We start from the raw sequence: 258,936 nt of genomic DNA on the forward strand, positions 1-258,936 counted from the left end.
TCGGCCAGGCCCTGCTGCTGGACCGGCTAGAGCCAGGACCGCTTCCTTGCCAGGTCATGTCTCCTGATGTTGACATGTCCGGGGCCGGCCGCCTGAACAGGGATTAGCTTTTTTCCCGCATCTGTGAAACTGGGGCCCAAAGGAGGTGAGGTGAACCGTGGAACCCCTTCATCATAATGGGCCTTAAAAATAATTTTCCTTCTGGGGTGCCCGGGTGGCTCAGTCAGTTAGGCGGCCGACTCTTGATTCCGGCTCAGGTCATGATCTCAGGGTCCTGGGATCGAGCCCCGCGTCAGGCTCCCCTCTTAGGAGGGAGCCTGCTTCTCCCTCTGCCTCTGCCCCTCCCCCTGCTCACATGTGCTCACACTCTCTCTCAAGTAAATAAATCTTTAAACATAATAAATACTGTTCCTTCTAAGTAAAGACTCAACTGGGTGCATCACAAAATTGAGAGAGACAAGGGGAGAAGTCTCCCTAGTGCCCAGGGAATGTAACCCCCAAGTGACAGGTTGGGACAGTGTGGTCATGCCTTGAAGGGAGAGCGAGCCAGCATCCGCGGAGACCTGGAGCTTGGGTGGTCTGTGAGTCCCACGCTGTCCTGCGTGCTGTCACGTTAGACTCAGGTGGGCGAGCGCGTTGGGCAGTCATTCCCCACTTTGCAGACAGGAAGCGGAGACAGTGACATGGCCATCACCCAGCAGCCTCATGGGCTCCCCGTCCGGCTCTTCCGGACTTTGGTCCGGGGTCATTCTGGGAGCCATGCCACCGCTCTCCCTTTGTGACCTTTGCGTACCAAGATAAAAGTTCTCTGGGATCCTGATGAGAGCACACTGCAGTTATATGATTTTAGTATGTGTCCACAGCAGGTGGTGATTTATAAATGAGCGAACTAGAATTCCATGACGGTCATTACAGACAGTAGGCTGCATTTTTGAATGTCTCCAGCTTTGCAAGGACCTTTCTGAGAGTGTGTTGGTTAAAATGCTGCCCGTGCTCTGAGAGGCCAGATCTACGAAACACAGCCGTTGCAAGTTCTTCGTTGATGGCTTGCTTTAGTGGTGGTTGAGTGGTTTGTCCAAAGACAAACTGAGATGGCAGAGTGGTAAGCCGAGTTCCGGCTGGGAGGTTGTCTGACCGCTGCCCACCGCCTGCCCAGCCCGGAGCCAGCCCTGGGGAAGGAGCAGGCCAGCCCCCTGGTCAGAGCAGGTTGAGTAGGACCTGACTTGACCCCCAGGAGGACTGTCCAGGGGGGCAGTGGTCTCCAGCCTGCAGGCTCCCCGTGGATTTCTCCAGACTCGGGCAGCCCACGAGCTCCGCCTTGGGGACGGTGGTGCCCGACGGGTGTGTCCTGTATTTGGCATGAAGCATCGAGGCAGGGGTAGAACAGAGGATAGTTCGGGTGCTCCCTGCAAACACTGCCATCCGCCCATTCTAAAGGACTGCTTCTCTCTAGAAGGCAGGGGCAATGTTGGATGAGAACCAGCCACCGGGCATGCCGGGGACCATACTGGGGCACCTCCCACGTTGCCAGGGGCACCCTTAGAAGGAAGGCAGCCATGAGGAGGCTTGAGCATAAGTGTTCAAAAGAGGCTGCCCTTTACGACGGAGACAGCCGTGCCCTTTGCTCATCACCGGACGTGTGTTGTTTGTACCGTCGGCCCTTCTGCAAGTTACGACTCTTTTATTTCCTTGAAATGCCACTGGATTTTTGAAGTGCTGACAATTTAAACTAGAAGCTTGCAAATCAATGTCCGTATATATTTTTTAATGATATGCATGGTTTAAAAGGAGTCTAATTCTGAGTACATGGTTTCTCCAAAAAAACATATGTTCGGGGGGGTGGTGGGGGTGGCAACATGGAGAGGGAATCCTGTACGGAAATGTCTGTTCTTTACATGTCTTTTCCATACACCTGTCTCAAGGATATGGGCTTTTCCTCTTCAAACACCAGTCAGGCAAGAAGGAGACTTTGGTAATAATTTGGCAACTGGAAGGAATGTTCTAGCGAACTTAGGAGTGTGCGTGTGCACACGCGTGTGTGTGTGTGTGTGTGTTTTGGAAAAAGTGGGAGAAACTATAAGGAACGGTTTTAAATAAAAAATATATATACCTAAGAGCAGTCTTTAATAATCCTGGTGGTGATGCTGTATGTTCTGGAATCTGTTTTTGAGGAGATGAGTTTGTGGGTCTTTTGTTTCGAGTGGAATTGCACAGTGCCCTACTCTTTTTGATGATGCAGAGCCTTGTGAAAAGTGGTCCCCCAGGCCACACAGACCCCTGGTGCACCTAGCAGGAGGCCAGACTGTGGGACATTTTGGCAGATGATTGACAGGTCTGATGATATGCAGCTTTGGGGAATGTGTTACTGTTTTTACCCTGTTGTACTGCTTTGAATATAAAGTCCTGACTTCAAATAAATTGTTGTAGCAATGTCTTATGATATAATAACCCATTAAGCATTTCTTATATCAAATGTAAGAATTTAATGATTAGTACAAGGTGGTCAAGTGGACTCTCCCAGGAGTACTAGGGTGTGGTTTTTTTTTCCTTTTTAAATGTGTTTTTGGTTCCTAAATAATATATACATTTTTCAAAAAAAACTACAGATGAGTGAAAAGAAAAAAATCACCTGCTATTAGACCATCTGATTATAACCACTGTTGACATTTTAGTATATATTTTTTCAGACTTTTTCCTATGTATCTGTATTCATTTCATTACTTTTTCATGAAAAACAATTATGTTACACATAACTGTTTTATAACTTTTTTCCCTTGTGACGTTATATCATGATTATATATCACTCAAGATGTGAATTCTATCATTTTTAACATCTATATAGGTTGTCCTGTGGATACTTGGGTGGTTCCCGATTTTTTATGGTCACGGTCAAGGATATGATGAAATCCTTTGTTCTAACATCTTTTTAAAATTTTCAGAAGATTTAGTGAAGATCATTTCTAAAATTGGACTTGCTAGGTCAGAAGTGTGCTGGGTAATGCACATGCTACTCCATGGATGTCTCCTTCTGTCCTTCCTGGGCACACGGGAGACTCCGCTCCAGCCCCCTCATCTGAAGTTATGCAGGGTCCTTTGACATTCGGGCCAATGAAACCAGAGCAGAAGAGACCTGAGAAACTCCCAGGCCGAGACTGTGAGATGCCCATGACCCTGTTCTCCAGGCTTTGCACCCTTGCTTCCGCACGGGGTGATGTCCCGGCCCTGGGGCCTCTGTCAGCTGGGGTCCTTGAGGGACTGCAGAAGAACCCCCTTCTCCCCTCACGACACCCACCCCCCCACCTGCATGGACATGGAGTGTGGGGTAAACGGTAAGCCTCAGACGTCACGTCACTGGGATTTCAGGGTTAATTTGTCACTGCAGCGTAACATGTCCTATTCTGACTAACAGAAAAGGGTACACATGTTTTTAGGACTTTTAATATACATTGCCTCAAATTGCCTTCCAGAAAGATGATTCCAAATTAGACTCCCACCAGCAATGTGTGAGAATGTCCTACTCCGCCTTTAATACTGGTGGTACTGTGGGGGCTGGGGGGCTAGTTTTGGTATGCATTGTTTGATTCAAGTGTGACCCTCACTAACAAAAATATTGATTGGACAATATTCTTTTGTAATTTACCTATTCATCTCCTCTGGCCACTTTTCTCATAAGATGTGTAGCTGTCTCAGTGATTTCTAAGAAGTTCTTCCTTTCCCCATAAAAACCTTAAAAAAAAATTTTTGTATCACTTTTTAAAATATTTAGACATTTAAACATCTTTTTTTCCTTTTATCCAAACCTGTCTTTTCCTTCATGCCGGCTTCCTTTGCTGGCTTATGAAGATCTTTAGGATTCTAATTCCAATGTTGTATAAATAGTCACCAGGATTTTATTCTTACGCTTTCATTGTTTTTCAGCAGTTAAATCTATGGTGGGTGGGGGATGGGTGAAAGAGTTGAAGGGGATTAAGAGCACACGTATCATGATGAGCACTGGGTGAGATATAGGATTGTTTGATCACTATTGTACACCTGAAACTAATATCACACTGTACTAATTATACTGGAATTTAAAAAATAAACAGGCCAATAAATAAATAATAAAAATAAAATGAAAAAAATGTTAAATCTACGATCCATCTGGAATTTTTTTCTAAATTGGGAAATCTATCCTTTCTCTACAGATATGAAACTCCATTTTTACTGTATACCCAAGCCTTCTGTATCATTAAGTGTGCTTCTCAGCTCTCTGTGCGGCACGTTCTGCCACACTGTTCCACACTGTTAGCCTTCATGTGTTTAGCCTAAATGTCTCCATTAATTAAACGTTTTCAAAAAAATTTTAGTACTTTTTGTATATTACGATTTCTAAAAGAAATTTGGGATCATTTTGTAATGTTTAGAAGAATTGGAAATTGGATCGTGTAAAAATGTATAGCTTACTCTTATAATTCTTCAGAGAGAAGTAACATCTTTATAATACTTCAACTTTGATTTCAGTAAATTTATAAAATATTAGGTTCCCCAGTATATTTTTTCTAGTATGGGTAATTTTTGTAGCTGTGCTTCCTATTGTAAATGAGCTCTCTTGTTCGTTGTATTTTCCAACTGCTTATTGTTCATATAAAGCACTACTTTTTTTCTAAATGAAAATTAGACTCACTGATTTTTATTTAAAGTATTATATAAGAGTTGAATAAATGTACACATTAGGGGAAAACATAGAGACTGAAAGTGCCCCATAATGAAAATCCCTCTGCCCTAAGATAGTCAACAGTTGGTGCATATTCCTCACATTTTTTTTTTCTAAAAATGTTTCTCTCTTTTATCCTTTTGACCATATGCTACAACTCTTCCAGTACTTGCATTTTTTATTTGGTAATAGATCTTGGGCGTCTTCCCCGGTCAGTACACGTCAATCTACCTCATTCTTATCTCTGCATAGAGAGCAGTGTGTGCGTATACTGGTTTATTTAACATGGCAATTGGTGGTTCATTTTGTAACTAGCCAATTACTGAGTTTTCTTTTCTTCTAATGGTTTAGTTGTTATTAATTCTTTTGCCTCTCTCAGGTAGACAGTGGTTCTGGGTGGTAATAATAATTTTACCTCCATATTTTTTTTACCTCCATATTTTTAATGATCTTATTTTACTTCCTTATCACATTGGCCACTTTTGGAAGAATGTTAAGTAACACATATATAATTGTGCCAGTCTTGTACATTCTTTATATATGTATTTTTTACTTAGCAAGAATACTTCTAGTGTTTCTCTAAAAGTATAAATTTTACTCTTAGTGTAAGATATTCTTAATATTTGAATTTATATATTAAAATGATGTCTTTCTAGTTTGCTGAAAGCTTTATCAGTAATGGATGTTAGAATTTTATTAAATTCCTTTTTTTCACATCTGTCAAGATGATCAAATGGTTTTTATCATGACCTAAGATGAATCATTTTCATAGACTTGCTAATGTCTAACCCGTCTCTGCATTTCTAGAAAAACCTGGTTGAGTCACAGTATAGTATTCTTCTAATATAGATCTCCACTCCATGTTAACAGTGGTTATTTATGGTGGGTTAGTTTATGGTAGATTTTTGTTTTGTGTTTTTATCTGTATTTTCTGATTTTTCTACAAGTCTCATGTATTACTTATATAATAAAATAAGAGCTTTAAAATAAGAAAAATATTCTGAATTTGGCTTGTTCATATCTTAGAATTTTTCATATGTTAAGATGGATCATTGTGTAATTTTTTGTCCTGCTTTGTCAGGTACTGGGTGTTGGGTTTATGTTAACGTCTTTAAAAAAAAAAAAAAAAAGACAAAACAAGAACTTGGGGAGCTCTTGCTCTCTTTTTTTCTATGCCCTGGAAACCGTTTAAATAATATTTAGAATTTTTTGCTCCTTCAAGTTTCTATAATCTGTGTAAAACTGTCCAAGTCTAGTGCCTTTTTAGGAAATAATTCTTTGACACCTTTTTAAAATGTTTTCTAGGCTCATTGGTCTCTTCAAGCTTTCTTCCTATTCTCTGAGTTTAGAGCCATTTAAGTTTATTAATAAGGATTCTGTTAAGATTTTCAGATTTGCCAGCGTGGAGTTTTCTCCTTTCTCATTCATAACGTTGTGTGCCTGTGCTTTCCCTTTATTCTGATTAGTTTTCCCCAAATTAGCCTATTTTATCCGTCTTTTCAAAGAACTTAAATCCTAATTTACTCTTTCACCGTTTTGATTTGTTTGTTAGTTTTTGTTACTTCCTTAATTTTTTTTCACCTTCTCGAGGTGAACGCCATTTTAACTTTCACTTATTTAATGATGGATGCAATTACTAACAATTGTAAGGCTGTGACTTCTCTTCTGAATACTTCTTTATCCATATCCCTCAAATTTTTAAGTAGGTTGATCTAAGTTATAAATAATTTGTAATTTCAGATTTAACTTCATTTTCACTGGGGAGTTATTTGAAATTATTTTTTTTAATTTCCAGATATTTTGATATTTGCTGTTGTTTTTAACATTTGTTACACGTTTTGAGTTTAACTGCTTTGCTGTCAAAGAGGGTATGGCTTGTACAGTTTCTGCATTTTGGAGTTTATTGCTAGCTTCTTAGGACCTAACAACTTGTCAATTTTAATAAATATTCCCAGGAAACTGGAAAAAAAGATATATTCTCTGAAGGGAACAAAATTCAGTCTCTCTGTATTAATTTGACCTTATTAATTATAATATTATGGACCATTAATTTTTATTTATTTGATCCATTAAAGACTAAGGAAAATGTGTGAGTCTCCCACTACTGTTGAATTTCTGTTTCTCTTGTGTTTCTAATGGTTTTTGCTTTTTGTGTTTTCGTATGATGTTATTTGGCAAGTTATCTTTTTATTATTTAAGGCAAAAATACGTCCCTTTGAAGACTTGTATACCTTTGTGAATTTTACCTGATTTTGTTGTAACAGTTGTTTATGTAGAAATACATAGTTCAGTAAAATGTTTGTGTCTGTTTTTAAGTCAACAAAAATCTTTCAGGATTTCAAAAATCCTTTGTGTCTTAAGAAGGTATTTTGGGGGCGCCTGGGTGGCTCAGTTGGTTAAGCGACTGCCTTCGGCTCAGGTCATGATCTTGGAGTCCCGGGATCGAGTCCCATATCGGGCTCCTTGCTCAGCAGGGGGTCTGCTTCTCCCTCTGACCCTCCTCCCTCTCATGCTCTCTGTCTCTCATTCTCTCTCTCGCAAATAAAATCTTAAAAAAAAAAAGAAGGTATTTTGGAAGCTCTTGATCTCCCCAAGGGTAGGTTGATGCTCTCTGAGGTTGCTTCCTGAGCCGAAGTAAGGATGGCAGTGTGGGTTGAGGTCCATGTGCTTTTGGTGAAACAGAATGAGAGTTTTTTAGTATGCCAACATTTACAGTTCCTGCTTTGGGGCAACCCCATGCTTGGGTATGCTTAGGAAACACCTGCCTTTCAGGTGGTGACATTTTGCCTTGATGGGGCCAATACCAGAGTTATTCTCAACCCAAGAGGCATGTTTCTTCTGCAGGTCTAATGTTCTGAGAGGAAGGCAGCAGAGTGTATGCTTGTGTTCCTGGCTGTTGTGGGGAAAGTTAATCTCAAAGACTCATTCTACGAGAAAAGATTTTTCCAGAGCTGTTTGGATACTCACATGACAAAGTTTGCGTCAGGCAGAAAACCAACTCTTCCCAAACACATATAGGAGGTGTGAATCTCAACCCACAGCTTAGGAGTGGAAGAAATAAGACCTTCTCTCTTTACCCCTCATTCAAGTTAATTTCTGTTTTGAGTCCCCATTCTACCGGGCCCATGCAATTTGGTCTTGGTCAATTCTGGGACCCCCTTCTCTCCAGTGTGAGTCTTCAGAGGTTCTGGGGGGGGCTTACATATCTTTCAAGGTTTTGGGAGGAGAGGTCTAGTGCCTGCTGAGGTGGGGAGATGATCCTGGATTATCTGGGAGGCGGGGGGCCCAGTCTAATCACGTGAGTTCTTCAACACAGAGCACTTTCCTGGCTGGGGTCGGAAGGAGACTTCTGTGGGAAGTCTCCGAGGTGTTCTGCCTGCTGAGGTGTTCTCTGTTCCTGCCCCTGCCCTGCTCTGTCTCCCACTCGGCTCCCTCTGTGTCCTGCTCGCGTGCTTGGGAGTACGAGAATTTCTCAGGTGTTCCTGTGCTCTGGAGGTCTCTCTGCGGCCGTCCTGTTTGACAGCAAAGGTTTCAGATGGAGGGCGACTGAATTTGAAGGGACTGCTGGATAGGCCAGCTGCGTTGGCGCAGGAGCTCACTGCTGAGTGGAAGTGGTTCTCTGGCCACCAATGCCAGCTTGTTTGCTGCAGGCCCTCAGCCACCTTGTGGGTTAGCCTGTGACCCTGCCTGCTGCGAGAGCCACCTCCCCGAGGGGCCTCCTCACCACATCGGGTCCTGCCTTTTACCTCTCCAGGGCATTTGGCCAAGTTGACCTGGCTCTTGAAATAATCCTCCCAAGACTCCGAAGTTTTCCTTCCCAGTCCTGTCTTACTTCTCACTATCCCTCCTCCTTCCACTCCTCCTCCTGCTTTGGAGTGTTGGAGTCTCCAAGGATCCGGCCTGGGCCACCCTCCCTTGACACTCTGTCCCCCAACTGTTTCAGGATCTCCATGGTTGATTCCATCCGCAGCCGCCCATGCCCCCAGCTTGGGTCCCAATGCCCCGCCCCCCCAGTTCAGCTCCCATCCTCCAGTGTCGCCGCCCTCTCCTCTGCTCTGGCCCATCTTTGCTGCCTGTGCAGCGACTCGTGATGTTGGGGTCCTCTCTCGGGCTGTCCGGTCTCTTCACCCCTGCCACACTCGGCAGACAGACCACCCCTGGCTGCTCCCGGCCTCCATTGTCCCGGAGCTCCTCCACCCTCTGGTTCCTCTTATGTGAAGCTGCCCAGAGGCCTCTTCCCAAGGCCGAGACCTCAGGTTCTAGCCGCCCGCCCACTCTCTCAAGGCCTCCCCTGCCCGGCCTTGCTGTTCTCCTCCTGTTCGTCCTCCCCTGGCTGGAACCCTTCCGCTCTGCCGCCTGGGAACGCAAAGGTGAGAGTCCCAGAGCTTCCACAGGTGTGTACCTCCAGGGGCGAGGTGAGACAGTATGTTCCGGTGCTAACGGAACGCGGCTGATGGGGGGTCTATGGGGCCCAGAACGGGGGCCAGAGCACAGCCAGCTTCTTCACAACTGGGGGACCCCAGGCCACTCTGAAGATCCTCAGACCCGTGAGACGTCAGGCTTCAGGGCCCCTGCCCTGGGAAGGAGCCCGCAGTGACCCTAACTATGCCTGCCTCACGCTTCCCTCACCACAGCCCCGAGGCGGGGGTCTGCCTGTGTGTGCAGGCGGTCTTCGAAGGGGGGGTCTACCTGGCGTTTCCAGGCCATCCCAGAAAAACTTCCCCGATTAGCACCTCTGCAGACCGGGCCTGGCCGTGTGCATACCAGCAAGCTCCTTGTGCTGGACGGGACGGTGTCTCCCCAAAGCTGCCCACGTCCCAATCCCTGGAACCTGGGAATTCGTGACCTTATGTGGCAGCAGGAACCTTGCAGCTGTGACTCAGGTTGCAGAACTCCAGGTGGGGAGATGATCCTGGATTATCTGGGAGGCGGGGGGCCCAGTCTAATCACATGAGTTCTTCAACACAGAGCACTTTCCTGGCTGGGGTCAGAAGGAGACACGATGCTGGAAGGAGAGCCCGAGAGATGAGTGACCACTGGCTTCGGAGAGAAACGGAGACCCCTGCCAGTGAACGCAGGTGGCCTCTAGAAACGGGAAGGGGCAGGGAAACAGGCTCTCCTCTCGAGCCTCCGGAAAGGAACACGGCCCCACTGACACCCTGAGGTCAGCCCCGTGGGGCCCGCGCAGACTTGGGACCTACAGAACGGTAAGACGACGATCTGTGGGACGTCTCTGGTTTGTGGCGGCTTGTTATGGCCGCAGCAGAAAACCAGTACGCTCCTCCCGTGAGTTTACGTACCTGAGACTCGCGAAGCTCTGCTGGGTAAGTTCTTTGGCCTACACGGTTTCATGTGGGTGGTCGTGAATGGAAAACCTCTTGATCCTAGCACCTGCTACCACGTGCTTGATTCCCCTGCTCAAATCCTGGAGAGGGAGCGAATGAACGCGTGAGCAGGTAAGTCCGATTGGCTCAGCTCCTCTTTTTTCCCCTGCAGGACACCCCCAAGGATGCTGCCCGTGTGGACCACTATCCTGGACCAGCTTTGGCCAGAGGGCCCGTCCCAGGTAGAAAACATGGCCTCGGTGGGCTGCGCTTGTGGCCAGGGCTGCGGGTGGGGAGGCAGCGTGGGTGGTGTCAGGGACAAGGCGCCGTGGCCCGAGGGGAGGCACAGGAAGACACATGGGGCTGGCACTGAAGGATGGGTGTGCATTTGCCGGGATGAGGAGGCAGGGGGCATCCCAGGCACTTGGGCTTCAGCTGGGGCAACTTGGTGCCGAGTACAAACTGCAGGAGGGGCAGGGCTGCCCAGGGGACAGCAGCGAGGTCCCTGAGGACTCAAGGACTCGGTCTCCAGTCCCCTGCGGGCCGCTGAGGGGCTGGGGAGCTGGGAAGGCGGGTGGAGAGTGACGGGGGTGCAGGGAGAGCAGGTTGGGACATTGGAAGTTAGGCAATGGGAGGGAACGCTCGTCCCTCTCCTTGGCTCTGAATTCCCTGAGGCCAGAGTCTGGGCTGAATTCAACACTTGGCTGGAAGAAGGGGGCGAAGGGGGAAATGAGGGGGAGGAGGCTCCAGAGAAAGGGAAGTTTTGATGCACAGAGCACAGTCTGGTGAGGAGGTTTAACTGGGAGAACTCTCTTTGGAAAAGAATCCTATTTCCGAAGGCTTCTTGTCTTTGGCAGCCCTTACAAAGCAGATTCTGAGAATTATCCATGCTTGAGTAAGTCTCAAGGTAGTGAAATTACAATGATTAAAATAAAAACAATACCAAACTGCAAAGTAAGCATAGGGAAGGCCAGCAAAGCTTTGGCTTTGCCATTTTTTAAAATACCAGTTTCTTTCCAGAGAAACGTGCTAAGCTTGGCCTGTGTGTGCTGGGGCAGGAGGCCTGAGGATTTGCCTCGGGTTTGGGACTGAGGGCCAGCAGGTGGCTGGCGGCTGGTGTCCCTGTGTGGCCGGAGGGGGAGCAGCAGAGCCTGGGCTGTGAGTGCAGAGCGCACACATTCACGCACTGGAGCTGGATTCGGGTTGGCCCCTCTTGAGGTCGGGGAAGGCAGGACACGGGACAGACCTGTGGGCGACCTGGCAGTGGCCACACATGGAGGTCGAGGCTGCAGCTGCCGAAGAAGGTGCCCAATCCCTTCCAGCGGAGGCCCCTCGGGCCTGACTCTATGAGGATGTATTAGTTAAGAAGAATCTGGAAGTGGGAGGGGTTTTGGTAAATAACTTTTCTTTGGAAACAAAGGAAGGTCGATGCATCTCGTTCTGTGGAAACCCAGGATGGCCAGGGCAAGGGTGAGGCTTCTGAGGTTAGTGGGGGTACTCTGGACAGTCTGAGAAATGAGCACGCTGCCTTGTGTTGACCCCTTCCCCTTCCTGAATTCAACACAAAGCAAGGAGGAAAGGTCCCAACATGAGACTTCAGATCCTGAGGGGAACATTATTCCCCCACCCTTAGTAACTGCTTAAACAAATATCTGAAATCTCGTTAAAAACTTTAAACCACCCCTGCCCCCGCCAGGCAGGGACAGCTGTGTTCGGATATTACGTTTCCTGTCCTCATGAGTGACACTGATCCTTTGTAAATAGTTCTTTATTATGAGTTTATATAGCGCTTGATACATAAAATATATTTTATTTAAAATAGTTCAACTATTTCCAGGCTGTAAGCAGCTTGTTCTGCTTCTTGCTAAAATCGTGTTCACATTCCAGCCCTCCGATGGGAGGAGACCACTACTCCACACAAACAGGAAGACCCAGTCAGTAGCTGAACGGCGTCCTTACCAGAGTTCTAGCAACTTCTTTTCGGAATAAGGGAATGATTCTAGATAATCCTCGGTGAAAAATAAATGCTATTCTCTTAGGCCAGTAATAACGTGGGTTCCTAGATCCCAACTCCAGTTTGGCATGTGGAAGTCACCTCCCCTCGACCTCCTGCCCTGATTGCAAGAGCCACGGCATTCCAGAAAAGCTGCAAACCTCACGCCAGGCCCTGTTCGGCTCTCGGGCTGTCACGTGGCTGGTGGCCCGTTCACAGACTTCTCGAGCACAGGTCTGGGCCTGCGGCACCTCATTCAAGCGCAGGGAGCCCGCGGCGGTGGAGAGGGCTCAGCGGTCCCACTCGTCGCCGGGACCCTGCTCCTCGCTGTCCTCCTCCTCCTCCTCCGAGTCGGCGGACACTCTCTTGATTCTTTGGAGTGCCGCCTTGATACTTCTCTCCAGGTCGCTGGTCGGCTTGTTGCTGGGGCTCAGGCCGAGGCCGGAGTGAACTTTCTTCAGCTTGACCCCCCGCCGTATGGCGGCCAGAAGCTGCTCATTGAAGGAGGCGTGGGGAGGGGTCAGAGCGGGCGCGTCCACCCTCTGCAGAGGGCTTGTGCCCCTCCTCTGGGAGGCCAACACTTCATCCATGGATCCTGAAACGGAGCAGACAGAGCAGGTCCGATCAGGAAACCGTACCATCTCCGCCCAAGATGCCAGGACGTTCAGTCACACCCCAGTCAATAACGCGATTTCAGCACATCGTCGTTCCATTACACAGATGCTTCGATTACCGGCCAGGAAGGCCAACCCCAGGCTCCGTGTGAGCGCAGGGTCATCCCTCCTGCCGCCCCCCGGCCGCCCCCCGGCCGCCCCGTCCTCGAAGCCGCAGCAGCTCGGAGGCACGGTCACGCACACGTGTCCTCACAACGGCTGCTTTTCAAGACACCGAGGTTATCTGTGTGCTCCTGAAGCCTGGGGGATCCCTGGGCTACGGATAATCTGACCCAGTGTGCGGGACGGCGGCAGGCAGGCTCTGGAAACTGTATCTCCTCCAGTCTGCTTCCTACTCTTCAGAAAATCTTTTCCTACCGGGCACCTGCCGTGTTTCTCTGACTTCACTCTTGGGTGTGTCGGTGGTGACTCGTTCTGTGACAGTGACAGGAGGAGGTTTGCACAGAGGCTGAAAGGAAGCTCATCCCTGACAGTGAGCCTGGAGGAGGCGGCGCTGGGACCTCTCCGCACGCACCGCCTTCGTTCCCCGCCCCGGGAGTTACCTGAGCCAACGGGCAGCTTCTACCTGGGAGTGTGCGAAATGCTGTCAAAACACAAATGAGATCAGAGTCTCAAGGCCTTGGTGAGAAGAAGCCATTTTTACTCAGGCACCTTGAGACCCCCGAGGGGGTAAAATCCGTGACCGCCTGCTGGAGATGGGGGCGGGGCTGTGGCCCCTAATGTAGAGATCTGGTGGGGGGGGTGTCCTGCAGAAGGAGGAGGAGTTCCTGGTTTGGGATGGAGAAGCCAGGCGAGGACTGACAAAATACTATTTCATTTTAGATTTAAATCCATGATAGTTCCCTTCCAGGAGTAAGAAGACCAAGTGTCACACCCTGGGGCATCTTCAGGGGTTAAGTCACATCTTCTGATTCTTTGCAGTGAAATGAGGCGCTATGCGTGCGCTGAGTAGGGCCTCCCGACACCGCATGTGCATTAGCCCTGAGCTGGGGTGAGCGCCCCCGCCCGAGGTCTGCCCACACCCAACCTGCAGGCTGAGGCGTGCATGCTCTTGCTCCTCATTCACACTATGTTGTTGCAAACCCCATGCAGGTGGGCCGGTTGCTCTCCATCTAAGAGTGTGGCCATTTTCGTTTGTACCTGCTTCTGGGTACGGTGACTGTGAATTCAGAATCACTGGAACCACAGTTTGGACCGGTTCTGTTTAGATGGTCCACACTGCCTACTGCAGCAGCCTTGCCCATCCTCAGTGGAGGCGCTCGGACACAGTCTTTGTAACGGAGGCCCACAGAATTCTGGGATTTATCTAACCTTCTCCCCCCTGCCCAAAGCAGCAGGCTCTGAGTCTGGGCAGAGGGATTTAAGCCAGTCCCCAAGAGTCAATGTATCAGCCATAATTAGAACTACAGGTCAGAGTGACAGCCCTTGTTCAACAAAGAATATTCATGTGTATTCAGTGTATCGTACTTGCAAAGGCAAAACGGGGTCTGCTGGTTTTTTTGACCACTTCATTTTAGAAAGATCTTCCAAAATACAGATTCTCAGTCTACCAGTCTGTAAGAACAGCCTTCTGTATTCTAATGTTCCTCGACAATAATTCCCAACCAATGTTCAGCTTAAGATGCAACAACTAAATTCTGTAAATGACTCAGAGATGCAACAGTAGGCTTAAGCAATACCGAGAAAAATCCCAGTGGCAGAAATCAAACGCATACTCGTGTCTTAAGAACCTGAAACGGGGGCGCCTGGGTGGCTCAGTTGGTTAAGCGACTGCCTTCGGCTCAGGTCATGATCCTGGAGTCCCGGGATCGAGTCCCACATCGGGCTCCCTGCTCGGCGGGGAGTCTGCTTCTCCCTCTGACCCTCCTCCCTCTCATGCTGTCTCTCATTCTCTCTCAAATAAATAAATAAAATCTTAAAAAAAAAAAAAGAACCTGAAACGGGGGATTCTTTAACAGCGACCCCAAGTCATGGGACCATTAAATGTACAGAGATTGTTTCCTCAAGATGAGTTAGTGTTAGCGTTTAGCAAACTCAGATTCAGCCTGTGCCAACTCTGCAATAAGAGAGCGATAACTTAAGGCAGCCAATGCTGGAGAATTTTAAGACTATAGAGAATTCTGCAAAAGATTTTGATTTAAGGGTGACTGCTCCTACAGCGAGAATGCTCCAGCCAGCCACTCGAGAACTGAGCGGGCACAGAACCCCAGCAGTTACCTGGGACTTCGAAACCGGCTGAGGAATAATGCACTCTTCCAGCGGACGGCTCAGACGATTCGCACACCAGGGGACGTGGCTCATCGGCTGTTACTAGAGTCCTCAAGTGTAAGTTCTGGCGATTCGTGGACGGAGAAAAAGAAAAGGGCCGAGCAGGGAAGGGCAGTGGGGGAGGGGGAGGCGGTGGGGGAGGGGGCGGGGGAGGGGGAGGCGGCGGTGACAGCTCCTCACTAGATCTGCAGTGTGTTTGATCACCAACAGCAACAGCGCTCTGGACAGTATTTCCAGAGCCGTGTGGATCCTCGGGGGTTTGCGCATTACTGACTTCAGAGAGGGGCACGCTTCGGGCCTCCCCAGAGGACGGATGGCTTCCGGCGGCCGGCGGAGAGGTCTGCGGGGAAGGCCCACGTGGCAGGCATGGAGCTGCAGGTTCTGAGCAAGGGGTCTTTAGTACAGACCCACCTGGACATCTCTGAAAAGGAAACACTGCTGTGAGAAACTTGCCACAGTGCAAACCGTCAGAATGCTCAGAATGCGGAAACGTGCTGTAAGTAAACGCCAACCCGCCTCTGCATGGATGGTTCTCATTTGCAATGTGGCTCCTTCTCACTCTGGACAGCCACCCTTGCTCCTAAATCTATTCCTAGGGAATAAGTATTCCTTTGATATATAATGCTTCCTCTGCAATAAAATAAATATATGAAAATATGTGCATATATAAAAACATTCAGTTTTAGTATAAAAATAACACTCGAAGTAACAATTGGAAGTTAGCTGAGAAAATGATGGTGAATCTATTTAAAATATTAGGAAGCAACGAAAAATCAAACAGTACACAAAGTGGGTGAAACATTCTTAAAAAATACAGATGATACAGTGTTACATTTATAACCATGTAAAACAACAGCTGTATGAAAAATTCCCCCCGAGTGGACCTCAAAGTGACAGGTGTAACATGTCTCTGCTCTTATTTTTAGGTTTAGAGTAGATTTTATAATTTAAAAATGTAAATTTATTTTTTTTTAATTTTATTTATTTGAGAGATCTAGAGAGCACAGCAGGGGGAGCGACAGAGGGAGAAGCAGGTTCCCCGCTGAGCAGAGAGCCCAACGCAGGGATCCCAGCACCCCAGGATCGTGACCTGAGCTGAAGGCAGACGCTTAACCGACTGAGCCACCCAGGTGCCCCTAAAAATATAAATTTACAACATTCTGGTCTCTTGGGTATTAACTTTGATAAAGAAAAACATAACCTTACCAAAAAAACGAATCTTGAGTGGTGGGAGGGTGGTCCCTAATGAAGGCATTAACTAGCCAATTGGAAACACATAAAATGTAAATACTACGTAGCCATTAGAATGACCTAGATTTATATATATTAACATGAATACATTTCAAAAATGTAATTTAAGGTGGAAAAAAACTGGCAGGGGCTGTATGTAATGTGATAATACTAATGTAAACTTAGTAGTAATATACCGCAAGTGTAATTCATGATAAAACAGAGTCGGGCATACCTTATCTTATTGCACTTTGCTTTAGTTCACTTTGCAAATACTGCATTTTTTTATAAATTGAAGGTATGTGGCATCCCTGTGTCAGACAAGTCTATCGGGGCCATTTTTCCAACAGCATTTGCTCACTTCATGTCTCTGTATCACATTTTGGCAATTCTTGCAACATTTCACATGTTTTCATCATTACGTTTGTTATGGTGATATGTGATCAGTGATCTTTGATGTTACTATTACATTTGTTTTGGGAGGGGCGCCTGGGTGGCTCAGTTGGTTAAGTGTCTGCCTTTGGCTCAGGTCATGATCTCAGGGTCCTGGGATCGAGCCCTGCACTGGGCTCCCTGCTCAGTGGGGAGTCTGCTTCTCCCTCTCCACAACTTGTGCTCTCGTGCTCTCTCCAGATAAATACAATCTTTAACAACGAACAACTGTTTTGGGACACCCAAACTGTGCCCGTGTAAGACAGTCAACTTCATCATGGTCTTGTTCTAGGAAACGGCCACAGCCCACCTTCAGCAGCCACCACCCTGAGCCGCCAGTGACCTGGAGGCAAGACCCTCCACCGGCAGAAAGACCACCACTAGCTGAAGGCTCAGACGATTGCATTTTGAGCAGTGAGGTACTTTTAAATGAAGGTATGTACATGGTGCTTTGCACACTTAACAGATGACAGTATAGTATAAACATCACTTTCATATGCGCTAGGATACCAAAAACTTCACTTGCCTCGCCTTCCTGGGGGGTCTGACCCCTGCACAGTCTCCCTCCCGCATTTCTCTGAGTCTTCCCACGGCAAACAGGAAAGCGCTGGCAGCAAGACCCAGACCTCACCAATGCAGTCAGTCGCTATCATGTAGTGACTATGTGACATAGACAGAACCGGGGTCCCGGAAACTCCAGGCCAGACTCCAGGGGTCGTCCAACCATCCTGATGGCAGGGATGCCCAACCCCGCAGGACCCCTTCCTCGGCATCCCTGCAGCTGCAAGTCGCTGTGACTCTGGCCTGTTGAGTTCTGCCTTGCGTTGCTGGGAAGTCTGTCTCCCCGGGGCTCACCCAAGACCAATTCAGCCCTTGACCTCCTAGCAGCCCCTCAGATATTTAAAAACAGCCTGTCTGGGCTCAGCAAGTATCACGTATCGCATGATTCACTTCCGGTGTTCTGCTTCTACTTCCTTCCTTCCAAATGTGCTCGAGTTGGCTTTGTCCCCAGTGAGGGGGCGCTTCTTGGCAAACATGGGACCCCCTCATTCCGGAAGCGGCTTCCGTTTGTGCATCTTACAAAGCACGGGCTTTCCCGCAGCTCCACCACAGTGACTGGTGGAAGGCTGAAGGGAACTAAATGCTCAAGCTTCTTTCCCCTGCGTTGAGACCCCACGCACTCTACACCCCTGTCCACCACCCTCTGGAGAAGGATGCACCTCCAAGGACCAAAAAACCTGCACGTTAGACCAACGTGAGGTCAGTGGGTTTGATATTTTCACTCCCTGTTCCAGTCTGTTGAGAGCGTAGGTCCGGTCACCCTCCATCAGTCTACGCCTCCCATCTCCACATGTGAAAAGTGGTCATTGATCAGCCAGTTTGAGGCTAAAGAGCCGGCCTTGCACCCCCAGATCCGTCCTCCATCCTGACTGCACCCCATTCACCAGCACCCTCCAGTAAGAGCTGACCGACCGGTCGTCCTGCACACATTTGCTTGGTTTTCATCTGGTTTTTACACGGCATCCCTCCTCCTCGGTCTTCCCACTTCCAGAGGTGCGGTCTGGGCATTCGTGACTTTCAGAAGCTCCCCAGCTGATTCTGATGTGCTGCTCGGGCAGGAGAAGGCATACAAGCCTAAGCCAAGTGTAGCCGCTCGGGGCCGCAGGGTTAAGAAGTACATGAGAATGAATGTACATGTAGCACTGGGCCGGTATACAGTAGGTGCTCATTAATGATCAGAGTAGTAAGCACATCAGAAACGAGTTGAAGTCAGTGTGTCCTGACTTATCACTCCAGTGGCCCCTTTTCTTGTTGGCATCCCAGCACACCCTCAGTACCTTATTCGAGAATTTTGTCTGGGTGCGGGTGAGCTCTCCTTTTGGGGGCAGCTACAGACTTGGGTCTTCGTGAAGGTGTGTGTTGTAGATGTGTGATGAGGACGGATTTATGTTTTATCCGTTTATATTAAACAATGTTTAACACCATTTTTAAATAAGTAGCTATTTACTTTCCTTTTCAACCTATTCAGCTTTCCACAGAGCACTTTACTGTGTCACTGTGCTCTCTTGACTGCATTTTAGAGAATTCTTTATTCCAAGTGAGGAAAAAGCGAGTTAAAGTTGAGGCCAGTTTACCTGTTCTCAATTTTTCTGGCTGGGCAACACCACGGTGGGCAGAGTCCGCACCACTGGGGCAGGAGGGGAGAGCAAGAACCCTGGTGCACAGCGCGTCAAAAACTGCTTCATATTCTAATATTTTCGGGGCACCTGGGGGGCTCAGCCGTTCAGCGTCTGCCTTCGGCTCACGTCGTGATCTCAGGGTCCCGGGATCGAGCCCCGCATCGGGCTCCCTGCTCCGCGGGGGGCCGCTCCACCCTCTCCCTCTGCCCCTCCCTCCAGTTGTGTGTGTGTGCTCGCTCACTCTCTCTCAAATAAATAAAAATCTTTTAAAAAATATTCTAATATTTTTGTTTTTTATTTCTACACTAAAAATAATGGCGTTTGGGGGACATTTTGTGTTCCAAATAATCTGTTCGTAATACTTGACACTCTTCTCCCAGCATGGGTGATCTTCATTTATTTCTCCAGAAAATGCAGGTGAGGTGACTATTTCTAGAACTTACCTCTTTAAATGCTCTCAACCGCTGGAGTGTTTTTTTGCGTTCCTGGTTTATCCATTCTCTTTTCTTTTGCTCCTCTTCTTTCATCTTGTCTCTTTTCTGTATTTAAAGAAACATATGTTTGTACATTTCTCAAAGTAGAAGTCTTGAGAAAGAAAGGGTCCGTGACCTGACGCTGGCGCCTGCCCCCGCCCGACTCCCGTGCCCCCTCCGCAGGCTGCAGGGCTACACTGCAAGCTCCCCAGGAACAAGCCTGCCCCCATGCAGGGCAGGGGAGTTCCACTGTCCAGATTTAAGCCAGTGTGTCACGTGAGGCAAACAAGACATGTTCTCTTCAACCACTTACCACCTGGATACTGTGATGCTGATGAAAATGTTTCCTACTGTCTTCAGCCAACTGCAGTCGGAGCCGATGATTCTCTTTGCACTGATCCTGGGGGAACAAGACAAGTCACCTGCACGTTGTGTTACCGTGGGCTCTAGCAGAGCAGTTCAGCAGAAGGAGGCACTGTGTGCTGTCATGTGAGGTATTCATTCTCAGGAGTTTCTGGCGTGGCTCCGGGGTCCCGCCTCCCCTCAGTCACGGGGCCCTTGCTGACAGGCTATTTACGGGGATCGACGGCACCCGGTGGTAAGGACCACAGCTGATTCAGTGCCGTGAAAGATGGAAAAGCAAAGCCCCCAAGTGGAAATGAGGGGACACACAGGCATCCCCTGTGCTGAAATGGCATGTGTCCTAAGAATCTGTTTCCATGTGATTGTTTTAAACACATCTCCCCATAATATTACAACAGTAATTACATTTCCGAACATACCTACACAACCATATCCAACCCACAAATACCTAGAAAATTATATTAAAAACTGTGGTTTAGGGCGCCTGGGTGGCTCAGTCGTTTAGCGTCTGCCTTCGGCTCAGGTCATGATCCCAGTGTCCTGGGATCGAGCCCCACGTAGGGCTCCCTGCTCAGCGGGAGGCCTGCTTCTCCCTCTCCCGCTCCCCCTGCTTGTGTTCCCTCTCTCGCTGTGTCTCTCTCTGTCAAAAAAGAAATAAAAATCTTAAAAAAAAAAAAACCAAACAAACTATATTTTAACTGTGTTGAATCATTCTTGGTATATTACCTTTTATGTAATCATGGAGTTTTTAAAAATTAAGAAAAAATCACTCCCAAATATAAGGATTGATATGAGCTGAATACTCTTTTTTTAGATTTAAAAAAAAATTTTTTTAAGTCCTCTCTACACCCAACATGGGCCTCAAACTCACAACTCCAAGATCAAGAGTTGCATGCTCCACTGACTGAGCCAGCCAGGCGCCTCGTTATTTCTAATATTCTATAATCAATAATTTACAATAGAATAAATCTTAGAATGTACTATAGCTGATTATTAGACGTTTCTACCTACCATGATCTTTAAAATACCTGTGTATACAGCAGGCATTCGACAAAACAGTTGTTGAATGGATTAATCAAAATCTAAAGATTATGGTAAATGCTTAGACCCAAAAGAAACAGAATCCTTTAAAAAAAAACGTAAATATATTTGTAGCCACTGATAGCTATATAAACACACAAGAAGTTAATCGCCGTATTGGTAGAAAGCCTGCCTTTCAATATTTGTATTGAAAAATGCAAGTATTTTCAATACTTTATTTTCCATAGGAGTTGTCCTGGATGGGGAAGGAAAGAGGGCGGGCAGGCCGCCTACCTGCCTGTTCCTGAGACGGGCTCTCCGGGCGCAGAGCCCGCCCCGCTGGGACTCCAGACGCTGGTACTGCCGGCTCAGCTCTCTCACCTGCACGGCCCTGTCCCCCGGCAGCCCCGGCACGCCATCCAGGGCTCCCAGCTCCTCTGGACTTTCACACGGGTCGTAATAGACAACTTCCTCCTCTTTATCTAGAAACATATTGATGACGTTCTTAAAACATGGTTGGGTATAAAAAAATAACACATAAAAATACTTTAAATGTAAGAAAGAGGACTTGTAACCCTACCACCCAGGGAGAGCCACAATTAACGTATACACAGCCACACATTATCAGTAACACAGACTAAGAAGACACTTTCCATGTGATGGAAATAGAATTTTAATGGCAACACAGTATTATCTAATTTGAGCATTCTGTATTGTTAGAATATTCCAGGGTTCCATTATTATCAATTTCACGGTGATGAACATCTGAACATAAAATTGTGTACATTTTTTTTTTTAAAGATTTTGTTTATTTATTTGACAGCGAGAGACACAGTGAGAGACAGAACACAAGCAGGGGGAGTGGGAGAGGGAGAAGCAGGCTTCCTGCTGAGCAGGGAACCCGATGTGGGGCTCGATCCCAGGACCCTGGGATCATGACCTGAGCCGAAGGCAGACGCTTAACGACTGAGCCACCCAGGTGCCCCGACGTTTTTATTTTTTAAAGATTTTATTTATTTATTTGACAGAGACACAGCGAGAGAGGGAACACAAGCAGGGGGAGTGGGAGAGGGAGAAGCAGACTCCCTGCCGAGCAGGGAGCCTTACCTGGGACTCGATCCCAGGACCCTGGGATCATGACCTGAGCCGAAGGCAGTCGCTTAACGACTGAGCCACCCAGGTGCCCCCTGCATACATTTTTACTACTTCTTTAGAAGATGAATGTCAAGGCTCTTGATAATCAGCATTCAGTGGCCCTCCAGAAAGGCAACCTACATTCTACCAACAGTGTGGCGTTAAGATGCCTTAAAGATATTAAATCTTGATTACATACATATTTTTAAAAGTACATGCTGCTTGTAACAAATCCCAGCCCTACAGAACTGAATAAAACAGAAAGTGGAATTTTCTTCTTCCTTTCCCAAACCTTTGGAATCCCATTCCTGGAGGAGAACATTATGAACGATTTGGCATGCATCTTTCTGGATTAACTTTTTAAATAGGATTTTCCCCTAAATATGTAAAATACTTATAACCTGAAATTACTGTAAAGTTTTTTGAATACCTAGGATTAAATTAAATGTTTAGATTCAGTATGAAGAAAATCATTATGCTTGGAGGAACCTGAGGGGGAAAAAAAGCCTTGAGTAAAAGGATACATGATCTTGGATGGGAAGATTCAAAATTGCAAAGATGATTTCCCAAATTAATCTCTAATTTTAAGCATAATCCCAATAAAAATTCCAAGGAGTTCTGGTTTTGGGGGTTTTTGTTTTGTTTTGTTTTTTCACCAAAAAACCAGATTTTTTTTTGGTTTGGAACTTGCCAAAATGATTCTAAAGTTCGTCTGGAAGAATAAAGGAGTGAGAAGAGTCAGAAAACCTCAGGAAAAGCAGAGTACTGAGGGGGAGGTACTTGTCCAGACACTAAAATGTACATCCAAGTACAATGATAAGAACGTATGGGACCAGCACCGGAAGCCACTCATGAACTAGCGAAAAGAATAATGCATAATCAGATAAAAATAAATGTAATAATTCTGGATATGAGATAGGAAGCCAGTCAAAGCACTTGGGGAAAATGTTTTCAAAATCAGTGACTGGGACTACCTAGCAATTTCGGGGGTAGGTTAGATTCCTACCTCACATCAAAATTAATTTAACCTGGATTAAAGAGCTAAGTGTTTTGTGTTTTTTTTTAAATCACAAACATACTGAAAGAAAACATCAGTAAAATGTTGATAAGTTTGGGGATGAGGAGCACTTCACCAGGTGTAACAACAAACACAGAAAGCAGATGGGACTTCCTAAAAATGAAGTATTTCTGCAAGGCAAGAAAAAGCAAATGACGGGGAGAAATTCTTTGCAACCCAGGACAGATAATAGAGTAATAGCCTCAGTATGGAAAGGGAACATTCCAAAGAAAAATGGGCAAATACCATGGATAGACAGTTAATAAAAGAAATACAGACGGCCAGTAAACATGCAAAATCATGCCTGCCATGCTTGTGATTAAATACATGAAAAGTAGAGGATGTCATTGTTTTCAATCAAGTAGGCAAGAACTTAATGGCGTAAGTGTGGGGAAACAGTCATCATCTGCCGCGACTGTCTTTTTGCACAACCTCAGTCTAGAAGGCCGTTATGTAGTTTGGAATTTGGGAATCAGAAGATAACAGAGGTGAGGAAAAAATGTGCATCGGATGATTATTGTAGCGTTAGCAGGTATGTGTGAACATGCGAAGTCTGCACTGTCCATGACCCAATGATTCCACCTTTGGAAATTTATTCCAAGTAAATAATCTTGGGCACCTGGCTGGTTCAGTCGGTTAAGTGTCTGCCTTCAGCTCAGGTCATGATGCCAGGGTCCTGGGATCAGGCTTCCTGCTCGGCGGGGAGTCTGCTTCTCCCTCTCCCTCTGCCTGCTACTCCCCCTGCTTGTGCTCTTTCTCACGCTCTCGCTCAAATAAATAAATTAAAAAAAACAAAAATCTCTCCTACACGCAAGGATGTGTAAAGGAAGGTTCTTCACCACACTGTCGTTTGCAATAGTGAAAGACTGAAAATCATGGTATATCTGTATAATCGAATACTGTGAAGCCATTAAAATGTCTGATATTTTTCTTACTTAAATGGAAAGGTGGTTATTATGTATTAAATGAGGTTACTAGACAGGATATACAGTTTTGGTTTAAAAATTGATATTTACTTATGTGTATCAGTATACAAACGAGGCTCCCCAGCACACTGTTCTCACTCCATATCTGTAGGTGATGGAACTGGGAATAACCGTTTTCCTTTCTTTGTTTTGTTGTGTGTTTAACTATGAATATATCACTGGAATAACAAAAATGCTAAAAGGAAACTTTAGGAAATTTCAGTAGATGTTTTAACCAACTTATAAGAATAATGTGGCCTCTATTTCCTTGAAGGTGTGATTTAGACATTTTAACATATACGTTTAAATATAAATCTTACCTTTTATAAGCCTTTTAATTGAGTCCAACTGCGTTATAAGCAGTATTTCTTCATATTTTAATATCTCGAATTTAACCTCATACAGTTCTAATTGGACTTCATAATATTGTATTTCTAATTCATCTACAACATCTATATTTTTTTCTTGTTCTGGAAGATCTTCCATCTTGTTTTCATGAAAAAAGTAAGAGTAAGTTAAAATAATTAGTACTCTGAAAGCTAATGTTAGATACATTTGGACAATTTTCTATTCTCTGCTTAGGACCAAATAGAAAGCGGACAGAGAAGAAACATTTTTCCATTTTAAGTAACAAAACAAAAATGCCTTATTCAATGCTTGTTACAACTACTTTAACTTACCCTTGAAACCTATGAAAACATTTAGGTTTAGAGAAAAATCAATGGCAGTGAGGCATTTGCAGTGTTTCCTGCTTCAAACTCTTAACATTACAGGAAGAAATTTAAGTGGCTGTGATCCTAGGATGAAGGACCTCTCGAGTTGTGCTGAAACACTGCTTGATTGATTGAAGTGTATTACCCACTTCAGTACTGAGCTCAGTGTTATTACCAGGAACATCTTACAACAGAATGTTTCCAAAGCATCTTGACCAAAAGGAAGCTTTATGGCCAACCTTCCACAGTCTAAATTCTCAGCTAGTAAAAGATGTTGGAATGAGTAAAGCAAGAAAGGTCTCTTAACTGTGCTTGGAAAGAAAGGTGCTACCTACAAATGTAGGGTTTTCCCTCCCTTTCTCTCTCTCTCGTGTGTGTGTGCACATGCATGTGCATGAGGTGGGGGTAGGAAGCAGAGGGAGAAGGAATCTTAAGCAGGCTCCATGACCAGCATGGAGCCCGACATGGGGCTTGATCCCAAGACTCTGAGATCACAACCTGAGCCGAAATCAAGAATCAGACACTCAACCCACTGAGCTACCCACGTGCCCTAAAAGTATGTGTGTGGTTTTTTTTTCATCCAAGTTTCATTTATCTTTGTCTTACCTTTCTCTGAATTTCAGCTCTTTTGTGATTTAAACACAACTCTCTGGCTCTCATGAGCTGCAGAGTCTCTCGGGCTACCATCTGCTTGAGTTTTTCTAACCTGGGAGTTGCTGTGGCCCAGGCAGCCTGGCCAAATCTCTTCTTGTCCTGTTCCATTTGTTTCTGCATTCCTGTTGGATTGTAATTAATAAAATAAAACATGATTACAACTCATTGAAAAGGGAAAAAATTTATCCCGAGCTAATTATTTGTTTACTGCCTTCCACATTACTTGCAAAACATCCTTTCTAAAAGAAAAACTGTTTTATTTTAATGATTTTTTATTGTCGCAAAAATAATACATGGACATCAGTATAAAAATTTTAGATACTTTGGGGAACCTGGCTGGCTCAGTCAGTGGAGCGTGGGAATCTTGCTCTTGGGGTTGTGAGTTCGAGCCCCACATTGGGTGTAGAGAATACTTAAAAATAAAATCTTTACAAAAAATTTTAGATACTTCATTTAAAAAAATAATAATAAATCATGAATCTCATCTACTTGAGGCGATGTTTCTTACATTTTGGTGCATATACACTGAGACTGTTTCTACGTCAAGCTAGACAGACAGTTTGAACCAAAAACAAAAAATAAACAAAAAACCACATAAGGGGCGCCTGGGTGGCCCAGTTGGTTGAGTGTCTGCCTTCAGCTCGGGTCACAATCCCGGGGTCCTGGGTATTGAGTTCCACATTGTACTCCCTGCTCAGCGGGGGGTCTGCTTCTCCCTCTGCCCCTCTCCCTGCTTGTGCTCTCACTCAAATAGATGAATAAAATCTTAAAAAAAAAAACAAAAAACCCACAAAATCATCACTCTTCTTTGTAGCTTATTTATTTCACTTACTGTATTGTGGAACTCTCACCATTTATAAAAACAGATACAGAGAATCACACTTCATAGCCACATGATGTTTCACTTTATGAATGGAACTTAACAAACTGACAGACATTAGGTTTCCTGTTTGGGGTCATCATCTACCATGACTGACTTACTCCAACAGACAGAAGTTCTTCGCCGGTCCCACTCACCCCTGCCTGTCTGCGGCATTCTCTCACACCTCGTGCCCCTTCCCCTTCTGTCTCCAGCCCCCAGGCCTTCCTTAAGTTCCTCACACTCACCAAGCTCCCTCCAGCCATAGAACTTGGTGAGTGCCGTTTCTTCTGCCTGGAACACTCTTCCCTCACTTTTTTTTTTTTCTAAAGATTTTATTTATTTATTTGACAGAGACACAGCGAAAGAGGGAACACAAGCAGAGGGAGTGGGAGAGGGAGAAGCAGGCTTCCCGCAGAGCAGGGAGCCCGATGCGGGGCTCGACCCCAGGACGCTGGGATCATGACCTGAGCCGAAGGCAGATGCTTAATGACTGAGCCACTCAGGCACCCCTCTCTTCCCTCACTTTGATGCTCTCTCAACTCCCACTGACCCTTCAGAGATCGGTCAGGCCCACTCCCCAGAGGCTTTCACTGACCTAGGGGGCTCTCAGAGCCCCCTACTTCTCTTCTCCATGTGGCCGGCTGCTACTGCCATCTTTCATGTGTTTGAAGGAATACATAAGATCTCTCTCCCCTCACCAGACTGTACAGTGTCTGTTAATGCTTATCCTCACACTGAATCCCTAGCTCCTGGGAAACACAGTGCCTCGTGGTCAAGAGGCACTCAAATGTTTGTTGTATAAAATGAAAATGACGCACATCTTAGTATAGAATTTTGTTACCTGCTAACGCTTTTACTGTTTCTTTAAAATAATTCACTGTAATGTCCTGAATAGAGACTATAGCTTCTTCAGCCTGTCTGGTCCATTCTTTGGCTTCCTTCTGCAAGGCAACTATCCTCTTAGGACCCAAATCATCCTCATCCAAGGATTTCTACAAAAGAAGGGAAAATTGTATTAGTAAGAGAGAATAGTAATGCAGAGCCACAGGAAATTGAAAGGAAATTGGTTATATGGATTATTTCAACTACTTTTATTCTTTTTTTTTTTTAAAGATTTTATTTTTATTTATTTATTTGAGAGAGAGAGAGAGAGAAATAGCATGAGAGGGGCTAGGGTCAGAGGGAGAAGCAGGCTCCCCGCTGAGCCGGGAGCCTGATGCGGGACTTGATCCCAGGACTCCGGGATCATGACCTGAGCCGAAGGCAGTCGCCCAACCAACTGAGCCACCCAGGTGCCCTCAACTACTTTTATTCTTAAGATTTTATTTATTTGAGAGAGAGAGAGGAGAGAGCACGAGAGGGGAAAGGGTCAGAGAGAGAAGCAGACTCCCTGCTGAGCAGGGAGCCTGATGCGGGACTCAATCCCAGGACCCTGGGATCATGACCTGAGCTGAAGGCAGACGACCAACCGACTGAGCCACCCAGGTGCCCCTCAACTACTTTTATTACTACTACTTAGTTAATTAAATTTCGTTTATTCAGCAATTCCTTACTGAGTATGAATGAGGCTCTAAGCTAGGCACCACCTGGAAGACAAAGGAATACTCTGGGGCATGACGAAAAATAAAAACCTACTTTCACTTTGCATTACTAGAATAACATTTTCGAGACAGGAATGCTTTCAAGTTATGTTTCTCTATTAATATGTAAGTGTTTAGGGGTGCCCGGCTGGCTCAGTTGGTGGAGTGTGAGACTCTTGATCTTGGGGTTGTGAGTTCAAGCCCCACGTTGGGTGTAGAGATTACGTTAAAAATAAAAAAATTTAGAAAAAACCCGCAATTGTTTAAAGGACAACTGTGTCATTAAACATTGAGCACAGGGCCTGGTACACAGCGTTCAAGTGTTAGCTGTTGCTACAGTTTCTTTTAGGGATGTGGCAGGAAGCTTTTTCAATACAGTAATTCTCCGAAGGGCAAAAATAATACAATAACCTAAAAGACAGTAAAATCTATACATTGATAATTACAACATATGCTAGTAGTCATTTAGCATCCAATTCTTCTACAAAGCTATTAATATAAGAAATACCTACAGGTTAGCCATCAGGATAATGTAAATCAAAACTACAAGACGCCACTTCACATCCACTAGGATGGCTAAAACCAAAAAGACAGACAATAACAAGTGTTGACAACAATGTGGACAAACCGGAACCCTCATTTACTGCTGGTAGGAACGTAAAATGGCACGTTTGCACTGGAAAACAGTCTCACGGTTCTTTGGAAGGGCTAAATATAGTTACCACATGACCCAGCAATTCCACTGCTAGGTATATACATCCAAGAGAAATGAAAACATATGTCCACACAGAAACTTGTACACAGATGTTCACAGCAGCATTATTCCTAATAGTCAAAAAGTGAAAACAACCTAAATGTCCATGAAACAACCCAAATGTCCATCAGCTGCTAAGTGGTTAAGTAAAATGTGCGATATCCATATAGTGAATACTGTAAGACCATAGAAAGAAAGGAAGTTGTGGTACACCCTGCAGCATGGATGGACCTGGAAAATGTTATGCGACATGAAAAGAGCCAGACACAAAGGACCACATCTTGTATGATCCCATACAAGATGAAATGCCCAGAAGCAGAAAGTAAACTGGTGGTCACCTAGGGTCGGAGGGGGAATGGGGTTTCTTTTGGGGGTGATGAAAACGTTCTGGAGCTAGAGAGTGGTGATAGTTGCTCAAATGAATATACTAAAAACCACTGAATTGTACGCCTTAAACAGGCGAATGGTATGGTCTGTGAATTATATCTCAGTGAAGCTGTTAAAGAAAAAAAAATACATAGGAAGAAAAGACTATCCAAATAATAAACTTTCAGAATAACAAGCAGAACAACTTTCTCTGGAAATTTAAGTGGCAAACAGGATACAATTTCTACAGTAGGATAGCTTGGCAGGGACCATGAGTACCTGTGTGGAAGGCTGGCCCAGTGCAGGGGGGCAGAAATCAAGAGATCTCTCTAATGTCTTCTGATTCCAGCTGGTTGAGACCCAGGGAAGCTATTTAACGTCTCTGGGCTCTAGGTTCCTTTGTAACACTGACAGGAGAATGCCTATTCTAACTAGGGTCACTGGGTTGTTCCATAGCTCAAGGAAATAAGAGCGATGGCAACATTTACTAAAGCTTAAATTACTGAATTATGATCCAGGGCCTTGCTATTTATATTTTCATCCTGTTTCTTAGAAATTCTGCATATGTCCTTAGAGGCTGAAAATAGGCTAAAGTAAATAAGCATCACATCAAAAACAAGTCATCAGCAAAGAACGTGTTTAACCCTTGGAAAGCTGCAGAAATCTTAATGTATTGAGATGCCCAATGTAAAATGCCTTCATTTTAAAATTAGTTTTTAAAAAATAAATTCAGTATATATATATCCTACCATCCAAACAGAAGGGTGAACCCAAGGTGCAAACACAGACCAAATCTTAAATGGGACTAAAGAAATAATATGTGACAAATAGTAAATTTGATAAAATAAAAAATATAAAGAAAACATACCCAAATACCAAGCTTACATAAAGTTGCAACTTCTCTCATATCCCTAAATGGCTTCAGCAAATACTGGAAGAACATAGTTGCCCCAGTAACTAATTCCTGGTATGCTTCATCTTCCTCTCGATAAACATTCATTAGTGCTACCATGGTGTGGGCTTTATCGTGCCCCTGAAGAACCTAGAAGACAGAATGTAAGTAGAGCTCAAGTAAGGACAGATTTATAAGATCACACCAAACAAATAAAACTAAAGAAACTTTAATGCCCTAAACTTTAATATTTAAAATACTGATTAAATTTAAAAATGCTATTGTCCTCCAACCAAAAGGCTCAATAAAACAAGAATGGTTAAATTAGGGCGCCTGGGTGGCTCAGTCGTTAAGCGTCTGCCTTCGGCTCAGGTCATGATCCCAGGGTCCTGGGATCGAATCCCACATCGGGCTCCCTCCTCGGGGGGAAGCCTGCTTCTCCCTCCCCCCCTCCTGCTACTTGTGTTCCTGCTCTCGCTATCTCTGTCTCTGTCAAATAAATAAATAAAATCTTTAAAAAAAAAAAAAAAGAATGGTTAAATTAAATCATGGTATATCCATGGCAGAATGTTATTGCTGTAATCATTCAACGGTGTGACACCCCTAACAAACTCCTTTTATAAAGCCATTTTAATTTAAAAAGCTCATTCTAGATGCAGCTTAAGGAGATGTAATTTAAGATTTTGAAACGTGGCTGAATTCTTCTCCCGCACCCCGCCCCCCTTCCTCAAAAGAATGCACAGAAAAATCATCCAGATTAAGAAGGGCCTACAATGAGAATGCGCAAGCTAGAAGACATGTGCAGGGTGTTAGAGCACTAAATCTTGGCCACGCGTAGTAAATTGTGGATGCACACGCCGTATTTTTTCTCCCAAACCCTTCCGTGAACTTGCGTCCCCCCTCCCCTCAAATTCTCTAAGTCTATCACTCCAACCGTGAATTGTTCGGCGTCCCCCCATGACCTCTTTTAAGCTTAAAACTGCCTTCCTGCTGCTATTCCAAATCGGTAAGCAAAGCTCACTCCCGGCGGCCTTCCATCTGGCCGAGTCTGCGTCGCCTTTCCAAACCTTTCCCCTAGGGGCCCCTTCACCTTCTAAAGCAGTGGTCCCCACTGCTCCCGTCCCCGCATTCGCAGAACCGGGAAGTGTTTACATCTAGTCTGAGTTGCTTCCCACATGCGCCACAGCTGCTTCCGGTTCTGCTTCCGCTGCTCTCTGGCCGAGCCCGGCAGGACAGCCGCCTGGGCCGCCGTCTTCAGAGAAGGGGGTCGGGCAGGCTCCAGACGGAGAATGCACGCCCTCCCCTGCGTCCCCAGCTCCCGCACAGGGCACAGGCCCCTGTCCCTCCCCGTCCGCGCCCACCGACCCCTGGCCCGCCGGCAGCCCGGCGCTCGAGCCCCGCCCCCCGCCCGCCACACCGCGCCCGCAGCCCCGCGGCGGCCCGGGCCGAGCCGGGCGGGCGCGGCCGGCGCGTACCTGGCGCAGCCGCGCGCCCGCCGCCGTCCACCGCGCGCGCAGGGCCCGCTCCCGGAAGTCGCGCGGGCTCTCGCAGTCGGGCGCGCCGCCGCCGGCCGGGAAGAGCGCGTCGCGCACCGCCGCGCCGCCGCAGCCGCTCGCCGCGTCGCCCAGGTAGCGCTCCAGGCGCCCGCACAGCTCCTGCAGCGCCGCGTCCCCGAGGCCCGCGCGCGCCGGCCGCACCAGCGCCCACAGCCCGAGCCCCAGGCCCCAGGCCCCGCCGGCGCGCGCCTCCAGCTCCGGCGGCAGCGGCGGGAGGCAGCTCTCCAGCGGCGGCCAGAGCGCCGCCAGCTGCCGGTGCGCGCCGCGGAGCCCGGCGGCAGACAGCAGGCCTGCCCAGCTGGGAGCGGGCGCGGCCGGCTCGGGCTCGGGCCGGCTCCCCCCGCGCCGCCGCCGCTGCGCCGTGCGGTCGTGACAGGTCACCGCGAACTTGCCCTCCGCATCGTTCCAGGCCACGAGGAAGCGCAGCTGGTGCCGCTCGGGCTCGGCGAAGAGGTCCTCGCGGACCGGCACCCAGCCCTCCAAGCTGTCGGGCTGCTCGTCCTCCATGGCCTGCGGCTCAGCGGCCCGCGGACCTGGCTCGCGCGCTCCTGGCCTCCCCGCACGCGCAGGGGCCGGGCGCGGACCGCGACATTCTGGCTGGAAGGCGCTCGCGTCAGCGCCTGTCGGGCTCGCCCCGCCCCCGGCGCCTCTGATTGGCTGCCGGCCGTGGGCGGGTTCTCGGCAGCCAATGAGAAGGTCAGAAGTCTGTCCCCGCCCGGGCCCTGGGAAGCAGTCCTTGTCGCAGCCCTGCCCCTGAGCCGGGGAACTTCCACTCTTGCCTCACCTTTCCCACCTTTGTAGCTACTGACGTAGGAAGAGTGTTCTCGTTACATGAACGAGTTATCGTCTTATCCTCCTGCACTGAACTGCGAAACTCCTGAGAACGGGGACCGGCTGATTCGGTCCTTGCTCACTGGGGCGCCCGCGAATACCGGAGGGTTCCTGCGCCCGAGGACGGTGCAAACTTGCTGAGACCAAACGTTAAATCAAACGTAGGAGTTAATTGGCTGAGGGCCTCTAAGCGCCAGCCACTGGGTAGAAGAAGCCATGCATCTGTTGTTACCGATGCAACAAGCTTTCATGGAGTGTCTACTGTGTGCAGGTCTGGGGGCGTACACAAAAGATGTCTCCCTGTCCTCAAAGCATCCCAGGTCCCAGACCGCATGTTTACATACAGTGTGTTCCCACTCTTCTTGTTACAGCCAGGGAGACGGAGACCCCACAAAGAACCTTGTCCTAACATACACACTCGGACTAAGAAGACCACATGGCTCCCCAAGACCTGTTGAAGGAGATGGGGCAATCTAATTTGCACGTGGGGATGGGATGTGACTTGGAGGGACTAAGGCAGCCCTGGTCTGTGTCCGGGAAAGGCACCGTGCGCACCCGGAAACACAGTGCAGGCCAGCTTCCGTCCTGTGAGTGCACTGGGGGGTGGGGGTGGGGTTCCAGGGAAGGGAGGTGGGGGGAGGTGCCCCGAAAGCCCGGAGGAGGAGCCCTTCTCCGCGACTGGGCTCCTGAGGGTTAGATTCAGGAACCGGTGAAAGCTTTTGAAGGTTTGGAGCTGGGGACGCCGGAAATGAGATTTGCGGTTGCTGTCATGCCCAAAGGAAAACAACAAGAAAGCAGGGCCAGCCTGCTGCAGTGGTTAGGGCATCAGTCTCCACTGAAGATGAATTCCCAGGGTATCTAGAAACCTCTGTGGAATGTAGCTTTAAGATCTAAAGTTGCTTGTCTCAGCTCCCCCCACCCCGTCTAATGCCAGTGTGGGGCTATGGGGCCTTGGACTCAGAACTGCTGCTCTTGGCAGTCCTCTTGGAGAGGGAACCTGTCAGTTGAAGGGATTTATTTTTCCTCGAACCATTTTTAAATATGTTATCTTAGCTAATGTGATTTGCTGATAATTCGTCGAGTCTGTTTTAATATCTTTTTTGTATATTTTTTACAGCATGTCTTTTTACTGTATTTGTTTTATATTATTTTATTCTTTTTAGTAGTCTTTCTAACTTATTTGCTTTATCAAAATGACATCAGCAGGGGCGCCTGGGGGGCTCAGTTGGTGAAGGGTCTGCCTTCGGCTCAGGTCATGATCTCAAGGTCCTGGGATCCAGTCCTGCATTGGGTTCCTTGCTCAGCTGGAGCCTCTTCTCCCTCAGCCCCTCCCCTGCTTGTGCTCATGCACTCTCTCTCTCTGACAAATAAATAAATAAAATCTTTTTTTAAAAAATGACACTAGCAGGATTTCTAATTATAAAAGTAATTTCTATTTTTGTGTGAGGGAAGGATGTTTGTACATTCTTAGAAGAAAATAAGGGCAAGGACCCACCAAACCTAATAATTGTTGTTACCAGCATACATGCCTGCTTTATATTCACTTTATGGTTCTTTGGTAATATTGGCCTTTTTCTAAGCCAAATACCATATATTATTTTTCGATAAAAATATTTTTAAAAATTAATAAAGGTGCATATATAATTGTTATTAAAATAGGTACCATCAAAGATGTAAAGAAAGGGCGCCTGGGTGGCTCAGATGGTTGGGCGTCTGCCTTCGGCTCAGGTCATGATCCCAGGGTCCTGGGATCGAGTCCCACATCGGGCTCCCGGCTCAGCGGGGAGCCTGCTTCTCCCTCTGACCCTCTCCCCTCTCATGCTGTTTCTCTCTCGCTCGCTCTCTAAAAAATAAATAAAATCTTTAAAAAAAAAAAAAAGATGTAAAGAAAAAAGTAAAATAACTCAAAAGAGTTAAACCCTGCTCTCATTTTATGTGTACCATTATATACAATATCATATGTTATTATATATTTGTATTATATATTATACTATATATTATATATTTATATTATATATTATGTTATATACAGTATGTTTATATATCTATATTATGTATTTATCTTCTAATATATATATGATTATGCTGTAATGATATTTTACACTCTTTTTTTTAAGATTTTATTTATTTATTTGACAGAGAGACACATAGCGAGAGAGGGAACACAAGCCGGGGGAGTGGGAGAGGGAGAAGCAGGCTTCCCACGGAGCAGGGACCTCGATGTGGGGCTCAATCCCAGGACCCTGGGATCATGACTTGAGCCGAAGGCAGACGCTTAACGACTGAGCCACCCAGATGCCCCTTACACTCTTTTTCTACTTACAGATATATTGTTGGTCTTTTCCACATAAAAGATAGACATCTACATGATTATTGTAATATTTCCCAATATTGAGTTGACTGTATTGTGATTTAACAAATTCTATATTGATAGACATAGATTAATCTCTATTTTCTGCAAACATACATAATGCTGTGGTGAACATTCTTGTACATACCTCTTTGCATAAATTTTTTCTTACAATTTTTTTGCTTTTGATATTTTATTGTGCTTCTAATATTTTTATTTTATAGATACCTGGCAGCAATGATATTTTTCAAATGACATTTTGATTGAGATTTAAAAAGCAATAGATGTAAATTCTGAGATCAAATCACCATAAGCAAACTTTTCAATGGAACGGTCCAGAACCCAATTCATGCTCTCAGGAGGGAAACTGGTGGAGCAGTTTCTCTGGAGAACACTTGGTGGGCTACGGGGACAGTTGGAAGTCCTGTCCTCTATCCCCAAGCCCAGTGAGGGATCTTCAAAGGGACCCTTCAGAGAGCTTGCTGTATCTCCTGCAGATGGGCCAATGGTGGCCTGAGGTGAGCGGATTGGCCGCTTTGATGGCAGAGCCAGGGGAAGTGGCTGCATTGGGTCTAACTGCCTCCCAGAGTTCGCAGGGACCAAGAATGGGTCTGCCTCCTGAGCCAGCAGAATGGCAGAGTCACCAAGGAATCGTCAGATCCTGCCTAAGAGAGCCAACGGCATGGGTAGGGAGACCTCATTTGAGTGATCGTGAAGGTGGTCCACCAGGGCCTATAAGGGGAATGCGAGGGACCCCCTGGAAGAGTGGGGTTCTCAGCCTTGTTGTGGGAACTCAAGGGAAAGGTCTCCATAATGGGAAACTCCAGAGATGTACAAAAACTCCCCAGGAGAGAAGGAGGGAGATGAAGAGGGAAGGAGGGTGCACGAGAGAGAGCTCTAAGCACCTGCCAGCCCAGAGAGCCTGAAGCTAGCGCCCACTGTGGCATCACCTCCATTAGGAGCTGTCTTATCACCTTGGCACTCCTGCCCTGGCATTCCACCAGCAGCTCAAGGAGGTGTGGGGAGAAGAGACCGACCTCATTCCTCCTTTCCCAGGGCAGACTTCCAGCTAAAGAGGCCCAGGCTGGGTAGGGGAGAAGATTTTGATACTGGCTGAGCTAAGTTTGACTTTTGCGTTAATATTCTGGACGGTACCTTCAGTTACTGAATGGAGACTACGCCTTCAAATGACCCTAGGACTGAATGTCACCTAAGAGGAAGCAGAGAGTCATGGGTCTGCTGGTTTGGGTTGTTTTTTTATCCAGAGAGGGGAATGATTCCCACAGTGAGTACATGTGAAAGGAATGGTGGAAGAAAAAAAAATGAAGTTGCATTTGATTACCTTCAGAGCTGTGCTTGTTCAAAACAATTTGAGAAAAGACCATGGGCGCAGGTGGAAGCTGCCCAGCTCGGGGACTCTCAGACACCCTCCCTCCTGCATGGGCTGCATGGCCTCCAGCCCTCTGCACATAACTGGCCCTCCGAGCAGCACCGTGGAGCTACAGGCCTCAAGTCCTAGTAAATGAAGAAACTCCGGGGACAGCATGTGACCCCTCCTGGTGACACTTGAGCGGTAAGAAGTGCAAGACAGCCTAGGCAGGTCTATATTTGGGCTTTCACACATGGCAAGCCTGTTGCTATTTGCAGCGGGAGCCGGCTCATGTTACCATCACCTTCCGCGCCCCAGGGGCAGAGCCCCTGCTGTAAGGCAGGCAGGGGTAGCCTTTGGGGCTCTCACAGGTAGGTGGGAGGGAAATCCTCTGTTTCCTAGCCCTTCTCCAGAGGCCTCGGAGGTAAAAGAAGAACCTGCGGACCCTTAAATCAGCAGGCAAGTTTTTGGGTAATCCTATTCTTCTAATGCAAAGAGTATTACTAGAAACTCAGTTACTTAATGCCACAATGTTAATGCAATATTGTTCCTTTAGGGAAAGAGATATCATCTTAAATTGCAGACGTGTAAATGGCAATCAACAGTGGGGATGCTTTCTGTGCCGTCCCGTAGCGTGGACTCGCCTTGACTGAATGCGGTGTTGGTACAGAGTGCGAAAGCCTCTCGCGGATCGAAAGAGACTGGCTGGCGATTTCTTGCAATGTGCCCTTAGACTATTTTTAGTGCAGGGGCCCAATTGCTAGAACTGTTTGGAACCCTATGTAGTGTTATCCTCTGGCTGCAGTGGCGGGCTGATAAATACATTTTATTTTAATCTGCACGTGTGTCCCGACAAATCATAATTTCATGTTTTGATTGAAATATGGAAAAACAGGATTACAAGCATTTTTCACCTGTTACTCAAACCCCTCCTCCCACAGAAAGCTTTCAGTTTTGGACTTTGTAAAGGTGATTTGAGCTACTTTGCGTCACTATACAACCAACACTGTAAAGCAAGTTTCTTTAGCTGCGGCTCAGGAATTGCGAAAGGCTACACGGGTGAGCTTCTGAAATTACAGGCAAAACTATGTTTGTGCGCTTATGGGCTAGAGAATTCACAGCTTTCAGTAGATTCCCAGAGGCACTCATGCCCCATAGAAGGCTAAAAATCATTTTTGTGGGAGACTTTTCTAACTAATGCACTGGGACATACTTCCCATATAACACTTAAGCAAAAGTCTTTTTTTTTTTCTATAGCCCTATGGCCTAGAGTAGAAGTTATCTAGCTACTGTATTCTTTTTTTTTTTTTTTTTTAAGATTTTACTTATTTATTTGACAGAGAGACAGAGAGAGAAAGCACAAGTAGGCAGAGCGGCAGGCAGAGGGAGAGGGAGAAGCAGGCTCCCGACTGAGCAGGGAGCCCGACATGGGGCTCGATCCCAGGACCCTGGGATCACGACCTGAGCAGAAGGCAGCTGCTTAACCGACTGAGCCACCCAGGTGCCCCTAGCTACTGTATTCTTTATAGGCTGTGACCTACTTATTTCTCTAAGGTTCAGTTTCATCACTTATAAAATGACAGGTTACTGTTAATGTTCTTTTCTCCCCCAGTTTTGAACATGTTGGTAAGACACTGAAGGAGTCTGGGCACTGAGGAGGAAAGTGCATGGGAGCTGTGTGGGTGGGTTGCAAACCTCCCACCTCGGTGCCGAGAGCCCAGCCCAGTTTGTTTGTCTGTCCAAAGGCGAAACGCAGGCAGGGAAGAATTTGTGCTCGTTAGATTTGTTCTTAATGTTTTCCAGTCTTCTTGATTGTGTAACAGTTCAATTTGGTGTTTCCCTCTCCAGCTTGCAGTTGAAAGAATTGGCCAGCATGATTTATTGGTAATACAGCATTCTGGTTTTCTCCCTTATGGTAGCACACAGAAGTGTGTTGTTTTTAGCAGGCTGCTTCGGGGTCTGTAGGTGATACGGTTTCGTGGAAAACTGGGTCTGGATCCAACTCTTCACCTGCTGGGCTGTATGTCCAGCGTGCAGCACTGGGCTGGACACAGAGGAGCCCCAGATCGCCCCTCGTTAAGTGAAATTGGGCGTGGCAAGTCCTGTCTCCTCACAGAAACTCCGCTTTGCCATCCTAAAATCAGGAAGTTGAATGAGATGCTGTCCAAGGGCCCTTCCATCCACAGAGTTCCACACCTCTGCCTGGGCCCCTGGAAGCCCTTGCCGTGAGGACCAGCGACCTCACAGCCGATGTCCGTGCCTGGATGTGAGGCTGTTCTGCTCTGGTGCCTCCTCCCATCTTCAGTTGTTTTCAGGGGACAGAATGATCCCGCAGTGGCCGCAGGTGGCTCCACCCCATGATGGCCGCTGTGAGTCTTCACTTTCTGGCCCTGGTCCTCACCCTTCATGAGTGCCCCGGTCGGAGAGGCCAAGGTCCAGATAATGATGCTAGCAGCCACCCCCACGTTCGTGACAGCAACTGACATGGACCGAGACTGACTTTGAGCCGCGTGCTATGCTAAGCATTTTACACAACATTGTATTACTTCATCCAAAAAAATTTTACATACATTATGTTATTTCATCTAAATGCTAACTTCATGAGGCAGGAACTAGCAACAAGCCCATCTCGTGGGCTCATGAGAGTAAGGCCCAGAGAGGTGATTTTCCCAAGGCTACACCACTAAGAAGTAACCGAAACAGAATGCAAACATAGAGGGGCGCCTGGGTGGCTCAGTCGTTAAGCGTCTGCCTTCGGCTCAGGTCATGATCCCAGGGTCCTGGGATTGAGCCCCACATCAGGCTCCCTGCTCAGTGGAAAGCCTGCTTCTCCCTCTCCCACTCCCCCTGCTTGTGTTCCTTCTCGCTGTCTCTCTGTCAAATAAATAAATAAAATATTTAAAAAAAAAAAAAGAATGTAAACATAGAGCTTTCTGAATCCAGAGGGCAGTGGCCTCGGAAGGGGTGAAGGGTGGGGTGGGGGTGTTATCTGGAGATTGAACTGATAGAACTAGAATCAGCCTTAATTGGGCATCAGTCACCTGGGTGATGTCAAGGGTGAGCTCCCGGTCTCTGGTTTGGGTGCTGAAGGGAGTGGGTGCCATGCTGTTATTAATGAATGTTAAGAATGCAGTGGCCCTCTTGAGGGTGAGACTTGGCATGGGAGAGAGCACTGGGCTTGGTCAGAAAGAACAGTGGTGTCCACTGGGGCTGAGGCTGTTTGGGGAGGTGGCACTAGGGCATGAGGGGTACCCGATGCCCAGGGGAGTCAATTGAGACTTGCCAATAATGGAGCCCTCGGAATGCAGGACGTTTGGACTTATCACTTCTGCCAGAGCAGAGCAGCATGAATCTGTGCTGTACTCTGGACAGGGATGCTCACAAGGGGCTTGTGGGGCCCACGGCCAGCAGACTGTAGAAACAAGATGGTTTTAAGAAATCTCTGCCTGCAAGGTGACACTCAGGTGTGGCCCCGAGCGCTGTAGCAGTGTTAGCTTATTTAATCCTCGCAACAGATGCCCTCCCCTTACAGATGAAGACGCGGGCTCGGAGCCGCTAAGACACGTGGTCAAGGTCACATAGTGAGAACGGCATTGACCCCCGAAGCCACGCTCTTCTTTGCACCACGCTGCCTCCAGCCAAGCCGTCCCGCCTTCAAGCGCGTCCCCTGCCGGGGGCTGGGCTGCGCCTTCACTTGCTCAGTTTCTGCTTTAGCGAGGCTGCGTATCAGGCGCCCCCAGGCCTCGGTGTCCTGCCAGAGCAACAGACATTTCCCATGTTTCTGCGGCTTTTCGGGGATGTAACTGACGCCGGACACCGGGCAGGCGTAAGGTCTACCCCGTGACGACGTGATACACGGCTGCACCGTGAGATGGTGGGCACAACGGGGTTGTTCGCCGCAGGGTCCCTCACCTCACAGAATTGCCTTTTTCTGGCGTGTGGTGAGGACATTTAGGGTACAGTGCGGTCTTGTTCACCGCAGTCACCACGCTGTCAACTTACTCATCTTACAACTGGAAGTTTGTACCCTTTGCCCGGCGTCTCCCCGTGTCTGTCCCCAACTCACCGGCCCTGCAACCACCGTTCCAGCCTCTGTTTCTATGAGTTCAGCTTGTTTGGCTTCCACGTCCCCGAGTGAGATCACACAGTCTCGGTCTTTCTCTGCTGACTCATCTCGCTTAGCACAGTGCCCTCAGAGTCCACCCAGGTTGTTGGAAATGGCAGGATTTCCTTCTTATTAGGGCTGAATAATATTAATATTCCATTGTTTATCTTCTTTATCCATTCATTTGTTGATGGGCACTTCAGTCGTTTCTATGTCTTGGCTACTGTGAATAATGCTGCAATGAACATAGGAGTAGAGATCTCTCTTTGAGATCCTGATTTCATTTCCTTTGGATGTATACCCAGAAGGGGGATTGCTAGAGCATATGGTAGTTCTGTTCTCAGTTTTTTGAAGAACTTCCATACTATCTCCCATAAGATATGGCTGTACCAATCTATATTCCTACCAACAGTGAACAAGAGTTCCCTTTTCCCACATCCTTGCCAACACTTGTTATCTCTTGTCTTTCTGGGACCACCATGCTAACAGGTGCAAGGTGCTATCTCATTGTGGGTTTGGGGTTTTTTGTTGCTGTTGTTGTTTGTTTTGTTTTTACGTAGGCTCCACACCCACCGTGGAGCCCAACACAGGGCTTGAATTCATGACCCTGAGATCAAAACCTGAGCTGAGATCAAGAGTTGGTACTTAATCAGCTGAGTGACCCAGGCGTCCCCTCACTGTGGTTTTGATTTGATGATTGATGATGATGAGTGATGTTGACCATTTTTTCATATGTCTATTGGTCATCTGGATGTCTTCTTCAGAAAAATGTTTACTTAGGTCTTCTGTCCATTTTTAATCAGATTATTGGGGGGGGTTGCTATTGAGTTGTATGAGTTCCTTACATATTTTGGATATCAACTATCATGTAAATAGTTTGCAACTATTTTCTCCTATTCCATAGGTTGCCTTCTCATTTTGTTGATTGTTTCTTTTGTGGTGGAAGTTATTTTTAGTTTGATACCATCCTGCTTGTTTATTCTTGCTCTTGTTGCTCGTGCTTTTGGTGACACATCCAAAAAATTGTTTCCAAGACTGATGTTGAGGACCTTTTTCCCTTGTTTTCTTCTAGGTTTTGGTTTCACATCTTACATTTAAGCCTTTAATCTATATTTTGAGTTAATTTTGGTAAGTGGTATAAAATAGGGGTCCAATTTTATTTTTTTGCTTGTGATTATCCAGTTTTCCCAGCACTATTTACTGAAGAGACTGTCCTTTCCCACAACAGGGTAATTCTGATTAGCTACGGGGCCAGACTTGCAGGAGAGCAAAGGCAGTATTCAGAGCCCCTTAGGACAGAAGGCTCTGAATGTTTTGTTGACCAGTAAGGGATGTGGAGTCATAGGATGGATCAGGACAGGGGAGAAGGCAAAGTGGCATTTCCACAGCTGGATGGCCCCTTTGGCCTTGGGAACCATGGAAGAGAGACATGAACTAAAGTAGGAGTGATGCACGTGCTACTCAGGAGTGTCTTTGGGTCTGGCACGAGTGTGTGGTTCTTTGTCCATCTCAATGCTAGTTTTGCGGGGATGCACACCTATCATAGGGAGCTGTGTCCTACTTCACCTGAAGCTACACTTTCCCATCCCTAAAACAAGCTATGTTGGGCGGAGATGCCAGGACTGCCCCAGCCAGAGTCTAAGGTGGGCAGGGTTCTTACGAGTAACCCCAAAGAACATCCAGGCTCTGGGATCCTCATAAGTCACAGATGCTAGGGAGGCAAAGCACTGGCCCCAGAGCCTCTTGCTTTGTGATGCTTCCTCTGGGGGCAACCTTCATTCATCCCCTCCCCCTACCCAGGGGGTAGACCAGGTCCCCGCGGACGTGTTGGTGGTCCAGGACACTGGAGCTAATACCTCATGCCCCAGTCCTGTGTTGTCATGGTCCTCAACCTCAGCACACATTACTGATGCTCACCACTGTCTTCTGTGTAAGAGTTACAGAGCATTCGAGAACAGGACTGAAGCTTTCCTGAACCCTAATGTAATGTGCCCGGTCTTGGAGTCTGGGGAGTAAAGTTTCCTTATGTGGATCCAGACCCCAGAAACCAGTTGCATGCATGTATGTGGTGAGAGAGCATTGTCTTTGTCACTCATGGTTGCTGGAAGTCTGCCTCTCTGGCTGATGCTGATGGAGGAAGTGAAACAAGAGCATCCTATACGGAACTTCAGAGTAGGAAAGGGTAGAGGCAAGATTCCCAGGGGCTCACCAGGGCAGAACCTGTGTGGTCCATCCCCACTGTTCCCCCACGCTCAAAGAAGGCCACTCGGCTGCTGTGTTTTGTCTTGCTGTCAGCACAAGCTGAGGTGAGCCCATGGGGGATGTGTGAGGGACCTCCAAGGAGGGTTATTGCCCTGATTAAGTTGGAAGAGTGACATTTGGGACAGAGCCCAGATGAAGAAAGATGGCCGGGGGCTTCCCCAGGTTAAGGGCAGAGCAGGTGTCTATCCCTGGGATCCAGAATCTTCTGTGAGTCTTCTTTGTTTTTAGGTAGGCTCCACACCCAGTGTGTGGAGTTAAGTCCAGATGGGGGACTGGGTCAGTCCTCTGTGCTCCTCATCACCCCCCCTTAGCCTTTCTCCGTGCTCACAGGACAGAACTGGGGGCAGGGGGGGCATGGGGAAGACAGCAAGAGGAGCCTGGCAGCTGTCTCCCGGAGTGAGCAGGGAGGTCTGGGCCACGAGGGCAAAGGGTCCTCTCTGACCAGCCTGGAACACGGGCCAAGTTCTTTTCGCTGAGAGAATGGGTAGAAAAGCTGAGTGATCCTTGGTCTCTGCAGACAGAGCAGAGGAACAGAGATGAAACTGAAGGCCTATAGCAGGAATATGCAGGAAGGGGATCAGGAGCCAGACAGTTAGTTCAGGACATCACAGGCATTAAAGGCAGAGCATAGAGAGGCTAAAGAGTGGGTTCTCCAGAAGGGTGCCAAGTCCCTGGGACTTCAAGCATCTGCCAGTGTGGCCTGTGGGGGTGATCGCAGGCTTGTGGCTTGGGAGACAGGATGCGTGTTGTCACATCACACATCAAAGTGGAGAAAGTGAGAGGCAGTGAGCTCCATCTGGCAGTGTCGAATTTGGGGAGAATGGGAATGTTCAGGAAGGCTACGGCTTCTCTAAACTTCTGCCTCTGCTTGAAGCAGAGGTCAGAGCCAGAGACAAGAATTTGGAGCTCCTGGCAGAGAGGGGGACGTGGAGGCGCGAGAGTGGACGAGGTCACCTGGGGCAGGTGGAGAGGGAGGAGAGGAACAGGGATGGAAGCCTGGGGAAGGCCGGCATGAGGAGCAGCCCAGCAGGCAGACTCAGAAAGAGTTCGGCCGTCCCAAGAGGAGATGGCAGGCTAAGCGGGGTCAACAGGATCGAATGTCACCGAACAGCCAGCGGAGCATGGGCCACTGTCCATGGATTTCACAATGAGGCCAGCAGAAAACACTGTATTTTTAAAAAGGCAATCAAAACCAGAGAAAATGGAAAGAAAAATGAATGGCATTTTTCCTATAGCTTTGTGGTGGTAATTAAAAGGACAGTCTGTCAGCAGAGGTCACAGAGTCCCTCACTGCAGAAAGACCAGCACTGCAGGTTGGGGAGGCCACTGAACCTGACTCCTGGGTGCACCTGCAGAGCAAGGCATTAGACAAACAGCTTCCCGCTGGCTCTGATCCCACCGTGGAAATTAAGGGGGGCTGTTTGGATCCTAATAAATGTCATGATGGTGGGGGGAGTGCTAACCTGTATCTTTAAGGTTTTTTTTTTTTTTAATTTTGTTATTTTCCTCCAAAATATATTGCATATATACCATGTTGGAGTAGTTTAGTAATAGTAGTTTTCTTATTTTTATTTTTTTAAAGATTTTATTTATTTGAGAGAGAGAGAGCACAAGCAGGGGGAGGGGCAGAGGGAGAAGGACAAGCAGACTCCCCGCTGAGCAGAGAGCCTGGTGACATGGGGCTCCATCCCAGGACCCCAGGATCATGACCTGAGCCGAGGGCAGATGCTTTAACTGAATGAGCCACCCAGGCGCCCCAGTAATGGTAGTTTTTTGTTTTTTTTTTTTAAGATTTTATTTAATTGACAGAGAGAGACACAGTTAGAGAAGGAACACAAGCAGGGGCAGAGGGAGAAGCAGGCTTCCTGCCGAGCAGGGAGCCTGATGTGGGGCTCGATCCCAGGACCCTGGGATCATGACCTGAGCCGAAGGCAGACGCTTAATGTCTGAGCCACCCAGGCGCCCCAGTAGTAGTTTTTTTTTTTAAAGGCATTAGGTTTACCACAATTTATTGTTAAAGGGGGCATTAGGAACTGGATTGTGGGGATGGTTACACAACTTGAGAAATTTACTAAAAACCATTGAATCATGTGCTTAAAACAGGTGATTTTTATGGTATGTAAATTATATTTCAATAAAGTGGTTTTCAAAATAAGTTAGTGAGTAAGCTAAGCAGCTCACAGAATTCCTGGTTTTATGTAGGAGTGAGTTGTTGATGAAGTGCTTGTACAGGTTAATTAGAATGGTAGAACAGTTCAGTGGATAGAAATTTCAGCCCGTATTTGGACATCAACTGTACCTGCTTGTGCCTTAATGAAAAAAACAAAACAAAACTGGTTCTCTAAACCAAAAAGGTCATTCTAAGGGGTGCCTAGGTGGCTCATTCAGTTGGATGTCTGACTCTTGATTTCACTCAGGTCATGATCTCGGGGTTCTGGGAGCAAGCTCTGAGTCGGGCTCTGCACTCAGTGGGGAGTCTCCTTGAGATTCTCTCTCTCTCCTTCTCCCTCTGCCCCTCCCCTTGATCGTGCATGCTGTCTCTATAATAAATAAATCTTTAAAACAAAAAAGACGTCATTCTTTTTTGTGTGTGGATTAGTGGTCTTCAATTTTTTTTTTTTTTTTTTTTTTTTTGCTCCTGACCTCCCTTAGAACATTTACGTTATCTGAAAATTTTTATCAAAAGTTCAAATAACCTTGTATTAGGTGATGGTTTCTCAGACATGATACCAAAAATACAAGCTAAAAGGAAAACATAGATAAATCGGACTATATCCAAATTAAAAACTTTTGTGTTTCAAAGGACACCTTCAAGAAAGTGAAAAGATAATTTACAGAGTGGGAAAAAATATTTGCAAATCATACATCTGATAAAGGACTTGTATCCAGAATATGTAAAGAACTCTTATAATTCAACAATAAATAGGGGTGCCTGGGTGGCTCAGTCAGTTAAATACCTGCCTTTGGCTGGGATCATGATCCCAGGGTCCTGGGATCAAGCCCTGTGTCAGGCTCCCCACTCAGCATGGAGCCTGCTTCTCCCTCTCCATCTGCCCCTTCCCCCTGCCCCGTCATGCTCGCTCTTGCTCTCTCTCAAGTAAATAAAAAAAACTCAACAATAAATAGATGGATAACCCAATTTGAAAACGGGTGTATTAAGGTTCTCCAGAGAAACTGAATCCACTTGGGGGGTGGTACATGTATGTGTATAAAGAATGTGAGAGAGACATTTATTTTAAGGAATGGGCTCATGCAGTTATGGATGCTGACAAGTGCAAAATCTGCAGGGTGGGCTGGCTGTCTGGAGACCCAGGCAAGAGCCAGCATTGCAGCTCAAGTATGAAGGCCATCTGCTGGTAGAATTCCTTCTTGCTTGAGAAAGAGCTACCTTTGTTCTGTTAAACTCTACAATTGATTAGATTGGACCCAATCACAGTATGGCGGGCAATCTGATTTATTCAAAGTCCACCAACTTAAAAGTCAATCTCATCCAAATAACACCCTCATAGACACATCTGAAATAATATTTGACTAGATACTTGAACACCATGGCCCAGCCAAAGTGACACATAAAATTAACCATCACAATGGACAAAGGATTTGAATAAACATTCCTTCAAAGATAATAAACAAATGCCAATAAGTGCATGAAAAGATGCAGACATCATTATCCATATGGAAGATGCAAATCAAAACCACAATGAGGTATCACTTCACATCTACTAGGAGGCTCCAATCAAAAAGATGGATAATAACAAGTGTTGACTGGGATATGGAGAAACTGGAACCCTCCTATTCAACCAGTGAGAATGCAAAATGGTGCAGCCACTTTGGAAAAGAGTTTGGCAGTTGCTCAAAAGTTTAAACATAGTTACCACATGGCGCAGCAATTCCACTCATCAGAATATACCCAAGAGAAATGAGGACGTATGTCCGCACAGAAACTTGTACATGAACATTCACAGCAGCATTCTTCATAATAGTCAAAAAGTGGAAACAACCCAGGTATCCATCAACTGGATATGTTATCTGTAACATAAACAAAATATGTTATATTCCTACACTGGAATATTATTCAGCTGTAAAAAGGATACATTGTACAACGTGGATGAACCTTGAAAATATTATGCTCAATGGCAAAAAGCTAAACACCAAAGACCACATGTTGTATGCATCCATTTATATGAAATGTCCAGAATGGGCAAATAGAGACAAAAAGTAGATGCCAGTTATCAGGGGCTGGGGGAGCAGGTTATGGGGAGTGACTGCCAATGAGTATGTGGTTTTTTTGGGGGGCATTGAGTGTTCTGGAATTGGATAGCAATGATGAGCCCATAACTCTTCAGTTTATTGAAAATACTAAATTGTACACTTTTAAAAAAGTATTTATTTGAGAGAGAGACAGAAAAGAGAGAGCACACAAGTGGGGAGAGGGACGGAGGGAGAGAATCTCAAGCAGACTCCCTGCTCAGCACAGGCCCCATGCTGGGCTCGATTTCACGACCCTGAGATCGTGACCTGAGCCAAAACCAAGAGTCTGACACTTAACCAACTGAGCCATCCAGGTACCCCTAAATTGTACACTTCAAAAGCTGAGCCTTATGGTGTGTAAATTATATCTTAATAAAGCTGTTATTTTAAAAAGTATGAATAGTTTCAAAAGATACACTTTCTGGCATGCTATAAATGTTTACGTTTCCAAATAAAACTATTTTATAACTCCTAAGTTTATTTAATGGACTTCTAAATACTATTCCAGTTTGATGCCCTTCATTGAGTATGCTAAAAAATGCAACAAAAATTCTTATGGGGTGCCTGGGTGGCTCAGTTTGTTGAGCATCCAACTCTTGGTTCAGCTCAGGTCATAATCTCAGGGTTGTGAGATCGAACCCTGCATCCGGGCTCCATGCTAAGCATGGAGTCTGCTTAGGATTCTCTCTTCCTTTCCCTCTGCCCCTCCCACTCATATTCTCTCTCTCTCTCTGTCAAATAAATAAATAAAATCTTTTAAAAAAAAGATTTTATTTATTTATTTGACAGAGAGAGAGAGACAGTGAGAGAGGGAACACAAGCAGGGGGAGTGGGAGAGGGAGAAGCAGGCTTCCTGCAGAGCAGGGAACCCGATGTGGGGCTCGATCCCAGGACCTGGGACCATGACCTGAGCCGAAGGCAGACGCTTAACGACTGAGCCACCCGGGCACCCCAATATATAAATCTTAAAAAAACCTCTTTTATAACATTAGAAATTTTACCTTGTTCTTTTTTTCTCCTTGAGCTTGAGTTTACATTTAACTTCTCAGAAGAGTTTTGTCCTAATGTATTGTTTTTCTATACTTAGAAAGTCTTTTATTGATCATCTATGAGACTTCTCTACAAAAAAACACATATACATGCATGCAATTTAAATTTTTCTTATTTTCCTGGAACCATAAGACCCTAAATGGTAACCTCTTCTTTCTTCTGGATTAATTTATCAATACAATTTGTAGTCACATGTGAGCAAAACAACATATGTTACTAATTTTGACAAATAATTATTATTAAACAAAACAAAAGTGAAATGGAAATGCATCTCTTGATAAGCTGGATGGGGCTTTTCTTTTTAAAAAAGCTAACTCATGTTTTCATGTATGAATTATATATATTATGAATTATTATAGCAATATCCTTCAACTCTTTGAACTCTCTGAAATGTATGCCAAAAATTACACAGTGATCTCTTGTGAAAAATCATTTTTATTTATTTATTTATTATTTTTTATTTTTTTAAAGATTTTATTTATTTATTTATTTATTCATGAGAGACAGAGAGAGAGAGGCAGAGGGAGAAGCAGGCTTCCCGCGGAGTAGGGAGCCCGATGCGGGACTCGATCCCAGGACCCTGGGATCATGACCTGAGCCGAAGGCAGACGCTTAACCATCTGAGCCACCCAGGCGCCCCGTGAAAAATCATTTTTAGTCATATGTCAGCTGACACTTGATTAGATCCTCCTTCAGTTTTGCTGAAAGCTAAGAATTGGAAACCACTTAGCTTACAAAGAATGTTTCTTATCCATCCCTTAGCTGCTCTCCTGACCCTTGCAAACCATGCAAGATGATAAATAGTTATTTACTGTGCAGCAAATAATACACTGTTCCTTCTTTCCACCTGGCCATCCCCTCCTGCTCCCATTCCCTCCCAGTCCTTTTTTCACATTTGGGCTCCTTCAAGGGGTAGCATTTACACCATGGATCTTCAGACTACAGCATCTCTATATAAAGACTTTCCAAGGGATACATGACAGGGATAACTTTAAGAGTATTAAGTTCCAGATGTTTAACATAATATTTAATCTTTCCTAGAGCAGCTCTCTCTCTTGAAATGGGCCAGCTGTTGAGGCTTCATGCAGGTTCCATGTTCACACTGTCCCTTCCTCTCTGTTACAAAAGTAAAACTGTACCTCTCATTCCTGAATATTACATTGCCCTGTAAGATTTCATGGCCTTGGAATTTAAAAACCTGCAGTGGGGGGCATCTGGGTGACTCAGTTGGTCAAGCATTCAACTTTTGGTTCTGGCTCAGATCATGATCTCAGGGTCCTGGGGTCGAGCCCCCATAAGCCTGCTTGGGATTCTCTCTCTCTCTCTCCCTCTGCCCTTCCCCCAACTCTCGGGCTCTCTCTCTCTCTTTAAAAAAATAAAAACCTCCAGTGGGCTAAGTGGAAGGACAATTTGACGTGTTGGTATCAATGTTACTAGAGATAAAGAGGAGCATTTTATAATGATAAAAGGAGCCAATCCATCAAGAATACATAACAATTATAAATGTATATGCAGGGCGCCTGGGTGCCACAGGTGGTTGAGCATCTGATTCTTGGTTTCAGCTCAGGTCGTGATCTCAGGAGATCAAGCCCCGTGTCAGGCTCCATGCTCAGCAAAGAGTCTGCTTAAGGCTCTCTCTCCTTCTCCCTCTGCTCCTCTCCCCCCATCTCTCTCTCTCTAAAATAAATAAATGAATCTTTTAAAAAAATAAATAAATGTATATGCACCTAAAAAAAGGGCACCAAAATACATAAAGCAAAAAGTGATATAAGTGGAAAAAGAGACAATGCAACAGTATCAGTTGGAGACCTCAGTACTCTACTTTCAATAACAGAACTAAGAAGATCAACAAGGAAATAGGGGACTCAAATAATACTGTAAAGCAGCTGGACTTCACAGACATCTAGAGAACACTCCACCCAACAACAGCAGAATACACATGCTTCTCAAGGCATATAGAACATTCTCCAGGATAAATCAAATGCTAAAACAAACCTCCATAAATTAACAGGATAGAAATACTACAAAAATATGTTCCCTGACCACAGTGGGTTAGAAATCAGTAACAGAGAAATCTGGGGAGCCACAAATATGTGGAAATTAAAAATACATTCCTAAATAACCAATGTATTGAAGAAGAAAACAAAAGGGAAATTAGAAAATAGTTCAAGATGAATAAAAATAAAGATAAAACATACCAAAAGTTTTTGCCACATTATTGGGATGCAGCAAAAGTGGTGCTTAGAGGGAAATGTATAGCCATAAATGCCTGTATTTAAAGAGAAGATCTTAAATCGACAACCTAACCTGCCATTTAAAACACTGAAAAAAGAACAGCAAACTGAATAAAGCAAGCAAAAGGAAGGAAATACTAAAGGTTATAGTCGAAATTAATGAAGAAAGGAATAGAAAAACAATAGAGAAAATCCAAGAAAACCTTAAAGAGATCAGCAAAACTGACAAGCTTTTACTTAGACTGACCAAGAGAAAAAGAGAGAAGACTCACATCACTAGAATCAGAAATGAAAGAGGGGAACATTAGTACCAACCTTACAGAAATAAAAGAATTAAAAAGAATACCATGAACAATTGTATTCCAATAAATTAGATAAATGAAATGGACAAATTTTTGGAAAGACACAAACTACCAAAAGACTCAAGAAGAAATTGACAATGTGAATAGGCCCATAAAAAAATAGACTGAATTAATAATAGCGGGGAGAAAACTCAGGAAGAAAAGCCCAGATAGCTTCACTAGTGAGTTACCAAACATTTAAAGAAGAATTAATGCCAGTCCTTCACAAGTTCTTCCAAAAAATAGAAGAGAAGGAATATTTCCCAGCTTAATTCTGTGAGGCCGGTATCTTCCTGACACCAAAACCAGAAAAAGACATTACAAGAGAAGAAAACTACAGGCTAATATTTCTTAGGAAAAGGAATGCAGAATTCCTCAAAAAATACCAGCAAACTGAACCCAGTAATACATATAAAAAACTAAACACCATGACCAAGTGGGATTTATCCCAGGGATGCAAGGTTGGCTTAACCTCAGAGTTGGCAGCAAGTTCTTAGTTACGACACCAAAACCACAAGTAACAAAAGAAAAAAATCAACTAGACTTCATCAAAATTAAAAACTTTTGTGCTTCAAAGAACACCATCAATAAAGATGCGAGTGCCTGGCTAGCTCATTTCGTAGAGTGTGTGATTCTTGATCTCAGGATCATGAGTTCAAGCCCCATGTTGAGTGTGGAGCCTACTTAAATTAAAAAAAAAAAAAAAAAACTTTTGAAAAGGGAGCTCCCGGGTGGCTCAGTTGGTTAAGTGTCTGCCTTTGGCTCAGGTCATGATCCTGGGGTTCTGGGATTGAGCCCCACATTGGGCTCCTTGCTCAGCGGGGAGTCTGCTTCTCCCTCTCCCTCTGCCTGCTACTCCACCTGCTTGTGCTCTCTCTCTCTGTCATATAAATAAAATCTTTAAAAATAATAATAATAAAGTGGAAAGACAACCTACAAGATGGGAGAAAATATTTGCATATTATGTATCTGACAAGGGACTAGTTTCTAGAATATGTAAAGAAATCTTGGAAATAACCCAGTTAAAAATGGACAGACTATGTGAATAGACATTTCTCCAAAGAAGATATACAAATGGCCAATAAATGCAAGAAAAAATACCTGACATCAGTATTCATCAGGGAGATGCAAATCAAAACCACAATGACATGTACTATTTCATACCTGCCAGGATGGCTATAATCAAAAAGTCAGATAATAACAAGTGTTGACAGGGATGTGGTGAAATCAGAGCCTTCATACACTGCTGGTGGGAATGTCAAATGACGCAGCCACTTTGGAAAACAGTCAGGTAGTTCCTCAGAAATTTGAACATAGAGTTATCCTATGATCCAGCAACCTCACTTCTAGAGAGATGAAAACACATATCCCAAGAGAGATGAAAACATATATCCACACAAAAACTTGAACACAAACATTTTAGCAGCATTATTTATAATAGTAAAAAGGTGAAAACAACCCAAATGAAAAGGGAAGCATGCAGGGGTTCCTGGGTGGTGCTGTTGGTTGACATCTGACTCTCGGTTTCTGCTCAGGTCATGATCTCAGGGTTGTGAGATCAAGCCCCACATTGGGCTCCACGCTCAGTGGGGAGTCTGCTTAAGTTTCTCTCTCCCTCTCCCTCTGCCCCTTCCTATACTCTCTCTCTTTCTCTTTCTCTCAAATAAATAAATCTTTAAAAAGGGAAATATGCAAATAAGCTGATGAATGGATAAACAAAATACGGTATTCCCATACAATGGAATATTATCTAGCTCTAAAAAGCAATGAGTACTGACACATGCTATAACATGGGCAAATCTTGAAAACATTATGCTATGAAAGAAGCCAGTCACAAAAGACAGTATATTATATGATCCCATTTATATGATTCCATTATATGAATCCAGTATATTATATGATTCTATTTATAAATCAATAGAGACAGAAAGTAGATTAATGGTTGCTTAGGGCTGGTGGAAATGAGAGAATGTGGGTGGTGATAGCTAAAGAGTACAGGGTTTCTTTGTGACAGGATGAAAATGGTCTAAAATGGACTGTGGTAATTGCTGCTCATTTTCATGAATATACTAAAAACCCTTGAAGTATATACTTCTGATAGGAGAACTGTATGGTATATGAATTCTCTATCAGTAAAACTATTATAAAAAGTAATCTAAAATAATGGCAGTTATGTGCCAAGAGGAAAACAGGGACTTTGGAGTCCAACAGTCTGTGTAATTCAGGTCCTCCAAGAAGCAGGCCCCAAATGGGATTCGATACACAAGGACTTTAGTAGGGGAAGCCCTTGTCTGAGATAAAATGGGGAGGAAGATAGGAAAGGCTGAGAGAGCTGTCAGACCATGATGTAAGTCCAGCCCCAAGTGAGGGAGGGAAGGATGGTTTGGAGGAGTCACCCCAGTCTGCCTTGCACCCTAAGAAAGGTTTGGCAAGGCTGTCAAGGAGTCCTCCAGCCAAAATCTGCCATCAGAGGAGTTTTGTGTCAAACAGAAATGGATCTGCCTTAATATCCACTCTGTCGTTGGATGGAGATGCCCATGGGAAGTGTGTCCTCCATGCAATGTGATTATGGGTTTCAGAGCACAGCCGAACAGCCGGTCACCTAAGCTCCCCGTAGCTGGACATCTTTCAGGCACAGTCTCAGGGCCGCCACACAGACTAAGGTTCAAGTCCCAGCTCAACAACTTCCTCACTGTAGGACTTTGCTCCAGATACCCTGAGCCACAGTTTTGTCATCTGTAAAATGGGGATAATAGCAGTGCCGACCACACAGGGGTATGCCTATAAACTGCCGAGCACAGAAAAAGCACACAGTAAGTGCTCAGTAAGTAGTAGCTGCTCCTAATGTGGTATTTATTACTTCTACCATTTATTATTTCTTTCTAGATTTTATGTGCCTCCATTAAAGAATAAACATTATAGTCTCTGTATATTGAGTATTCTGTTTGTTTTACTTAATATCAAACTGTAAGTTTTTTCCAAGTTATCATTTGCTCTCCCTAATATTTTAAAGTCTGCATTATATTCTATACAGTATGCATATCCTAGTTTACTTAACTATTCTCCTAATCATTAGGGCTTTACAATTTTTTTTCCCGCTGTCATAAAAATTTTTGTGGGCACCTGGGTGGCTCAGTTGGTTGAGTATCTGACTCTTGATTTTGGCTCAGGTCATGATCTCAGGGTCATGAGATCAAGCCCTGCGTTGGGCTCTGCCCTGGGAGTGAACCTGCTTAAGATTCTTTCTTGCCCTCTCCCTCTGCCCCTCCCTCCCCCCAGAATTTCTGATAGGATATTTTTATATAGAAACATTTTTCCTCTGTATTGGTTATTTCCCTCCAGGGTCCTGATGAGGATTACTAGCTTAAGGAGTGGGAACATTTTAAGGCTCCTGATCCATGTTATCCAGTTTACCCTCCAGAAAGGTTTACATTCCAACCCGCAGCATGTGAGAGTATTCACTTCGCTGTACCCTACCCAGCCTTGGGGAACCTTCTTATATTTTCAAATATTTGCTTGCTGGAAAGGCAAAAAAATGGCATCTTACTTATTTGTTCCCTGTTACTCATAAGGATGGACCATTTCCCAAATGTTTTTGCACAAGTGATTACTTTGTGAATTGTCCTTCACACTAATTTATTGAGGTCTTAATTTTTTCTATCAATTTATACTATTTAGTAATACTTGCCTGAGACACTTCCCATTATTTGGCCTCTGTTTGTTTTAGTGAAGAGGAACCTATTGACATTTCTCTGGTAATTTCTGGTCCCCTTTAAGCTTAGAAAGCCCCTCCTTCCCGGAGAAAGTAAACCGCCCTGCAGATGGTTCAAAGTAAAACCAGAGCTGAGCTCCTCAGACGATTTTTTAAAAAATTGTGAGTGGGTGGAGCCCAATCTAATGACCGCTTACTGGCCTGCACTGCTCATCAATGGGGTTCCTCCCTCTCCCTGTGTCCTAGGCCCCAGGACGCCCACTAGGAGCCGCGGGGGAGGAGCCCCGCAGGTGCAGAGGCGCCGTGGAGGGGGAGGCTGCGGGGGCTTCCCCGGACTTCCACTTCTACCCCATGGATCTGTATGACTCCGAAGACCGGCTGCACCTCTTCCCAGAAGAACCCACGCGGACGGGAAGAGAAGTCCACGCCGAGATGGCCTGCGAGCCCGGGGGGACGGGCCCAGGTAAGGCCCAGAGAGCCCTGGCGGGGGATGTGGACGAGCTTGTCCCTCTGTCCGCCCTCGGAGGTGCTGGCGAGTGGGGCACCGAGCTCGCCGACGGAAGCGCACCCCACATGGAGGTTTTGGACCATCGGCTGCACGGGGTGCAGAGGGACTGGCGACTGGGGGCCGAGGCCGAGGCTGGGGACCGTGTCTGTGCGGCCCGGGGCGCCGCGGGCTCCAGCCGGGACCTGCGAGAAGCCTACAGGTTCGCGCACGGCCGAGCCAGCGAGGAGTACGAGTGCTACGTCATCCCCGAGGAGGAGGACGAGGACGAGGACGAGGACCAAGCCGCCCTGGTCTTCTGCGCCACTTGCAGAGCTCCAGTAAGGGCGGTGGAGGTTTCGGGCGAACACAGAGAGCATGAGGTGACCCCGCTCAGCAAGGCACTGGAGAGCGCCAAGGTAGGCAGGTGGCCTCGCTCCGCGCTGTGCATAATGCGTGTGTTTGTCAAGTAGGCAGGCTGCGAACACTGTCAGAGGCCTTCTACAGACAGGGAAAGCGCTAACTAACGTCTCCTTGCGATCCTCTGTTCGCTAGGATGAAATTCACAGAAACATGTTCAAATTGGAAAAGCAGATTATCGAGATGGAGAATTTTGCAAACCACTTGGAGGAGGTTTTCATCACCGTGGAGGTAAGAGCGGGCGTGGTGAACCCATCAGACCACATTGCTGCCGCAGGTGGTCGGCTCAGCAGCCGTGGCCGGGGTGGGAGACTCTGCCCCGACTTCCCCCCCTGCTCTCCCGGGGGACCTTGGGGATATAGCTCATGGAGCCTGTTACCTGTCTGCGTTCCCTCCTGCACCGAAGCTCTCCTCTGCCTTTCTAGCCTCAGCCCTGCTGCAAGGTGGGGCTCTTTCATGGCCCAGCCTTGACCAGGCATTGCAAGACACCCCTCCTTCCTTGTTCGTGTCCCCAGCTGTTACTGTGTCTCATAAGATCAATACACATGGTCTGTGCCTGTCACTAAACATGTCACAGTCCCCGGTGTGATATTAGGTATATAAAACACCACGATGTTGCCAGCACTCAGCCTCGCCATCCAGATAAGGTGCACCAGGACTGAGGATCAGGAGACTCTCCACCTCCCTTCTCTTCCTGCGGATGCCCTGCTTCTGTTAATAATACAGCCTCGGACTGTGTCCACAGGAGCACCTCATATGAATTAGCTCAGCCCCAGGCCCCTCTCCCATGAAGCTGGAACTTCTTCACCCCCGGTCTTAAGAGGGAGGAGGACTATTGCACTAATCCCCTCTGCAGGGCACAGGGAAGGCATGAACGTAAGGTAGTGGTAGGAGGGAGAACTGGACAGAACTCCCCCACACTTGCACTGGCTGCTCACTGTCAGATCAAAGCCAGTCACCCCCCAGTGAGGGCTCTGAGTTTTCCCTCTTACACCAGCACTGGCGCCATTGTGAGCAAGCCTTGTGCTCCTAGAAGATGCTCGGCAAATACTCCCTGAGTCATTCATAAGGGCCTCTTCTTTGGAAGTGTGACTGGTGCTGAGGCTGGCATCAGTCAGAACCCCCAAGCTCTCTTGGCCTCCCCCCCAAGTGAGAGGACCAGTAGTTGACAGGCTGTGCCCCGGGATTAAGTACAGCCGCGAGCCTCCCTCTGCCCTCCTGCACTTCCTCACCTACTAGGCCACACCATCGGCCACAACCCTCCCTCCCCTTCCCCGTCATTGTTCTCTTAGTTGATGTGAGAATCTGTGTGATCCTGGTGTTCGTGTGATGTGAGCGTCAGGGAGTGGAGGTGAGTGTCGTGAGATGTTGGGGGCTCAGGAGGAAAAGCTAGTGGGCATATCCCAGGGCAAACATCTCCGTGTTAAGGTCCAAGGATGCGGTGGCAGGCTGACTCCTCACTGACCACCTTCCAAGAATGCAGTGGCCGCAGTGGAGGTGGGGCAGCTTGGGGTCGGGGGGCAGGGGGAGGGGTGCAAGATGCTGCCAGGAGAGAGATTATCCCAGGGTTCTAACTGCAGACTCCTGGTCCTAGCTCCCACTGTGCCCACCCCAGCATCCTGGCAAGAGGTGATAAGACCCAGGGGCGGTGACTAAAACCTCTCTGGGTGGATACATTTCCACGCCCCCAATGGTTCTATGGCTGACATACCACATCCACTGTGATGGTGGTTGAGGTCAACTGTCTTACAGGAGAACTTCGGAAGGCAAGAACAAAACTTTGAGTCACATTACAACGAGATCTTGGAAACACTCGCTCAAAAGTACGAAGAAAAAATACAAGCTCTAGGGGAGAAAAAGAGAGCGAAGTTGGAAGCCTTGTATGGACAGCTGGTCAGCTGTGGGGAAAACCTCGACACCTGTAAGGAACTCATGGAAACCATAGAGGAGATGTGCCATGAGGAGAAGGTTGACTTCATCAAGGTCAGTCATGAGGTGACATGAGATCACGAACCCAAGTGACAGTATGGCTGGGCAGGTTAGGGTCTCCCTCTCTGCCTGGAGGCTGTTGACCACTGTGGTCAGCCTCCATTTGGTTCCTGGATGTTCACGATGGCGAGGAGGTCACAGCACGTCTCTGTGCAGCTTTGCCGTGAGAGGCTGAGCAGACCCGTACATGGCTGACCCCTTCCCTCCACTGCTGCTCAGGACTCCCCCAGCCTCAGTTTCTCTCTCCTAGAGACCCGTCCCCTCGCCGGGAGCGGAGCAACGGCAGTGTTCTGAGAGTTTTCTCGTCACCTCAGGTGGCCCCTTCAAGCCCCAGGGAGGAGGTTGTCTGGGCTAAAAAGGCACCTCCAACTCTCCAATTACAAGTGCACCAATTTTAAATCTTTATAAACTCAAACATAAAAAAAAAAAATTCATTTTTTAATTTCCTTGAAATCCAGTTAAATCTGACCTCAAGGCCCCATGCCGCCGGACTGTGGGAATTTCAGTCTCGGTCAGAGGTGGGGTCCCCTTTCTTCACAAGATCCCACAGGAATCTGGGCTGTTGTGGTGTCCGGGATGGGAGGGAGGGGCCCTCAGCCGCCAGAGCTTCCCAATTGCCAAATACAACCTCCACACTGACCCCGGGCCCGTGGCGGTCCCTCCAAGCCCAGCAGCACTTCCTTCCTGCTCTACTCCTGCTTGGGGCAAGGGACGTGCAACAGAAGCTGGAAAGCAAGTTGGCAGGCCCCGTGAGAGCCCCCAACATGCAGACCTCGTGAACCACTGATCCCACAGTATCGCTGTATCTCAGAGATGTAATCCCGAATGGGCAGAAGGCGGTATGTGCGAAAGCGTCCTCACTGATGTTTCTAATGATGACACCTTAGCAGTAGCCGAAACGTCCATTAACAGAGGAATGTCTACGTAAACAACGGCGTTCCCCTTCAGTGAACTGTTGTGCAGTCTCAGATTGGCGGAACAGAAGAACATCTGTAGCGTGGAGCGCTCACGCAGTGCATCCAATTCAGGGCCAGAGCGCGGGCCTCGGCGGGGTGGTCTTGTTAGAGGTCTTGTTAGAGCCTTTCTTTTTCCTCACTTCCAAGTCTTAAAATGTGTTTGTGTCATTATATCGTTCGAAAAAGAAATGTATTTGCAAAATCAGTTTGATATTTTCTCCCTTTCCTCCTCCTCTTTAGGATGCTGTGGCCATGGCTGACAGGTAATACTTTTGTTCTGAAACACGTTTTCTCCTTCTGTGCCTTTCTCCGTTCCTCTAGTTTTCCAAATAGACAGTTCCCCTTGGGTGTTTGGTCCCAGTTGCAGCTTTTGTGTCTGCCCCTGAGATCAAATAGCACTGGCTGTGGAGGGAAGATGGGGGTCACAAGGACCCGCTAGCACTGAATCTCAGGATCCCAGGGCTGGAAGGGAGCGTATGGCCAGGCCCAGCCAGCAAGCCTGTGGTCGGGTCTCCTTCGTGAGCCCCTCCTTTCACCAGGAGGAACCAGGATCCAGTGTCCCCAGCATCCCCCAGCTGTGCCAGGACCCAGACGAAGCACTGCAGAAAGTATGCACACCGTGGAGTCAGACAGGAGTTCAAATGCTGCTCCCCCCCAGGACCCTGGGCAAGTCCAGCCGGCCTAGGACCCACCTTCCTGATCTGCAGACAAGAACAGTTTTATGGGAATTGAATGAGACAACATCTGTAAAGCAACATGAATGCTGAAGCTTGATAACATAAGGGTTAAGAGAACAGGTTCTGGCAAAGGACAGACCTGGTTTCAGATTCTGCCCCTGCCACTCACAAACCCCATGACTGCCAGGAGGCAGGAACGCTCAGAGCCCCTGTCCACCCTTAGCAGGTTGAGTGCACTTGGCCCCATGGAGAAGAAGCCCCCCATTCTGTACATCTTGGGGCCTGGGGTAGCGTGTGGGGATGGGAGCTTCCAGATCAACACCTGTGCATGCCCCCCAGCTGACCCCCTTCCCTCCCCTCAAATGCGCAGATCAGTCCCACCCTTCCCCATTGGAGACCCCATTGGAGACCCCCTGGGTCAGTCGCCAAAGCAGATGGCAGAAGGTAGCCAGCAGCATATTAAAATAAAGAAGTAAAAACCCAGCAAAGAAGCCGCTCTCGTGTATTACTAGGGACCCACACAGTAGACACACCCTAAGGAGCATGCCTCTTCATTCTCATTAGCGCATCTTTTTATGCCAACAGACTTGGAAGATTCTTGAATACAGAAACAGACGTGGAGATCGCTACACAGCCTGACTTTGAAGACCAGACTCTGGACTTCTCTGACGTGGAGCAGCTCATGGGCTCCATTAACACCATCGCTGGTGCATATTTCACCTGCGTGTGCGCTTCCCACAAAGTTCCAGTTCCCTGAGCTTTGAGTTAGACGTTTTGATGGCTAAAAAAATCATAAAGATTTAGGAGCAAGTATTCGTTCATTCTAATTTCATGTCTTTATGGCTCGTAAGGGGGAGAACAGTGGCTGACCTCCCCCGGGGTAAGTGCCTACCTCACTTTCCAGGGAGCCAACATCAGTTCCCGGGCAGCCTTGAAATACTTTTTGTTTATAGCTTGCCCAGATTCACAAACACCTGTTCACCTGCCCGAGTTACTCCAAGTAAGTAGCCCGAATTTTATTTACTTGCCTAGCACAGTGGCTAGGAGATGAGCTTTGAGATCCCGTGGAGCTGGTGAGAATCCCAGGCCTGCTATCTCCTAGCTGTGTGACTCTGGACAACTTAACTACCTTCTCTGAGTCTTTCCTTGTCTGCAAAATGGACATCATAATGCCTCCTGAGGATATGGTGACAATTATATGAGGTGATATATGTATAGTATGTCACATGGTACCAGATAGCTCTTAAAAATATTGTGATTACTGATTTCTAAGAATAATATCGTAATTCAGCTTTTTTTTTTTTTTGACTGCTCACCTTCTCTTTCTCACCAACCCCCAGCTACATTGTAAAAATGTTGTATATATCATTTTAGGTTTTTCATTTACACAGATATTTTTTCTTAATTTTTTTTGAAAGATTTTATTTATTTATTTGAGAGAGAGAATGAGACAGAGAGAGAGAACATGAGAGGGGGGAGGATCAGAGGGAGAAGCAGAATCCCTGCTGAGCAGGGAGTCCGATGCGGGACTCGATCCCGAGACTCCAGGATCATGACCTGAGCCGAAGGCAGTCGCTTAACCAACTGAGCCACCCAGGCGCCCCTACACAGATATTTTGAAATAAGAAGGGAATTATTTTCTTTTGTAACCTGCTTTTTTTATCAAAACAACTATGATTAATATTTTCTTGCACTGATAAGTTCGTCTATAATGTCATTTTAATGAGTATATACCTTGATTTCTTTACTTAATCTTCAACTGGATTGGATGCTGGGATGTTTCTAGTTTTTCCCCATTAGAAACCACACTGTAATGGACATCCTTAATTATAAATCTTGGAGGCCATGCTTAGACTCATGGCTCGAGGGGTGATTTCACTGAGCTATGATGTCCATCGGATGATCCTTTCCCCTTCTAGGGATGGTGCTGCCCAAATAATCAGGCCCCAGCATTTGGAAAGAAAAGCACTATCACCCAAGTCAGTGCTTGAGACACATGGACACCTCACCCCCCTGAGTCCAGGTCCTGTGCAGACCACCCCCTCCTGCCCACATCTGTAGCCTCCTGAGCAGGTTCCCAACCCCCAGGCCATCTCTCTTCTCACTGCATCTCCTGCTCTTCTTGCTGTGGGGCTGTTCCTCGCAGGGTATAGAAGGACACCCGCTGTCCCTCCCAGACTTTGTCAGTTGGGGATACGGGTGTCTTTCTCTTCCTCCCCTCCTTCGTCATGTCAGGACCTTCCAGGCCCTGGCCAGAGGGGAAAGGCTGAGCTGTGGCTAAGTAAATTCCTTGGAGTTTGGTTGTGTTCTTACCTGGCCTGAGCACTGTCAAAACTGGAAGCTGAGGGCACCTGGGTGGCTCAGTTGGTTAAGCGACTGCCTTCGGCTCAGGTCATGATCCTGGAGTCCCTGGATCGAGTCCTGCTCGGCAGGGAGTCTGCTTCTCCCTCTGACCCTCCTCCCTCTCATGCTCTCTGTCTCTCATTCTCTCTGTATCAAATAAATAAATAAAATCTTAAAAAAAAAAACAACAAAACTGGAAGCTGAGGTTGTTGAACCAAGCCTGGTTTGGAGGTAAGTCCTGGCATGGGAGAAGAATCATGGAGGAAAAACCAGGAGTGTTTCCTAGTTACGTGTGAGTCAGGGGAGTGGGGAGGCAGAAGTATTAACCTACAGAGAATTAACGAATTGACCCAGTAGATGGATTCTAAAGAGGGAGGTTCTCAAAAGCACAACGGCACCCAACCCAGTCTTCTCTCATTAGAACGAAGACATAGCCGTTGGACGGGTCCCCAAAGAAAGCAGAGCTTCCCTGTTGAAGACTTCTCTCCCTCCATGGCTCACTTCAGGGTTGCGGCCACACCACTGTGGTCCTGGCTGTCTTGCCTCTTTGGATGGCGTGGAAGGGGTCAAAGGACCCGAACCTAGGGCAGGTCTGGCAAACCACACCCCAGCCTGAGTCCTCATCACGGAGCCGTCTGCCCCATGCTTGTGTGGGTTTGTCAGAGCAGGAATGGACATGCTGGTTGTTGCTCGCAGGCTCAAGGTTGGGAGGGTTGGCCTTCCTGACCTTGTCCAGTCTGGGCCGCTGCTTCCACTGCCAAAGCCCGTAGACGGGTCGGGGGACCAGTAGTCCTAAGACCGGGCCGCTCCCATCCCACCTCTACGTAAGGCTCCTCACTTGTCTGTTTTTCTCCCTTTTCCTTGTCTAGCTCCTTCTGCTCCGGAGATAAACCCACAGGCCCCCAACTCTGCCACGGGGTCCTCCGTCCGGGTGTGCTGGAGTCTATACTCTGATCAGACCGTGGAGAGCTATCAGCTGTCCTACCGGCCAGTGCAGGACAGCTCGCCTGGGAAGGACCACGCAGGTGAGGCTCTGCCAAGAACACACTCACGGCCTGCAATGGCTAAGGGCCCTCAGAGGCCAGGGCCCTGCCTTCCTAGCGATCAGAAGGGCAGAGGTGGGATGAATCTGTGCATCTGTCGTGATCTAGAAACTGCCCAGAGGACGGGATGCAGGCAGGTGAGCGTGGCAGAAAGGGCGAGAAAAGCAAGTTGGCTGGGGAGAGTCACAAGGCCAGGCTGAGGTGTCTGGGGTGTAGATAGAGCTGTCAGGTCAGAGTTGCCCTTGGGATGAGTCCCTGGCTGCACTGTGTGCAGGAAAGGTGGGGACACCCCTCCTTGAGGAGGCCTAGCTGGGCTGTCTGGGTTCTAATGGGCCTAGCCTGGGAGGGGAGGGGAGGCTGGCTCTTCTCAGAGCAACCCTGTGTTGGTAGAGACTGGAAGGGTAGCCCACAGACCCTCATGAGGGGTAGGGGGCCTCTGCAGCTTGGACAGGCTACTGCTGCTCAGACCCACGTTCCCAGGCTGAGCAAGCTCCTGGGAACGGACCCTAGCCTCACTTGGGGCAGCCCATCCTCTTCCCAGGGAAATGGAGCTGGCTGGTGTGGGGCTAGGCCTGGGGTAGCTGCCTCCCCCGCCCCACGTAACAGATAAGCCATTTACCTGTTGAGAAGAGCGGGTCAGACGGTAGAGGAGCCCCAGCTGAGCCCCTGGAGGAATCGGAGGACCAAGGCTAGCCAGCAGGGCCTGTCCTTTGTGCATGGAGGCAGAGTAAGGTTGGGGGAGAGGGCCTTGGGGATTTCCACTTTATGGATGCAGAGACTGAGACCCCGGGAGAAATGAGCTGTCCGTGGGGACACATTGGGTGATGGCAGAACCAGGACAAGAGTCAAGTCTGCAGGCTCCCTGCACAGAGCTCTGCTCCTTGTACCAGGCCAGGCAGGTGGAGGGTTCTAGGTGCCGAAAGTGAGGATGGTTTTTCTGACCAGGGACCAGGAAGGAAGGGGATTTTTTTTTAAATTTAAATTCAATTAATTAACCTTCATTAATTAAATTCAATTAATTAACATTATTAGTTTCAGAGGCAGAATTCAGTGTTTGATCAGTTGCATATAACACCCAGTGCTCATTCCATCATGTGCCCTCCTTAACGCCCATCACCCAGTGACCCCATCCCCCCACCCACCTCCCCTCCAGCAACCCTCAGTTTGTTTCTTAGAGTTAAGAGTCTCTTATGGTTTGTGTCCTTCTCTAATTTTGTCTTATTTTCCCTCTCTGTGACCCTCTGTTTTGTTTCTTAAATTCCACATACGAGTGAGATCATATGATAATTGTCTTTCTCTGACTGACTTATTTCACTTAGCATCATACCAGGAAGGGGAATTCTTAAGAAAAGTAAGTTTAAGTGATGCTAAGGGAGGTCAGAATAAGGTGAGCAGACGGTGAGGGTGGTCTGAGCAAAGACTTAAGAGGGCACAGTGGGGAAAGAGGAAGACTTTAGAAGGGAGGTCTGGGACCAAGAAGACAGACCTGATTAAGCCCAGCTCTTGTCGTGAATCCACTCTGTTGATACTCGCTGCAGATGCACGGAAGAAGCCAGTGTGTGGGGGCTATTCCTGGCAATCTGTGATTTTTTAAATGGGCTGCTTTGTGATAAAGGAACTGATATCAGAGGGTGGATTCATGAATTTTCACTGCCTTCCAAGAGTCTGGGGAGGTTTGGAGGTGTATCAGTTAGCTTTTGCTGTGTCACAATACCCTACCCCGCCCTACTCCACACATATATACACAACTTGTCGCTTAAAATGACAAACATTTATTATTTCTTATAATTCTGTGAGTTGGCTGGATATTCTTCTGGTCTGGACCAGCTGGGGTAGGGCTGGATGGTCTGGGATGGCCTCCCTTACAGATCTGGGGACACGGCTGTGATGGATGGGATGACTTGGATGGCACCTGGTCTCATTGTCCAGGAGGCTGGCTCGGGCTTGTTCACACGGAAACAGATGTGTTCCCAGCAGCAAGAAGACAAGCCTCTGTGCCCCGGCATTTCCCGAGCCTTTGCCTGCCAGCATCCTGCTTGCTGCTTTCCCATTGGCCACAGCAAGTCCCATGGCTGAGCCCATCAAAGGATGGCAGGAAAAACCGAGCCACATTGCAGAGGAGTGCACTTACAGGGATGGGAGGAATCTGTGGCCAGTTTTGTAAGCTACTACAGGGAGATTCAGCACAACTAATTTGGAGCTACTTGGCCTATTTTTAGGGTTGAATTCTTGTCTTTTTTTTTTTTTTTTCAGAGTTTACAATGACTATCAAAGAAACCTACTGCTCAGTGACAAATCTTGTGCCAAATACCCAGTATGAATTTTGGGTCAAAGCTCAGAACAGGGCCGGCCCCAGCCCCGCCAGTGAGCATGTGGTGTACATGACAGGTAATGGGGCCCACTTGTGTCTGGAGCAGGACCTTACCCCGGGGGATGCAGGAGTCATGGCTTTCTAGATGTGGCAGGAGCCTCGATTTCATCTGGCAGGGCAGGAATAGCTGTATATTTTTCTTTCACTGAATGCACCAAATCTGAATTCCTAGAAAGGAAGGGATACTTGCTCAGAGTTGGTCTCAGAAAACCAAAAAGCCTGCTCACGATCACAGTGCTGTAGCACTTTTCAACCCCCTTCTGCTCCAGGAACGTGGGAAAGGGATGTCCCGGGTCTTAGTCCATCTGGGTGTCCATAACAGAACAGCCCAGACTGAGGGGGTCATAAACGACAGACATTTAGCTCACGGTTGTGGAGGCTGGAGGGCCCAAGATCACGGTGCCAGTATATTCAGCGTCTGATGAGAAGCCTTCCTGGTTCAGCGCGCCGGGCTCTGTTCCAGCTGAGTCCTCACACAGCAGAAAGGGGCTAGAGAGCTCTTTGGGTTCTCTTTTATAAGAGACGTCCTCCTTCTCATCTCCCAGAGACCCCGCAGAACATCACATGGGGGAATAGGTTTCAACACATGAATTCGGCTGTGGGGAGGGTTGTTGGGGGGGGGACACAGATACTCCGTCTGTTGCACCTGGTTTGCTTTTTCTTGCACCAAATCTCTTTTGTGCAAGGACAGTGCTCGTGCTGTCTGGCCAGGCTCTGGGCACACTGGCTGGGTGTGAGCAGGATGGCTGTCCATCTCTCCCTTTGTCCTGCACCCAGCGCCTTCCCCTCCCATCATAAAAAGCAAAGAGATACGGAGCTGCGAAGAGGCTGCGCTCATCTGCTGGGAGTCTGGAAACCTGAATCCCGTGGACTCGTACACGGTGGAGCTGACCCAGGCGGAAACCCCTGAAGCATCGGGTGTGACCGAGTGAGTCCCGGGGCTGTTTGCTGGGCACAAGAGGCCTTGATGCCTGACACAGTGACACAGCTCAGGAAATGCGTGGGGTCCGGAGGGAAGGTCAGAGTTCGGGACACGTGGGAACCTTAATTTGGGGCTACTTTGTTTTCATGAGAAGTTGCTGGAATGGTATTACTGAAAGTGCATGATGAGTGAATAAATGGTTTAAACCTCGGGTTGGCTTTCTCAGCCCGACAACGATTTACCGTTCATTCATTCAGCAAGTATTGCGGGCCTAGATGGTGCCAAGTCCTGTGCCTAGGCTCTGGGAGACTAGACAGACAAATTTCCTCCCCCCACGGAGCTGACTGGCAAGTGGGGGCAAACAGAAAACAGGAAAACAAATGCATAAGGTGCTGGAGGAACTGAGAGACCCACCCCGCTGGAATTGAAAGGGGAGGGAGAGCATCATGAGGCAAAACAAAAGAGGTTAGAGTTCCGCACACAAAGAACTTTGTGTCCGTGGTGGGAGGCTGTCTGGAGGCCCACGTCCAACCCTGGCTGGCGGAGCTGAAGGTGTTCACAGGTGGATGAGGCTGGGGTCAGCTGCCCCAGGGGCCCACAGGTCCCACGAGTGTGTAGCTGTGTGCAGTGGAGGACACATGGATACACCTCTGGTCTACAACTAGGCAGTTCCAGAGTTTACAGAAGAGGGATGAACCAGCCAGGCAGCCCAGAACAGCCAGCACGTCCAGGGGATGCCCAGCTGTGGAGCACAGAGTGCATCCACCTGGCTCTGGAGAAATGGAAGAGGCAGGGCTGGTGTCAACTCTTAGGGAAGACAGGTTCCTCCCTGCTGAATGCCGGGTTGGAGCCTGGCCATCTGTCCCCCGCACCCTCTGTTCCAGGTAGAATCCATGTGTCCACAGCCATAGCAGGGCTGACCTTGGTTATTCTAGAAATGCTCAGGAGTGGGGCAGGGGTGGTCCGATGGCTCTGGCCACCTGAATGATCCAGATTTCCTTTGCAATTTGTGCTGAGGCCTTAGGAGCACCCGACACCTAGCACTAGCCCACAACGATGGGTGGTCGGTGACCTGGGTGATCTGGGGTGGCGCCTGCTCTCCCAGTACAAGTCTAATCATCTTGAAGAAAAGACAAAATTCCCTCACACACTAGCGCTTTCCTGCTAGCTCACCCCGTACCAGCTTCTCTTCCCTGTCTGGCTCCAGCCACACTGTCACACTTCAGTTCTCCTCCTTCCCGCGCTCCTTCCCACCACATGCCTGTTCTACGGAGGAGACTCCTGCCCCGTTTCGTCCAGTGACTTCCAAGTCATTCTTCAGAGCTCAGCTCAAAAGTCCCCTCTGCAGCATCAGGCACTCTGTAGTACGCCGTCACCATGTCATGGTCACCACCTCACATTTCCTCCAGTGGTGGCTTGAGGAGTGCCTCGCTACCCATCCGGACTATGCGCTCTGTGAGGCCAGGGACTACATTAGTTTTCCCCAGAGCCTCCGTCGACAGCGCCCGGAACCTAAGGTGCCTGGTTAATATTTATTGAAGGACGTGGGAATGTGCCCCTGTGGCCTGAAGCTGCAGCCTTCAGGACGACCTGGACACCCAGGCCTCGTCGGGTGAGGGTGTGGTATCCGGAAACGGGCATCACCCCGAAGGCTTCTCTTTTCCCCTGGGCTGAAATGGGTTTAGCAGTTGCAGGACTGGACAATGGCTGTTATGAGCCTGTATTCGTGTCCAGTAGAATTTAAATAAATTGGGTTTTTCCCAGGAGGCTTCTGTTTGTCCATCAACACAGACGGAGGCCTGCTAGGGGCCCAGCGCTGGGCTCAGGGAGGTGGTCCTCAGCCCCGGTCAGCCAGCGGTGGGCGCACCGCATCCCAGTGCATGCCTACCTCCACTGACACAGCATTAGACGCCAGGCGTGGGGCTAGGTGCCCGGGACCCCAGGGTGGGGATCCCAGAGGGAGGAGGGCCACACACACCAGGAGTCACAAAGGAACGAGGAAAGTGGACTGTGGGAGGACACGCTCCTGGCAGTGCCGCTGTTGGTCGGAGAATGGGGGTGCGAGGCTGGGTTTAAATTCCCAGCTTCGAAGGGGAGGCCTGGTGCCAGGGCCTGGCCGCCCGGTCCCACCGCGTGGTGACCGTGGCTCTGCTTCTTCATGCAGGTCGGTTGTGGGCATCCCATCCTGCGAGTCCCTGGTGCAGCTGCAGCCCAGGCAGACCTACACGATCTACGTACGAGCCCTCAACGTGGGGGGTCCCAGTGCAAGGAGCGAGCCCATGACAGTGCATACCACAGGTAAGTGCCCGGGCCACATGCTCCCGGGGACCTGAGGGAGCCGCCCTGTGGCCGACCAGAGCTGCATGACTTCGCTGGAAAATATGGCAAGTCAGGCCAGGAAGGGGTTCGGGGATGTCAAGGCCCTGGGGTCCATTTTATAGACAGGGGACTGGAGGCCCAAGTCATAGAGCAGTTTGGTGGCGCCTCAGGGGTCTTTCTCCATGCCCTCAGGTCGGCTAGAGGCTTGTCACCCTGGACCTGGGTGGCCCAGACACCTCATCGCTCACACAGGCCACACGCCATCCTTAGGATGGCATCGTTATTCCCAGCAGGGGCTTTTGGCCTTGGCGGGTCTCCTGTTTCTGCTGTCAGCCCCAGAATCTCCCACCCACCCACAGTCCCAGCTTGGACCTGGCTGCTCAGCCTCTTCCTAGGCCCTGTCTGGCCCGGGTGGGTGCCACACCCCCAAGCCCAGCCCCGTCCCCTTCTCACTTGCCATCCTCCTGTCACAAACCCAGATCTTGGGCAAGCAGAGACATCGCTAGCAACACTCCCTAACTCTGCTTTCCCAGCACTGCTTAGCTGCGGGCTCTGAGCTTTGTCACCGTGCCCTGGGGCCCAGTGGCTCTTCGACCCCTCACAAAGCCAGTCCCGCTCAGGCCGGCTGACGGGGCGGCGGGCAGGTAGGAAGCAGAAGCAGGGAGCTGGAGCCTGGGCTCTGACTGGGATCGTTCCCTGAGGGACGCTGTGTCATTCTGTCCTCCTTTCCAACGCCGGGAGGAGAGCTGTGTGATTAATTCCCGCCCTGTCTCTTCCACACAGATGGGGAAAAACCAGCTGAGGGGCCACGGAAAGCCCCAGAGCTGGTGCGGGCTCGTGCTGGGATTAGGACTCAGGTTTTTCTGTTCTGTTGGCCCGGGGCCTGCCTTTACTTGGCTGGTCCTCCTCGTTTTCTGTGCTGACCTGGTGTTTTGAAATGTCAAATTCAGGCTGTTTCAGTGAGAGAGAACAGAGCAAAAGCTACAGCCAGCTCTTGGTTATTCAGTCATTTCTGACTTAGTTTGTTCATAAAAATTTTTTAAGAGTGTATTTATGAAAGGGGCACCTGGGTAGCTCAGTTGGTTAAAGCATCTGACTCTTGATCTCAGCTCAGGTGTTGAGCTGAGGGTCCTGAGCTGAGATGGTGACGCCCGAACCCAGGTTTGAGATGAAGAGAAGTAACAGGATAGGAACTTGAGAAAAACAGAACTTAGCTATGAGACACAGGAGTGGAGAATGAGTCATTCTGCTCTCAAATGACGGATTTTTTTTTTTACTAAATAATTTGTTCTTCAATCTATTCCGTACCACTTTGTGATGGGCTTTGTTTTAACCATGATTTGGGGAGGGCTGTCATCTCCTTCCCTCTCCCCCACGGCCCTAATTGAAATGTTGAATTTCGCTTCCTTTTGTCAGATGGATCAATAAGAATCTCCTCAATTCCTGTTTCCCCTGGCAGGTGGGTTAGAGGTTCCTGTCTGTGTGCCGGCGTTTACAGCCTCCCGGTTCAGAGAGCAAAGCCTCTGGAATCAGAGGGGCTTGGGGGTTCAAATTTGAGTTCTGTCATTTGTCGGTTGATTTTTTTTTTAACCACCCATGCCTGTGTTCTCCTCTACAAGGGAAAATAATAACAGCTGTTTCTAAGGGTAATTGGTGAGGACTGAACGAGCGAAGACTTGCAAACCGCTCCTGGGAGCTAGGCACAGGGACCCTGGTGCGGGGTAACTGCCCCCCACCGCCGTGGTTAGGAACAGGAGGGGCAGGACCCCACGAGGCCCAGGCTGCCGAGAGGAGGGGGCAGCAGTGATGGGCTGTTCCCACCTTCGCAGGCAGCTGCTTTCCCCTGAACCAGCACACCTGCCATCCCTGGCTGACCCTTTCTGAAGACGGGTTTACGGTCATGCGACGCGAAGGGAAAACCCCCGCGAAGGAGCCGCTCCCTGGCAACGCCCAGTTTACCAGGTACTTTTTATCAGCCTCTCACTGGAACGGTCTGTGAACCTCCCTAATACTTGCTGTTGTTCAGGTGAAAGTGGGTGATGACAGATGCCGTCTTGAAGAGGGAAAGAGGTCCCGGAAATGGATGAGGGCCGAGGGGCCTGGTGGGGAAGGGAGGCTGGGGAGGTGGAGGGAAAGGGTCTGGGTGGCGTGGGCTGAAGACACATGTGGCCGTGGAGGTCGGGTCCTGGGCGGGAGGAGCCGGACCATGAAGCCAGGCCGAGGGTCACACCAGCAGGCAGCGGGAGAGCTGGACGAGGACAGGACGGAGGTCTCCCAGGGCTGGGCCCCGCGCTCCATCTCCTACACCGTGAAACCTTATTTTAAAACTCCTGATGAAAACCCACGATGGGGGGGCGCCTGGGTGGCTCAGTCATTAAGCATCTGCCTTCAGCTCAGCTCATGATCCCAGCATCCTGGGATCAAGCCCCGCATCGGGCTCCCTGCCCGGCGGGAAGCCTGCTTCTCCCTCTCCCACTCCCCCTGCTTGTGTTCCCTCTCTCACTGTCTCTCTCTCTGTCAAATAATAAATAAAATCTTAAAGGGGCACCTGGGTGGCTCAGTCGTTGGGCGTCTGCCTTCGGCTCGGGTCGTGATCCCGGGGTCCTGGGATCGAGCCCCGCATCGGGCTCCCTGCTCGGCGGGAAGCCTGCTTCTCCCTCCCCCACTCCCCCCGCTTGTGTTCCTGCTCTCGCTATCTCTCTCTCTCTGTCAAATAAATTAAAAAAAAAAAGAAAAAGAAAAAGAAAACCCACGATGGAGCCTGAGCCAGAGCTGGTGGGGAAGACGGGGATTGCGCTAGTGCCTGAGCTGAGGGAGGGGTGGTCGCCCAAAGGTGGGCGCCGTCTGTCTACATCTGTAGCTGTTTCCAGACCTTAACGCTCCATTCACGTTGAATGGAGCTTTCCAAATACTTAAAGCAGACTTGAACTCAGGAGCAAATACACGCTACTGAAATAGGAAAGTCAAAGCAATGGGAGAGAAAGAACAGATAGGTTACGTTCAAGAGCGAATCCCATTTCCAGGATTACACATGAAGGGTGGCTCTCAGCTTCCCAGCAGTCAGGAAAAGAAGAGGTGGTGGTGGGTTGGATTTAGAGGCGGGAGGATCTTCTAAGGAGGAAAAGGGGCTCTCCTATGGGGGCCGCAAGGGCCACTGACGCAAACAGTATCCAGCCTCCCTGCCGGGGTCCTCAACTCTCCCGGGGCTGGCTCCTCCTCTGATGTTGGCTCCCTGCTGGCGTATCTACTGTGTGTGCATTAAGCACCTACTATATGTAAGTGTTAGCGTGCACAGGGTACAGTGGAAAACTTTATCCTTGCCCGCCTCTGCCCGTTGAGCCCAGGGTTGGGGGGCATGGAGAAGGGTAGGAAGCCATAAAGGTCTTCCCTGTGTTTAAAAAAAAAAATTCAACGCAGTAGATTTTAAAGATCGTATTGGCTTTATTCAGTGATGTACGAACTGGGCAGGAGCTGCAAGGAGCTGTACAAGATGAAAGACGTGCGTGGGCCGAGTGAGCAGGAGCAAAGACGTTACAGAGGGCAGCAGGTGGTTGCGGCAGGCTAAATTCTTTCAGGGGACAGCAGGGTTCCCAGGCATGTCACCTCACTAGTGCTCATCAGGCAATGACTGGTTGACCGGTTTAAGACTCCAGATCTGAGAGAACTGTCACTGTAACTGGGTTGTCTCGGTTTGGTGACACGGGGCTTAGCATGATGGACTCCATTTGGGGCCTGTTGTCCTGTTTTCGACCTGGCTGGTACCTGGCTGGTACCGGTGTGATGTGTCTCTCTCGGGCAGTTCCCAGGTAGGCCCCTCCCCGTGGCGGCCCCTCCCCACCCACCAACCCCAGCACCTACAGCTCGAGGTCTGCTGAGGTCTGCTGGGCCCTCCCAGGAAGTTCTCTTGGACAGGATCCTCTCAAGAACAACACGAAGACAGCTTTCGTGCAGTGGGTTCCATTCACACCAGGTCCCCTGAAAGCACCCACCTCTGACCAGGCCGGTGCTCCTTCACTCTGTGTGAACCACAGGAAAGCTCCCTGGGCAGACAGAGCCTCAAGCCTCTCCAGCTCCAGCCCCTTGGTGTTGCCCTGAAAGTTGCAAAACAGTCTTTGGCCACCGAGTCCTGCATAGGTGGTCTAGCACCTCACCTGGAAATACGGGAAAGCTCCCCATCTAGTTTCTGTTCGTGGCTTTTGGGGGCCCAGCCAAGCTGAGTTAGTCCCATTTCAGTATTGTTACCCGTCTGTCTGTTGCCCTGTGCAACACCATGCTGGGTGCTGGGGGTAAGAGACAAAGATACTGTCCCTGCCCACCTGACTCAGACTGGCAAGTTGGGGAGACACAGATGTCAAAGACACACCTATGAAATAAGTTTTTCGAAGTATGGACAAGCATTGTAGGAGCCCCAAGGAGGAAGGCTTCCCGCAGGGGCAAGGGCTGGAAGGATAAATGGGAATCCTCCAGGCCGACGGCGGATTGAGTGCCTTCTGCCTGTACGAACAGCAGAAGCCGGAGAGGCTGTCTGTTTGGAGAACCACGAGCAGCTGAGTGTGTCAGGGGTGTAGGGTCCATAACGGGAGGAGGCAGGAGATGAGGCGGGAAAGATGGACTCATTCTAGTGCAAAACAGGTTTGGATCTTACCATTCCGGTTGTGGAGAATTCAAGTAGGGGAAGTGACAGGGTCAGATTTACATTCCAAAAGGATCACATTGGCTGAGAAGTGTGAGCTAGGGAAGTGTGTGTGTTGGGGGGGGGGCAAGGAGACCAGAGGAGAGTGGCCAGCTGGTTAAGGGGCGGGCAGGGGCAGGACGGGTCAGGGGCTATAATTCTATGGAGTGCTGATCAAGTGCCAGACACGTTCCAAGTGCTTTACGTGGATGATCTCACTGAATCACCACAGCAGCCTGTGAGGTCCAAACCATCATCAGTCCAATTGGACAAATGAGAAAATTGAGGCACAGAGAAGTAAAGGAATTTGCCCACGAGCACACTGCTAGTAAGGGTTGGGGTCAGAATTCAACTAGAAGCTGAGCTTATAACCACTACATTATTCCTGTCTTAGTTTGCTGCCTTGGGTTATTAGGTAGATAGTAACTCTGTTAACTGAAATGGAGAAAACATGAGGGGTAAACACCCCTCCCCACCACAAGCAAAACACACAGTTTGGTCGGCGGGAGAGGTAGGAAGGTGTAAGTTCTGTTTGGGACATTCTGAATGAGAGACAGCAGGTGGGTGGACATGTGGGTCTGGAGCTTGGAGTAGAGACGGCTTCGTTTTACAGAGGAGTGACTTCACGTGCAGTCTGCTTCCCAAAGCTTTGCGTGGCCTTCAGAACTTGGGGTGTGAGCACATGAGGGCGATCTGGCTGCGACATCTGTCACCCCGTGGATCGCCAGGGTTGATGTGGCTGATCTGGCTGGCTAGGCAGGGGTCCCCTTCCTCCCTCACCGCTCCATGCGCGTCCCTCCCAAAGCTGCACACTGGGTTGAAGAGGACGACCTTCCCGGATAGAGGAGGACCGTTCTTAGCTCAAGGGTATAGGAGTAGCTGCGCTCCCCTCTAGAACCTCCAAACAAGCTCTGAAGGTCCATTTGTAGGAGAACATACGTAGTCAAGCTTCCAAGACTCCAGACACATCCCACGGAGGCCCTGCATGTGGCCGTCTGCCTTTAAAGAAAGAAATAAACAAGAACTTGGGGTTTGAGTAGAGATCATGTGTTAATGACAGCTAAACAAATCTGCCTAGGGATTTGGGGAGCCACCTTGAGTTTGGCTAATGTAGGAATTTCCTGCCGGAGGTAGAATAGTCATTTTGGAGATACGGATGTGGTCCAATTTCCAACGAGAACCTTTCTCTGGAGAATGCTGCATTGTAAGACAAAACGTAACTCTGACCTTTGTAAGCGTAATTGTTCCCGGTGGCATCTTGGACGTAGATTCTGATCATCTGTGAGGAATTTGCTCTTCGCTCTTCTTGGGTCTGCACCTGTGATGCGACTCCCCGTCTGCTGCTTGTGGCTGCCCCATGGTGGGCATCACCTCGAAGACCCTCGAGCTGGTTCGTAACCTCGAGCACATGGTTCTCCCGACGATGCTGAGTTCCGTGAGGTTTCAGTCCCTTTTTTTTTTTATCGACAAGTGAACCAAACCTTTGTTACTCAAAAGGCCAATCATTTAAAAAATGCAAACAGAGCCTTTCCTACCAGCGGGGTAACAATCCTCTTGTGATTTCAGCATCGGTCAGACGGGCTTTGCGAGCTCAGGGCTGCCCCTTCGCGAGGGAGGCGGTCAGAAGCCCTCCCTCCACATTTATCGGCCACCTGCTGACCGGCCCCAACAGCTGGTCACTCAGCGGCACGGCCAGGCTGGCGTCGCCCCCAAATCACATGTGCTCCCACTTTCTAAACCCAGGTGTGTCGCCGTCATGGGGAATCTAATTCCAATCCGAGGGCGCCACTACTGGGAGGTGGAGGTGGACGAGCGTGCCGACTACACGGTGGGTGTGGCCTTTGAAGATGTCCCTAAACAGGAGGACCTGGGAGCAAACTGCCTGTCTTGGTGCATGAGGCACAGATTTGCATCATCGAGGTAAAGTAACATCCAGACAGCCAGCGTTAAAATTTGCTTTGAAAGAAGAGATCAGGAGGTTTCCCTGGCGATAATTAAGGCCTCCGGTATGTCTTAGGAAGTACTTTAGGGTATTTCAGGGCTCTTTTCTAGCCCTTTTCCCTAAAGTCCGGATGAGAAGAGAAAGAGCAGCTTTGGGATAAAAGTAGCCAAACTTCACAAAGAGCTTGTTCTGCACCAAGCACTGTTCCACACTCTCAGATGTACTATCCCATTTACTCCTCACAGTTCTATTATCCCATTTTAGAAATAAGAAAGTTATGCCTCACAGAAGTTGGATAATCCACCCAACATGGGCTTTCAGAGCTTGGAATCAAATCCAGGCCGTCTGGCTCCAAAGACAGCATAAGATCTTCGCCACTAAGTGATTGGTTTTCGTGTTCAACTTGTGTTATTAAATGGATACAGTTTGGTTTGTAAGTGGGCAGAGGCTTAATAATTATGGCTCATTCTGGCTTGCTTCTGCTGCTAAGCACTCTATCCTCTACGCATGGACTAGTTCTAAAAAGCTGGGAAAATCCCATGAGGCCCCCAGGCCAGTGGACACTGTCAGACTTGGAAAGCCATTGTGGCAACCTCCCTTCACCTCAAAAACTGTAAAACTTCACGCCATTTTCCCAGCACCTCTTGTTGTGGGGCCTCTGACCCTCACTGGCTTGCTGAAAGGATCCTATGAATGTTTGATCTAATGTTCCCTGCCTGTGAGCCTCCGTCATGGTTAAACACTCTGTCACACCCACACGTACGTGGGAAGACCAGCTTTCCCCCTGTAAGACACTTGGACTAGAATTGCCTCTACTAAACCTCAGACCCAGTTGGAGGAATACAAGAAATACTAGGCACTCAGCCAGATGGTTTATTGGGATTCTGCCTGAAGTAAGACTAAAAATCAAAGTGTCCTCTCCTAGAAAGGTAAAAACAAAGGGCAGAGAAAGAGGAGGAGAATAGAGGAAGAGTAGGGGTCTGGGGGAGGTCAGGAGACAGAAGAGCATGGGAACATGAGACAGCATGAAGAAAGCAGGCAGGAAGCCAGGAACCAGGGCTAGAGCAGTTTCATGCAGTCCCATCTTGGAAAGATGTGTGAGCGAGAGACAGAGGTAGGAGTGGAGGGTGACGGTTGGGTATCCCAGCTGACTCACGTTTCTTGCTTTAGTCTTGCCTCTACTGTGGTGGGAGGAAGGTAGAGGGAAGGGAAGTTTCTGGTGGCTGCTTAGCTAAGAAAAGGAGCTGAGGGGAAGATGAGGCGAGACGGGCCGGCTCGCTTTCACACTCGGAGACTATTCCAAGTGCTCCTCCCGGGTGCGCGGACCAGCGTGTTGGCACTGAGCTCTGCAAATGTCTGGGTAGCAGGGGGAGGAAGTCCCTGTGGCTGGTTTCGGTTCCAGCTATTTTTCAAAGCACACAAGCTACAGAGCATGGCGAGAGGGTGCTGGGCTTACACTGCAGCGAACGTGACAGGCCCCCGGGTGGCCCTGCTAAGGCTGAAGGTTTGAGAATTGTGCCTGAGTACTTGTGCACAGACTCTCCCAAAAGGCCCATTTTATTACATGAAACATCATGAGGCTGCCTGATTCAAATGTCTTTGTAATCAAAGGCTTTATACATCTGATCCTTAAATCCAAAGTTTTAAAACATCTATTTCTACACAAATTTTGATGCAATAGTTTATATTACTGTATGTAAGTTTTTTAGGTTAAGAGATTGCTCAAAAACAAACGGAGTTTAAAAATATGTCTTAGGACAAATTTTAGAAAAGAGACATATAATTTGGGAAATGGCCTGTTTTGGTAGTTAATTAAAAAAAATAACACCATCATAGGAGTATCTGAATAAAATGAATAGGAGATGTTCTGAAAATAACCCATCTACAGAGTTTCTGAAGCTTTGTTATATCAACATTTAATTTTCAGGCATAAGTATGAGTTCCTGCACAACAAGACGACTCCAGATATAAGAATAACAGTGTCCCCAAGGAAGATTGGTGTTCTATTAGACTATGAAAATTCAAAATTGTCGTTTTTCAACGTGGACATTTCTCAGCACCTTTACACGTTCAGCTGTCAGCTCCACGGATTTGTGCATCCCTGTTTTTCTTTGGAAAAGCCTGGCTGTCTGAAGATACGGAATGGCATTGCAATGCCAAAGCACGTCACTTTCTGTTAGACCATTCCGATGCCCGGCTTCCTGTCTCTCTTCCGTACCCACCCCTGTGAGCCACTCACCTCTCAGCCGGCGGGGCTGGGCGTTCGAGCACCATGCACCCGGCACAGTTCCAGCTCACTCTCTCCTCTGGCCGACTGGCGTGCTGACGCTTGTTTCACTGGACCTGGAGTCCAGTCCTGCGCACTGCCGCCCGTGTGACGTTAGCTTAGTCATTACCAGGCCCGGCTGTCACGGGAGGGCTCGGCCAACGTGAACTCAGAGGTCTTTCAAGTGGTCAGATTGTACTGGTCTATTGGTTTATAGGCAAAGTATCTGAATCTCCAAGGCCTGCAGAGCTCGGGCTGAGGGGCAGGGGAAAGGAAGGGACGCTACGTGACGTGTCGCCAGCAGCCAGAACAGACCTGAGAAGGCGAGGGGCCGTCCACAAAGAGAAGCAGGGAAGCCACGGGCCTTGCCCTCTCCTGTTTTCCCAGCAGTTATCGGCACTGTGATGAGGGGGTCTCCCGCTGAGCACTCGGTGACACCCTGTTCCCACGCCTAATTCCGTGAAGGCAGGGACAGTGTCTGTCTTGTTCATCATCCAGCCGCTAAGGGCTAACACGTAACGAACAGGTGGTACACAGCACGTATAGAATAAATTAGTATCTTCTTCATGCCACCACTGCTCCTGGGCTCTCCCTGCTCTCGGGGCCACAGATGGCGGGGCTCTTGCTCAACGCAGCAAAGGACGCGCGGCCAGGAGATGGAGACAGCGTGGAGGGGAGGCAGTATGAAGGCCCAGAAGGGCCCCTGCAGCTTGATGGCAAGGCTGGGGAAATGGAGCCTCCGCACCACTGCACGCTTTGGGTCACCCAGCAGACTCCACATCAGTGTGGTACTTTCACTGCATCGGGGGGTGGGCAGGGAATAAACCAGGAAAAAACAGACTTAGTGTCAACTGATCCTAGAACTGTCCCATAAAGAGAACCAGATTTGAAATCAGACCTATGCTTGATTGCTACTCTGTAGCTGCTTTGCCGTCAACCCTAGAAAAGTCCCACTATTTCAAGAGCTCCTGTTTCCCTTAAACAAAGAAAAAACAGTACCCATTTCATAGGACTGGGAGATTTAACGACGAACGCGAGAGTGCACAACAGTGTAGGGCACGCAGCAAATGCACCACGGTTTCTGGAAAGAAGACACCAGCCCACCAAGACCCAAGCTGAGCACTGGTGGGCGAAGTGGTCTCCCCACCAGCAACTCCGGGACTTCCTGCCTGGATGCTCTTGCCCATCCTGCGACCACAGGACCCGGCCACACCAGCTGCATTCTCAGTTCTCCAGCCCAGGTGTCTGGTTATCTCTTAAAACTCTGCACACAGCATCTTCCAGCGTGTAAGTTAAGATGCAAGATGCAGAGTAAATGACTCCATCTGTGAAGCAATTCTCAGAGACAACTTAGTATTCTGCCCTGTGGATGCCTCTCTAAGCAGACATGCTCATCTCCTCACTTAAGGTTTTGGATGAACTGAAAGCTCCGCGACTTGTTTTCCAGCACACTTAAAGTCTCCCACGATGAACACCTCCTCTGTCTCCAAACTCTGCCTGTTGATATGAACAGCAGCTCAGATTCCTGAATTAACAACTCACCTTGACAGTCTTCCAGCTCCTTACATACACACACACACACACACATGCACGCGCGTGCACACCTGCCCTGCCAATCTGGATCACTAGCCTGAAATAAGGAAGGTACAGCCAGTGTGAGCACAGAGAGGATTCACGTTGTAGACAAAATAGACACATGCGTGTATTCAACACTGTTCAGCTACTGAGACAGAAACCGCCAGGTAGGAAGTAGGGCATCACAGATAAGGCAAGTCTGAATTCCGGATTCTAACAGGTTTTATGGAATATTTCACATGCAATACGAACCTGGATAAAATGATAAAAACTCGACACCTGTAAGGTTTGAGTGAAATTTTTATTTGACCAAGAAAAAAACATCTAGAATTGGCATTGACCATTGACATTTAAAATCCACTTAAAGCAGAAGACCAACTTAAAGCATCACAATTACTCAGCATAAAGAACTTTTGTTTAAACATGTTTCTTCTACAAGAAGAAAAAATAAGTCTAGAACAGAACCAAACATTTTTTTTCTCTAAAATATTCCAGTTCCTAAAATACCATGAATAGTCTGCTGAAACTAAATTTCAACAAGGGGCAGGATTTACCTCAAGGCCATGTTCACCTGCAACCTGCTGATACATCTGTTAAAAAACAAAACAAAGAAAAAGATTTTTAAAAAGTCAGACAATTGTAGCCACAATCCCTGACTCGGTGCAGTTAAAACAAAACATGTCAGTCTGTTCTTTTCCCAGCTTCACCTGTCTCACTGTGTAACCCTTGAGCAAGTTATTAACATAAGCTTTGGCTTCCCTCAACAAAGGGGAGTGAGAATATGCAAAATAACCACAGAATCTTAGTGTAAACTAACATGGGCTTAGTACATCAGAATAGTCCGATGTGAAGGCACCCTGAAATGGGACTAGAAAGTTGGTGAGAGACTTGGGATAGAAGATGATATTGGTTTCTGGTAAAATTAAACTGCCTTTTATTTGGAACCGTGTATGTTTAATAATTGACTTCCTGCTGGTTCAGGCAATGATATGCAATCACTTATACACATTCAGTAAAATATTTCAGAAGCACGTGCTTGGTGGTATCAAGCAGAGCGATTACATGGGCACCGAGGCCTTTTCCTCACTACTTCTCATCCCCCAGTATTTGTCAGAAGCAGAAGCTCACACGGCTCACACCTTGCTAGCTGCCCGCAGCGCAAGTCACAAGTCACTCTGCCGCGGCATTCTGTAACTGAGACTGTGCTGGTCTCCGCCCAGGGAGGCTCAGCTCCCAGAAGACTTGCTGGACCCCCTGAAGGCTGCACCACAGGAGGTCCTGTCTTCCACTTTCCTAAACAACTTCTCCAATTTCTAGCCACCTTCCTATCAGTTAGTACAGTAAGAGTTTCGTGGGTCCACTACCTTCTCCCACCCTTTCTAATCTCTTCATTTACTGTTCCTATGTTCCACGGTAAGGCGACTCGAAGTGTGTACTTGCTGTTGGTAGATAAGTAGGTCTTGAATTTATGTTGCAAACAAGACCTGTTCTTTCTACCTCTTCCTTTAGGAGGCTAACAGCAGAGTCGGCCTGACTTCAAGGACTCTGATTTCTTAGTCTCCAGGAGACCAAGTCCAGCTTTTGAGGCACTGCCCCCCAGGGTGTCAAGACGCGAAAGGAAGGGTAACTGAGCACTGTTAGGTAATTGCTTACTCTAGTCTGCAGAGATGTTTCTTCACCGCGATCGATAGTTAAGGAATCTAAATGCAAAATGAGAGTTAGTGATTTGGGAAGAAGACTCCAGCCAGTCAGCAAGTCTCCTAGAAGGCGCAGGACAATGAGCTGGGCACGATGCCCCAAGGCAGTAATCATTTTCGCGCACGGCACAGGTGCTATTTCTTGTCACACAGATCATGTCCTACTACGTCCCTGCTTGTTTTCTGCTACCCCCAACCCCAGGAAAAAATTAAGCCCCATCCACTGATTGGTTGCCTTTTCTTCATTCTCCCAGACTTGGACAGTATCAGGTTTTTCTGCTCTATTTTCACCTTACTCAAATCCTGGTGGAATTAAACTATCACTGATTTGAACTATGACAATTCAACAACACAGCATGCAGCTCAAACAACATGCAGTCATGTGCACAGAGCCAATAAAAATGCTTTTGTAGTGGGAACTTGGATTCTAATTTTGCTGTCTCCCCCATGCCCATTCCTGGGCCTAGATGGCTTAAGAGATGCCCTTAAATTCGAGAAGATGGGACTGGAGACAAGAATATAATCCATTCGCTAGGAAAGCACTCAATCAACAAAACTGAGGTTTCCCAGCTATGCATTTTAACAAAGCAGGAACTTAGTTTTTAGAGATGGATTTCCAGAATCCATACACTGCTTCTTGGTAAACCTGTCATCTTTTTCTGCCACTCAGAAAGTTTCCTACCCTCTGACTTCTTTTATATCCCAAACACCCACCCAATGAAGGGGGAACGGACAGGGAGAGAGAAGGAAAACAAGAGAAGTGCGTAAGGACAGACCTCTGAAGAAAGGTAGAAGATACTTGATAAACAAGTCGCAGATCCCTAGGCGCCTGGAATGGACCTACCCTTTCTTGTCCACCTAATGCCTGTATAGCTCAAAGGTCACTTCCTGGAAGCACTTCCTAATACCTCCCTCGCCCAGGCTGAGTTCGGTGCCACACACTCACCTCTTTTTGAGTGGCACACAGCAACTGTTGACCTGCGTCTGCACCTCTTGGCTGTATGCAAACCAGAGGCAGGAACTGTATCTCCTCACCTCTGAATGATAAGAACACGGAAGCAATGGCAGTCTGCTTTCGAAGAGCTCAAGTACCTGAAAAGAGGTGAGGGACGTCAAATTGTCTTCCAAATTAAATCTCTTCATCAGAAAGCAAAGCACTTTTAAATTATGTGTGTTGGGTGAAGAGCGGTAGATAAAAAATAAGAGTGTGATTCTTAGCCTTTCTGCTGTCCCAATACACCTGAAGGATCCACCACATAATCCCATTAGTGAGAGCCCCTTCTGACCTGGAAGGATGGGAGGGGGATTACCAGAATCTGATGTGTGAGGAAGATGTTTAGAATGCCTCCTTCCCATCACTGCCAGAGCTCTCTAACACTCACATTTAATATTTATTGAAGTTTTGACTATTCTTAAGAGAGCCCTTATTTTATTTTATTTTATTTTTTTTAAAGATTTTATTTATTCATTTGAGACACAGAGATACAGAGAGAGAGAGCATGAGCAGTGGGAGAGGCAGAGGGAGAGGAAGAAGCAGACTCCCCAGTGAGTCAGGAGCCCGATGTGGGACTCGATCCCAGGACCCTGGGATCATGACCTGAGCCGAAGGCAGACGCTTAACCATCTGAGCCACCCAGGCGCCCAAGAGCCCTTATTTTAAATGCTCTGTATGTTTGGAGGCTGATGAGTGGAAGTGAAGGCCCTGACAGAGCCTGATCTGACAGCACACCACATCACGACTCTGCTGGTCTTAGAATCTAAGACTTTCATGGAGAAATGACATGCTGTAAAGTTAACAACAACCCCAGGGACATATAAAGACCACAGGTGGTACCTCCTCAAATGTCAAGTGTCTTAAAAATCATTTTATGGGAGGGGCGCCTGGGTGGCTCAGTTGGTTAAGCGACTGCCTTCGGCTCCAGTCTGATCCCAAGGTCCTGGGATCAAGCCCCGCATCGGGCTCCCTGCTCGGTGGGAAGCCTGCTTCTCCCTCTCCCACTCCCCCTGCTTGTGTTCCCTCTCTCGCTGTGTCTCTCTCTGTCAAATAAATAAATAAAATAAAATCTTTAAAAAAAAAATCATTTTATGGGAGAGACTTCCTCATCCCCCCAAAATTGTAGCCAAACTTATGTATCATAGGGTGAAAATCCTACATATATGGAGGCACCTCTTATTCTTGAAATCTCATCCTTTCCTAGAAAGTTGATGGAATTTTCAGATCCTAGGTTTCATTATTTTAAATTGGAAAACTCTGGGGACGCCTGGGTGGCTCAGTCGGTTAAGGGCTCAGGTCATGATTTCCAGGTTGTGGGATCGAGCCCCATGTCGGGCTCCCTGCTCAGTGGTGAGTCTGCTTCTCCCTCTCCCCCTGGGCTCGCTCTCTCTCCAAAAATAAATAAATAAAAATCTTTAAATTGGAAAACTATGTTCCCAGCCCTTCAAAGAATCTCAAGCCAATCTCCCCAAAATAACCACACATAACTGTCTCCCAAGGATTTCTGTAAAGTAAAAGGCATTTTATTTATTTATTTTAAAAAATATTTTATTTATTTGACAGACACAGCGAGAGAGGGAACACAAGCAGGGGGAGTGGGAGAGGGAGAAGCAGGCCTCCCACTGAGCAGGGAGCCCGATGTGGGGCTCCATCCCAGGACCCTGGGATCATGACCTGAGCCGAAGGCAGACGCTTAACGACTGAGCCACCCAGGCACCCAGTAAAAGGCATTTTAAACACGGATTACCTACTTATGTAATCATTATGAATTCAGTAGTGGGTATATTTCTGTGCAGTTACTAATCCACTGAAAAGTCTCGAGTTCTGGAAGTGAGAGAAGGGGGATGCAGACTGTAACCTGCTGTGGTGGCTGTTGGAGAAGGTGAGCAAGGGTTAAATGGCCAGGGAAGTGAGGGGAACAGAAACTGCCTACGGCCTGTCCGTGTCCAGATCCACTCAACAGGTGGTCTTCTCTCCTTAGCCTGGACTCTCTAGGAGTTAGTCTGAACCGCTGTCTGAAGCGCTATACAAATCAACAGGAGGAAAGGAAAATGAAATGGAAAATGTGTTCCTTGTGCCTGGAATTATACGTGCCCTGGAAATAAAAGACTGTGCTCGTTACTGCATTTTTAAGGTAATACTTCTGCTCATGTCACCATCACTTGCAACAGCAATCATGTCTATATCATCTCAAGTTTCTTTGGAACATTTGCACAGAGCAGTTGTTCTCAGGGTGTGGCTCTTGTGGGGGCCCCTGAGACCCTTTCAGAGGGTCAGGTCAAAACTACTTTCATAATAACACTGAGACATTACTTGCCCTTTTCACTCTTATTCCATGAACGTACAGAGCAGAGTTAAACTAGAGGCTACACCATGTGAGGACATTCATCACTGACAACAGAGTGTATGCTTGTATATTCTTGTGTTTAAAACATTTCTGTTTTAACCTCTAACACTAAAAATACTGATTTTATATATATATCCCACATAAACAAAAGCTCTTTGGAATCCTCAATAATTTTATAGGAGGGTCCTCAGGCCAAAAAGTTTGAAAGTTCTTAATACAGAGCATTCATTGCTTCCCCACAATGAAAATCGAGTTGAATGAGTTTCTCAGTAGTAAGAGTTTATCTATGTTTTTCAATACTTGCTAATGTACAAGTTGTTCTGTAGACCTCTAAGGCTTACGCACTTTCTTACAAGACATTTCCATTTACAAATATGAGAGAGATGACAGAGACAACGCACAGTACATTTAAACAGCATGAGTACCAAATGCAGTGTTACCTAAGACAGCTGAGGTCTGACTGCAGGGTACCCTACAGCATCTCACCTGGACTTGTGGTAAACTTACAAGTTCATTGTGGCTGGTGATTCAGATAGCGTTCTAGGTAAACATTTCCACGGGCTGTGACAGCAAGTGTTCACAGTGAGAACCCTGACAATAGTTAGCTCTAAGTCTTGCAGGGTGAGCACATATCCGTGAAACTCAGGCCTCTCTGTGCAAAGGTATGTAACAGGTCCTCCAAGTTCCATCTTGCTTTTGTTACTACACATACAATCCTGAATAGGAAATGACAGAAGGGACATGTCGGACTCCTCTCCATCTACACAGCATCTAAAATGTTAATAAATGGGAGTGCCTGGGTGGCTGAGTCGGTTGAGCCTCTGACTCTTGATTTCAGCTCAAGTCATGATCTCAGGTCATGAGATCAAGCCCCTTGTCCGGCTCCATGGGGAGTCTGCTTGAGATTTTTCTCTCTCCCTCTGCACCCTCTAAAATAAATAAATAAATCTTTTAAAAAATAGAATGTAAATAAATGACACAGTTCTAACTCCTGACACATATTGACTTTGCCTTTGTTGGATTCATACTACACCTAAACGTGCATCCCCACCATCCTCACTCCCTGAAAAAGATGGCTTAGCAACCCAAAAAAAACCAGTTAAGATGTGGAGGACAGGATGCTAGGCTGGAAATGAAGAACTCTCGCTCCTAGTCCTGGCTCTGTCACTAATGAGCTAGGTGACTTTCAGCCTGCCTCCTCTATGCTTCAATTTATTTTTACTTTTTTAAAAGATTTTATTTATTTATTTGACGGAGCGAGAGAGCACAAGCAGGGGGAGCAGTAGGAGAGGGAGATGCAGGCTTCCCGCCGAGCAGGGAGCCCGATGCGGGGCTCGATCCCGGGACTCCAGGATCATGACCTGAGCCGAAGGCAGTCGCTTAACCGTCTGAGCCACCCAGGCGCCCCTCTACGCTTCAATTTAAACTGAACCGAGGGGCGATGACCCAGTTCCTCCTCCGACACCAAACGCCGTTCCCGGCGGACTGAGGAAGCTTAAAAATGACCGGCCGTGCGTTTATGTTTCCAAATTAATGCGACAGGTGCTGCTGCCTCAAGCAGGAGTCGCCGATTCAAACCGTCTGGTTCCGTACAGGCCCTCGCGTCACATCCCTTAAGGGACACAGCCCACCACTCACGTGAAATTCACCTACAGCATTATTTTTCCTTAAACCGTACTCTGGGCGTGTATTTCTCCCCTCCACATACATCCCCACCACAGCCCCGTGAACCACCGAACCGGGTTTTTTTGGACGAGAAAGCTGAGCACGAGTTAGGAACGAGCCCCCGCTCGCTGGTGATGCGGACCCCGCGACAGATACGCCGACCTCTCACCTCTACGCCGGCTCCCCGGTACACTCCCTGAAACCCGACACACCAGCCAGCCTGCCTACGAGGGCGCTGTCGTCGCCCGCCCCGCCGGTGGCCCGCCAGCAGCCTCACTTGGCGCCACAGACGAAACCAGCCCTCCCGCGTCTGACCGCGGCGACTCCTCCTCCCTCCTTCCGGTGGAAGAGCCTTTCCGGTTTCCGGGCGTCGGGAGGAAGTCCCGCCCCCACGCAACAGCGTATCCCTGCGGGACGCGCCGTCGCTGCGCGGAGGCGCCCGCAGATGCGAGTCCGTGGCGGGGTAGGTGGGTGGGGGCGACTCCTGGACTGAGGTCGCCGTTGCTGGGCCCCCGGCGGGGAGTGGGGAGAGGGCTGAGCTGTTCAGCGGGGCCGGGGAGAGCGGCTTGGAGACTCCCGTCTCCTCAAGAGCTCCCTCGTGAGCGTCCTTCGGGGGGTGGAGGTCCTTCCCCCGCCAGTTCACTAAGGTTCTGCCTTCCGTTTATCTGCGTAGCCGCATGCCTTGCAGTCATAATGGTTCCCGCTTAGTGAGCGTTAGCTGCTGGTGGTTTCAGAGCAGGAGTCAGGAGCGTCTGGTTAATTCCTGACTGCTGCTGTTGCCCCCTCGTGAAAGGGATTGAGTACCTCCGTGGTTCTCAGCTGGACTAGGGACATGCGCTGTTGGGGTTAGGAAGAGCAATGACAAATTAAGGTTGCCCTCGTTTTAGTTTCCGAGGGCTGTCGTAACGACGTATCACAGATTGGGTGGCTTAAAACAGCGTCTTTATTCTCTTACAGTTCTGGAACCAAGAAGTCGGAAATGAAAATGTCAGCAGGGTCATGCTTCCTCTGAAACTCCAGGTAAAAAGGCTTCCTTGCCTTTCCTAGTTTCTGGTGGTGTCCGGCCAGCCTAGGAGTTGTTTGGCTTGTAGCTGCATCCCTCGGATCTCTTAACTCCAATAGGGTGTTTTCTCTGTCTGTCTCTCTCTCTTTAAAAGGACGAAGGACCACCCTACTCCAGTATAACCTGATCTTAAGTAATTACATTTGCAATGACAGTTTCCAGATCAAGTCGCCTGCTAGGGTTCTGGGAAGGACATGAATTGGGGCGGAGGGCGGGGGGGCGGGGGGTGTGACACTTGCCAACCTCATATAGCTGTCCAAGAGCTTAAGAAGTCGGCAAGCCAAAAGCTGAGAATTTGCTGTAGTACACAGGAATTCAAACGTAGTTCAGTTGGATCCAAGAAGTTTTCGTGGACATTTGAACTGTTCCCTTGAGAGGCGGGTAGGATTTGGATGTGCCATCATAGCTCATACCCAGCATTCTAGGCAAACAAACATCACAGACAAGAAAGCACAGGTTGAAATGTGAAGTAAGTTAGGTTAAAGCAGGAAGCATCTTGAATACAAGCTAAAGAGTTTGGATTCTATTCTGTATTGAAAATGAGCAGTAAGTCAAAGTGTTTTGGCAGAGGAGTTGTGCTCTGAAGATTAATTAGCAACTTGAGTCAAACCTACTTTGGGTTACTTAGTCCATTTTAAGAAGTCTTAAATCCTATTCTCTGAGCATATCCTGTTACTTTTCATCCTGGTGTCTCTGCTCATGCTGTCCCTTATGCCTGGAGTGCTGCCATCAAGGAGAGTTGTTCAGATCATTTTATGTTTGCATCCCAGTATTGCCAAAACCTGACAAAGGTAGCACAAGAAGGAAAAACTACCAAACTCCCATAAATACAAAGCCCTGAAATAAAATATTAGCAAATTCAGTCGTGCCCTCCATCTGGAACAAAAAAGGTTTTATCTCGGAAATGATTTAACATTAGAAAGCCTGTTTCTATAAATCACTGTATTAGTAGCTTAAATCTGTATGAGGTTTAAATCTGTATGATCGGGGACGCCTGGGTGGCTCAGTCGGTTAAGCGTCTGCCTTCGGCTCAGGTCATGATCCCAGGGTCCTGGGATCGAGTCCCACATCGGGCTCCCTGCGCCGCGGGGAGCCTGCTTCTCCCTCTGCCTCTGTCTCTCTCTCTGTCTCTCATGAATAAATAAATAAAATCTTAAAAAAAAAAAAAATCTGTATGATCGTCTCAATTGATAAAGTGTTTTTTGAAAATATTCAGTACCTCCTTTGATTGAAAACACTTAGCAAAATGGGAATAGACAAATAGCAACTTGATAAAAGGCACTTAAACTGATAGTAAATTTCATACTTAATGATAAAACAGTAGAAACATTCCACTAAACTCAGAAAGAAATGGAATATTTACCTTCCCTACTAATATTCAACATGGTGCTAGCTTTTCTAGCCAAAACAATAAAGAAAAGGACAAAAATGTTAGAAAAGAAGTGAAGATACTATTTTTAGATGATGTGATTTTATTTCTAGAAAATGGAAAAGAATGAAATTACAAATTATTAGAACTAATTAAATGGTTCAGCAAAGTGGCTAAATAAATTACATACAGACACTTAAGTTTTTCTTATGTACCAGTTATAAAATAGGGAAAAAACGGAACCCAATATGAAGATACTGCACAAAAGAGACTTTTTATGAGAAATATGAAGAATTATGAAAAGACATTAAAGACAAGTAAATGGAGATTTCATGTTCCAGTATGGGAAATTCAGTGTTTTAAATATATCAGTTTATCATAAATTAATAAACCGTTTTGATACAGTGCCTACTAAAATACTGATGGGATCTCCAAGTAATTCTCTTTGGTCAAAGTATATTCTTTTGATACACTCTTGGGTGCCATTTATTGGTATCTTATTTAGAATGTGTGTCTTACTAGTCAGACTGATACATAGGGGAGGTTTTTTGTACTGTGTTAATCAGATGTTGGTATTTAAAATTATACTGGATCCCTTAAAATAACTGTAGGGATCATTTCATATTTTACTCTGGTCTATATGGTAATGGTCTGAAATAATTTAAGCAACTTCAGAATTATTTGCTCTTTTAAGGCCGAGGAGAGAAATCAATTGTGAAACTCTTATTATGTGATGCAGTATTATATGGTGGATTTTAAATGATGTGTCCACACTCCTCTGTGATCATTTAAAAAGTCAACTCTTCTCTTTTGTGGGGGATCAACTGTAATTTATATTTTGCTTGGAAGTCTTCCATTTTCAATAGGTTTTCCAAATTAGTTGTCCATTGTATTGTGTATGAAATTCTGTTGTGCTTCTTAAAATCTGTTCTGTGCATGAGTTGTTCACTTTCTCATTCCTAACCTTACATATTTTTGTTTTCTTTTTTCTCGAATCAGACTCACAGAGGATTTGTCTCTTTTGTTGAGTGCTTCAGAGAATCAGCTTTGGCGTTTTTCTGTTCTTATTGTTTTCTGTTTTTCCCTCTTCCTACTCTCTTGTGTTCTTTTCCAATTTCTTAATATTAACCTAAGAGCCTTTATTTTTTTAAGTGCTTTTATTTTTAATCTTTCATTTTTGATGAAGACTTTTTAAGGCAGTAATTTGCCTCTGAATACAACTTGTATTTATGTTGCATAGTTTTTGGTATAAAGTGTTCTCTTTTTCATAGCTTTTTACATATGTTGTAATTTTGTCATTTTTTTTCATTTGACCCAAGAGTTATTCAGGATCGGATATCATTTTTTTTAAATACTTAAGTTTTTCAATCATTTTCTTTTCTCAGTTTTATTGAGAGATAGATGTATTGACATACATCACTCTGCAAGGTCAAGTGCACTGCATGATGGTGATCATGTTTGTATTATTTTCCAGTTTTATTGTGATCAGAGAATTAGATTCTGTATGTTTTAACTAAGCATTTCCTCTTTGGCAAGTACATAAAAATATGTATATTTTCTTCTTGGAATTAAAAAGTTCTGTGCCTCTGTTCCATCAGGTTTACTGGTTTTAGTATTCACGTTTATTGATTTTAGAGTTCCAATTCTCTGATATATTTCCTAGATCAGTCTAATTCTAGAAGAGGTGTGATTAAAATTTCCAACTTAAATGTATTTTTAAACAAGTTTTTCTTGCATTTCTAAAAGGTTTCCTTTTATATATTTAACTGCTATGTCAGTGGTTCACACAAGACTATCCCTTGTCTTCTTTGTAAGTTCCTTTTTATCCTATTTAATGCTTTTAACTTATGTCTAACCAATATCCCCTTATCTGATGTTAATGTTACCATTCCTTATTTTGTTTACCTCTCTCTGGTTTCTCATAGCTCACCTCTTTGTTTTAAATCTGTTATATTACTTGTAAGTTTCATTTCTAGTAAAAGAAAAAATTATAGATATATAACAAATGAGCCATCTGGGTTTAGTTTTTCACCTGGAAAGTTTAGCAGTAACCATGCAGAAGCCAGCTGTGGTGCTGAGGGGATCTGCAGATGCATGGAGGCCTAGAGCTTGGATAGTTTTATGTTGCAAAAAAAACCCAAAAAACCCTTAATGTTATATGATGTGAAACAGTAGTTCCCAACACTGTGGTATCACTATTGCCCATTATCATTAATTTTATTCTAAGGAATCACAAGCAGATCTGCAGGAAGTCATGGATTAGACTTTGCATTAGTAAAGATTATTTTCCTTTTATAAGTATTTCAGGTGCCCTGGAAAGGTTCTGAGGTGACTAAAACCCAGGCCCACTATCTCTTTGCTTTCCCTTTTTTTCCTGCCAGAAATCAGCCTGCCTCCTCACGTCCTGCCTCTACACTGCCCAACTAGTTCTGAGTTATCAGAAGCTAATGTGGTCAGAGGTCCTGCTAGGGCTCTTGCAGTGGAGGGGAGAAAGGTGTTCTTTTTACTCAAAGCCAGGAGGGGAGAGGGTGAACACAGGAAGGCTTGAAAACAGGAAGCAAATCACCTCCATTCATGTTAGTCTCTGGGTCCTCCCAATAGTAGCCAGTTGGAAGACGGGAGTTCTGGGGCCAAAAGCACACGGTCCCTGTTCACAGTTTCCCTCAATTTCCCACTGAAGAGGCTCCAGGTTAGGACCAGCGCTGCTTACCTCGTTTCCCCCGCTTTTCTCATTCCACTGCCCTGCCTCCTTCCCTAATCAAACGGCCAGATTTGAGTTCCTGTGATACACCTCCCTTTCTTCCTCCTCTATAGCCAGTAGACTTTTGGAGTTGTGAAAGAAGCCTTGGCATCGAGGTTGGAAGACTTGCTTTATAGGCAGCAGAGCAGAAACAGAATGGCCTCTACCCTGTTACTGTGTGAACTTTGTGGAAAGTGTTCCCATAATCCGTTAACCTGTAAATTTTAATCGGTGTTCAGACTCTGATTTCTCTCAATGCGAAGTTGCATCTCAAAACGAGAGTGACGCCTGGATGATTAAAGGTGGTAAAAACAGGTTTCCTGTGTGAGGAATACTGGGGACAGCGCCTGGATGCTCGGTGTGTGAAGATGTTTTGTAAATGAATTCAAGATACTTGTGTAAGCATAGGGGCGTTAGGGAGACGAGAGAAAGGAGACCCAGTCTGACAGCAGGTGCTTGCTGCCAGTGCGTTGGAAGAGCGCTCAGGCAAGTCACTTAAATGCTGTGTCCTGTGTTCCAGTGATGTTGAAGAACGTGGGATTCCCTGCAAGCGCCCCCTCCGCCCTCACCTAACCTCGAGAGGCAGGCTCTGTCTCCCCTCCGTTTTCAGGAGAGCACCTGCTGTCTACATTGCTTCAGCACACACCCTTACCTCCACCCTATCAGAGGGAAGAGGTCTTCTCCCATCTGGGGCTCGCTTGTTCTTGTGGGCTCCGATGCCCCACCTCTCCTTCTCATCCTCATTGGACTTTGTTTCCTCACCTAATACACATTTTGTCTTCTGAGCCCCATCCAAAGAATACTTACCTCTAGATTTCTTTCAGGCATTTGAAGTGATTAATCCCTCTCTTTAAAAAAACTTTATTGAGAGGGGAGGGGGGTGGGAGGATGGGTTAGCCTGGTGATGGGTATTGAGGAGGGCACGTTCTGCATGGAGCACTGGGTGTTGTGCACAAACAATGAATCATGGAACACTACATCTAAAACTAATGATGTATGGGGATTAACATAAGAATAAATATAATAATAAAAAAAACTTTATTGAGATATACTTAACAACCATACAACTTACCCACTTAAAGTGTACGATTCAGTGGTTTTCAGCATATTCACAGAGACACGCAACCATTACCACTGCCCATTTTAGAACATTTTCATCTCCACAAAGAGAAGCTCCCTACCCTTTAGCTGTCATCCCCCTTCCTCACAACCTAAGCAACAACTGATGGGAATACTTTGTAGACAAAAGATTCTGTTGCTGGACATCTGCATCTTCTGGACATTTCGTGTACATGGAGTGTTCTTGTGTCACTGGCTTCTTAGACAGTTTTTTCAGGGTTCACTCGTGCTAGCATCTATCAAGTACTTCATCCCTTTTTATGGCCAATTGATGCTCCATTATATGGATATGTCTATCAGTTGATGGGCATTCGAGTCCTTTCTACTTTTTGGCTATTGTGGGTAGTGCTGCTGTGAACATTTGTGCACAAGTTTTCATTCGAATGCCTGCTTCAGTCCTTTTGGGACAATACCTGGGAGTGGTGTTGATGGGGCGTGTGGTAGTTGTATGTTTAACCTTTGGAGGGACCGCCCAGCTTGTTCCGTGGTGGTGGCACACGTTAGCTGCCCCCCAGCATGCACAGGGGTCCCCTCTCTCCAGCACCAGGTCCTGAGTGATCAGTAAGGCCTTTCAGTCTGAAGGCTCTTGCCCTTCAAGTGTGAGAAATTCTCTTAATTTCCTCACTTGATTACTTATGTTCTTTCTGGAATGTCTGTTAATTTAGGGTTGAAGTTCCAGGTTAATTTTCTGTCTCTTGTTTCTCTTTCCATTTGTGTGTTCAGCTATTTAGTTGAAGATTGCATCAGTTTTTATCTTCATGCCCTTCTATTGACTTCATCTCAGTCCTGCTTTTACCTTTCAGGAGTTTTTGTTCTTTGTTACTCCTTTGTAGCATCCTGTTACTGGCTTAAGGGTGAAATTTCTTCCATGTGTCTGTTTTCCCCTGTTCCCTGAATTAATTCTTCCCTTCACAATCAGGGCGGTTTCTTGTTTATTTATTTATTTATTTTTATAATCTTTCTACTGGAAGATGATACTTCTATCTTTTCATCTTGGAAACTTCCTCAAATGTCTGAGGGTCTTGACTGTTCATATTTAAGAATGAGGTAATAAATGGATTATCACCTCTCTCTACTCGGGTGAGACTTGTCAGCTGCTAAGATGATGGGGCAGGAGTGCTGACATTTTGCCCTAAGTGGCTGAATGCAGGGTATTTTCTATGGAGCCATTAAATGTATGTACAGAATAACGTTTCAGTGTTTTCTGTGTATATGTGTGTTGGGAAGTTCTGGGTGTTCTCCGTTCCTTCTCCCACCCTGGGGGTAGATGTCGCTGTGAGGCATTCTGTGCTGGGTTGGAGAGAGGGACACCTATTTCATATGCGGTTTCTTGGCCCTGCCTCTCATCCCCGCACTCAGTGGTTCCTGGTTCTGGACCGTTCTAGCAATCTGTAGAGCACATTGGTTTCTTCCTTGGTTTTATCTCACCCTCCACAGTTTGTACTACTTCCCCTGGCTGTTTTCATTCCTCATCAGCTTCCTGTCTTTGCAAGTATTTTGAAATCTCTGATCCACTGATGGTCCTTTTTTTCCATTCTCTTGTCTTGATCTTTATGTCTCTTTTTATCTCTTAAGTATTGTTTTAATGAAATCCTAGGAGGGTGAGATAAGTCAGTGTTTTCAGTCTTGCAAATATAATAATTCTATGTCACTGCTTTCTGATTTTCCTTTTTTTTTTTTTTTTAAGTTTTTTATTTAGTAATCTCTACACACAGCGTGGGGCTCAAACTCACAACCCCGAGGTCAGGAGTCTCGCACTCTACCGACTGAGCCAGCCAGGCGCCACTGCTTTCTGATTTCCACCATTAAAAACAACTAAAAGTCCATCAAGCATTGATTAAATTATGCTTTATTCATGCAACAAATACTAGGCATTCATTAAAATTGATAAGAATCCATTTTTGGCATCAGTAACTCACCAAGATGAGTATGTTTTTAAAAAGTTACAAAGCAACGAGTTATAAAAGTATAAACTAGATTCATAACATGTCACTGAGGGGAGAGCCCAATTATAACAGCGGTTAAATCTGAGAGGTGATATCCAAAGTTCTTTGTTTCAGTTTCTTTAAACATCTCTGTATCTTCTGAACTTTTTAAAAATTAGCATGTTTTTAATAACCAGAATATATTTAAATTGATTTGTGAAATAGTATCATGACTGTCCTTGTACCTAACTTTTGTGTACATCTTGACTTTTTAAGTTAAGTACCTACATTTATTTGGTGAAGAAAACATCATATGAAGCTTTAAATAGGTATTTTCAGATTTCCTCTCCAGGAGGAATGCAGATACATGCTCACCAGCAGTATCTGAATCAGTGCTGGTTCCCTAGGCCCTCACTTGAGCCAGGGAGTGATCCATCACTACTCGGTTCCTGCGTGGCAAGTTGGATGGGTCATCACTTCCAGGTGCTTTCTGCAAGGTGTGTCTCATTGGATTGGCACTCAGAGAGTCACCCCTTTCGAACTGGTGTTTGTATACTCTCCAAAGTTGTGCTTTTCTCTTAGCTCTTTCTGTTGTCAGCATTTGGGGGGGGGGGGGTCTGGTTTATTTTCTTATGAGTAGTTATCAAAAGAATCACTTTGATATTTGAAACTCTTCTCTACCCAGTTCCAAAAGTGTAACAACTAAAATAGTAAATTCCTGAACTCGGTTCCTCAGATCTCAAAATGATTTTTCCTCTAGTTAAGACAGTATAGGGAGAGAATTAGGAGTTTGAGCTTTACAGCTAAACTGCCTGAGCTAAAAATCTTAGCTCTATGACAGCTTACTAGCTGTAAACAGAGTCTAGTTAATGAGCTAGGCCCAGTTCCCTCCCCTATATAATAAGTGCACCTACCCACGTAAGCGTGTGACATGGGGCTGGACATAACAAACTCTCGAATTGTTTATGAATTTGATCATTACTATCATAAGAAGGGACACTCCTGAGTAGGTACAATGCTGTGGACTGAAATGTGCCCTCTCCTGAACTTTTTAAAAATTAGCATGTTTTTAATAACCAGAATATATTTAAATTGATTTGTGAAATAATATCATGACTGTCCTTGTACCTAACTTTTGTGTACATCTTGACTTTTTAAGTTAAGTACCTACATTTATTTGGTGAAGAAAACATCATATGAAGCTTTAAATAGGTATTTAAATAATACCTGAAAATGTGTATGTTTAAAAATTTTTTTTTTATTTGAGTATAGTTGACAATTCTACGTGGCCTCAGGTGTACAACATAGTACTAGATTCACTTCCTCTCTAAAAAAATATATATGTTGTAAAAAAAAAAAAAAATTATATTTTAAGCCCTAACCCTGAATGTGATGGTATTTGGAGATGGGACCTTTGGGAGATAGGTTTAAATGAGGTCAAGAGAACGGGGACCTTTTGATGGGATTAGTGCCTTTATAAGAATAAACACCAGAACTCTCTCCTCTCCACCTTTGTGCTCCCCAGCAAGAAGGCAGCTGTCTGCAAGCGAGGAAGAGACCCTTCAGCAAAACTCAACTATGCTGGCACTCTGATCTTAAGACTTAAAAACTGCAGAACCGTGAGAAGCCAACAGTTCATTAGTATTTTGTTTTGGCAGCCTGAGCTGATTAAAACATACAGTTTTGGGGCACCTGGGTGGCTCAGTCAGTTAAGCGTCTGCCTTCGGTTCAGGTCGTGATCCCAGGGTCCTGGGATCGAGTCCTGCATCAGGCTCCCTGCTCAGCGGGAGCAGGCTTCTCTCTGCCTGCCACTCCCCCTGCTTGTGCACTCTCTCTCTCAGTCAAATAAATAAATCTTAAATACAAAAAACATACAGTTTTGTTATCATTGAGCATGGGGCCTGGAGTCCTAGGTGAGAAATAAAGGGGAGCAGTGAAGATAGACTATGAGATGGGTTTGGATGCTGGTAGAAGTACAGAATACATAGTGACTGACATCCATGCTTTGCTTATATCTATCTGTTTGCCATCTAGACTGTTTATCATGGGAAAACAGTAGCAGTGAACTGGTAACTGTTTTCCCAAGCAACAAGACCTTGATTCACCTGAATTTGAGGGCTAATTTTGTGGAAGATTATGGAATGAAGTTTCTGTGTGAGGCTTTGAGTCATTCTGACTATAAAATGCAGAATATAATGCAGACTGTTCTGCAGCTTTCCTTCTATATGGCATTTGGTACGTAGAGATTCTGGTTATGGATGAGGATACTGGAACCGATATCTTATTAAGGAAAAGTTGAGTTCTAAATGACTCGTTTTTTTCCTAATGGAGTTCTGAATAAGTCTTTTGTCTTCATTATAATCATTATAATACAAGTTTTTCTTCCCCAAAGTCCCACTGATTCTTAGAGTTTTCTTTTTGTGTAAAAAATGCTTTTTTTGTTGTTGTTACTAAATCGGTATTAGGGTATCGTGAAAGGAATTAAAATATTTCAACCCACAGCTTCATTAAATTAATACCAACTACTTCAAGGTTTATTTGTTTATTCTATATGTGAATAATTTTGTACACTTGTTTATTCACTTAATATTATTTCAATGACTCATTTCAATATTGCTATTCATTTAAAATACCCATATAATAGTCTATAGAACCACATTATCTCTGAAAGGGTGTTGGTAATATGCAGTATGTATGGCCAGTGGATGCCAGTCTGACCACTCAGACCATGGCCCAAGAGAGGATATGGTTTGTCCACCAAAGTGTAAGGTCCAGCCTTCAATTTAGGCTAATAAGCTCAAGGTTTATAGTCTTTAGAGGGGATTTTGAGAAATTGATTTTAATTAAACAATTTGGCAAGAGGCATGAAAATTTTAGAATATAAATGAATGTAAATAGAAGGGAGAGTAGATTTGGAATTGGCATTTGGTATGTAGGTATTTTTGATTAAAGTCTGATTTAAGTCATTTTCTTCTGGAAGGAAAATCTACCTGGAACTGTGGGTAACTAGATGATCATTTACTTATAACAGGGAAGGAGTTGGATGATTTTAAACATAGGCGGTAAAACTGCAACATATGAACACACTTGTTATGAAGACTGTTGATTAGAGACTCTTGAGGTCTCCTTCCCCCTGCTCCCTGAGATGTTTACCAGGATGCTTCACTACCTCCTGGACTGATTGTTTATCCCACAGTGGTAATGAGCTGAGAACTTACTAGCAGATAAACCGGAGTGAAGAAAACTATAGCCTGGAATGTTTACAAGTAAGGATTTAGCAGGCATGGAGTCTGTCTTCCTAAGAGTATCTCCAAGAGGCTGCAGGCTGAGAGCAGAAAATGGAGAGTGGAAATACGACTAACATCAAAGGGATTAACTGACGGACAGGACAGACGACCCCTGTTCATGCTGTGGCCCTCCTCAACCCTGCATGAAGTGACTGGGTTAGCTGCAGCCATCACTAAACTGGAAACAAAAGCTGGAGAACTGTTTCCGCTTTGGGAGGCTCCCACTTCCAGTGTGGGAAAGCCCTTCTCACTTGGGCGTTTGGAAGGTCCTCTTTCCTGCCCCCTGCCTATGTACCCTAAAATGGAGTCTCCCATTTGACACACCCTCTATGTGTGCAGAGTTCACACTGTCCCTCCCATTCCACAAAGAGGCCAGCTGGAGAATTCAAACTCCCAGCAGCAGAGGAAACTCAGCCAGCCACCCAGAGGCCAGGTCCTTTGTTTTTATGTAAATTTTTTTAAGGGTTCAACGAAGATTTACTACTTGTGAAGAAAACCAACAGAAGGTAAGAAAACCCCTTAGGAGCAAACAGCGGCCTGAGAGGGTAACTAAAAATTTTAGTGTCTATGGAAAGATTTGAAGATTCTACATCATAAATCAAGAATAGGCTACCGTGGAAAAGGAATGAGAGAATGAGAAAGTTCTTAGAAATTAAAATGATTGTCAAAATAAAAATTTAATAGTACTGGAATAAAAAATACATTTTCCCTAAAAAGATAGTTAGAAAAAAGATACAGTGTTAGTCTAGAAAAATCTAAATACCTAAAAGAATTTAAGAAGGAAAAAAATAATAGAAGAATGATAGTTCAGGTAACTCAGAGGTACATGTATTTTTATTGAAAAAATACTAAGCATAGTAAATTTAAACAGTGTCTGTCTTCTCACACACACACTGCAAACCCTTGAAAGATTTTTGAATCTAAAGATAATAGCCTAAAAGCTTCCAGAGAAGGAAAACAGAAGTTACCTAAGAAGGAATGAGAATTAGATTGGCATCTGTTTTGTCATCAGCAAAAATATATGTTAGAAGATACTGAAGCAGACCTTCAAAAGTCTGACTAGAAAGGTTTTTGAATACAGAATTCTGTACCCAAACAATTAAATAGAAAACGGAAATAGGTATTTCAGTTACGGAAGAATTTGTACTTCACATCTACATTTTTGTGAAATTATTTAGTATTCTTTGGAGAAAATAAAATATCTAGTGAAAAAGATTACAACCTAGGAATGCAATGAGACCAAAAAAAAAAAAAAAAAAAATCCTAGAATGTTAGCTATGCAGCAAGCCTGAAAAATAATGGGTCTACATTAGACAGGATGCCAAAAGATCAGGAGAATTCCTTGAAAGAAAAAGAAGATTCCTTTTAAACAGGATAATTAAGAGGCTGATCATCACCAAAAGAGTAATGGTATATGCCTCATTTTGTCAAATATATAAAAGCAGTTATTAGAAACACCAGGGAAAGTGAAGTTTTATAAGAACATGGTAGTCCAAATACAAAAACTAAAATGTAGCATGATTGTAAGCAACTACCAGAGTGTAAAAGGATTTGATTTGACCTTGACCCTTGAAGTGGTGCAAGTCTGGTGATAGGAGTACATTTCTTACTCTTTGAATATAATCTTACTCCTTGGTCCTGCAGTGAATGATATTTATAGAAATATAATCTCGTAAGTGCTATATACTCACTTTGAAATTTTAGAATCTATGTGTAAAATACAGAAACAATGACTAAACTGTGTAATGGAACCAATTAGGATAAAAGAGGTGCACAGAAGTTGGGAGATAATTTCCTCATATAAAAGTCAATAGATCTATCTACTATTATATCAAACTAAAGTATTGATAGGAGAAATAAAAGCAATGTAAAATATGTACAGAGTGAGGGGGGACTTCAGTGGATTCACTCAATTGAAGACATGAAGGTGACAGTCCAGGGAGACCAAGGCAGCTAGAGTTTACAGGACAGTGTACCATTGAGGAGAGAACTGGATAGGTCAATATAGAAATTGGGTTCACATGGACTATTCACCAGAGTCCTGATCAGCTCCTGTGTGAGGAAACCTGATGCCAGAAAAAGAACCACCTGGAAGAATTTTACAACAAAAGTAGTGCCTATTCCCACGACCAAGACTGGAAAAACTCATAATTCATTAGGCATTGGGGAGAATACTAAAAAAAGTCTTGCTTCATTAGTGGGGAATAGTTATCCCTAGCCTAAATATAGTTCTAGTCCCACCAAACAAATCTTAAAAATAAGACCAGAAAGGGCCAGATTCCAAATAATTACATCTTAGAACTACATCAACGCTCCAAAAATTTTGTAGGAATACAAAAATATCCAGCAGTTAACAGCGTAAAATTCACAATGTCTAGCATCTAATCAATGATTACCAGGCATGCAAAAAAGAAAAAAATGCAATCCAAATGGCGTGAATAATCATTGAAACCAACCCAGAACAAAGACACTAGAATTAGCAGAGAAGGACATTAAAAGTTATTAGAACTATATGCTATAGATTCAAAAAGTTAGGTAGAGAAATGGAAGAGCTAAAATCCCAATTTAACTTTTTGAGATGAAAAATACAGCATCTGAAATGAGAAACTGGGTTGGTTCATAGCAGATTAGACATTGCAGAAGATTAGTCAATTTGAAACATAGTCATAGAAACTATCCAACATGAAATAGGGAAACTTGTTTTCAAATGAACAGTATCAGTGACCTATCAGATAACTTCAAGTGGCCTAATGTAATTTGAATCCCAAAAAGAGATGAGGGGAGGATATATTTGAAGAAATAATGATCAAGATTTTCCCAAATGGATGAATACTATAAATCTACAGACTGAAGCTCAATGAACACCCAAGAACAGGAAATAAGAAAGAAATATACCAGGCACATCATACTCAAAATTTTTTAAACCAGTGAAAAAATCTAAAAGCAATCGTATGGGGGAGGGGTGCGGTAGGAGGAGATATTACAGAAGAACAAAAGTAAAGATGATGGCAGATAACTTGGTGGAAACATTGCAAGTAAGAAGTATTAGAGCAACGTCTTTAAACACTAAGAAAAAAAAAAAACCTGTCAGGTGAGAATGCTATACCGATTCTACCCCTTATTTCAAAAACAGGTGAAATAAAGACTTTTTCAGACCTATTAAAGCTGAAAATTCATCAGCAGCATCCCCTCCCTACAAGAAATATTAAAGGAAGTCATTCAGGCACAAGGAAAATAGCAACAGGTGGAAACCTTGATCTACTGGAGAAAAGAAGAGCACCAGCAATGACAACTACATGTGCATTTTTTTTTCCTCCAACAAAACAACCTGTTATTTTTTAGAAAGAGCCAGGCTGTTCTTATGACACTACAAAACTGGTAGAGTTAAGATATGATTTTTCCTCGTTTCTCCTTGGAATAAGATATGGATCATTGCATCCTGTGGTATCATCACCTCCTTAACTGAACAAAAACATCTAGAAAATCATTTCTGTGACTTTAGCCACCAGTTTGTTAGTGATATCCACCCCTTCCCGGGCCTGGAGTATAAATAGTGGTGGGAGGCACATTTATTTTCTTAATCTTATCTCATTGTTTTAGCTAACTTTTTCTGTGATTATGAAATGGACACGTTATCTCACTCCAAGATACAAACTTCAAAATACTGGTTCACCAATGTTTCTGGGACCACCAGTCTGTTCTGTTAGTCATTTTGTCTAATCTTGTACCAGTACCACACTGTCTTAATTACTGTGGCTTTATAGTAAGACTTGATATCTGATAGGATGAGTCCTCCCTATCCTTCAAGAGTGTCTTAGCTGCTCTTGGCTCATTGCTCCTGTATACACATTTTAGAGTCTGACAGTTTCTGCAAAATAAAGGTGAATTTGTGATTTGTGAGTTGTATAATCCTCAAATAAGATTGGGGGCAAACATTTCTGCTTAAACTACTTCTTAGGTTCAAATAAATAGTTTATGTGGCCCATAAGCTTCTTTATCTTAAGCTTGTCTCTTTCAAGATTTTCACAGGGTTCTCAATTTCAGGTTCATGTGGTTTTTCTGATTACTTTCAAAATTTTTAGTTTGGGTCATTTCTCACCTATATATGTCTTCATTGTATGTTTGAGGGATGTTTCACTTCTGATTGTTGTGACAATTTTGCCTCTGTTCTTCATCACAAAGAAGAATCTGACAAATATAAACGTGGCCCAAAATACCTTGGAGCATGATGGGGTGGCGCAGTTGTAAAATCTTTGAATCACCCAGAGTGTAACCTACGCATGCTCAGGTAAGACCCAACTGTTTCCTGTGTAGAATGTCTCCAGTGAAAAGGTGGTCGGAGTCTGTTGTATCAGCAAATCATGCCGACTCTGTCCTCTGGGGATTGCAGTGGGTCACTCCCCTCCCGTTGTTCCTCCCTCCAATACCTTGACCAGTAAAGCCTGGCGGATAATAAATAATGAGCTATAAGTAGATGAGACCAACTTATTAAACAAATATAAAACATACCTCTCAGACTCCAGTATCCTTATTCCTTTCACTCACATCCTAAATACTCAAAATTTGAGCCTTCAGATGCTCTCATACATGTGTGCAGATAAGATCCAGGATGGTAATGAGTTCTCTGTCCTCCGGGTACCTCAGAACCACGAGGAAAAGCAAATGCAGGAATTCCACAGAAGCACCCTAAAGATTTTCCCAAGTTCAACACAGATGAATCAGTCTATTCAGATACACATACATTCATGGTTACATATAAAAACTCATGCTCTTTTGAAGAGACCAGATGATGGCAGTTATCTGTGATAAAACACTGTTTTACAGGAAAGATGGTTCTTAGTTGCATAGTCTGTTCCTTGGCTGGGCAATGGGGTGTTCCTGGCATTCCACTGGAGGGAGGAACCAACTGTCGGGTGAGGAGAGTAACATAATCAAGATCAGGGGATAGATCGTCGGTGCTTCTTCTAGGCTGTGAGAAGGGTCAGTTGGTAAAAGCAAAAAACAAAAGCAAACCCTACAGTTTTCTTTGGACGCTGTAAGTCTCTGACTTCTGTTGAGGAAGACTGATACGATTATGAAAGGCAAGGAAGATATTGGTGGTGATCTTCCTGATTTGAAGACCTTTAAATGTATTCTCTTGGAATGATCCTGAATACAGATGGACATGAAGCTTTATCTGTAACAAGCCAGGACTGAAACCTCATGAAGATGTATGTTCTGCTCTCTCAACAGCCCTATCAGCCAAATAGACTGTAGCTGCTCTGTGTTGTTATCTGTGGGGTTCAACTGCCAGAACATCTGGGGTTTGGTCCTGGTTGTGTCCTTTGGACCTTGAGAAAGACCCTTTAAAATCATTCTCTCTAACATGCTTGTCTGTACTTTGAAAGAATCAAGTAAGTTAATGTTCTAGCACTTTGAAAGAGTATAAAGTGGTATTATTTACCAGTGGACATGAATCAAGAGCTAGAGTAGAAGAAACTTTAACCCTTAACCTACTTTGGTTAGGAAGGGAGATTTGAAAGGATGTCCGGGCACAACCCGACACCTCACCTCACCTCAATCTCTCCTTTATGTCCCTGTCTTTTTATTGTGCCTCCCATGGCCTTAGTTAACACATTCATCTCTTAATTCATTTGTCCTCATCTAGCCATCCCCAAAAACCTGCTTTCCCAGTTTCCATTATCTTTCACACTGGCCACCAGTTATTCTCTAGAATTTATTTAATTGCAAAATTCCTATTCCCGTACCTCCTTAGGGGACTACAAGATGGATCACATTCTCTCCATGATGTATAAGGCTTCTTCCAATCTACCTCTCAGGCAGTTATAAGCGCTAAGTTTGTGTAATGCCTGACACATAGGATTTAATAGATCTAGTATGATTTATATAATAGTAATGTTATAAATAATTATAAATATGTAGACTATGTAACTTAAATATAAATATTTTAAAAATAAATTTTATATATATAAAATTTTTCATATATATAAAATTATCTCCATTTATAGCCCCTTTCCTCTCTGTGGAGAATGAGAGATGGGGCTGAAAATTCCAAGCTTCTAACCATGGCTTGGTCTTTCTGGTAACCAGCCCCCACAGAAGAGTCACTTCATTAGAACAAAAAACACTGCTATCACCTATGGAGGAATCCAAGGGATTTAGGAACTCTGTTCAAAACCAGGGTCAGGGGGCGCCTGGGTGGCTCAGTCGTTAGGCGTCTGCCTTCAGCTCAGGTCATGATCCCAGGGTCCTGGGATTGAGCCCCTCATCGGGCTCCCTGCTCCACGGGAAGCCTGCTTCTCCCTCTCCCACTCCCCCTGCTTGTGTTCCCTCTCTCGCTGTGCCTCTCTCTGTCAAATAAATAAATAAAATCTTAAAAAAAAAACCAGGGTCAAGGCCAAATATTAAAACAAAGATGCTTCTAGTGCTCTTATCATTAGGAATTTAGGATTTTAGGAGTGCTGTGTCAGGAACCAGGGACAGAGACCAATATATATCTTTTCTATCCTCACATTCACCATTTACTACACTTCGCTCAAATCCCTCTTTTGTTAATTCTTGGCAAACTTAGTATTTCTTTGTCTAAAAGGTATAAAGGCTTCCTTCTCTGGTCACTTTTTCAGGTCTTCGTTCTTTTGTGAAGCCCCCACCCCCACCCCATGTACATGTAGAAATGCAATTACATTTTTATGCTTTTCTCCTGCTAATCTTACATCAATTTAATTCTTTAGTCCAGCCAGAGACCCTAAGAGGGTAGAGGAGAATTTTTTCTTCCCTTACACTAACATCTTCAGTACAGTGTTGACTAGAAGCAGTGATAGCAGACATCCTGGTCTTGTTCTAATTTTGAAAGGAAGTTCTATTAATTCGCTAGGCTGCTATAACGGAGTACCACAAATTGGGTGGCTTAAATAGTAGAAACTTATTGTCTCACAGTTCTGGAGGCTAAAAGTCCAAGATCAAAGTGTCAGCAGGATTGGTTCCTTCTGAGATCGTGTGGGGAAACTGTTCCATGCCTCTCCTGTAGCTTCTGGTGGTTTACTGGCAACCTTTGGAGTTACTAGGCTGTAGACACATCACCCTGACCTCTGCCTTCATGTTCATATGGTGCTTTCACTGTGTGTGTGTGTCTGCCTCTGTGTCCACATTTCCTCTTTTTGTAAGGATACCAGTTATATTGGATTAGGACTCACCCTAATGGCCTCATATTAACTAATTACATCTACACTGACCCCATTTCCAAATAAGGTCACATTCTGAGATACTGGTTAGGACTTCAACTTAATAATTTTTGTGGGACACAATTCAACTCATGAGAAGCTCTGACACTTTGCTATTAAATGTGTTTGCCACGATAACCTTTATTAAGTGAATTCTTTTCCATTTCCTGCTTGCTTAAAAGCTGTTTCCTTAGATGTTAACCTTTATTCAATGTTTTTATATACCTAATGAGATTTAATATATGGCTTAATCTGATAGTGGGTGGTTTATTCTAATAGCTTTTCCATTTTAGTCCATGCCTGAATTTTCAGAATAAACCTGAACTGATCATGATTTTTAATACATTTCTATATTCAGTCTGCTAATATTTTAGAAGATCGTTTCTGCATCTTTGTTCATAAGAAAGATTGGCCTATAACATTTGTTGTTATTGTTATTAGACTGTCTTTGCTTTTTATATTGTTACAACAGCCTCATAAAATAAGGTGGGAACTATGACAGAGATTGTCAGTTGTTTCAGTTTGGGATGATGAAAATGTTCTGGAGATGGATGGTGGTGATGGTTGCACAACAGTATGATTGTACTTAATGCTTAATTGTTAAAATGGTAAATTCTATGTTATGTTTTACCACACATACAAAAACCAAACCCACAGCTAACATCATGCTTAATGATGAAAGACTAAAAGCTTTCCTCTTATGATTAGGAATAAAACAAGGATGTTTGTTCTTGCCATCCCTATTCAATATTGTACTGGAGGTTCTAGGCCGGGCAATTATGAAAGAAAAATAAAAGGCATCCAGATTAGAAAGGAAAAAATAAAATTGCCTCTATTTAAAGATGACATGATCTTATATATAGGAAATCCTAAAGAATACACACACGCAAAAGTAGCAGAGCTAATAAATTCAGGATGGTTTCAGAAGATAAGATCAATGCATAAAAATCAGTTGTATTTCCATACACTAACAATGGACAACCTGAATATGAATTTAGAAAACCATTTCATTTACAAGAGTATAAAAAAGAATACTTAGGAATTATTTTTTACAGAGAAGTGCATGACTTGTACACTGAAAACCACAAAACATTGTTGGAAGAAATTAAGGAAGACAAATAAGTGGAAAGACATCCCATTTTCATGGACTGGAAGACAAGATGGCAGTACTCCCCCAAATTGATCTACAAGTTCAGCACAATCCCAATCAAAATCCCAACTGCCTTTTTTTAAAAAAAAAGAAATGGACGAGCTGATTCTAAAATTCATATGGAATTGCAAGAGACCTTAAATAACCAAAACAGTCTTAAAAAAACAAAGGTGGAGGACTCCCATTTCCCTATTTCAAGCCTACTGCAAATCTACAATAATCAAGATAGTGTGGTGCTAGCATAAGGGTGAACATATAGATCAATGGAATAGAATTAAAAGTCCAGAAATAAACTCATACAACTATGGCCAAATGATTTTCAACAAAAGTCCCAAGATTATTCAGTGGGGAAAAGACTTTCCAGAAATTGTGCAACAAAATAAAAAATAGATAATTTGAACTATACCAAAGTGAAAAACTTTGTATATATATATTTTTCATATGTATATATCAAAAGAGTGAAAAGACAATCCAGAGAGTGGGAGAAAATATTTATAGACTCTAATTTCATAAAGGTCTAGCAGCCAGAATGTATAAAGAATTCTTATAACCTAAAAATAAAATTTAAAAAAATGGATAAAGGTATTAAATAGACATTTCTCCAGTGAAGATATACAAATGGCCAATAAGCACATGAAAAGATACTCAACATCACTAGTCATTAGGAAAATGCAAATCAAAACCACAATGAGATACAACGTCATACCCACTAGGATTGCTGTAATAAAAAAGACAGATAATACAAGTGTAAGTAAGAATGTGGAGAAACTGGAACATTGCTGATAAGAATGTAATATGGTGCATTTGCTTTGGAAAGCGGTTGGATGGTTCCTCACAAAGTTAAACATAGAATTACCATATGACCCAGCAATTCCACTCCTAGATATATATCCAAGAGAACTGAAAATATAAGTTCCAACAAAAACTGGTACATGAATATACATAACAGTTACTCATAATACTCAAACAGTGGGAACAACCCAAATGCCCATCAACTGATGCATGGATAAACAAAATATGGTATATTCATACAATGCAGTATTATTTGACCATAAAAACCAATGCTACGCATGGATGAATCTTGAAAACATTGTGCCAAGTGAAAGAAGCCAGACACAAAAGGTCATGGATTATATAATTCCATTCATATGAAATGTCCAGAACAGGCAAATCCATAGAGACAAAAAGATTAGTGGTTACTAGGAATTGGGGAAAGAGGGGAATCAGGAGTGACTGCTTCAGGACGCCTGGGTGGCTCAGTCGTTAAGCGTCTGCCTTCAGCTCAGGTCATGATCCCAGCATCCTGGGATCCAGCCCCGCATCGAGTCCCGCATCTGGCTCCCTGCTCTGCGGGAAGCCTGCTTCTCCCTCTCCCACTCCCCCTGCTTGTGTTCTCTCTCTCACTGTGTCTCTCTCTGTCAAATAAATAAGTGAAATCTTTAAAAAAAAAAAAAAAGGAGTGAGTGCTTCATGGATATGGGGTGTTTTTTGAGGGTGATGGAAATGTTCTGCAATTAGATAGTGGTGATTGTTGTGCATATTTATGACAATCTAAAACGCACTAAATTGTATATTCTAAAATGGTGAACTTCAACAAGATTATATAGATGAAAAGTGTGCACATGAAAATATGTTCAACATATTAAGGAAATGCAAGTTAAAACCATTGTGAGAAGAGGAACCCAGAGGGATATGATGACTAAATGTTAATGGTATCTGGGATGGAATCCTGAAACAGGAAAAGGGCCTTAGCAAAAAAGTAAGAAAATCTGAACGAAGTATAGACCTTAGTTAATAATAATGTGGTGGGGCACCTGGGTGGCTCAGTCAGTTAAGCGTCTGCCTTCAGCTCAGGTCATGATCTCAAGGTCCTGGGATCAAGCCCCATGTTGGGCTCCCTGCTCAGTGGGGAGCCTGCTTCTCCCTCTCCCTCTGCCCCCAACTTGTGCTTGTGCTCTCTCTCTCTAGTGCTCTCTATCTCTCAAATAAAAAAATCTTTAAAAAAAAAAAAGTGTCAATTTTGGTTCCTTAATTGTCCCCAGTGGACCATACTAATATGTTTAAAAGGGTTAGTTTTTAGGGATCATGAAACTGTTCTGCATCTTGATCATGATTAATCTATACCTGTGTTAAAATTCATAGAAATGGGGCGCCTGGGTGGCTCAGTTGGTTAAGCGACTGCCTTCGGCTCAGGTCGTGATCCTGGAGTCCCGGGATCGAGTCCCATGTCGGGCTCCTTGCTCAGCAGGGGGTCTGCTTCTCCCTCTGACTCTCCCCCCTCTCGTGTGCTCTCTCTCTCTCATTCTCTCTCTCTCAAATAAATAAATAAAATCTTTAAAAAAAAAATTCATAGAAATGTACAACAAAAATAGTTAATTTTACTGAATGTTAATTTAAAAAATAAACATTTTAAATGATTTGGAGGAATTGGAGAGTAACTAAGAATCAGTAGAACCTGGAGATTTGATCCTTGAAAGAAGCAAACTGCACTGGATGAGACCTATCTTTACAAAGCTTTCTCCTTAGGACACTCCTCAGCCTGCACAGTGTAGGTGGCTAGAACTCATGCAGAAAGCCACAGACTTCTTGGCTTAAGATAGCAGTCGATTTTAGTGGGAGAGTGGGAAAAATGGGTAAAGGTGGTCAAAAGGCACAAACTCCCAGTTATAAATAAGTCCTGGGAATATAATGTACATCATGGTAACTATAGTTAAAAAAAAAAAAAAGGTATCAGTGGATAAAGTTCAGTGCTGCCAGAGCAGTTGGATATTGAAGGAGAATACCCAGAAAGGGGAGGCATCTGCAGAGAGGAAATCCCCTAAATCTGCATATGAAATCCTTGGATGACCCCTTACTGCATATCTACTGGGTGAGAGTCCAAGGAGTCCAGTGGAAAGCAACAGCTCAAAGGCAGGAAGCAAAGGGCAGATATTTCAGCTTCTGCCTGCTCCAAGACAGTTGGGATTTGTAATTTGATTTTCACAGACTTAGAGGGGCTTGGTAAATGTCTTAGACTGTCCACTGAAATCCCACAGGGGCCATGTCTTGGAAGACCATGCACCGGGACTGAGGCATTCACTCTAATAATAATGGGGAAGCTTAAACTCACCATAACAAAGGTTGAACCAAAACTACACAAATACAAGGTCAAGTTCAAGCTATCGATTTGCCTGCTAATACAAAAATCAACATTCTTCAGAAGATAAAAGAATCCATGGGGCGCCTGGGTGGCTCAGTCGTTAAGCGTCTGCCTTCAGCTCAGGTCATGATCCCAGCGTCCTGGGATCCAGCCCCGCATCGGGCTCCCTGCTCTGCGGGAAGCCTGCTTCTCCCTCCCCCACTCCCCCTGCTTGTGTTCCCTCTCTCGCTGTGCCTCTCTCTGTCAAATAAATAAATAAAATCTTTAAAAAAATAAATAAAAGAATCCAGAATCTGTATAACATGTCATCCTCAATATCCATTATAGAATCTTTTAAATCCTAGACATGCCCCACCCCCAAATGTAACTCAGTATTAATAGAAAAGTCAGACAATATCAGTAAATACCAAGACCACCCAGATGTTGGGGGTGGAGAGAGAGTTTGAAGCACCTATTATAAATATCTACAAAAGAGTTTAAGGAAAAGAGTTATAATGGATACGTGAATGAGGAATCTTAACAGAGGAAAGAAAATTATTTTAAAAAGTAGAAATTCTGGAACTGAAAATAAATTCAATGAGTGAGTTTAACAGCAAATTGATGGTGTCCAAACAAAGGGTCAGTGAAACCAAATACCAAGAGACATCTCAGTCAAGGGACTGAAAAAATATTGAAAAAAATGACCTATCAAACAATATTCAGGTGATGGCATTAATTGGAGTTCCAGAAGGAGAGGAGAGAGAAAACAGGGTAGGAAAATGTGATTAATTAATGGCAACAACAACAACAAAAATCCCTACCTTTTGTAAAGACAAAAAAATTCAGATTCAAAATCTTAGGGAACCACAAGAAGATAAATATGAACAAAACCACTCTGAGGCACATCACAATCAAACTGCTGGAAAGAGAGAGAAAGAAAATATTGAAAGCAGCCAAAGATGATAAACAAATGACATGCTGGAGAACAATGATTGGAGTTTTCATTGACTTTTCACCTGAAACCATGATGGTCAGATGATATTGGGGGGGGGGGGTGTCTTTAAAGTGTTGAAAGAAAAAAATCATTAATATAGAATTCTACATCCAATAGGATGAATGAAGATGAAATACAGATATTTTCAGATAAAAAAAACATCTCAGAGAATTTATTGCCAGCAGACCTGCACAGAAATGCTGAAGGAAATTCTTCAGGCTAAAGAGAAATTATATCAGAGAAAATCAGACCTTCATGAATGAGTGCAGAGGACAAACAAAAAAATACAACAAACTGGTGATTGCCAGAGAAGAGGGGGTTGGAGGGATGGATGAAGTAGATAAAGGGGATTAAGAGTACACTTACCTTGACGAGCACTGAGAAATGCACAGAATTGTTGAATCATTTTGTTGTACACCTGAAACTAATACAGCACTGTATGTTAAGCATGCTTCAGTTTTAAAAAAATAATGAAGAGGATCAGAAATGGTAAATATAAAAGACTATTTTTGTCTTCTTGCTTTCTCTAAAAGATAGGACACTTTAAAGCAAAAATTATAACGTTACCTGGTGGTTTATAAAGTATGTAGTTGTATATAACAAATACAGCATAAAGGATAGAGCAGGGGATAGTGGTAAATGGGCCCATATGTTTACAAGTCTTCTACATTTTACGTGAAGTTGTATGATATTATCTCTAAGTAGACTGAAAAGTTTAGTAGGTATATTGCAATACTTAGAGACACTACTCAAAATTAAGACAGAGGTAGAGCTAACTATCAGTAGATAGAATGAAATTCTTAAAAAAAATACTTGAATGTGTTCAAAGACAGGAAAGGGAGAACAAAGGAACAAAAATCAAAAGGAGAATTTTTTTAAAATGGTAGACCTAAGTCCAACCATATCAATTATTATATTAAATATCTATAGGCTCAACAGTTTAACTTAAAGGCAGAGATTGCCAAAATGAATAAAACAAGACTTAACTATATTCTGTCTACAAGAGCTGCACTTTAAATATAAAGAGACGGACTGAAAGTAATAGGACGGTAAAAGATAGAACCTGCAAATAGGGAGCAGAACATCAGATGAAATAGACCTCAATGCAAAATGTAGTAGCAGAGATAAGGAAGGACATTTTCATAACGATACAAGGTCAACTCATCAGAAAGACATCACACTCATAAAATGTTCACCCTTTCTTCCCACAGAGGAACTCTGTCAGGGGTTAGCCTGAAGGGGGACGCGAGGGGCTGGAAGTTCAGGTCAGACTACAGCCTAATAATACAGACTAATAATACCACTTCAAAATCCACAGAGCAAAACTCAACAGAGTTAAAGGGAGAAATAGACCATCTCGCAATCATAGTTGGAAGTTTTAATATTCCTCTCTTAACAACTGATAGAAAAACTACACAAAAAAATCCGTAAAGACATAGATGATCTGAATATTATCAACCACGTTGACCCAATTGATATTTCTAGAATAAATGTGCAAAATAAATATTTTTAAATGCACTTAGTATATTCACCCAAATAGACCCTACGTTAGTTGATAAAGCAAGTCTCAATACGTTTAAAGGGAATACAGAGTTTCTCAGACCACAATAGGGTGGGGATGAGGCACTTGGGTACCCTAGAGGGCCAGTGAGGGGTAAGTATGGATTCAGAGAGCAAGCACAGGTGTGGGGTAGGGGCAGAACATTAGGAAGGAGAGAGAGAGGGTGGGTGAGGGCACCAATAACCCACCCCGGACCCCAGCCTCAGTCACTGGCTGCCACCTGCCCCCAGAGCTGCTAGGAGGGAGTCAGGCTATCAAACTGTCCTAGCCTCAATGCTCAAGACAGGGCCCCGGGGCTTACTGCTTGGCTTCCTTGTCTACCTGAGGGACGGATAGCTTGTCCTCCCTGCTCTGGCCACAGAAGGACAGCACCTAGCAAGGTGTGGAGTGCAGCCACTGCAAGGTAAGCTGCTTGGGTTGGGGGCTGGGATTCAGGTGGGGTTAGTCTGTGCCAAGAGGGAGGGGGTAACCAAACCCTTTGTAAGGGCAGGAAGGGCCAGAGCAGAGTGTGCTGGGGGCTCACGGGAAGGGCCTCGTCTGCCCCAATAGGGAGCCCCAACCCTGGTTCTGACTGAAGGTGACAGCCAAGGGCGGTGACCCCAGACCCTTTCTTCCCACAGAGGAACTCTGTTGGGGGTTAGCTTGAAGGGGGACGCGAGGGGCTGGAAGTTCAGGTCAGACTACAGCCACAGAACCAAGGGCCACCACAATGGCCCCACAACGTCTGCACTCAGTGACAGGACCCCATTGGGTTGAGGTCCTGCAGGGGCCTCAGAGAGACTGCCTGACACATACTGATCATTCTGTACCCCCGAAAGCCTTAGGGTGAAAGGAGGAAAAGCTGAGGCCCCCAGCAGAGCCCCAGTGGAGTAGAGTAGGCAGGACAGTGACAAGAGACAGGTGATTTGTGGCCTGTGCTGCTCACAGCTTTTCCTTTTTTTTAAAGATTTTATTTATGTATTTGACAGAGAAACAGCTAGAGAGGGAACAAGCAGGGGGAGTGGGAGAGGGAGAAGCAAGCTTCCGACGGAGCAGGGAGCCTGATGCGGGGCTCGATCCCAGGACCCTGGGATCATGACCCGAGCCGAAGGCAGACGCCTAACGACTGAGCCACCCAGGTGCCCACAGCTTGTCCTTTCTTACAAAGAAAATGGTGGCTTGGTTCAATGAAAGCCAAAGGGAGGGGCAGCTGTTTCTCCAGGTCAGGAAGGATACAAGGGGTCAGTACTTCCTGGTGGGGGGGTCCAGGGGCAGCAGGAGAGAGGCAGTACTGTACAGTGGTCAAGGTCAAGGGCACTAGGCCAGGCCGTCTGGGGTTGAATCCCAATTTCTCCACCTACGAGCTGTAACCTTGGTAATCTCTCCAAGCCTTGGTTCCCCCGTCCATAAAATGGGAACGATAACAGCACCAAATGGGACTCTAGCACAGTTTTTTGGCAATAGATATTATTATGGATGGAGCACCTCATGTAGACCTAGATCCTCTATCTGAAGGGACACCTCATCCAGACCCTGACTCAAATTCCTGGGCCCGGTTGATGGTGGCCAAAGTGCCCCACGACTCCCAGCACCACTGGGAACTTTCAGAGGGAGAGTCGGGGGTGGGGCCCAGCTTGCCAGGGCCTTTCCAGCTGGGTGATTCCCGTAGAGCTCTGGGGCAGGGGTCACAGGGAGGCAGCCAGCCTCTGAGGGCCCATTGTTCTCCTCTGAGCTGGGTAAGAGGCCTTCTCCCCACCCCTCTTCCCCTGATGCCTAACTTTGCATGCAGGAGAGACCAAAGAGCAACAAACACTGCCCGTCTCTCCTTGCCCCGCTCACAAAGAGCTCTCAGTGTCTCACAATGGGCCTGCGATGCCCAGCCTTCGGAGCTTATTGGCCCCAGTTCACAAATGAGGAAGTTGAGGCCCACAGGGAGGAAGTGGTGTATGTGATTTCCCATGTAGGGAAGTGACTCAGCCAGGATTTGAATCCCAGTCCTGTGTCCAGGACTGCGGACTCAGGGGCAAACAAATTCACAGCCATGCATTGACAGTTCCCTCCCCCCCCCCCCCCCCCCCCCCAGAGCGCACAGCGCTGGGCAATACAGGTGGAGGGGCGAGGGCTAGAACCCTCCCCCCTCAGCAGCCAGGTGGTGATAGCTGGTTTGTGTTTTTTTTCTCTCTAGATGAACTCACATCCCAGGTAACTGGAGCAGAAGTCCTCAGCTTTTCTCCCCAGGTGGGATGCTTGCTGCCCCAACAGGCCCAGGGTATAGCTGTGACCACGACTTGGCCTAATGATAAAGGCGGGGGGGAGAGGAAGCAGGAAGCAAGGTGCCCGCCCTACTTGGTGCATTGCCAGAGAGCATGACCAAAGGCCAAAGGGCTGTGCACCTGACTGGTCTCCTTAAGTCAAAGGACGTGGAAGGGGGTGACCATCCAGGCTTTCCTGGGTTCGGGATGTGCAACTTCCAATTTTAAAACCTGGGAAGTTCCAGGCAAACTGGGATGAGTTGGTCACCTGAGTCTCCCACAGCTTCCAGTCTGGGAAAATAAGATTCACCAGGAGTAAGTAGAGGAGACTGGAGATGAGAGCCAGGAAGGCCACACGAGTGTCGGGGATGGGAGAGGCGCAGGCACCCAGTGGTTAGCACTCTGCCGCTCGGACTTGGGCAGCCCCGCTCCTCATGTGCACATCTGCTGTCAAAACCGCTGGAGTCAAGCCCCTCCCTTCCATCAAAGATACCCAGAGACCCGGGGGTGGTGGGCCGCTTCTTTCTCCCAGGTCCTCTGCCAGCCTGGGGTTGGTCAGTGCTCAACAGGCTCTATTTTCACCTTCTTTCCGGGGCACTGTCTCCGACCACATCTCCGGCACGGCCCAGGAGGCCATCTTTCCAAGTCCCCACCCAAAGCGCTCTGTTCCCAGTGACAGGACAAACCTGAACTAAAGGGGCTTCTTACTTCCTTATAGAGGAAAGGGAGGTAAAGGTGGCCAGACCCAGAGCTGTGTGCACTCTGGCAATGGAGAACCTCAGCCTCAGTTTCCTTAACCTGCAAACAGGGATACTGTACCTCTCTTGTAGAATTGTATTAAGCATCTCATAAGCCTCTGCTCAATAGATGTTTGCTGCCGAGGCTGTTGGAGGGGACTTAGTCCACTCAGTCTTGGGAGGAGATGCTTGCCTTGGGTCCAGATGTCACTCAGGTTTCTGTTTCTTCAGGACTCTGCTCAACTCGGGTACACGCAAGTCCCCGGTGTTGCCTCCAGGGAATGGCAAGATGGGAGATGGTTCAGGAAGGGGTGCTGGGAGTAGGGGGAAGAGAATGGGAAGGTTGGAATTCAGGATGAGAAGAAAACGTTGGCTGAGAAGGGGGTCCCAGTTGCTGGGAACTGAGGGGTTCTTAGTGGTGGCTCGGGGCAGGGTTTATCCGTGATGTCCAGGCCTCTGGAGTTCAGCACACGGAGGCACGGGTGGGCTAGTGAAGCCTGGCCCCAGGCCAGGTCTCCTTGAGCCCCGGGAGGCCCAGCTGACCCGATGCCCAGGGGAAGGAACTGGCTCGCCCTTCATCCCGGCCTGCGCAGACGCCCAGGGGTCGGGTCCCTGTTTCCTCTTAGGTCCTGACGGGGGCAGTCAGCACCATTAAGTTCTTCCTCTCTGAGGCGTTCCTGGGTTAGCACTTCGAGGCGGCGGAGCTGGAGGGCAAGGAGCCTGAGCCAGGAGACCTCTTCCTGTTCAGGCTGTTGTCCCCCACTGGACGCTGGTGCGGGGCCCACGTAGGCGTGGACTGCGGCCACGGGAGATCATCCACTTTGGAGGTGAGCATCTCCGGCTGAGACACCGGCCCTAGTCTGCGAAGAGAGGCTGCCCATCCCAGCCCTGCGCCACCAGTGGGTGGGGCACACGAGAATGAAAACTGCAGGTCCCAGGCTGGAGGTGCGGCTCTCTGAAGAAGGGCGCTTGGGCACCATCTCCCAGCTCCTGGGAGATTTGGGAGCAGGATCACGGGGCTAGGGTCACAGGACCTAACCCGGCTCTGATCTGCACCGGTTGGGCCATCCCTGCAGGCAGGAATGTCGCCGGCCAAGGGCCTCGCGCGTTTCTGTGCTCCTGCGAAGGCACTGTCTCCAAACAGGGGCAGCGCCGCGGCTGCGCTCCCGCTCGCTCTGGCGCGTGCTGCGTAGACGTGGCGGCGTTGACCGCGCGGCTCAGGAGCCCCGTGCGCGCGAGGCCATGGACGCGGACCCGCCCCCCTATCACCCCACGCGCAGCAACTGCGTGCACTTGGCGCTGCGTCTGCTCGGCCCCGGGCCCACCCTGGACCCCCTGCAAATAGATGGCAGTCCTATTGGCTCGGTGCGGCTCAGTTACCCAAGCGCGACCCCACCCCGCCTCCGCCTCCGGAGCCAGTTAACAAATGCAGCTAACCAAAGTGCTGCAAAATTCATACTTTCCCTCCCCGCCTTGTTCCTCAAACTCAAGATCCATTTTACTCTGCCAAACCCAAAGCACCCAGAAGCAAACTAGGCCTGCCAACTCTTCGACGTTCCACTTCTCTGAAACTCTTTTGGGCCCACTCCAGGAAGACCCCAGCTCACAGATCTTGAGCACATCTATTTCCTTCGGCCTACCGACTTCCAAACCCAGGCGCTGCCCTGGTCCTTGTTAACCCCCATTCCACTCCCCCAGTGGAACCTACCTAGGGAGCCATCTTTCTGGGCCCTGTCCGTTTACACCCAGGCCCACAAATTCTGGTTCTGGAGACATTGGGATCCTAGTCTATAGATCAAGACTCAGGCCTATGAACTCTGGCTCTCCAAGTCAAGCCCTCCTCACCTCCTCCTCCAAGCCCAGCCAAGAGACAGCAGCTATCCAACCCAATGCCCCAAAGTCGGGCCCAACTAGATCTCACCCCTTTCCCAAAACCTGGTCGCTACTTTCTCTCTAGATCCAGGCCGTCTTTCCTTGGGGGTACTTCGGGCCTTGGAAACTGAGCTGGAGGCCTCACATGATCCAGGAGTCCTGGCTGTCACACCAGACCTTAACCCAGCCTCTTCCCTCTCTCCCTTCCTTCCTAGGTGTCGGTGGACATGAATTTGACTGTGGACTAGGTGTGATCTTATGTCCTCCTGAGTGTGCATGGGGGCTTCAGAAATGGTCATTAAACTGTTTTTGCAAAGATGAATTCGGGGTTCACTATCCCTTCTATTCAGTCTCCATTTCTCTGCCTGCAGCCTGCTGCAGTCTCCTCCCATGGACCAAACCTCCTTAAATTCTGTCACGTCCAGGAGAAACCAAGACACCATCCAAGGGGCCCAGATTTTGTAGGAAAGATGGAGCTGGGAGAGAGAGCGTCTTTGGTCTCTGAAGCGGGTCTCTGGGTGCTGTGCCTCCTTCCCGCTCTAGGACCCCCAGCACTGTAACACAGCCCCCTCTTCAGTCCCCGGCTTTCCTTCCACCGCGCGGGGGAGCATCCGTGGTCGTGTCTGGAATGAGCGGAGCCCCTAGAGGCCCTTCCACTGAGACCCTGTGGTCGGGAGGGTGAGGGAAGGCGCTCTGCCTCTCCCGGAAGGCTGTCCCACCCTCAGTCCAGAGGCCTCCACCCACCCCCCGACCCGGAATCTGGGTCCCTCTAAAGGACAGGAGGATCCCTCACGGGGAGGGGAAAGGGGGCGGGGATTTCCGAGGGATGCGGGCGGGGCCAGCCCCTGGGGCGCAGCCCCGCCCCTCCGCGGACACGCCCCCCAACCTCAGGCGCCGGTGCCTTTAAGAGCCTCGCCGCGCGGCCCTGATTGATAAATCCGCGCGCTGCCTCTGCTCGCGCAGGTTGCGGCCTCTGCGGAGCCCGGCCTGCGCTCGCTTCCTCGGCCCCAGCCTCCGCCCCGGCGAAGCGCTCTCCCCGGCCGCCCCATGTCGGCCGCCCCCGCCTACGGCGAGGACAAGGGCGGCTCCGCCGGCCCCGGGGAGCCCGAGTACGGCCACGACCCGGCGAGCGGCGGCATCTTCTCCTCCGACTACAAGCGGTGAGGGAGCCCGCGGCGCGCCGGCACCATGGACAGCGCCCCGGCCTCGCGGACCGGAAGCCCGCCCTGCCCCCTCCCGCCGCGGCCGGGCCCGGGCGCCCGGGTCCCCCGCGCCAGGGCCCGGCCGGGACCCGGGGAGGGGCTGCAGGCCGTCGGGGGCGGGGGCGACCCTCCCGCCCCGGGCGTGCCCGCAGTTCGTGGGTTTGCACTACAGGTTCGCCGCCTTTATCGCGCGGGGCCAGCCGGCTCCCGAAGATCGCGGGGGAGGGGTCCGCGTCGGTGAGCTGGAGCCTGGGGCCTGTCTGGGGAGGCCGGCCCTGCGTGTGCCCTCGGAACCTCCCAGGCCCGGCCCCTCCTGCAAATCCATTTCCCTCATTCTGGCCCCACGCCCGCGCTCACACACTCCCGCTTCCCTCCTTGCCCCTGGAGTTCAGCCCCACCTGGACTTCCCACTCCCCCCGCCCCCCACCTTTGGCTCACTCGTGGCTTCTTTCGTTTATTTGTAAATCCTGAAACAAGCATTTGTAAGGGGCTGCCGTGTCCATTCTCATCCTCGTGACTGTGAATACAGGCGTGAACCTGAGACGGCCCTTGGTCCTCGTCCTCTAGTTGCTCTAGAGGGGAGCACAGAGGAAGAATCCGTGTTGTGGGAGCGTCGGAGGGGTGCGAGGAGCTGGTCCCTGGCCCTGGAGGACGGGGAGAGGGGAGAGGGAGAGATGTTCCAGGCGGAGGAAGGAGCTTGTAGGGAGGTGGCCAAGTCACAGGTTTTGTAGGTGCTAATAATACAATATGGCCCGAATCGCTGTGCAAGCCCCTGGAGCGACCAGAAATGAGGGTGGGAAGATGCCAAGGAGCTGACGGGTTCTGAGCAGGTGACAGCAGATTTGCATTTTAGAAGGATTCTAGGCTGGATTGTGGAGAAGAGACCGGGGGGTGTGCTGGTTTGAGCAGGAGACGAGGGCGTGTTGAAGTTGGGGGAGGGGGACATGAGGGTGGTTTAGCCTGTGGGAGGGGCAGAGGATTTGAGGACTGTTGAGGCGGTAGAAGTCACAAACCTGATGATTAACTGGGGGGAGAAGATAAGGATAATACTCAGGTTACTATTTCTTGTAACTGGATAGATGGTAGCACCATACAGAGTGATTGGAAATAAAGGGGTTACAAGAAAATTGGTGAAAATAATGTTGAGCCCTGCTTTTGACAGGCTGAAATTGTAAACTCTGAGGGATATTCAAGCCTGGGAGGTAGCTGGATCTTAGGATTTGGGTTCCAGGAGAGATTATTAACATATATGTATTAATCAAAGCCACAGAAGGAAGTTAAGATAACCCAGGGAGAGTATATGAAATGAGTTCAGACAGCTCACAGAGATGAACCCTAAAGAATGCAGGGGGAAAGTGTTTCAAGGTGACTGAAAAAAAGTAAACCAAAGAGAGAAGGAAAACAGAATGTGGTTTCGAGAAGGAGGACGTGATCAGCAAGGTCAACTCAAACAAGGGAAAGAAATCATGACCGTTGGTTTGACAAAGAGCAGGTCAACCCCGCCCTGCTCTACTCCCCACCTCCTGTCCTGGGGGACAAGTCTGGCAAAGTCAGAAGAGGGGGAGCTGGATTATTTTTCCCCAACATTCTATTATGAACAGTGTTAAACGTACAGAAAAATTGGGTGTGCGCTACAAGGAATACATGAATACCCTCCACCTAGATCCAACCACTGTTGACATTATACCATATATGTTTTATATAACCCTCTAGCCATAAATAGTTTTGGCTGAGCCATGTAAGTTGCAGACATCATGGCCCCTCAGCCCTAAATTCTTATCAGCGTCTAAAACCAGGTGAAAGTGAGTAGAGGAGCAAATAAGAGGTGAATAAATAAAACACAGCGAATGGGGAATTTGCTTCCCGGAAGTTTGTAAAGGGGAGAGAAAAAAAAAAAAGAGTTGCTGGAGGAGATCATTAGTTCAAGAAGGTTTGTGTTATTTGTGTTATTTTTGTTTATTATCAGGATGGAAGAGCAAGTCTAACTGCTGGTGGGAAGGAGCCAGCAGTGTGGGGGAGGCTGAAGGGAACTGAAGGCACAGGGCCCCCTGGGTGATGGGGGGGAGGCGGAGGCATTCGGAGCTGGGTGGGAGGACCGAGCTGGCTTTGAGGAGGATTGCTGCCCAGGGGGAGGAGGGCAGGAGGAGAGGAGAGGCAGGTGTTTGGGAGGTGCAGGGGATTTTGTCTGAGGCCTTTCATTCTCTGTGAGAAGCAGGTGGCCAAGTCCTAAGAGCAGGAGAGCAAGGCTGTGGGTGGGGATTTGAGGCGCTTGGAGGGGGTCTGAAATGGAGCGAAAAGAGCCAACTCCTCCTGGCAGGGTAGGGGCAACCTGGATAGGAGGGCCAGGGGTGTGAGTGAGAGAGCAGCTGGAGGCCCCAGGGGGGCCTAGGCCAGGGAGGGAGGAAGTAGAGATCAGAGAAGGCTGATAGGAAGGAAGGAATCGAGGAACTGGTTCTGGGTTCGGGTCAGAGTGGACAGGAGGTATACTGGATTTCTGAGGAAGAGCAGTTCTGGGGAGGCAGAGGTCTAGATGTGGCCAGAGAGTGGAGGTGAGGAGGGCGTCCCTCACCTCTGTCTGGATCAGCTCTCCCCTGACCCCCTCGCCCCCTGGCCAGAGGTTGGGGTGGCTTAGTCCCCAGTCCCTACCTTCCATCGCCTCTTGAGTCCTGTCTCTGAGCAGTGAAAAGGAAACTGGAGCCTCCTTCCCTGCCAGTGTCTGGTTTCTGAGTTTCGGGGGCGGGCCATCTAGGACAGCGACAGGCATCCCCAGCTCCCCGGTCAGCTCAGTCTCATCTCAGAGCAGGACCTGGTGCCCCATGCAGCGATTCCTGCAGCTCCCGGGGGCCGTTGGGAGGCCAGGGGGCAGAGGGGCCTGTGGGGCTGACCAGGAGGCCGCCAGCCCCGTGCTGGCCCCTGAAGGCGGGCCCCCACCCTGGTACCAGGCCTTACAGCCTGAGGAGCTGCGGTGGCTGCAGGCCCCGGCGGAAGACACATCCCCTGAAGCGTCCCTGGAAGGACCTTGCCCAGAGCCTGGCCAGAGCCAGAGCCAGCCGCTAAGGTACAGAGGAACTCCCAGGGACCCTCACCCCGATGCCGGGAAGACAAGCAGTGGGTGGCGGCTGCCCTCAGCTCAGGCTCTTCCAAGTCCCAGCTCCTCAGGAGGGGGATGAGGCTGGGATTTAGGGTGCGGAGGGCGGGTCAGGGGCACAGTGTGGGGGCTGAGGGTATGAGGGGGGTGAACTTAACTCCAGCAGCTCTCTGGGGAGGACGATAGTGTTGTGGTCCCACCTTGACCTTCCCCCCTCCCGGGTCCTGGCTAAAGTGGGCTCTGGGGGAGATTGGGAGACGGGCAAAGGCGCAGAGTTTGGGATTCTGGTGGCGAGGAGAGGGAGGTGAGCACGTCTGGCCTCAGTGGCACATTCTGCGCCCTGGCTGGCCCGCTGGACAGGCCCTCAGGCCGGGCCGGGGGTCAGAGTGAATGCGGTGTAAGACGATCTGACCACGGGAGGCTAGTGTTTCCTGGCTTTGGGGCGTCGCTGTGTACCCCTTGCTTCCTCTCGCTCTTGGGCACACAAGCTGGTGCCGTGAAGACGTGGGACCCGGGGCGGCATTTAACAAGCCCGCCTGGGCTATACCCACAGTCCCTCCGCTCTCTCAGGTCCCCTGTGCCGGGGCCCAGAGCCCGCAGAGCCGGGGAGGGGGGGGTCGTGTGGGCGCTGCCGCGATGCCCCGGCGCGTGTGCATTTGACAAGGGCCTGTGGCATTTCTAGGAGTGGTGAGGGCAGCCGGGTGTGAGGAAGTGTGCTTTAGAGAACACCCAGAGTTAAAGAGGCCGGGCGAACTCCGACTGCTCCCGGTGAGGTCACCACAGGCTGACCCCTCAGAGGGAGGCTGGAGGATCCGTGAGGCTGCGCGTGTTTGATCCTAGAAGCCTAATCCATCCTCCGGAATCTCAACTAGGAGCCCACGGGGCACTGGGGAATGAGACAGAGTGCCAGTCTAGTCCCAAGGGTGTGTGTGTACGTGGTGCATGTTGGGGGGGGAGTGTGCGTGGGGGGGGTGCACTGCGTGGCTTGTGCGTGTGCAGATGAGGGCGTGGGGGAGAACGGAGGGGTCTGGTGGGGATGTGTGTGGGTCTGCGGGCGTCTAGGTGAGGTGTGTGCTGGTGGGTATGTGGGCGTATGCGTGGAGAGTGTGTTTGTGGGAAGTGTCTGAATGTGAGGTATGTGTCTGTGACTGTTGGTTTCTCTGGGGGCGGTGGGTGTGTGTCTGCAGGGGGCATGTGTGGGCGTGTGTGGGTTTATATAGGAATCGTGTGTGTCTGGGGGTGCGAATGTGTCTGGGGTGGTGGATATATCTATGCGGTGTGTCTGTGGGGGTGTGGGGATGTGGGGATCTGAGGATGTCTGGGGCGCAGGTGTGTCTGTGGGGGAACAGGTGTGTCTGGGGGTGTGGGTACGTCTGTGGGGCTGTCTGGGGCGCAGGTGAGTCTGCAGGGGACATACGGGAGTGTCTGTGGCATGTGTGGATGGTGCTGGTGTTGGTGGGGGTATTGGGGTGTGTAGGTGAGTTGACCGTGAGGTGTATGTGTGGAGGAACCCGGCAGTTCAGTGGTGTGCATTTGTCCACTGGGGATGGGGGTGCCCGGCTTTCATTCTCCTCGCAGCCCTGGTGCTGCCCAGGCCCGGCTGCATGGTCTGTCCCTCTTTCTATACCCCCGTTGTCCTGAGCTCTGCCCCTTAGGAATTGACCACCTGATTTGTGTTTGGGAGAGTGAGAGGATCCTCTGATTTGGGGGGCATCCCTCAAGTGAGAGAATTTTAGATCAACATGGCTGGGGCTGGACATCTTCTGCCTTCTTCTGACAGCTAGCAAGTCCTCTGTGTTCTGGAAAACATCATCTTTCTACTTCGCTTTCCATCAGAAAATCTGTTCAGGAAAGACACTTCCTAAACCCCTCGGAACATCCATTTCTTAGCACCGCTTCCGTCCTTTCTGAATGTATGTAGGCACTCAGGCATTTGTGCAGAATGCAGCCCGAGGACTAGGCATGTGTCATGTCGGTTTTTCTCCTCCTCTGAGCTTTCGTCGCTTACTCATCTCTCAGCATCAGCCTCCCGTTTGCCCGTCTGTGACTACCGTCGCGCTCTTCCCTGCTATCACTGCTCCCTCTCATTTCTGATTTTCTGTTGTTTCTAAATGTTTCACTGCTTTTTAATTTCCACCATTGGTGATACCTTTCTAGACTGTGTTCTCCTGCCTGGGTTGAAAGCTGTGGGTTATCAGAGTATCATCTGGGAGATGAGAGAACTGTGCAGGACCCCACACATCGCTGCTCACCACATTTTGGAACCATTTTGGCAATACATGAGCACATCAGTTGTCCCACAGCTGTATCAGCTGTGTATAGACACATTTTTTCTATGAGTTTATTCATAGTTCTCTGTTCACTTCTTTGACCACCAGCCCTTAGACCTCTGAGTATGGTTGGGCAGGTTGTTCACTGCAGAAGGGTACCTGGCCAAAGAATACCAGACTATATTCCACTCATGGAATGGGGAGCAACAGCTCAGGGCTATGTCTACTTGGAGGGATAAGCAGATGGTGGATATGCTTGCAGTAGCCCTGACCGTGAATGCTGGATATAAACCTTAAATTGGTATCAGTACTTTATTTTGAATATTAAATTTTTATTTGCCATATCCCCAATATTTTCCTTTCTGTTGCTATTATAGGCTGGATTGTGTGCCCTTCAAATTCCTATGTGGAAGTCCTAACCCCCAGTACCTCAGAATATGATTGTATTTGGAGAAGGGGTCTTTAAAGAGGTGATTATGTTAAAATGAGGTCATTAGGGCCCTAAAGCAGTCTGACTGGTGTCCTTATAAGAAGAGGAAATTTGGACACAGGATGCACAGGGGGAAGACCATGTGCAGATACAGGAAGACAGCCGTCTACAAGCCAAGGACAGAGGCCTCAGAAGAAACCATGCCCGCTGACACCATCTCTAAAACTGTGAGAAAATAAATTTAGGTTGTTTAAGCCACCCGATGTGTGGTACTTTGTTACGGCAGCCCTAGCAAACAAATACACTTGCCCTATTTGTTTCTTCCTTAAATTTAGTTTTATAAACCAAAGTTATTTAAAAAAAAATTAAACCTTAGCCATCTGGTTACTGATAATTTTATGACCTTGAAAATAAAAATTTCCCCTTCCACTTCCATATTTAAAAATCATTTCACGATTAATTGCAGATGGGGGGTTTATTTTGGTCCGAGACACGTGTACAAGTTCAATCCTTTGCCGCCGAGGACGTGTCCCAGCCGCGTTTATGTACGGGAAGAAAGGGTTCTTCCTTCTAAGAAAGGGTTCGTCCTTCCGCTAGCGAGTTACTTGTTCCTAATGTATCAGTTTAGATCCATTTATAAAATTGCCCCCTGTGACCTTTGACTTTCTATTTTTAACCTGGTACCAGGGAGTTTTTGTCATTGCCTGTTTGGGGTTTGGAGCTCCTAGAGGGTAAGTTGTCTGTCATCGCTCCATTGTTCTCTTCTTTCCCCAAACTATTCTCTGGAGTTCTTAACATATTCATTTTTTTTTTTTTCTCCAGGCAAATTTTGTTGCCACTTTAGGAAGTCTGACAAAATGCCTTCACTGAAATTTCATTGGACATTGCATGAAATTTATGTATTGGCCTGAGGACTACCTCTCCTCCCTTCAGCTGTGTGCAGGGGGTCATGTATTCAAATCTTCATTTATTTCTCCCAGGAGGGTTTTATAACTTCCTGGAATCACTGTTGAATGTTAAGTGATAACTCTGGCTTTTGTGCTGAGGCCAAAATCTCAATAGATTCTGGAGCGCCTGGGACCCCTCCAGTCCTCGGAGTTAGATCAGTCTGTGGAGTCCGGGCCTGGGAACACACCTGGGCTGGGGCAAGGACATCCTGCTCCTCTTTGGACACCGACACCTTTCCACTGGATCCAGATCCTTCCCATCTCTCCAACGGGCCATTTTCTGGGCGGGGTCCATACCTTTCCCACCCCAAACCTTTCCTCGTGGCTTCTGGCTCTAGGTCCCCAGCTGTATGGGTTTCCTAGGGCCGCTGTAACAAAGTATAGCTGAACCACAGAGCGGGTGGTTTAGGACGACAAAGGTATTGTGTCACAGAGCCAGAGGCTAGAAGTCCAAAATCAAGGTGTCGGCAGGGCCATGCTCCCTCTGCAACCTGTTGGGGGATCCTTCCTCACCCCTTCCTGGCTTCTGGTGGCTTCCTGGCAATCCCTGGTGTTCCTTGACTTGTAGCTGGCTCACTCCAATCCTCTGTCTTCACCTGGCATTCTCCCTGTGTCTCTCTCCACATCGCTGTCTTCTTAGAACACCAGAAATACTGTGTCAGCCTTACTCCAGTGTGACTTCCTCCTAATTACAACTGCCGCAACTCAGTTTCCAGAGGGCCACATTCTGGGGTTCTAGGGGTTAGGACTTCAACGTTATCTTTTTTGAGGGGGACCCAATTCAACCTGTACCATGGGCTGGCCCACGTTTCTCCTGACCCCCAGTCCCCTGCCCATGTCGCTGTTTTCTGCCTGGGTCCACCCCCACCCTCGTCCCCTCTGCTGACCTCCTCTGTCTCCCTGACCCACCAGGCATGACGACCTGAAGGAGATGCTAGACACCAACAAGGATTCCCTCAAGCTGGAGGCCATGAAGAGGATTGTGGCCGTGAGTGGGGAAGGGGGTCCTCGGGGTGGAGGCCTGGTGGGCAGGGATCAAAGAGCAGCTCTCCTTGGCTCCTTGTGGACCTTCCCCTAATAAGTGTGGGCCTCCTCCCTCTTCCTCCCCCTCCCTTGACCCCCCCACCCAGATGATCGCCCGGGGAAAGAATGCCTCAGACCTGTTTCCTGCTGTGGTGAAGAACGTGGCCTGCAAGAACATAGAGGTGAGCACCCCCCAGGGAGGGATCTCCCACGCCCACCTCCATCAGGAATAAACTCCCGCTGCTTGGGGTGAGGAAGAGAACAATCCAGCCCCCGGGGGCCTGACTTGCTCAGAATGCCCTCGGTTCGGGAGAAGACACTGTTTGTATGTCCCTGAACCAGACGTGGGTCCGACTGAAGGACCCGGGGCACAGTGGGGACGCTCTCCCCGCTCTGGAAGCATCTGTCCGCGCGACCACAGCCGGCCAGGCGACCACATCTCGGGGGGGGGGGGCCGCCAGTCCCGCTGAGAAACCCGCTCTCCGCAGGTGAAGAAGCTTGTCTACGTGTACCTGGTGCGCTACGCCGAAGAGCAACAGGACCTGGCCCTGCTGTCCATCTCCACCTTCCAACGGGGCCTCAAGGTCAGAGCCGCAGTTTGCCTCCCTGGCGCCCGGGGCTTGTGGACGCTGGCTTGGAGTCGCAGGCCCAGGGAGAGGCCGGTGCCTGGGGGAACAGCCTGGAGACCCGTTCCTACCTGCCTAGCGTGGGGAGGGTCCGCATCAGAGAAGAGCACCAGCGGGACCCTCAGAGGGTGGAGGCCAGCTCAGAAGGGGCATGAGACATGGAGTGGGGGCCCAGGGACCATGTCCTCCTCTGAGGAGGAGCCTGGGGCAATGGCTGTCGCTAACAGGAGCCACTCGAGCCCCTGAACGTGGAGAGCCCTGGGCTCCCTCACCCACTGGGGTAAAGGAACGGTGGCCCGCAGCCAGGCAGAAGTCCACCTCCTTAAGACAGGACTCTGAGGGCGCGCTGACCTGGTTCCTCGCCCCTGCGGGTCACAGCCTTGGCTCCGGCTGGGGCTCCTAGTCTGGGTTTCTGTGGGGAGCAATGACTTTGGAACTTGGTACGGAGGACAAAAGCGTTTGTTGAAAACAAATGAGCTCTACCCAGAGGAAAACAACAAAGTTTACCCTGTAGGAGAGCTGCCTCAAACACGGGGTTTGGGTTCAAAAGTCAGCGCAGACGCCATAGCCATAAACACGACTGTCCATTTCCAGTGAGTTCAGTACAACAGGTCATTCCTCTAGAGTTGAAACAAGGTGATCGTTCTTCTTCTTTCTTCTTTTTTAAAAATTTATTTATTTATTTTTATTATTATTTTTTTAAAAGATTTTATTTATTTATTTGAGAGAGAGAGAGCACATGAGAGGGGGGAGGGCCAGAGGGAGAAGCAGACTCCCCGCCGAGCAGGGAGCCCGATGTGGGACTCGATCCCGGGACTCCAGGATCATGACCTGAGCCGAAGGCAGTCGCCCAACCAACTGAGCCACCCAGGCGCCCCAAATTTATTTATTTTAGAGAGATAGAGAGCGTGAGCGGGAGGGGCAGAGGGAGAGGGAGAGAGCATCTCCAGCAGACTCCCCGCTGAGCAGGGAGCCCAGTGCGGGGCTTGATTCCAGGACCCTGAGATTATGATCTGAGCAGAAACCAAGAGTCCGAGGCTTAACTTACTGTGCCACCCTGGTGCCCCAAGGTTGATAGTTCTTCGGTTTAGCACCAGAAGTAGTTGACTTGTCTTAGATGCCCCAGTGAATGCAAAATACCCACTTTTAGAGACTGGATCACGTCTGTTGTACTGAAAGGCTCTTGGAGGCATGTAGAAATTGAAATCACCTGGGGGCGCCTGGGTGGCTCAGTCGGTTGAGCTTCTGACTCTTGGTTTCGGCTCAGCTCATGATTTCAGGTCATGAGATCAAGCCCCATGTAGTCGGGCTCTGCACTCAGTGGGGAGCCTGCTTGGGATTCTCCCTCTCCATCTCCCTCTGTCCCTCGCCCCCCATTTCTCCCCCTCCCTAGGGAAGAAAAGAAAAGAAATCATCTAAGGGAAGGGGCAGTAGGAATGGTGCGGGGGGCTGAATCCCCTCATGCTATTTAAACTGAATATTGTCACCTTTTGTTTTGCACATGACATGCATGCGTGCTAGTCCCCACTGCGTGCTTTTCTGGCCAGTCTAGCTCAAGGATGCAGAAGCCAATATCACTGCCATTCTGTTCTCTCTCCTTTCAGCATTTTCAGCACAGATGACAGCCATTAACTCCCCTAGTCTTTCCACACATTTAGTTCACATTCCTGTGAGAGCATCCCTGAAGGGTCCAGCTCACCTTGTCATGTCCAGCTGGTTCTGGAGGTTGCTGAGCAGCCTGAGAACTGACTGCCCAGATCCGGGCTCAGCCCTGGGTCACTGTGCTACGGCCAGCAGGAGAGGCCGACAAGGTCTGCTCCTCTGAGACGGGGGAGCAAGCACGGCCACTGGCAAGTACCTGCAACACCTGGGTATCCCTGTGCTGCGTATCAGGCTAGGCTAATTTTTTAAAGTCAAAACCATAGGATCGATCTATCTACGTTGGCAACTGATCTTTTGACTTGAATCAGGGTTAAATCATTTTATAAGAACCGTTCTAGTTGTTTTGCACATGTACGTGCAGTCTTCACAGTCTGTCCCTTTTCCCCTTTTAGAAAACCAGAGCCCCCTTAGTCCAATCAATGCAATGATTTCTCTAGAACAGTGGTCAGCAACCTTTTTCTATGTACTGCTGACAGTAATTTAGGCTTTGTAGGCCACATAGCCTCAACCCTGCAACCACCCAACTTTGCCCTTGAAGTGTGTAAGAAACCATAAATGAGTGGGCCTGGCCAGGTTCCAATTAAGTTTTTATTGACAAAAAAGGCAGGAGACAGATTTGGCCCGAGGGCTGTAGCATCCCAACCTTGCCCTAGAACATATCTGACCCGCCATCCCCAGTGACCAAGATGTCACTCCACTGCAGCTACAACTTCTTTTTTAAACCATTATATTCTATTAGCAATAATCGCATTATAGTCTATCCAAACCTCCATAGCTATAATTTTTAAAAATTTATTTCGGACGCACAAAAGGCGCAAAGAATAATATAATGAATAGCTATACGCCAAGCACAAGAAATGAAAAAGTTATCAACGGCCAAAGCCCCCTGTGTGTCTTCTCCTGTTTATCATTCATGCGCATGCATTCATTCTCTTACTACTCATTTATCATTCCTAAATAATATATAATATTGTTTTGTAAGTGGTATCACATGATAAATGTGTTCCTCTAAGACTCATTTTCCTTCTGTTGTTAACGACTCCGGGCTTGCTTATACACTAGAACCATTCATTTCCATCAAGGATTCTCCCTTCTTTTTATCAACCCAGGCTGAGACTGTGTTTGCTTTCTTAGCAGCCCACATACGTGGTTGCCTCAATTCAGACAAACCTCCAGTGGGCAGTCAGATAATCTAGGTCTCCCCACCTGCGGTCTTAATGCAGTTGGTCCCTTGAATCCCCTATGAAACCCTATTACAGTTCATTTTATTGGTTTAGCACAGCGTCCAATTCAGGGTGATTCTAAATTTTAATTCTTTTAAAATGCAATTTACAGGTGGTGCTGGTGCTGATGCTCTCCCATGAGTGCAATGTACTGTGTCTAAGGCTCTTCTTGTCCTCTTGATTTTGTGTCTTCCTCCAAAATGCTGATAAGCTGCACAGACCAGGGCAGCAGACTGAGTCCCATGGTGTATCATGTTTCTAGGCTGATGCCAATCTGCTAATAAACCTTCCCCAAGTACACTGTTTTACCAAGTTGTGGATCCACCTAACTGTACAGTCAGCTGGCATTTTCTTATCTTGTTAGAAAGGATCTTATTCAATAGCAGAAAAATTTCTTAACACCTTTCATGTGCAAAGGGCTATGGAAATACAGAGACAAAATAGACATGAGTTCTGCTCTTAAAAGCTTACATATTAAGTGAAACAAAAAGCCTGCATCAAAACCGGCCAGCCAGGAAACGCTACAAGACTCCCACCAATGCCTTGCTGAAATCGAGATCCACAGTGTTAGTATCGACCAGTCTAGTTACCCTATCAAAAAGGAAAATGGTTTTTTTAGTAACTTCCTGTGAATCCATAATTGTTTCCAAATAAAAGGGGAAAAAATAGGTTAGAGCAGTAGCTAGGATGTGATTTGACTCTAAACAAACACAGACTGCTGCTTTTTATTTTTTTTCTTCTTTTTTTTTTTTCCTTTTTTTTTTTTTTTTTTAATATTTTATTTATTTATTTGAGAGAGAGAGAGAGCATGAGAGGGAGGAGGGTCAGAGGGAGAAGCAGACTCCCTGCCGAGCAGGGAGCCCGATGCGGGACTCGATCCCGGGACTCCAGGATCATGACCTGAGCCGAAGGCAGTCGCTTAACCAACTGAGCCACCCAGGCGCCCAGACTGCTGCTTTTTAAATAAGTGCTTCTAAACCATGTGTTTAAAAATCAGTTCTAGAATTTTGACAGGGATTACCATCATCGTGCCCTGTCATTTCATGGATCTTCTCTTTCCCCGTTTTAGAACATCAGGGAGGCATCTACACGTTATTTGTGCCAGCACCTCTCCCGTTGTCCACCATTCTCTAAAATTCACAGCAATTTACAGCTGGTGCTGGTGCTTTCCCATGATTGCAATGTACTGTGTCTAAGGCTCTTCTTGGGTGTGTATTGGATGCAACAGGAGCAAAGAGGAGGGGCCTACGCACCTGTCTATTTTAAACAGTGGAGGAAGAGGAAGAAGAACAATTTCTGGGAGGTTGCTGGGGGAAAGGAGTGTTAACGATGAACTCTGGAAAGGAGGCCAGTTTGAATTTGCGGGCAGTCACCTCTGGCATAAATACAAAGACACCCCCCTCCCCCAACTCCGCCCCAAAGACCAGGAGGTATTTCAGGAACTTTAGGTATTCTATAAGATTTTTACTCTTCCTGAAAGTGAAGCAACCCATGGCCACAACTGTTCCGGTGTCAGATTTCTGCAGCGGGGGCCAAGAGTCAGTTCCCTCAAGTGGTCCCTCCCAGGTCCCTAGCACTTGCCCACGGTTCAGGGGGTCAGGAGGCAAGAACTGCTGGTAGCTAGAGACAGTAAGTTCCATAGGCGTGGCCTTTCCCATCAGGCCACTGTGCTCTCTCAGGGCTCTGCCTCCACCTCTGCTCCTAGGACCCCAACCAGCTGATTCGTGCCAGTGCCCTGCGTGTCCTCTCTAGCATCCGGGTGCCCATCATCGTGCCCATCATGATGCTGGCCATCAAAGAAGCTGCCTCGGACATGTCACCCTATGTACGGAAAACAGCTGCTCATGCCATCCCTAAACTCTACAGGTATGCCCCAACCCAGCCATTCACTCCTCCGGGGGGCGGTGGTTCCCAAGCCCCCAGCCCACCCCAGGCTCTCCCAAGTCTTGCAGATTGCCCTTCTTCTTTTATACTTCGGATGGTTTAAGATGGTTTGGGGAACTGATAGACATGGAGGACAGTGGTGGTGGCAGCTCACACCTCTTTACCAATAAGGTTGGGGTGGGGGTGGTGAGCACAGTTTGGGCAGATATTGGGAAGGCTGGAGATGGGGGGAGGGGCAAATCCCTCTCAACCTTTTCTCCTTCAGTTTGGATTCTGACCAGAAGGACCAGCTGATCGAGGTCATTGAGAAGCTTCTGGCCGACAAGACCACGGTGTGTACATGGGCACACACGGATGGGTGGTGGGAAGGAGCGGCACAGAGGCCTCTGCCCTTCCTGTTCACCCTCTCTTGCCACTGTCCGTTCCCCAGCTGGTGGCGGGCAGCGTGGTGATGGCCTTCGAGGAGGTCTGCCCGGAGCGCATCGACCTGATTCACAAGAACTACCGGAAACTCTGCAACCTGCTCATCGACGTGGAGGAGTGGGGCCAGGTGGTCATCATCAGCATGCTCACCCGCTACGCGCGCACGCAGTTCCTGAGCCCCACCCAGAACGTGAGTGGGCCCGGGCCCTAGCAGCGTGGGTGGGAGGGCTGCCGGGAGGAGGCGCCCACTGCCTCCCCCACGTCTCCGCCTCCGCCTAGGAATCTCTGCTGGAGGAGAACCCCGAGAAAGCCTTCTACGGCTCGGAAGACGATGAGGCCAAGGGCCCGGGCTCGGAGGAGGCGGCCACCACAGCGCTGCCCGCCCGCAAGCCCTACGTCATGGACCCCGACCACCGGCTGCTGCTGCGCAACACGAAGCCGCTGTTGCAGAGCCGCAGCGCCGCCGTGGTCATGGCGGTGGCACAGCTCTACTTCCACCTGGCGCCCAAGGCGGAGGTGGGCGTCATCGCCAAGGCGCTGGTGCGCCTGCTGCGCAGCCACAGGTGCGCGTCCGCCCCGCCCCGCCCCGCCCCGCCCCCACGGGTGCTGCACCGCCCCGCCCCCACGGGGGGCTGCCTCCCCGTCCCGCCCACACGGGGGGCTGAGCCGCCCCGCCCCCACGGGGGGCATTTCCCCCGCCCCGCCCCCACGGGGGGGGCTGCCTCCCCGTCCCGCCCACACGGGGGCTGCACCGCCCCGCCCCCACAGGGGGCATGCCCCGCCCCCACGGGGGGCTGCCTCCCCGTCCCGCCCACACGGGGGCTGCACCGCCCCGCCCCCACAGGGGGCATTCCCCCGCCCCGCCCACACGGGGGGCTGCCTCCCCGTCCCGCCCACACGGGGGCTGCACCGCCCCGCCCACACGGGGGGCATTCCCCCGCCCCGCCCACACGGGGGGGCTGCCTCCCCGTCCCGCCCAGACGGGGGCTGCACCGCCCCGCCCACACAGGGGGCATTCCCCCGCCCCGCCCACACGGGGGCTGCACCGCCCCGCCCCCACGGGGGGCTGCCTCCCCGTCCCGCCCACACGGGGGCTGCACCGCCCCGCCCACACGGGGGGCATTCCCCCGCCCCGCCCACACGGGGGGGGCTGCCTCCCCGTCCCGCCCCCACGGGGGGCTGCACCGCCCCGCCCCCACGGGGGGCATTCCCCCGCCCCGCCCACACGGGGGGGCTGCCTCCCCGTCCCGCCCCCACGGGGGGGCTGCACCGCCCCGCCCACACGGGGGGCATTGCCCCGCCCACACGGGGGGGCTGCCTCCCCGTCCCGCCCAGACGGGGGCTGCACCGCCCCGCCCACACAGGGGGCATTCCCCCGCCCCGCCCACACGGGGGCTGCACCGCCCCGCCCCCACGGGGGGCTGCCTCCCCGTCCCGCCCACACGGGGGCTGCACCGCCTCGCCCACACGGGGGGCATTCCCCCGCCCCGCCCACACGGGGGGGCTGCCTCCCCGTCCCGCCCCCACGGGGGGCTGCACCGCCCCGCCCCCACGGGGGGCATTCCCCCGCCCCGCCCACACGGGGGGGCTGCCTCCCCGTCCCGCCCCCACGGGGGGGCTGCACCGCCCCGCCCACACGGGGGGCATTGCCCCGCCCACACGGGGGGGCTGCCTCCCCGTCCCGCCCCCACGGGGGGCTGCACCGCCCCGCCCACACGGGGGGCATTCCCCCGCCCCGCCCACACGGGGGCTGCACCGCCCCGCCCACACGGGGGCTGAGCCGCCCCGCCCACACGGGGGGCAGTCCCCCGCCCCGCCCCGACTGGGGGCGGGCTCCCCGTCCCGCCCACAGGGGGCTGCCTGCCCCGCCCACACGGGCGGCTGACCTGCTTCCACCCGCGCTGCCCACTTCGGGAGGGGTGGGCAGGCCCTCCCAGCTTTTCTCCGACCTCGGGGGCACACATCCTGCCCCACACCTCCCCCCCAACGCCGTACTGACCCCATTCTTGCCTTCCCCCGACTGGTGCCCTCCCCTCCCTCCTCTTTGGCCCACCTCCCTTCCCTCCACTCGCTGCCCCTTGCCCGGGGGGCGGGGCCCAGGTACCTCTGACCTGTCCTCTCCGTAGTGAGGTGCAGTACGTGGTGCTCCAGAACGTGGCCACCATGTCCATCAAGCGCCGGGTGAGCACGTCCTGCGCTCGCAGTCGGAGGAGCGGCCCCCGTGGGTGTGGGCGGCCCCGGGGAAAGGCAGGACGGGGAACGCCTAGCTGTGCAGAGCGTGGCAAGGGGGACCCCCAGCGCAGGAGGATGAGCAGGGCCTGGAGCCTGAGGGCCGCGGAGGGAGGAAAACCCGGTGAACAAAGACGCGGTCAGACCTGAGAGGGAGGCGGGAGGACAGTGCTGCGGCAGGATCCTGCGCCTGGCGTCAGGAGAGCTGGGGCCGCTCTGGAAACGAGGCAGGTCTAGGGCTGCGATGGAGCTCCCTGGGGCTGCCTCCCTCCTGCCAGGGTATGTTCGAGCCCTACCTGAAGAGCTTCTACATCAGATCCACCGACCCGACCCAGATCAAGATCCTGAAGGTGAGTGATGGACAGACGTGCAGGCCGCCCTTCCGCCTCCCCCCCACCCCCGCCGACCCTCAGATATCCACAGTGGCCACCGTGGCTCAGGAAGCCGGGCCAGTGAGAGTGGGAAGGGAACTGCCCTTGGCCTATCACCTGTTGGACATCTGCCGCTTTTCACATGTAAAGTAACCCGATTTTCATAATAAACTCAGGAAGCGCACATTATCTCCATTTTATAAAAATGTAGACCCAAGTCCCTAGCCCAGAGTCAGTCCTGCTGACTCTGGAATTCCTCCTTTGCCCCCGCTGTGGTCTCCTGTCTTCCACTCACAATGTTCTTTTCCCCATACATCTACTCCCTCAGGCTTTCACGCAAATATACACCCACAGAAGGAGTGTCAGGAGCCCCTACCCACATTCCATTCTGCTCTGCCTCCTCATTACTGAGTAATTTCATTCAGCAGCAGTTAATCCTGACTCTCTGAACATCTACTATGTATCAGTCACAGCTAGATCTAGGGGTACGAGAGATGGCAAACTCATCAGACACCTTGCCCTTTGGAGCTTACAGTTTAGTGGGATGAGGAGACACTGAGGAGCTAATCACAAAACAAATGTAAAAACCCACTTGAGAAATAAGGTAAGAAAGAGAAATGCAGAGGGCTGTCAGAGCATAGAGTAGGAGGCCCTGATCTAGTCGGGTACCAGGGAAGCTTTTCTCCAGGAGGTGAGGCTTGAGCTGAGGCCTGAGAAATGAAGGTGAATTGTCTGGGCAAATGCAGGGACAGGAATGGCAGGAACTGCTTCACACAGAAGAAACAGTATATGCAAAGGCCCTGAGGCAGGAAGAGGTCTGACGAAAGGCCAATATGACTGGGGCATGGAGGGCAAGGGGGAGAGCAGTGTGAGAACAGAGGTAGACGGGGGTCGGCTCATATGAGGATTTATAGACCACGGTAAGGATGTCGCTCTTTATCCTAATAGCAATAGGAGGCTTTGTTTTCAGTGGAGGTGGAGAGGTGACATGCTCATGCTGTCCATAAGCACACTCTGTCAGGGAATCCACTTAAGAGGCAAACTGGTCCTCCTGCGTTTTGGACAAGCTTCACAATCTGTCATTTTCTTCATCAGTTTAAGGGTGATGCAGGGCTGTGCGTAGGATCGTTTTCCGGTCTGTGCAGTGTGTTTGGAATGAGGGGTTATGAGAGCACAGAAAGCCCACTGGCCACCCTGCCCATTTTCTGCCTCCCTGCAGCTGGAAGTGTTGACCAACCTGGCCAACGAGACCAACATCCCTACTGTCCTGCGGGAATTCCAGGTACGGGCCAGGGCCCAGCTCCCAGGAGAGGGACCCAAGAGAGTTGCCCTGCAGCACCCTGTGCTCAGTGACAATCATCCTGATGGGCCCCCCTTCTCTTAAGAGCCAGAAGCAGAGAAATGGTTGTCTTTGACCCCCTCCCAGGGCCTTCTGCTGGCTTTGGGCCAGGGAATCACTGCATGATGGGTAAGGGTGTCGTTCCCTCTCCCAGAGTTTAGTCTGGCATGACGAGTTGTTGAATGAGGGGAGACAGCCTTCCCGGAAGGTGACCCCTAAGCCTGCAGAATCACGGAGGGTCAGTGCCAGCAGGGGGTCACTCTGTTGTGGTGTCCCACAGACCTACATCCGCAGCATGGACAAGGACTTTGTAGCCGCCACGATCCAGGCCATCGGACGCTGTGCAACTAACATAGGCCGAGTCCGTGACACCTGCCTCAATGGCCTGGTGCAGCTGCTTTCCAACCGTGACGGTCAGTGTTTGTCTGCGTGTGCAGCTTTGATGAGCAGAGGGCGTCCGCCTGTCTGTCCGGGCACAACGCACGTTCATTGGTCCGTCCCCCTCAGTTAGCGTCTAAGTGTTGCTACGTCTCTGAGGGCCACTGGAGAAGTGTGGGGGGGCTGTGGAAGAGAGCCAAGGGTCTGGGGGTACTGTAGGCGTGGGCGCCCCCTGCGCATGGCCACCTGACCGCCCCGGGGCCACCTGCTCATTCCCCACAGAGCTTGTGGTGGCAGAGTCCGTGGTTGTCATCAAGAAGCTGCTGCAGATGCAGCCCGCACAGCACGGAGAGATCATCAAACACCTGGCGAAGCTCACAGACAACATCCAGGTGAGGGAGTAAGCCCGCTCTCCCTCCCATCCCAGCAGCCTCCCCGTGATTTTAAAACCCTGTAATTAAACATTCTAGCCTTAATAAAATCAACTTCCATACCTTCCATACTGGCTCTGAAAGGTCTGCTAGTGGAAGGCGGGGGGGGGGGGGGGGGACCGGGTGACCCTCACGTGTTGCCCAAGATTCGCTTTCCCCTTGAGGGTCCCTCGCTGAGCTCCAGGGTCTGTACCACCACTCATGTGTTCTCTGAAGCTCTGGCCAAGCCTGGCCGATTGACAAACCTTGTGTTTTTTATTGCACTGCTAAGTTGAAACATTCAAATAAGGCATTCCTTGAAGATTCAGGAAGAATAACGTGGAAGTAGAATGCTAGAAAATCAGTCTTGTAAACCAAACCAGGACTGACTTTGGGGCTTGAAGGTTCTGCCCATGCTAGCGAACCCCTAGGGGAGAAGGGAGACGCTGCCCAGGAAATGCTCACCTTTTAATCTCTCTTCCACCAACCCCCTGGCCCATTTCCAGAGAACCCCACAGTTCATGGGCCAGCACAGATGGGAGGAATGCCATTTCCCTGGCAGGCCACGTGCCCACCCACATGTCCACACGTACCACGGTCCTGACCCCTCTCGTACACCCGCAGGTGCCCATGGCCCGAGCCAGCATCCTGTGGCTCATCGGCGAGTACTGTGAGCACGTCCCCAAGATTGCACCTGACGTCCTGAGGAAAATGGCCAAGTCCTTCACAGCAGAGGAGGACATTGTCAAGCTGCAGGTCATCAATCTGGCAGCCAAGCTCTACCTGACCAACTCTAAGCAGGTGAGGATTGAGAGACACCCCCTGACATGTGCTAGGCCCCGGGATTGGTGCAGGCAGTAAGCTGTGGGCCCTCACCAGGCGGGTGTGGACTCCAGCATCTCTTTCTGAAGAGAGAGTTCAGGACAAGTGTCTAGTGTATCTCGGTAACTGGTGTCCCCTAGTGTCCACAGCTACTCTGAGGACCCAAGGGCCGGTAGGGGTGGTGGCCGAGGTTGGAGGCTCTCCTGTGGGGCTGTGACCTCCAGTCTGCCTGTATGAGTGTCCCTACCTGCTGCCTTTGGGACAATAGGGCCGTAAAGAACCACAGCGGAGTAGGACTGAGGGAGGGGCCCGTGATGACGGGCACTGGGGGAGGGGACGCGTATCCTAGGATATGAGATCCGTCCTTCCTCCCAAAGCTTAGTGGTGTTTGGCCAGTCTGTGCCAGGGATTATGAGGGCAAATCTCTGCTTGGTCTGGGATGGTACTGGAGTCCATTGTCATTCTCAAGGTTAAAGGTTATGAGATATACCATAGCCGAGGGCGTGGCTCAACGAGGCTGGAATATCAGGATATTGTTAAGTGTCCAGCAACCCCTGAGAGGGTCCCAGGAGATTCTCCTAAGAATGAGGTGTAATGTGCAGTTTTCAAGGTGTTGGAGAGGCCAAGCACTAGGACACTTCCCACACTCACTGCCCCTCTCAGTTAGGTGAGGTAGGGGACCAAATCCTGCCTGCTGCCTGTGGTTGTAAATAAAGTTTTATCGGGACACAACCATGTTCATTCATTTGTTTATAGTATATGGATGATTTTGTGCTACAATAGCAGAGTTGACTAGTTGTGAGAGCCCATATGGCCCACAGAGCCTACAATAGTTAATTTCTGCCCCTTCTAGAAAAAGTTTGGCGAGCTATAGAGCCGAGTATCTGGGCGGGCAGCTGAGGTCAGCAGCATGGCTACACCCTGGAGGCGGTGACGTCCCTGCCCGCCTGCAGGTGGCCTCCTTGCCATCCCATCCAGTCTTTGGATGGAGCATTGTGTTTCTTCAGTGGCTCCCTTGATCCCTGGTGGCTCTGGTGGGCCCCCGGGACTTAAGGTGGGGAGGCAGGGCTGTCAGGGGCTGGGACACTCATCAGGAGGTGGAACAGGCAGCAGTCACGCATGGGAGCCAGGAGGGACGGGGTCTGTGAGTGTCAGCGTGGTGGGAGAAGCAGGCTACAAAGAGAAGTTAGAGCACTCACTGAACTAATATTTGTGTGCCTCCTTTGTTCAGAGGGGAGGAAAGAACAGGTGGGAGGAACATTTGAAAAGATGAAGCCATGTGGGTGGGGAGCCACCCAGATGGGCTGAGGACCCAGCGGGACTCCTGAGCCCCTGGATGGTGATGTGTGATGTCAGGTCGTTGTCATAAGCCTGGGTGTGTCCCCAGTTCCTTGGGACGGTAGGACTGAGACCCTGGCTTCTTGCTGGCTGTCAGCTGGGGACTGCCCTCAGTTCGAGAGACCACCCTCAGTTCCTCGCCAAGGGGGTCTCCCAACACAGATGCTTATTTCTTCAAGGCCACCAGGAAAAAAGTCTCTAGAGCAAGTCTTACATAATGAAATTCAATCACAGGATCATGTTACAGCCCCATCACCTTTGCCGTAGTCTGTTGGTCAGAAGCGAGTTTCAGGTCTTGCCCACACTCACAGAAAGAGGATTACGTAAGGGCATGAGCACCAGGAGGCAAGGATTGTGGGGGAGGACCTTCAAATCTGTGTGCCACACAGATCTAGAGCCTATTTTGATACGTGAGGTCAGGATGTATTTTGTTTTCGCTTTTTGCAGAGCCAGTGTCCCAGTGTGATTTAACAGGTAGCTGCAAGGTAGGGGGTGTGTTGACATGGGTTCGTGAAAAGGAGTCCATGTTCCCCACGTAAAAGTCCCCCCTGGAAGCTGGAGCCCACTGGTCCGTGGGAGCCTTGTTCCGTTCTTGGTGCCCTGAAGCAGGTCTCTTAGGCCCTCTTGAGCTGCCCGTAAATCCTGCCCATCCTGGCTGAGTGAGGTGAGGGTCTTGGTGGTACAGACTGGATGCTAGGATTTCTGGTGAATGGGTCCTTGGGATGGAGAAGCGTAAGGAATTGTTATAAGCAAATCCTGCAGTGACAAGGAGGGTGAACCAGCCCCTTCCTATACTGGCTGTTGATATGCAGTTAAGGCTGTGGACAGATGGATCCAAATCCTTAACACTTCTTTCCAGAACTAGTCAAGGACTTGGGAGAGGGAGAGAGTCTGATCAGCCAGCTGGGAGGGCTGTAGAAGGGAATCAGCAGCATCTTGGCAATGGACCATGTTGATAAGGGCATCCAGCAGCCATGACCAGTCAAATGATGTCTGGCCCAGGGAGGGGAAGGTCTGTGATGAAGTCCACTGCAAGGTGTCCTGGGGCTTATGGCGCTGAGAGTACTTATCTGTGATGGCAACAAGGTTGTAGGCACTGCTACTGCTGGAAGGGACTGAGCTGAAGGTGAGTCCACCAGCGTCCCTGTGGGCTGTGTCCTGGGTACGAGAGAGTCACAGCGGCTCTCTAGCTTCGCCACGGCAGCAGCTCTGATTCTCGGCCAGCATCTGGGGCTCTGCCCCTCACGGACATCTTCCTGACGCTCCCACTGGGTTACCTGAGTCAGCCATGCCCTCGGCTGGATGTCCATAAACCGCAGGAGGACCAGGTTGGGTTCCGGACTCCCTCCGCTGGTTCCGGCTGCCCCGGGCACTCTGGCTGTGGGGACATGAGATCTGTGTACTTGGTGATTCTGACTGTCTTGCTCATAAGAGGCGGAGACCTGAGTGGGGGCAGCCGCCTTATGTCAGCGGGAGGTGGTGCAGGGGAGCTGGTGGGTGGCCGGCTCTGGCGGGCCCAGGCCTAGAAGCAGCGCTGACTGACTCCTTAACCTGAGAGAAGTCACTTCTGACTCCGCTTCTCCTCTGGAAGTGGGGGCAGTCGCCCCTACCTCGCAGAGGGGCTGTGACGTTACATGAGATCGTGTGAAGCACCTTACAGAGCACACGGTGCTAGAAGGCCTCCGTGAATGACGTCTGCTGCCTGTCATGCTATGAACGCAGGGCAGAGTAGGCCAGGATCAAGGCAGAAATCAAGATTTTGGGTCCTGGGATGTGGCTGCTTCCATTGTAGACAATGGACCCCACAAGACTCCAGCAAACCCATAGGCAGCTGCAGTTTGCTCTGATCTCATTAGAACCTTCTAGGGGAGGTCATGGCCTCTGAGACTCTGGGCTGCTCAGAATGTACCATGTGAGTCAACGGGGCATGAGGACAGCCCCTGCCAAGGGGATCCCCCTGTCCTTCCCCCTCTTCTGCTGTGTACTTTTCCTCTGTGTGGTGGACGCTGGGAACTGTGAGATTTCCAATAGGATGTTCCAGACCTCCACTCAGCCTGGCACCCCACAGTAAAGAGGCTGGCCAGGCCTGGAGTAGGCAGGGTAGGAGCCGGGCCTGGGACAGGGGGGACAGTGGGGACCCCAGCCTGAGGAAGAATGGAGCCCACCGCCCAGAGGGAGGAGATTCCAAAAGGGCGACCTCTCCTGCGGGGCATGGCTGTTGTCGGAGCTGGGGTCAGGAACAGGACCAGGGACGTGAGGGGAAACGCAGAGTGGTACAACAACAGTGAGGGAGGGAGTTGGTGGATGCAGCTGGCTGGCAGGTGTCCGCTTACAGAATCTGCTACAGGCCCCCGCCCCCCATGTCCCCACCTCTCGTCCCCCAGACTAAGCTGCTGACCCAGTATGTGCTGAGTCTGGCCAAGTACGACCAGAACTATGATATCCGTGACCGAGCACGCTTCACCCGGCAGCTGATTGTCCCATCAGAGCAGGGGGGTGCCCTCAGCCGCCATGCCAAGAAGCTCTTCCTGGCACCCAAACCAGCCCCCGTCTTGGAGTCATCCTTCAAAGGTGGGAGCTGAAATCAAGGGTGACCCCCCGGGGGTGGGGGAGGAATTAGCCAGGACCCCAGCCCCAGACCATGCCCCTGAGGTCCCAGTCTTAGCCAGACATCAGGACTACTTCTGGAGAAATGCCGCCCTCTACCCCCAGCCCACCCCTTCTGCCCGTCCTGCAGCACCTGGGGCTTACTCACCCGCTCACCCACAACCAGCACCAGCATCCTCTTGCCTGAGCCCCCGCCCTCCCAGCCAGCATGGGCTCCTGGCTCCTCTCCTGTCCCGCTCCCCCGTCCACCTCCCTCCCTAGCCGCCACTTTATATCAAGATTTAAATACCAAGGGCCCAGGAAGGCAAGAAATCAAATAGTGTTCAGAGGAGAGGTGTATGTTTGTAAGGGTCTTGAGAAAGAAGTTTCCAGCACTTGGGGCTGTCACTGGAGCTCAGCCCAGATGCTGGGCCCTCAGCCTTGCCTCTGTCCTTGGGCTCGTCTCCTGTGACCGGGGCCTGGAGAGAGGCCGGGAGGGGAGGGTCCTCCAGCTGGCTCTCTGGACCTCAGAACCTACACAGGAGGGGAGCCTCATTCACAAAGCTCAGTTTTCCTGGGTGTCTTTCTGTTCTACTTTTTCTCTTCCCTGGACCTTAGGAATAGGGAGATTCTGAGGGATGGGACAGATTTGAAAATCTCCCAGGAAGGAGGAAGTCCCTTTCTCCTCCCCGAAACCATCCCCACTCTGTGTTACCCTCCGATACCACAGGCTAGACCTCTGGTCCTGACTCCTTCCCACTCCCATTCAGACTGCACACCCCTCTCCATGGGGTCCAGAGCCTGACCAGGCATGTCTCCCCCACTTGACCCAGCCTGGTCAGCCTCTTCCTCACAGTTGCTATTCTCATACCAACCAGGCCTCCTTCCCAAGCCTGGCCGAGACACACAGCCCCATTGCCCGGGAAGAGAAGCCGCACTCACAGGTCTGCCTCCCCTTCAGGCAGAACCAAGCAGAAGGGCCAGCAGCATCTCTGGGCCTCGAGCCCCCACTCCGCGGTCCCACCTGCCCCCATCCCTCAGCCCGTGCTCTAGTCAGGCCAGACCACCTTGTCTTCCGGCACATGGCCCTGAGGGTACCTTCAGGGTGGAAGAACCCTAACAGGACACAGCCGCTGCCTTCATCTGCCTAGATGGGGGGGATCCCAGCCAGAGTCTCCACCCCATCTGGGAGATAACTCTCCCAGGGCATTTCCTAACACCTCCTCCTGGCCTGACCTCTAATCCTGCCCCCAGACCGGGACCACTTCCAACTGGGCTCACTGTCCCACCTCCTCAATGCCAAGGCCACAGGCTACCAGGAGCTCCCAGACTGGCCAGAGGAAGCTCCAGACCCATCTGTGCGAAACGTGGAGGTCAGCGGGGGTGAAGGGTTGAGCTGTGTGTGTGTGGGGGGGGGCAGATAGCAGGGAGCCTGGGCAGTGCTGGCCCAGCCCTCCTGACACCCTCCCCACATGCAGGAAGAAGATCTCTCCCTTATCGAGACCCACGTGGGCCTGCTGGGCGAATACGCGGAGGTCCCCCTGCCCGTGTGCCGTGCTCTCTCCCCCCACCCCATGCTCCCCCTCCCCTTCCCCTTGTGTGCTACACCCTGCTTCTTCTTTGGTTAGCAGTGCTCCCTGCGTCAACAGCATCCCCTCCCCCCATTATTCTCTCTTGGAGACTGGACCAAATAGGGCAGGGTGCAGGGTAGAAGCCTCGTGCTTTCCTTCCTCCGCCTCAACCATGATTCGATGCTCCTCTTGCCCCACCCCCATTTCCAGGTACCTGAATGGACCAAGTGCTCAAATCGAGAGAAAAGGAAGGAGAAGGAGAAACCCTTCTACTCGGACTCTGAGGGGGAGTCAGGCCCCACAGAGTCTGCAGACAGCGGTGAGGAGATCAGCAGAGCTGGGGACTCTGTGCCCCTGCTCACATGTGTTTCACATGGTTTCACGTGTGCACGGGGTTGCTCACCTGCTTGTGTGGACCTGTATGTGTGGGGGTGGGCCCGAGGGATTGCACGTCCCATATGAGTCCATCTGTGTCCTGGTTGCCGGGTGGCATCTGGGGCCGGGGGCAGCTCAAGGGGCTGCAGCTTCAGTGCTGAGTCAAGGCGGGATCCCAGGGCACCCGCTCTGGACCCAAGGAGGTCTGCACACAGGGAGGGGCCCTGAAACCGTTCCTCCATAGACCCCGGGTCCGAGAGCGCCTCGGACAGTAAGAGCAGCGACCAGAGTGGCTCCGAGGAGTCTAGCAGTGAGTCTGAGAGTGAAGACCAGGAGGAGGAGAAAGGGAGGAGCAGTGAGAGGTAAGAGGGGAGCCAGCCAGGTGGCTGGTGGGGTTCAGGGGTCTCCTCTGGAAAAGAAGGGGGAATGTTCAGCCTTAGCCCCTCTCCTAAGAGCCCCCACGCTTCCTCCTGATCTGGTGGGGCCTGCAGACCCCCAGGGCACTCGCATGATGGCTGCTTTGGCTGGCTGCAGGGGGCCTCTGCTGGGCCTGCCCCCTCATGGGGGCAGCGTGGAGAAGCAGTCTGGGGCCAGGGGCCCAGGCATAGGGGCCCACGTGCGGGCTCCTCTGGCTTGGACCCCCTCTCCCCCCTCCCACTTTCCTGGGTTTCTGCTCTTCTGTGAGGCAAGGAGATGTGTCCAGGCTGGGCCTGAGTCCCATTTGCCCCCTCTCCTCCAGTGAACAGAGTGAGGAGGAAGGTGGGAAGAGGAAGATGAAGAAGAGGAAGAAGGTGGCCGAGGGACAAGGAGACGATTCATCCTCAGATGAGGGCAGTGGTTCCAGCAGTAGCTCATCAGAGTCTGAGAGGACATCAGAGACAGAGGGGGAGCAGATGGAACCTGCTCCTTGGAGGAAAAAAACAGTGAGAGCCTTGGGGCAGGAGGGGGGCGCTGGGCTCATGGGCCAGGCCCAGTCATCTCCCCACCATCTAGAATAGACCATGGTGTCATCTACCCAACCCAGAACAGGCCAGGTGCTCTCCTTCCGCACCTGCATCCCATTTTCTCTTTCAGCCTCCCAGTGGCAAAAGTGCCCCGGTAGCCAAGGAGATCTCCCTGCTTGACCTAGAGGACTGTGAGTTTGGGGTAGAAGTCACCGGGGGAAGGAGACCTCGGGAGGGTGTAAGAAAGTCCATGGGCGCTCTGGATTAGGTTCCCCAGGACTCCGGGTAGGAGGAGCAGACAGAACACACTTCTGGGTTGAGAGGGTAGCAGGACAACCTCCCCAGGTGTGGGGTTGGGAGCAAGGAGCAAAACCCGCCTGCCTTGTGCTTCGCTGTCCGTGGTGCTGAACCGTGTGCTCCCTGAGCTCTGGGCTCCCTGCTCAACCCAATCCAACTCCACGTTGCCCCTCCGTCATCAGAGCCTTCCTCATCTACTCCACAGTCACCCCGCCCAGTGTCCAGCCTGTGTCTCCCTCCACGATTGTGTCCACCAGTCTGGCTACTGACCTGGAGGGCCTGACCCTCACAGACTCCCCACTGGTGCCCTCGGTAAGTGGGATGCAGGACTGCTGGGTCAGGGGCACATCTCTGTGGTGCGTCCTATAGTGTGGATTTGAGTGTGTGTGTGGGGGGGGGGTGTGATGTAGGGGATAGCGTTGAGTCCCCATTGCTCGATGACCCTAGGTGAGGACAAGGCGGGGACAGGCTCTCTCCTTGTTCATTTCCATACTGGCCCTCCTCCTCCTCCCCTCCAGCTGCTGAGTCCAGCGTCAGGTGTTGGGAGGCAGGAACTGTTACACCGTGCAGCTGGCGAGGGGCTGGCTGTGGACTACACCTTCAGCCGCCAGCCTTTCCCGGGGGACCCCCACATGGTATCTGTGCACATCCACTTCTCCAACAGCTCTGATACCCCCATCAAGGGCCTGCACGTGGGCACCCCCAAACTGCCTGCCGGCATCAGCATCCAGGAATTCCCTGAAATCGGTATGGAGGGCCTTGGACATGGTGGAGAAGGAGGCTCGTGGGCAGAGTCAGTCTTTCTGTGGCTGCTGATGCCCCCTCTGTGCTGGGCCAGGCTGTGTGGGTACAGAGAGGGCATCTGATATCATGCCCTGGTAGACAAGATGGACTAGGAAACAAGCAAGTCCGTGTCAGGGCAGAAGGTGCTTGAGGCCTTGGTGATTTCAGGACGGACTTAAATGGGGTGAGGGACAGGGGGAGGAGGGTACTTAGATTTAAGGAGAAAACCAGGAACCATCTCCAAAGGCCCAGAAAGCCAGGAATGCATGGAGGGGTGGTCAGCTCTGGCAGTGGTGGGTTCCAGACCTATCGGGTGATGGTGTCCCCCACTCTCCCCCTCTCCCTGCCTCATCCCCACAGAGTCGCTGGCACCTGGAGAATCTGTCACTGCTGTAATGGGCATCAATTTCTGTGACTCAACCCAGGCGGCCAACTTCCAGCTGTGGTGTGTATCCAACTCATGGTGGGGTGGAGGGGGGGTGGGGGGCCTGGGGAGAAGAGGGAGCAGAATGGCAGGGATACATCATGAGCTGCTGGGTTCGGAAGCCATCCCAGGCCCTCAGATCTTCTCTCTTGCACTCTTGTTGCCTCCAGGCAAAGTGGGAGGTGAGGGGCAAGATGCTGGCCTCATTTCCTCTCCCTCTGTCTCCTCCCACCCTTCCCAGTACCCAAACCCGGCAGTTCTATGTCTCCATCCAGCCACCTGTTGGGGAGCTGATGGCTCCTGTGTTCATGAGCGAGAATGAGTTCAAGAAGGAACAGGGTGAGTGCTCCCTGGGGTCGACAGGGAGGGGGCTCAGCACCATCCGCTGGGGCTCAGGCAGCTCACAGTGCCATCATGCTGGAGGAGCCTCGCCATCTTCAGACAGAGGGAGGCCTCGTAGCTTGTGCCTCCAGCAGAGGCTTCCCAGAGGGTGGGACACTTCAGTGAGGCTTTGGAGAGAGTGGGACTCAGCCAGGCAGAAAAGTCTAGGCCAGCATTCCAGCTTGGGGAAATATCATGAGTACGTGTGGGTGAAAGTTTCCAGCAAGAGAGAGGAGTTTGGTTTGGAGCTCAGGAGTCCGCAGCACAGAGGGGTAGTCAGAACAAAGCTGAAAATGAGATGTCTGGTCTAGTTTCTGGGAGCCTTGATTACTGTGCTAAAGGATTTCAATCCCAGAATTTGAGAGCTGGAAGGGGACGCCAAAGTTATCCGGTCCCCCAACACTGTGAGGGAGATTAGCACCGCAGACCTCATTTTCCTAGCAGCGGAGGGGTCCGTGAAGGTGTCTGAGGAAGGAGCCAGGTTCAGACCTCAGCTTCAGCAAGGGGAATCCGCAGCACCCGCAGCTAAGACCGCACTGGGAGAGCCTGCAGCAGGCAAGGAGGCAGGACAGCTTAGGTGGGAGAAGCATGGGGCTTCATGAGTCCTGGCTCGAAATTCTGACCCCACCCCTCACTTGGTGTGTGACCTTGGCCTAAATCCTGTGACTATGTATAAGGCTATTGCAGTAGATCTGGTGAGAGATGGTGAGGACTGGGATGAGCGCCTCAGCAAAGGCATTGCAGGGCTGGGGCGGGTCGTGGTGCTGAGAAGGGGACAGCCGGGGGCCGCTTGCTGCCCTGAGGAGGAGGAGAGAGAGGTGTACGAGGATGGCAGGGTGGCAGGGAGAATGGCAGTGCCCTTACCTAGACCGTGAGTCGGCAGTCTTTTCCTGTAATGGGCCAGAAAACAGATGTTTTAGGCTTTGTGGGCCGTGTTGTCTCTGCGACAATTGAATACGTCACAGATAAACGTATAAATGAATGAGTGTGGTTATGTTCCAATAAAATTCTATTTACGGACACTGAAATTGGAATTTCATGTGATTTTCATATGTCATGAAATATTAATCTTTTGATTTTTCCCCCCCGACACTTAAAAAATATAAAATGTGTGGCGGGCCATATAGCTGGTAGGCTGGATTTGGCTTGCAGCCCATAATTTGCCGAACCCCTGGTGCGGAAGAAGGAGGAATGGGCTCAGCAGGGGAGGAGGGAAGATCATGGTTGGTTTCAGATCAGCTGATTGTGAGGTGCATGTGGGAAGTTCAGGAGGAGTACTTCAGTAAGCAACTGCAGATGCGGGTCTGTGCCCCGGAAACACCTCTAGGCTGGAGTCATGAGCACAGAGGTGAGAGCTGGAGCTGTGAATGAGTCAGATGCTCTTGGGAAAGAGACGAGTGGGAAGGTGAGGCCAGGGAGCGTCCTTGAGGAAAACCCACGGAGAAAGAGGGGAGGGGTAAGAGAAAGAGCAGAATGAGAGGCGGAAGGAGACCCCGGGGAGAAGAGAGGGCAGAAGACTGCCCTGGGGTGGGGTGGCTAGGCCAGGACGACCCAGACCTTCTGCTCCAGCAGGTGGGAGGTGGCTGCCCACGTCAGAGAGCAGGTCATTGCAAAGGGGGGACAGAGGCCAATTGCAGTGGTTGGGAGGAGACGGGGGCTTGAGGCAGTGGACCCTGGGGAGGGAGACACGGCAGTAGCATGATAGAGAGGACTTTTTAAGGACTTGGAGACTTGGCCATGGGGAGAGTAAAGGTAGAGGAGCAAGAAAATGTCACTCATCAGGAAGGAAGGGGATGAGGGCAGCAGGAGAGGGAGGCCTGTTCTCAAAAGGAGAAGAATGGGGGAAGCAGCAGGGGAAGGATGGAAGGGCTGCAGGGAAGGTGGCAGGAGGGCAGGCGGAGGATGTTACACGCTGGCCCTGAGTGTGAGAGTGGAGAGGAGAGCTCGGGCCTGCAGAGTGAGGGGTTGTGGGATGCTGTGAATGTCTGGGGGGCTTCAGGAGCCCTGGCCAGGTTCGGAGCTCAGGCCGCAGGTGAAACGAGAGATCCACCTCTGAGAGCCTCACGTCTCTGCTGCACTCTGGCCTGTCTGGTGAGGACCAGTGCCCTGACCAGGAGTGTAAGAGCCACCAGGGATGTGTTTGTGAGGACTCAGCTTCCAGGAGCTGGGAGGGATTTGAACTTGGGTTGGAGGGCCAGCCAGGAAAGACCAGAGCATGTGGGGGCTGGGGTGGAGGACACCGCTTTGAGCTGACTGGCCACCATGTCCACTGGTCCCTCCCTCCCAAGGGGCGGTAGCCCAGAAGTCTGACAGTGGAGAAGGGCCAGATCCGTCTTTGGTCAACAGCGTGGATAGAGCTCGGGGAGGGGGGGTGGGGTAGGGTGGGGAGGCTGGCTTCCTGAAGAAGGGTGTAGTCCAGGACAGAAGTAGCCCCTCCTTAAGCCTGAGAGATTCAGACCCGCTCTTAGCATGAGACCTGTCCAGCTTGAGGGGACCTTGGTGGAGGATGCTCCGTGGACAGACTCAGGTGCCAGCCTCTAGACCCAACATGGCCTCTGCCCTCATCGTGACCTCTGCCCCCAGGAAAGCTGACAGGCATGAGCGAGGTCACAGAGAAGCTCACGCTGCCAGACACCTGTCGGAGTGACCACATTGTGGTGCAGAAAGTGACTACCATTGCCAACCTGGGTCGTGTTCCTTGTGGGGCATCTGATGAGTACAGGTATCGGCCACCAGCAGAGGGGAAGAGATGGGCTCTGGGGAGGCCTGCTCTGCAGCAGGGTCCTGTGCCCCGAGGCTGAGCCCCTGCCTCTGCCCTCACCTCAGATTTGCAGGCAGGACGCTGACCAGCGGGAGCCTGGTCCTGCTGACCCTGGACGCCCGGCCCACAGGAGCTGCCCAGCTGACCATCAACAGCGAGAAGATGGTGATCGGCACCATGCTGGTGAAGGACGTGGTGCAGGCTCTGACCCAGTGATCCCCCGGGGCTGTGACCTCCTTGACCCCTGCTTGTCTCTCCTCCGTGGCATCTGGGCTGTTAGCCCGCTCCCCCCACCCCCCGCCCTTTTCTCTCTCTTTTCTCTTTCTCTCTCTCCTAGCAGATTCCTCATGCCAGATAGCATCCGGGGGGGCCTGTTGCCCTCCGGTCATTACCAGGCTCCCCACACCCCGCCATGGGTTCCACAGTGACTGATGCAGAGGTTGCTGGTGGCTGTGGCCCTGTCTTCCCAGCCTTCTGCAGCTATTTGTGTAGCAAAATCCCAATAAAATGCCTTCTCCCTACATGCTGGCTCAGCTTTCCTTCCTTTGGGCTTCTCTGCGGGGGCAGGGGGGGGAGCTGCTCAGAGTGACCGTGTGACTCTTGTGAATGATCATTGCTGACTTTCTAGGGAAGGCTGTGACTCACTCGTAGGTGACTCTGGTTGGATGCGAAAGTGACCCTCCCCGAGTCTCCAGGCCTGTCTGTGGAAGAGCCATGCGGGCAGGGATGGGGAGGCCACCCTGAAGAGCTCCCTGGTCCTTGTTATGAGGCTCTGCAAAAGCAAGGCCTCTTCAGTCACTATCAGTCCCCCTGATTTCCCTCATGGGCCTTCAGGAAAGACCCTAATGTGGGGGACTCCCCAGCATAGGTGTGAGGTTCAGAATATGTTGTCAGTGGAGCCCCCGGCTGGCTGGGGAGATGCCCCAACCAGCCATCGTGGAGGGGGGAGAACAGGAGAGGTAGAACAGTGCTCTCAGACAGCCCTGCCTCAGCTCAGCTGGGGATTTTACTACCCTGCGAACTGCGGTCAGTGTCTGCCGTGGGGCCTGGGATCCTGCATTTCCCGCAAAGTCCCAGTGGCAGATGCTGGTGCTCTGTGGACGCACTTGAGCAGCGCAGGAGGAGGGCCTCTGCAGCTGGGACAAGCCTTCCGGACGTGGCAGTGAGCGTCAGGGCCCTCCCTGATGCCCTTCCCCATGAGGAAAGAGGCTGAGTGAGCAGTGGTTCCATAAGGTGTAAAAAGTAACACGTTAGCATGTATTCTACCAAAAAAAAGAGAGAGAGAGAGAGTCTATGATCAACAAATTTAGGAATAATGGACTTAAATGAAACAAGTTTATTTCCCACAGGCCTTCTCAGAGCCTTTACTATGCCAATTTGCATTGTGACCTATCCCTGCCCCAAACTGGAACAGTGTTACCCAAACCTGGTTTTGACTTTAGGAACACTTTTCCCCCCAGAACATGTTGATCGCCTGGGTTACAAGGAACACCCTCAAATGGTGTGAGAGGTGATGCCTCAGCCTCCTATCCTCCGTGCCTGAGACTCCAGACCCTTGGCCATACCTCTCCACAGCCCTGCTACTGAGGCATCCCTGAGCAGGTCTCCGCAGGGGAGGGAGAGTGTAGCAGGTGTGCCCTCCTCCCGGGGAAGGAGGACAAAGGCAGTGCCAGGGGACACCCCTACCTTCGTCTCTGGGGATGGGCTGGGCTCCGTGGCACCAGACAGCAGCTGGAGTCGCTGCTTCTTGGAGAGCCCTGGAGCCCCGCGGTCTCCCTGGGATCACTGTTTTTGTCACTGCAGGTTTGGCGATGGGACTGCTTGGCCAGTCAAGGGCAGACAGAGTGGTCAACTTGCTCTCACTCCCGTCTCTGAATCAGCACTGCCCGCAGCGTAAGAAGGTGAGAGCAGTTTTCCGAGGCACTGAACACGGACCATCAGAGAATGCTTGGCCAACCCGTACTTTGCAACAAAGGCCCCAGAACGGACTCTGTTGGAACCAGAAGTGCGTAAGGCATCTCCCCCAACCTCCCTCAAGTTGCTCACAGCCCAGATTCCCACAGCCCCTCATAAAGGGCACTGGGATCTCCAACCTGAGCAAGAATCCTGCATGCTGGAACTTCAGTCCCGGCCCTGTGCTGCTTTCTCTGGAACGTGTCCCAGGCTGTGGGCTTAGCAATTGCAAACCTCCCTGCCCCCCACTCATGCTCTCTCTCTCTCAGATAATAAATAAATAAATAAACAAACAAATAAATAAATAATAAAATCTTTAAAAAAATAAAAGACTTTTAAAAATACTATTTAAAAAAGTATAATATTCGTATAGAAAATTGTACAAATCACAAGTATGCAACTTGGTGAGTTTTCATAGCATGAACCACCCACGTAAACAAGAAACTCAATGTGACGACTCACTGCTCTTGCTTCCTTCCAGTTTGAGGCAGGGTTTTATTTTGCTCAGAGATCATGGAGCTCTGAAACCATCTGACACCCGACTGCAATTGGTAGTGGGATCTGTGTCTGGCGATGGGGACACGGTGGGATATGCTGCTGTCTGGGGCCACTAGGGCACCAGCAACCCCTGCAGCAGAGGCGGGGTGCGTGGAAAGAAGCAGGATTGTCTTCTTGTTGTAACTGAGGGAGAATGTGAGGGAGCAGCTCTGGGGAAGAAGGAACTCTTGAGGGCCTGGGCAAGGTGACCTTGATCTAGGCTTTTATGGGCCAGAACCCCAGCATCTGCACCTGCGGAGGGAAGGCAGGGAGAGGTGGGGTTGGGAGAGGGGGTCTCCCTAGGACGGGGCAAGACTGAGACCCAGGATCCCGACAAGAGTAGCTGCATTCTCTCAAGGAAATTCCGAAACATGTCGGTTTCCTTCACTGGAAACAAAAGGCCACGGCCTCCTGAGTTCTCCTCGTGCTGAGGCTCCAGGCATCTCTAACCCATTTACCAGCATCTCAGGACAATCAGCCCTCAGCTTTGACTGTGATCAGTGTAGCAGCTGACCTCCAGGACGCACACAGGGATCCCTGCTTCTCCCCATTTGCTCCATTGGGTGGCCCCCTCCTACGGTTCATCAGGCTTGATGGGCGTGAACAATGGAATATTGCAGAAGTGACAGGATGTGCTTTCTGAGATGTTATAAAAGTCACTGTACCTCCACCCCAGTCTCTCTCTTTCTCCGTCTGGTCATTTGCTCTGGAGAGGGCTGGGTGCCACGTCTTGAGCTAAAGCCAGCAGTCCTATGGAGAGATCCATGGGACAAAGAACTGAGGCTTTGCCAGGAGCCACTCGAGTGAGCTAAGAAGATCTGCAGCTCCAGGCAAAGCTTCCAATGACTGCAGTTCTGGTCCACAGCCCATCTGCAACCCCAGGAGGGATCCCAAGCCGGAGCCACCCAGCAAAGTCATTCTCGGATTCCTGACTCGCAGAGATTGTGTGAGACGATACGTGTTGTTGTTTTGAGCTATTTAGTTTGCGGTTAGCTTTACAGCAACAAATTAATACAATCCAGCCCCGGACCCAACTCCTAAGGTGGTGGGAGAAAGTCCTCAGAGGGGGCCTGGGCGCCGGGCTCTGGCCTTGCAAGCACTTGGCTCCCACATTCAGTGGCAAGCAGTGTTCGGGAGCGGGCTCGCGCTGGCTCGGAGCACCGACCGCCCACCACCCACCGCCGTGCTTCCAGGAATTCTGTGGGCCAGGCAGAGTCACACTGGTAGTTGGCAATCAGCCGTAGTGGGAGGATTTATGCCACAGAAATTGGTGAATACTGCAGATCACTCCCCTTCCCACAGCTCATTGTCAGACATCTGCCGGCACACCACTGCCTTTAGTGATTGCCGTCCCTTATTTCTTTAAAAAACTGTGATAAAGAATATCACATAACCACGACTAGTGTGCTGATTCCCAGGCTTAAGGACTAAAACACTTAATCGATTCAGGCAATACCTTTTGTAGTCATTTCACAAGCTCTTCCTGCCTCACCTGAAGTAAATCACTATTCGGAATTTTCCATTGATCAATGCCATGCATCTTTTTTTTTTTTTTTTGTACTTTTACCAAACATGGATATGTCCCTAAACAATGTATAATTTGGTACTTTGTGATAGCAGTGTATTGCATGTTTTAAATTTTTATATAAATGACATCATTAAGTATGTCTTCTCCTACCTCCTGCTTTTTTCAGTCAATATTATTTCTGAGTCATCTATGTTGATACAATTTGGCTTTATTTCACTTACTTTTACTTATATATAATATCCATTGTATGACTATACCACAATTTATTAATGCACTCTCCTGCTGGTGGATATTTAAGGTTGTTATTTTATTTTTGCAATTGTGGATAATACAGCTATTGGCATTTTTACTCAGGCCTCCTTTAACATATGCAAAAGTTTCTCTAACATGTTACCCTAAGAGTAGAATTGCTGGGTCATAGAATATAAACACCTGCAACTTAACAGCATCGCCAGAGTAGCTGCAGTTCCCATCAAGGATGTTCATAGTACCTTTGTTCACAAGAGTCCCCAAACTGGAAACAATTCAAATACCAATCAACAGGAGAATGGAGAAACAAATTCGGTACATCCACACAATGGAATACTACTTAACAAGAAAGAGGACTGAACTGTTGCCACATGCAACAACATGGGTGAGTTTCACAGATATCATATTGAATGAAAGAGGCCAAATGTTTCTATGAAGTTCTACAACATGCAGAATGAATGTCAGGAAATAAGTAAGAATAATAGTTAACTCAAGGAAGGAGGTATAAAGTGGGAAGAGGCATGATGGAATCCTATGGGGTTCTGGAAAGATTCTATGCCTTGATGTAGGTGACAGTTACCTGGGTATATATGTAAGTAAAAAATTATCAAGCTGAACACTTAAGATTTTTGCATTCCATACTCTATGTGTTATCCCTCAATTCAAAAAATGCAGAAAAGCAAAAAACTAAAATGGGCAAGCTGATTTATACCCTCATTGGCAGTGATCCTGCTATTGGATCTTTTTCATTTTGTCTGTGTGAGAGATGTGAATCGTCTCTCCTATGGTTTCATTTGCATTTCCCTGGTTATTGCTGAGGGTACACATCTAGTGATATGTTTGTTGGCCATTTGGGTTTTCAGTTTCTGTCAATTGCCTGTTCCCATCTTTTGCCCATTTTTTTATAAGGTTGTCTCTTTTTCATCATTGGTTGTAGAAGTTCTTATGTATTCTGGAAACTAGTCCTTTATAGATCTCACATTGCAAATATCGTCTTCCAGTTTATGACTTGTTTTTTTCAAATTTTAAAAATCTTTTGTTAAATTGAAGTTTTAAATTTCAATTTGGCCAAATTTATCAATCTTCCTTTATGTCCTGTGCTTTTTGTTTCTGATTTACAAAATTCACCCGTCCTCTGAGGTAATAAAATATTTTAATATTTTCTTCTAAAACACTTCCAAGTAATGCCTTTCACATTTATATCTTTAATGCACTTTAAATTTACATTTGTGTATGATGAAAGGTGGGGCTGATTCACATTTTTAAATCCCACTTTAAAAAACATTAAAAAAAAAAAAAAAACCCAAAAACAAAGAACATGGTTTCTTCTGCACAGAGCTTGGGAAAAGTCTAGCAGAGACTGTGTGCCTTCTTTACCTTGTAGTCTTGAGTTCCTAAGTGAATCCCCCTTCTGATCTTTTTCAACCACGAAAATTATTTCCTCCCCACATTGTCTTTTCTTTTTTCGGCTCTCTGCCTGCTGTGGAAGGCCTGAACACCTGAGCATATAAACGACTACAGGGTTCCTCCTGTCCTCCTAGTACGTGCATTTAAAACTTAGTCCAGCCAATTACCCTTACACTTAAAACCTGTATTGTAAATCTGGAGCTTGACTGCAGAGACGGTGCCAGGCATAGCTGGGCTCAAAGGCTGTTTGTTGACTCTGAGAATGGATAATGCTGGCTATTTGTTCCTGCTACTTCTGCCAGTGACCAGCTGTGGGGACTTGACCGAGTCATTTAATATCTCCACCTCTGCTGCTTTCCACACCATACCCTGTGGACTGTGGACACCTTCCAGTCAGAGGTACGGTTCTTCCTGTTCTATCTGCAGGCATGGCCAGGTGAGGGCAGGAAGCAAAAGGGCATGACCACACCTGAGGCCATGACTGTATTTTGACTCAGCCACTCCTTCCTTCATCATCTGCATTGAGCTCTGGGGTCAGTCTGAAGGAACTGCACACATAAGGGTGCTGGAAGTTCTGTTCTTATCTGGTTAAGGCTCCAAAACAAGAAGACTTGGGTTTGAGTTCCCACTCTTCCATTTCTAGCTGGGAACCCTGGGCTTGGTACTTCGCTTTTTTTGAGCTTCAGTTTTCTCATCCAGCACAGGTAAAACACTCAGAACTGTGCCAAGCACGTAGTAAGTGCTCAGTGAAGGTCAGCTATTACTACTGTGAGAGCAAGTTTAGGAAGAGGGATTTTAGGCAGCAGCCATTTCTGTTCCAAATCACCTGAAAGATGCCTTCGTTTTCTTATGGCTACAAGTTTTAAAATATGAAAGAGTGCCCAGATACCTACTCCCCTGGGCACTATTCCAGGTTTCAGAGTCTTATCTTGCTCAGCTTCAGATCAAAGAGGAGGAAGGATGTACACAAGCTGGCAGCACGAGAGCTGCATGGGGCCCCTGGATATACTGGGCTTTGTTCTTTTAATTTGAATTAGTGACCAGATTTAAAATGAGGAAGAGTTCACATTTAAAGAACCGAAGACAACCCAGGTTGTGTTCAAAGATCTGGCTGGGCTGCGGCCTCGTTTCGGCATGGTCTGTATCTGCTAATGGCCCTTTTCCACGCACCCGGGCCTTCTCCGTGCTCTCACCCTCACGTGGCTCCCGTGCTATCGGTATCCAGGTTGCACCCCCAAGAAGACAAGCAAGATACATCACCTCGGGGCGGCTGTCCTATGCTGTCTGTGGGCCAGAGTAAGCCTTGGGGGTGGGCTGCTCCCCAAGAAGGAAAGGCCCCAGGAAGGACCCCCTGAAGGAGGGTCCCAGTGAAGCTAAACCATGAGGTATGGTTTTCTGGATGGCTGGAATAGGCCAGCAAGAGGAGGAGGGCAGATGGCTAGGCAGGAAGAGGGTAGAATAGTTGATGGGTAGGAGGTGCCAGGACCCCCTTTTGCCCAGTCCCTGAAGCCATCACCCTCTCTGCCCATGACCCCAGCAACCCAAGGAAGCTCCCTGCATGAGGACATACCTGTGAATGGAGAGTGGCCAACTTTCATTATCACTTTGAGTCCTCCTGTGGACTTCTACTCCCATCTGTTCTTACCCTGGCCACCTTCTCCTATTAATCCTCCTGAAACAGTAGGTTAGATCACTGACTTCCTCTCCTTCCACAGAAACCTGCCCACTCCCGCCTTAGCCATTAGATCCAGGCCAGCCTCACCAGCCTGCCAGGAAGGCAGCAGTCCTGTTTTCCCAACTGCCAGGACGAGCCTTGTGCATAATAAATGCATTACAAGTAGCGTTATGATGATGAGCTAACACATGTAAAACACTTAGTAATGCTCTGCAAACGCTGGTCTCTCTCCTTCTCGCTCCAGTCCCTTGCCTCTACTAAGTCTCCAGTAACATCTTATGAGACCTGATACTGCCATCCTCCTGTTTACAATTCTTAATAGTTCCTGCTGTCTGCAATATAAAGGCCCTTCGCAAATTGGGCCCAGGCTTCCCTCCTGTGGTATCAGCGCACATTATCCTCGTCCTGCTCAGATTGAGCCGCTCTGTTCAATCCTCCCTCCCGGCCTTTGCTCGGTCTGCCGCCTGGAATGCCATCCCCGCCTCTGCGCTTGCCTGGGGCTTCCGGTCCGCTCCTGCACCAGCCAGCCCAGGTCGCCTTCCCTGACAACAGCCCGGACCACGGCGGCCTTTCTTGTCCCGTGGCCCCCGCCCTGTCCCTTGTCCCTGAAGCTTCCTATTACAGTGCGGCAGGAGCGTCGGAAGCGGTTTCCCCAGGAAACTGCGGTCCAAAGAGGACCCCTGGTGTCTTTGGAACTTTCCGAACCCCCGACGCGTCCCCCTTTCCAGCATACGGAGCAGCCGATCTAGGAGTCCCGGGGGCGGGGGCAGGGGCAGGGGCTGGGGCACCAGCGTGCAGGGCTGGCTCCCGCCCTGGAGGGGTCCTTGGAAGAACAGGAGCATGGACACGGGGCTCCACTGACAAAGCACCTCGCCGCCGCGTCGCAGGGGCTTGTAAGTCGCGCCCCAGGCGTACGGGACGGGGAAAGTGAGGTCCCGGGGAGATAAGTGACTTGAACAGGGTCACTAGGTGGGCAGCGCGCTCGGGCGTGGGCCTCTGGCCTCCCAGGCGCTGGCTGCGGCCGCCCCCGTCCCGGAGCCCGGCTCCGGGTGGGCGGCCGAGCCCTCGGCCCGGCCTGCCGGGAGGGGCGGGGCGGGCGGGGGCGGGGGCCCGGGCGGGGCCGACACAGGTGCTTCGCATCCGGCCCGGGGTGGGGTGGGGGGGCGGCGGCTCCGCGGGGGCTTTATAAGCGGCCAGGGGCGCAGCGCTGTGCGCGGCTCGCTGCAAAAATAGTGCCCACGTGTCTGCGCGTCCCTCCCCGCGCCGGCCCGCCGCCCGCCGGCGTCCCGCCCGTCCCGCAGGGCCACGCCGCCCCCATGGCGTTCCCGCTGGTAAGAGCCGCCCGCCGCCCGCCGGGGCGGGGCGGGGCCGGGCTGGGCGGGGCGCGGTCCCGGCCGCGGCAGCTAACGGTCCGCGCGCAGCCTCGGCCGGCTCGGCGGTCCCCTCCTTCCCGCTCCCCTCCCCGTGAGCGCGAGTCCCGGGCGGGGCGCGGGTCACGTGCCCGCGGGCGTGGGGCCTCGTGGAGGGGCGTGTGGCGAGGGGGGCAGGGAGCCTCCTCGTGACTCAGGGCCTTTGGGCTTAAAGGCGCCGCGGCCCTCCGGGGGCGGCCGGTGGGGCCTCCAGGCTGCGCTGCGGACTCCGGTGGCCTCGAGTGTATGTCCAGACGGGAGCCCACGGGTCGGAGGGGCGCCTCGGCGCCGGGAATACTTCCTTCTCCCGCAGCCGTCGCACGTGAGACCCGAAGCCGCCGGCGCAGGGAGCTCACGCGCTTCGCAGCGCCCCCCGCGAGTCTAGTTCGTATCCAGTGGGCGGCGGGGGTGGGTGGCCCGGGTGGGGCGGGGCTGCGGGCGGCGGAGCCCCCCGCGGCGGGGCTAAGTTGCCTGGAGAGCGCCACGACGGCGGCGGGCGCGGCTCCTTTAAGGCGGAGGGATCAGGCCCCTCGTGCGGGGGCCGTGCTCGCCCGGCCCGGGAGGTCACGTGGCTTCACACGTTCGACTGCGGGAGCCGCGTTCTGGGGGCGGGGTCGGCTGGGTAGGGGCGCGCGCGGGTGGGTGCTCGGCACGTGCGCCGGGGCTTCGCGCGGGGCAGGCCTGAGGCCGCGGCTCTGAGGTGGGTCCCGCGGGCCGTGGCGGGCGGACGTGCAGACGTGGGGGCTGCGCAGCCGTGGAGGGAGGGGAGGCCGCACCTGCCTTTGCTTTCCTGCCCCCGCCGCCGGGCGAGAGGACAGTCGTGCATGTGGCCCTGGCTTTGTCATTCTCTCGTCGGTCCAGCTCCTGGCCAGGTGCACCAACTTGGGAGGGAGGGGTGCGGCCTCTGCTCCGGCCTCAGGTGTGGCGGAGCTGCAGCTGGGGGGCAGCTGGCCAGAAGGGCCTGGGCCAGTCCTGAGCCCCGCTGGCGTGGTGGGCACCCTGACCGAGGACAGGTCACTCACCTTTGGCTGCGTCCCTCGGGTCGCTCCCTGGAGCGGGTGCCGTCTGTCGTTCAGTTGGCCCCGACTTTGGACCCCGCGTCGCAGGGGGTCCCCCGGGCCAGGCCAGAGGCCTCGTGAGGGGCCCAGGGCTGCCCAGGGCCCGGCGGGAGGCCGAGCACACCTGGCGCTGGCGGCTGGCCAGGTGCACCTTGCAGGCCTCGGCCCTGCGCACGTGCCTTCGGCAGCATTGCAATCGTGAAGGAGGCCCGGGGCACCGCAGCCTCCGTGACAGCGCTGAGAAGCCAGGGGGGCGCTTCTGGAAGCCCAGCGGGGGCCCGTCCCCTCCCCCACGCGCACCCCCTTCCAGCCCGCGGCCTGGGCGCTCAGCGCCGCATTTCTCTGGCAACTGCCTCTGGTCTCCCTGGCTACCGCTCCGCCGCCTCACTCCCTGTTCTGGCACCTGAGTAAACTGCTGCTCTGCGTCATCTGTCGGGGCGAGGGGCGAGTGGGCCAGTTGGCTCTCTGGGAGGCACAGGTGTGCCGCCTGCCTCGCATCTGCGCCCCCACCCCCCCCAGGTGACCGAGCGTGCCAGCTGGAAGTGCGGCTGGTGAGAGTAGTTTGCACCCTCAGGCTCCGTTTGATCCCGGGGACGCACGCTGGGTTAAAAATAAGAGTAAATCCAAACAGGCAGCACAAAACCCTGGAAACCGCGGGTTGGTGATTGTTTCCCTGCTTGGTTGGTTTTTGTCGTAGGTGGGGGAAGAGTGAAGGAAGTTCTGCTTCTGGAGCTCAGGGGAGCTCTGGCCTGCGGGGAGCCCCTCGGCATAGTAACGCCGAGGGGCTCACCCCTGGTCTTCTGTGGTTCCTGGTGGAGCTGGCTTTGAGCTGCCCTGTGTTCCCAGAGCACGTTGCTGTAGAGTTTGGTGTTTGTCACAGTGATTGAATTGAAACTTGAGTGGCCTGGCCATGCACGTTCAGTTTGTAGGATTAGGATTGGAAGTTGGCCACCCTGTATGTAAGTCCGTCACGGTAATATAAAAATGCTTGCCTTCCCCCCTCCCAGGGCTTCTCTGCCCAGCCAGAGCTGGTGCAGGTGGTCAACGATCACGGAAACATTTGCAGTTGGGGTTGGGCCGTAGGCACCTGATACAGGGTGGGTCTTCTACCGTGGTACACCTCCCATGGCAGTGATCTTGAGGCAGAAAGCAGAGGAAGATGGTGAAAGTAGGAAGAGTCCAGGCTTCACACCAGGCTGGTTAGCAAGTAAGCTCGTGATACTAGCTGTCTCAGTAAGTATTTTCGTGAGTCATCAAGCTATTTATTTTGTTTTTAATCCTTAAAACTGGTTGTGTGCTCAGATCCCTGCAGGGAACTGAGGTGACATAAATGAGGGAAGCAGGGAGAGAAGAGTAGTGCCTACTGAGCTATAGAGTTTGTGTCTAAAGGGAGCAGCAAGGAGCTGGTTGTTGCCACACCAAAATGTGGGCCCAGAGTTGATGGATCTTTGACTTTTTTCCTAGGTAAGCTACTAGTCTCGGTTATAAATGTAGCACTTAAAAAATTATGAACAGTTTAAGGATCAAAGGTAACATGTCTCTGAAGATGAGAGTCCAGCTGAGGGCTAGTTTGGGATCTCAGTCTTCAAATCATCCTTTTAGATTTTCCCCCTATTTTGCAAATGAGACCAGGCTCAGAAATCAAGTTACGAGGCTGTTAAGGGATGAAACCCATTGTGAACCTAGGTCTTTCCGGGGCCATAGCTCAAGGTATGATACTGCGTGTGTTCTGGTAGGTCAGAGGGGTCAAGGAGTTATTGGTGATGTACATTGTCTAGGAATTGCAATGCTTTATGGGCTGGTCCCATTTATAGGCACAGTAAACCTTAACTGCACTGGAGGGAATCTCTGGTTGTTGTGGAAGTCAGTGTGGGTCTTCTGAGCGTTAGTGCAGCAGTGTTGATGTCAGGAGGAATGTGCTGTGTCTATCATTCCTCGATGTGTGTCAGAGCAGTTAGCTGATCCTGAGAGCCAGAGGTCTGGAGAAATCAGGCTCCTCCCACTGGGGGGGGGTGACCCTCCCAACTCTGCACAGAAGCCTTTCCTTTTTCAGGATGGTTAAAATTTCAATAACTTTCTTCTTCTGAGATTAGGCAAATTTGAAATTACATAATTGTTTTAAGACCTCTCAAAGTAGAATGTGGCTTATTAAATCTCACCTTTTCTCTCTTAGCTAAAGTCCCCATAATCATGCCTCTTAGATTTCCAGGAAGAATTAATAAGGGTTTTAGCAATATGTGCTAAGATCTTCTGGAATAAGCTTCCAGGACCTAAAATAGCCCTATGCCAGGAATGAGAGACTGGGTTTTCATTCTGGCTGAAACAAACTTAGACTCACAGCAGCGTACAGAGCCTCACTTGCAGATGTAAAGGGTTATGTACCTTTATTTCTGTATTTTATTCCCAAAAGATTTAAAGCATAAAGCAGTAAGAACCATATTCAGAGCCTTTGCCGAAGGGATTTTTCTGTGAAAATGCAGACTCAAACTAGATAATTTTTTTTTAAATAAATCTCTGGGAAGTTTTTGGAAAGATGCAAACTTTAGAATGTTACTTGGGTCTCCAGCTGCTTCTCTAGCAAACGTTTTTAGTTCAAGCACTCAGTTATGAGTTAAGTATTTGTGAATTTGGGGTAGGGAGGAAGGGTGAAGTGACCAGCCTCTTGCTGGTATTTTAGTGTTTACATGGTAGGCAATATCTGAGTAGACTTTCTCATTCAGTGGTTTCAGGTCCCTTGGCTAAATGACCATTCCTTAAAGTAATGTGTTTGTTTAAAGTGGAAATTAATTAGTGGGTTTGTACTTCTGGCTTGAAGTTTGGGACAGGAAGGCATCCCAAACCTGGATATTAATGTGTAGGCTGTTGTCTTCAGTAGGTAGTGGTGGAGTCAGTAAAAGAACCCTAGGATCAAATGACAAATTATTTTCTTTCCTATGGAAGAGCTGTGCTAATCCCATCCTGTTCTGCAAATCTGCTTTTCCTAGGCAGTATCTAAGCTGTACTGACTCTGGGTAGAGCTTGCCAGAAAGCCTGGGGACAGAGGGTGAGGAGTAGGAAGGGGTTGGACCCAGAGGTTGGAGGAGAGGAGGTTAAAGAGTTTTTGCTTCTATCTGTTGTTTGGTTTAAAGCTAAGAAGTGTTGATTGCACCCTTTCCGCGTTGATTAAGTCTTCTGGGTACTGCCGACCCCGCCTCCTTGGCCCCCCACATTGCAGCTTTGGAAATGCTCATTGTTTTCTTTCCTGCTTTTGTTGCTGCCTGGTTTGGTTATACCTGCTCATGAGAGCTCATCCCCTTCTGTAACAACAGATTCCAAGTGCTGAAAGTTTTTATGTTCAAGATAGGACCTCCAAAACAAGGCATATCTCCATTACAGTAAACTGCTGAAAGTATGGAATGAAAAGATAAATCATGTTTGTAATATTTTGTATTTTTCATGGGAAAATTATCTGACTTTCCATAAAAAGTATCCAAATTTCAGTGATAAATTTGCATTGTAAACATAATTTTCACTGTTTTGTTATTGGGATTTAAAAAGTCTCCTGTCAGAGATTATTTTGCTGCTTTAATGTATAATGGGAGTATTTTAAAATAACAGGCGTGGGGGGGAAATTCCTGACTAAATGGGGTTGAGCTTTGTGTTCAGTAGTATAGAAGAACACTTAGGCATGGACAACCTTTGATTTCCACTCTGTTTTTAGTATTCCTGTATGGTTGGAGCACCCTTTAGATTACAGTGAGTTAACACTCTTTTGTTTTGATTTTTTTGAAGGCATTTTGTGATGACAATTGTAGACTCCCCAGAAGACAGGTCTGAAGATTGATTTGTGTTTTAAAAATGGGTCACAGTCGGGCGCCTGGGTGGCTCAGTTGGTTAAGCGACTGCCTTCGGCTCAGGTCATGATCCTGGAGTCCCGGGATCGAGTCCCGCATCGGGCTCCCTGCTCTGCGGGGAGTCTGCTTCTCCCTCTGACCCTTCCCCCTCTCATGCTCTCTATCTCATTCTCTCTCTCAAATAAATAAATAAAATCTTTAAAAAAAAAAATGGGTCACAGTTGCACCTAGCTGTTGATTCTGGGAGTAATTTAACTATAATAGTGTTACTGGTTTCTTTATTCTTGGCCAGCATTATATGCAGATATATGTACCATCCTGATGGTTTAGCATCATGGCCCAGGGTCTCCTTGGATAAAGGTGTGGGAGTAGCTCTCTGTTGGAGGAAAGCAGTTACCTTGAACGGCTGGTTGGGTTTTTTTGTCTTTTGACAGAACACTTAATCTCTTACTACTTAACACCTGTGTTCTCTGCATTCTGGCTTTGTGTTCCTGGCTTCTGGCTCTGAGACCATTGGTCTCCTGAGTCTGTCCTTTCTCTTGAGACTTTCTTTTCTTTTTGTTTTTTTAAGCTGTAATTTTGGAATTGTTACGAAGCTTGAAAGCTATCAGAGACCTGTTTGTCTCCCAGATACAATTCAGAGTTGACAACAAACGCAGATTCTAATGTTTATTTTCTCAGACAAGAGAACTAAGCTTAGCATGAGAAGTGACTGTTTTAAGTTAATACGGTGAGTGGCTGGTAGAGCCAGAACTGGAACACAGATCTCTTCATTTTGTAGAATTTGTAGGTATTTTGTAGGTATTTGTAGAATTCATGTACCTCATCCTTTGCTATATTGATCTCGGATTATCTCCTTCTACTTAAAATTTCCACTTGTCTCGAAAGACTCTATAGCTCCCCCCTCCTCCTGTCTGATAGGTCTTTCTTGTCCTGGTACTTACAGGCCTCCTCCCCCAGAATGCCACATTCCCTGTGGTTCATTCTGTTGGCTCATCTGTCCCCTTATACAGGGGGCCTGTGTATTCCTGCTGCACTAGTTCTCTCTCTCTCTGGGACCAAGTTTTAGGTTGAGCTCTAGCCCTGCTTGTTCTTAGAACCCATGGTTCTGTTTGGCCTACTGAAGGAGTTCTGTCTGTCGGAGGCATATTAAACCCAGCAGGTTTAAACACAGAACCAATTTCTTCCCTCTACTCATCTCTTGAGGCTAATCTAATTCTATCCCCTCCACCCAATTAGTCTTTTTTCCCCAACTATAGTGTTCTCTTGGGGGAAAGAACTGTGTTTGGGGTGTTTCGGGTTTTTTTTATTTTTTCAGTCACTGGAGGCCCCAGTACAGAAGGACGCTAGGTGAATGCATACTTGTAGCTTTTCTTTTGAAACCTCTTCGCAATATCTGTAACTATAAAGCCTTGATACGGTTTTGTGTGTCTCCCTTGGCCCCTGCATCCTTTCATTGCTTCTTTTTTACGTTGCTACCGCTAGGTCAGGTCTCCCTTGGAGGAGTGTTTTCAGTCTGCTCTTTCTACCTTCTTCATCAGTTGTTTTTGCCTGATCACACCTATTACTCTGTTCAGAGCTCTATCCTACCAGTGGTCCTGTTGTTCCCCAGACCTATCCTTCGGATCCTTGGTCCTTGGTCGGGTGTGTCTCCCTAGCTCATCCCTCTGTGCCCCTTGCCTCCAGAAATGACTACTGAGGGTATCACTTAAGTCCAGGAGGTTTTGTTTTTGTTTTTTAAGTAGGCTTCACGCCCAGTGCAGAGCCCAACGTGGGTCTCAAACTCATGATGGTGAGATCAAGACCTGAGCCGAGATCAAGAGTCGGATGCTCAACTGACTGAGCCACCCAGGTGCCTGTTAGTCTAGGAAATTTAAGATGAAACTCAAACTTGCCTTGGATTTTGGACTTCACAAAGCTGAATTTAGCTCTGCTGGTCAGGAGGTTATGTTTGTTCCACCATCATGCTGCTTTTCCTGCACATGTTGCCCTACCTGAGTTTGGGGAGTTCTCTCAATGCCAAGGCTTGCAAACGTTTCAGGTGAAACAGAAAACCATATTTCCCTGTCCTTGTGAGAGCCTCCCATACAGCTTCAGAGTTGCCACAGGTGGTTCGCTGTCCTGCTCTATCCCCTCTCCTGCTATTTCTCATGCTGCCTGAGGCAGAGGCAGAGGAGGAGATTTGGAGTCTGGGATCCTGATTTGAGTCCTTGTGCTCTGTTAACTGGTTGATTTTTGAGCAAGATTTTCTATTTCTCTAAGTTTATCTTCTTTGCAATGTGAGATAACACAGGCTCATGTGTTCTTGTGTGGACCAAAAGCTACTCTGGGTTCTGCACAGTTGGTCATCTAGGTCCTATTCTTTCCCTCTCCAATTGGACTTGGCTCCAGTTACATTCTTTATTTTGGGCTTTTGCAGGAGTGGCCTCCTCCCTATTCAGAGAGCAGTTTTGTGCGTTGGGAGTCCATCTTTCTTACACCCTCAGGACCTCGTGGTACATTGTTCCTGCCACACCTTTCACCTCTGTCCGTAAACACGATCACATCTCTCCCATGTTTAGACCTATCTTAGTATAGCACTCCCCTCAAGCAGCCAGCCTCACTGGCTTTGCTTGGCCTTTTCTCATCAAGCTTTTGTACAGAGTAGCTCCCTCCCCATATGGACTGGCCCACCCTTTGCTCATCTCTTAAACCCATGAGATCTGACATCAGAGCTCCTCTCCCTTCTCACACGTGCATTTCTGAGACTCTTTTTCCCAAGTTCACTGTGCCCTTAGGAGCATTTCTTCAATCTTTCTGGATGTTTGCATTTCTGCCTGGATGTTCCTATAAGATCTTTGAAAAGTGCCAGTTTGATCACCTACTCCACAGGGCAGAGGTTCTCAGACATTTTCATCTCAGGACTCCATTACTGAGGACCTCAAGAGCTTTAGTGTATGTGGATCGTATCTATCGATATTTGCTCATTAGAAATTAAAACTGGAAAAATAGTCATTTAAAGTTACAAATCCATTACATATTAACACAATTAGATTTTTGAAAACAAAGGAAAATGAGAAGAGTGAGCATTCTTTAACATTTTTGCAAATCTCTTTAGTATCGGATTTATTAGAAGGTAGTAGCTTTTCTTTTGAAACCTCTTCGCAGTATATTTTCCGTCTGTTCCTATATTTAATCTGTTGCCACATGTTGTTTCTGTTGGAAGATATGAAGAAAATATGGCCTCGCGTGGATATGTAGTTGGAAAGAGGAGGGATATTTGAATAGCCTTTTCATTTACTTGCGGCTATCCATCCCTCTTTGATACTACACCAAAACTTGACAAGTGTGAACTTCCTAAAGGTCAGTTGCAACATGGGATCTGAAGCCATATGGGTGTACTCTTCTTACTGTTACATTAAAACACGTTGATCCCTCTTGTACTTTGGATAGACCATTCACCCATGCCTGATTTTGTAACACTGTACTTTAGTCATTTGACAAATACTGGCTCACTGTTGTGCAATATTGCATAGTGAGTGTATTATATACACACATATGCACACTATGCTGACATGCTAGTTAATAACACCACCAGTCTCATCAGAAAAGTCTTGTTAAAGTTTTGATGAAGGGGGCAGATGGAGGTTTCCCAGAGTTCTGTTTTTTCCTTCAAAGCTCAAATTTTAATATATGGCCACAAATGCTGTTAGTCGTTTATTGGAAGCATCTAGCTCCCCGTGTTTTCAAGAGAATGTTTGCCAAACACCCAGTTTGATAACCATAGTAGGTCAGTTCTTCCAAGTAAAAAAGATGTTTCAAAAAAAAAAAAAAAAAAGAGGCTAATTCTTTCTGAAACTCCGTCACATAAACACTTCCTTGAGACAACTATTATACTTCAGTATGCAGCAAATGGGCTTCGTGCTAACTTCCCGTTTGTCTCACAGAATATTGAAGGCCTGTACTCAAGGGTCAAGATGTAATAAATATGCTTTTACTGCTTTCTCAAGGACCTCGGTAAGAGATCCTGGCTGTTTCTGGGACTGCAGAGCTTGAAGAGTACAGTAGCTGCTTACTAGAGCTGATTGGCGTTGCCTTGCTTCCTGCTAAGGTGCCAGTTTTACCCACTCATTATTTTTGTACTCTCATTGCAGACGTCAGCATAGTGAAAAAAGAAATTGGTGTCTTAGAATTATGGAAGTAGTTTTGGCTTTGTGGACCTCTGAAAGGGTCTTGCGGACCTTCGTGGGTCCACAACACCTCCCTGGAGAACTACCACCACGCAGTAGAGGCCAGGTCCCTTGGGGGTAGCACACGAAGCCCATCAGGATCTGGCTTCAGTTCAGTGGCCGAGTTTAATCCCTACCGGTCTCCTCTTTGAACTTCTTTAAAATTGAGAGAGGGGGGCGCCTGGGTGGCTCCAGTCGGTTGAGCATCTGCCCTTGGCTCGGGTCAGGATCCCAGGGTCCTGGGATGGAGTCCCGCATTGAGCGCCCCACTCAGTGGGAGTCTGCTTCTGCCTCTGTGTCTGCCCCCACCCTGCTCCTGCGCTTGCTCACTCTCTCTTTCTCAAATAATAAAATCTTTAAAAAAAACCCATAAAAATAAAATTGAGAGAGAACATCCATATAGTAAAAGGCACTAATTTTAAGTGTATAATGTCAATTTTTACATATTTATATTATTTTTATACACCTAAGTAACTACCACGTTGGTGAAGATACAGAACATTTCCAGTACTCACTAAGGTTCCCTTGTGCCCTTTCTCGGTATCTCTGCCCCCCCCCCCCCCGCCCCCGCTACCCTCCTCCCCCTCCCAGGATTAACTCCTACTCTGACTTCTGTTGTCCTCAATTGGTTTTGCCTATTTTTGAACCTAAAATGAAATCCTGTAGCGTGTACTCTTCTGAGTCTGACGTTTCCCCCCAACTTAATTTAGTATCTGAGATTTCTACAAGTTGCAGTCCAGGTTTATTGCTGTAGTCCCACCATTCCCAGAACCAATAGAGTGACTTACACCTAAACTGTGCAAACAGTGTGATTGATGCTGAACACCTGCTCTCCTCCTGGAGTTTGGAATTTGGGCATATTCCAGGCAGAGGCTACCTGTGTGACCACCCCTCCATAAAAACCCCGGGTGCCAAGTCTCTAGCAAGCTTCCCTGGTTGGCAACAATTCCTGTGTGTAGCCCCAGCTTATTGCTGGGGGAGCTAAGCAGTAAAGCTTATCTCGTGTCACTCCCTTGGAAGAGGACCCTTGGAAGTTTGTACCTGGTTTCCCCCACACTTTGTCCCATATACCTTTTCCCTTTGCTGTTTTCCTCTGTATCTTCTGGCTGTGATAAATGTTAGCCGAATGCGCTCAGTACAACTATATGCTGAGTCCTGTGATTCCTCCTAGTGAATCATCAAACCTGGGGGTGGTCTTGGGGACCACTAACACAAGGGGCATGGTTTTTGTTTCTCTTCAGAGTTTGAGTATAACCAAATCTGCTGTGACTGTTCTTGTACGTGCCTTTTTATAGTCCTGTCTTTTCTCTTGCATGCAGGAGCAATGCTGCGTCATAGGATAGTGTCCCTTGTGCTTAAAATCCTAGCAGTAGTGTACTTCTAGTTGCCTAAAAGCATCCCTGTTTCATACCTCCTTGCCTTTTGTACATGTTGTTCTTTTTGCCTAGAATGCCCTCCCCACTCCTACTATGACCGTTCGGTAAAACCTTTTAATCTTCTCACCTTCCCACTACTCTTGTTATTTCTCTGTTTATTGTTGGGCTTATAGTACAGCATAGCTTGTTTATGTGCTTGTGTTCCCATTAGACTCACTCCTGGGGTGCAGGGATTGTCTTACTTATCCTCTGTCTCCAGAATGGCTCCTAGCATGTGATGCAGATACAGTCAGTAAATGTAATTATAACCTTTGGGTCTGCGATCACCAGGTTATGTTGTTTATGAGTTCTTTATTGTTCATCTGAATTGTCTCTGGTCCAAGGGGCTTAAAACCCCAGATCATGAAATGCCTGTGAGTGGCTTAGAGCTTTGACAGAAGAGATAGACTTGGTGACTGAATATGGATTTTGATCTTAGCATTGAAGAAAGGAGTCACTGCCGTTGGTGGAGGTTGTGATCGAGGTGGTAAAACATACCCATGAAAGCGGTGCGGTGTGATACGGGTTTGCCTCTCCTGTGGTGTCTGTATCGAGTCCCTGCAAATGCTGCAGGTTGTAAGCTGAGTGCTGCTTAGAGACCTTGGGGGACCTTTCCGTTTATCAGACGCAGCGCTAACAGCGCTTACAGCTAACGGTTTGACAGGTAAGTGTGACGAGAGCTACGGCTACAGTGACCAGGTGTTCTGGATATTCTTGAGCAGTCAAGGTATTAAATATTCCCTTAATGTTCTCATAAGCCTGTCTTGGAAATTGTAGTATTTCCTTTTCCAGAGAGAGAGAGAGAGAGAGAGAGAGAGAGAGAGAGACTGTATTGCATTGGATGTACCCTGTAGAAACTGAAAACTAGCCAGAAAAGTAAAGAGAGATCTGTGAGAAGGGGGTTCCTGAATTCAGTGAGTGGAGAATAGTTAAGGATCAGATCCCCAAAGATACCAAGTAAGATAAACCTGAAATATTGTTTGGGTTTGGCAATTTGAAGTCATTAATTTAATAGCAGTTCTGTAGTGGGGTTTTTTTTTGTGTGTGTGTGTGTGTATGGGGAGGGGGTCATGCTAGCAGGATATCATGGGTTGAGAGGACAACAGGAGGTTAAGAAGTAAGTATAGCATATTTTCTAGAAGGTTGGTAGTAGAGCAAGAGAAAGAAGGCAGTGGCTTGGGAGGAGTTTTAAATCAAGGAAGGTGTGTTTAGGTTTTTAGGGTGAGTGCGCCTTGGGCATACTTACAGACTGATGGGAAGGAACCAGTGGAGAGGAAAGAGGAAGGTCAGATCATGAAGGAAGAGAAAGAAGGGGTGGCATCTTGAGTCTTGTATCTGGTGATGGATTCACTTTGTCTTTCTGCAAGTAAGGACCTGTAGCCGTTTCTCCTTTATTCCTGGAGACCCTCCCTGTCCAGCCCTGTTCTGTCACTTCCTTTTTTTGAGTTTACTGTGTTCTGTATCCACTCTGCATGTTCTCTGCTTGTCTGTCCTTTCCCACACTTAGAGAAATTCTGACTTTTCATTCTCTAGCTTAAAAGTCTGAGTTGTCAAGCCATTCCAGATACTTTAATCTACTCCTCTCTTGTATATGTAGCATTTTGTACTTACTTGATCTCCACTTACCTAACTAGATTTACTTCTCCTGCTTGAGTAATTCTCCGTAGGTCAAAGATTATGTTTTATCTATCTGTAATCTCAACATCTAACCAAACAGGTTTTTAGTAGTTACGAAATAATTAGATTGAACTGTGTGAAATTGCTGTTTTGTTGGTTGCAACATGTAGAATGTTGACAGTTTTGTATGGACCAACCTAATAAATTTTAAGTTCTTACAGTGTTGCACAGAAGACTTGAGGTGGAAGTTCAGTTCAGAATGGTCAAGGGTCAAGGAGAAAATTAAGTAGAGAAGCATTTCTTAACAACTGTAGAGTCAGTAAAGTTCCAACCACAAACTGACTTTGAATGACCAGGTGACACACGGGTATTTGGCTAGATGATTTACATTCTTCCATAAAGAAAACCTACCAGTTCCTCAGGTGAAATTTTTTAGTGTGAATACTGTTTTGCTGGAGGCTTAGTAGATTCCAGTCTATGTACCCCAGGTTAAAACTCCCATCTGGAAGAATAAACTGTGTGTCCTTCAGACAGTCTTTCGTAAATCTCAACTGGCTTTTCATGAAGCCATAGTAAATGATTAGCAGGAATAGTCTTGAAGGGGCCTGTGATCTAGGTATTGTGTTTTTGATTAATGGCAAACTGAATTATAATCAACCTAGAGGTTGTAGAGTTTGCATTCATTTATGACCATTAAATAGTCCCAGACCGGGATTTTGACCTAAAGAATGGCCATCCCATCACCATGTTGTTGCAGGATTGTATGGTCTCCGAAGGCCTTGCCAGAGTTTCCAAATTAGGCAATTCTAGCATACAAATAAGTATAAAATTTGGGGATCTTAGTCTTTAAGTAGAAAACATAGCTAGGTTGTATGGGTTCAGATTTTTATTTTATTTATTTTATTTTTATTTTTTTAAGATTTTATTTATTTATTTGAGAGAGAGAATGAGATAGAGCATGAGAGGGGGGAGGGTCAGAGGGAGAAGCAGACTCCCTGCTGAACAGGGAGCCCGATGCGGGACTGGATCCCGGGACTCCAGGATCATGACCTGAGCCGAAGGCAGTCGCTTAACCAACTGAGCCACCCAGGCGCCCTGGGTTCAGATTTTTAAAAGAGTTAAGAGTGATCGTTTCAAATCACAAATGCAGAAAAACCTCCAGTTAGAAGTGCTAAACAAGTGAATGAGCTTCTTGGTGAACTTGACTGGGATGAGCCTATCCATGCACTTTATAGATTTCTCATTACTACAAAGTCTGCAAAGTGGATGGTACTCCATTTTATACCCGAGGCAACCAAGGCTCATAGAAGATGCTTAAACGGTAGAGTTAGTATTTATACTCCAAGGCCTGTGTTCATTCTGCTTTGTGAAACAATGATTCAGTTTTGGGAAAGAGTCTTCCCTTGTGGAAAAGGGGAACGCTTTTTTCTGACTGTTGTCTCCCCCGCCCCCCCAACTGAGAATTATTGCTGTAGGAGACCAGTGTGTCATGATGGGAATGTCAGCTTTTACCTGTTGAAGAGGAGAACATTGAGACCTGCTATAAAATAGCTGTATTAGCAGAGATTCCTCATGAACTGTTCTTTCTGACAAGAAGGAGGTATAACTAGTTTTTTTTTTTTTTTTTTTTTTTTAAGATTTTATTTATTTATTTGACAGAGAGAGAGGGAACACAAGCAGGGGGAGTGAGAGAGGGAGAAGCAGACCTCCCGCCGAGCAAGGAGCCCGATGCGGGGCTCGATGCAGGGCTCAATCCCAGGACTCTGGGATCACGACCTGAGCCTAAGGCAGACGCTAAACGACTGAGCCACCCAGGTGCCCCCGGTACAACTAGTTTTGTCTCAACACCATTCTTAGCCAGTGACAGTTAGAATTACTGTTTCTCTTTTCTAGCATTGCCAAGTAATTTGCTCTTTTGATCCATGGTTCTCAATAGTATTACGATTTGCATTCCAAGTCTCTGATCCTCTTAAAGCCTCCTTTCCTGTCCATTGTGAAAGACCAAATAAAGGTTTAAATAAAAACCTGCAAATGATCTCACTTTAAGGCAAAATATGCCAAAAATAACCATGAAAATTATCAGACAACAGTGGTATAACCAAGGGGGTGGGGACTTTTTCTTTATGGTGAAACATACAAACTCAGACCTATACATTGATCAGTTAAGATAGAATATAGAGTAATGGGTGTGGATAAAAGGTCTGTGTTTTGAAAATGAGAAACTGAATTCATTTAGCTGGAGAGTTTGAAGGATCACTAAATTGTGTTGTTAGGATACGAACTGAACTGCCTAAAACGTGTACCTATCTTTAGTCCTTTTAATTAAGCTTTCTAAATGAAAGGAATAGGAAAATTCAGCATGGAAGGGCCCGGGGTCTTCAAAAGAATAGTTGGCTTGTGTCCTCAGTACTTTTTCTCCTTTAATGAGCAAGTAGTCTTTTCTTCAGGGATCCTTGTGGTAACCTCTGACCCCTTGCTGCGCTAGTAATGATCCTACCCATAGCCAGCATTCATCTGCTCAGCGTGTGATTATGTGCCAGGTACTGTGCCAGGCATGTTATGTGTATTAATTCACAGAAAGTCATATGAGGCCGTAGTATTACTTTTATCCCTATTGTGCACATAAGCAAAGTGGTAGATCGGTTTCCCCTCAGGCATTGCTAGCTTTGATCTTTTTCTCCCCCACCTTCCAAATTGGTTATTCAAGGCAAACAGTTGGTACTTACTGATGTGATTAAGTAGTTTGGGATATTAATCAAACACTCCATTTCCTTTTGCTCTAATTACCCAAAGTCTTCTAGATAACTAATTTGGTATACCTGAGAGGAAGGGAGGGAGGGAGGCATTCTAGATCTCATTTGCCTTGAGGTTCCAAGTTACGGTATATGTTCCTAGTGGGATTTGCAGTGGGATAGCATTGGCCAGGTGTATTTCTAAATTGGGTTTTTTTCAGGCTGCTTGAGATGGTAAGATTCTTAGACCTTGCCCTTCTCCTGGGGAAGCAGGTTTCTCCCAGAGGGCCTCTGGGCCTGTGTCTTCCCCGGATGTCTGTGACCCTTCCCTCGGTGGTTCTTCCTGTGCTCTTTCATGGTTGCTCGAGGTCTCCTGAGACTCACATACAGTATTTACTCCTTGCCAGGATCTGGGAATCCATAGATCTATAGCACATCTGTACTAGTAAATAAAAATCAAATTAGTATTTGTGTATTAAGAGGGGCCTTTTAAAATTTGGAAACCTCTGATGTAGGAGATAATTCTAACTCCTTAACCTAGCATGAAGCCTTCTTTCCAGTTTGCTCTCTTGTATACCCCGTGCCCTGCACATTGGACCACTTTTGATAATGCCCCTCTGTTCTCTTTGTGCTTCAGACTTTCTTCCTACCTTTACTTTCAGGTACATTGTCTTCCTCTGAGCCCCCTTGGCTGAGAGGACAGTGTATGATCACAGCAAACTGTAGCTTGTGTGGTGGCTGTTTACAGCATGATCAGATCTTAGTTCCCTTTCTGGACTTCAGAAATCTCTTTTGGCTGAGTCTGTCTAATCTGCCTACCCTTTGGGGGCTCACTGTACATAGCAGGCAGTTGGTTAATGTTGATGGGGCAGCAAATGAGTGAGGAAGCATGCAGCCTTAAGATCTGCAGTTTGATTGTAAATGCTTGCATCTTAGCCTTTGTGATGTTGCCTTAGTGAGGTTGAGAATCATCTTAGAAATCTACAGTTGTGAAAAGGGCCTTGTGTGTGTGGGTTTAACTGCTCTCAATGGTGGCTCTCTGGAGGGCTTGGGAAAACGACCTTGCAGGACTGTGTATTCTGGTCCTCCTCACAGCTTGCAAAGGATACCAGTCTTTTCAAGAGCTTGAGAATGATATGGGACTCAGGTTGTTCCTTTAAGGCCATCCTGCAGAGTTGATAAAACTGGAAGTGCTTCTGGTCATTCTCATGCTTACCTGATTTTTAATAGGCTAAACATAGACATGCAGCTTTTTAAAGTTTTGTTTTGAGGTGACCAGCTGTAAGATCCTAGGTGTTAGTTTCCTTACTTGGTGTGATTTTTGTTTCTTTTCCTCAAGGTAATTGGGAATTGTAGAGCTGATGAGTCAGACTCCCCTTAGAAATGACTCTGTCGGGGCGCCTGGGTGGCTCAGTTGGTTAAGCGACTGCCTTCGGCTCAGGTCATGATCCCAGGGTCCTGGGATCGAGCCCAGCATCGGGCTCCCTGCTCCTCAGGGAGCCTGCTTCTCCTGGAGCCTGTTTCTCCCTCTCCCTCTGCCTGCCACTCCACCTGCTTGTGCTTTCTCTCTCTCTCTCTCTCTCTCTCTCGTCAAATGAATAAATAAAATCTTTAAAAAAAAAAAAAAAGAAAGAAAGAAATGACTCTGTCAGCCACTATGTCCTTGCTTACTGTGCCAGGCATCGGATGGGATGTGCTGAGTGAGGGAGAGTGAAGAATGGTACCAGATTTCTGTCTGGACACCTGGTGGATGGTGGTGTTGTCTACTGAGCTAGAGAATACCAAGAGAATCGCTCTGACTGGGGGAGAGGGGGCTCAGGTCATGATTGTATATCTGGCAGTGCAAGTTCAGAGTCTTAGACGAGTTGTCTGTGCTTTTAATGACTATGTTGAGTTGTAGCACTGGAACCGTTCCTTTGGGGGGTGGTGTACCGCTCTTGGTGCTTACCATGTCTTCTGCTCTAATGGTGCTTTCCGGTGTAGAAAAAATAGCAGCCGCCATATGCCAGGCACCATGTTAAGTGCTTTATTACATCTCGTCAAAAGGGTGGTAGGTACTCTTCCCATTTCACAAATGGGGAAACTGAGGCAAAGAGGTTAAGTAACTGACAATAAAGGGCAGAACCAAACTTTCTAAACAACTGTATAGAGCTATAATTCACATTACTATAAAATTCAGTGATTTTTTTAGTGTGGTTACAGTTTTGCGATCATCACCATAATCTAATTTTAGAATATTTTCATTATCTCAGAAAGGAACCTTGTACCCGTTAGCCACCATCTCCAAACCTCCTTCTCTCTCCACCCCCAGATAAAGGCAACTCCTCTAAATTAGATTAGATTTGCCTGGTTTGGGCATTTCCTGTAAATGGGCTCATAATAGGTGGTCTTTTGTGACTGGCTTCTTTCACTTAGCATCGAGTACTTGAGGTTATCCGCTTGAGGTACATACCAGTGCTTCATTAAAAAAAAAAAAAAGATCTATTTGAGAGAGAGAGAGAACAGGGCGAGGGGCAGAGGGAGAATGAGAAGCAGGCTCCCTGCTGAGTGGGGAGCCTGACGTGGGACTCGATCCCAGGACCCTGAGATCATGACCTGAACCAAAACCAAGAGTCAGACACTCAACCAACGGAGCCACCCAAGTGCCCCAAGTGCTTCATTTTTTAAAAAATTTCAGATAATATCCTGTTACATAGATCTACCTCCAAAGTTTGAATCAGGGATTTCTGGTTCTAAAACTCCTGCTGTGGCCACACCATGCGAATTCCTATACATGTCTCATTAGATTAGAAGGTTCTTGGGGCAATATCTTGTGTTTCTGTGTTTTTCTTTTTCCCTCTTACAGTTCTCTCAGGAAACCTTGCTCATAATAGGACTCATTAAGTATTTTCATATATAGGCAAGAAATTCAACTCCTTGTTACTTTATCTAACTCACAGTGTTGGATTGGGAGAAGGGGGGTTATTTATCATAAAGGACCGTAGAAAAACCTAAGTATCTTTTTTTTTTTTTTTCCCTAGGACGAAAACCTAAATATCTTTTTTCTATGTCTAGGAAGAAGAAGCCGGGAGGATAAAAGATTGCTGGGACAACCAGGAAGCACCTGCGCTCTCCACGTGTAGCAATGCCAATATCTTTCGAAGGATAAATGCCATATTGGATAATTCTCTGGATTTCAGTAGAGTCTGCACTACACCCATAAACCGAGGAATTCATGATCATTTGCCAGGTGACTTAGATTTGAAACCTTTAGTGTATGTTTTCGTACATACACTATGTATGTAGACCTGTTTCTAGGCAGCTTTCTTGCAAAGCCGACGAAAAATGACCCTGAATCTCTGGTAATACTAGCCCCTTTTTGTAGCTTACTTTGTGGATTAGGTTCCCCTCTGGATGAAGACTGCCTTTAATTTATAATGTACAAATCTATCTTATGGCCTATAAAAAGGCTGGATAAAAAAGGATAGGTCAGAGATAGCAGGACTACTTATATAGAGAATTATAATGTGAGTCATATGTAATTATAGGTTTTCTGGTAGTCACATTTAAAATGTTTTTTTAAAAGGGGTATTAATATTTTATGTAACCTAACGTATACAAAATATGCTAACCATAGAGTCAATATAAAAACTATTAATGAGATATCGTGTTCTTAGTGTATTTCACATTTACAGTGCAGCTCAGTTGGAACTAGCTGCATTTCAGGAGCTTGGTGGCCATGAGACTAGTAGTTGCTATATTGGACAGTGCATCTCTTGAATATTTTAATCGCTTTTAACCATGAATGCAAGTCAACAAGCATTTAGTTCTGATGATATGTAGGCTATCCCATAGGATAGTGGAGGGGAGAGGGTAGCATACCCAAAGATGGTACTTCACAAGGAGGCTTGGAAGTCCTAAAATGTGTTTCATAATCTTCTGTGGAAGTTGCAACATGTTGTAAGAATGTTGATGGAATGTTTCTTGTTTGAGTTACTTTAGTTGAAAGTGAACATGTTTTTAATTTTTTTAATGTGCCTTGAAGAAATTTGGCAATAGTGGGGTTTGCAGAACAAGGACCGGTAATTGCTGTTTTTTCATCATAAATTCTTTGATTTACTTCCGAACTTGACGTTGGAAATAATTCCCATAAAGCTGCAGGCCTATGTGAACATATGTGTAGCTATGTGTAGCTAAACGTCTGAAGGAGAGATTTCATTACAAACAAGACTGACTTGTGGTAACTGTAGAATTTATTTCTATTAGGTTTTTCTAACTGGAGGGCAAATGGGAGAAGGGCATAGGGGAACTAAGAATGCTGATCGGGCTTGTCTCTTCAAACTTCAAGAAAGTACATGTGTATGATTTTCTGTTAGGTGGTGTATGTCATGAGCTAATAACCCTTATTGTCCTTTAGCTTATGCCAAGTTTTTAAAAACTCAGAAAATCTGCTTGGTTCAACATATGTGTTCTGTTTTTCTTTGAGAAAACTGCATGAATTTTATTCCAGTATGAATGACAATCAACGATGGCTTAAATCTCACTGGGTCGCCTCAGACACGCTGGGAACTTACTCAGGCACACCTCGGAGAAATTGTGGGTTGGCTCCCAGACCACCGCAGCAAGGTGGATATTGCAATGAAGCGAGCCAAAGGAATTTTTTGGTTTCCCAGTGCATATGAAAGTTATGTTACATCATACTGTAGTCTGTTAAGTGTGCAATAGCATTATGTCTGAAAAATGGTACATAACTTCAGTTAAAAACTACTTTATTGCTAAAAAACGCTAGCCATCATATGAGCTTTCAGCAAGCCCTAGTCTTTTCGCTGGTGTAGGGTCTTGTCTTGAGCCACTGGCTGCTGACTGTTGAGGGTGGTGGTTGCTGAAGTTGGGGTGGCCGTGGCAGTTTGTTAAAATAAGACAACAGTGAAGTTTGCTGCATCAATCGACCCTTTCAGGAATGCGTTCTCTGCAGTGGCCAATGTGACTTGATAGCATTTTTACTCACAGAACTTCTTTTAAAATTGGAGTCAATCCCGTGTTACAGATGAGGAAACCAAATTTCCTCTGGGTTGGAGGACTTGTGTGAGGCTACGTAGTCAGTCAGGAAGTGGCTAATCTCAGCCTCAGACCAGGGTCTGCTGTCACAGTGCATGTTGTTTGGCACCAGGCCACTTCCTAACGCTCGGCTCCCACTAACAGAGCATCTTCAGGTGCATGCAGGTGTACATCCAGCTTCGACTTCTGCGTCCATTCCGGTCTTGGTTTTATGTGGGCTCCAGTGGATGCTGTGACTACTGAAGGTCAGATTTCCGCTGAGCCAGGTGCTTCCTACATAGAGCTCTGGCCTTTGCGCCTAGATCACACTGCCCCAGCCTTGGGAGGGCTTGGTTGGCTGTTGGGCCAAGCATACGTCAGTATTTCATTCTGAGACATACACAGGTTCCAAGGATGAAGACATGGACATCTTTGGAGACATCATTCAGCTACCTTATCAAGTAATGCAGATCACCTCAGCCTTGGACCTGTAGTTCAGGTCCATCCCTGCAAAATCTGGCTTCAGATTCCACATCTCTTACTACACACTTGGCCTCACTGCCACAATTGGCCAAATTCACCAGAAATTCAACAGCAAATAGGGAATGCCTACTTCGTGCCAATCACTGTTGTTAGGCTCCAAGGATTCCTGACTTTATGTGGTATCTTCAGAACCTGCTCTCCCAACATGGATGGGAAACAGAAGGAAAAAAACTAAACAGAGAAATAAATAAAATAATTGCAAGTTTTAGTAAGTACTATGAAGTAATAACTTTTTGAGTGACCTAGGCAGGAACTCTCTGAGGAGGTATGTTTAAAAATGGAGTCCAAAGGAAGAGAAAGCGCTAGATCACATAAAGAGTGTGGGGAAACATTTCAGACAGAAAAGGTTGCACTAAGGCTTTTGAAAGAGCTTGGCAGGTTTGGGGCACTGAAGGAAGAGTAGGGAAGGGGGAGTCCTGCACAATGGCTGCAGGGGTGGCGGGGGGCTTGGGTGGGCGGGTACCATGGGCTGCGCAAAGCCCCTGGATGTTCTTGAGAGTTGTCGGAGGTCCGTGGCCAGTGATATTAAAGGAGTGATTTGTCCTCCAAACTCTGATTACCCATGTCTCCAACAAAAAGGTGGAGGACAAAATGGAAGCCACACCTCTGAGTGGGCTGCCTTCCCATGATGGAGAAAATGAGTGTCGACTCATTGTTTGTTTGTTTTTTTTTGTGCATGGGAGAGGTTCCTGGCATTGCTCCTGTGTTTGCTGGTGCAGCCCCTTTACAACTTGGCCTCAGTGATCACTTTTTTTGCTTTAAAAATCATCATGCTCTTTGACTCATTATGTCCAGATCTGAGACGCTCTCCTAAGGAGTAATAATCAGTGCAAATAAGGATTTATGTAGAAGGATACTTAGAGCATCATTAGGGTGGTGAAAATTTGGGGGAAAAAAAACCCCCAAAAAACCTGAGTGTCTCCTAAGGGAAAATATTTATTTGTATATTAAAGTGATGGAGTATTTTGTAGTTATTAGAATAATACCTTTTGAGAATAATGGTTTTCTACATGTTCAGTTACATAAAAATCTTCATAATATAGCATGAAATCAAAATAGAATACTAATCCATATATACACACATTCTCAATTTTGAGACATATAAAATTAATATAAAAATATAAATACAGTGGAAAAAAATTGGAGTCTGTCCTCTCAAACCCTGCCTCTGCCTTATTGGCAACTAAGTGTATGTAATATTCTAAATCCTTTGTTGTCATCCCAACAATCTCCACAGCCTCTCCACTAGGAGTCGATCCCATCTCAAGAAACCACTTTCTTTGCTCTTCCATGAGAAGCAGCTCCTCATCCGTTCAGGTTTGATCATGAGATCACAGCAGTTCAGTCCCGTTTTGAGGCTCCACGTCTATTCCTAGTTCTCTTGCTGTTTCCACCACATCTGCAGTGACTTCCTCCACGGACGTCATGAACCCCTCAAAGTCATCCACGAGGGTTGGAATCAACTTCTTCCAAACTCCTTTAATATTGATATATTGATATTTTGACCTCTTTCTATAAATCACGAATGTTCTTAATGGCATCCAGAATGGTGAATCCTTTCCAGAAGGTTTTCAATTTACTCTGCCAGATCCAGCAGAGGAATTACTATGTATGGCAGCTATAGTCTTACAAAATGTATTTCTTAAATAATAAGACTTGAAATTACTTCTAGATCCATAGGCTGCAGAATGAATGTTGTATCAGCAGGTGTGCAAAGAACATCTGTCTCCTCATGCATCTCCATCAGCTCTTGGGGGACCAGGTGCATTGTCAATGAGCAGTAATATCTTGACAGGAATCTTCTGAGCAGTAGGCCTCAACAGTGAGCTTGAAATATTTAGTATGCCATGTTGTGAACATATGTACTGTCTGGGCTTTGTTGTTCCGTTGATGGAGCACAGGCAGAGTAGCTTTAGCCTAATTCTTCGGGTCCCTAGGATTTTCAGAATGGCACATGAGCGCAAGCTTCAGCTTAAAGTCAGCATCTGCATTAGCCCCTAATGGTAGAGTCAGCCCGTCCTTTGAAGCTTTGTAGCCAGGCCCTGACCTCCCCTCTCTGGCTGTGAAAGTCCTGGATGGCATCGTCTGATAGAAGACTGGTCCACACTGAAAATCCGTTGTGTAGTGGAAGCCAGGCCCTGACCTCCCCTCTCTGGCTGTGAAAGTCCTAGATGGCATCGTCTTCTGATAGAAGGCTGTTTGGTCCACACTGAAAATCCGTTGTGTAGTGGAAGCACCTTCATGAATGATCTCCGCCAGATCTTCTGGAGACCTCGCTGCGGCTTCACCTCGCAGTTTGGAGTTACAGAGACGGCGTCTTTCCTTAAACCTCATGAACCAACTCCGCTAGCTTCAGACTTGTCTTCTGCAGCCTCGTGCCCTCTCTCTGCCTTCACAGAATTGAAGAGAGTGAGGCCTCGCTCCGGATTAGGCTTTGGCTTAAGGGGATGTTGTGGCTGTTGGCGCTTCTGTCCAGACCGCTAAGTCTTTGTCCATATCAGCAGTAAGGCTGTTTCACTTGGTTATCATTCGTGCGCTCGCTGGCGTGGCACTTGTCATGTCCTTCCAGAACTCTTCCTTTGCATTCACAACTTGTCTGTTTGGGGCAGGCGGCCTCGCTTTCTGCTTATCTAGACTTTCAACACACCTTCCTCTCACTGAGCCTACTCATTTCTAGCTTTTGAAAGTGAGAGATGTGTGACTCTCCCTTTCACTTGGACACTTAGATACTTAAAGGATATTGTCGGGTTATTAATTGGCCTAATTTTGATATTACTGTATCTCGGAATGGGGAGGCTCAAGGAGAGGGGGGAACAAAAGGGGAATAGCTAGTTGGTGGAACAGTCAGCACACACATAACATTTAGCAATTAAGTTTGCCATCCTGTGGTGGGCATGGTTTGTGGTGCCCCAAAATAATTACAGTAGTAACATCAAAGATCACAGATCATCATAACAAATACGATAATAATGAAAAGGTTGGAAAATATTGCAAGAATTACCAAAATGTGACTCAGAGACATGAAGTGAGCAAATGCTGTTGGAAAAATGGCACTGATAGACTTGCTAGATGGGGTCACCATAAATCTTCAGTTTATAAAAAATCAGTATCTGCAAAACGTAATAAAACAAGGTATGCCTATATTTGCCTTTTTCTATGTATCATATTTACAGTGTGTCCATATTGATATTTTTAAGTCAAATCAGTATGTTTTAATTGCTGTTTAGTAGTAATATTCTACATAAATATCTACAATATTTGATCCTCTATTGGTAAATGATTTTTGCTATTATAAACAGTATTTTGGTGAACATCCTTGTTTATATCTCCTTGTGTGCATGTAACAAGCACTTCTCTAGCCTATATACCTAGAAGTGAATTGCAGAGTGATTGGGTATATACTGTCTTCAAACTGTTAGGTTGCTAACTTCTTTCTTAAAGTGAATTTATCAGTTTACAATCCTGCCAGGATTTTGTGAGAGTTTTTTTCCTACATCTTTGTAGACCTTACTTATTGTCATAATTCAAAATTTCAGTCAGCCTTGGGTGTAAAGCTTACTTGTTTTTGTCTATATTGTGAAATATTTTCTACAGTTAAAAGAACACAGGTAGCATGTATGATCTGGCATCAACCCAGGAAGGATCTCTAGAACCGGGCCCCAGTGTTCTTTTCCTTTATGCTGGTGTGTTTCTTGAGATTCCATTATATATAATTAAAAATCACTGGCTTAGTTGAAATCATGCAGGAAATGCTGTTCTGCTACATAGCTGAACTGTCAAGCAGAATACTAAATTGAATGTTCTCTGCCTAGAAAAATCCTTCTCTTTTTCAAGAACAGCTTCGTTATCACCTCTGAGAACTTTTTCTCACATTCCCCTGCCTTTGTTAGATGTGATGAGATCATTCTTGGCTATTTCAGATTGTTAATTGACCCCACTGTGTGGTGTTCTAAATGTAAATATATGTAGTCTGAAAACAGGGAAGATAAGGTCTTGAAGAAAGCATGTTCAGTTTGCCCATGTCATAATAAACCTGCACGAAAGTGCAGGCTCTGGATGCAGATTAATGAGAACAGACCCTGGTTGTGCTGCTTACTTGCTCTAATCATGGCTAGTAATAGCCACACCCATCTACAGGATTTGGGGGAGGTTGAATAAGCTATGTGTGTTGAATTTGTAGAATAATGCCCATAAGTGCACTTACACACTGTGTGGTGGTGTGGATATATAGACAGTGCAGTTGTGAGAGAGCTTTGCGTAGGATCGTGATGTTGCAAAGTTGAATTCCTGGTTTCCGGTTTAGACTGTCAAGGACCAGGCGTTAAACACCCTTGGGTTCCCTGACCCTCAGTACTGCGTCTGGCACAGGGTGGGAGTCCTTATACAATTGCTTGATGTATACATTTTCACAAACTGGGTACTGAAACTGAAAGAGGCCCTAATTTTATGTTCAGATAAGTTCTACGCTCCCCACATTCTATACTGATTAATGTCTAGGATTTTTCTTCTTTATTGTGGTAAAATAAATTTACCGTCTTAACCATTTTTAAGTGCGCAGTTCAGTGACATTAAATACATGCACATTGTTGAGCAACCATTACCACCATTCATCCCTATAATTCTTCATCCTGTAAAGCTGAAACTCTGTACATGTTGAACAATGACTCCCCATTCTTCCCTCCCCGCCACCCCCTGGCACCCGCCATTACATCTTAAGTCTTCATGGTTCTGACTATTCTAAGTACCTCATGTAAGTGGAGGCATACAGTGTTTGTCATTTGTGACTGGCTTATGTCCCTCCCTTTTGCATGATGTCCTCAAGGTTCATCCATGTTGTAGCATTTGTCAGAATTTTCTTTCTTTTTAAGTCTGAATAACATTCTGTTATCGTATATATCTCATTTTGCTTATCCATTCATACGCTGATGGATACTTGGTTGCTTCCACATTTTAGCAGTTTGAATTATGCTACTATAAACATGCGTGGACAAATCTCTTCAAGACTGTGCTTTCGATTCTTTCAGGTATATATCAAGAGAGGTAATTGCTGGATCACATGGTAGTTCTATTTTTAATTTTTTGAGGAATCACCATACTGTTTTCCACAGTAGCTGCACCATTTACATTCCCACCAAGAGTGCACAAGGGTTCCAGTTTCTCCACACCCTCACAAATCCTTGTTGTTTGTAGTACCATCCTAATGGGCATGAGGGTTATCTTAATTTTGATTTGTGTTTCCCTAATGATTTGAGATGTTTAGCACCTTTTCACATGCTTATTGCCTATTTGTGTTATCTTCTTTGGAGAAACATCTACTCAAATTCCTGTGTACATTTTTGAATCAGGTTGTTTGTTTTTTGTTCTTGTTGCTGAATTTTAGCTGTTCTGTGTTCTAGATATTAATCCCTCATCTGATATGTGATTTACAAACTTTCTCCTATCCCGTGGGATGCCTTTTTAACAACTTTATTTTTTTTAAGATTTTATTTATTTGAGAGAAAGAGTATGAGCAGGAGGAGGGGCAGAGGGAGAAGGAGAGGTAGAAACAGACTGACTCCCCACTGAGCCGGGAGCCCGATGCGGGGCTCAATCCCAGGACCCTGAGACCATGACCTGAGCCAAAGGGAGCCACTTAACCAACTGAGCCACCCAGGCACCCCTGTGGGCTGCCTTTTTACTCAGGAGAGTGCCTTTTGATGTACAGAACTTTAAAATTTTAATGAGATCTAATTTGTCTGGTTTTTTGTTTACTTGTGCCTTTGGTATTATATCCAAGAAAACATTGCCAAATCCAGTGTCATGAAGCTTTTATCCTGTGTTTTCTTCTAAGATCTTACATTTAGGTCCTTAATCCATTTTTGAGTTAATTTTTTTATGTGGTTTTAGATAAACATCCAACTTTATTTGTATGTGTATATCCAGTTTTCCCAGGACCATTTGTTGAAGAGACTGTCCTTTCCCTCATTGAATAGTCCTGGCACCCTTGTCAAAAAATCATTTGAACATATATGTAAGAATTTTTCTGGGCTTTCTATTCTCCATTAGTTTATATGTGTCTTTATGCCAATACCACACTGTTTTGGTTACTGTAGCTTTATAATAGGTTTTGAAATCAGGAAGTGTGAGTCTTCCAACTTTGTTCTTTTTTTTCCAAGATGCTTTGGTTATTCAGGGTCACCTGAGATTCCATATGAATTTTAGGATGGATTTTTCTTTATGTATTTTGGTTATTAATTCCTTATCAGACATGATTTTCAAATATTCTCCCATTTGGTAGGTTACCTTTTCATTTTGTTGATAGTTAGAAGGTTTTAGTAATGTATTCCCATGTGTTTATTTTTGCTTTTGTTGCCTTTGCTTTTGGTGTTAGGGTTTTTTCTGTTTCTGCAACACTGTCATTGGGATTTTGATATGAATTGCATTGAATCTGTAGTTTGCTTTGGGTAGTATTGACATTTTAACAGCATTAAGTCCTCTAATCCATGTAATGGACATGGGATGTGTTACCATTTATTTGTTGTCTTTAACTTATTTTATCACTGTTTCTTAGTTTTCATTGCACAAGTCTTTCACTTTCTTGGTTAAGTCAGTTCCTAAGTATTTTATTCTTTTTGATGCTATTGTAGATGGAATAGTTTTTGTAATTTCCTTTTCAGATTGTTCATTGTGTCCAGAAATGCAACTGATTTTTTTGTGTTGACTTTGTATCCTGATACTTAGCTGAATTTATTCTAATAGGAGTTTTTTGTGGACTCCTTAGGGGTTTCAACATATATCATTTACAAACAGGGATAATTGTACTTCTTCCTTTCCAATTTGGATGCCTTTTATTTTCCTTGACTAAATACTCTTGACAGAACTTTCATTATGTTGAATAGAAGTGGTAAAAGTGGACATCCTTATTTTTTTTCCTGATCTTAGAGGAAAAGCTTATAGTCTCCCACCATTGAGTATTATATTTGCTATGGGGTTTTTTTAATATTAGGCTTTTATTATGTGAAGGTATGTTTCCTTTTATTCCTATTTTGTTGAGTGCTTTTATCGTGAAAGTATCTTAGATACTTTCTCTGCATCAAGTGAAATGGTCATGTGGTCATGTGGTTTTTTTTTTTTTTTTCCCCCTCTTTTTGTTGATGGAGCATATGGGTTTTTTTGTATGTTGAACCATCCTTACATTCCAGGAACAAATCCAGTTTGGCCACAGTGTGTAATCCTTTCAGCACACTGTGGAATTCTGTTTGCTAGTATTTTGTTGAGTGTTTTTGTCCAATTTTTGGTTTTGATCAATGTTCACACAGGATGTTGGTCTGTAGTTTGCTTGTAGTGTCTTTGGTATCAGGATTATGCTGTTTTCACAGAATGAGTTGAGAAGTGTACCCTGCTCTTCAGTTTTTTTGGAAAGTTTGAGAAGCGTTGGTATTCGTTCTTCTTTAAATGTTTGATAGAGTTCACCAGTGAAGCCATCAGGTCCAGGGCTTTCCTTTGTTGGGAGATTTTTATTTATTGATTCAATATCCTTACTAGTTATAGGTCTACTCAGATTGTCTATTTCTTTGTGATTTAGTCTTGGTAAGTTTTTGTGTTTCTAGGAATTTGCCCATTTCATCTAGATTATTCAATTTTTTGAAGTACAGCTCATAGTACTCTCCTACAATCCTTTTTATTTCTGTAGGGTAAGTAGTACTGTCCCCACATTTGTTGTTGATGTTAGTAATTCAGTCTTCTCTCTTTTAGTTCATTTAGCTAAAGATTTGTCCATTTTGTTGATCTTTTCAAAGAACCAACATCTGGTTTTATTGATTTTATTTTTTCCTGTACTTTTTTTTTTTTTTTTTTGTCTTTTATGTTGTTTATCTCTGCTCTTATCTCCCTTCTTCTGCTAGCTTTGGGCTTAGTTTATTCTTCTAGTTCCTTACTTTGTAAAGTTAGGTATTTGATCTGAGATTTGTTTTTTTGATGAAAGCATTTATAGCTGTAAATTTCCCTCTTAGCACCACCTTTGCTGTGTCCCATAGTTTGGGTATGTTGTGCTTTCATTTTCATTTGTAAGTATTTCCTAATTTCTTTGTGATTTCTACTTTGATCCATTGATTGTTTAAAATATGTTTTAAAAAATAGGTTTAATTTCCACAGTTTAGTGAATTTCCCAGTTTTACTTTTATTACTGACTTCTAGCGCCATCTGTTGTAGTCAGAAGATACTTTGTATGATATATATCTTTTTAAATCTATTGAGGCTTGATTTGTGGTCTAACATGGTCTGTCAAAGAAAATGTCGTATGTGCACTTGAGGAGAATGTGTATTTGTTGTTGGGTAGAATGTTCTGTATATATCTGTCAGATCTGATTGGTTTATTGTGTTAAGTCTTGTATTTCCTTCTTTAAATTCTTCTTTCTGTTTTTTCTCTCTGTTATTGTGAATTGGGGTATTGAAGTGTTGAACTCTTGTAGACTGTTTCTCCTCAATCCTGTCAGTATTTGTTTCATACATTTTGATGGTCTGTCACTAGGTATGTAAATGTTTATAATTTTTGTATTTTGATGTATTAAACCTTGTATTAAGATATAACATTCTTCTTTGTCTCTTATAACCTTTTTTGGCTTGAATCTGTTTTGTCTGGTATTAGTATAGCCACCCTGCTCTCTTTTGATTACTATTTGCATGGATACATTTTTCTATCATTTCACTTTCAACCTGTCTTTGTGTCTTTGGATCTTGAGTCTTTTGTAGACATCATGGAGGTGGGTCATGTTTTTTTAATCCATTCTGCCAGTGTCGCGCTCTCTCTTTTTCTGAGTAGGCTCCATGTGCAGTGTGGAGCCCAGCATGAGGCTTGAACTCAGAACCCTAGGATCAAGACCTGAGCTGAGATCAAGAGTTGGACACCTAACTGACTGAGCCACTCAGGAACCCCCAATCTGTCTTTTGATTAGAGAGTTTAATCTGTTTACATTTAATTACTTACAAGGAGGGACTTCTGTCATTGTGTTGTTTTCTATATGCCTTATAGCATTTTTTTGCTTCTCATTTCTTATATTAATGTCTTCTTTTATGTTTAGTTGATTTTTTTTTTTTTTTTTTGGTAGTGAAATGTTTAAATCGCTTGTTTCCTTGGTGTGTATCCTATAGCTTTTTTCTTTTTGGTTACTGTGGGGTGGTTACATTTGACATCATAAAGTTATAACACTCTAATAAGGATTTATACTAGCATTTTTCAATAACATATGAAACCTTTGCTGCTTTACAAGTCTTTACTCACCCCTTTCAGTTGTTGTGACAAAATTACATCTTTATGGAGAAAACAAGATTTCAAATTACAAACCAAAGTTAGTCATACTAACTTTTACAGTAATAATTATTTTGTTTCTTTAAATGTGGTAGTCTTTGAAATCACGTGGGAAAAGGGGTTATAAACCATTATTACAGTGATCCCTGCTTTTTTTAAAATTCCAATATAGTTAACTTACAGTATTATAGTAGTTTCAGGTGTACAATATAGTGATTTAGCACTTCCATGCATTACTCAGAACTCATCATGATAAAGGTGGTATTAATCCCCTTTTATCTCTTCCATTTTCCCACTGCCTCCCATTGGGCAACCAATGGGAGGTAACTCTGGAGTTAAATGTCTGTTTTCTTGTTAGTCTTTTCTTCCATTGTTTCTTAAATTCCACATATGAGTTGAATCATAGGGTATTTGTCTTTCTCTGACTTCTTTTGCTTACCATTATACCCTCTAGTTCCATCAGTGTCATTGCAAATGGCAAGATTTCATTCTTTTTTATGGCTGAGTAGTATTCCATTGCAATGACACTTTTGTAATTGCCCACGTGATTACTCTTGTGGAGATGTTCACTTCTCCACGAAGCTTCAGGTTATAGTTGAGTGTCCTTTCGTTTCACTGTGTAGCACACCCTTGAGCATGTTTGCAGGTCATACCTAACAGTCCTGAACTTCCTCAGCTTTTGTTTGTCTGGATATGTCTTAATTTCTCCCTCACTTTTGAAGGACACTGTTTGTGGATATAGGATTCTTAGTTGGTATTTTTTTTTTCCTCTTAGCACTTTGAACATATGGGCCCATAATTTTCTGGCCTTAAAAGTTTTTGATGAGACACTGCTGACAGTCTTACTGAGCATCCTTGAATATGGTGATTGGTTTCTCTCTGCCACTTTCAAGATTCTCTTTGTCTTTTTTTTTTTTTTTTAAGATTTTTTTTATTTGACAGAGCACAAGCAGGGGGAGCAGCAGGCAGAGGGGGAGGGAGAAGCAGACTCTCTGCTGAGCAGGGAACTTGAACAGGACTCGATCCCAGGACCCCAGGATCATGACCTGAGCCAAAGGCAGACGCTTAACCAACTGAGCCACCCAGGCGCCCCCTCTTTGTCTTTTGAAAGTATGATTATACCATACCTCAATGTGGGTCTCTAAATTCATCCGACTTGGGGTTATTTTGTGCTGCTTCAGGGTTCATGCTCATTTTCATCATATTTCATAAGTTTTAGGCTATTATTTCTTCAGATATTCTCTCTGCCCCTTTTACTCTGTTCTCCTGGGACTCCCATGATGCATAAGTTAGTCTCCCTGATGGTGTCCCACGTCAGTCCCTGAGGAGCTGTTCTCTGAAATCTTTATTTCTTCAGCCTCGATCATTTCCATTGTCCTGTCTTAAAGTTCACTGATTCTTTCTTCTGCCTGCTTGAATCTGCCTTTGAATCCCTTTAGTGAAATCTTCAATTTCAGGTATTGCACTAAGCTCCAGATTTTTTTGTTGTTGTTGTTGGTTTCTTTGTAGGTTTCCTGTCTCTTTATTAGACATTTCCATTTTGTTCACACATTGTTTTCTTGACTTACTCCACATCTTCTTTTTATTCTTTTATCATCTTTAAAACCACTGTTTTAAAGTCTTTGTGTAACATATATTCCAGGGTCTTTTCAGGGACAGTCTTGTTGATTTCTTTCTTTTCCTTTGACTAGGCCATACTAGTTTCTTTGTGTGCCTTTCGATTTTGTTGAACACTGGATTATAATGTGGTAACTCTGGAAAACAGACTCTTTGCCTTTCCCAGCGTTTTCTTTTGTTTTTGTTTTTTGTTTTTTCTTGTTACTGTTTTTGCTGGGTTCGGTTTTTGTTCTGTGGTTTGTGTGGTTTTATTGTTTTTGTTTTTGTTTTTTTTGGTTGTCGTAGGCAGTCTCTGTATTGAGGATCAGCCTGAGGCATGTTTATACTTAGGTGTTTTCTCAGGTCTTTCCTTAAACCTTTACATGGGCATGTGCAAGCACTTTGTAATTTTCCCCATATAGGTGGTTATCTTAGAGTGTCCTAGCCAGTGTCTGGCTCCTGTAGGGGGAAAAAGTGGAAAATGAAGGGGGGAAATGACACCTGCCCTTTAAATCCCCAGGAAGCTATTTCAGCTGGAGGGAGAGGGGCTAGGGCTTGCCATGCTGGGGCAGGGGTAGCAGCAATGGCTGACTGTCTCTGTGTCGGCACCTCTGTGATCAGTGTTCAGAGCACATGTCCCCAGTATTTGGATGACCGGTCCTTTTTGCCTGCCTTAACTCTTCCAGACCATATACAGGCTGCTCCAGGAACATGTGCATAGATAGCTGGTGGCTGGGGTGAGTGTAGCTGCTGTGCTGGGAGCTGAAATTGGTAAAAATTGAGGCAGTTTACCCTCAGGTTTTCCCTTGGAAGTTGTAAGGCTTCATCAGACTCCAGAGTTGTGAAAGAGTTACATAGGGGCCTGGGTGGCTCAGTCAGTTAAGTGGCTGACTCTTGGTTTTGGCTCAGGTCACGATCTGAGGGTTGTGAGATCAAGCCCCGAGTTTGGCTCTGGGCTGGGTGTGGAACCTGCTCAAGATTCTTTCTCTCCCTCTCCGTGCTGCCCCCCCACCCCCTGCTAGCACGCATGTGCATTCTCTCTCAAAAAAAAAAAAAAATTAAAAAAAATAAAAATTACATCACATGGATTGTGTTAGTATAAATAATGGTGCTTTCTATACTTCCATCTTCTGAAAATCCTCCTAGCATGTAGGGTTTTAGCTTTGTATGTTTACACATCATCACTTATTTTGACTTTATTTTTACTGGTTTCTTAGATTACTGTTGTTCATTTTTGGACTAGTTTTCTTGACTTTTCAAATCACTAAGCATAGCATACATGTATAGGAAATTGCTAAACCATTGTTTTACTCTAATAAATTATACAGTAAACACCCACATAGCCCTTACCTAGGTCAAGAAATAGAGCGTTATTGGGGCGCCTGGGTGGCTCAGTTGGTTAAGCAGCTGACTGTCAGTTTCAATTTGGGTCATGATTTCGGGGTCCTGGGATGGAGCCCTGCGTCAGGCTCTGTGCTCAGCAGGAAGTCTGTTCTTCTTGAGGGCTCTCCCTCTGCCTCTCCCCTTGCTTGCTTGAGTGCTCTCCTTCACGCGCGCTCTCTCTCTCTCTAATAAATGAATCCTTAAAAAACAGAACATTACCAATACTCCAGAAGTTCCCCATGTTTTCTTTATTTCTTTAAAAGATTTTATTTATTTGACAGACAGCGAGAGAGGGAACACAAGCAGGGGGATTGGGAGAGGGAGAAGAAGGCTTCCCGCTGAGCAGGGAGCCTGATGCAGGGCTCTATCCCAGGACCCTGGGATCATGACCTGAGCTGAAGGCAGACGCTTAACGACTGAGCCACCCAGGCGCCCCCCATGTTTTCTTTAAAGGATCATGTCTCCATTTCCCCAGATAGAACCATTGTCTTCCTATGATTTTTCTCTAATATTTCATCCCCATGCATATATCCCTAAAAGGTATTTACATTTTGAACTTTATTCCATACTGTATTCTTTTATGACTGCCTTGTTTATGAAACTAATCTATGTTGTGTGCAACTGTAGTTAAAATTGATGGATATATATATAGCATTATAAAATATCTCATAACTTATCAATTCTTATGTTTAACATTAGTGTTGTTGCTGAACGTTCTTGTGGGTGAGTCCTGGTACCCAAATTCTCTAATATTTAGGAATGAGTATCTTCAAAATTAATAAGCAATGCTCAGCCTTTCCCAAAGAGGTCGTACCAGTTTACTTCCCTACTAGCAGAGAATATGTCCGTGCAGCTCCTTCACCAACTATTGGTACTGTCACTCTTTTCCATGGAGCTTTCTTACTGAGTGTAATACCTCAGGTGGTTTTAACTTTTGTATCTTCCTGATTTCAGTGAGGTGTTCAGCATTTTCAAGATCTTTATTGGTGATTTTGAATATTATTCTGCACTGTGCTTTTGCAGGTATTTGTTCCTTTTTTCAGGTGGTAGAATCAGACTTGTAGGGCATTATTTATTGTGCATTGGAGTCCTTTGTCAGATCTGTGCACTGCTAATCTCCAACTTTCTGGCTTTTGTTTTAGTCTTCTAGTGTTGTCTTTTGATGAACGTAAGTTCTTCATTTTAAGATAGTTCCAATTTATTGAGCTTTTTCTTTACTGTCAGCATTTTCATGCTGTATTTAAGAACTCTTTTTTGAGGAAATGATATTTTTTGTGTTATCTTTGAGAAGGTGTGTGTCTTGGTTGATTTTTTTTTTTTTGGATAATATCAAAAATTATAAATTTTTATTTTTTTAAAATTTTGTTTGCTAGCACATAGAAAGAATAGCTTTTTGTATATTGATAATGTATTCAGTGACCTTGCTGAATTTACTTTAAAATACTAGTCATTTTAGAGTCCTGTGGATTTTCTGCTTGTGCAGTTGTCTGCAAATTATGAATGTTTTGTTCTTTCCAGTCCTTCTACCTTTTTTTCCATAGCTTATTTCAGTGGTTTAGATTACACAGAAGAGTATTGAATAGAAATGATAATAACAAGCCTGTGTGTATTATTGCTTGTTTTGTGGAAGGGGTTACAGGAATGGAAATCTTCAGCATTTCATTAATTGTTTTAGCTGAAATTTTTGAGTTATTTTTGAGACTTATTTTTTATCTGATTAAGGAGATTTCAGAGTGGTGGAGGATATCTGTGTGTGTGTGTGTGTGTTTTTAAATCATGAATGGATCTTAAATTTAGTTTTCTTCAGTATTCATTTGACTTTTCTCATTTATTATACAAACATAGGGAGAACATTCAGGAAAGCATACCAAAATAAAACCAACTTGACATTCCCAGAATAAACCCAATTTGGTCATAATATATTTTATTTAGTACATTGCTGAATTTGGTTTGCAAAAAAACTCAATAAATTGGAATTATCTTAAAATGAAGAATTTAACGTTCATCAAAAGACAACACAGCACTAGAAGACTAAAACAAAAGCCAGAAAGTTGGAGAGATTAGCAGTGCACAGATCTGACAAAGGACTCCAATGCACTTTAGGGTTTTTGTATCCATGCAGGTAAGAGATTAGCTTGTAGTTTTCCTTCCTTAAAATATGTTCGGTAACAAGGTTATACTAGCCTCTTGAAACTGGGAAGTTTTTTGTTTTGTTTTTTTTTCCCCTGTTCTTTGGAAGAGCTTGTATAAAATGTACAGTGGGCCTCCTTAAATTTTGGTATAATTTAGTAGTTAAGCCACCTGGGCTTGGAGTGTTTGTATTGTTTTGTTTTTTGAGGAAAGGGTTTAAATTACGGATTTAGTTTCTTTAACAGATACAGAATTATTCATACTTTGTTTCTTTTGAGTTTTTCTAAGAATTTCTCCATTTTCATTTAAAATTTGAAATTCGTGGGCATAAACTTACGTATAATAGCCTCTTAATGTTTTAGAATTATCAATATTCTTTCCTTTTTTATTGAGATGCAATTGATGTACAGCATACTAGTTTCAGGCATACAACATAATGATTTGGTATTTGAACATCCTGCAAAATGATCACAGTAAGTCTAGTTAACCTCCATTACCATACATAAAGAATTTTTTCTAGTGAAGAGAATTTTTAAGATTTACTCAGCAACTTTCAAATATGCAATACAGTATTAACTCTAGTCATTATGCTGTACATTATATCCCCATGACATAATTGTTTTATAACTGGAAGTTGGTACCTTTGGACTCCCTTCACCCATTTAACCCTTTCTGCCGCCTCTGGCAACCACTGTTCTATTCTCTGAATTTATGAGTTTTGTTTTGGTTTTGTTTTTGTTTCTTAGATTTGACAGATAAGTGAGATCACACAATATTTGTCTTTCTCTCTCTGACTTACTTGACATAATGCTCTCACATTCCATCCAGGTTATTGCAAATAGCTAGATTTCATTACTTTTTTTTTTTTTTAAAGATTTTATTTATTTATTTGAGAGAGAGAGAATGAGAGAGAGAGAACACATGAGAGGGGATAGGGTCAGAGGACGAAGCAGACTCCCTGCTGAGCAGGGAGCCCGATGCGGGACTCGATCCAGGGACTCCAGGATCATGACCTGAGCCAAAGGCAGTCGCTTAACCAACTGAGCCACCCAGACGCCCATTCATTACTTTTTATGGCTAGATAATATTCCATTATATTTGTGTAGCCTGTTTTCTTTATCCCTTCATCCACTGATGGACACTTAGATTGTTTCCATGTCTTGGCCATTGTAGATAGTGCTGCAGTGAACATGGGAGCATATATCTTTTCGAGTTAGTGTTTTCCTTTTCTTCAGGTAAATACCCACAAGTGGAATTGCTGGATCATATGGTATTTCTACCTTTAATTTTTTGAGGAACTTTCATAGCATTTTCCATAGTGGCTGCATCAGTTTGCATTCCCACCAACAGTGCACAGGGGTTCCCTTTTCTTCACATCCTTGCTAGCAATTGTTATTTCTTTTTCTTTCTTTCTTTCTTTCTTTCTTTTTTTGACAATAGTCATTTTAACTGCTATGGGGTTAGAATGGGGTTAGATAATCTGATTGTGGTTTTGATTTGCATTTTCCCAATGATTTAGTGATGGTTGAGTATCTTTTTCATGACCTATTGGCCATCTGTATGTCTTTTTTTTTTTTTAAATAACTGTTCATATCCTCTGTTTTTAATTGGATTATTTGGTTTTTTGCTGTTGAGTTGTACAAGTTCTTATATATTTTGGATATTAACCCCTTACAGATACATGATTTTCAAATACTTTCTCCCATTTAATAGGTTGCCTTTTCATTTTGTTGATGATAGAATTATTGACATCTCTTGACATTGGTAATTTGTGCTTTTTTCCTTTTTCAGGTTTATTAATTTTTTTAAAAGATGAACTTTTGACTTTGATTATTCCCCCCACTCTATTATATTTTGCTTTTATATGTCGTTTTTTTCTTCCTATAGTTTTATTTGGTTTAATATACAGTTCTTTTTCTAACTTCTTGAAATAGAAGTGCTTTGATAATTTATTTGGAGATAAAATTTGTATATAATATATCCATCATTTAAAATTTTTACAATTTAGTGGTTTCAGTATATTCACAAAATTGTGAAAGCATCACCACTAATTCCAGGATCTTTTCATCATCACAAAAAGAAAACAACCCATTAGTCATGACTCCCCTCCATTATTTCCCCATTCCCTGTCAGTTACTAATCTTTTGGTCTCTATGGATTTGCCTACTTTAGATATTTCAAGTAAGTGGAATGATGTAATATGCAGTCTTTTATGTTTGGCTTTCTTCACTTAGCATAGTATTTTCAACATGCATCCATATTTACCATGAATCAGTGCAGAATTCCTTTTTCTGGCTGAATAATATTCCATTATATAGTTATGTCACATTTTCTTTATCCATTCATCAGTTGGTGGACATTTGGGTTGTTTACATTTTTTTGGCTATTATGAATAATACTCTTAAGAACATTTATTATGGAAGTTTATATACCTAGGAATGAATTTTTGGATCATGTGTTTTAACTTCTTGAGAAATTGCTGAACTGTTTTCCAAAGCAGCTGCAACCATTTTACATTGCCACCAGCAATGTATGAGGGTTTGGATTTTTTCCATATTCTTATCAGTACTTTTTATTTTTTAGATGATAGCCAAACTAGTGGGTGGTAGAGTTGTATTTCATTGTGGTTTTAATTTCTCTAATGATGATTAACCTTTGGCCGTGTATATTTTCTTTGGACAAATGTCTCTTTAAATCCTTTGCTCATCTAAAAATTGGGAATTTTTTTTTTTTTTTTACTGTTGAACTATAAGAGTTCTTTTTATATATTCTACATGTTAGACCCTTATCAGATATATGATTTGCAAATATTTTGTACATTCTGTGGGTTGTCTATTAGCTTTTTTGATAGTGTCCTCCCTGTAGCACAAGGTTTTCTTGCTTCAGTTATTACATTTAGCTCTAATATTAATTTTGAATTCTTGCATATGGTGTAAGGTATGGCTTTAAATTCATTTTTTTTTGCATGTAGATATTCAGTTGTCCAAGAACTGTTTGTTGAAAAGAATATTCTATCCTCCTTGAATGGTCTTAACATCCTTATAGAAAATCAGTTGGTCGTAAATGTAATGATTTATTTCTGAATTCAGTTCTGTTCCATTGATCTATGTCTATCCTTTAGCCTGTACCCCACAGTCTTGATTATTGTAGCTTTGTGTAGTAAGTCTTGAAATTAGGGAGTGTGAGTCTTCTAACAAATCATTTTAGGTATTCATGGTCACTCGCAATTCCGTATGAATTTTAAGATCGGCTTGTCGGTTTATGCAAAGAAGACAGTTGGGCCTCTGAATCTGTAGATCAATTTAGAAACTATTGCCATCTTAATACTAAGTCTTTGAATCCATGAACATGAGGTGTCTGTTTTCTTTCAAAAATGTTTTGTAATTTTCTTTGTACAAATATTGCCCTGTATTTGTACGTATGTTCTTTCTTGATTCTGTTGTAAACTGTTAATTTCATTTTCAGATTATTCTTTGCTAGTATATAAAAATACTGATTTTTGTTTGTTGATCTTGTACCCTGCCACTTTACTGAACTCCTTTAGCCCTGATTGTTTTGTGTGTGTGGATTCCTTGGGATTTTTTTATGTCCAAGATCATGTCTTCCTTGAGTAGCATTTAACTTTTTCTTTTCAATCTGATGTTTTTTGTTTCTTTTCCCTGCTAGTTTCCCTGGCTATAATCTTTGTACAGTTTTGAGCAAAAGCGACAAGAGTAGACATTCTTGTCTTGTTCCAGCCTTATGGGGAAAGCTTTCAATCTTTGACCATTAAGTATGATGTTAGCTATGGGGTTTTGTAGAAACCCTTTATCAGGTTGAGGTTGTTCCCTTCTGTTGCTAGTTTATTGGATTTTATTTTGATTGTGAAAGGGTGTTCAATTTTGTCGAATACTTTTTATGTGTCTTAAGATAATCATGTAATTTTTGTTCTTTATTAATATGGTGTATTTCACTGTTTTTTTTTTTCTTTTTTTATTTACTTGACAGAGAAACAGAGCAGGAACACAAGCAGGGGAGTGGGAGAGGGAGAAGCGGGCTTCCTGCTGAGCGGGGAGCCCGATGTGGGCCTTGATCCCAGAACTCTGGGATCATGGCCTGAGCCAAAGGCAGATGCTTAATGACTGAGCCACCCAGGTGCCCGAGTTTTGTATGTTGAACCAACCTTGCATTCTTGGGAAAAGTCTCATTTGGTCATGGTGTGTGCAGTTCTTTTTATCACCATTGCATTTGGTTTGCTAGTATTTTGTTGAGAATTTTTATTTATATTGATAAGGTCTGTATGTCTATGATTTTCTTGTATGTCTTTGCTTTTGGTATCAGGGCAGTACTGGCCTTGTGACTGAGTTGTAAAGTGTTGTCTCTTGCATTTTTTTGTAGGACTTTATGAAGAATTGGTATAATTTCCTTTTTTAAGCCTTTGGTGGAATTCAACAGTGAAGCCAACTGGTCATGGACTTTCTTTGTGGGAAGTTTTTGATCACTAGTTCAGTTTCTTTCCTCATTATACATCTATTCAGATTGTTCTTTTTGTGTCAGTTTTGACCGTTTGTTTTTGTAGGAATTTGTTCATTTCACCTAAGTTTTCTAATTTGTAGGTAGTTTTCCCCTTTCTCTTTCTATAAGGTTGGTAGTAGTAATGTCCACACTTTCATTTCTGATTTTAGTAATTTGAGTGTTTGATCTTTTCCATGGTCAGTCTAGTTCCAGATTTGTTAATTTTGCAGATGTTTTCAAAGAACCAGCTTTGGGTTTTGTTTTTTGTTTTTTGTTTTTTTTAAGATTTATTTATTTGAGAGAAAGCACAAGCAGGAGGGGCCGAGAGAGAGGAGAGGAGAATCCAAAGCAAGCTCCCCGCTGAGCAGAGAGCCCCATGTGGGGCTCAATCCCAGGACCCTGAGACCATGACCTGACCTGAAATTAAGAGCTGGATGCTCAACCGACTGCACCACTCAGGGGCCCCATTGTTGATTTTTTCCTCTATAGTTTTTCTAGTCTTTATTTCATTTATTTCTCCTTTAATCTTTTTTTACTTTTTCCTGCTTTTTGTTTTTGCTTTTTTTCTAGTTCCTTAAGGCAGAATGCTTAGATTATTGATTTAAGGTCTTCTTTTTTAATACAGCTGTAACTTTCCTTCCAAGTACTACCTTCACTGCATGTGATATATTTTAGTATGTTGTCTTTTCCTTCCTCTCCCATCCAAGTACTAACCAGGCCCGACCCTGCTTAGCTTCCAAGATCAAATGAGATTGGGCATGTTCAGGGTGGTATGACCATAGATGTATTTTCATTCATCTCAAAGTATTTTCGAATTCTTGTGTGATTTCTTCTTTGATCCATTGATTGATATTTCATTTCCACATATTTGTGAATTTTCCAGTTTTTCTTCTGTATTGATTGCTGATTGCATCATGGTCAGAGAACATACTTTGTTTGATTTCAGTCTTTTCAAATTTATTTAGACTGACTTTATGGCATTACATATGTTCTGGCTTGTAGAATATTCAGTACGCACTTAAGATTGTATATTCTGCTTTTGTTGGATAGAGTGTTCTACAGATATCTTTAGTTCTAGTTGGCTTATAGTGTTCAAATCTTCAGTTTTGTTGGTCTTCTGTGTTTTTGTTCTGCCCATTATTGAAAATGAAGTATTTATGTTTCCAGCTATTGTTGAAATATGTTTTATCCCATCAATTATCTTTTTTTTTTTAAGATTTTATTTATTTATTTGACAGCGAAAGAGACCGCGAGAGGGGACACAAGCAGGGGGAGTGGGAGAGGGAGAAGCAGGCTTCCCGCCAAGCAGGGAGCCCGATGTGGGGCTCGATCCCAGGACCCCGGGATCATGACCTGGGCCGAAGGCAGACGCTTAACCAACTGAGCAACCCAGGTGCCCCCCCCATCAGTTATCTTTTTACTTCATATATTTTGGTACTTTTTTCTTAGATTCACCTATGTTTATAATTGTTACATCTGCTTCATGGATTAATCTTTTTTCATTGTAAAACTCCCTTCTTTGTCTCTAGGGACATTTTTAGAAGGGGAGGGGCAAAGGGGGGCAGAGAATCTTAGGCAGGCTCTGCACTGGGTGTGCCCTATGTGGGGCTTGATCTCATAACCCTGAGATCATGATCTGAGCCAAAATTAAGAGTTGGACACTGAACCAACTGAGCCACCCAGGTGCCTCACCAGGGACAATTTTTGTTTTAAGATTTATTTCATCTGATGTTAGTATAGCCACTCCATCTCTTTTGATTACTGCTTTCAGGGTATATCTTCTTATATCTTTTTACTTTAAACCTATTTGTGTCTTTGTATCTCAAGTGTATTTTTTATATAGTGTATATTAGGTTCATGGGTCTTAAAAATCCATTTTGCCAATCTCTGCCTTTTTAGTTGGAGAGTTTAGTACATTTACATTTAATGTAATTACTGGTAAGGTAGAATATACGTCTGCCATTTTATTATTTACCATATTTCTTATGTCCTTTTTTTGTTCATTAATTGCCTTCTTTTGTGTCAAGTATATATTTATTGTACCATTTTAATTTCCTTGTCTTCTTTTACTATATTTTTTGAGTTTCTTGATGGCTGCCCTGGAGATTACAAAAAGCATTTTAATTTATAACAATATAGTGCATATTAATACCAATTTAATTTCAGTAGTATACAAAAATTTGGCTCCAGTATTGCTGCATTCCCTTCCTCTTTTGTACTGATAGTGTCATACAGATTACATATTTATACATTGTATGCTCATCAGCCCAGATTTATAATTACTGCTTTTATTCAGTTATCTTTTAATAAGATAGAAAAATGTAAACAAAGACACAGTTATAGTCTATTTTATTTACCTGTGTACTTTTTTGGTGTCTTTGTTATTTTGTGTGTATTAAAGTAACTGTCCAGTGTCCTTTCATTTTAGCCTGAAGGACTACCTTTCGTATTTATGTAGGGCAGGTCTGCTAATGATAAATGCTTAGTTTTTGTTTAATTTGGGAATGTCTTAAATTCTTCCATTTTTCTTTTTTAAGATTTATTTATTTATTTATTTGACAGGGAGAGACACAGCAAGAGAGGGAACACAAGCAGGGGGAGTGGGAGAGGGAGAAGCAGGCTTCCCGCCGAGCAGGGAGCCCAGTGTGGGGCTCGATCCCAGGACCCTGGGACCATGACCTGAGCCGAAGGCAGACGCTTAACGACTGAGCCACCCAGGCACTCCAAATTCTTCCATTTTTGAAAAGGATTGTTTTCTTGTCCATAGAATTCTTGGTTGAGTTATTTCTTTCAACCCAGATGAAACCCTGAATGTTTCATCTCACTGCTTTTGGTTTCCATGGGGTTGCTGATGAGAAATAAGCACTGCCTTAATCTTTTTTTTTTTTTAAGATTTTATTTATGTATTTGAGAGAGAGAGAGAGAGAGAGATCACAAATAGGCAGACAGGCAGGAAGAGGGAGAGGGAAAAGCAGACTTCCCCAGCTGAGCAGGGAGCCCAGTGTGAGGCTCCATCCCAGGACCCTGAGACCATGACCTGAGCCGAAGGCAGATGCTCAACTGACGGAGCTACCCAGGTGTCCCAGCACTGCCTTAATCTTTTTGAGGATCCCTTGTACATGATTTGTGAGGAGTTGCTTTTGTCTCGCACATTCCAAGATTCTCTTTACTTCTGGCTTTGACAGTTTGATTCTGATGTCTCTGTGTGACTTCGTTTGTATTTATTCTACCTAGACTTTATTGAGTTTCTTGAGGGTGTAGATTGATATTTTAAATCAAATTTGGGAAGTTTTTTGTCATTTTTTCTTTATATAATCTCTCTTCCCCTTTTTTCTGTCCTTCTGGGACTTTTAATGTATGTCTGTTAGTACACTTAATTATATCCCATGGGTATCCAAGACTCCCTTCACTTTACTTCATTATTTTTTCTTTCTCTTCCTCAAACTGGATAACCTTAATGTACCTATCTCTTGGTTTGCTCATTCTTTCTTCTATTTAAATCCTGAGGTGCTGTACTGAATTTTTCATTTGTTATTGTACTTTTCAGCCACAGAATTTCTAATTGGTTCCTTCTTATAATATTAACTCTTTATTGTTTGGTGAGACATTGTTCTCATACTTGCCTTTAATCTCTTAGATGTGGTTTCCTTTTAGCTATTTAACCATACTTAAATTGCTGAATGAAGTCTTTGTCTAGTGCTTAGAATATCTAATCTTTGTAAGGTAATTTCTTTTGATTTCCTTTTTTCCCCTGTGGATGGACCGTATTTTCTTGTTTCTTTGTAGATCTTGTAAACATTTTGTCAAAAAGCGGATACTTAATTTAATATGACAAGTCTAGAAATCAGATTACCCCTCTTCCCAGGGCTTGTTGTTATTTCTGTTTGTTGTTCAGTGGCTTTCCTCAACTTCTTCTGTAGAATCTCTACTTAGTTATCTTATTGGTCAACTAATGACTACAAAGAGATTTCCTTACAGGGGCGCCTGGGTGGCTCAGTCATTAAGCGTCTGCCTTCGGCTCAGGTCATGATCCCACGGTCCTGGGATCGAGCCCCGCATCGGGCTCCCTGCTTGGCGGGAAGCCTGCTTCTCCCTCTCCTGCTCCCCCTGCTTGTGTTCCCTCTCTCTCTCTGTCAAATAAATAAATAAAATCTTAAAAAAAAAAAAAAAGATTTCCTTACTTGCTTGGAACCAATAAGTCTCCAGCCTTTGCTAAGGGGCTCAGCATACCTTCCATGCTGAGCCATATAGCTTATGACACTATTGTAGCCTTCACTTGCCTGCTTGTGCAGAGCCTTAACCTTAACCAGAAGTGAGCTCTCAGGGCTTTCTTGGGTCTTAGCATGCATGTGGCCCTCTAGATGCCCAGAACTATGTTGAGCTTTTTAAATCCCCCTATAGATACCTCATTCCCTAGCTTTTCCTTGTAAGAATTTTTTGGCAATCTGTTGTTTGCCCAAATTATTATTTACTACTTGAGGCACCAGATGTTTAACAGTTGCCTTTGATTGTTGAACAAACTTCCTCTGGAGAAAGGCTATTAATACTAGATGAGAGCTGGGGCAGGTCAAGCAAAGACAGCCTTAATAAAAATGAGAACTTGCAGGGAACTACTAGAAAGGTCAAGTAATGGCAATCTCTGAGGATGGGATTTGAGCTCTGACCTTGTTCTGTCCCTTACAGTGGTTGCCAGGCTGCTAATTTTCACTGTGATTGTGGGCTGTTTATTTTCAAGGTGACTGCAGAGCCAAGGAGGAGGAGATGGAGTATTGTAAGTTAAAAGGCCACAAAGCATACTGTTTTTACCAGGATCCAGCTGATGTTCCTCAATTACTGTTAAGCCTTTGTTTCATTTCCAGAGTTCTGAAAAAGTTCATTCTGACAGTTTTTGCCAGTGTTTTCTTTTTATTTTTTTTCAGATTTTATTTATTTATTTGAGAGAGAGAATGAGAGAGAGCACATGAGAGTGGGGAGGGTCAGAGGGAGAAGCAGACTCCCTGCTGAGTAGGGAGCCTGATGCGGGACTCGATCCTGGGACTCCAGGATCGTGACCTGAGCCGAAGGCAGTCGCTTAACCAACTGAGCCACCCAGGCGCCCTTTGCCAGTGTTTTCACTGCTTTTATAGAGGAAAGAGTTTTTGGAGGTACTTACTTGGCCATTTACCTGACATTATCCTGATCATCGATTTTTTTTTTTTTTTAAATATTTCCAGTATGTGCATCAAAGGCTCTAAGTTTCCTTCCAAGTATGGGTTTAAGTGCATTCTGTGACTTGTGGTGTCTTTTTAACTATCACTTAAAAATCTTTTCTGATTTCCATTGGATGTCTTGTTAACCTCTGACGAAGTGTGTGGTTTATTTTCAAAATACTGGGGGCTTCTTGTTGTCTTTTTGTAATGGAGTTGTTCTGTAATCATAATGGAATGAAGATGAAAATCCTCCATATGATTTCATCTTGAAATCTGTTGAGGCTTTCTTTATGGTCTAGCATATATGCCTTGGTTTGTTAAATGCTCTGTGTACATTTGTAAAGAAATTGTATGGGGCACATGTTCATGCCTTGTTCTTTTTATGTCTGGAAGGTCCGGTTTGTTGATTTTACATTTCACATCTTCTATATTTTTTTATTTTTGGTCTGCTTATCTGACCAGTTTCCAAGAGAAATGTATTTTTTGTTGTTGTTACGGATTTTTGTAGATAAAGTTTTAGAATTATAGCCTCCTTATGGATTGATTTCTTTATACTTACGAAATGTCCTGTTTTTATCTCTTATTTTTGCCTTAAAGTTTACTTTGAGGGGTGCCTGGGTGGCTCAGTTGGTTTAGCGGCTGATTTTGGCTCAGGTCATGGTTTCAGAGTCCTGGGACTGAGCTCCACATCAGGTTCCCTGCTCAGCTCGGGGAGTCTGCTTTTCTCTCTCCCTCTGCCTGCCCCTCCCTCCTGCTCGTGCTCTCTACCTCTCTTTCTCTCAAATTAATAAAATAAAATCTTAAAAAAAAAGTTTACTTTGACAGTAGTTTAGTTACACCAGCTTTCTTTGCTTAGCTTTGGCATGGCCTGCCTTGTACTGTGTATTTCAGCCTGTCATTGACCTTATATTTTTAAGAACTGATTCTGTTAAGCAGCAGATATTGGAAATTTTGAATTTTTTTTTAAATCAGTTCTTCCAGTAAGTGTCTTAATTGCAGTTTTGGGGTTTTTAAACATCTGTTAATATACTTAGGCTTTAATCTGTCAACTTTATTAGATCTTCTCTTTGTCCTTCATATCCTGTGTGACTGTCTTTTAGATTAATCAGGTATTCTTTATTCAGACTTCCTTTTTCTGTTGTTTGATTAAACATTCTTCCACTGTTCTACCCTAGTTTTTTCATCCCTTCCTGGAAAATGCCGGAAATTTCTAGAACTCCGATTACCTTGTCCCCACAGTTTTTGTGGTATTGTTACTATGCATTTTAACTACATGTATGTATATTTTTAAACTCAAGAAAGAATTACTTTATATAACTATTTATTTAGTTTAGCTCACATACACTTTTTTTTATTCTTAATATATGTGGGTTCATTTTCCTGCTGCCAGAGGAACATCTTCAGTGTTCTCTTCAGTGCGAGTCTACCAGCAATCAATTTTTTAAAATTTTCCCTGAAAATGTCTTTATTTAACTTTCATTTCTTAGGACATAATTATCAGTTATAGAATTCTTGGTTGCCATTTATCATTCCACTCCATATATGTTCATTATTTTTAGGCTTTTAAGGTTTTGTTGAGAAATCTGTTGCTCTTTTTTTGAAATCTCTTGTTATTTAATGTTTTGCAGTTTGTTTTCATTGTCCCCATGTTTTCTCTGCTGTTTCACTCTGAGTCTGCATACGATATATTTTTTTAAAATTTTTCTTGCTTGTGGGTTCTTGGGCTTCTTATATGTATGGATGGGTGTTTTCTCTGCTCAATTCACAATCATTGTCTATTCACGTATGTCCTCTGCTTCATTTTTCTCTTTTCCCTGTGACTGCAATTAAACATTGACTCCTGTTACTCATTTGATCCTTGGTCTCTCATCCTCTTTCTAGTATTTTCTTTTTTTTTTTCCTTCTCCCCCTTGTTTTGGACATTTTGGCCCTGTGTGCTAGTCAATTCTTGTCCTGTACTGTATCTTATTTACTGTTAAGCTCTACCTGAGAGTTTCCAATTTCTGGTATTTTGGTGAGGGGTTTTTGTCTCTGGCTTCATTCTGGTTCATTTTTACCCTGAGATGCCCTTGCGGTCCTAGCCTAGTGGACAGTGTGTCCTGTTAGACTCCCTGCTAGGCAGGGCCATCTTAACCTCTTTCCCTTTGTTCCTTCAGGTCTTAGACCCAAACCCCAGCGTCCCTGAGCAGTGATACCATCAGAGGGTCAGTGACTTGGGTGCTCTTGTGTTTGGCTTTCTCTTCTGGGTTCCTGCTTACTTTCAGAACTGAAGTTGTAGTTCTCTACTGTCTTCTATGATCTCAGATGCTTTTCAGATAATGTTTGTCTTAATCAGCATTTTTTTATTTTCTGGAAAGTTAGTCTGAATAACCTTGTCAGCCACAACCGGAGATGAAACTTGAATGGTTTTAAATTTTGATTTAACCTTTGTTTTAATTCTTCTCTAGTACTGGTACCTATTGTGAATGGTTGCTGTAAAGAAATGTATAAGAGATGGCACATGTAAAGAGCCTAGCATGCATCCGTTGCATGGTAGTGAGTAATTTTTCCAATTTTCTTTCATTTTTCAACATTTTTTTGTCCTCCTGCTTCATATAATTCTTGGAAAACTACTTTGTCTTTCCACTTAAGTTTTTTAGCTTTTATGCCAACCAGACCATTCACTGGTTTTAGTTACATAATCAGATTTTAACTTTTAAGGTTTCCTATGGATCTTGTAGTTTCTGGGCATATTTATTTCAAAATTGCTTGTTCTTGGCTTTATTAGCCTTTATTTCCTTAGGTGTAGGTTTCATGTTAAGCTTGCTGCCTCATGATTCTGTTGGTCTTCTGAAAATATTTGGTCAGTATTGGTTGTAACTTGTATTTTAAAATGGCCTTTGCATTTGAGATTGCCTGAAAGTGGGTGTGCACATACCATCTAAGTTTACTCCAGCCTACCCTCAGGATGGGAGAGCACTTCATAGGTGACAGTGAGCACTGCTAGAAAGTAGCTGTAGCAGCCACTTTCCTCCTTACCTGGATGCAGTAAGGCATTAGGGGCTGCCAAAGACAACTTTTCTTAGTTTATTTTTATTAGCTGATAGATTTTTATAAAAGTAAACTTCACTCACCAACTGTTTAAGTGGAAGAATAAAACACTTAGTAAAGCCACATAAATGCTTGATTATTTTTCATTTACTTTCTTTCATAATATTGAGCTGAGTCTCTAGCATTCTCGGAAGCTGACCAGTAAATTGTTTCTCACTATCATTGTGAGCTCATGGATGTGATGTGTTTGATGTGTCTTGATCCACTGCAGTTATCTGTTTTTGTTCAGATTGTCCAATCTTTGAACAGTTGAGCTCTCACACCCAGTAGGGTGGCTATAAGAAAAAAAAAAAAGGCAATAACAGCTGTAGAAAAAACAGAGCCTTCAGACATTGCTACTGCAAAATATTACAGCTGATTTGTAAACAGTTTAGCAGTTTTGAAGGATAAACATAGAGTTTACTATATGACTCAGAAATGTGCTCCTGGGTGTTGACCTAAGAGAATGGAAACGTGTCCCCACAAAAACTTGAATATGAATCTTTATCACTTATTATTCATAATATCCCAAACATGGAAACGATTCAGATGTCAACTGATGAGTGGATAAACTAGTGTGTGGTATATTCATACAGTGAAATATCATTCGGCAATAGACAGGAATGAAGGCCTAATTCATGCTAAAATACTGATGAACTTTGAAAACAATATGCTAAAGTGAGAAAAGCTAAAGACCCTGTGTTACATCATTTCATTTCTGTGAAATGCCCAGAATGAGCAAATAATGTAGGTATAGAAAGTGGATTACTGGGCTTTTTTTTTTTTTTTTTTTTTTTTTTTAAGATTTATTTAGAGAGTGTGTGTGTGGTGGGGAGGGGTAAAGGGGGAGGGGGAGAGAGAATCTTAAGCAGACTCCCTGCTGAGCACAGAGCCCGACACGGGTCTCTATCCCATGACCCTGAAATCATGACCAGAGCCAAAACCAAGAGTTGGACACATAACTGACTGAGCCACCCAGGCGCCCCAGTTATTGGATTTCTTTGGACTGGGAGAAGTTGAAGGGAAATGGGGGTTGAGTGCTAAAGGGTACTCATTTCTTTTTGCAGTGATGGAATATTCTAAAATTGGTTGTGATCATGATTGCACAACTCTGTGGAAATACAAAAACCATTGAACTGCATGTTTTTAGTGGGTGAATATGTGACTAAGGAGAAAGGAATATTTGCATTATGTAACAGGATTAACTTTCTTAAAGTGTTCTTATGAATTAGACTAAATTCTGTTTTAAAATGGTCTGGACACACATGAAGAGACTACTTTTAGTCATCATACAATAAACTGTCGGTGCTGGGAATACAGATGTGAGCAGATGTGTCTGCAGAGAAGATGTAGAGAAGAGCTGTGAACTGTATGTATGTAACCGCAGGAGTGTTGTGGGGAACGGGGACACATAGTTGAGTTATGCTAAGTTACACAGAAACATCTGGACTGAGGGGGCATGATAGAGAATGGCAGTGTGGGGGGGTTCGTGATTGCATGAATGATTTCCTACATACCGGTAAGGGAGATCCTCTCTCTGAAGAAGTGGCATTTATGCTGAAGACCCCAGTGAAGAAGAGCCAGCCATATAGAGGAAGTGATTTAATACCAGGGCAGAACAAACAGGAATGTCCTGGGGTAGGTGGGATGGGTCTGAAGTTCGTATAGTTGGGGGGTGGGAAGGCCCTTAGTGGGGTGGGAAGTGTGTTAAGTGGTAAAGCAGAGTTAAAAGGAAGCGATTTCAGTAGTCCAGCTGAGGAGTGTGTTGGCTTGGACTAGTATGGTAACAATGGAGACGGGTAAGTGGACAGATTTAGTGTGGATTTCAGAAGTAGGTTTAATAGGACTTGCTGATTGTGGCGGATGAGGGAGAGTAGAATCAAATTTGTCTGGCAAACTTAGGTGGATCCATTTTCTGAATACTAAGAGGAAAAAGGGTACAATTAACAACTCTGTGGAAATGAAAGAATGCTAAATCTTATAAAAGTTAAAGAGATTAAGTAGACCCTTGCCATTCAGTCCGAGAATTTCACCACAGATTTAAACAACTGGATTCTATTTTTTACCTATTAGATTCATGCAAAGTAAAGTTTGGTAAGGGTGTGGAGAAATAGTCCACATATAGTTGGGAATTCAGACTGGAATTACTCTTGGGGCAATTTTGGCCAACACCTATCAGCTTTAAACATAGTGGTCATGAGAAATACGCACTTGTCAAGAATGTTTCTCTGAGAAAGTGAAAGTAAATGTAGAGCAATGTATGTTGCCGTACTGTTTGTAGAACAAAAAATAACTACTAGGAAAGACCTGAATGTCCATCAGTGAAGATGTGGCGAAGCTCCCGGGATGGACTACCATGCTGCCACAAAACAATGACTCCAAAATACAGTATTTGAAAAAAGATGTGAAATATTACATTTGACCCTTTGTTTTTTTAAAAGCTGTGCATTTACATGCTTTGTGCACATGAAAGAATCTTCTAACGGTACCTCCAGGCTGGGGAGTTTGAGGAAGGAGATAATTCTCACTTTTATTTTCCTTTCCTGTTTGAAGTCATGCACATCACTTCTTGGCCTTTTGGCTAAGATCAGGGGAAGTTGTGCACACTACTGTCATTAGCTCTGAACGTGACAGTGAACCTCCTGGAGGACAGTCTTTGACCGTGTCTCATTCTCATGATAGAATTCTAGAAATAGTGGACCGCTAACACCTGTGCAGGATGTGAGCACAAAGAGACTCAAACCTATGACCAAGAGCATCCCAGAAGGGTTACCAAGTTCTTTTCTTAAAAGATCACTCATTTTTATTTAAATATACTGTTTTTTAATATATCATGAGTTCCAGGGTGCCTGGGTGGCTCAGTCGGTTGAGCATCGACACTTGATTTCAGCTCAGGTCATGATCTCAGGGTTGTGCGATCGAGCCCCACACGGGCTCTGCACTGGGTGTGGAGTCTGCTTGAGATTCTCTCTCTCCCTCTCCCTCTGCCCCGTGCATGCGTGCGTGCACTCTCCCAAAATAAATAAAATTTAATATATCATAAATTCCTTTGTCAGAGAGCTTACCCAGATTTTAAATTCTTAAAACAATTTTCTGAATTTTCTTGTGATTTATGTTTGCTATAGATGAATTGGAAAATTCAGTACCAATTTATACATCCTCCTGCCTATAGTCTACTTCGGTTGTTTGGAAGACTGTTAGTCCCTTTCTGTGTACTTCTGGACATTGTCATGCAGTTGTAATCCTGCTTTCCATGGTTTATTCTCCTTCCCCAGCTACTTAAGCTTTCTCCTCCATCATGTGTGGAGACAGGAATATTATTAATGGCTAAGTTCCTACCTCTTAATGAGCGAAATAGTTATTTTCAGCTTCTCACCATTAATAGCTTTGTGACAAACATCTCTATAGGTAGGCATTTCTCTGCATTTATGAGTATTTACTTAGAGATTCTTAGCAATACAATTACTGAGTTGAACGGTTTTAATTTTTTAAGCTCCTTATGATTTATGGAAATGCTGTCCTTTTATAGTCCCTCCAGCAATTTGAGAGTGCTTGTCTTATGTATTATGCAGAGAAGAAAATTACCAAAATGACTCCTCACCACTGCATATTATACCTTTAATTTTTCTGGTTTGGTAAGCAGAATTCTTAGTTGAACTCCCATTTGTTTTAAAGTGGAACGACTTTTTTTTTTTTTTTTTTAAACAGCATTAGTGTTTTATCTTCTCCCTTGTTGAATTTCCTACTGACCTTCTTTTTCTCTTTGATTGGAAACGCCACCAGACACTCTGGAAAAACCAAACTGCCTGAAAGACCATTGTATTCCTTCCTTTGTTGTGAAGTTAAAAGAAAATATGTAGCTTTTTAATTCATTGTTACCTAGTTCCTGTGAATAAAATCCTGTGAGGAAAATGTGTTAAAATGGGCTTAGACGGGCAAACACTCCTCACAGGCAGTTTTGATTCTTTGGGATGTTAATGATGGCCAGGAATAGTGCTTGTCCTGAGTCACACCTGTGTAGCTCTGTGTCCCTGTGGAGGAAGGGGGTGTGTGTGTGCAGCTGTGAATCCAGATTTGGAATAGCTGTGACTCCACCTTGAACCTCTGTCCTTCGATTCTTTCCCAGTGAATACGGGATATGGACTAACTTTTTATTTTTTTATTTTTTTTATTTTTTAAGATTTTATTTATTTGACACAGAGAGACACAGCGAGAGAGGGAACACAAGCAGGGGGAGTGGGAGAGGGAGAAGCAGGCTTCCCACTGAGCAGGGAGCCCGATGCGGGGCTCGATCCCAGGACCCTGGGATCATGACCTGAGCCGAAGACAGACGCTTAACTGACAGCCACTCAGGCGCCCCAGGATATGGACTAACTTTTAAGTGTTTGTTCTTAGGCACATCAGTTGAGTTTCTGGTTTTTACCAGCAGTCCGTCTGTTTCAGACAAAATATAACTTAGGTTATATTCAGAGAGCAGGAGAGAGATCAAATTTGTTTAATGTGCCTTTTTTTTTTTTAAAGGAAATTAATATTTAAAAGTAGGGGTCTTTACAAACAGTGCTATAGTTTAAAGTGCTTTAAATCTTTTTTTTTTTATAAAGATTTTATTTATTTATTTGACAGAGAGACACAGCGAGAGAGGGAACACAAGCAGGGGGAATGGGAGAGGGAGAAGCAGACTTCCCGCAGAGCAGGGAGCCCGACGCGGGGCTCCATCCCAGGACCTGGAATCATGATCTGAGCCGAAGGCAGACGCTTAATGACTGAGCCACCCAGGCACCCCTAAAGTGCTTTAAATCTTAACCAAATGCTTAGGAAAATGTAGTCAAAATTTTTTAGAGATTTATTTATTTATCTATCTCTTTATCTATTTATCTATCTATCTATCTATTTATTTATTTATTTATTTGACACAGAGAGACACAGCGAGAGAGGGAACACAAGCAGGGGGAGTGGGAGAGGGAGAAGCAGGCTTCCCGCGGAGCAGGGAGCCCGATGGTGGGCTCGATCCCAGGACCCTGGGATCATGACCTGAGCCGAAGGCAGATGCTTAACGACTGAGCCACCCAGACCCCCACTGTTTTTTTTATTTTAACCTTGTAGAAGAAAATAATACCATCTTATTAATGGAAAGGCCACCTGATAAGATCTCATCCTCACAGAAAGTAGGGCAGGGGTTATGAACTGAAAATTGACAGCTACTGGTTGTTTTTAATTCTTCTGTTAGGAAAAAAATGCTTCAACTGTCTAATAGTCAAAGATGTTGTAAACCAGACAAGATATTTGGAAAGCAGACTTCCTCAGGGAAATCCTAACCTACCTTCCCCCATGGGGCCAGGAACCTCTTTAAAAAAAAAAAAAAAAAATTTTGTTTTTAAGTAGTCTCTACACCCAGCGTGGGACTCGAACTCACAACCGCGAGATCAGGAGTGGCATGCTCCACTGACTGAGCCAGCCAGGTGCCCCAGGGCCAAGAATTTCCGTTATGTACTGTGCTGTTTGTCTCTTCACTCACATGGTAGCTCATCATCGGTGTGATTCTTTGGACTGCTGCACACTGGGGTCACTGACTTGCAAATCTATAAAGGCAAGAGCTATAGCTGTTTTTCCTCCCTTATCATATTAGCTGCTGCCTGACACATAAGAATCTCATTCAAGGGCGCCTGGGTGGCTCAGTTGGTTAAGCGACTGCCTTCGACTCAGGTCATGATCCCGGAGTCCCGGGATCGAGTCCCGCATCGGGCTCCCTGCTCGGCAGGGAGTCTGCTTCTGCCTCTGACCCTCCTCCCTCTCATGCTCTCTGTCTCTCATTCTCTCTGTCTCAAATAAATAAATAAAATCTTAGAGAAAAAAAAAACCTCATTCGAGTACTTTTTTTAAACCTAACACATTGGCAGAACTTAGAGTTGGATAGCACCAGTGTTGGTAAAGGTGTTCACAAATGCATAGAAAATGATGTAAGAGAAATTTATTTTAAACTATTAGAGGAGATTCGAAGTGAGGATGAGCAGTGTTGCAGGAATGAAAGTGAGCTTTTAGGGTGCCTGGGTGGCTCAGTTGGTTGAGCGACTGCCTTCGGCTCAGGTCATGATCCTGGAGTCCCTGGATCGAGTCCCGCATCGGGCTCCCTGCTCGGCAGGAAGTCTGCTTCTCCCTCTGACCCTCCCCCCTCTCATGCTCTCTGTCTCTCATTCTCTCTCTAATAAATAAATAAATAAAATCTTTAAAAAAAAAAAAAAAGTGAGCTTTTAGTTTCTACTCTGTGCTTGTGTATTGTCTTGAGGTACTACCTTTTTTGTCTTTCATGTAAAGTGTACGTCCACCCCGAGTGCTAGTGTGTCACTTTGACATCTAAGCCAGCCCAGCCACCTTGGTCACATGGCTTCACCTCGTTTGAGCTTCGGTGTCAACACTTACAAAATGGATCTAATGCCTTCTCTGTGTGTTCTTATTTTTTTCATTTTTAATAATTTTATGCCAAAATATTCAACATGTGATTTATATAAACATTAGGAGGTATTTTATTATTTTTTTCATACTAAGTCTTCAAAATGTAGTGAATACATAGTTTAAAATTTTTCACTGAGATACACTTGACGTATAGCATTGTGTTAGTATTAGGTGTATAACATGATTTGATACATGAATTTATTGCTAGATTATATGCAGTTTATTCTAATGACCTACATTATATTTCACATTCACAGCCTATCTTGAACTGTAAATTTTCATCCAAAATAGCTGATATGTATTTAAGTCTTATAAAATATAAAGTTGAAAATGTAGATTCATTGTTCTGAACCATACTAAAAGTGTTCCAATAACAGACCCAAGTTGCCATTTTTTAATTCAAATGTTAATTCACTTCCCTAGTTGGAATAGCTACTTTTTAAGTGCCCAGTGGCCCCATGTAGCTAGTGTGTTCTGAATGGGACACGGCAGTCCCAGAGGAATGTGGGACACAGTCTGGCAGGCCAGGGGGTGGCATCCATCCTCTTTGGTTCACCTTAGGATTCTTGAGCCTGGCAGCCAATCCAAATTTGCTTATGTCCTTGGCTCTCGAAGTGAAATTTCTGGCTGTCCTGTTTACTGTGGGGATGATTTCGTTGCTCCATATGCTGTCCCCTTATGAGACAGTCTCAGAGTTTGACCAGGAAGCAGAACCACGATGGTTATTATGGACTCTAAGGACTTATTTATTAGAGGACTTAGATATTATAGGACTTAGATTACGTTGTTGGGGGGGGAGGTGAAAGGTCACAGAAGCATCACTAAATAGCCCTCTTGAAGTACTGGTGTAGGTGGACAGTTGGGGCTCACAGGGCACCTTAGGCGAGACCGATCTGGCTGCTAGGGTCAGGCCTGCAGGGGAGCCGGTGGAGAATCTGTAGAAAGCTGTTGCCACTGCCCCCAGAGGTGGGTCTGGGCTTGCTCTTTTCTCCAGGGCCTGTTGTAGGGCGGAATCACAGATGTGGAGTGCAGGAGAGCAAGCACGAAGCTGGATGCCAACATCTTTGTGTCTGTCCCTCACTGTGTCCAACTCTGCCGACCTCATGCTCTTTGACTTTCTCAGCCCAGCTCCACATGAGGTTGTCTATAGAGAGGGGGACAGAAAACACTTGGACTTGAGGAGGAGAGTATGGTATAGAGGGGCTCTGGTAGAAAGTGGGAGGGGGACCAACCCTGAGACTCCAGTCCGTGAAAGGAAATGCATCTTATCAGATTGTTCTAGAGCCTGTCCAAGGACTCTGCTCTTTCTCTTGCTTTATAAAGCAGGGAATGTGATGTTTAATTTCTAAAATCCTTGGTCTGTGTGGTACCATCCCCATCTGCTGGAATGTCAGGGCTTTGCCACTCAAAGCTAAGGCTTGATGATGTTTTGATCACAGGTGGGGTTACTCCCACTGCAGTGTGTGCCTTCCAACTTCTGAACGTAGGTGTTTTTATTTTTGACTAAAGAAGAAATGAGTACAATTATGGGAAGAGAGGGAACTGTGCAGAGGTCAAGGGTTAAAGCCGGAATCCATAAGTGAGGGGTCTGGACTAAGTGGACTCCAAAGTCCCCTCTTTTTTTTTTTTTTTTAAGACTTTATTTATTTGACAGAACACAGTGAGAGAGGGAACACAAGCAGGGGGAGTGGGAGAGGGAGAAGCAGGCTCTCTGCTGAGCAGAGATCCCGATGTGGGGCTCGATCCCAGGACCCTGGGATCATGACCTGAGCCAAAGGCAGACGCTTAACGACTGAGCCACCCAGGTGCCCCATAAAGTCCCTTCTATTTTTAATATTCCGTGGTTTATTGTATTTAAATTATAATCCTAATTTTGTATTGTTACTGAACTCCTAATGTCAAATTTAAAGTCTTTTAATAAGGATTTTTCTTTGTAAAAATTTTTAGAAAATTTTTCGAGTTTATTTAGGGGATATTAAATCTTAGTTACCTTACCCTGTTTAATAACCTGTATGTTTTTCTTGTTTCAATATGTTCATGGTAAAACAGACAAAAGGAAAAGAATCTTATGTAGTCCCACTACTCAGGGATAACTAACATTTTAGCATATCCAGTATTTTTCTAACATATATATATCCATATTTATTAAAGCGAAAGCTTTCTGAACACACTACATAGTGATGTGCCTCTTTCTCTTCCTTTTATCTTTTAGAGTCCTTGATTTTCTGTGTCTCTGTCAGAGTTACATAGCATTTTACTGTGTAAATAGACACAATATGGGATTCTTAACCCAGATCCATGGATAGAATTCAGGGAGTCTAGGAACTTGGACAGGTGAATAGATCTTTATTTTCACCAATGTTTACCTGAAATGTAACATTTCTTTCTATTATAAATGTTGGCAACAAATCGCAATAATCGCAGGGTCTAATACTTTGGCAATAATCCTCATCATCAGTAGGATGGTCAGACATTTTGTATCTGATTTCTTTACAGTCATTGCACATATTTTGAAATGTTGTCTATACTCATCTTTACTTCAAAATTATCACTGGGATGCCTGGGTGCCTCAGTCCATTAAGTGTCTGCCTTCAGCTCAGGTCATGATCCCGGGGGTTCTGGGATTGAGTCCCACATCGGGTTCCCTGCTCAGCAGGGAGCTGCTTCTCCCTCTCTCTCTCTGCACCCCCCCACCCCGAGTCATATGCTCTCTCTCAAATAAAATCTTTAAAAAAAAAACCCAAATTATTGCTATTTTATATATTTAACAACATTATTCTTAGAAGGTATCAATAGGCTTTAGCAGACTGCCAAATTGTTCATGGTTTAAAAAGTTAAGAATTTCAAACTATTGGATATCATTTGCTTACATATGTGTCTGTTTTAAACACTAGTAGAAAGTACCTAAAGTTAAAAGTTTTGGCTACATATGTGGTTATTTAGATATAGAATAAATCTCTAGAAGTAAAACTATCAAATAAGTATCTTTCAAAGCTTTGAGTGATGGACATGTCAGATCACCTTCCAGATATGTACAAGATTCATCTTTCCATAGGATATGAAAGCACCGAGTCCTTTTAAAAATCACTGGCTTTTATATTCTCTAGATCTGCTGTGGTTTGGCACTGTGAGGGGTCTCCAGTTTGGTGTCATGTTTAAGGAACTTGTGCAAACCCCAAATTTGAACAGTAGAGCATCACACTTCATTGTGTTTAGATCACACTAGTTTTACGTGCAGCTCAGGCTCAGCCTCTGGCAGTATATTGTAGTCCAGGACCCTGGACCAGAGTCTTCAAGAACTTCTGTTCCAGATGCTGCCACGCCGGGAGCCATAGATCAGGTGGAGCTGGACTCGAATCAGCAGTCCTCTCTTGTGTTCCATGGGGAAGAAGAAGTTGTCGCTTTCAAAAGTAATGCACGCACGTGGCAGTGGAGTCTTGGAAACACCAGAATGTGAACTTCACGTTTTGCTGAAGAAGTGGGAGACTGGGGGGAGGATAATAAGAGGGGAGAGAAGTGAGTGTTAAGAATTGAACTCTTGGGGCACCTGGGTGGCTCAGTCTGTTAACCGTCTGCCTTCGGCTCGGGTCATGATCCCAGGGTCCTGGGATTGAGCCCCACGTCGGGCTCTCTGCTTGGGGAGCCTGCTTCTCCCTCTGCCTGCCACTCCCCCTACTTGTGCTCTCACTCTCTCTCTCTGTCAAATAAATACATAAAATCTTTAAAAAAAAAAAACAAAAAAAACTGAACACTTGATGGGTTGGTTTCAGTACAATGCTGCATGGGGACCTAAGTGGAAAAAAGAGAATCCACTAATAATTTATGGATAAAACCACCCTGAGTTGGGACATGTATGAGGCAGACCTGGCCTGAGAAAGTGCCCCAGGGTAGGAGAGAGGCAGAATAGCTTGGTCCCTGGATTTGGATCCCACCTCTGTCACCTAGTAGCTTTGTCGTTTTGGCCCTCTCTGGGCCTTGTTTGCTCTCTAGTGGGCGGGGAAAGATTTAATCAAGTGGTCTTTTAGATCCTTTCCTGCTTCTCTTTGTGGCTGACACTCATCTGGTGGGCGGGGCATTAGGGACTTTTGTCCCAAAGATTCTCTTCCGGTAGTGATTGTTTGTCAATCCTTGCTAAAGAGCCTGAATTATGCAGAACACTCTTATTGGCAAATGATCAAACACCTGATTAGACCTAATCTTACCAAAATGTGAGATGTGTTGGAAGGCTCTTGGTATATACCTCACAGAATAGGAAGAAATGGCCAGAAAACTAAGCAAGGATGCTGAATCCAGGGCCTTCAGTTTTGTCAAGATCTTGTCTCTTTGCAGCCTCGCCACAAGTGTGGGTTTCATTTTCTCCTTTTGCACGGTTGCCCTATTATCTGAGGAAGGGGATATGTTCACATTCTCTAGCATCACGAAGCCAGGAAATTGTTCCTCCTCTGCTATATCTAATTAGAAAAATCCCAAAAAGGACTCCCAGTTAGCTTGGTATGAGTTGTGCCCATACCTGGACTGGTCTCTGTAGTCCTAGGAATGGTTATTCTGGCCCACGTTGGGTCACATGTTCACCTGTGGACTGTCACTGTGATCAGAGAAGCAGAATCCTATGGGAAGACGGCATTTGCCTTTAGGGACGACTTGGATGCCATAGGAAGAAAAACAGTTCAAACAAAGTCCTGGTGTGTGGGAGATTTATAAAAACATGGTCTAGGGGGGTGCCTGGGTAGCTCAGTCGTTAGGCGTCTGCCTTCGGCTCAGGTCATGGTCCCGGGGTCCTGGGATCGAGCCCCGCATCGGGCTCCCTGCTCCGTGGGAAGCCTGCTCCTCCCTCTCCCACTCCCCCTGCTTGTGTTCCCTCTCTCGCTGTGTCTCTCTCTCTCAAATAAATAAATAAAATCTTAAAAAAAAACAAAACAAAACATGGTCTAGGAGATTCATGAATGAGGCAGCAGCAGTCTTCAAACATCTGTTTGTATACATCTCATTGATTAAAAAAACAACCAAGATACGCCACAGTGAGGTATCAGTTCACACCCATTAGGATGGTCAATGTCAAAACAATAGAAAGGCGTGTGGGTAAGGATGTGGAGGATTTGGAACACATGTGCATTGCTGAATGTAAAGTGGTGCTGCCACTGTGGAAAGCTGTGTGGTGTTTCCCAAAAATAAAACATTAAATGTAGAATTACCATCAGTTCCACTTCTAGGTCTATACGCGAAGGAATTGAACCCGTATTTGTACACCAGTGTTCACAGCAGTACTATTCACAAGAGCCAACAGGTAGAAATAACCCAAATGTCCATTGACAGTTGAGTGGATAAACAAAATGTGAATACATACAGTGGAATATTATTCAGCCTTAGAAAGGAAGGACATTCTGGTACAGGCTACAACATGGATGAACCTGGAACCTTGGACACAAAGGACAGAATGTATGATTTCACTTCTATGAGGTTCCTGAAGTAGTTGAATCCAGAGGGACAGAAAGTGGTTACCAGGGACTGGAGATGGGGCTTGTGGGGAGTTGTTAGTGTTTAATAGGCACAGAGTTTCAATTTGAGATGAGAAAGTTCTGGCAATACACAGTGACAATAGGCGCACAAAAATGTAAATGTACTTAATGCCTCTATATTGTATATTTAAAAATGGCCAGAATGGTAAAATTTTGTGTAGAGTTTACCACAGTAAAAAATTTAAAAAAATACAACGTACTTCTTGCATATGTAATTTGATATCTAATCATAAGTGAAAATGTATCCGGTAGAATAAAAATAGACCTGTTCGATACCTATTATCTATTTGAAAAATATGTAAACCCATTCTTTAACAGTAGGACCCTTTTCATTGTTCCTCTTCTCCTTTCCTCATATTTCTAGTCTACTTCTCCCATGGAATTTTATCCTCATGTAATATTTTACAATTATGGGTCTTTTGTTGATAATATGTTATACTTCTCAGCAACAAAAACAGTACATAAATTGAAGTTTTAAATTATTTTCTGTGACTAAAAGGCTGTAAGTGTTCTGGATTGCTGTGGCCTTTGATCGCTAGGACAATTGGTTTAAGACAATCTCAATGTTACAAATTTTCATAAAATTTTCTTTAATAATTGTTTATTGGAAGTGCTTCTTAATGAGATGAGACATTTAAAAAACCCATGTAATTTTGGATGACTCACTTACTGCTAGAATGACACAGGGTTTTCAACACCAAATATATTCCTATTTTTTGTTTTTATAGGTCTGTGCTCTGAGTAAACTTATTCACATAAATACATAGATGGGAAATGAAGGAGTTGTTAGAGCAGTGTCTCTCAGTTGTTTGAACTCCTCGAGTTCTATGCAAAAAATCAGACATGTGTCATTATTTTTAGTCTTGTACTTGCTGACAGTTCCATTCACTCCTTCATATTTGTGACAAAGAAGGAACTGGAAGCTATCTAATTTGCGAAAAGATTTGTTACCTAAGTCATCAGTTACTGAATTTCTCAGTTTTTTGAAAGTATACCAACAGTGCTTTATGAAGGTTTTAGATAACTACTATGTCTCATTCTTTGACTTAGAGACCTTGTTTATCTCTGTTTACCTAAAGGGTTGAGAAAATTACTGTCAATTTGAAAATACATCTTTGCCAAGAAAGTATCTTAAAATGCTTTTTATCTTACCACTTTAAGTATGTACTGTCAAAACCTTGGGTTTCTAGATTCTAACTTGCTGTACTTACGGAAAATGTCAACCATAAAATCTCATGAAGTCAGTTCTTACCGTCAAACCAATTAGTTCAACCAGACTTGCCTTTTGTCAGAAAAAGTCTGCCTTAATTTTCCCCTAACATTTTATTATGAACGTTTTCCATCATACAGAAAAGCTGAATGAATTATGAACAGCCATCATACTCGCCACCTAGATTCTACAGTCACCTTTTGGTCAGGTTGCTTTACCATGTACCCATTTATATATCCCCTTAACCATTTAGAAGCACATCTTACTTTCATAATACACTTCAAAGTAAGTTACAGACGTAGATATGATTCACTCCTAAATACTTCAGTATGCATGTCATTAACTAATGTTCAGTATTTGTTTACAATTTTTTGAGGTAAAATTTCTACACAGTGAAATGAATAAATCCTATATGGATCACTAGATGCATCCTGAAAAATGCACACACCCAACCCCAGTTCCCATCAGAATGTAGTGTATTACCATCCCCTCATAAAGGTTCCTCCTACCTCTTCTGGTTAGTTCCCTCCACTCCCCACCCTGTCTCCTGCAGAGGCAACCACCAGATTTCATCACATATTAGTTTTGCCTGTTTTCTAGAACTTCAAATGAGAGTGTGTATATATATATGTGATTCCATTTATGTAAAGCTTCTTCTACTCTAAGATTCCTCCATGTTGCCTCTATCCGTTTATTCCTTTTGACTGCTGAGTCATATTTCAGTCAATACATATGCCACATTTTATTCCTCTGTTGATGATCACTTGGGCTGTCTCCAGAATTTGGTGATCATGAATAAAGCTACTGTTGCCATTCACATACAGACCTGTTTGTAAACCCATACTTTCATTCCTCTTGGTTGAATACTGAGGAGTGGGATTGCTGGGTCATAGGATAGTGTTCTGTTTAGTTGTGTAAGAAATCTGCAGGCTTTTTCAAAAGTGATTGTACCGCATATAATAATGCATGGAAGTTCTGATGGGCAACACTAAATGTTGGCAAAATGTGGAGCCAGTCTTTCTAATTTTAGCCGTCTTGTGGGTGTGTACATAGTTCCTTGTCCAGTTTGCATGTTTTTGACTAATGATGTTGAGTACTTTTTCAAGTGCTTACTGACCAATTATATATTTTTGTGAAATATCTTTTCAATATTGTATGCTCTTTTGAAAAATACTTTTTTTCTTTTACTTTTGAGTTAAGGTTTCTTTATACATTTTACATACTAGCCATTTATCAGATATGGTTGCAGATATTTTCTCCCACTTTGTAGCTGTCCCGATTATTTTCTCAATGGTGTCTTGATGAACAGAAGTTTTTAACTTTGATAAGTTCAGTTTATCAAAAGTTTTTTTTTCAGTATTTTTTAAAGATTTTATTTATTTTTTTAAAAGATTTTATTTATTTATTTATTTTTAAAGATTTTATTTATTTATTTGAGAGAGAGAGAGAGAATGAGAGACAGCACGAGAGGGAAGAGGGCAGAGGGGGAAGCAGACCCCCCGCCAAGCAGGGAGCCCGATGCGGGACTCGATCCCGGGACTCCGGGATCATGACCTGAGCCGAAGGCAGTCGCTTAACCAACTGAGCCACCCAGGCACCCTTTAAAGATTTTATTGACTTGAGAGAGAGGATGAATGGGTTATGGGGCAGAGGGAGAAGCCGACTTTCCACTGGGCAGGGAGCCCAATGAAGGGACTCAATCCCAGGACCCTGGGATCATGACCTGGGCTGAAGGCAGATGCTTAACTGACTGAACCACCCAGGTGCCCCCCAAATTTTTTCTAATGATGATTACTTTTTCTGTCCTCCATAGGAAACCTTTGTGTCTGTCCATTCCCCCACCCCAAGTCACAGAGAGTCTGTTTTCTTAGAGAAACTTTAGTTTTAACTTTTTAAGGTCTCTTTGATCCATATTGAATTAATGTTTGTATATGGTGTGAGGTCAGGGTGCATTTTTTTCCCCATGTGGATATGTGGTGGTTCCAGCACCATGTGTTAAAGGGTCTGTCCCCACTGAATTACTCAAAAACCAGGTATATTATTGGGCTTGCATTGACCACGTGGATCAATTGGGTGGGAATTAACTTTTTTAACAATATTTAATCTTTCAGTATATGAACATGGTACATGACACTTTAGAATCTAAACATGGTTAATATTCATTTAAGAAATATTATAAAAATCACTTTTTCGGGCGCCTGGGTGGCTCAGTTGGTTAAGCAACTGCCTTCGGCTCAGGTCATGATCCTGGAGTCCCTGGATCGAGTCCCGCATTGGGCTCCCTGCTCGGCAGGGAGTCTGCTTCTCCCTCTGACCCTCCCGACCCTCCCCCCTCTCATGCTCTCTCTCAAATAAATAAATAAAATCTTTAAAAAAAAAAAAAAACACTTTTTGTTATCATGGAAATAATTTGTGGACTTTATTTGAAGATTATTTAAAAGCGGTCAAGGCTAAAATAAGCCAAGGATCCCATTTTTATGGTGGGACATAGAAAGTAAATCAGTTGTCATCTCTCCTACCTTAATCTGTAATGTGATGTATAATGACGTATAACAAAAATCATATGTAAACTTTCCCTGAATGTCTTAGCCATCATGTATGCTCTCTCATCTAAACTATTGTTTCACTTATTAGCATGCAGGTTAACAATAAATTATTCTCTAGAGTGTGAACTTCTGGGGAGTTGTGATTAACTCAAGCTTAACCTTTAATGTTTGGTGACTAGTGTAAGAGAAAGTTAATAAGTAAACTGGGGCCTAGAGATTGGCTTTGATCTGAGAGGCAACAGAGAGCTGTTGAAGGTACTTGTTTAGTGGAGTGAACACCACGAAGAAAGTGGTGTTGAGTAAGAATGGGGTGAGTTACCTGGAAGAGACAATCTGGGGTAGAAAAACCCTTTTAAACTTGTAAATTTAAACTTCCTCAGAGTGTGGCCAGCATCCCAGGAGTGTTGAAATCATTTGGGAGTTTGTTAGGATTGCAAGTTCTGGGCTTGACCCAGACCCACTGAATCTGAATCCATGATTCAGAAAGATGGCCTAGTCATTTGTATGCCCATTAAAGTTTGAGGAGTCCTGCTCTGGAGAAGCTTGCAGTCTCCCTGGCTTGAGGGGTTAAGGGCCGTAGTGCAAACAGAGGAGTTGAAATGATCTTGACAGATGTCTGTCTCCTTGCACGTTTGTTCTTTCTCTTTAAGTTGCCAAAGTGGATTTTCAAAATCATCATTTTGGTTTTCTGGATTTTTGGAGAAAATTATCTTCCAGACAGTCTTTTTAGAAATACATTATTAGAAATGCTACTCTGTAGGCTTGTTAAAACCTGAAGAACCATAAATCATTGACTAAGTAGACTCGGCTGACTATAAAGTTAGTCATTTGAAAGAGTCTAATGGGGACAAATGATCCAGTGTCCTTCTCTGCTTTTCCCAGGGACTGGAATCTGGGGATGAAGTTGAGATTTTTGTAAAAGAGCTCAAGTGTGGTTGCTAAACAAACTCTAATAGTGTGCTGCTTTAAGGTCAAAAGAGGGAAAAGAGAGGAGAGGGCAGATCTTATTTTTGTATTGTTATAATTGTGCAGTTACTAAAGGAACATCCATTAGCAGCCTGCTAACCTCACACATACACTGTTCGTATTTTTCTGTTCCTTTACCAAAATTTCCATCAGCGCACAGAATCATCACATTGTTCTAGTCATGGTAGAGATGCAGCTTTGTAGTCTGCTTATGCCCTTTAGTGTATTTTCCTCCTCTCCAGCTGCTTCCTCCTCCTCCTCTCCCTCTCATCCCTGGCCTCCCTAGCTCTGATGTCTGGTTCATCTTGGGCCCATGGTTGGGCTCATGCAGACACACCTTGCTTACCTTCTTCCCTGTTACCTCCTCAAAATCAGGTCTCCTTTTTCCTAGGATCACCTTGTGATATATCTTTCAACTTTCTGCAATCACCATCTGCCTTTGTAGAATGCCTTCATGGTTTCACAAGTGATGGCCTCCTGGTGCTGCTCTCATCTTACTTCCCCTACTCCCCAGATGCTCAGGAACGGTGGCTGCGGTGGACCCCGAGCAGTTTTGTGCTAAGTTCTGCCGGCAGAGGAGTCATCAGAGGACAGACAGGTTCCGAAGAAGATGGAAAAGATCAGAGTTGAGGCCACTCCAAGCCCCTGAGCCAGAGTCCCTGGTTCACCTCTGCATTTTGAGTCTGCCAGGGGATGCTGTATTTTAGATTGTGGCAAACTTTGAACTTTGGGTCAGTTTACTTATCTCCCTGAGTTGTATGGCTACTAAGAAATTTGGGAGATTAACTGTAAAGAAGATAACTGATATTTTTTCAAAGGGAAATGATTTTAAAATTTTGAACCAAATTAAGAAACTAAATCAGAAGCTTTGTGTAGGTATTTGTATAGGTATAGATAAAGGAAACTTGTAGGAAAAAGCATTTAAGAGAGATTGTTCAATAGACTGCCTTTGAATGAGAATTTTCACTTCATCTTGCGCTGGTTACCAGCTTTTAATACTTCAGAGTGCTTAGTTGGTGCTTGGCAACAGATGATGAAAATAGCGTCCAGTAAAAAGGGGCAGGTTCCTGTCCAGCATCCGCAGTGAGTTTGAGAAGCAAAGAAAAGCTTTTGCTCAGTGAAGTTACCCTTTGCCTTTCAGACCTCTTCCCTCACTGCACGTCAGCCTGGTTGACCGTGTGCTTCTCAAACTTTCTTTCAGTACAGAGGGAAGAGGTGGAGCAGAATGGTAAATCTGGAGAGAGAGGATTAGGCAGCCATTGGAAAAGAGGCTTTTTGAGTAAAAGGTTTCTGGAGGGTCTCCTGGCTGGTACTGTCAGTAGAGCCTGTGACTCTTGATCTCGGGGTTGTGAGTTTGAGCTCCACGTTGGGTATAGGGATTACTTTAAAAAAAACCCAAACCGTTCCTTGAGTAAAACGTTTCTGAACACAACTGGCTGTGGATAGAGTGACCGTGCCTACCAGTTCACCTCCGGTCTCTGTTTAAGCTTGCTGTCCTGGTACAATTTTGTTTTAATTGAAGTATCATTAACATAGAGCGTGGCGTTAGTTTCAGGTGTATGGCCTAGTGATTGGACAGTTCTGTTTGTTTCTCAGTGCACAGTAAATAATGTCGCCGTCTGTCCCCATATGTTACTGCAGCATTATTAACTATTTATCTAGTGTTGTACTTTTCATCTCTGTGACTGACTGACTTTAAAACCGGACGTTTGTTCTGGTACGATTATTAAAATTTGCCCCCTTTCTCTCTCAAGAATGCCTTGGTTTGGATGATAAATTATATGGTCACCCTACTGAAAATAAAATACTGATGAAATACTTTGTGTCAGGCAGCGTACGAGACACTTTACGTGATCCTGAAAGGTGGCTGCATCTGCCACCCTACAGATAAAAAGATGCTCAGAAAGGCTAAGTAGCTTGGCCGAGATCAGCCAGTGGCAGACCTGGTGAGCAAAGCAAGATCTATCAGACTTTCAAAGCTATTTAATTTTTCCCAGCCTGCTACATTAAGCATTTAATGGGTACGGGCTCCATTGATTTTTAGGATCTAGTGAAGGAATCCTGCAGTGGTAGTGAAAGCCTTTTTCTGGAAGAAACCGTGGAATGGAGAATATCTGGATAAGGACAGAGGTGATGCTTGTAGTGGGGACGCTGGCAGTGAAGGTCAGGTTGTATTTAGATCCCGGAGCTTCTGGATGCGCGTGGCCATCAATGTCCTTAAACAACCCTGCTGCTCGGGCCTGGGTCAGTCAGCTTGGGGTGGGAAGGCTGTGAAAGTTGCATACATACATTGCTCAAACTTTCATGTGCATACACAGCAACTGGGAATCTTGTTAAAATGTAGATCATTTCTGTAGGCCTCAGGGGGGCCTGAGATCCTGCACATGTAACAAGCTCCCAGTGATACTGATCTTGCTGGTCTGCCACACGGACTCTGGGCAGCAGGAATATGGTTAGTGATTAGGTTCTCTTTGCCAGGGTCATGGGGGTAGTCGTGTACACAAAACCCTCATTTTAGAGGTTGGGGAGGGACAGTTGCTTCTAGGCCTAAGTGGCCTCAATGTGGGTAGAAGGGACTCTATGGAAAGGTGGTTTGGGGAGGGGAATGGGTACTTAAATATGGATGTTTTTAAAGGTAGCATTACATTTTTGTAGTTAGTACATACAGATTATTTTTAAAGTATACCCTTAGCTTGTGTGAAGTGGGGACATAGAGAAGCAGGAGGGAGTGTTCTGGGGTGAGGACAGCACAGCATGGTGCGGTGGTGAGCAGGGCTTTAACAAACACAGAGAGCAAGCAGAGTACCTACAGCCAGACAGGAATAACGGGGATGGATGACACAGCAGCAAAGCTCTGGGGAAAAGAAAAAAGAAAAGAAAAAGAAAAAACCACCTCCAAGGGTAGGAGTCCCTCCCACGGACTGGTCATGTCTCCCCTCGGCTATGCCTGAATGCCTCAGGGCATGAGGGGACATAGTGCAGGTGGCTCTGGCTAGCTTCTCCTGTGGCTAACAGCATTATCCCCGCCTCTGCCCACCTGGGACCCTGTCATGGGCAGTCCCAGGTGGGCCTGCTTCCTGCATCTGGTTCCTCCTCGTGGAACACAGGAGAGCAAGCACCGTCGCGTGCTTCCAGCCTGGTCTAGGTGTGAGCAGCCCGCCTGCTGGGGCTGGGACTTGGCTCTACCTTCTTTTCTGAGGGGGGAGCCTTGTGACTAGAGGTCATGATGGAAAAAGACTGATGGGGGAGAGCACGTTGGCAAAGAGGAAATGGTGGAGGTTCCACAATCTCTGGGCAGAGCTGGACTTCGTTGCTGAGCTGTGAGTGTCACAGAAGTAGGGCCTGGGTCCCGGGCAGCACCCCTGACTGAGGCATCTGTGAGCCTCCTGGCTGGCCAGTGTAGCTCTGAGTGCTCCTGGAAGGCCAGAGAAAGAGTATCAACAGAGCGGGGTGGGGGAAGCTCCTGATCTCTGACGAGGCAGAATACAACTGGGACCGTTTCTCCTCTTTCCGTCTCTCTGACAGTGTTCTAGCAGGGTCGCCCCAGTCTGTCCCTGGGGTTGCTGGAGGGTAGGGGAGCTGGACCTGACCTTTCTGCTCGTGACTCACTGCCCATCCTGTTGGGGATGGGGGTTGTCCTGGTCAGGGCAGAGCTTACCCTGGTGTGTGGGCTGTGGGACACACCTGAGCAGCCCACCGAGTCCCTGCCCTCCGCCACAGCTGACCCCTTTTCTCTGTGATAAACCGCTCAGACAAGCCTGGAGCACCAGGTGGTGGTCCCCAGGGTCCCAGTGTGCCGTGTTTTTCTGGAGGCGATTCTCTCCCTCCGTGGTAAGCACTGCGGTGACAGGGTGCTGCTCAGGGCCACTGGGAGCACATAGATTTTTGCAGGATTGTGGAGCTTTGCATTGGGCTGCAAAACCGGGCTTGAGCAAGCAGCTGGAGAGAGTCCAGGACTAGAGTGTTTTTGGGTTTGGGGGTGGAGAGCAGAGGGAGGGGAAGGGAGGGGCAGGAGGGCAGAGCTCCACAAGCAGGCAGTCGGCTGCTCTGGCTTGGCTGTCAGCAGAGAGGACTTCAGTCGTGCCTGAGGGCCGCTTGGCCACCATTGCTGGAGACCGGAGGGCGCTGCCTCGGAACCCTGACTTACCGGCACTGCACCCGGGCTGTTCCAAGTAGCTGTTGTGCTGTCTTTTCCCGGGGAGGCAAGTCTCCTCCCTGTCGTCCCCTCCTGCTCCTCCCCCATTCTGTGAGGGATGATGCCGCTCTCAATTGCACGGCTCAGCCGGCTGATGTCACTGGCAGCGGGAAGCATCAGCAGCCTGATCACATGCTGGCCCAGTCTGTAATGCAGACGGGATAGGGGTGTGTATGTGGGGAGGGGGGCTGTGTGGCAACTGCTCTTGCTCTGACGCCCCCAAAAGTGCAGAGGCAGCGGCCGCAGCATCCAGCCAGCTTGGATGTCTGTTCCTTGGGCTTGGGGAAACTACTATTAATAATACTCATTGTTGATAATACTGGGGAAAACAGCCCTTAACTCTGGGGTTTCTGCTGTCGTCCTGTCCAAAGCAGACTTCCAGGACTCTGAAGAAACAGTTGCAAGCAGGATGCTTTTCCCCACCTCTGCGCAAGATTCTTCCCGGGGCCTCCCAGATGCAAATGACTTGTGCCTTGGCCTGCAGTCCCTCAGTCTCACAGGCTGGGACCGACCCTGGAGCACCCAGGACTCGGATTCCTCAGCCCAGAGCAGCACACACTCGGGTGAGTGCCAGGAAATGAGTTGGCTGGGGGAGGGGGACGCATGGGGTGGCGATCGAAGACATCCACAGCAACAGTTGTTCTCTTCCCCTTTGCATCACTCCCCCCCCCCCCCCCAATACAACATGGAGCTGTTTTGCAAGAGATGGAAATGCTGGCTGTGAGTGTGGCAGGACAGATGGTTGCTCGTAAAGGCAGGCATGGCTTTTCCACTTACCCTGATAAATTCCCTGGAGTTGTTAGTCTGCACCTGGGGTGGCCCTGAGAAGGGTCCCCAAGGTGACAGTCCTATGCAGAAAAGATCCAGCTAACCCCCTAGCGCCCAGGCCTGTCTTGGAGATGATGAAGCAAAACACTTTTAGGTGGGGGAGGGGACCTAAGGGGCTGATCACTGGATGTCCAGATTCTGTTTCTCAGTGGTTTTTAAAACTAGGGACTTGTATATGAGGATGGGTGGTCCCTGAATCATGGCAAGGGAATAATTTTAACCTCAGGTGAGTCTGGGTGACATTAAGATATTGGAATTGGCTTAACATATGGGTAAGAGCATTGAACCCTGGCAAGGGGTAGGCAGGGTCATTGGGGTGGAGTAACTCTAAGCTGCGGAGGCTTTGTTTTTCTTTGTGTGAAGGGTAACCAAATGGATGGAGAAGAGCCACTCCCCTTTAGGACCCCTTGTTGCCTTGGGAGGATTTGGTGGGGACAGATTGAAGGGGCTTCTTGGCAACCCCTTGAGTGGCTTCTGGTGAGACCTTCCCAGTGCCTGTTTATTTCCCTCTTGCAGTACGTGGGGCGGGGGGTGGGGGGGGGGTGCATAGGGTTGGCCGGACCCAAGTCTTGGAGTATTCAGGAAGAATTGGGAACTTAGGAAATATGATAGGGAACTTAAAATCCATGTGTTTTTCTTTATGTAAATTGTGTCTTAATAAAAAGAGTATCAGCAGCAGATACTTTGGGAAGATGGAAAGGTAGTGGGGGTGGGGCAGCCATTTGCTGTTGGTGCTGACCATGGGATGCACTGAGCCTGCCATCCTTCCCTCGGCCTCCCCTGCTCCGGAAACTGACAGTCAAGGCAGCAAGGTGCTGTCTTGTTGATTTCTCTGGCCTCCACCCTGTTTGGCGCAGGTCTTTTTTTAGAATGCTTTGCAGAGCCTGGGACTGTTGTGTCTGTTGGCATTTTAATGGCCAGTTGTTTCAGCAAAATCCCATTTGATTGGGGGTAGGGGGCTGGATTTTTTTTTTTTTTTTTTTTAATTTGAGGATGGGGAAGAGCTTTGCCCTAAGTAACTACCTCCGGTTAAGGTAGAATTTCTTGAAGTACTGGCCTTGAGCTGACTCAGGTTTGTCCAGAAATGTTGGTAGGTGCCTTGTTCCCCTGGGCAAGCAAGTATGTATCCTGTGTCTGGAGATCTTAACTCGGAGGCCATGGTCACTTCTCTTATGTGGTACTCTGAGGTCGACCTGGATGGCCTATGAAGCTGGCCTTGTCTTCAGTCCCACGGTATCTGAGCAAAAGACAGAAGAGCTCACAGAGGAGGTGGGCACCTGTCTGTGTGATCCCTGTTGGACTAAGGCACTATTTCGCTGACACCAGGTTGGGGCGTGGCCCTTCTTTGGCTCTGGTCTGTCTTAGCTGCAGGGGTCCTTTTGAAAAGTATTATAGCACATAGAATTGCAAGAGGACCCAGCTGGGCCTTGGAGAACATGGCCTGAAAGTCACTGTGAAATTGGGCTGTAAAAAATAGCTTGGACACAACCAAAATTTCTCTGGCTTCCCTGCTACTGAATGTCCTGTGCTTACGGCTATTTGTCTCCAGAGTGGGGATTGATTTATTTCTCCACCTTTCATCTCAGGCACTTTAGTGATAAATATTACATGATTCTGTGGATCAGGGAGGGACTGCAGTCTGTGGCCCTAGCATTCACAGGGACCAGAGGGCTGCCCCAGTGGTATGATCTGGCTGTGGGCAGGGTTGGTGTGGCTCTGTCTTCCTTTCTGAGGGTTAAGGACACACTCATCCCTGACATCCGTGATGTCCTTGAGTTCTGAAGCTTTGGTGATGGCCACCCTCTTCTTCGTCTGAGCTCGGGGCCTTCTCGGAAAGCCCACATGAGGGTACCGCCTGCTGGAGTAGGAAGTAGGCCTCCCACCAGCCAGCTGCAGGGCCAGATTGGGCACCCTTGCCAGCAATGTGGGAACATGCAGCCCACATTCCAGTGCCTACACTGCCTTCCCATCTGAAGACCAACTAGCTCACTTTCTTCAGCGGGGAGGAGGTATTTCAGCAGCTCTGGACAGTCCGGGAGTTATCCTCACAGCATGGTACTGGGCTGTCTGTGTGGAGCTCAAGGTGCACGCTTATTCCTTGGGCTCTGCTTGGTGATACATTGCCCCAGGTAGCTATGGCTTTACGTTTGACCATCTTCTGCCACTTTTAAATATTTAGCAATGTTGGGGGCAAGGGTAGAGATGGCAGGGCTTTTGCTTGAATAAATTTAGCCAAGACTATCCGTCATTGAGCCCTAGCTGTGTGCCAGGTACTAGGTTATTCATCAGTGAATAAAATCCCCATGACTCTCAAGGGAAAAGCGGTGAGAAGGCATATCAAACGCAGCATGGTATTTGCTATGATGGGTGCTTCCGTTTTCTCCCCTAAGTGTTTTGGGGTGTTTTTTTGTTTGTTTTTGTTTGTTTGTTTTGGTGTAGGGACAGCCTTTCATTGGGTTCTCAGCATGAGGCCAGAACATGGAGACCTTTCTGAAGGGACTAGGGTCCTTCTGCTGCATGGGTTCCATTGGCCTCAGAGGCCTGTTTGAAGACACTGGAGTGGAATCTGGTTTTGAGATTTGTGCCCACAAGGCCAGTATTCGTTGGGATATGGTACTTTGTGGGGTCCTGCTCTCTAGACTCTGCCTGCCCTGAGGCCTCACCTCTTGCTGGGAAGGAAGCCCTTTTACTGTTAGAAGTGGGTGTTTCCCTTAGACCCCAGGTCTTGTGTCCAGCACTACCTTTGTCTTCCTGGCAGTGTCTTAAGTCCTGTCCTGTATTGGAACAGCAGGGCTCTGAAAGCTGTCCTCAATAGCTCAGGATGGGGGATGGAATGACAAAAACCACTAGTTACTGACTGCTTCCTACGTGAAGTCCATCACGTGATTTTAATGCTTGCACAGTCCTGTGAGGTGTGTACATTTGTTGTAAAGATGAGGATGTAGGCTCACAAAGGTTGTGAAGTACCAGAAATCCCACAACTGCCAGAATTCTACCCAGGTCTCTTTGTTCCAAAACTCTTGTGCTTTCTGTTACATCTGTGTTCCTGTAAGCAGAACTCTAAAATGTTGGACAAGAACACTTCTGTTAAGGTGTCTCCACATACAGCCCCGGGGCTGTCTGACCAGAGGTGGTGTGTTCCCTTGCTGAGGCCCCTCAAGGACAGGGCGTGCAGTGGACCGTTCTGACTCCCCTCCACCTGAGTCTGCTCATCAGCAGCACCACCGGATGGATCGGTCGTCCTGACTCCCCCTGGGACTCTTGCATACAGCATTACTCAGCAGGAAGGGGGGTGACTGAGAATCTACTTTCGGGGGGCCTGGAAGCGAGGGACTCCTAATGAATGCCTTGTACTGAAGCCCAGCGGGTAGACCAGATGCTCAGTCTGAGGATGCCAGAGGCCATGTCTTGTTTTTTCCTACTGTCCTATAGAAGGCCCCTCAGGGATTAACCTGTCAACCTTCTCTGGTTTGTTCCCTGACTGCTAACCAATCAGTCAGGTTATGTGTTACTTGCAGGCTCCCCATTGGTGGGCAGGCTGGATCAGCTTTTGCTTCTGCTACTGCTGCCCTTCCAAACAGCCTTTCTGAGGTGACATTGAAAACACAGTTGGGCTCTCGTCCGTAGAACACGGACTTACTTCCTGGACCCGATCAAGTTGTGCAGATCTGACTCCATTATCCAGGTTGTCCTGCTCTGTCCCCAGCATGCAGCACAGTACCTGGTAATGGCTTTTTATAAGGATCTGTTGAATGAACGATGAATGCCAAGCCCCCATGTTGTTAATCCTGGGTAGTTTTAACTGTAGAATTCTGTCAAGGTCTCTCTTATTCTTCTGCCTCCTACTTGTTTTGATCAGCTGGATGGATAGATTTCTTCAAAGATCAGTATCTCTGAACCTCCATAGCTTCTAAGGCATGAAGACGCAATTTACAGAAAATTTTGTCATACACTGGAACGTGAATTCTGTCATGGAGTCAGGTAGCCTAGTGAGGGATAGCTTTCTGTGCAGAGAGGAGGGAGGGCCTGGGAAGCAGTAAACAATAGGGTGCCTCCTAGGTGAGAAATAAGTTGGGTAGGAGAGCATGTGTGCCGACCTTACGTAGGACTTGGGTATGTCATTTTTTCAGGTAAGGGAATTTGTCCAGTGAGCAGGACAGGGGAGAAAGGCTATATTGGGTACCACCTTGGACCTGTGGGATCCACAGTCGGTGGAGGCAGTTGACACTCAGAAGACTGCCACCTGAGTTGAGGTATGGTGGAGAGTTGAGGTATGGTGGAGAGTCGGGGTACGGTGGAGAGTCGAGGTACGGTGGAGAGTCGGGGTATGGTGGAGAGTTGGGGTGCAGTGGAGAGTCGAGGTAGGGTGGAGAGTTGGGGTGCGGTGGAGAGTTGGAGTAGGGTGCAGAGTTGGAGTGCAGTGGAGAGTTGCAGTGTTGGAGTTCTAGGCAAAGAGCAGTCTGTTACACCTGGAGTGAGTGCTGCCCTACCCCTTCCTACCTCTATGCCTTCAGATGGGTTTTGAGCAAGCAGCCTAGAACCAAGGGTTGGGATAGGGAAGGAAGGGTTCCAGGTGTGTGGCCCTAAATCTCAGGCTAGAAATAATGGCCCCTGGTTTGGGTTTTTTCCATGACTACTCCCAGTAGATAGCAGGCATCTGCCTCTGATGTATTGGGCCTAGTCTCTCCCCAGGCTGAGCTCAAACTCAGACAGTGTCTTGCAATACCCACATCCAGTGCCAAGCTCTTGCTGCCATTATTGTTGCCACCATCAGACTCTGGGTGACTTTGTACTCTTGGGGAAGGCTTCAGAAAATTCGAACAGTGACTCAGCTGTAAAACCCACAGGAGCTGGCATAGAAGGGTGAAAGTGGAGAAAGTTAACAATCGGTCTAAAAATATTACTGCTGATTTGGTCTCCTGTACCCTCTGAGGAAGCATTAATGAGATGGAACCCTCTGCCAGGTCCTCTCCCCCACCCCCGCCCCCGCCCCGTGACTTCCCTGAGAGCTGTCTGTAGCTGATGCTGATTCTTGCCAGCATGTGAGTGGGGATGAGTGCCTCTGCCCCAGGAAGAGCACACTGCTTTTCTTAGTCACTTTTGGAAGATACAAGTGCCATGTGCTTGGCCCCCGGGGCTGGAGGGACTTGGTAAATCTCAGACTTCCTATGGTTCCCAAGTGGTGGAGTTCAGGAATAGGGTGCAGAGGTCAGGGCCTTGGCTCCCATTGAAGGGTGACTATGGACTTCTCTCTCACACTTTCCACCCCCCAAGCCATCTGGGTTAATACTTGACATCTGGCCTTGGTGAAGCTCTGTGCCCTGTGATGGGAAGTGGACTTCGAGATAAGTTACTGGCCTGCAGCGTAAGTGACCTATCACTTCCACTGTTTTAGGGTTATGAAGCTTTTCCAGTAGATACACTTCCTACTTCAAGTTAGGAAGAGGGAAACGTATCAATTGCTAGCTGTCTGGCTCCTTCCCTCCCGATTCTCAGCTGCTAAGGATCAGTGCTGGCAACCTTACGCCAAGGGAAGTACGGTCTCGGCCTGAGCCGAGAGCAAGACAGGTTCCATCTCTTGAAATGAGGTCCCACCTTCCCCAGAAGCTTTTCCTTTGGTCTGTAGACATTCAAAGAACTGCCTGGCCAGGCCCTGTGTGAGTTGACAATTTAGGGGCAGTCAGGTCACTCCAGGGCATCTGACCATGGGTGGCAGTTTCCAGAAACCTGGCTCCTTCTGTGGGTTGAAGGAAATATCAAAATACCTGGAAAATCCTAGACCTGTTTATACTAGATTTTCTTATCTTCCCTGTATCTTCTAGACCAACTCCTGCTGTATTCTTGGCCCCTTCCACTGTAATATTTGCAGGAAACTGCATGGAGGTGCTGATGTGGCCTAGGTGGTATTAATCCCGGGGCACCCAGACCTTATGTCTGCTAGATGGCATTGTCCCTTTCTGAGCCATCAGAATAGCCTTACCCCTTTTCTTCTATGTGGCTGGGATGGTGTTCAGCGAAGCACTCTTTCCTGCTCTTCGTACTTGAATGTGGAAGTGTGTATCCATGGCTGCAAGGATCCCAACAGATGGCAGGGAGGTGCCTCTTCCATCTTGCCCTTCCTCAAGCAGAGTAGCTGTCTTCCGCCTGTACCTATATATGTTTAGTTCTTTTTGAAGAAAGTATTGGAAGCCAGCGGAAGGAGCACTGTCACAAATTGGATGTGGCAAGTAACCACCTCTCTCAACCTCTGTTTTGGTGATGGACTGGGTTGGGATGAACTGAAATTTTTTTCTCCTAGTTCCGAATTGCCTCTAAGTCAGTATTGTGTCCTTAAGTTGAATAACCCTGGTGGAAAGGGTGTAGCCTCAGTGAGCATACTGGCTGTAAGCGATGTGATGCCCCCTTCCTTCCCGTACTACTTAGCAGACATTGATCACCCGCTCTCTGCCAGATGTTGAGCTGATTACTGTTGGAGTGGGTTGGCATGCTTGGTTGAGAAGGCAGAACTTTGTCCACATGTGTGCCTGCAGATACTCATACAAATGTTTTTGAGGTTTTAAAAAGCTTGTTTAAAAGAAGATTATTTCTTCTTCTAGGCAGAGGCTCGCAAGGTACTTAATTATCATCCCTCTCCCCTCCCCTGCCATCCCCGCTGGGGATTCTAGGCCTTATTACTTGTACTTGATTCTCCTTTTCAGGCTAGATCCAGTTACCTTTAAAGAGGCAGAGAAAGTCCAGTGGGAATTGACTAGTTTTCCTTCGTGTCATTTAAAAAAAACTTTCTGTTTGGGAATAATTTCAGATTTACTAAAGTTAATCTTATACAAGGAATGCTTGTATTTCTTTTATCTGGATTCTCCTATTGTTGACATTCACATTTATCATTTGCATGTTCTCTTTCTCTCTCTCTGTCTCTACATAAGTTTTTCCTGAACCATTGAGAATAAAGATGTTCTTACATAACAAAGCCATTCTCAATTCCAGTCAACATAAAGTTGATATAATACTTTCATTAAACTGTTGTTCGTAGTCTGGGTTTTGTCACCTGACGCAGTAGTGTCCTTCGTGGCACTTTTCCTTCTCTCTTAACAGGTGTCTGCTCCAAGCAGTAGGTCCTAGCTCCCTTTGTTTTTGCCCAGTATGAGCTGACAAAGTCTTTTGGTTGTCTTGAATATTTTTCGCAACATTCAGCTTGCTCCGGTCAACATTTTTCCCAAAACTGTTACTACAGTCTGTACCATGCTTTTTTTTTTTTTTTAAGATTTTTATTTATTTATTTGACAGAGAGAGAGAGCGAGAGAGGGAACACAAGCAGGGGGAGTGGGAGAGGGAGAAGCAGGCTTCCCGTGGAGCAGGGAGCCCGATGCGGGGCTCGATCCCAGGACCCCGGGATCATGACCTGAGCCGAAGGCAGATGCCTAACGACTGAGCCACCCAGGCGCCCCAGTCTGTACCACCCTTATATATTCTTTGCTCCTTGTTACTATCACCCTCCCTCTCTCCACCCTACTCCCCTCTGCGCACCCCACCAATGTTTTCAGAGATCAGACTCTTTGGAAAATGTCCTGTATAGCCACCGTGCTTTTGTTATTTTCGGTATTAGTTGCCATTATGCTGTACTAGAGCTGTGTTTAACCTACAGTTTTTAAGTCAAGGGAAATAATGACATGAAAGGTTTTTGGGGTGTGGTGAGGGGAACTGGTGAGAAGCTTGATGTAGCAAGCCTCAGGTTTTTCTAGATGAGTGCTTCTCAAACTTTAATGTGCACACAAACCTCCTGGGGATCTTGTTCAAAATGCGGGTTCTGATCCAGTAGGTCTGGAGTGGAGCCCACAATGCATTTTTAATGAGTTCCTACAGTGGCAAGGCCCTAGAGAAGTTTCAAGGCCTGGATGATTTAGATCCCAAGGCACTGACCTTTGGTAGGCTCAAGAGCTTTGTCAGTCAGTAGCTGATGGTCTTAAAGGAATTTGAACAAAAGAGAGGTGTTGAGAACAGGAAGACAAAAAGATGTAAAGTCCTGAGTATTAAAAAAAATAATAAAAGTAGCTAGTGAAAGGTGCATTTCAGAAGATACAGCTCAGAATCAGAAAGAATTGGGTCCCATCCTGTCACTCACTAGCTTTTACTTATACCAATGCTTGCCCTTTGAGCCTTGGGTTCTCTTTTGTTAAGATGGGGTAATAGGACTTACTGCTTAGGGTTTAGTGAAGATTACTTACCTAAAGTGCTTCTAACAAAGTATCTGGCACATACTCTATGTGCAGTAAGTGGAAGTTGGTGTTAGTGAATGGTAGGAGCTTGACTGAACCTGGTCCAGACTGTGGAACAGATGATTGACCATGAACCATGGGCACTTAAGGAAGTGAGTTCATTAGTGGCCAATGTGGGTTGTCATGCCATTTTCTTTTTAGACAAGCTTATTATCACATTGAGAGGAGTGCTGTAGACATAATTCCTCGCTTTTGCACAGGAATTTGACAGAGTCTCAAGATACCTTTGTGGGCATGGTAAAAAAAAAAAAAATTGCATGTTAGTTGAGGTGGATGGATTTGTGGCTGGTAGAACAGAAGTACCAACAACGGTAGTGAACAGAAACTGATGGGAATGAGAAAAGTAGTTTGCAGTGGCACCCAAGTTGCTTTTTGACTCTTCCAAATACACTTTTTTTTCAAAACCTTGGGTGAAGACAGTTACTGTAGCCCATATTTATTGTCCTTGACGCCCCCAGACACAAGCCCTTTGGGCCAGCCATCCTCTCTTGAGCTTTTTTCTGCTGCTTTATGCTGTATTTCCCTTGAGAACTCGTGGGGCTCCCTACAGTGCCGTACCTTTTTCTAGGACTGACACACAGCCCTGTGTCTTGTCTTTTCCTGGGGAATGCCCCCTCTGACCTGTGCATTTGCTGGGGGCTTCTCTTCAATGGTGCTGCTTTGTCAAGCGGGAGATGAGGTAGCCTCATCTACCACTTACCTCAGGGCCATTCCTTTTGTTGTTCCTTCCAATTTCTCAGTTCTTTCCTTCTCTGAGGATCTCAGTGTTTGTTGGTTTTAACCACAGGCCCAGTTTTCACCATGAGTTCCTTTCATCTCCTTATGGATGTCCTGTCCAGCCTCTCATACATTCCATGTCAGCCCACCGCTGGTCACAATCCTGCGTCTTGCCATCCTCAAAGCTCAGTGTTCACCGTCCCACCACCTCCTGTTTCTTCTGTCTGTCCATTATCCCGCTTGCAGCTCTCAGCACACTGAAATGGCTGGTTTGCATCTGCATCCACTGTGTTGACCCATTTCTTTCACCTGCACTGCATGACCCATCCTTCCCCTCCCCTGCAGCTGTTTCCATCAGCTCTTGTTCCACTTCCTCCTTCACAGCCCTGTATGGGTCCCGTGTGGTGAGAGTGGCCCATCAAGTATAGACATAGTCTCTCAGCTGGGCCCCCGGGTTCAGGGGGGGCCTTCCTGTCAGCTGCCTCAGCCACCCCCACAGCAGATCTTCAGTGTCTGCCTAGTACCTTCACGGTGAGGTCTGCACGCCCAAACTTGGTTTTCAAAGCTCTGTATGATACCTTGTTATTCGGCACCCTACACTTCTGTAAAATGTGAAGGAAGATGAGGCCCTCTAGGGCATTAGTACCATTTTAAGGCCAATATGTATGATCCACTAGTTTTCACAGCACTTTCATGCCAGGTTTTGCAGCACCAAGAAGAAGCCTTGAATAAATCTTCACATCTCCTGCCTTCTCATCTCAGGGCACGAGCTCAGGGCCTTGGATTTTGTGCATCACCGAGGCAGTGGCTTGTCAAGAGTATTTGAGAAGTTTGACAAGGATTATTTATGGTGGATGTCCGAATCCAAGCATTGAGAGACGCTTACTTTGAGCATAGGGTTACGGGCCCGTGCTTAGAAAATTGCTTTCAAAGGCCTAGTTAAAAGAATATTTTCTTAAAAAATTTTGCCGTAGGTGGTGGAGAGCCCCCCCCCCCCCACCGCCCCCCAGCACACACGCGTATCAGACTGGCTAGAATGAAAAAGACTGAGCGTACCAGGTGGGGGCCAGGATGTGGAGGGGATGGAGACACTCTTCAGTGCCAGTAGGAATATAAAGTGGTACATCCCCTTGGGAAACCGGTGTGACCGTTTCTTTAAGAATCCAGGATATATTTACCAGAATAAAACACACACACACATCCACAGTATCCCCTGCACTTAAAAAGTTAAAGGTACACCCGCCTTATCTTCATCTTTGGGTCACAGGAGACGGGCTGGTCTCCTCTGGCACATGCACTCTGTCGTGAAGGGCGTGTGTGTGTGCCCCCCGAAGCCTGCTTTCACTGTGACTGCGTGGGAGGCCTGGAGGGGTTCATTCCTGCCACTTCGGACCGAGCACAGCCCCCAGCTGGCGTTCGGACCGCCACAGAACCTGAGAGGAAGCCAGCTCTGACCACCTGTGTGTCGCTCTGTGACCTGGGGAGGGGGGCCAGGTATGGCCACCGCTTACCGAGCACCTGCGCGTGCGCAAACACACACACACACAGAGACAGAGACCCGCACACGCACAGAGACACACGCACAGTACTTTGCACAGTACTTTCGTTTCACCGCAGCCATTTTGAGGTGGACATTTTCCCGTCTTCCGATGAAAACATTATCCGGTGAACGCTTCTTCCCTAGCCTTCGTGCTGCCATGCTCCATGGCAAAGCCCTTTTATTCTTCATCCTCGTGGATGAAAGGCATGTTTTCCTTTGGATTCCTTATGTCTTCAAGGCCAGGGGTGGAAAGATGTTGTCCCCGGGCGCCTGGGTGGTTCAGTTGGTTAAGCGACTGCCTTCAGCTCAGGTCATGATCCTGGAGTCCCTGGATCGAGTCCCACATCAAGTCCCGCATCGGGCTCCCTGCTCGGCAGGGAGTCTGCTTCTCCCTCTCCCGCTCCCGCCTCTTGTGCTCTCTCTCTCTCTTTCAAATAAATAAAATCTTAAAAAAAAAAAAAAAGATGTTGTCCCCTTCTTCCACTTTACCTCCCTTACCTCTTCTGGCCTTTGCTTCACTTTTTTTTTTTTTTAAGATTTTATTTATTTGACAGAGAGAAAGAGCACAAGCAGGGGGAGCAGCAGAGCAGAGGCAGAGGGAGAAACAGGCTCCCCACTGCACAGGGAGCCCAGTACGGGGCTCCATCCCAGGATCCTGGGATCATGACCTGCCAGGCGTCCCCTTTGCTTCATTCTTTTTTGATGTTTGGTATTTAAATATTTATTGTGTGCTGGGCACTGCTCTGCTGAGCACTTTCCATCTGCTGTCTTAGTTATTGAACCCTGCCGACGAAGCTGTGAAATAGTTGCTATTCCACTCGAGACCTTATGAGAAAATGAGGACTCCACGAGCTTAGCAGGGCACACAGCCACAGAGGGGTGGTGTCGGACCTAGGATTCCAGCCCAGGTTCGTCTTGAGCCAGAGTGGACTTAACCACACTGTCCTTCTGCTTGCACCCTCAGTGTCCGCAGTTCAGGAGTGAATAGCAGAGAGTCTGACCTGCAAGCACTTTGTGTGAGGGAGCTTTGCAGAGGAGGTGGCGAGCTCGTGTTGAATCAGACTGGTGGGGCGTGGCATGAAGTTCTGTCACGGGGCTCTAGGTGGTGTTACAAAGGTGGGAATTCTTTGAATAAAGACGTTGGCAGGCGGTAAGGAAGGAGTGTGGTTTGGGCTTCCTAACTGTGCGGAAGGTATTTCTCAGGCAGCACGGCGTGCGCGTCCAGACGTTGATAGTAGCCGTGACCAGCGTTCCTGCTGGCACAGTTTCCCCAAATACTGGCCCTGACCCTTAAGTCTGGGTGGCGGAGAGCAGTTCTGCTGCAGCAAGCACTCTGGCCTTCAGAAAGCCGTCCTGGAACTGCCTCTCACGGGCCCTAGTGTCTGCCCGTTACCCTCTCCCGGTGGTTCTGTTGTGCTTCGGGGGTGTGCCTGCGTGTATCTTCTCGGGCAGCTGTGGGAGGAAAGGGAGGGACTGTTGTTTGGTAAGAAAACGAAGGGGTCGTGAGACTTCTTTATTTTTTTTTTTTCTTTCTTCCTAGTACTGAGCATGCTTCACAACCCACTGGGCAATGTCCTGGGGAAACCCCCCTTGAGCTTCCTGCCTCTGGACCCCCTTGGATCTGACTTGGTGGACAAGTTTCCAGCACCCTCAGTTAGAGGATCCCGCCTGGACACCCGGCCCATCTTGGACTCCCGTTCTAGCAGCCCCTCGGACTCAGACACCAGTGGCTTCAGTTCTGGATCGGATCATCTCTCAGATTTGATTGTATGTAACTTGTCGGGCAGTGAGGTGGGCAGGGCGAGTGAGCGTGCCGTGGAAAGCGTGTGCCGTCAGGGTGCTGGCGGGAGGTGGAATGATGGAATCGGTGTAGAGAACCTTCACCTACCAAGAGGAGACGATGCCTTGTACTCTCACTGAGCAGTACCTTTCAGGACTCAGGCAGCGGACTCTCCTCTTACAAGTTACTTCAAGGGCTTTGAGAAATAATTTGAAGAGTTAGTATGGGAGTCCTGCATTGTTCTCTTTCTTGATCTGTTTGGTTGTTTCCTTGAGCCTTGAAACAGTACCATTCGTGTACCTCTACATGTGTTATCTCAAGATTTCTAAGTGAAGATTTAAAAATCACACGTTAGTCATTATCAGAGCTAGGATTTTAATCCAGATCAGACTGACTGTAGCTCCTCTCTTCTCTTTACTGACCCATGCCTCCTCTCTGCGTGAGGCCACGATGAATGTATGAACTCAGTTAATTTACGTACCACATGCTCCTTCCCCACAGCCATGTGTGGCAGGAGGGGTACCTGCGCTGAGTAGAATTGGTGGGTGGATTAGAACAGACGAGGGACAGGGGACGGGAGAAGTAAATACATGGGAATGGCAGTGAGAAACCATCCTGAGATAACATACAATTTCAGGTGCCTTCTGAGCCTGACTTTCTCCACTGCCAAACCCCCTCAGCCGACTGTTGAGTGAATACGATGGCTTCTTTTCCTACCCTCCTCTCTTCTGTATCCAGGACTGGTAGCGTTGGATGTGGTTCGTTTCTCATCCATTGCATGACCTTTTAGGACCCACCTGGTCTCCTGTCAGCCTGTCCTAGAATACGAAACCTGGCGTTGGTGTTCCCACTGCTTGTTGGTTTTATCTGTTTAGGCCATGTTTCCAGAAGGGTGCCCACAAGCAGGTCCCTTTGATTCTCTGGACTTCAGTTTACTCCCCTATAAAATGCTTCTGGTTCTACTTCTGTTATTCAGATGGGGCTCAGTCTTGGAAATTTACCTCATAACTAGCTTTGATATTTTGGGATTTTGTTGAAAGAATTTTCTCAGATACCCAACCTCAAGGGTTAATTGATGAAGGGTTGTGGGCACACAGCTCACAGAAGAGGGAGATAGAGGCAGTATTTGAACTTACAGGAAATATTCTGGGTAACTAGTTTGTGTTTTTTTGATAATGTGGAATCATTTTTACCCACTTAAGTTAGTAAAAATTTAGAGCTTTGACATAAGCTTATAGTGAAAGCCACACTCTCCTATGTTTCTGATAGAAAGCAGAACCCTCCTAGAAAGCATTTTGACATTTTACATCTAGGAACTGGACCCAAAAAAACCACACAAAGTAAGAAGAAGCTATACCTTAAAGTTTGATGTTTAGAATCCTGAAAACTTGGAATGTGTCTAAATGTTTAACAGGGGAATAGGTTAGTGAAATGTAGCCTGTTCCCTAAATAGATTATCATAAATTAATTAAAAATGACCATGAAGACTGGGAAATATGAAAAAAAAATGTTGAGTTGGGGAGAAAAGGATTTGTTTAAATTTTAGTATAAGAACAGCTAATAAAAATGCATCGGAAGAAAATACATAAAAGAAAATATCAGAGCTAAATGGTATAATTTCTATATAGAATGTGATTATTACTTTTATAACAAAACTGTCATTTAAAAACCTGTATCTTCCTTTTTCCTCCCCTAGTCCAGCCTTCGCATTTCCCCTCCCCTGCCCTTCCTGTCTCTGACGGGGGGTGGTCCCAGAGACCCTTTAAAGATGGGGGTTGGGTCCCGGATGGACCAAGAGCAAGCTGCTCTTGCTGCGGTCAGCCCCTCCCCAACCAGTGCATCCAAGAGATGGCCAGGAGCTTCTGTGTGGCCATCCTGGGACCTCCTCGAAGCTCCCAAAGACCCCTTCAGCATCGAGAGAGAGGCCAGGCTGCACCGGCAAGCTGCAGGTGAGTGTGGCCATGGCCTTGCCTGGGGCCTGAGGCCTCCTTCTGGGCCCAGGAAGTAAGTGACCTTAGTTCACAGACTGGTGAACTGTCCAGAGGGGACTTGGTTGTGTGGTGAAGTCTGGTCTGTTCTGTGTGCTAACGGGACAAACTCAGGAACTTCTCTGAGGCTGAGCAGAGAGGAAAGAGGCTGTGCCCGTACAGGGTTGGACCCACCTCTCTGTTGTGCTCTTCTGTGGAAATAGGCTGTGTAAGAGTGTTGCTTTTGGTTCTTTCACGGGTGGGTGTATTCAGGAGAAACCCTGGAAGTGATGCCCAGGATTTTGTCTGCCTCTCCCCTTTCTAATTCAGAGACCTGTCAGACATAACCCATGCTGGAGCTTTCTTCCCCGAGGCTTTCTGATTGGTCTGCTCAGGGATGCGCTGTGGGGTAGGTGGTCCCTGTGTCAGCCTCTAAGGTAAGGGATGTCCTGGCCTCTCAGGAACCCTTAGGTTCTGTCATTTAAGTTCTCCTAAACACGTATGGAATCTGTTCCTCATCTTATACCGGTACTTGGAAGTAAAGAAGTCTTAGTAAGTTGTTCACCGAAGCTTCAGGGAGATGCTTCCTGACAGCTCTTCGGGGTTCTGGAGTTGATGACACTTAAGTGAATGTTCAGTTTCTCCACCCATTTGTTTCTACAGGCTTCAGTTTGTCTGTCTTTCCCGTCGTAGAGCTGGGCCTGATCTCATTCTCCTGATATTTCTGCCACCTTGTTCACGTAATGGTTTTGGCAACCCATGTTTGTACTAGTGCCATTGTTTGCCTAAGAAATGGCATTACCTTCCTTTTGGATGAGGTCCTTATATTGATATATGTTTTTGTTTGCAAAATATTGCTGATGGTACCCAAGTTCTTGGCACAGCAGTTCATTGGGCCTGTGCCTTTTAAGGAATGAGCTTCCACGTCATTGTCCTGGATGGACGTGATGGTTGGTTTTGTTGGCTCTCTGCCCCAGTGCTGAAGGACTAAAATGGGCAAGGACTAGTCAGTCCCCACTGATCTGGAAAGGTACAGACTGAGATGGGCCGAAGGTCACACTGGACGCCAAGAACAGAGGGGCCTCTAGAAGTTTTCAGAATGGCCAAACGGAAGATGGTTTCTACTCTGTACAGCAGAAAGGGTTTCCTAATGAGGTGTTTGAGTCAGAGAAACTTCACAGTAGGTTTAGACAAACATGCATTTGGTATAAATAGGAAGCAGGGTGGTTGGGGGGAAATCTCTCCAACAGGGTTGGCATCAAGGAAGGCCCAGTGTCTGTTCAGGTGCTATGAAGCTAGCTCTGGCAGTGGTGGGACGTGGTTCTGAGTAGGGGAGCAGTGGAGACATTCTTGTCTTGTTGGGTTGCTCTTGCTGGTTCTTACTGGCAGTGTCCTGACTTCTGAGACGGAGTTCAGAGTGAAGACCAGGAAACAGTAGAATGTTCCTCATTGGAACATTTGGGGAGAAGGCCAGTTTGGACCAGTAAGCCTGTAGGACATTGTATACAAAGTTGCTTTGCTGATTTTAAAGTAATTAGAAATTTAAATTAATTAGTATTGTAAGCCATGACTAGATAAAGCTGCTTTGTGGTTAGCTTATCGATCACATGTTTGAAAATAGCTTGGGTTGTGGTCGTTTTTACCCTGCCACATCTGCTTTGCTCTTCCTCTCTGTTTCGGTGGAGACAGAATTAGTGATTTAGAATTGTCACACTGGGCTGACTGGTTTGATGAGGGGTAAGGTTTCTTGCCTTTCAGAATATTCATGGATGTCCTCCCAGGCAGCCCGGCTGGGACCGTGTCCTGTCTAGTTCTTCCTGGATAAGTTCACCCCAGAAAAGATCAGTGACTTTGTTGATCCTCTGACCCATTTCTCTCTCTGTCGTCCACCAAAGCTGTGAATGAAGCCACTTGCACCTGGAGTGGCCAGCTTCCTCCCCGGAACTACAAGAACCCCATCTACTCTTGCAAGGTGTTCCTAGGAGGTGTTCCGTGGGATATTACGGAAGGTGAGCAGCCTCTGAGACCTGCTGCTTCAGGCACTGACGGTGGGCGTGTCTCCCAAGGGCATTAACCTTGGACTTGAGGCCAGGGCTGAGGCTGGGCCCAGGCATAGGGTGTTACAGGAGTGGGGGCAGGGGTGCATTTCACAAGCGCCCATATTGCTCTGTAACTGGTGCTCACGCTTGTCACCAGACCCAAGGTCAACTCCGAGTTGTTTGTCAAGGGAGAGAAGTCTGGGAGAAGAGTGGTCCTGCGCTTGCGCCTTCCTGGGCGGGCGGGGGGGGGGGGGGGTTTGTCCCTCAGTTTCCACCATTCTTTTCCATCTCCCTGCAGCTGGATTGGTTAACACCTTCCGTGTTTTTGGCTCTCTGAGTGTGGAGTGGCCTGGTAAGGATGGCAAGCACCCCCGGTGTCCTCCCAAAGGTAATATGCCTAAAGGTAATACAGACATGGTAGGAGCTTTTTTTTTCCCCTCCCTAGTACGTAATTGCACTGAGGGATGCTGGGCTGTCCCGGCTGCATGCTGGTAATGTGGTTTGGGCACTCCAGAGCACAGAAGTTTGAGCTGTCGGCACTCCTCTCCAACCCAGCACATCCCTCTGCTTCCTTGAGCTAATGTTCCTTCTGTCCACACTTACACCGCAGTCAGCTGCTTGTGAATCTTGCTGTGTGCAACGTCCTTGTGCACTTCCCTCCAAACCCAAACCCCGGCAGCTACTTTCCTCTCAAAATGAGGCGTTCAGAAAGCTTTCCTTTTCCTGACTTTCTTGCCCAGTTACATTGTTGCCTGACCTAATTCTGAGATCCCTTTGGAGTTGGCAGGAATGAGGACCAAGCATCTGATTCCTCAGTGGTCTGAAATGAGATCCCCTCCCTGTAGAAAGGAGCAGGTGCTATTTTCACTCTGCCCCATCTTCACTGAAAATGTTCCGATGAACTGAAGCAGTGGTCTAACTAGGCTTTTAAAGCAATACCTCCGTGCCCCAGCAGACCGGCCACAGACCTGCCATCCTCCCTGCCCCACAACAGCCTGGCTCTTCTGCCCAGAACATGCTGTGTGTTCTGGGGTGAAGAGCTGTGTGGTTAGGATGGGATCCTGTGTCCCACCTTGTCCTTTCCCTCCCTTGGGTGGGAGATGGTATGCTTCTCCCTTGCTTGGCCCAGCCATCTGACCCGGCAAGTGCTTCCATTCAGAAAGACATTCCAGGAGTAGGACAAACATGTATCTTACACATGAGGCCATTTTTCTTGGAAGAAACTCCCTATTGCAAAACCAAGGCTGAGGAGTAACCACCCCAGGGATGTTAATGCTGTTTCCCCTTTTATCCGGAAATAGGGTATGTGTATCTGGTCTTCGAACTAGAGAAGTCTGTCCGGGCCTTGCTTCAGGCTTGCTCTCATGACCCGCTGAGCCCAGATGGTCTGAGTGAATATTATTTCAAGATGTCCAGCCGAAGGATGCGCTGCAAGGAGGTGGGTTAGCACGATGTCCTCTCTGGGTCAGGGTGCTTGGTGCATGAGGCAGTGGATTTCCTGGGGTGGGTGAATATGTGGGCCGCGGGCGAGCATTCCTCCTGAGACAAGAAGGCTGTGCCTCCCATGTTACAGTAAGGACAATAAAATCCTCAGTTATGGTAGAAAAACAAAAAACCTTGGGGCCTTACTGGTATATGTGTGCTCCTGCCTTTGAAGATCAGACCATGTCCCAGCCCTTATTCTAGCCAACGTCTCTGTTGCAAGTTCTGGTTTTCAAAATAAAATTGAAAACAGCTTTCTCTACTTGGAATTAACTGATAATCTACAGCTGTTTCTCCCTGGTCCTGCCCTCAGGCTGTGCCTCCCCACCTCCCAGTCTGTGGTGGGTAAATCCCTCCTTAGCCTACACCATCCACAGAGCACGTCTTGGCTCCCATCCAGGGCTTCGTCAGTGATGTGCGTTCCTCCATATGCTTCTCTGTGTTTACGCCTTTTCTGCTCACGGCCTTGTGTGCCCGTGACCTCAGCATCATGGGTCTCTAGCATTGTCACTCCACCTGTGACCCTCACTGCTGGGGCTGCCAGGGCCCTTCCTGGGTCCTGTCTCAGACTTACTGAGTCAGTTTGGGAGGAGCGTCAGAACCTCTGCTTTGGACCAAGCTCCACAAATGGTCCTAGAGGGTGATGTCTGAGAACCAATTGTCAAAGGAAGTTTTACGCTCAGGAATCAGTGTTGTTTTTTTAAAAATCTGGTTCCAGAGAACATCACTTCTGTGATACTGGAATAGATATTCAATATATCTGAACCTTCGTTTCCTCATCTATAAAATGGGGACTTGGAATGCTTATTGTAGTAAAAAGATCAGCAGTTGCCAGGGGTTATGGAGGAGGGAGCGACGCATAGGTGGAGCTCGGGATTTCTAGGGCTGAGAAACTACCCTGTGTGATGCTCTCGTGGTGGGATCATGTCATTACATATTTGTCAAAACTCAAAATGTACAGCAGACACCAAGATTGAACCCTAAGGTGAACCACGGACTGCGGGTGCTGACGATGTTTGGCGTAGGTTCCCCGATTGCAGCACGGGCCCCACTCTGGTCAGGGCTGCTCGTCGGGGGGGAGGCCGTGCGTGCACTGGAGCAGGGAAAAGGTGGGAGCTCTGCTCGCAGCTCAGTTTCTCTGTGAACTTAAAACTACTCTAGGAAGTAAAGTCTGTTAAAATCTGTAGGGTAAAGGGGGAAAAAAAAATGAGATGGTCACATTGGATTTAAAATTAAATAATCCAAGTAACAAAGCTGGCTCATTATCTTATAGATGTTTCCTGATGTTAATTCATATTCTGTCTTAGTGGCAGGGTAAGTTGGTCTTCCGGCTGCCCCTTCTCGCTGCTGTGGAATGCACCTCATTCCACTCTAGGACTTGGTTAACCTGCTCCATCGTCCCTGTCCCCTGCTTTCACAGTGAGAGGCTGCCACGGCCATACCCCAGACCCCTGGCCCTCCTCAGTGCCCCCTGCCGGCACCTCCCTGTCTCCTGTCCCCAGCTCGTCACCCTGCAGTGATTCCCTGCCTGACTCTGGTGCGCTGACTCTAGGCGGTCCTGGTTCTCCTTCCTCTCAGACTCTTCTCTCCGTGTGTCCCCTCCCTGTCACCAGTGCTGTCAGTATTGGTCACTCACTCCTGTGGCTCTGCTCTCACTTTCAGACCCACACTGCCCTCTCCAGCCTCATGTCCTCCTTGAGCCCCACCTTCCTGTGGGGCCTTTCTTGGGGATGTCCTGTAATCCTAGACTCTTGTGCTTCGGGTAAGAAAAAGCTTGGAAAGCTTGCTGGCCCCTGGGATGTAGACCAAGATGGTGGTGATTCTCCCCACGGGGGTGGAAAAGCAAAGTGGACTTTTTCATCTTCCCGTGAAATGAGTTTTTCTTGGTAACTGCCATCAGGCGCTCATCCCAGGCTCTTCTAGGCCTGGACCCTCTCAGCCCCGACTCTTCATTCTTCCGCCAGGCCCAGGCGGTCTGACTTGTGCAGCCTCCTCTGTCGAAGAATCTTCTTGGTCTTGGCCTGTTCTGTGCCCAGCGCCACCTGGACCTCCAGGTCCTCATCACCTGTCCTCTCAGCTATGGCTTCTGCCTCAGATCTCTTCCTGCTTCGAGACTTTGCTGTTGTCGGATCTTCACAGATTAACTTTCCAAAAACACCAGGCATCTGTCAGCTCACTTCCTCATGGAGTCTTCCGCCTGCTATGCCAGATTTGGTTTTAGGCCCAGGGGACTCAGGGGCAAAGGACACGGTGAGGCCCTGCCCTGCTGCGACACTGCCCTGTGAGCCGTCCACCCTGCGTGTCTCCAGTTACTCCCACTGTCCCTGGCACACGCCCGCTCGTGCGCACACTGGGCCAGTAACGGTCTCACTGGGGGACCTCGAGCAACCCCCCACCCCCTGTCCTTGCAGTTCTTACCCTTCAGGTTCTGAGTCCTTCCTGCCCCGGGGACGCCATGGTCTCTGTGGCTCTGTGGTCTGCTGGAACGGCACAGCTGACGGTCATACAGAGTGCTGGCTTCCTGGGTGTGACGGTCGGGACTGTTCCGCTTGCTCTCCAGAAGGAGAGGCTGCTGTTTGACTTGTTCTCCCCATTTCGGACACACAGACTCCGTGAAACCCAGCTCTGGTTGGGGTGAGGTGGCTGCTGAGTACCCGTGTGCCTGGGACTGGGCAATAGACCCGCGCCCCCACTGGGTGGGCCTTGGTAGCCCCAGTTGGAGCGCCTCCCGGGCATGTGCCTCGCGGTACAAGAGCCTGGCTCTCTGGCTCCCTGCCGGGGCTCACACACCTTTGGGTGGTTTCCAGGTGCAGGTGATCCCCTGGGTCTTGGCTGACAGCAACTTTGTCCGGAGCCCATCTCAGAGACTCGACCCTAGCAGGACGGTGTTCGTCGGTGCTCTGCACGGGATGCTCAACGCCGAGGCCCTGGCAGCCATCTTGAACGACCTATTTGGTGGAGTGGTGTACGCTGGGATTGACACAGATAAGCACAAGTATCCCATTGGTAAGTGTCCCACTTCTGTGGGAAAGCTTGGTGGCCCCTGGGACCTTGCTAGACCGAGATTCTAATACTTCCCACGGGAGTGGAGAGGGAGGCCTGATCCAAGTCTGCAGATCAGCATCTACCAGCAGCATAGCATCGTTTTCTAGATAAGCCTTGCACCCACCCCTCTCCCACCACCTCCCACGAAGGAGGAGAAAGTGATAGGAGATCATGGGAGGTGATAGGAGGTGAAAGTGAGACCGGAACTTTGGTTGGAAGCTCAGAGTTCATAGCCAAACCAGTCTGCAACGACAACAGATAATACTTCATTGAAAGGCCAGGACCTCCCTGAACTTGCCTGTTTTTTAATTAAGAGTTCTTGAAAAGTGGCCCTGTCTAGGACCAGAGACCAGGTGAGGCTGAAGCATGACGCCGGGTGACTCTGGCAACAGAGTGTAGTCATGGCCTATGCCCTCATCCTCGCTGAGCGGGGTCAGCGGCCCTAACTGCTGGGCTTTTGGTCAGCCCCCCTGAGAAAGGCGGTTCATTCCTCAGCCATAGCAGAATAATCTTGGTGGTGGGGTTTGGAGGTGGAGCAGAGCCTGAACTGTGTGATCAAGGCATGGCTAACCCACCTCCCCAAAGGCTTACTCTGCCCACCCACACTGAATCTGGTCGGGAAGGAGCACCATGTGCTCATGGGCGCTGCACCACAGGCTGGGAACAGGGACTGGAGGCTGGGGGCAGAGGGAGCGTTTGGCAGGATGAGTCTTCTTCTGGCTTCCCCGCTAGATCTCTGGAGTGCCTCCAGGCCAGGAGGGGTTTGCCTCCTGCCCTCCCTTCAGAGAGGGGTTCTCTGTGCATCTTGGTTCCCACTCTTAACCCTGCCTCTGCACCAGAGGAGTCTCTGCCTGCCCCCATCTCACTCCGCAGATCCTTCCCCCACTCCTGAGTGGTCTGTGCCACCGCGGTCTACATAACTACACTGTTTAATAAATGGGGTGGCTGAATGCTTAAAACATGGCAGTGCCATGTGTTCAAATGGTAATATTTGGGATATATTGGGTTAAGTAAATTATATTATAAAAATTCCACCACTTTCTTTTCACTTAAATGTGGCTACTTGAAGACTTAAAATTACATAAGTATCTCACATGACATTTCCATCTGACAGCCCTGGTCTAGAAACAGGGTTTCCTGAGCGTAGACGGTAGCATTTGGGAGAATTTGGCTAGAGCGTAAGTTTGTTCTCTTGTTCCCAGGGTCTGGTCGTGTGACTTTCAATAACCAGCGTAGTTACCTGAAAGCAGTCAGCGCTGCTTTTGTGGAGATCAAAACCACCAAGTTCACCAAGAAGGTGAGTGCACTGGTCTGTACCCTTACTCTGGGTCTTCACTCCCCAGGGCAGGCCTGAGGTTGGAGCCATTGTGGGCCAAGTGAGGTTGGGGTTGGGCGTGGCCTGGCCGTGGCAGGCTCAGGAGGGAGGGGAGCTGGGACCGTGGAGCCTCTTCAACATGTGAGGTGTCTGCTCACTGGGTGTTTGACCAGCGTTGGGCAGCCTGGATTCCCATTCTCCAACCTGACCTGCGTCCTCTGAACACTTACCTTTTGCTGGGTGATCGAATGCTGGCATCGAATTTGCTGAGAAACCCATGCAGATGCAGTGATGTGTGTTGTTGCCTGCCAGTCTGGCCTTGCGTGGTGTGTGCATCTCCCCTCCAGGGGCTCTGTACTCTGCCCATAATCTTCTCCTTTACAACGAGACATCCTGCACTCCTGTGCATATCTCAGTAATGTCCCTTCTCTCTGGCCCACTTGGCCTCCTTGTGGGGAGAGCCACTCATTCTCTTGTTTTTGCCTTTGTGTAGGTTCAGATTGACCCCTACCTGGAAGATTCTCTGTGTCATATCTGCAGTTCTCAGCCTGGTCCTTTCTTCTGTCGAGATCAGGTAAGTCCCCTGGGCACTTGAGATGTCTAGGAAGTCCCTGCCCTCGATTTAAAATTGTCATGCCACATTTGTCCCTAGGTTGGTGCTCCTGGGGTTGTCTAAGAAAGCACAAAGGAAGCAGCAGTCATGTTCCCTGATGGTCAGACCAGGGGAAACAAGCCCTTGGGAAAGCTTATTAAGTCTTGATACCTTGGCCTTCCCCTTGCTTGTGGCACGACCACCAACAGGATGTCTTTGTGGATGGAAGGAACCTGGGTGGGTATGGTCAGCAGCACCTGGGCCTGGCACAGTAGTTCTAACTCAGGCCTTTCTCCACTGATCTTTCCCTACTCAAGGACCCCTTCCTCACTTGTGAGCCTCTGGACTCTTGATATTTATACCTGGTTTCTATCCACAGTTGTCAGAAGTGGGCAGCTTTCTGTTGAATGTTCCTGGGTGGTGGGAGCAGGGCTCTGGGTGTGTTTGGGCAGTGTTTCTTTTCTTTTCTTTTTTTTTTTTTTTAAGATTTTATTTATTTAATTGACAGAGACAGCGAGAGAGGGAACACAAGCAGGGGGAGTGGGAGAGGGAGAAGCAGGCTTCCCACCGAGCAGGGAGCCTGATGCGGGGCTCGATCCCAGGACACCGGGATCATGACCTGAGCTGAAGGCAGTCGCTTAACCAACTGAGCCACCCAAGTGCCTCTGGGCAGTGTTTCTCATATGTTAAAACACACATTTGAGGATGTTGTTTAAATGCAGATTCTGACTCCATGGGTTTGGAGTGGAACCTGAGATTCCTTATTTTTGACAAGTTTCCAAGTGGTGTCATGTGGCTGGCCTGGTACCACACTTGGACGAGAGTTAGGGGAGGTTTGGGGCCTGTTCAGACACTAGCAGTCAACCATGCTTGGTTTTTTTGCAGTGGTGTTTATTGCTCAGGGTCAGAGGCTCCAGGTAGGTAAAAGTTAAACCGGAGGCTCCTAAGGGAGGGTGTGAGTAAATTTGGGTTGTTGGGCAAAGCCCAGAACACGTACCTCTCTGCTGAGCCTCTTCTAGCAGACTTCGGTGTGTCCCTATTGTTCACAGACGAACCCCACGTTCAGGTAATTGTTCAAAGGCTAGTGGGCCGGCTGAGGTTGCACGGCTGGCCAGAGGTAGGACCAGACTGTGGGGCATACGCCATCGCCTGTCCTCACTTAGTGCGAAGAGGAAGGCATGTTGCCCAGCATTAGGACGCGCAGCCGCTATCTTTGAATGTTCTCCTAAGTTAGCAGCCATCTGATGCAGCTGCTCTGGAGGAGGTGAGAAGGGCCGGGACCTGACGAGCAGCCCTGGTGGTAGGAGAGCGTGCGGGCAGCGGGCCCCGTCTCTGCACAGTGGGAGCCCCGCCCGTTCGCTTGAGCCGGGCGCTTGGTGGGCTTGCCGCGGTCGCTCAGGCCTCCAGCAGCAGGGAGAACGTTCCCCAGACCCTGCGTCCTGGCTGCATGGAGGCGGCCGGGAGCCCCTGCTCCCTCCCTGTCCAGCAGGGCAGGCAGCTCGTGCAGGCCCCGCGGCGCCCGGGTCTGGCGCGGACCTGGCTCCTCTCCTCCTCCCCAACCAGGTGTGCTTCCAGTACTTCTGCCGGAGCTGCTGGCACTGGCGGCACAGCATGGAGGGCCTGCGCCACCACGGCCCCCTGATGCGGAACCAGAAGAACCGAGACGCCAGCTAGAGGGGCAGGCCGTGCCCGGTGGCCTGTGGCGCCCACGGAGCTGGCTTCCCAAGGACAAGGGAAAACCGTAGTCACCGTTGCACTTGCTGAATCTGTCTTTGTTTCTGCACTAATTAATGCACAATGAGTTCTGTCGGGTTTTGTTTCCAGGGGGTGCGCCAGGGCAAGGACCCTCTGGCCCACCCTCCAAGCGACTCTGTAGTTTTCCCAGATTTTAGTTCCTCATTTTGCCGATGAAAAGCAAAAAAGAACTACGTGTCTGGAAGGTGTTGACACGATGCCTACATCTAGGTTTATTTATTAAAAGCGCTTTTTTACATTCCTTGCAATACTGATGGTGGTGATGCGCAGGTCTCGTTGGTTTCATTCTTGCAGTTGCCATACAGTGCCTTTCCATTTATTTAACCCCCACCTGAACGGCATAAACTGAGTGTTCAGCTGGTGTTTTTTACTGTAAACAACAAGGAGACTTTGCTCTTCATTTAAACCAAAATCATATTTCATATTTTACGCTCGAGGGTTTTTACCGGTTCCTTTTTACACTCCTTAAAACAGTTTTTAAGTCGTTTGGAACAAGAGATTTTTTTTCTTTCCTGGCAGCTTTTAACATTATAGCAAATTTGTGTCTGGGGGACTGCTGGTCACTGTTTCTCACAGTTGCAAATCAAGGCATTTGCAACCAAGAATAAAAAATTTTTTTTGGATTTGAAACTGGACCGGATAAACGGTATTTGAGCGGCTGCTGTATATAGTTTTAAATGGTTTATTGCACCTTCTTAAGTTGCACTTATGTGGGGGGGAGGGTTGATAGAAGTTTTTAATCACAAAGTCACAGGACTTTTTTTTCTTTTGTAACTGAGCTAAAAAAGGGCTGCTTTTTGGTGGGGGCAGATGAAGGCTCACAGGAGCCCTTTCTCTCAGAGGGGACAAGTACCCTTCCCTTATTTCTTTCATTTGAGACGTGTATGAAGCAACAGTTGCAGTCACTGAAATGCTACTGGAATTTGAAAACTTGACTTTTTCTTTCTTCTTTTTTTAAAAAAAAAAACAAAACAAAAAACCTACTTGCCCCTCTTTGGGAAGCTGTGTGCCAAAGAACCAGTGTCATAACCCGCCCTCCCTCCTGCTGAGCTGACGTTGCATTGTTGCATATCCCAGCTACTCTGTGGGTTTTGTGAAGCTGTGTGTGAAGTCTCTACCTCATTGTAGTATATGCAGGCAAGACTGCACTCTCCTACAGATGTGTGGAGTAAGCTGTGGTGTAGTTTTTTTGGCACATAATAAACACGTTGCAGCAGAGTTCTCGTCTGTCTCTCTGTGTCTGCGGTGTGGGAGCCAAGGGGCAGCAGGGTAATAAGACTTGAGAGTAAAAATTCATGTTTCCTTGGATCTTCTGTGATGGGATTCCAGCCCAGGTTGATGGTGGGGCCATGGGGAGGTCTGCCCCTGTCAGTACTTCTTGGTCACTTCTGTGGTCAAATGCACCTGGGAGACGCCTCTCTAGGGGGTGGGTAGCTTTGCTCCAAGCATAAAAAGCCACCATGCTTACACTTCCCAAAGCTCCAGACCCAGCTTGGAGAAACTGGAGGCACAGCTCCTCGGGCCACTTGTTCTCAAGCTCTCCCAAGCCGCCTTGGAAGGCTTGCCATTGTCTTGGACTCACCTGTGCTTGACCCAGTTCCTTTCTGAGAGGGAGAAATTTACTTGCTGCGCTTCAGAGAGCCCTGTTAATTTGGATTCTCTCACAGGCTCCCAGGATTTGTGAGAGGGTCCGCTGATGCTCTTTCCAGGTAGGTTGTGCCTGGGCCCAGTGCCTGGACTGAGCCTTTGGGTTCCACTTTAGTCTGAGGTAGAGGGAACCTGGCACAGCAAAGCATCCGTCTCACTGTTGCAGGGGGTGGGGGAGTCCTTCAGCCCAGACGGAGAGGCCTCCTCTTTTACTCGAGGTCTGCCTGGCAGATGCTGGACAGGAAGTTTGCTGATATTTTGTAAGTAAGTTCCTGCAACTCCCTCAGAGGAGCGTGAGCGTCCCTTTTGGTCTCTGCTTTTTCTCCTTTTTCCTGCAGAGGCCTCTCTCCTCCCCTCCGTCCCCATCTTGTCCAGGGGCCACTTTCAGGTAGAGGGCTTCCTGTCCTCCTTCCGTTCGCAGTCCAAAGTCTGACGACGCTGGCGAAGGTGACCAGAGGGAGTTGAGGGATGAGGCCCAGCCCCGTGCCCCTGAACTCCTGCAACCTGGCCAGCCCGGCCTGGGCTTCAGAAGGCCTGGCTTGGGGAGGGAAGCGGCAGCAACAGCCTGAAGCCTGTCCTGGCTGGAGGAGGCGCCCCGGTGGTTAAGCGCTGCCGGCGAACTGGGCGCTCCGCTTCCACGTTTGAGAGCTTGCTTTGGGGGGGGCACTGGGGACTAGCTAAGCAAAACGGCCCGTACTGTGGTAGGGCTCACCCTTAGTTGAGGAAACTAAGACAAGTCACCGTGACAAGCAGCTTAAAAAAGGAGGGCGATGCTCAGAAAGGACAGAAGGGGGGAAAGCCCCTCTGATGAGGTGATGCTTGCGCAAAGGTTCCGAAGAAACGGGATAACGTCTCCCCGTGGCGCCCTTCTCCGCAAGGCTAGAAAAGCAAGCCCCTGAGGCTGGGGGTCCTGGGCGGGGCACCGTCCTACCTCTTACCTTTCCTCGCTCCCGAACCGCCGTCCTCAGGACTCTAAAGCCTCCCTCCGTCTCGCTGGCGTGCGCAGAATACATGCACCCCGTCTAGTCTAGGGCACATCGAACGATCCTGTCTCAGAACCAAGACGCAGAAGCAGCGGGCCGACAGAACGCCAGGAGGGGCGGGGAGCGGGGGCGGGAGCGGGGGCGGCGCCCACCGGGGGGCGGAGGCGGGCCAGGAGTTCGCCCCGCCCGCCAGCTGACGGCGGGCCCCTGCACTTCCGCCCCGCCGCGCCGGGGGTCGCTGTGGAGCGCCCGCGTCGGCCCTGCGTGTCCCGGGGTAGCCGGAAGCGCCCTTCTGGCCGCGCTTTATAGGCCTCGCTTGTGCTTCCTGTTTCCTCTTTTACTATACCCGCCGACATGGTAGGTATCTTGGCCCGAAGCCCCGGTCTCCTACAATCGTCCTCCATCCTCTGCTTTCCGCGGCCCCCAGCCCTCGAGGAGGGGCGCGGGACCCCCGCGCCGCCGACCTCCGCGGGCCGCCGGCCTCCGCGCTGAGCCCCGCGCTCCGGCACTGCCCGGCCGGCCCTCCTCCCGTCCCGGGCTCAGCCCCAGCCCGCGAACCCCGCCGCCGTCGGAGGGCCGACCCGGCTCGCGGGTGACGCTGTGTTCTCCCGCCCGCAGGGCCGCGTCCGCACCAAAACCGTGAAGAAGGCGGCCCGGGTCATCATCGAGAAGTACTACACGCGCCTGGGCAACGACTTCCACACCAACAAGCGCGTGTGCGAGGAGATCGCCATCATCCCCAGCAAGAAGCTCCGCAACAAGATCGCAGGGTGAGCTGGCGGGCCTGGCGCGGAGGAGCGCGGGAGGGGCGCGCTGCGGGCTTCGCTGCGGCCACGTCGGGGGCTTGGGCAGGCGGCGGGGCGGGGGCTCGAGGCTTGGCGGGGAGAGGAGCGCGGGAGGGGCGCGCTGCGGGCTTCGCTGCGGCCACGTCGGGGGTTGGGCAGGCGGCGGGGCGGGCGGGGGTTCGAGGCTTGGAGGGGAGAGGAGCGCGGGAGGGGCGCGCTGCGGGCTTCGCTGCGGCCACGTCGGGGGCTTGGGCAGGCGGCGGGGCGGGGGCTCGAGGCTTGGCGGGGAGAGGAGCGCGGGAGGGGCGCGCTGCGGGCTTCGCTGCGGCCACGTCGGGGGTTGGGCAGGCGGCGGGGCGGGCGGGGGTTCGAGGCTTGGAGGGGAGAGGAGCGCGGGAGGGGCGCGCTGCGGGCTTCGCTGCGGCCACGTCGGGGGCTTGGGCAGGCGGCGGGGCGGGGGCTCGAGGCTTGGGCGGGCTGCGGGACGGGGGGAGAGGAGCGCGGGAGGGGCGTGCTGCGGGCTTCGCTGCGGCCACGTCGGGGCTTGGGCAGGCGGCGGGGCGGGAGGGGAGGGGCGCGCTGCGGGCTTCGCTGCGGCCACGTCGGGGGCTTGGGCAGGCGGCGGGGCGGGGGCTCGAGGCTTGGCGGGGAGAGGAGCGCGGGAGGGGCGCGCTGCGGGCTTCGCTGCGGCCACGTCGGGGGCTTGGGCAGGGGGCGGGGCGGCGGTTCGAGGCTTGGGGGGGAGAGGCGGGGGCTCGAGGCTTGGCGGGGAGAGGAGCGCGGGAGGGGCGTGCTGCGGGCTTTGCTGCGGCCACGTCGGGGGTTTGGGCAGGGGGCGGGGCGGGAGGAGAGGAGCGCGGGAGGGGCGCGCTGCGGGCTTCGCTGCGGCCTTCGCTGCGGCCAAGTCGGGGGTTTGGGCAGGCGGCGGGGCGGGGCGGGGGTTCGAGGCTTGGGCGGGCTGCGGTGAGCCGCGCTGTGCGCCCGGGCGCGGAGCCCCGGCCTTGTCCCTGCGGCGTCTGCGGCCTCACGGTGCTCGTGGCCGTGTCCTTCGCAGCTATGTCACACACCTGATGAAGCGGATTCAGAGGGGCCCGGTGCGCGGCATCTCCATCAAGCTGCAGGAGGAGGAGAGAGAAAGGAGGGATAATTACGTGCCCGAGGTAAGCGTGCGGGGTCTGGCCCGTCCTCAGAGATGGAGCAGGTTGCTGAGAGCCTTGAGAGGTCCCTCCGGCGAGTCCGAGGAAGGGGGTCTCTTACGCACAGAGCCCCCCCGGCCAGCTGTAGTGCCCCAAATCATCTGCCTGTGTGATCGCCCCTTCTGCCCTGCTGGGGCCCTTGAGGTCCCTTCTGGCTCTTCCCAGCAGAGCCCTTGACGCTGTGCGTTTCATGGTTTGCCTTCGCATGGCATTCCTGAGTCGTTCGCCTCCTGCCGAGGTTTTCTGCAAACTGGTTGGATGTGAACGAGGGAGTTACAAAGGTAGAAGCAGAAGAGCAGATCCCTGGGACCTGGAATTCTTAAGCAGACTGCTCAGCTTGGGGGATGGCGGCCCCCTGTTACCTCTTGTTGAGGAATCTTGGAGAAGCGTGCGGAGAGTGAGAGAGGACCCACTGATTGTTTGGGGGCCTGCCCTGTTCCTTCTAGGTCTCAGCCCTGGATCAGGAGATCATTGAAGTAGACCCTGACACTAAGGAAATGTTGAAACTCTTGGTAAGTGTTGGCCGAGTTCCTAAAGGAGGACTTTATCCCTGGTCGAGGACCATCGTACTTCTCTCTCTAGTAACAGGAGCTGCGTTCTTCATACATTTCCTTTGTCCTCGCTGTGTCCCGAGAGGCACATCCTGTTACCTACTTTTCCTACCTGAGGAAATGTAACTTGAAGGTTAATGGGTGGCAGGGTTTGGAACTCCGTCTGCACTGATAACCACTGGACAGGCTGCCTCCAAAATGGGGTTAGCTGGTTGAAGGTGGAGATGGCCCTCCACAGGAAGAGAGTTCCCAAAGCCATGACCATCCCCCCATGACTTCCAGGACAACCCTCCTCCCTTCTCTCCTCCTGTTCGCTTCTTGTCTCTGTGGCTGCTCCTCACTTTTGCCTCCTCCGTTCCAGCTCTGGTTGTCTTTTCATTTCCCTCTCCGGGCCTCGCTCGGGGGCTTCACTCCTTGTGCGTCTGTCTGCTGACCGCTCCAGAGAACTGTGCTCTGCCCTCCCCGAGCTTCCCAGATGGTTGAGCTGTGTTCATGGGGCTTCTCTCTGCCGGGTAGCTAGTTGGGGAAGGCAGCATGGCTTCAGAGGCCAGTACACAGGGACTTCAAGCAGCTTCATTTTTTCTTCTTTACAATCAGGAAATGTTTAAGACATTCAGAGAGGTAATGAACAAAGTGAACTTCAGTGTACTCACCAGCCAGTTTCAGAGAAACATTACCAGCATAGCTAAAGGCTGTTGTGGATAATTTTCTCCAGAAGTAATCAGTTCTCAATGCAACTTTTCAGTTTCAACTGTAAAATGGGTTTTTGAGGATAAAATGGGAGGGACATTAAGTTCCAGGTATGTGCAGGCTCTTGGCAGTTGCATTAGTGATGCTTCCTGCTTGTGTCAGGCCCTGGAAAGGAAGCGGAACTGTATGTGACCTAGAGCAGTGATTCTCAAAGGGAAAGATTTTGACCTTCAGGACGTTTGGTCGTGTCCGGACACGTTTGGTTGTCAGAGCTGTGGAACACTAGCAGATGTTAATGGATAGGGGGCTGCTAAAAATCCTACAGTGTACAGATCAGCACCCTTGTCTGGGGGTTGGGGTGCATGTACCTTCAGACTCCAGCAGGCTCCCTTGTGAGTTTATTGCTCTGGGGCAGGGAGAAGGCCTCTGTTGGGTTTCTGCAGGTCCTGCCAGCCTGGCCCCAAGCTAGTGGAGGCAGACAGGCATGGCCTGGCGGTGTCCCTGGGACTTACAGCACAGATCTCCCCAGTATAGCCGCACTGAACCTATTTTGTTGTTTTTCCAGGACTTTGGCAGTCTGTCCAACCTGCAGGTCACTCAGCCTACAGTTGGGATGAATTTCAAAACCCCACGTGGAGCCGTTTGAATCTTTCTGCTGTGCTGTAATATCTTCAATAAACCTTGGACAACAACTTTGCCTGTGTCCTGTGTGGGTTGGGTGCTCAGGGCAGGAGTTCTTTCTCAGGGAGGAATCCTGAAGAGCGCTCTGCAGTGGGAGCATCTGTAAGTGGCCTCTGGGCAGTGCCGGAGACTGAGCCACCCTGCCTCGTCCTGGCAGGCGCTGAGCACTAACCTTGACTTCAGGTGGAAGTCGGGAGATGCTTTCCTCCTAGCCCTGCATGCCCTGAGTGTTTGATCCTCAGCTTCTCCCAGATACACACAATCTGGGCTAACGAACCTGTCCTGGAAGGGGTAACACTCCTCCCGTGTTTGAGGGTTGGGCTTTGCAGGTAGGAGATAGGATGGGTGGCGTCTGCCCAGTACCTGGCACATAGGAGATGCAAGTGTGAGTGGAGGTGGAGGAGGGTCAGTATGACTGGGACGCTCACTGGGTGGATCCTTGATAGGTCGCTCTGAGTTTAGGGGTCTGCTGAGGCTGTGCCAGCTCTTTAGTGAGGAGAAGGAGCTGTTGTTCAGTTGGTGATCCGCACATTTATCTGCTTTTCTGTCCAGGGCGGAGCTGGGCATGTTTGCAAGCGTGGGTGTCGAGATCTCTGCAAGGAGGTGGCAGAACCCTTGCCCATCTGCTTCTGTGAGGCAGATAGAGACAGCAAACAATGTAAAAATGTGTAACAATTTTGATAGGATTTCAGACTTGGAGAAAGGTTGCAAATAAATACAAGGAACTTCAAATACTCAGATCTACCAATTGTTCATTTTGCCCCAGTGGCTTTATACTGTGTGTGTGTGTGTGTGCGCGTGAGCACATATATATTCATATGCACTTTTTTCTGGTCTATTGAGGTAAGTTAGAGTCATGTCCTCTTGCCCCAAATATTTCAGTGTCTGTTTCCTAGGAACAAGGACATTGTTTTACAAAACCACAGTACAATGTTCAAAATCAGGAAATTTAATATTGATACAACCATATCAATTTTTGCCGATTTCCCAATGTCTTATAGTTCTTTTTCCCTGGTCCAGGATCCAACCCAGAATCACAGACTGCACCTAGTGTTCATGTCCCTCCAGCCTCCTTTCCATGTCTTTTTATGACATTTTTGAAAAGCATTGTCTGACATTGTAGAATGTCCTTCAGTTTGGGTGGTTTCATGTTTCCTTAGATTTAATTTACCTTTTTCTGTAGGAAGACCCCAGAAGTGACCCTGTTCTTGGCGCATCGAATTGAGAGGCGCAGGATCAGCTTGTCACATTTGTGATGTTTACTTCGAGCTCTTGAATTAAGGCACACCTGTCAAGTTTCTCCATTGTGAACTTTTCCACTTTGTAATTACAAACTTGTGGGGAGATTAATGATATTTTAACTCCATGAGGAAGCTTTGTCTCATTTACTCACAGCAAACTTTTGTTTCCATCTTTTGGTGTGGGGTCTGGCGTTCCCAGCAAATACTCTTGCCTTCTAAACACGACCGGGCCTGAAGCCGGCCCCCCACCCCTTGGGTTTTGGTCCGCGGGGAGGAAAGGGTTGGGCTCAGCGTGGGCCGTGGTTAAGGAAAGGGTCAAACGCGAAGCTGGTTAGCGGGGCAGCTCGCAGTGACGTTTGAGGTGCCGTTGCTCCTGGCCTGGGACCAGACTAGGTAACTGCACGTCGGGGCTGTAGGGGAGCTGCGCGGCCCGCAGAAGCTGCTTTAGGCTTCGGCAGCGCCGAGGAGCTTCTCTAGGCCGGGTACCTCCCTCTGTAGGGGAGGACAGGTGCTCCTCCCAACTTCGTGCGGCGTCTGTGGGAAACAGGTGGCTAGGCCCCGCCCCCGGGGGCTGGGATTGGCGCTTCCGGAGGTGGGCGGGGCCGACGCAGGTGCATCCCGCGAGCTCCGCGGGCCGCGGGAGCCAAGTTGGCCCCGGGTCTCCTCGGGGGCTTGGGTCCGACGATGCTGTCGGCATAAACACACTGGACAGCCTTTCGCCTCCCGTGTCAGGGAGACTCTGCTCCTTCACGATTGGACAGTGCCCCGGAAACCTTTGAAGGTAATTTTTTCCTATTTTTCTGTATCATCCTTGGCTATTTGTGTTAAGGGATAATGTACAACACACACAAAAAAGGGAAATGACTCTCCTACAGATATCAAATGAACAAGTTTTTTTTTGTTTTTTTTTTTTAACTCAGTGAGGGAACAACATGTCACCATCAGTTCAAAGGAGAAGTCACAGAAGGACGAATGTGGAGTCAAGGAGTGTTGAAATGAATTTATAAATGGACACGAAACTGATTTTTTCCACAGGAATTAAGTCAACTGACTTCCTACCCAACAGAATTTATGTATTTGCACGTCTATAGATAAAGGATTCTTGGCTTGCTTTCAGGTATTTGCAAGTTACAGAGCTGTAAGTAGCCGGGCCAGGAAGGAGGAGGGCAGCGGCCCTGGAACGCCAAGCAGAAGCCAAAGGGTTGTTGCTCCTCACAATCCGTGGCTGTGCATTGAAACAGAAATTTCCCCTCTCTTTCTGAAAATTCATACTTGTTCTGTATCGTCTCTGCCATCAGGATTCTCCACTTCATTAGCATATAGTCCGTAGTTCTCTCTCAAAATTAGAAAAACCCCCATCTGTTATTTATCATTTTAAATGTTGTGTTTTCTTTCTTTGCTAACTAAGTTAAACTTGTCAGATGTTTGACTATTTTATCGATTGTTTCGAAAAACCAGCACTTGAAGTTTTACCCTTCTTTCTACTTTATCTGAGGTGCCTCTGTTTCTCATTAGATATTGGAGAAAAACAACCCAATTCAGTTGTGAAGGATGTGACCAAAGCTCATTTTCTCTTTTTCCACAGCAGGGGTCAGCAAACTGTGGCCGGCGGCCTGTGTGTGAGCCTGGAATGGTTAGGAGTGGTTTTTACATTTTGAAGTGGCTTAAAATAACCACAGGAGGACAATAATGTGAGCTGTGAAAACTGTATGAAATTCATGTGTCTGTACGTTTTACTGGGACAGAGCCACGTTCCTTCACATATTATATATGCCTATTTCCCTGCTATAATGGCTGAATTTAAATTGTTGCAACACAGACGGTACGGGACACTCATCACTTCGCACAACAAATCACAGTTACATGTTTATAACTCAATAGTGTTTCAAGGGTCATACCTAATCACCACGTTGAGACATCTTATTTTCTGAAAATTATTAGTGCATACTCAACCTTGAAAAGAGAAAACTGGGCTTTGAGTGTTGTACTTTCAAGGTAGGAGTAGCTCATTTGTGAGCCAAGCAAGGAAAGCTTATCAGTGGTGAGTGAATTTCTCTGGAAGAAATATGTCCAGAG

The 258,936-nt window shown here is 47.1% G+C and overlaps 4 protein-coding genes, 3 long non-coding RNA genes and 1 other non-coding gene across 26 annotated transcripts; 5 read left to right on the top strand and 3 right to left on the bottom strand.

Moving 5' to 3' along the window:
• Positions 1 to 11,769: 11,769 nt before the first annotated feature.
• On the bottom strand, positions 11,770 to 31,791 carry WHAMM (WASP homolog associated with actin, golgi membranes and microtubules). 2 transcript variants are annotated; one of them, XM_045899319.3, is made up of 10 exons: positions 31,103 to 31,791; positions 29,604 to 29,777; positions 26,877 to 27,027; positions 25,126 to 25,295; positions 24,127 to 24,292; positions 21,032 to 21,132; positions 19,581 to 19,667; positions 19,238 to 19,333; positions 14,902 to 15,373; positions 11,770 to 12,605 (listed from the first exon to the last, which is right to left on the bottom strand). In XM_045899319.3, the coding sequence occupies exons 1-10, from the start codon at positions 31,688 to 31,690 to the stop codon at positions 12,301 to 12,303; spliced, it is 2,310 nt and encodes a 769-aa protein (XP_045755275.1). In that variant the 5' UTR covers positions 31,691 to 31,791; the 3' UTR covers positions 11,770 to 12,300. The 2 variants fall into 2 exon arrangements, with proteins under 2 accessions (XP_045755275.1, XP_045755274.1); XM_045899318.3 differs by having other exon boundaries at positions 20,945 to 21,132; positions 31,103 to 31,790.
• LOC123860844 (uncharacterized) lies at positions 15,315 to 18,643 on the top strand. The gene is made up of 3 exons (XR_006794879.3): positions 15,315 to 15,448; positions 16,907 to 17,049; positions 17,910 to 18,643. It is a non-coding gene; the product is annotated as an uncharacterized LOC123860844 (long non-coding RNA).
• An 871-nt stretch (positions 31,792 to 32,662) lies between the features above and the next one.
• On the top strand, positions 32,663 to 36,572 carry LOC123860847 (uncharacterized). The gene is made up of 2 exons (XR_010404808.1): positions 32,663 to 36,192; positions 36,290 to 36,572. It is a non-coding gene; the product is annotated as an uncharacterized LOC123860847 (long non-coding RNA).
• Positions 36,573 to 36,714: 142 nt separating this feature from the next.
• On the top strand, positions 36,715 to 76,193 carry FSD2 (fibronectin type III and SPRY domain containing 2; the record flags this gene model as incomplete). Its single annotated transcript, XM_045901686.2, has 13 exons — positions 36,715 to 36,792; positions 53,935 to 54,591; positions 54,728 to 54,823; positions 56,345 to 56,575; positions 57,778 to 57,800; positions 58,800 to 58,921; positions 61,427 to 61,582; positions 63,854 to 63,988; positions 64,749 to 64,899; positions 67,058 to 67,191; positions 69,042 to 69,174; positions 73,628 to 73,804; positions 75,754 to 76,193. Coding segments are annotated over 13 exons (2,346 nt in total), but the record flags the coding sequence as incomplete, so codon positions are not given.
• An 812-nt stretch (positions 76,194 to 77,005) lies between these two features.
• LOC123860845 (uncharacterized) lies at positions 77,006 to 84,678 on the bottom strand. Of its 3 annotated transcripts, none has more exons than XR_008507942.2 (5): positions 84,540 to 84,676; positions 83,213 to 83,421; positions 80,311 to 80,456; positions 79,321 to 79,367; positions 77,006 to 78,257 (listed from the first exon to the last, which is right to left on the bottom strand). It is a non-coding gene; the product is annotated as an uncharacterized LOC123860845 (long non-coding RNA). The 3 variants fall into 3 exon arrangements; XR_006794880.3 differs by having other exon boundaries at positions 83,192 to 83,421; XR_008507941.2 differs by lacking the exon at positions 83,213 to 83,421 and having other exon boundaries at positions 84,540 to 84,678.
• Positions 79,105 to 79,231, bottom strand: LOC123862759 (small Cajal body-specific RNA 15). The gene has a single exon (XR_006795429.1). It is a non-coding gene; the product is annotated as a small Cajal body-specific RNA 15 (non-coding RNA).
• Positions 84,679 to 84,704: 26 nt separating the features above from the next.
• On the top strand, positions 84,705 to 147,056 carry AP3B2 (adaptor related protein complex 3 subunit beta 2). 9 transcript variants are annotated; one of them, XM_064569821.1, is made up of 27 exons: positions 84,705 to 84,833; positions 85,328 to 85,390; positions 123,606 to 123,681; positions 123,824 to 123,898; positions 124,205 to 124,300; positions 128,933 to 129,093; positions 129,377 to 129,443; positions 129,542 to 129,724; positions 129,814 to 130,097; positions 131,661 to 131,715; positions 132,042 to 132,113; positions 133,354 to 133,416; positions 133,754 to 133,886; positions 134,134 to 134,243; positions 134,886 to 135,062; positions 138,806 to 138,992; positions 140,262 to 140,380; positions 140,789 to 140,897; positions 141,198 to 141,315; positions 141,693 to 141,876; positions 142,028 to 142,088; positions 142,400 to 142,506; positions 142,713 to 142,941; positions 143,338 to 143,422; positions 143,643 to 143,740; positions 146,366 to 146,504; positions 146,609 to 147,056. In XM_064569821.1, the coding sequence occupies exons 3-27, from the start codon at positions 123,625 to 123,627 to the stop codon at positions 146,757 to 146,759; spliced, it is 3,120 nt and encodes a 1,039-aa protein (XP_064425891.1). In that variant the 5' UTR covers positions 84,705 to 84,833; positions 85,328 to 85,390; positions 123,606 to 123,624; the 3' UTR covers positions 146,760 to 147,056. The 9 variants fall into 9 exon arrangements, with proteins under 9 accessions (XP_064425891.1, XP_064425897.1, XP_045757799.1 ...); XM_064569827.1 differs by lacking the exons at positions 84,705 to 84,833; positions 85,328 to 85,390 and adding exons at positions 115,616 to 115,916; positions 140,486 to 140,542; XM_045901843.3 differs by lacking the exons at positions 84,705 to 84,833; positions 85,328 to 85,390 and adding an exon at positions 115,616 to 115,916.
• An 8,268-nt stretch (positions 147,057 to 155,324) lies between these two features.
• On the top strand, positions 155,325 to 255,630 carry LOC123860848 (small ribosomal subunit protein eS17). 8 transcript variants are annotated; one of them, XM_064569831.1, is made up of 15 exons: positions 155,539 to 155,685; positions 173,219 to 173,393; positions 224,128 to 224,316; positions 236,652 to 236,878; positions 238,588 to 238,840; positions 240,754 to 240,867; positions 241,196 to 241,300; positions 242,199 to 242,335; positions 245,187 to 245,385; positions 246,627 to 246,721; positions 247,233 to 247,313; positions 252,335 to 252,486; positions 253,556 to 253,661; positions 254,144 to 254,209; positions 255,504 to 255,630. In XM_064569831.1, the coding sequence occupies exons 1-15, from the start codon at positions 155,548 to 155,550 to the stop codon at positions 255,582 to 255,584; spliced, it is 2,118 nt and encodes a 705-aa protein (XP_064425901.1). In that variant the 5' UTR covers positions 155,539 to 155,547; the 3' UTR covers positions 255,585 to 255,630. The 8 variants fall into 8 exon arrangements, with proteins under 8 accessions (XP_045755277.1, XP_045755279.1, XP_045755278.1 ...); XM_064569832.1 differs by lacking the exons at positions 155,539 to 155,685; positions 173,219 to 173,393 and having other exon boundaries at positions 224,148 to 224,316; positions 241,196 to 241,285; XM_045899321.3 differs by lacking the exons at positions 252,335 to 252,486; positions 253,556 to 253,661; positions 254,144 to 254,209; positions 255,504 to 255,630 and adding an exon at positions 248,895 to 250,034 and having other exon boundaries at positions 155,325 to 155,685; positions 224,125 to 224,316.
• The last annotated feature ends 3,306 nt before the right edge of the window (positions 255,631 to 258,936 follow it).

The sequence above is a fragment of the Mirounga angustirostris genome, unplaced genomic scaffold (genome assembly GCF_029215605.1).
Source record: "Mirounga angustirostris isolate CCGP_5_RB_7025 unplaced genomic scaffold, mMirAng1.0.hap1 SCAF_9, whole genome shotgun sequence".
In the NCBI taxonomy this organism is placed as follows: Eukaryota; Metazoa; Chordata; class Mammalia; order Carnivora; family Phocidae; genus Mirounga; species Mirounga angustirostris.

Bases quoted from the DNA above. Each gene is read 5' to 3' on its own strand.
- WHAMM (XM_045899318.3), bottom strand. From the start codon at position 31,690: ATGGAGGACGAGCAGCCCGACAGCTTGGAGGGCTGGGTGCCGGTCCGC. The intron at 27,028-29,603 runs GTATGTTTTCTT...CTTCTTTTGTAG, and splicing joins TATGTAAGCTTGGTATTTGG to AAATCCTTGGATGAGGATGA. The intron at 25,296-26,876 runs GTAACAAAATTC...ACAATCCAACAG, and splicing joins AACAGTAAAAGCGTTAGCAG to GAATGCAGAAACAAATGGAA.
- AP3B2 (XM_064569827.1), top strand. From the start codon at position 115,804: ATGTCGGCCGCCCCCGCCTACGGCGAGGACAAGGGCGGCTCCGCCGGC. The intron at 142,942-143,337 runs GTATGGAGGGCC...TCATCCCCACAG, and splicing joins CCAGGAATTCCCTGAAATCG to AGTCGCTGGCACCTGGAGAA. The intron at 143,741-146,365 runs GTGAGTGCTCCC...CTCTGCCCCCAG, and splicing joins TGAGTTCAAGAAGGAACAGG to GAAAGCTGACAGGCATGAGC.
- LOC123860848 (XM_064569831.1), top strand. From the start codon at position 155,548: ATGTCCAGACGGGAGCCCACGGGTCGGAGGGGCGCCTCGGCGCCGGGA. The intron at 238,841-240,753 runs GTGAGTGTGGCC...CGTCCACCAAAG, and splicing joins GCTGCACCGGCAAGCTGCAG to CTGTGAATGAAGCCACTTGC. The intron at 246,722-247,232 runs GTGAGTGCACTG...GCCTTTGTGTAG, and splicing joins CCACCAAGTTCACCAAGAAG to GTTCAGATTGACCCCTACCT.